General features: G+C 46.3%; 1 protein-coding gene across 1 annotated transcript; it reads right to left on the minus strand.

The window, feature by feature from the left end:
* Positions 1 to 1,369: 1,369 nt before the first annotated feature.
* LOC310753755 (inositol polyphosphate 5-phosphatase OCRL-like) lies at positions 1,370 to 238,798 on the minus strand (the record flags this gene model as incomplete). The annotated part of the gene is given in 15 exon segments (XM_083595099.1): positions 1,370 to 1,421; positions 88,599 to 88,701; positions 88,785 to 88,896; positions 89,713 to 89,840; positions 90,542 to 90,626; positions 91,150 to 91,199; positions 91,202 to 91,256; positions 100,587 to 100,610; positions 100,990 to 101,174; positions 223,845 to 223,925; positions 224,776 to 224,929; positions 225,889 to 226,021; positions 236,087 to 236,196; positions 238,395 to 238,448; positions 238,787 to 238,798. Coding segments are annotated over 15 exon segments (1,338 nt in total).
* Between the last annotated feature and the right edge of the window lie 49,560 nt (positions 238,799 to 288,358).

Raw genomic sequence — 288,358 nt, forward strand, 5'->3', positions numbered from 1 at the left:
TATTTACAGTTTATTTGACATTGGTCAGAACAAAGAAAACATGACCGTCTGCTCCGACTGCTCAGGCAAGACAGACGAAAACGAAAGGAACAGACAGCATAAACATCCTGTGAACAGGAAATACGCAGGCTGTGACACAAACATCCTGCAGCCTTTTAAGGTGGAACGGAAATATCCTAACACAGCGGGGAGAGCATGGGTCCTCCGCTGCCCACACCCTCCCTGCGCAGAAGGCTTCTGCGCAGGGAGAGTAGGCGGAGACTAGGCGTCAAAGAGCTTCTTTGCTGGAAGAAGTTCAAGAAACGCCCACTGACGGATTCTGCCAGCGATTGAGACAGCCATGAGTGAGTGGCTGTCTGGACAGAAAGAGGTCACCCAGGTAACGCAGCCAGGTGTGGCGCCAATTTACGCACGAGCAACCCCTAGAACCATTACAGCAATCCGTCAGTCTCTGACATTGCTTGTGCACAGCCCCGGAGAGGCAGCATGATGAGCCAAACAGGGACAGCCGGAGAGACGGAGCAACCAGCTGCAGTGCGGAGTCTGGTCAAGAGGAACCGAGACTTGGAGCAGCATGTAGCTATCCTGACGGCGCGGCTGGACGAAAGACGGACTCAGGATGTACAGGTCAGACCCACCCCCATCGCAAGGAAGGTACCGGGGCTGGTACACAAGTTTGGTGGGAAGCCCCAAGACTACAATGCTTTCCGAACGGAAGTACAGTACGCTTTGGAACTGCAGAAAGATGACTTTGCTGATGACGGGGAGAGGGTGGCTTACATTGTGGGGCATCTGCAGGATGGGGCGCGCGAATGGATCAGGCCCCTAATGGCGACGCAAAATGATGCCTTGAAGTACCGTAAGAAATTCTTCCAGGCAATGGATGCGATGTACTCCAGCGAGGTGGAGCAAAGTGTGACTCGGCAGGAACTGATGGAGTGCAAGCAGGGGAGCCAGTCCGTCAGAGACTACTGGTCGTGTTTTGTGATGTTAGTCCACTGGCTCGGGTGGGAGCTGGACTCTGAACCAATACAAATGTTGTTTGAGGAGGGTCTGTCCCCCACAGTGAAAGACGAGTTGTCCCGCGCGCCCCGACCACGGTCGCTGGATGAGCTCACAAAGGCTGTGCTTGCGATTGGCGTACGCCAGGAAGCGCAGGCTCAGGAGAAGCAGTAAATGAGAGGGGAACGTTTCCATGACTACCGCATTCCTGAGATTCCGAGACAGCCTTCCCAGGCGGCGGAGCCAATGGAAATTGATGGCGCGCGCGAGAGAGAGGTTTCAAACTCCAGTGAAGGTTGTAAAAGGGAGGGAAAGGAGTGGAAAACTACCAAGAAGTGTTTCCTCTGTCAACGACCAGGACATTTTGCTAAGGTCTGCCCTCAAAGAAAAGCCTGTCAAGGGATGGTGGGGGCTGCTGGCTGTGACAAGAAGGGGGAGGAAGGGCAGGCGCAGGGAAACGACAACGCCTGGCTGCCAACCAGCAGGGGCAGCAGCCAGGCCAGCAACCAATAAAAGTGCCCCAGCCTGACCCTCCCAAGGCAGCTATAGCCATAGAAGTGGTGCTAGAACTCCCGAATGGGCACCCCGTCAAAGTTAAGGGACTGCTGGATTCGGGCAGCTCGTGTAATTTCTTCAGCAGAGACTTCGCTCTGGAGCACCAACTCCACCTGTTGCCTCTAGATTTTCCCTTGCAAGTGACCACCATCGATGGCAGGGAACTTCGGGGGGGGGGGAGTGACACACCAGACCCCGCCAATGCAAATGAGAGTTTCCAGGCACACGGAGACCATTGCCTTTCACGTGGCCACACTGGCAGGACCCCCAATAATACTGGGGATGAGCTGGCTGGCACTGCATGATCCAGTAGTGTCATGGCATCAGCGGTCAGTCACCTTTGGGTCAGCTTACTGCTTAGGACACTGTCTGGGAGGGGAGAACCCAAGAATGACGGTGGCCAGGGTGGCTGGGCTGGCCATGGAACAAAAAGGGGAGGTGCCACCACAATATGCTGACCTGAAGGAAATCTTCAACGAGAAGGAGGCAGATAGACTACCCCCCCCACAGGCCCTTTGACTGCCAAATCAACTTACTCCCAGGGGCTCAGTTGCCGGTGGGTAAGCTGTATGCCATGTCCGACCGGGAGATGCAGGAGTTGCAGCAGTTTATTGACAAGAACCTGAAGAGGGGGTTCATAAGGGAATCAAAGGCGGTGGAGGGCAGTCCGGTGTTCTTTGTGGACAAAAAAGAGACTAATCAGCCCAGATTAGTCGTGGATTACCGGGCCTTAAACCTGGTGTCAGAACCCGTGACCTTCCCAATGCCCAGGATTGACGACATTTTAACATGGGTGAGGCAGGGGAAAATTTTTACCAAGCTGGACCTCAGGGGAGCATACAATCTGATTAGGATAAGGGAGGGGGACGAATGGAAAACTACCATGTTCACCCCCCTGGGGGCTTTTGAGTACTTAGTCATGCCATTTGGATTACAATCGGGCTCCGCCTGCTTTCAAGCATTCATGCACCACGTGTTGGGGCCCCTGCTGTACAAGAATTGCGTAGCTTTTTTGGATGACGTCTTAATCTATTCGGGCAATGAGAAGCAACACGTCAGAGACGTCAGGGAAGTGCTACAGAGACTGCAGAAGCATCAGGTGTGGGTCAAGCTGGAAAAATGCCAATTTCACGCCAGAGAGGTCGAGTTTCTGGGGTACAAGTTGTCAGACAAGGTCTAGCTATGGACCCAGGCAAGGTGAAGACAGTGCTGGAATGGAAAGCCCCCAAAACCCGGAAGGATGTGCAGAGGTTCTTAGGGTTCAGCAACTTCTACAGGAAGTTCATAAAGAACTTCGTGCACTTGACAGCGCCCATCACAGATTGTCTCAGTAGCAAAAAGAAGTTCGTGTGGACAGAAAGTGCCCAGCAATCCTTTGAAAGACTGAAGAAGGCGTTTGCTGCGGAAGAGCAGCTCCTGCACGTTGATCTGGAGAAGCCCATGAGACTGGAGACGGACGCGTCCGACGAGCCGTTGGTGCGGTCCTTTTGCAGCCCGGGGCCAAGCAGGGCTGGAGGCCGTGTGCCTTTTTCTCAAGGAAGCTGAGGAAGTCAGAGCAAAACTATACAGTGTATGACCGAGAACTGCTTGCGATCTGTGCGGCTTTTTGGCAATGGAGACATCTGTTGATAGGGGCGCGGCACAAGATCCAGGTTTGTACTGACCACAAGAACTTGGAATACTGGCGGACTGCGCGAGTGCTCAACCAGAGACAGATTTGATGGGCCCAGGAGTTCTCCAAGTTTTCCTTCGAGATACGATACGTGCCGGGAGAGGAAAACGTAAGAGCAGATGCTCTCTCCCGGAAACCGGAGTACATGGAAGGAGAGGGACCGCCGGAGATCCGACACGTGTTTCCCGAGGACCGATGGGTGTGGGGGGCAGCGTTGGTTGGGAAACGAGATCTGGCAGGGCTTACTAGAGACGATGCGTTCGCTCAAGCGAAAATCAGGGAACTCCGGGACGGAAGGGAAGACCATGGAGGGTTTGAGGAAAAGGAAGGGCTACTGTACTATAAGGGGGCACTGTATGTACCGGGGGAGACCTTGAGGGGGAAGGTACTTAAACAACTCCATGACAACCCAACAGCTGGGCACTTTGGACAGCACAAGACCATGCTGCTCGTCACCAGGCAGTTCTGGTGGCCAAAGGTGAGGGAAGACGTACGGGAATATGTACGGGGGTGCGACCGATGCCAGAGGGCAAAGGGGGAGAGGGCTGCCCCCGCAGGGTTACTGGAACCCTTACCTACACCGGGAAGGCCCTGGGAGGTGGTGTCCATTGATTTTATGACAGATTTGCCCAAGTCAAGGGGGAAGACAGCAGTCATGGTAGTAGTCGATCTACTGACAAAAATGTGCCATTTCATAGCTTGCTCACATGCGGTGACGGCAGAGGAGACAGCCAGGTTGTTTGTGGATCACATTTTCAGGCTGCATGGGTCTCCCTCGAGGGTAATTTCAGATCGCGGGAAACAATTTACTTCCAGGTTCTGGAGGAAGCTCATGAGCTGGCTACAGGTCGAGGTGGGCTTCTCGGCGGCGAGGCACCCGGAAACCAACGGAGAAGCAGAAAGAGCGAACAGTATACTCCAGCAATACCTACGCTGCTACGTCAGCGAGAGACAGAACGATTGGGTAGAGAAATTAGCGTTGGCTGAATTTGCGTACAATAACGCTGAACATGTGTCCACGGGAATGAGCCCGTTCATAGCCAATTATGGGTGTCACCCCAGGGCCTTCCCGGGGAGGGGGGAGGAAGGATGGAGTGTACCCGCGGCAGAGCAGTTTGTAGAAGAAATGGAGGCCTTGCACCAGCAACTCAAGATGAACTTGGAGCGGGCCAAGGAAGTTTACAAGAGGCAGGCGGACAAGCACCGTCGGGAGGGGAAGGCCATACGGGTGGGAGACCGAGTGTGGTTGTCAACCCAAGGGTTACCCCTAAAGGGAGGGTGCAAGAAGTTGCAGCTGAGGCGGCTGGGGCCTTTTGAGGTAACACAGCAGGTGAACCCCGTGGCATTCAAGCTCAAGTTGCCTGGCAGCATGAAGATACATCCGGTGTTCCATAGGTCCCTACTTTCACCGTACAGGGAGGGGCGGGAATTTCCGGGGCGGGAGGGAGGAGTCACCACCCACCCGCTGGTAGAGGAGAGGGAACACCGCAACCAAGCCATGGAAATACTCGACTCAAGGTGGCGAGGTCGCCAGGTGGAGTACTTGGTAGCTTGGGAGGGAGAACCCAGGTCAGAAAACACGTGGGTCCCCGCTGAATCAATCAATGATGGCTATCTGGTGGGAGAATTCCACAGTTTGTTCCCGGATAAGCCAAAACCACTAGCGAGATTCTGGGAGGAAGAATTTGGAACCACAGACGACGAAGGGGACTTTGTGGGTTTTCCTGCCTCCGAAGAGGAGGGAGGGGAGGAATCAGACTGGGAGGCCCACCCCGCGGGAAGAGATCTGAGCGGGTGGGAAGTGGGGTTTGAATCCTCAGAGGATGGTGACAGCTCCTTCAGGGGATTCCCCGCTTCGTCGGCCGAGGAAAGGGACGAGGTTGAATCGGAAAATCGGGCCGGGGGTGGAGGGGGTCCTGGGGGGGAGGTGGATGTCAGGGAACTGCCATCGGAGCCAGAGGCGGAGGGAAGGCTCCAGAGGAATGCCGGAGAAGGTCCCAGTAGGGAGAGAGGCAGCCCATCTGCTGGGGAAGGAAATCAGCGTAGCACCAGTGGAGAAGGGGGGCAGATGGGGGAATCGGCGAGGGGGCTCCAGGACTCCTCGCCGGAGACCAGCGGGGAGAGCACGGGTCCTCCGTTGCCCACACCCTCCCTGCGCAGAAGACTTCCGCGCAGGGAGAGTAGGAGGAGACTAGGCGTCAAAGAACTTCTTTGCTGGAAGAAGTTCAAGAAACGCCCACTGACGGATTCTGCCAGCCATTGAGACAGCCACGGGTGAGAGGCTGTCCAGACAGAAAGTGTTCACCCAGGTAACCTAGCCAGGAGTGGCGACAACTTACGCACGAGCAACCCCTAGAACCATTACACTGACATATATGATCCCCAAAATATTTTTGTGCCTCCACAACATAAAAATACGCATTGTTTTAAAAAAGTAATTTTTTGACGGACTGCTCTCACTGGTTCCCTGCGATGCCAAAAGGTGTCAAGGATATAAGTAACTATACAGCCTTTAGGGAAGTTTTTAATGGTTTATGATGGTTTTGCATATGTTGGAAGTCTGAGGCTGCCCCCCCTTGCCTTCCTTGCGGCATCCTTCTCAAAGAGCTAAGGCATGACTACGCTCACAGAGTTTAAATCCACCGTAAGGTGCAGCAATCAGGCCTCTGTTTCAACACAAAATACCAATGATCCTTATGCCAAGTGGGAGAAAGGTCGTCAACATGATGAACACACAAACCTTGGAGAGAAAAATGTAAAACAAAAAGCATCAGCAATTTAATTGGACTTAATGGAAGTCTCTGCTGATAAGAGCATGTGAGCAACGCAGATTTTCCAGACAGATGCAAAACCTAGAGCAGGAAACCTTAGACCTTTAGATATTGCTGGACAGCAGCTATGCTGGGGCTGATGGGAGTCCAACAACATCTGGAGCGTGTGCTGAGCTAGGAAAGCCCTCTAACTGGGAAACTGCAGAGCAGTCCTACTTATTCCAAGGCAACCCTCCAACTTAATTGGGACTTGCTTCTAATTCAGGTTGCACAAACCTGCAACCTTAAAAAGCATTTGTAGAAGTCGCAGTCATCCTATGTTATAGCTACACTTTGCTCCTAACTGCCTGAAAGTGGTTTCTCTAGCCTAGGCTGGGGTATCCCAGACAAAGGAAATAAACAGGGCAAAATCCTAAACCACCACATATAACACAAAGATGTCTCTCACCTGGTTGTAGGTCAGAAGTCTCTGAAGCTCATTTTTAGTGATCAGATGACAATGCTGGAAAAAAGCAAAGCAACCACAGCTACAGGCTAGCTCACGGGGTCGGGGGTCGGGGGGCAGCCTGCTGCCACTTCCTGCAATATGTAGTAAGACTGATAACTAGGATTGGGCAGTATGATCATATTAGGCTAGTGCTCTGTGAACTAGACTGGCTCTTGAACTGCTTCCAGGCCCAATTCAGAGCATCCCATTTGGCCTTTCAAGTGTTTCAAGGTTTGGCAAAAGGGTACCAGAAGAAGGCCCACTTATGTTTGCACTGCCTCTCCACTGACTAGAATCCCTTTCCCAGGGAACTCCTGCTCTTTCAAGCATGGCAGGGCCTTTTCAGTCATGGCACCCTACCTTTCAGAATAATCTCCCAAAGAGGTTCACCTGGCCCCTGCTTTGATGTCCTTTCAGCAAAGACTTTTAGAATTTCCCCTGGTTCTTGAATTCATGGGCAGGGCTCTTGTGGCCCTCCAAACCCTGCTGTAGTACACAGGAACATAGGAAGCTACATTATATTGAGGCAGACCATTGACCCATCAAGCTCAGGACTGACTACATGGACTGGCAGCAGCTTTCAGGCAGAGATCATGCCCAGCCCTATCTGCACACACTGGTGACTGAGCCGGGAACCTTCTCCATGAAAAATGGCCGCTCTGCTTTTGCGTTACTGCCCTTAACAAACTGCAACTCCCACCCCAATCACTGGAGAAGTTGCCCACATTTGCTATAATCTAATCTAATACATCTCTGCCACTCGGTTTATCTTGCTCTCTACTGGCTGCTCTAGTAGAAACCTTAGTGGTGCAGCTGCAGCAGCAGGGATTGCCGACACTGCACCCTCCTGGTGTTGCTGAAGTGGAACTCTCATGAGCCCCAGTCAGCAAGGCCAATTCTTAGCAATTATGGGAATTTTGGTCTATCAACATTTGGAGAGCACTATGCTGCCTGCCATAAAGAAGGCTGATCACCGAAGAATTGATGTTTTTGAATTCTGGTGCCGGAGGAGACTCTTGAGAGTCCCATGGACTGCAAGAAGATCAAACCTCTCCATTCTGAAGGAAATCAGCCCTGAGTGCTGACTGGAAGGACAGATCCTGAAGCTGAGGCTCCAATACTTGGCCACCTCATGAGAAGAGAAGACTCCCTAGAAAAGACTCTGATGTTGGGAAAGATGGAGGGCACAAGGAGAAGGGGACGACAGAGGACGAGATGGTGGGACCGTGTTCTCGAAGCTACCAGCATGAGTTTGACCAAACTGTGGGAGGCAGTGGAAGACAGGAGGGCCTGGCGTGCTCTGGTCCAGGGGGTCACGAAGAGGCGGACACGACTAAACGACTAAACAACAACAAATGCTGCCTACCCTGCGCTACACACAGGCAGGAAAGTTACAGAAACATGACTCAATTTGCTTCTCCAGATAGCGGAGACCAACAAGTTACATCAGCCAAGGCTCTCTCCCTCCAAGCCCTCGAAACGCACTCGTGTTTCATGATTGTAAGCCGCGGCAGACCCTGGTCAGGGGGCAGGAAGCTCATCTGGGCACAGATATCCTTGTAATCCTGGTTTCGGCGCCCAAAGTCTTCCACGTGGGCAGCAAGGTGGGAATTGACCATGCAGAAGCTGGTATTGTTGCAGACAAGCCTCACGGCCACACACCCCTTGTTACCCTGCAGGGGCGGAGCAAAGATGGCTGTTAGTGAGCAAGCAGGAAAGAGGGGGAAACTGGTTGGCAGAGATTAGAAAAACAGATAGACAGACAGAAAGATCGACGTAGGGAATTCCGCCGTCAGGGTCTACTCCCCATTTTCCCCATGATGCCTGTGCCCACTGTCTCCCTCATCACTTCCTTGATGCAGCTGAGCTGGTCCTTCCTGACAAAGATGAGCACCAGCTGCACCTAGAAGATGCAAGGTACTGGGATGTCTATCAGCTCTGTTCATTGCTTGCTGTCCTGGGCTGGCTGGATGCAGATAGGAGTGGCAGGTGGCACCAACTGGGGATCCCCCAAGGGAAGAAGGCTCAGAGCCAGGGAACTGGTGGGGGGGTCGTCCGAGGGAGAAGAGGGAGCAGACTGTGAGCAAGAGGAGGTGTTGGAAACTGAAGAGGCAGGAGGGCAGGAAGATTCTGTGGCAAACAGCAGTCCAGAATCCGAGGCAGAAGTGGAGGCTGGAGGCGGGGGTCAAGAGGCAGAGATCAGGCAGGCTGCTGAAGAAGCCAGGGGGTCTCCCCATCCTGCTGTGATCAGCTCCCCTCCCTGCTGGTCTCCCAGAACACAGAGAAATTAAGAGGAGGGAGCAAAGACAGGCAAGGTGTCAGAGTCTCAGGTTGCTTGGGAAGGACCAGGGGGAGGAGGAGACTTCAGAGAGTGGTGGGAGGGTAGCAACCTTCAGCCTTCACAACTACCTCACTGGGGCAAGACCTGTTGGGAAAGGTTTCTGTGATCACGAGGCCTGCACGGTTTGGGTTTCTTTGAATAAAGAATGTTGGCTTCTTTTGAATAAAACACCACTGACACCAGGTGTTTTTTTCTTGCTGACCTCCTCCTCCTCCTCCTCCTCCTCACTCCAGCTCCTGACAGCTGTCTGGCTGCTGAAGAAATGGGTGGGGTTGGACTTACTTTCTTGTACTTGGATTTGGAACGCAAAGCCTTTTCCACAGCTGTCAGCCACTCTTGCTCCTTTGTCGAGTCCAAGTAGAAGAAAGCCTCTGTGCTCAGGTCCAGCTCCTGGAACCGAATGCCCAAGTGCCAAAGAGAAGGATGTGGAACTGCAGGAATAGGACTCCAATCGGAACAGACGTGCTGGTTAAATATGCAAAGACAACAGGAGTGTGCAAGGGCAGGCAAGATCAGGACCAAGAACAAACAAATAATACCAGCCACTTCTTCCTCAGCTTAGCTATTCTGGGCCCCAAAGGAGCTTTGCTAATGAAAGAAAAAAAGCTTTTTCCTTGTATTTTTTAAGATGTGTCAGCCAGCCTGATATTTAAGCACTATCCCAGTAGCCACAGGCAACCAGAAATTCTTTGAAGGCAAGTGAGTTGGTTGATCTCTCCATTCTTCCTTCACCTGGCAACCTGGTTTCCAGGCTGGCTTTCCGGGAGCAGAAAACCACCTCTCAGATCTGCTGTGCCAAGCTTGTTTGCTAGAAGATTACCCCGTAACACCCTTGTCCTCTTTGCAAACCTCCTATATGGCTAGCCTTCTGTGTTTCCATGCTGGCCATGAATGAATGGGCATTCCCCACTCTGAAAACAGCACAGAAATACAGCCTGTCTAGTAAAGTGGTAAAAAGAGCAAACTAAACAGCCTCTGTAAAACAGATTGTTTCTAGTCATGACAGTAGGAGGGCAGTTATCTGCAAGACTGTATTCAGTACTGTTCGTGCCTGCAAAGCTTTCGGGACAGACATACTCCAACCCTTCCAACCAGTGCCCCCTAACTTCCAGCTGAAACCAGGTACCTTTTTCATACCACAAATGTTCTTCAGTGGTGAACCATGGCATCTCAAATTCCAGGGGAGCCCTGTACGATGCCAAAATTCAGTGCCCCACGCCTCTCAACGTCTATTCAACATCATAGTTGTGGTGTCCCCTGTGGGGCCCGCAAGGCTTCACGCCGGTGTGACCAAACCAGTTGCACTCCCCTAAATCCATCTAAATGTTATGGGGGGGATTTGTCCCACTTAAGTTGCACTTTATAGCTCAAGAGGGCCCCTCTGGCTGATAATAATATAGTAGCACAGGGGACGCATCACAGAACAACTTGCAAAGCAAAATGACATGTAGTTGGTCCACCACAATTGCAAGATTATTGCATCCTTCAGGAATGGTGTGTCCAGCTCCATCTGAGTCATCATCCAGGCACGCTGTGGAGCTGCATGGATGAGAGATGGGCATCTTTGGCCAGTCAGGGGTGAAGAGCTGGCAAGATCCCCTGTACTGAGCAGAAAAGCAAACTCTTTGGCCTCCGAGATCTCTCCCAACTCTCAGCAGCCCTCACTGTGAGCCATACTAGAGGAATTTTGTCCTGCTTTTGCTGAGCTACAACACAGGAGCGCACCCCCAGGGGGCCATGATGTGGTAACCCTGGCGAAGTATTGCAGAGCAACTGAGAAAGCAGAATGATGTTTGCGTGGACAGTCCATTAGAAAGCTGCACTATTATTGCATCGATAGCACATTGCAGAATACGGCCCCCCTCCAGCAAAAACATCCGTCTGGAGGCACAGTAGCTTTCATTTCGGAGGTTATGGTTTTACATCTTCCTATTTATTTATTTATTTATTCAAAATTATTGATTTATTTCATAAAATTTATACACACCAGATGGTAAGAAACAACAAAGCCGTTTACAGAAAGATAAAACCATAAAATCAGGAAAAACCTACAGTACATTAAACGCTGAAAAAGTGAATACCAGAATAGATCAGAACTCACTCCCAAGGTAAGGGGAAGAGACAGCTTACTCTATGATGTTAACCCTTCATGCACTAATTAGACTGAAGCATGTTGGTTATATGAGACTGGTTATCCCACACAACATGCTCTCACGCAACCCATGCCCTCCAACTGAAAACCCATTTCCTGGACAATATCAACATTGTGTTTTGTGCCTGTGAACTGCACAGTGAATATTTTTATTAGAAAAGAAAACAGCCCGGTGTTTCAGCTTCTCAGAGTTGTTTTATTCAGTGCGCTGCTACAGCTTTTCACACCCAAATCCTCCAAAGGAATCTGCCAAAGTGCTTTTCCAGGCAAAAGGGGGCAGAGGGAGAGAAACCAAGAACCTCAAATTCACTAGACCAGGGATGGGGAATTGTGTGGCCCTCTAGATGTTGTTGGATTCCATCACCCCTGACCGTCGGCCATGCTGGCTGAGGCAGAAGGCCATTGGATCTGGCAATATCTGGGAGCCCACAAGATTCCCAGCCTCCGCCCTACACAAACAACCAGGCACTCAGCTGTGAGGCACGCCTCTTACCGGAGGGAGGGTCACTCCAGAGGCAGCTGTGGCATGAGGGTGCTGGATCATGTCTTTGTGGGCACATCTGAGGGTTAAAGAGGACCTCCTAGGAAGCATGCTTGGAGATCTTCCTTACCAGGTGGCTCTCTGGCAAAAGCAGAACAGTACTAACGGCCATATGGAACCACACCTCAAAGCTGGATCAGACTTTCCAGATCCTGCAGCCTACATCAGGAGGAAGACTGGGGCAGAGGGGCCTAGAGTGGGAGTCAGAGCTGCTCTTAGGGCTGCATGTCTGAAGCATGGGCAGAAATCTTTGGGTGTGAGGTTGCATGGGGCTGTCTCTTTGTGTTTTGCTGGTGCCAAGCCGCCAGCCAGCCACAGGCAGGCAACCAACTGGATTCAGGGGCAAGCTCCTTTGCAAAGCCAGTCTGACTTCACCAAATGCAATGGCAGAGTGACCATCCGGCCCGTGTTCTGCTTCGCTGTGAAATGGCGTGTGTTCCTCAACCCAGAGAACCTCTCGTTCAACGTCAAGCTGGTCTAAGGAAGAAAAGCATAAGAGTTAGTCTTGAATCCCCACACACATGTGCTTGGAGATGCCTGCACACCGCACACGTAAAGCACATCTCCTCCCACCCACACCCAAAAAGTCCTGGAAACAATGGTTTGTTAAGGGTGCTGGGAATCGTAGCACTGTGAAAGGAAAACTAAGGTTCTTAGGATTCTTTGGAGGGGGTGGAATGTTGAATACACAGCGGCCACATGGACGGATGGACACACCCACACACCCCAGCATAGCTTCAACGTTTAGCACAAAAAGTCTTCAGCCAGATGTCATGCAACCCTTTGGCAGGGGCAACTTATAATTTTATTGATTTTCCATAACAACAATTAAAAAGGCGGACAATCTTGCAACGGAGTGTTGCCATTTAAACTGCTGGTGTGACGTAGGAACCCGAACAAAGAAAAGGAACCAACTACCCAGAGTCTGCTTCCGATTGCCCTTGTTCTCCTTTTTTAAAATAATAATAATAATAATAATAATAATAATAATAATAATAATAATATTTATTACTTTTCCAGGAATTTAAACACTACAAAACAAAATAAGCCATACAATACAATACTAAAACACTGCATAACATAACATAAAAACACTACATAACACTAACACAACAAAATAAAAACAATTTAGAACACATCACTTATTCACTTATTTCAACAACCTCCTCACACCTCCCTTTTTGTATTCCACTTCTGTTAATTGTTTCAGCAATTCCTTTCCATCTTCCTCTGTTTTCTATCCTACAATTATCTTAACATATTCTAACCTTATTTTTTCCTTTAATACTCTAATAATCTATTTGTACTTAGTTCCTTATAGCATTTCTACTAAAGCCATATAACTTCATTTCCACATTTTTCTAACATTCATTAATTTTACAGTATTTCTGTAAATAGTCTTTAAACTTTTTCCAGTCTTCTTCCACCGACTCTTCTCCCTGGTCTCGGATTCTGCCAGTCATTTCCGCCAGGGCACAAATTACGTGGCTGTGTTGATTTTGACGCATCTCTTCTGAGTAAAACTCAGTTGACTACTCCTCACAGGATATCATGGAATTGTAGAGTTGGAAGGGACCACAAGAGTCATCTAGTCCACCCCCTGCAATGCAGGAATATTTTGCCCAACGTGGGGCTCAAACCCACGACCCTGAAATGCAGAGTCTCACACTCTACTGACTGAGCTATGGGCAGATATCTTGTTTGATAAATGTGTCCCTTGGAAACATTTTGGTTTTATCCTCTCTGCAGGAGTTGCTATGCCTGATCATTCCATCTAGTTCTGTCGAAAGAGTGGTGGGGGTTGTTTTCTGATTTCTTAATTGTGAATATTTGGGGGGAGGGGAGGCATGGGTGGAAAGGAGATACTCAGATGGACCAGAGTGAAATTGGGGCTTCGGGATGGCTTGGGGAATTCTCAAAGTGTCACATCCAAACCAAAACTCTGGGTTGTTGGATGCCCCTGCCTTCTGTCATCATTTGAGTTTTCCTCTGCTTCCCTTTCAAGCTGCTGTCTGGAAGGAGGCCAAAGCCCACTTAAAAATAAGAATGATTATAAGAAAGCATTCATTCAACAGCCAGAGTTGAATGAAGACGATGTGCTAGGAGGAGAATGAGCTAATTAAACCATTCTGCAACACACACACACACACACACACACACACACACACACACCAGCATAGCTTTAACGTTTAGCACAAAAAGTCTTCAGCCAGATGTCATGCAACCCTTTGGCAGGGGCAACTTATCATTTTATTGATTTTCCATAACAAACAATTAAAAAGGTGGACAATCTTGCAAAGGAGTGTTGCCATTTTAACTGCTGGTGTGACGTAGGAACCCGAACAAAGAAAAGGAACCAACTACCCAGAGTCTGCTTCCGATTGCCCTTGTTCTCCACCTCCCTCTATGCTAATCAGCCGCAAACAAGAGTTCAGATTTGAAAGCCTTGTTATCACCTCATTCCCTTCAATTAGCCAGCTGCTCTGGCAGATGACATCAGTTCCTTCCCGCTCCCAATATTCCTGCTCCTAGCCTGGTTAGCCCTAGCCTGGAAGCTGAATCTCAGGGGAACGCCTTTGGGCTGGGAAGGGCTCATCTTTTCTGGGCCTCTTCTCCCCCTCAGGAAGGGGTGCTTGGCTCCTGGCCTGTGAAATGCGTTCAAAATGTAAAGATGCCTTCTTTCCAGGGAGCCAAGGGAGAAGGGGGGAATTTGAAATACCTCCAAACCTTCCCACGTCAGAGATGCAGGAGTTGCGTCACCTCGAACTTCCTCAGGGATGAAGCAGCTTCATATAAAAGGATGTCACATAGAGGAGGGAGAAAGGTTGTTTTCTGCTGCTCCAGAGAAGCGGACACGGAGCAATGGTTCCAAACTACAAGAAAGAGGATTCCACCTAAACATTAGGAAGAACTTCCTGACAATAAGAGCTGTTCGGCAGTGGAATTTGCTGCCAAGGAGTGTGGTGGAGTCTCCTTCTTTGGAGGTCTTTAAGCAGAGGCTTGACAACCATATGTCAGGAGTGCTCTGATGGTGTTTCCTGCTTGGCAGGGGGTTGGACTCGATGGCCCTTGTGGTCTCTTCCAATTCTATGATTCTATGATTCTATGAAAACGAAACATCCCACCTGGGCACGGTTTCTGAGAGAGCAACAGCAGAAGACCCAGACTCTGGCAAGATGAGCATTTGCCCAGTGGATTCTGGCCGGTCCATGAGGGCAGACAAGGGATGGCTGCGGTGGCCGCCAGCCCCTTCCCACTCCATCTCAGATACAGAACGCATTTGCTCTGCCACTCCTTGGCTCTGGCGCCACCTACTGTTGGCCTCCTTGCGTTCCACCCTCCCAGTCCCAATGAGCACCATCCACCCCTGCTCCAGAGGCGCAGAGCAGTAGTTAGGTGATCTTGCGCCCCGGCAGAACCGTCCAGATTGCGCCCCCAGCCACGGACAAGTTAGCTCTTCTTTCTGCCTCTCCTCCACCCCCCCCTCCACACATTCAATTCACCCTGGAAATACAAGTATTAAAAAGTAAAATGTTAGAGATTTCCCCCCACCCCATAGCAATATAATTGGATTCAGCTAGCTGGTCAGTCTACTTTCGGTTTCACTCCTGGCTCCTTGTTAAATTAATACTGCATCAGAAACTTCCCAAGCAGATATCCAAAGTTCTTTGGCATTTCTCCAGTTGTTAATGAGATGTCTCTTCTAGTCCAGGGGAGTCTTTTGATCGTCTTCCAGGAAACCAAGAGTCGAAAGCCTTGATTTTCCTTTTTTTCTTTTTCCAGTCATTTCCACACAGTTAGTCATTATTAGAGTTATTAAAACCTTACTATATTAACAAATGCATTTTTTTTAGTCTCCCTTGCTTTCCTGGTGACCTTCAGCTTAAACACAAACTGCTCTGGAGTGAGAAAAACCCATCACACTCAAAAAGCCCAGCTGGAGGGACCTGGAAGTGTGCGCGGAAGAGCAATTTTGTAGTGGGTTTGTTGCACAGGAGCACCAAGTTCACTAACTGGCTGATTCAGATTGAATCCCATTCAAAAAGAGTGCAATGGTGTGCTTTTCAGCCAGCCATCTGGCTGCTGCAACTATTCCCTGGGTGCCACCACACTGTCCTGTCTCTGTGTTTGGAAGGGAATGGGAGCTATGCTCCCCCCGGAGACACTCCACTCCTTCTTCCTTAGCTGTGTTGCTCAACAGTTGAGGCAACCTTCACAGTTCTGGGATGCCGAGGAAGCGAACCAGTAGTCAAGTTCATCTATACTGGCTCAGTATGACCTATTCTGACAGGTGCTGCCTTTCATATTCATGCCCAAGAGCCTTTCTGCTCCAGAGATCTGGGGCTGATCCTGGGATCTGCACACCAGCCTGGTAGTGCACTTGGCTCTGGCTGGCTTCAGGAGCTGCTCATTGCCATGGCACCCGCCATTTTGCCTCGCCGGAAGTCCCCATATGATGTGTCTTGTGCCGTTGAACCAATCACGCAACATTCCTTCCCTACTAATAAATCTACAACACTTAAAATATAAATCTGGGGACCTTATATGAAATTCGGGGACATTCCGGGGACGGATTTTGTTGGGGATAGATTTGTAAATCCGGGGACTGTCCCCGGGAGACGGAGACATCTGGCAATCATTCCGTAATAGGGCTTCTCCTGCCTTTGCCAGTATGTCAGCCTTCTCAGCCTCCTTAAAGAGGGCGTTCAGAAGCACTTGTACGTCTGGCCATATGGGATTGTGAGTGGAGAAGGTGGCGCAGTCTGGATGAGTCCCTCTGTCTTGCTCTTTGGTCACTGTGACCGAGCACCATTTGGGGCCGATCAGGATCTATGGGGAAGGGGATCCACCCAGAAGTTGTGGAGGGAACGGGAAGAGAAGCTTGGTCAAGAGACTGGCTCATGTCAGAAGGAGGCCTGACTGAATCCTTGGCGAAGCCCAGGGCAGGGCAGGAAGTCAGCATTGCCCAGCGGGAAGGCATTCGGAGGCAAATCATCAGCAAGGAGCAGAAAATCCCCTCCCCTTCCCTCAAGAAGACTGAAGAATCTCCAGTCGGCCTTCAGGTGAGTTCAGCATCCCAGGTCTCTGGGGTGTTCCTGTCCATTACAAAGCTGACTCGAGGCTCCGTCAACTGAGCCCCTACACTCCTTGCGTACATGAAAGGGGCACAGAAAGGATGGGAGGCAGCCTTTTCCTGGAGCCGTCTTACCTGCAGCAGTTCACTCGCTGGCTGCTGACCCTTTTCCTCCATCACCTGGATGATCCTCTCAAGAGAGGAGAGTTTCCTGCAGAGTCTGGCCAGCTGCTCATCCCTTCTCCCTGCAATCTCCTTCTCCACCTCTTCCACATGATTCAGCAGACGCTTTTCTTCTTCTTCTTCTTCTTCCAGGAACTGGCGCAGTTGTCTCAACTTCTCCACAGTCTTCAGCCTCTCCGGTTCTGAGGAGGTCTGAGTGAGGAAGATGGTCAGCCTTCAAAAAATCAGCAAGAGAATTAGGATTTGAATTGAACTGCTTCCACCCTCTCAGCTCACAAGTCCTCAGGCTTCTCCTTGACTGCTTTTCACATAATAAACAACAATGGGAAATAAACTCCATTTAGCTGCATTCAAAGGTGAACTTACCTAATTCGCAATTCTTGGAAAAATATGGAGACCAAAACAGCAATCTTTTGAAATTCACACCTCTGAATTTGTCAAGGTTGACCCAGCCAGGTAATGTTCACAAAAAATGAATTTATGAGGGGAAAGCACGTATCAAACTATTTATACGAGAAGGTAGCCACCCTAGCATTTGATTCATTTTCAGAATAATAAATAAATAACAAACCGATATGGAAAAAGGAGAAATGAGAGAAGTTGAAATGGGCAGATTTCCCCCTCCCTCCTCAGCTTCTTGAAGTGCTTGTTCCCTCACTAGTAACAAGAGTGACACTTCCAAAGAGGTCTTTGCTTTCTTTGTCTAGGTCTGCTTGATAGGCCAGAATTTCCCCTCTCTCTTTCCTCCGAATCTCCAGGCGGCGACAGATCTCTCCCTGACAAGAAAAGGGAAAACTCAGCTTTGATTGAGACACAAAGAGAGATGAATATTATACTGGCTTCTTGGGTCCAGTGGCCTTGCTATAATAGCAAAGTAATTTACTGGAGGGGAAAAAAAGTACAGAACACATACATAAATACCGTAAGTAGTTATCATGACAAAAGAATATCCAGGTAAACCCATGAACAGCCAGGTAAACCCATCAACAGGTTTCCTGCCAGACAGGAGTCTGTTGTAGGCCGCCCCTTCTGTGATGTATGTATGATGTATGGAGGGGTGGTCTTGGGCTCCAGGTGGGCAATTTCAAATTTCTATATAAGGACTTGGTTTGGGGTCTCCTCCTCCCTCCTGCGTGGGGGGGGTGAGCACCCTGTTGCAACAGGTAATAAAGATCTGGCTTACTAGCTGCTTTGCTTCTCAATATTCTCTGGTTGGCCTCTGTTATTTTCTCCTACCGATAGAGAAGCTACAAAAGGACTCTATATGGGCTCTGAGGTACCCCAGAAGGGAAAAGGAGCCCCCAGTCCCCACCCCCTTGCAGCTGACCCCTTGCTGCTATCTGCTTGGCAGGGTATAGAGGAGGCATCCTGCTAGCCAAAGGAGACATGGACTTAGTTGTGTATGTACAATTCACATTTGTAGTGTTCTAAATATGTACAAAGCAACCTTGCTGGGGGATGTGGATGAGGTTAACCCTTTCTCTCCCTGCCATGGTCCCAACCCAAATCTTTGAAGCTGCTGTATTTCAAGGGAAGATCCCTTGGCCCCCCCTGGCAGAGAGAAAGACTTCGACTCCCTCCTCCCAGCCATCCCAGCAGCCCTCAGGCTTCCCCTTGGCTGCTTCTAAGGTAATAAACAACCACCAATTAATACCATGCCTACTTTGGATCTGAGAATTAAGAAGATCACCTGCCAAGAAGAATATACAGCTATTCCCCCCCCCCCCCTCAAGGTACCTTGTATTCCTCGACAGCCTCTTCCAGAGGAATCACCTCGTGGTGTTGGTGCTTCTTGGATCTGCCCCAAACCACACAGATGGGGGCTTCATCCTCCTTGCAAAAGAGATTCAGGGGCTCCTGGTGCTTCTCACAGACTCCTCCTTTCCCTCTTGAAGACTGAGGGTCTTGGCTACTTCGACAAAGGTAGCCAATTGTCGATTGCGGACGAGGCTCCTTCTCTGGACTCCAACTCGGCCTTGAGGACAGGAAGCCAGCCTCCTTTTTGCCCTCTGCACTGGATCAGGCCGGACCGGCAGAAGTTGTGCCCACACTCTGGGATGGTTCCTGTGTCGTAAGAGAGTCAGGGTAAGAGAGGGGAATGAAGGAGAAGGACCCTACCAATATCAAATAGATCGTATTCTGCCTTCACACCCTACAAGAAGGTCAACGGTGCCTTGGGGAATGGATCCTTTTTCGCTGTATCTTTCTCATTGACTTTAAGAATGGATCTGAATGTATTTTTTGACTCAAATGTATTTTTCCTCAAAATGCTGTACTTTTCTAAATGTATCCAAATCTATCCGAATGGGTTTTTGTATTTCCCCCCAATCTCATCGCCTAGAGAATGTTCCCTAAATGTAACAATCACTTGTTCCAAATGTTATTGATTCTAATGTATTCGAGTGTATACTTTTATGGGGAAACGTAGCTAGGAAAATGTGGCGAGATATATATATATATTGCTTATAGTGCCTTTGAACGGTCAACGTTCCACCCTCTATCCTTTCACGAGCTGCCAAAAACACTCTCCACACCACACTGCCATCTACTGGGTCTACAAATGATACCATGAATACACACAAATACAAGCTCTAAAATAAATTAGTTTTCTTTTCCCATAAGTATGCACACCCGAATTGATAGCTATGCAGAACAGGATTCCCCCCCTCCCTCCATCGGATAGCTGCCTGCGCGGCTGTCTTTGAGGGGGGTGGAGGGAGGAACGGGCGGGATCGACATCGGATGCCTGCCTGCCTGCCTGCCTGAACATGCCGTGCCCCCGGGGGGCGCTGCGACCGGCGCCCATTGGGAAGGAACAAGACAGGAAAAGGAAGGAAATGGGAGAGGTTTTTGTAAGGCCCCACTTTTCACATGGTGTCCTGTTGTGTGGTCGGAAAGTACTCTTTATTGTTTGATTTGGGTTAATGTCAGAATAAAAGCGAGTTCCTTCAGAATAACACATTCCTTTTTATCTTACCAATTTCTCATATTGTAAGAAGCGGAAGAAGAAACCATAGAGAGCATTCATATTTTCCTTCTGATCAATGAAGTCAAACGTTACAATTATCCATTTTAGAATGAGCACCTATAGGGAGAAGACAGAAGTAAGCCAAAGCAAGGCCAAGACAACAAACCCCTTCTGTTTTTTTTGTTTTTGTTTTTTTTTATAATAATATTTTTTTATTAGATTTTAACAAGAAAAAAGGTTACAAAACCATAAACAACAACAAAATAAACACCGGAAAAAAGAGAGAAAAAAAATACAAACATCAAAAATTCAACACAAAAAGAAAAAAAAAAAAGAAGAGAAGAAAAAAGAAAAAAGATAAGAAAAATAAAAATCCCTCTTTTCAATTTCTCACCATTTTTTTACTTATTTTCCTGACTTCCTCCCACCTCCCTCTTTGTATTCCATTTAAAGATTTGTTCAGCAAATTCATACCTCTTACCTTACCCTTAATTATATATCCCCATATAATATCCTCATATTTTCATTTATAATCAAACCATTCTTACAAATTCTTATTTCACCTTATTACTCAAACCACTTCATTTTTACAATAATTTCATTAATTTTATCTTATCCTCAAATCATTAAACTTTCAAAATTTAAACCAAATTTTGCTAAAGCCAATTACATCCTTTCCAACATCTTTTAATGTTTCATTAGTATTAAACTAATTCCATAAATATAAGTTTATTACAAAAAGCATTTCTCATTCTAAGTTAATCCAGCGTCCCTTTTCCTGGTTCACGGCAATGTCAGTCCATATATCATTATATCCTTGTCAATCAGGTGTCCTAATGTCTGAGGCTCTCAAGTCACTTCCAAGCCCCTTCTGCGAGTTTTCTTGTTCCTGTTTGTAATTGCATACATCCTTGTTCCCTGTTGAGTTCTTTCGCCTTTCCTTCTCTTTCTCCTTGGGGGGCCAATCTCCGGGTAATTCCGTACAGTAACATTCTTCATTTCCTTTTATCCAATTGTCCCATTCCCCGGTGTTGCACTCCCCAGTGTTTAGTTTGTAATCCAAAGAGTAATTGTTCCAAAAAAGATCTTCCACTTGTTTCACAGTCCCACCAGAAATAGAAATTTTCTTAAATCCAAAGTTTAGCCAGTGTCCTCCAAATTCCATCTTCCAGTATTGCAGCTTTTGGTCATGTGAGACTTTAATTCTCTGTGTCTTTTGAGATACATTCACAATCTCTTCCATCTTTCTCTGCCCTTGCACTTGCCCTATTGAACCAGTTTCCTGAATAGATTGTTGTGCAGTTTCTGTAGCTGCATTTTCCATTGGCACCTCTTTGCTGACTGCAGCTGTTGTATAGTCCATCTTTTGATTCATCAAAGACACTTTCTCCTCCAGCTGTTGCAGCACATCATATATTTTGCCCAGGGCAGATAAAACTTCCTCTCAAATCATTTCTGTCAAGGTCAGGGAGCTGGTCCCACGGTCTAATTTTCCCAGTTACAATGTTCTCTTTATAGTTTAGAGCAAACACACTGGCTGGCTTCCTCTAGGGGGTGTAGTTACTTTTTGGCATCCATTTTTAAATTGTATCCAACAAGGAAAAAATTACTTTCGATTTTCAGATACTTTGTTTCCTTTCAATATAAAACAAACAGGCAGAAAGCAGCACTGGAATTATTTTTTCCCTTTTCCAGTTCTATATGTCAATTTTTCTATTTTCAAATTGTAGATATCACCGACAGTTTCTTTCCTGTCATTCCGTCCCCAGGTTAGGGACAGTGGAAGCTTATTTTCTTAACTCTCTCTCTGCAGGATTAGAAAGTCAAATTTTCTCCCCCTTTCCTCCTGCTGTCTAGGGGGGTTTGATGGTTAAAAGTGCAGGAAACTTCAGGCTATCTGTTTTCCCGGCTTTTAGCTTGTAAAATCTTTGCTTTGATCTTTATACAAAGGACGGGAGGTGGACTTCCTTTTTGCACCGTCCCGTTTCAGGTCAAATTCAAGGCTATATTTTAATCCAAAATTTTCAATTGTCCTACTCACGGGTTGTTGTTTAAAATCCGAGTTGTCACAGGAAGAAGGACAGCACTCTCCGACAACAGCTGTGCAGCTTCGCTCCGCAGAAGTAGCGACTGACTCTCAGCACCGCGCCAGCCCCCGTCTCACTCCGGAGCCCTTTATAGGGTTCCTTTGCCGAACGGGGGGGGGCGCAAACGGTGCCCGCCGAGTCCCACGGCCGCAGGCTTCTTCCGCCTGCGGTTTTCAAAGGGTCCCCGCTTCGCTGCAGCGGTAGGACCCGATTTCTGCGGAGCTGTCTCCCTCTGAATCAGAGGGAATCCGCCATTGTCGGAGGCGCCGCCTCCGGAAGTTGACAACAAACCCCTTCTGGAATATGGTCAGCGTGTACAACATCTAGCTGAATCATCACCAGGATAACTAAGTCAGACTGGGGAAAATATCATTCTTCAGAACCAAGACATCATTACCATGCTTTCCAAGTTACCTGAAAGTCACTAGAACACTTGCGAGCACAGAGCCAAGACACAGCTGAAATAAGAGCAAAAGACGGAGTTTGGCCTCATTAGGTCCCCCTACCATGAACTCCTTAGGTGGGCCACCCTGTGCCCGCCTCGGCATCGCGCCTCGCTATTCTGCAACTCAAGATAACACTGAACTGCTCTGCAGGGTTGTTGTAAGGATTGCAAGTCAAGGCATCCGAAGTGCCTTTGAACATTGAAAAGCCCCTAGTCAATGCTTTGAACTACTGTCGCTTTAAAAAGGAAACTCTGATTAGTAAGAGTTTGGGGAATTAAAAATTGGTTTGTCCTGGGGGCGCTGAAGCTGTGTTCTGGCTTGAAAAGCCAGTGAGACCACTGGGCCATCTAGTTCTCTATGGTCTGCCACAGCCAGCAGCTGCTCTCCAGGATTTCAGAGCTCTGTTTCCCATGAATGGGTTGGAACTGCCGCTTTTTGCATCATGTGCCTCTCCCAGTGGGCCACCCAGAGCCATTTCCTGTATAGCGTTCTACATCCCATGTAGTCCTGCTTCTTCCAGCTCAATTCAGTTCATTCTGCAACTGTGCAAGTTAGGCCGCATCTGCTTTATGCATTCAAAGCACCATCATGCCCCTTGACATTCTAACAGTTGCATCTTTGTATTCAATCCCTTCAGCACCTTGGACAGCAGTCTCTCAAGGCTCAGCCACAGGTACCTGGTGCCCCATGCTTCCCAGGCCCAGGTCCGTGCTTTAAAGGCACTGTGTCCGAGTGTTTTGTTGTCCCAGGGCTGTCTAATTCTGACTCATGTTCAGCATCCCTTTCCAGGGCAGCTTTATTTATTTCATGTCTTTAAGGAGTCCTCTGTGCGTGGCAAAGGCTTGTTGCTGGGACAATAGGAGGCTGCCTTATACGGAGTCCCACTATGGCTCTATCTAGCTCAGTCTTGTCCACAATGGATGGCAATAACTCTCCAGGGTTTCAGACAGAGGACATTCTAGCTGGAGATACAACAGATTGAACCGGAGAGCTTCTGCATGTAAGCAGCTGCTTTACCACTAAGCTATGGCCCTTCTCCCATTGCTTCTGCCCTGAATGAACTGCAAGCCTGTCCTCCAGTCCTCCCAAAACTCTCTTTTGTGGCTACACTCTGCAGGAGGTCATTGGTTGCAGAAGTTGAGCTGTCTGCACAAGTGACTGAATCAGTGAGAAGGCTGATCTGGAATGAAATGCTGACTTTCAGGCATCTCTTGAAGACCTTTTTTATGCCGACAGCTCTGTGCTATCATTTAAACATTTCTTGAGCACCCAGACATTTGAATTCTTTGCACTGATTTTAATGTCCACCCTCCACCCGCTTTTGTACATTGCTGTCTTTTATGACATGCCCTAGCTTCTGAGAAGCCTTTCGCTCAAACCAGTTAGACATGACATGAATTAGTCGTTTTATCCACCCGGCATGTATGGAACAGACCCTGACGAATCAAATGACAAGGCATAATTAATCCCCCAGCTGAACTGAACAGGGAGCAGCAGCTGGGGTAGAACATGCAAACAAGAAATTATTAGTTCAAGGTACAGAAGCCCCAGAACACCCCAGCCACATGGAGTTAAGAATAGCAATTCCAGATTAAAGGGCTTGCATCTGAGACATTTGTTCCTTCCTTTTTGCCAAGACAGGTGATGTTCCTACGAATACATTGGAAATTTTGAAAGGACCGTGGGCATTTGTCCTCCGCAGCTGAAGATCCAGTGCTATCTGAAGAGGGGGAAATACCAGGTCTTGCTCAGCTGGAGATGTCTTATTTCCTTTGAAGATATAAGCTAATGAGAATTTTAGGCTGCTGGGGGTGGGGCAAAATCTGAGGATGGGAAAAATGATATCACTGGCAGTCACATGGGAGGCTGCTGAAAATGCACATGGAGAAACAATGGGTCCTTGAACTGAGGGGACTGTCTGACCTGCAGGAGGAAGCCAGTTGTTGAAAGGGAACATGGATCTGTGAAGGAGCTTAGAGGGAGATTTCAACATCCAGCTGGAGCCATCAATGGCAGTTCGTCACTAGTTCGGAGTTGGGGACTTTTTTTCAGTCTTAAGGGCCATATTCTCCTCTGGGAAACCTTCCAGGGGCCGTGTGCCTGTGGTGGGAGGGGCCACAGGTGAAAGTGGGTGGAGTGATGAATGTAAACTTTGTTTTCCTAAGGGAGGCTGGTTTCTACACACATTCAACTCTCCACTCTCTGTCCTTCATGACTCAAGGTTGCGAGGGGAGGGGTAGTACCTCTGGTGGGGGGCACGTTGTGCTCCTTCTGGGGTAGTTTGTCCACCTTTGGTCACTACAGCTCTCACCTGCGGCTCTTAGAAACTGTGAGCCTGCAGCAGCAGCCACACCCCAGAAATGGCTTCAACTGGCGGGCTAACCAGGTGAGGGGAGTTGATGGGTCTCAAACCCTCAGTGAGTTAGGGGCTTCCCCTGCATGCAACGCTAGTGTCGGGTACTGGCTAGAGGAGGAGGAATGGCAGGAGGCTACAGCCAGGGAACCCCCCAGGGAAGCATCAAAGTGGGAAGGCCCAAAGTGGGAAGGGGGAGCAGATGGCTTGGAGGCTAAACAAGCAGCAGGTTTAAGGGAGACTGAGGCAGCTGAGGAGGAGGAGGAGGAGGAGGTGGAGGCTGAGGCTGCAACAGACACCCCGAAAGCTGTGGAGCTATTTTTAGGAAGACCCCCAAATTGTTGAGCTTCTTAAAGGAAGACCCAGAAGCTGTTGATGTCTGATAGCCCTACCTTAGGAGGAGGCTAAGATCCTCCGTTCTGGCAACTGGGGCTAGTCCTGCCTGTGGAGTTTCTCTGTCGGGTTTTGTCTCTCTGAAGAAAGAGTCCACCTTACTGCTCATCTCTGAGTTTTGATGCTGAACTGCAGCTGAATCAGCCCTGACAGCCAGGCTCCGGCCAATTGAGCAGATGAGACCACTAGGTGGTCCAACAGTCAAGAAGGTGGTTTCTGCCCGTGCTGTAGAGGGAAGTGACGAGCAGTGGGGCTCATCCACCTGGGAAGGTAGCTCATTTAAGAGAAGCAAGTCCCTGATCCTAAATCTGATTGATCCATTTAGCCCAGTATTGCCCACTTCCAGCCTGAGTGGCAGAAGCTCTCCAAGGTCTTGGGCAGAGAGAGGCTCCTACCTACATTGAGCTTCTAACTGCAGGTGCTAGGGACTGCACCTGGGACCTTCTGCATGCAATGCAGGTGCTGACACACTGAGGCTATGGCGCCTCCACAAAACCTTCAGGTATGGGCAGGAGGCACTACTCGGCATCCTTATATCCCACCCTTCCTCCCAAAGGAGTCCAGGGCAGCAAAGACACAACAGTTAAACAACCAAAACATCCAAAAACAGTTCCTACACAGAAGCAGACTAAGAAAAATCTCTCCTTAGAAGGCTTCTTGAAAGAGGAAGAGGAAGTAGGCATTGAAAAGATAGCAGAGAAGGGACCCCCGATAAGATGGTACCTGCAGGAAAATGTCACTACTCCTCTTTTGTCTCTTCCTTCTGAAGGATCCCGGTGAACAAGCTAAAAGCACTTGGAAAAACACACACACACACACACACACACACAAACACAAACACACACACACACACACACACACACACACACACACACACATACAAGAGGACAAGACAAGCCAGGGCTGTGCACCACAAACCATGCCAAAATAAGCCTCCATTCTGTGGGATGTAAAACACAGGAGCAGTCAATGACAACATTCCTAGAGTGTACATGTTAGAACATGGGGAGGGATGTCTGTCCAGCAAGCAGGTAAACTTCCTGGGACGGACTTCCTCCGCATGTGACCAGAGGTGGGTGTGGCCTCACCTGTGCAGGTAAATGATAAAAGTGTTACGAAAAAGGAGCAATGCTGCTGAGTGCTCCAGATGGCTGGAAAGCCAAACAGGATGTTGATGTTATGGGACTGTACCGTGGGAACAAGGAACAGTCTATTATGTGCTCTGAGCACCGGATGTTAGCTCAGAGTGTCACATGACCCTGTACCAGAAGTACATGGGAGGAGTCATTCCCTCTCTGCTATTGCTGTAAAGAGGGTGCAGACATGTTTTCTCTGCACTGCTGGAAAGACAGAAATAAAGGCATGTAAATACATTTCTGTCTGTCTCTCTCCCCTCCCTGGGGATGGGGGAGGAAAGGTGTGTTCTTCTCACATTGGAGGAGAATCGCCGGGATCTCGCCTTGTCTTGCCGGGAGTCGCTGACGGGGGAGATCAACAAGGAACTCAAGCCAGGCACCTGGAGAGTGGCCAAATTCCTCTGACTGATATGGCTTGATTTCAACATATGGTAGCAGAAGCTGCTGGTTATCTGATCCATGGGAATCAGCATGAGAGGTGAGAGGTTGATGGATCGTCTGCCATCCTCTGCACCAAGGAAAGAAGATAACGTCTGCATTGCAGCCAGAAGCTGAACAGACGGCTGGACACCAAGAGGAGGTGTTTTCCAAGCATCGGAGCCCCGAAAAGGTATGCTGAATATCGGGCTAAAAGTGTGAATGCAGATTGAATATTCTCTGGTTCACAGGAGAGCTGCGTTTGAAAAACCAGCTCTGAGAGCAAAGGCTTGCATACCAGACATATTTGTGGCTAGATAAGAAGAAGAGGTATGCACAGTTGCTAGGCAACGACCGTCAGTCGGCTTGGAAAGTTACTGACACGTGGGGCTGGCTCAGCCAGAGCCTGGGAAAGCAAAGTTGTTTTGACTTTCAGACAGCTTGCAGATTGCCTGCCTGAGAGAGGCAGAAAAACAGCTCAAAAGAGACTTTTGGATTTTACTAGCTCGAGAAAGAGAGCTGAGACTTGGATTCAAAATGGATGCCAAGAAGGGGGGAGCCTTGCCATACCCACCTCCCCTGACTAATGACAATTATTCATCTTGGTCTGTAAAGATGAAGGCCCTGCTGCAGAATCAGAGGATTTTTGGGGTTATTGAGAATCCCATCCCTGCAGCACCAACACGAGGTTGGGAATCACAGAATGTGAAGGCCAGGACGGCTATAATTCTGTGTGTCTCGGATGATCAACTTGTGCATATTCAGGATTTGGAATATGCGCGTGAGATTTGGGAAACGCTGCGTAGAACACATCAGAGAGATGCTGGTTCTTCAGCGTTGTTGTATTTTGAGAAGCTGACCAATCTGAGGCTTGCGCCTGATGGAGATGTTCAAGCGCACCTGACGGAAATGAAATATCTGCGCCAACAGATGGTGGAACGCAATTTCCGTCTACAGGAGGAAGTGTTTTGCTTCATGATGATAAACAGCTTAAATCGGACTTACAAAACGGTTGCCAGTCAGCTGGGTTCCCTTCCGGCGCAAGATTTGACCGCGGAGAGGGTGTCTGCCATTGTTTTGAATGAACACGACAGGCTTGCTGCACTGGAGGTGAAGGACAGGGGGAGGGAAGAACGGAGTTCTAATTTCCCCACTGTTGTTGCTACTGGAGAGGATGTTGTAGCTTTGAACGTTGTCCGATGTTACAATTGTGGACAGGCTGGGCATCTTCAGCGGAACTGCAAGAAGCCACGCCAGCCGAAAGGAGCTGAGGGCCGCTCAGCAAAGCCTGAGGCAGCAGGCAAAGGTCATACCAAGTCTTCGGTGAAACCTGCAAAGGCCCTGATGGCGAAAGGAACCACGCCAGATGTTGGACACTCTTTTATAATCGATACGGGCTGTAATTTTCATATGTCCCCACACAAGGCGCTCTTTTCAACGTTTAAGAAGCAAAGCTTCGCTGTGGAACAAGCCAACGGTCAGAAGCTGGAAGCGACCGGGATTGGAACTGTGTATCACAGGAGTCTGAACCTGACTATACACGATGTTTACTTGGTTCCTGAATTGAAGTTCAATCTGCTGAGTGTTTCGCAGATTGCAAAGAAAGGACTGAAACTGTCCTATGATGCTGAGAGCTGCAAGATCTTCAAAGATGGAAAGTTGTATCTTTCTGCCAGAGAGAAAGATGGACTGTATTTGTTGACTTTTGACCAAAGTGATTACATGGAATGTAATTCTGAGTCTAACTTGATTTCTCTTGCAGGTGTGACCAAAACGAGCGCCAAGAAGGTGGCCAGGGTCGACAGAGCGTTTCAGCGGGTGTATGCTGATGTGATTGGTCCTCTAGAACCATCTAGAGGCAATGCAAGATTTTATCTTGTGTGTGTGGATCATTTTTCTAACTTTGTCTGGATTTATGTGTTAAAGAGGCCACAGGAAGCCTTGGAAAGGTTTCAGGAGTTTTGTGACAAGGTTGAAAAGATACATGATGCTAACATTGATTGTCTTTTCACAGATGAGAAGCAAATTTTTCTTTTACAGGATTTCCAGAGGTTCCTGCAGAAGGAAGGGATAAGACACAAGGTTGCTGTTTCAGCGGAAGCGTGGAACAGGGGTGTCTGTGTACGGGTGAACAAAGAATTGCAAAAGGGGATGAATGCGCAATTGCTTAGTTCACATCTGCCACATGAGTTCTGGGCGGAGTCACTCATGTCGTTTTGTTATGCGTGGGTGAGAAAGGTTTCGAAAGAGTTGGGAAGTTCTCCTTTTGAGAAGCTGTTCCATAGAAAACCTTCCGTTGCCCATTTCAAGGTTTTTGGGTCTCATGTGAGGACAGAAGCTCCAGGTGGAGTAAAGAATGCCAGAGGCATTTTTGTGGGATATGAAAAGGGTCTCTACAGAGTAATTTTGTCTGAATCTGGTCAGGTGATTCTCACAAAATTTCTAGAGAGTGCTCCTAAACAGGAGAGGGTAATTGTTCACACATTTCCCACAGAGGACAATTCAGATGATGATGATGATTTTACAGATTACAGTGGTACTGAGAGCGACAGTGATAGCTCAGAGAGCTCTGTTGTCACAGTCATTGAGAGGAAATCTCACACATTGGATAGACCCTCACAAGTGAAGGATGAACCACTGTTTACTATTGGAACTGGTTCTCCTGAGAGTCCTGAGACTGAACCAGTGAGCAGAGAGGATCAGAACCTCATACGCAGGTCTGAGAGAGTCACAAAGGGTGAACCACCCAAAAGGTACTCAGAAGAGTTTGCTAACTTAGCTGTTGCATGTGTTGCTGTTGTAAACAACCGAGGACAGGTTGGAGCTGTGTCTAAGTCAGAGACAAAGACACAACAGAGAGTTGCTAGCCAAGGTAATGCAGATGCACTCATTCCTTGGAAGCCAGACAACCAGAGAGGTACACTGGGGAAACCAGGGGCGGGTAGTTCCAAGGGTGGAACTGAAACAACAGGGGAGTGTTATGTGTATAACAACTGTTTGTTTTCTTCTCTGGATCACGCTTTGCTTGCCGCAACACGCATTGATTCTTTTGGGGGAGGTTGTTACGAAAAAGGAGCAATGCTGCTGAGTGCTCCAGATGGCTGGAAAGCCAAACAGGATGTTGATGTTATGGGACTGTACCGTGGGAACAAGGAACAGTCTATTATGTGCACCGAGCACCGGATGTTAGCTCAGAGTGTCACATGACCCTGTACTGGAAGTACATGGGAGGAGTTTTTCCCTCTCTGCTGTTGATGTAGAAAGAGTGCAGACATGTTTTCTCTGCACTGCTGGTGAGACAGAAATAAAGGCATGTAAATACATTTCTGTCTGTCTCTCTCCCCTCCCTGGGGATGGGGGAGGAAAGGTGTGTTCTTCTCACGTTGGAGGAGAATCGCCGGGATCTCGCCTTGTCTTGCCGGGAGTCGCTGACGGGGGAGATCAACAAGGAACTCAAGCCGGGCACCTGGAGAGTGGCCAAATTCCTCTGACTGATATGGCTTGATTTCAACAAAAAGCACAGGGCAGGCAGCCATCTCTCTCTCTTGCCTCTTGCCTCTCTCATCTTCATCTTTTGAAGAAGCAGGATGCCCTCTTGGCTTTCAGCCAAGAGAGGAGGATAGGACTATCTTCCTATAAGATAGATTCTAAATGTATTTTACCTTTTTAAGCCTGTCTGCCTTCTGGGATCATATTGTGAACTGAACGTGAGTAAACTCTTTTATACTTTTATAAAGACTGTGTCGTGTCTTGTATTTTAAGAGGGATCAAAAGGGGGAAATTGCCAGAGTAATTAGTATAGAGGTTCTAGCGAACCTGTGCAGACGTTACCGTTGCGAACTTAAAAGGGGGAATGTTATAAACTCTGCTGATATTTTGGGAACTTGTTAGCACAAGTTGGATTAGGATATAATCTCACAATATATCCTCTCCTGCACCCCAGAACATTCCCACACATTCCCCATCAATCAATATTGGGCTAAAAGCTATAGAACACAAAGCTAAATGCACCTAAAAACTGGTTTTGAAACAGCCTTGGTCTTGCCTAGTCCCTCAGCCTTGTGAGTTTGGGAGCTAGTCTGCCAGGGTGAAAATCTAATGGAGGATTCCATTGTTGAATTAACCAAGCAAGGGTCATAGTTGCCACCTATGTACCTTGTGGTTGCTCTGTGCCAGAGGGCAAATGAGGGTGGGCCTCCTCCCTCGCCTGGCTGGGAATGAGAAAGGGAAAGGTCAGAGTTGTGTGAGAGAGCTGGGCTGGAAGTTGGCAGAAGTCACCGAGAGAGAGCCATGCCTGATTTCTTCTTGATTCGAAGGCTGTAACTGGAAGAAGCAAGACCTTCTGGGGCGTTAATGCTGTGAGCCTCTCCATCTTCGGTTCAGGTTGTATATGTGTGTGAATAAACCATATATCATAAAGACACCACAGTCTCCGCTGAGCCTCATTCCAAGGAAACTTGCTCTAACAACCTCACTAATGCAGCCCCTTCAGTCCTTTATTCTAGTTCCCCTTTCCATGCCGTACCATACAAGGCTTTGCCAGTATTTTCAGGGTCATCTTCCACCACAATTTAGGGTTGCCATATGACTGGGGAAACCCGGACATGTCCTCTTTTGGGGGACCAACATGCCTATCTGGGCGATTTTTTACATTTTAAAGGAAATGTCCAGGTTGAGGGGGAGCTGTTGGGGTCTCGGGCTCAGGTGGCTCGGGATTGGGCTGCTCTGCCCGTCATGGCCCCTGCCAGCCCAAGCTGGGGAAAGGGGCATGGCAGTGGCGACCCCGCCAAGCTCTTTTCCCAGCTCGGGCTGGCAGTGCCTCAGGCTGTCCTCTTTTTTTGCTCTTGTACCCTCGTTTTCAAACAGCTTAGTTCTTGAACGTTTTGGCTCCCGGAACTGATTCCATTCAACTTCCAAGGTACGACTGTAATCAAAATCAAAACAACAACCACCCAGTAACCCACAACTGGATGGCCCCATTGGATTCTGGAATTATGGAGGGATGAAAAACTTATCGCAATCCACTTTCTCTACACTATGCATGTACCCCTGACCGTGTCCTCCCTTACTCATTTCCCCCCTAAACTAGAAAGCCCCAAATGTTTTAGCTTCTCATCTGAATCATAGGATCATAGAATCATAGAGTTGGAAGAGACCACAAGGGCCACCGAGTCCAACCCCCTGCCAAGCAGGAAACACCATCAGAGCACTCCTGACATATGGTTGTCAAGCCTCTACTTAAAGACCTCCAAAGAAGGAGACTCCACCACACTCCTTGGCAGCAAATTCCACTGTCAAACAGCTCTTACTGTCAGGAAGTTCTTCCTAATGTTTAGGTGGAATCTTCTTTCTTGTAGTTTGGAACCATTGCTCCGTGTACGCTTCTCTGGAGCAGCAGAAAACAACCTTTCTCCCTCCTCTATGTGACATCCTTTTATATATTTGAACATGGCTATCATATCACCCCTTAACCTCCTCTTCTCCAGGCTAAACATGCCCAGCTCCCTTAGCCGTTCCTCATAAGGCATCGTTTCCAGGCCTTTGACCATTTTGGTTGCCCTCCTCTGGACACGTTCCAGTTTGTCAGTGTCCTTCTTGAACTGTGGTGCCCAGAACTGGACACAGTACTCCAGGTGAGGTCTGACCAGAGCAGAATACAGTGGCACTATTACTTCCCTTGATCTAGATGCTATACTCCTATTGATGCAGCCCAGAATTGCATTGGCTTTTTTAGCTGCCGCATCACACTGTTGGCTCATGTCAAGTTTGTGGTCAACCAAGACTCCTAGATCCTTTTCACATGTACTGCTCTCAAGCCAGGTGTCACCCATCTTGTATTTGTGCCTCTCATTTTTTTTGCCCAAGTGCAATACTTTACATTTCTCCCTGTTAAAATTCATCTTGTTTGTTTTGGCCCAGTTCTCTAATCTGTCAAGGTCATTTTGAAGTGTGATCCTGTCCTCTGGGGTGTTAGCCACCCCTCCCAGTTTGGTGTCATCTGCAAATTTAATCAGGATGCCCTTGAGTCCTTCATCCAAGTCGTTGATAAAGATGTTGAATAAGACCGGGCCCAAGACAGAACCCTGTGGCACCCCACTAGTCACTCTTCTCCAGGATGAAGAGGAACCATTGATGAGCACCCTTTGGGTTCGGTCAGTCAGCCAGTTACAAATCCACTGAGTGGTAGCATAGTCAAGACCGCATTTTACCAGCTTCTTTACAAGAATATCATGGGGCACCTTGTCAAATGCCTTGCTGAAATCAAGTTAGGCTACATCCACTGCGTTCCCTTCATCTACCAGGCTTGTAATTCTGTCAAAAAACGAGATCAGGTTAGTCTGACATGACTTATTTTCCAGAAATCCATGCTGACTATTGGTGATCACAGCATTCCTTTCTAGGTGCTCACAGACTGTTTGCTTAATGATCTGCTCCAGAATCTTCCCTGGTATTGATGTCAGACTGACTGGGCGGTAATTATTTGGGTCCTCTCTTTCCCCCTTTTTGAAAATAGGGACAACATTTGCCCTCCTCCAGTCTGCCGGGACTTCGCCTGTTCTTCAGGAATTCTCAAAGATGACTGCCAGTGGTTCTGAGATCACATCTGCCAGTTCTTTTAATACTCTTGGATGCAGTTCATCTGGCCCTGGAGACTTGAATACATCTAAACTAGCCAAGTATTCTTGTACTATCTCCTTAGTTATTCTGGGCTGTGTTTCCTCTGCTGAATCATTTGCTCCAAATTCTTCAGGTCGGGCATTGTTTTCTTTATCGGAGAAGACTGAGGCAAAGAAGGCATTGAGGAGTTCAGCCCTTTCTGTGTCCCCTGTTTGCATTTCACCATCTTCTCCTCTGAGTGACCCCACTGTTTCTTTGTTCTTCCTTTTGCTACGAACATACCCATAAAAGCCTTTTTTGTTGCTTTTAACCTCTCTAGCAAGCCTGAGTTCATTCTGTGCTTTAGCTTTTCTGACTTTGTGTCTACACGTGCTGGCTATTTGTTTGAATTCCTCTTTGGTGGTTTCCTCCCTTTTCCATTTTTTGTACACATCCTTTTTTAATTTTAACTCAGTTAAAAGTTCTTTAGATAGCCACCCTGGCTTCTTTAGGCACCTTCCATGTTTCCGTCTCATTAGTATTGCCTGAAGTTGTGCTTTTACTATCTCCCTCTTAACAAACTCCCAGCCATCATGAACTCCCTTTCCTTTTAGTATTACTGTCCATGGGATCTCACCCAGCACTTCCCTAAGTTTTATGAAGTCGGCTTTCTTAAAGTCAAGAAATTGAGTCCTAGTATTTTAGCCTTTGATTCTGTGAGAGGCACCCAGTGCTTGGTCTTACTAGCTGCAGCTCAACTTTAACTATGTTTACAGCAGAGGAGCAAGTCCTGGAGGGCTGGCTTCCTATTCTGCCTCTATGGGTGAGTTGGCATTGATGAGGAAAATTCCGGGGTGTGAGGCTACTATATTTTTTCAAAATATAGTCCGGCCCACCACATGCTCTTGTGGGATGTGAAACACAAGAGCAGTCAAGTACAACATTCCTAGAGTGCACATGTTTACACATGGGGAGGAATGTTTGTCCAGCCAGCACGTAAACTTCCTGTTTCCTTCTGGGCTGGGACAAACTTCCTCTACATGTGATTAAAGGTGGGTGTGGCCTCACCTGTGCAGGTAACGACAAAAGCACAGGGCAGGGAGAAGAGGAGGTTAAGGGGTGATATGATAGCCATGTTCAAATATATAAAAGGATGTCACATAGAGGAGGGAGAAAGGTTGTTTTCTGCTGCTCCAGAGAAGCGGACACGGAGCAATGGATCCAAACTACAAGAAAGAAGATTCCACCTAAACATTAGGAAGAACTTCCTGACAGTAAGAGCTGTTCGACAGTGGAATTTGCTGCCAAGGAGTGTGGTGGAGTCTCCTTCTTTGGAGGTCTTTAAGCAGAGGCTTGACAACCATATGTCAGGAGTGCTCTGATGGTGTTTCCTGCTTGGCAGGGGGTTGGACTCGATGGCCCTTGTGGTCTCTTCCAACTCTATGATTCTATGATTCTATGATTCTATGATTCTAGGGCAGCCATCTCTCTCTCTCTTTCACCACATGCATCAAAGAAGCAACATCTGCTTAGCCGAAGATGCCCTCTTGGCCTCTAGCCAAGAGAGGACAAAGGGACTGTCTTCTTATGGAATAGTTTTCAAGTGTATGTTACTTTTCTAAGCTAAGTCTGCCTTCTGGGATCCGATTGTGAACAGAATGTGAGTAAACTCTTTTTATACTTTTATAGAAGACTGTGTCATGTCTTATCTTTTATGAGGGAATAAGGGGGAAATACCAGAAGAGTTATTATAGAGGCTTTAGCGAGCCTGAGCAAACGCATCCGCTGCCAATTTTAGAAGACGGGAATGTTACTCTGCTAAATTGTGGAACTTGTTAAGACCAGTTGGATAAGGATATAATCAGACAATATATCCTCTCCTGCATCCCTGAACATTCCCACAGGTCTGAGGGACGGTGGACAGGCCATAGGCAAACATGTCCAGACTTCTCACTCAGTACAAGCTTAACACAGGTAAGCATGTCCAAGCACCTCTTAAGTAAAGCTAAAGGTAAAGGGAGCCCTGACCATTAGGTCCAGTCGTGACCGACTCGGGGTTGCAGCGCTCATCTCGCTTTATTGTCCGAGGGAGCCGGCGTGCAGCTTCCGGGTCATGTGGCCAGCAGGACTAAGCCGCTTCTGGCGAACCAGAGCTGCGCACGGAAACGCCGTTTACCTTCCCGCCGGAGCGGCACCTATTGATCTACTTGCACTTGGACGTGCTTTCGAACTGCTAGGTTGGCAGGAGCAGGGACCGAGCAACAGGAGCTCAGCCCGTCGCGGGGATTCGAACTGCCGACCTTCTGATCGGCAACCCTAGGCTCTGTGGTTTAGACCGCAGCGCCACCCGCGTCCCTCCTGCACATCCATACCCTGGGGCAAGTCTGGGGATGGGCTCTTGGTTTCTTTGGCCAACTAAAAAAGGTAAAGGGAAAGGTACCCCTGCCCGTACGGGCCAGTCGTGTCCGACTCTGGGGTTGTGCGCCCATCTCACTTAAGAGGCCGGGGGCCAGCGCTGTCCGGAGACACTTCCGGGTCACGTGGCCAGCGTGACGAAGCTGCTCTGGTGAGCCAGCGCAGCACACGCAAACGCCGTTTACCTTCCCGCTAGTAAGCGGTCCCTATTTATCTACTTGCACCCGGGGGTGCTTTCGAACTGCTAGGTTGGCAGGCACTGGGACCGAACGACGGGAGCGCACCCCGCCGTGGGGATTCGAACCGCCGACCTGACGATCGGCAAGTCCTAGGCGCTGAGGTTTTACCCACAGCGCCACTCGCATCCCTTTTGGCCAACTAACTGCTCAGTAATTGTCACCTTTGGGCACTTCCCTGGGTGTACACGTGTCCTCACGCTTGAGGGATTATGGCGGGAGATAGAGGGGGAAAGAGTCCTTTCCTTAAGGGCAAGAATGGCGTTGGAATGGAGGAAATTGATGCAGGGGGTTGATTTTCGAGGATTTTCTGAAGTGAGGGGCTTTTCCTAAGCCAGCAGTCCATAAGGGAAGTGGCTTGACAGATTTCTTGCAACAAAGGATCACTTTTGGCAATAGAAACCAGTTAATGGGCTTTTGATGGACTGAGTCCATTGTTCTCTCAGCAGGCGGCCACTCAGGAGCTCAGTCAAGCTGGCAAAGCTCCGCTGCTCTGCAGAACGGAAACAGGCAGCGGCACAAGAAAGATTCTGTCCACTAGAGGCCGCTATCCGCTATTGGCTAGCTGACCAAATCCGATGCTTTTGATTGGGCTATACGCAGCAGTATGTAAATACAGAGTTCATGCCCAAGTCCCCGTTCATATTGATACGGTTTTATACCAGAAAGAGGGAAGCAGGGTCTTTTATTCCTAAAGAAAGATGTGGTGCTTGGTGCGACAGGGGAAGGAAAGGGCTTTCTCGAGCTCATTGTCTCGCGCCCTAGCTATGTGGAGGGGTTTCTGGGGAAGGCGAGATCCGTAGCGAATTTCCCCCTCGGGAATTCCGTATAGCATATTCTTAAAAAAGGGGGGGGAAAGGAAAAAGGAGGGGGGGGGAGAGAAAAGACTGAAAGGGAAGAAAGGTTTCCTCTGTGAATCTGAGGACTTAGAGGAAATGGCATGTTTGCCCCTCACCAAGCAAACCAAAATCAGCGAATTCTTTAATGGAAAAACAAAGGATACTTTTAATATTCCGACCTCGACTAGCTTCTCTTCATTAGCAGAGATAATAGATAAGGAAACTACACCGAAGGAACTATCCGCTAAACAACCCACTAACCCCTGAAACAACACCATCACGAGACCAAAAGGTCCCAAAAAAGTTCCAACTATGCCCATTCAGGCGGAAGACTGCATCAGAGAACAAGAAAACCATCTCTCTGAATTACTACTGGAACACTCTACCACGTTAGACCTAGTGGCTAAAACCGTGGACTATAACTTTAAATACGTAAGAGACATCAAAGGCTCCTTAGAGAAGATTATATCCTTTGTATCCCCAAAAGTTAATGTCAGCCCTGTAGATGCTTCACCGGAGGATAGGGCCGAACCAACACCTAGAGTACCTGTCCTACTGCGCTCAACCTCGCAGACTGGCTGCAAATTTGAAAATGAACAAACTATGGAAGATTTACACACCATATCTTCCTACAATCTCTCACTACAAGCCACTAGACTTTGTTTAATTATCCTCCCCTTCAAAGGTCAGGTTGTTAACTGGTCGTCTATACATGTCGCAAGAAGGCATCTAGCTGAGCTTTTGGGCGTAAATCCCCTTTCCATCGATCTGAAATCCACTGTCCACATTTACAGCAAGCCACACATGCAGAGGATACTGCTCACCTTCGAATCTAAAAAGTTTCCAACTTATATGATGTCCCAACGAAGCTACCTGACTAATTATGGAATTTTTATTACAAGAGTTTTTATCAACACTAAGATTTGCCCTCTTATACCCTACTCTCCAGCTAAAAGGAAAGCAGTTAAAAATGAGGGCACCCCACCTACTTCGAGCTCTACCTCTCCACCCTCAGATTTAATTAGTTGGACAGAGACCCCCATGCCCCTTCTATCAAAGGTTACTCATCTAGAGAATTCAGTGGAGCAGGAGTTACTTGTTTCCTTCTCCCATCTGCCAAAAGCCGAACAAACAGAGATAACGGACAGACTAGATGAGTTATTACTCTATCTCCGCAACTCTGAAGACCTAGCGCCCACAAAAGAGGCAAATACTCCACCTAACTTGGAGCGAAAAATGGGATATGAATCTCCTCAGGTCACGTCAGAACACACACCCCTACTCTGCCCAACTGAAATCCACGCCGAAATCTCTGTGGCGCCCCTAATCACATTACCGGAGACTTCACCATCCAATGGATGCATCTTCCACGACCCCGGGAAAGCCCTAGATGCTATCGAAGAGACAAAATGACTCTCACCTCTACTACTATCCTGGAACGTTGCTGGATGGCAATCGAAAACAATGGACAAAGACGTTCTAACCTACGTATCACAGTTCAAGATCATCCTGCTCCAAGAAACCTGGATGCAAAATCCTTTTGAACTACACAATTATTTTGCTTTCCATTCCTGTGCCTCAATCGGCCCAAAAGGCGGAAGACCGGCGGGAGGTCTGAGCACCTTCGTATCGACAGATCTAGGAACCTCCCCTATCCAATTGAAAATCGATAAAAAATGGATTTTGGCTGTTAAAATATTCTCTACCCACTTTAAGATCATATGCATCAATGTTTATATTCACCCACTTATGAAACAAACTGATCTTAAAAACATCTGGAACAAACTGGAAGACTGCATTCTCCTTGTCTCAAATAAGTTTCCCTCTGCCTCCTTAATTATTGGTGGGGACTTTAATGCAAGGCTAGGCCACTCAGACGAACAGCTAATCAACGAAAGTGGAATGGGTCCCCTAAATGCGAATGATGAACATTGGCCCCTATTCAGGCGTCATTCACTTGACCCAGTTACCAATTTTGCTGGTACATGTCTTTTTCTAATGGCACTTAGATTAAACCTTGTTATTTTAAACGGCGTCTCCTCGGGAGACTGCCCTGGCCACTTTACTTATTGGTCAGGCTTAAGGCATTCTGTTATTGACTACATCCTTGTCTCCCAAGAACTCTTTGATGAATATATTGAATTTACTGTAGATATAAGAACCGAAAGTGACCATCTACCCCTAAATCTTAAAAGGATTGAACTTTGGGAACCCTCTAGATGTGGGCTCGCCCCACAGACACCTGATCCTAATGTTCTACAACAAATAGGCAGATCCAGAATTAAATGGTCCCCTTATGTTAATAACAATTTTAGCAATTGGACACAATCAATGGAAGGTCAACTCCTCTGGGCTGATCTGACCTCCAACGACACTGAAGAGACCTCCCCAATTGACCATTATAACACTTTAATCCGAAAACTCCAACCGTTATTGTCAAGACTCAGGAGACCTAACCACAATGAGTCCCCTACCAACAAAAAATGGTTTGACCGCGAATGCATCCAGGCAAAACTTATACTCAGGGAATGCTTTAAGGTCTTCCAGCAAAATCCTAACCCTATCACTAAATTAGAGTTACAACTTAAAAAAAAGAACTACAAAGAGTTACTAAAAACCAAAAAAAGAACCGCAGACTCTCTCATCTGGCAGGCCCTCGTAAAAGCATCAATAGAAAAAGACAATACCAACTTCTGGAAAATTATCTCCAGTCAAACCAAAACTCCTAACGAGGGCACAATAATCCCTGCAAACTCATGGGAAGAGCACTATAAAGTGCTGTTTAGGGAACATCGTCCTTCTGCGCTGCTTAACATCCCTTTAGATAATGATACACCATGGCTCCCAACATCTGAAACTGAGATCACTTCGTTACTTCTACAAATGAAATCTGGCAAAGCCCCAGGATGTGATTTCATTGTCGCTGAACTTCTGAAAGCGCAAATAAACTGGTGGGCCCCGGTTCTTGCAAATCTATTTTCATATATAGATAAGACAACTGAAATCCCTAAAGATTGGGGACTGGCTATAATTGTTCCTATATTTAAAAAGGGCAACCCCTCTGACCCATCTAATTATAGACCAATTAGTCTTCTGAATGTGATCTGCAAACTTTATACAAAACATCTATGCCTAAAATTATGTGACTGGTTAGATCATAATAACTTGCTATTGTATTGATCTTTATTACGGCCATTGGCCCATCACACGACAGTTTTCCCATACCAACATAATGTACTTAAACCTCCAAATTTAAAACCGCCAAAACTTACAAACAACAGACAAAAACCAAAGCAAAACAAAAACAAAGGACCAACATCATACATTACAATAAATTTGAATAACTTGCTAGAAATTGAACAAGCAGGGTTTACATCTGGACGTTCTACCATAGATCACTGCTTAGTGTTAGATTATTTTGTCTATAAGTATGTGAAACATTGGAAAAAGTCATTGTATGCGGCCTTTGTGGACCTAAAGGCAGCATTTGATTCTGTATCCAGGGGTAGGCTCTGGGCCATATTGGCCAATATGGGTATTAACAGAAGGTTATTACTTCTGATGATTAAGCTTCATGAGAACAATACCCTCCAGATAAGACTCGCACAGGATGGCAGACTCTCTAGAGAAATCCCAGTCCAAAGGGGAGTTAGACAAGGATGCCTATTAGCCCCATTTTTATTTAACATCTATGTTAACTCCCTGGTCACATGTTGCCGTGAAATCGAACCCCCCCCCCCCCCGTGTTCTCTAACAGCAGAAAAGTACCAGTTTTAATGTATGCGGATGACGCTGTTCTTCTCTCTCAAACCAAAGTGGGTCTGAAACGTGCCTTAGGAAAGTTTAGTGACCAATGTAACACTGAACTGTTAACAATTAACTTTGCCAAAACCAAAATTGTACATTTTAACTGCTCCTTCAGGAAAGATAATTGGAGCGTAAAGGGAAACGCCATTGAACAGACTAAGACCTTCCAATACTTAGGCATTACTTTCTCTTATAATGCCAAATTGTCAACACACCTGACCACATCAGCTATATCAGCAGGAAGAAGTGCAAATGCCATCCTTAGATTATTCAGAAGGAAAGGAGCTGGCTTCCTCCCGATGGCCCTAAAAGTTTTTCAGGCAAAATCTTTAGCCCAACTCCTGTATGGCTCTCAAATTAGCCCCTCTGCCAACCATAAGACCCTTGAAACAGTACAATCAAAATTCTTAAGATCATTATTTGCTACCCCAAAGTGTACACCTAATGCAGTCTTAAGGCAAGAGGCAGGACTGCCCAGAGTGGAATTAAAAGTCTGGGAGCAAGCAATATCCCTCTGGCTGAAAATCCATTACAATCCTAAGGGACTGTTACCTTGCTTCCTGGCCGCAGCTCCCTATCCTCCTTAGCTTATGCAAATAACTAATAAGATCAAACAAATTAGCCTAAACCCTGAAAATCTTTTTTATTGAAACTCCGAACAAGGCAAAAGCAATTATCATTCAGAGACTTTACGATGTCGAATTACAACAAGAAGACACCCTACTCCCGGAGACGTATAGATGCTTAAAAGCTTGGCCTAATTTTGCAGCTGCCCCTTACTTAACTAACATCACTAACGAAGCTTATAGATGGGTGTCAGAGCTGCCCGAGGTGCCAGCTCACAAAGGACCAACGCCACTTCGTTGTTAAATACGAAAGTCTTTATTGAAGTTCAGTTTCACTTCCAGAGCCGCAGCGTGCAGCTCTACGTCTCAACCGTTAGACCGCTGATGCTCCGTCTGAGTCTCCTCCCCCCAGACACCAGTTTAAGACTCTAGCCTTACTCCACCTCTTCCTCTGTTCTTTCCGCCTCTGGTTCCGCCTGTCCGTTGGGGTCTCGCCCTTTCTAGACTCTTCTGACGCTGAATCCCCTGAGCCTTCCCCCTCCCTCCGGCGGGCTTTAGGAGCTGGTTCCCAATCCGGGTCTCCTGCTGTCCCCCGCGCCTGTACATTCGAACTTGGTGCGCGCGCCCAGCCAGCAACTTTCCTCCTGACCGTTTCACTGCTGCTGTCACTGCTTCCCCCTCCGGGGAGGCTAGCTGCAACTGACCTCCCCTCCTTTCCCCCACTCTCCGATGGAGGCGTGGTCAGCCCTGACTCACCTTCTCTCCCCGCTGGAGGAGACGCTGGCCCTGACACATGTGACTCTTCCCCCCCACTACGCTCTGGTGGGGAAACTGGTCCTGATCCCCCGCTGCTGCTTCGGGGTTCCCCGCTGGCTCCTTGTTTCTGGTGCGTCCCCCTTGGGACCCCCCTTGCCCTGACCATCGGCGCCCCCTTCTGGGAATCTTCTGATTCGCTGGAGAAGCTCATGGAATCTCTCGGGTTACTGTCATACTCCCCTACGCTGCCCTCGGATTCTTCCCCTTCGCTCTCCATTTCCTCTCTCCCCTGTGCTCCTGCTCCTGAGCCCCTGACAATGGGCTTTCTCTAGAGCCCACTTTAAGACAATGCCCTCAGCAGTGCTGTACGGCAAATTCACGCGGGTACCAATGCATGCGCGTCTCTGCCCCTGTATGTCTAATAAGGTAGAATCTGTCACACACATCCTTCTATTTTGCGAATTTTACAGTGAAGAATGAGTTCAACTTATTTTGCCGCTTTTATCAAAATCTATACCCCTACAACATTATTTGCAATCCTCCCCCGAAATTCTACGAAAATATCTTCTGGAAGATTCCTCAAGCTCAATATCATATGAGTTGGCCAAATTTTGCACTTTAGTAATCAGGAAGCGTAAATCTCAAATCTGTTGAATGGCACACTGCGAAGTTCCCTTGTGTAATCTTTTTTTTTTTCTTTTCTTTTCTGATGTTGTTGTTGATTTCTTTTTGTTTGATCTTGTGGTGTTTAGTGTCACTGGCTTTTGCCGCAATAAAACTTGAACTTGGTTTCCTCTGTTCCCCTCCACTCTTCCAAAATAATTCCGAGCTGAGGTGCAGAGCTCTTTCCTCCCTTGTGACCTCCCCACCCTCCTCCTCCTCCCTTCCACATAACTGGCTGTGTCACCTTGCCTGCCAATCATACCTCCCTTTGAACTGAAGCAGATTTCCATCCCTGTTTGTGCCAGTTCTGGAGTCTAAAAGCCGAGGACCTAAATCAGCCAAAGGAAAATGACACCCTTCCTACCCACACAAAAATGCAACTTTCATTGGTCTGTTTGCTACTGGACGTGGGTTTGTTTTTTTCTTTTGTTTTAAGAAGCGAAGCAATAGCTCATTTGCTTGTGAGTGTGGGAGTCTGCAATTCTTGGTGTTCCAGGGCTTTTTGCAAGTTGGAGTTGCCTCCAGTCCACCCCGGATGTAAGAACAGTCCTTCTGGATTAGACCAATGGATGATCTAGTCCAGCACCTTGTTCCCCATAGTTGCCCAGCAGAGGCTCACAACAAGCCCATAAGCAGGACCTGAGTGCAATGGCCCTCTCCCACTCATATTCCCAAGCAGGGCCAGACCTCTGATGAGCCAGAGTGAGGCAGCTGCCTCAGGCGGCCGATGCTGAGGTAAGGGGATTGAGCTGGGAGTGGCCTGTGGCCTGGCCTGTACCCCTACGTTAGCTGACTGCTCTCAAGTGCAGGGAAAGCTCCTGTCCTTTCCAAAGTACTTGGAAGAAGATTCAACAGTCAATCCAATTGGCTTCGGTACAGGAAAGATTTTGGGGTGTTTTACTGTTTTGGATGTTTCAATTTGCTGGCAGCGCCCAGAATGGCTGGGGCAACCCAGTCCGATGGACAGCATAGAAATCTCAACGTTGAATTTGTCTGATTTCCTTTCAGAGCCATTCAAGTTGGTACTTTTCAGCACCTATGGGTGTAGTGGCATCTGGACCATGGACCTCTCAGCTGGTGACTTGTGGGAGTCAGTCTGCAGCTCACCACACCTCAGCCAGTGGGATGTATCACCAGAGATTACAGAACCCCAGCCGAGTTTTCAGAGATGTCCTGCTCTCAGCAGAACAGCTGCTTCCAGAGCAGTGGCGGAGCAGGGTGGGGGCGGTCCGCACTGGGTGTCATCCTGCGGGGGGGGGGAGGACACATTCACTGTAGGCTTGGGAAGCTGGAGGTCGTGGGTGGGCGCTCCCGGCTGGAGGAGGCAGGCAGGGGAGAGGACGGGAAGGAGGCAGGTGAGCAAAGAACGGAGGGGGGCAGGAAGGGGAGAGGAAGGAAGCGGGATCGGTGGGTGCGCCTTTCATTCTGCCTAGAAGACCAGCGCCTAAAGCTGGACTATCAAGTGGATTGAAAGGGTCACTTTGGGGGCAGCGCTGCAAATGCAGAAGGGATCTTGGCCGGTTTCTAAAAAGGGAAAGTGAGTTTCCCTCTGACAAACGCTTTCTGCCTCCCCTCTGCAAAGCTCCACATGTTTCCGCCCCACCCTGTCCTCAGCCAACCCCCCACTTAGAAGCCACTCTTGGGTTATTGACTTCTGTGTGCTTGTGTATCTGTGTCTCCCGTGTGGGGTTCCTCTCTGCGTAAAGTCTTCAAGTTGTGCCTGTGTGCGCCTGACAAATCTGCCCCATTGCCTTTCCCTCGTCAAAATTTATCTTTCCCCCCACCTCCAGTCTCCGTTGTTGTGTGTCCTGGCTGAGAGGAAAAACAGAAGACGGGGGGCCATCGGTCAGGGATAGTCTACTTGAGATTCCTGCATTGCCCCAGGGGGTTGGCTTGATGACCCTCAGGGGTCCCTTCCAGCTCCACTCTTCTCTGGTGCAGGCTTGTGCAGAGTTTTAGGTACAAGTTGGGTGCAAGGGGTGCAGCCCATCTTATGCACCGCCGGCTCGGGAAGAAGTCCCACTGATCATGATGAGACTCGCAGGCGAGTAGATTGCTGCTGTGCAGGCCTGCTGTTGAAATCAATGTTTTCCTTTTCAGAGCATGGTGAAATCCCCATGACTAAAACCTCCCCTTCCGTAGTTTCTGTCAGGAGTTCAGCCTACACTCGAGTAGCACCCTGGCAGAGACACGTGCCCGACTGGCATGTTCCCTCCCTCCTGGTCGATCGTTTGGGAGCTTCATAAGCTTTCTTCAGCCCGAACATCACAGCGAATGATGCCAAGTGACACTGGCACACTTAGGGATCCGCAGAGTTTGTGCATCATGCGTGACAGACCTCAGCAACTCAGCATTTTGGCTAATCGGCTTTATTTACATATCAACACACACACGGAGCACTGCAACATGGCTCCCTCTCTCTCGAGCATCAGACAGCAAAGAGAAAAAGAACAAAGGACAATAGTCCCACTTCGCGGAACACAGGAACACAAACATCCTATCGCCGTCACTTCCCACTCTGTGGAGTCAAAACATAGACAACAATCCCATGACTGCAATCATGGAGCTGGAATTCTAACAGATTCAAGCACTCCTACAGGTTCCGCAGAATATCTGTACTGCATGGTTTAGTGTGGCAGCACCTGCCCTTTGGAACTCCCCGCCTCTTGCAACAAAGCACGTGCCTTTGCTAGACGCTTTTCAGGCACCTGCTAAAAGCGTTCTTGTTTAGGCAAGCATACCTAGAAGCTTAGGAATTTGAAGTAATTTTCATCTCTTTTAATATTTTAGCTTTTGTATGTTTTAAAGTAGGATTGTTAATTTCTCTTGATTTGACTGCTGTGGTGGTTTTTTGTTTTTTGTTTTGGTAAACCACTTTGCAGGCTTTTTAAAATATATTTTATTAAATAAAGAAGCAATACATAGAACTAATAAGAGAAATATATAGGGGAATATATATCTCCCCCTTTTTTATATTTTCCCTCCTCCTCCTCCTCCTGCTGCTGCTCCTCCTCCTCCTCGTGTTCCTCACCTGAAGGAAAAGCCAAAGAACCACCATTAAAATTGGTGCCTGGTATGTGCAACCGTACGCTGTATTTTTATTCTTTTTGGCAAGAAAATGGGCACACAAGGAGGCAGCAAACCTTTGTGCCCTTCAGAGACACATGCGCAGTCTGCTACTGGCCTCTGGTCTCCTGCGCATGGGGTGGGTGTGGGGGGGAAGCCACCCCTTCCACGCAGCGATGGCGACCCTGGCATGGCTACCAGCTGCCCACAAAGGCGCACTGAACTGGGCTCCAGACTGTGGTGGGATTCCCCTAAGCCCCAGCCAACATGGCCAGGGCTCATCATGGATGATGGAACTTGAAACTCAACATCATTGGGAGGGAGGGCCATGTGAAGACAGGATTCTCAAAAATACCTCTGGCTTGCGGCTCTTGGAGTGTTGCTGGCAACGCCTGGAGTTTCTCTTCAAGCTCCCAGAGCTTCACAAGGAATGTTTGAGTTTCCTTAAATACTGTTTCAGCTCCATGCCACACCTCAGCCAAAAGAGCTGCTATCACTGAGAAAAAGAAGGGAGCATCTGTGCATGTCATTCCGGTCAAGTTGCACCGAAGTGGGACTTGTTCATCTGAGCTCCACAGGCTGTTTTTTTTTTAATTGTTTGACTGGGGTTGTTTGTTGGTTTTTCTTTAATTTGGGGCAAGGCCTTTTTATGTGCCCTTTCAATCCCCAAGAGCCAGCACTGTAAATCAGTTTTAAGGGAGTCCTAGAAGCACAGCTGCCACCCCCCCACCCCCCACCCCCAACATCATCATCAGTTACACATAAAGGCTTTTAAAACTTATTTAATATCTTTTTAAAAAAGTTAACCTTGTAATTCCTATATCATTTTAAACACTTTGAAATACTTTCTAAAATTCTGCTTTTTAATTTTTATGTAAATGATGTAATAAAGGAACCCAAATGGCCAGATATTTCCCTGTTTCAGTTTTATCCCATAATGTATCCATTTTGCTACATGCCAACGATACGGTGTTGTTAGCACAAACGCAAATGGGTATGAGGCGATTACTAAAGAACTTTGGGAGACTGTGTCGTAACAAAGAGTTGAATACAAATTATTCCAAGACAAAAGCCGTAGTATTGGGGGCACAGCCCAGGAAGCAGAAATGGCTCCTAAATGGACAAGTCATTGAACAAGCAAGGCATTTCAACTACAGTGGTACCTCTGGTTGCGAACGGGATCCGTTCCGGAGCCCTGTTCACATCATGAGCAGAATGCAACCCGCGTCTGCGCGTGTGTGGGTCGCGATTTGCCGCTTCTGCGCATGCGTGTGACGTCATTCTGAGCGTCTGCACATGCGTGAGCAGTGAAACCTGGAAGTAACCCGTTCCGTTACTTCCGGGTCGCCGCGGGACGCAACCTGAAAAGACGTAACCTGAACCGAGCGGAACAAGAGGAATGACTGTATTTGAGGATTTGCTTCTCTGATAGGAGTACTGGGTCTCATCAGATGACAGCCTCGGCCTTGAAGGCATCAAGATCTACACAAGCAATTCTTAGCTTTACCAGAACTGAAGGCGGCAATGGGAACCAAGAACCCCCTTGGAAGAGAGGGAACATTCTTCTCTGAAGCCAACATGACATGGACAAGAATTGACCAAATATGGATAACTAGAGGACTGGCACCTAAGACTCGAAAAGTGGAAATTTGCCCAAAAACTTGCTCCGACCATAATGCGGTGAAGATGGAGATGAAACTAACACCAATCGGTTCCTTCAGATGGAGGATGAATGACACCTTATTTAGAGATCAAGAGGTTACCAAGAAGGCCGGAGACTTCCGACGCAGCGCGATCTCACAGCAAGTGGGGATCTTACCGAGAGGGAGATCCCGGGCTATTTTGAAGGATTAGGGGGGCTTCAGGGCGTGGAGGCCCCCAAAAAACACTTCTGGAGGGTGTCCAGAAGGTCCGGTTCCCGGCACGACCAGAAGCGATCAACCCGGCCGTCAGGTAGCTTCAGAAGAAGTGAAGAGAACAGCGGAGCAGATTGGCAGGTCGAGGGAAGCCATTATCCACCTTCAAGTAGCGAAGCCCCGAGCTTGCCGAGAAAGCGCTGCGCTCCCAAATTAAAGGACTCCGACCTCAAAGAATTTGGAATTTTATGGTTATAACAACAAGGAAGTCATGGAGCAATAAGAGAAGTAACCGGGGTTCAGCCGAATCCGAAATCAACTCTGACGCAGCGAGATTCCAGTGCTGGGGAAAGTGAAAGTGAGTTGCCATAGCGACACTCTGTTTCCCCTTTCTGAATTTTCCTTAAAAGCAACGTTTTATGTAGATACTTTATACCAAGAGGATTGTGGAAGAGAAGGGGGACCAGGGGCGAATGGTTGGAACTGTGAGTCCTTGAGGAAAAGGAGGGTTTGAATGTGAGAAAGGAGTACTTCTCCACCTTGTCTTTAAAGTGTAAAGGACAGTGAAACCGGAAGAGAAGGCTCCGACGCCATTAAGAACTGAGGATAGAGGCGCGTGGAGGAAAGTTTAAAAAAGGTTAACTACATTAATACTGGCTGTGGAAATTAGCTGTACGTTGGATTTCCTGTAGATATTACCTCCTTTCTTCTTCTTTTTGGAATTTTTGATTTGTATGAGAAACTAAGTTGCCAGAGAAATAAGATACGGCTACATTATTGGAAACAATGCTATATTAAAGGGACTTGGTGACACCTAGTGGTGGGACTGAGATTGCACAACTTGGCTTTTAGCCTTCTTTCCTTCTCATCGCCTTTTCTTTTTTTGTTACCTTTTATCTTCGCTATTTTTGTGTCCCCCCTACCCATTTGTGTGGATTAGCCTGATTGGAGGCAAGAAGAACCCCCTGCAGTGGCGCAATTTGTGTGGAGGCAAGAAGACTCTACAATAAGAACTTTGTATTGACTGTTTGAAATATATATAAGGGGAGAAATATTATTATTGATGATTACATATAGATAAGAAGGGCAATGCAAAAGAACTAGAATTGGAGAATTTGTAAAACGGAAACTGTATAATTTAAGAGGGTTAAAGCGAATAATTCTGGCGGGGGGGAAGAGGAGGAGGGTACTGCACGGGGAAAGGGGAATTATAAGAGTATAAGATGTCTCATACAGTGAAGAAAGGACCAAATGGAGGGACTCCTGGTGAGAGGAAAGGATCTAAACAAGAGACGGATTTTAAGGCAGATATCTTAAGGATGTTTGCAGAAATTAAACAGAGTGAGAAAAACTTAGAGTCCAAACTAGAGCAGGTAGATAATAAAATTGAAAAAATGGATAAAAAAATGGACGAAACAGTTAGTGAGTTGAAAGGTCAAATAAAAGAAGTATTTAGGAGAACTCAACATGCAGAGGAAGGGTTAAAAAAGACAAGAATGGAATTAAAAGATATTAAACGGGAGGAAGAAAAGATCAAAGCAGAAATGATGGACTTAAATAAAGCACAGGAAGAGATGAAAGATGTTATTGCGATGAATGAACTCCGACAGAGGGAAGTGAACTTGAGGCTCAGAGCTGTGCCAGAGATACAAGGTGAAAACATCAAAGAGAGGCTGATAGCAGAATTGGCGGAATGGATGGATATACCAATAGAAGAAATGGCCAAAAATGTGCAGAATGCATTTAGAATGCGTGTGAATACTACAAAAGCAAAGAAATTTACAGGAGATTGTCTGATTACATTTAAGGATAAAGAAATGAGAAACAGAATATTAGGAAAAAACAGGGAAAAGAGGCTGAACATAGATGGGAACTACATAATTATTTTTAAAGATATCCCAATTAGATTACTTAAACGAAGAGATTCTTATAAATCACTGGTACAGACACTGAAGAAAAACAAAATTGAATTTAGATGGGAGTTCCCGGAAGGAATATCATTTGTGTATAGAAGTAAGAGACACAGGTTGTCAAATTTAGAAGAAACAGGGAAATTTTTGAGGAAATATAAGGAATTAAGATCAGAGGTGAATGGAGCTAAGGGAGCGGAGGGAGGATCACCAGGAGAACCAAAAACGGAGGAAGAAGAAGAAAGGAGTGGAAGACAGACGGAGGAGGAAGAAGAGGAGGAAGAAGGAGACTCGGCGAATTTATAAAGAAAAGGAAACTCACGCAAATGGTGGGCACCATGGGGTTAAAAATTTGGAACTGGAATATTAATGGGATGAATAATAAAAAAAAGAGGAATAAAATTGAACAATTTTTGAAAAAGAAAAATTTGGATATTATTTGTTTGCAAGAAACGCACGTGGCTAGAAGACACAAAAAAATTCTAATTAACAAAAGATTAGGGAATGAATTTGAATCTTCAGATAAAGAAAAGAAAAGAGGGGTGGTATTGTATGTTAAAAATAAGATTGAAGCCAAACAAATCTTTAAGGATGATGAGGGAAGGATGATTGCGATTCGAATCAATTGGCAAGGAGAAAATCTGGTCGTAGTGGGGGTCTATGCACCAAATGGTAACAAAACTGAATTCTTCGAAAACCTAGAAGAGAAATTACTCGAGTACATGGATCAGAAAATTATTTTAATGGGAGATATGAACGGGGTGGTTTCCTTAGAAATGGATAGACGGAGAGAAGGAGCAAGCAAAGAAGGGAAATTACCAAAATCTTTTTTTTCAATGGTAAAAAATTGTAACCTGATAGATATCTGGCGGTTTAGACACCCGTTGGATAAACAATTCACTTTCTATTCGGAACCAAACCAGTCGCTGTCACGGTTAGATCAGGTCTGGATTTCAAGTGAATTGACACCAAGAACCAAACAAATAGAAATTAGACCCAAAGTAATTTCAGACCATAATCCGATTGAATTTGAGTTGGAGAGTTTTGAGAAAAGAACTTTTAGATGGAGATTAAATGAATATCTTTTAGACGATCAAAAAATTGTAGAAAATGCACAGAAGAAGCTAACAGATTATTTTGCTGATAATTGTGATAAAGGAACTAAGAGTAAAGTGGTTTGGGACGCGAGCAAGGCCGTAATAAGAGGTTACTTCATTCAGCAGAATGCAATTAAAAACAGGAATAGAGAGAGAGGAAAAGAGAAAATTTTAAAGCAGATAATGGACAATGAACAAAAACTAATTAAGAAACCTAACTGTCGGAAAATAAAAGAAAAGATCAAAATCTTACAAGCCCAGTTTGCCACAATAATAAATAGAGAGGTGGAATGGAATATTAAAAGATTAAGACAAAGGAACTTTGAATTCTCAAACAAACCAGGCAAGTGGCTTGCGTGGCAAATCAAAAAAAGGAAAGAACAGAGCACAATAAATAAAATTACAGTAGAGGGAGAAGAAATAAGCGATCCAAAAGGAATCAGGAAAGAATTCTTGGACTACTATAGAAGCCTTTACAAAAACAAGGAGAGAAACAACTTGAGGAGAATAGAGAGATTTCTGAAGGATAAAAGGGTGCGGAAAATACCAACAGATAAAAAACAACAATTGAATGCTCCTATTGAAACAGAAGAGATAGTAGAAGTAATCAAAGAATTGAAGAGAGGAAAAGCCCCAGGACCTGATGGATTCACTGCGGGTTATTACAAAGAGATGAAATCCATCTTGGTGAACCCATTGAAGGAGGTTATGAATAACATCCTAAGAGAAGAAGAAATTCCGGAAACATGGAAAGAGGCATATGTTACATTTATTCCAAAACAAGATGCAGATCCAACCCAAGTCAAAAATTATAGACCGATTTCACTGCTGAATATAGATTACAAAATCTTTGCAGGAGTTCTGGCGAGGAGGATGAAGATTTTGTTATCAGAAATTATCCACAGAGACCAAGCGGGTTTTCTTCCTGGCAGGCAGATGAGAGACAATATAAGGAACATAATTAATATGTTAGAATATCTGTCTGCCAGGTATGACAAACAAGCTATAATGATGTTTGTGGACGCAGAGAAAGCATTCGATAATGTGGCATGGGACTTTATGTTGAAAAATTTGGAATATATGGAAGTGGGCAAAGATTTCTTTAATGGGATAAAAGCAATTTATAGGGAGCAGAAAGCTAAATTGATCATAAATAATGTAGTAACGGAAGAAATAAAGATACAGAAGGGAACGAGACAGGGTTGCCCACTTTCCCCACTTCTATTTATAACGGTGCTAGAAGTCCTTCTGAATTCAATTAGGCAAAACAAAAAAATAAAAGGAGTAACAATCGGTCATAATGAGTACAAAATTAAAGCATTCGCAGACGACTTGGTAATAATGACTGAAGATCCCATAGCTACAATTGAAGAAATCTTAAAGGAAATAGATCTGTTCGGAGATGTGGCAGGCTTCAAACTAAATAAGAAGAAAACGAAAATGATAGCCAAAAATATGGATCAGAGGGTAATAGAAACAATTCAACAACAGTCACAGATAGAGGTGGTTAAAAAAGTTAAATATCTTGGAATTTGGGTAACCCCTAAAAATATAGACTTATATAAGAATAATTATGAAACAGTGTGGAAAGAAATCAGAAAGGACCTAGAAGTGTGGGGAAGACTAAAACTGTCATTTTGGGGAAGGATTAACACAATTAAGATGAATGTGCTACCAAGGTTGTTGTTTCTATTTCAGACCATTCCAATAATTAAGGGGAATGGAGTCTTTAAGGAGTGGCAAAGGGTGCTCTCAATATATATTTGGCAGGGCAAAAAACCGAGAATTCAATTTAAATTGTTAACAGATATAAGAGAAAGAGGAGGTTTTGCCCTGCCAGATTTGAAATTATACTATGAGGCATCATGTCTTTGCTGGCTGAAAGACTGGGTCAAGTTAGTGAACAATGAATTGCTAGATCTGGAGGGTTTCGACAACAGGTTCGGTTGGCACACCTACTTGTGGCACGGAAAAAGGAAAGTACATAAGGGATTCGAAAACCACATCTTTCGAGGTCCACTAATTGAAATATGGGAAAGGTACAAAAACCTGTTGGAGCCTAAAGTTCCACACTGGTTATCACCTCTTGAAGTGTTAAGTGTGAAAAAGATTAATATGAGAAGTAACTGGGTAACATACAGCCAATTATTAATTAAAGAAGGTGGGAAATGGAGATTGAAACCTTATGGGCAGGTTAAAGAACTAGTATTTGATTGGCTACAGTATTTCCAAATAAATGCAATGTTTAAAAAAGACAGCAAAGAAAGAGGATATGTGGATAAAGACTCTAAATTTCAGACGGAAATTATAGACAATGATGTGAAAACTTTATCTAAAATGTATAAGATGTTGTTAGATTGGAATTTAGTAGATGAGGAAGTCAAGTCCGTTATGATTCACTGGGCTAGAGATGTGGGCCATAGTATACAATTTGAAGATTGGGAAAAACTGTGGAAAGATGGATTAAACTTTACAGCATGTACAACAATAAAAGAAAATGTCATGAAGATGTTTTATAGGTGGTATATAACACCTATAAAATTATCGAAAATGTACAAGGTTTGTAATAAGTGCTGGAAATGCAAAGACAAGGAAGGCTCCTTTTACCACATGTGGTGGGAGTGTAGAAAAGTGAAAGAATTCTGGGAAAAAATATATATTGAACTCAAGAAGATCCTAAAATATACGTTTTTAAAGAAACCAGAAATCTTCCTATTGGGGATACTAGGGAACGAGATACAAAAGAAGGATTGTAAATTTGTGTACTACGCGGTTACAGCAGCAAGGGTAACGCTAGCCCAGAAGTGGAAACAGCAGGAAATACCAACGGTGGATGAGTGGAGAGCAAAATTATTAGACTACGCGGAGTTGGATAAATTGACAGGAAAGATTAGATATTTAAGAGACCAAAAGTTCATTAAGGATTGGGGAAAATATGTAGATTACCTGGAATATATAAGTGAGGGACAAACAACGTTAAGGGGATTTAAAGAAGCATTGTGAAAGACGAAGAGTTATTGACTAAAGGGAATAGAAGAGAGAGAGATATATATTGTCAATATAAGCTAGGAAATGCGTAATCTTAATTATTACCACGAATGATTTACGGACAAGCTGAAGGAAGTCTTATAAGAGATGGAAATGTGAAATATCTGATGTGAAACATGTAACGTGTACTATTTTTTTTTCTTCTTTTCTTTTTATTTTCTTCTTATTTTTTGTTTATCTTTTATTTGTAAATCAATAAAAATTCAAATATCAAAAAAAAAAAGAGGTTACCAAGAAGGCCCAAAAAATCTTGAGAGATTATTTTGAGATAAATTTGAACACCACGGTTGAAAAAAGAGTAATCTGGGACGCAAGCAAAGCGGTCATGAGAGGGTTTCTGATTCAACAGAACGCAATAAAGAAGAGAATTCAAAATGAGAAAAAAAGATAAAATCTTGGAAAAAATAAAAGAAGGAGAGAAGAAATTAAGAGCGAAACCAAAGTCACAAGAGATTCTGAGAGAAATAAAACTATATCAAGTACAATACATGAAAATGATAAATCAGGAAGTAGAATGGAAAATTAAGCAGATGAGACAAAAGACATTTGAATCAGCTAATAAATGCGGGAAACTGCTAGCTTGGCAGATGAAAAAAAGACAAAAATTAAACACCATTACAATTTTGGATGTGGAAGGAAAGAACATACAGAATCCATTGGAGATTAGAAAGTGCTTCCAGAGATATTTTAAACAACTATACACACAAGGGCCACAGAAAGAGACTGATTTAGACCAATTTTTAAGAACAAATGGATTACAAAAAATCTCTCAAGAAAATAAGATAATGTTGAATCACAAAATTACAGAACAGGAGGTTGAAGGTGCCATCCAGAACATGCAGTTGGGTAAATCTCCAGGGCCGGATGGTCTTACCTCCAAATACTATAGATCTCTGAAAGACTGGTTAATTCAGCCACTAAAGGAGGTCTGTAATGAAATTCTGGAGGGGAAAAAGGCGCCAGAGTCGTGGAAGGAAGCTTACATTACACTTATACCGAAAACTGAGTCTGAAAAGACACAACTTAAGAACTACCGCCCCATATCCCTGCTTAATGTGGATTACAAAATTTTTGCTGATATCTTGGCTAATAGATTAAAAAAAGTATTAGTTGAAGAGATACATAAAGATCAAGCCGGCTTTCTCCCAGGTAGACATTTGTCTGACAATACGAGGAACATAATTAATATTTTGGAGAAGCTGCAAGTGAACATCAATACCAAAGCAGTTTTAATTTTTATAGATGCGGAAAAAGCTTTTGATAATATTTCTTGGAATTTTATGAAGAAAAATCTTCAGGGAATGGGGGTGGGCCAAGGGTTTGAAAATGGTATAAGTGCAATTTAATCAGAACAAAAGGCTAAGTTAATAGTTAATAATGTGATGACAGAGGAATTTAAGATAGAGAAAGGGACACGACAAGGCTGCCCAATTTCCCCATTGCTTTTCATTTCGGTTCTGGAGGTTTTGCTGAATATGATTAGAAGGGACCGTCTGATTAAAGGTATTCAGGTCGGAGCCAAACAATATAAATTGAAAGCTTTTGCAGATGACCTAGTTTTGACGTTACAGGAGCCAGAATCTAGTACGAAAAGAGTATTAGAATTGATTCAAGAATTTGGTCATGTGGAGGACTTCCGGGTTAGCGCGAACGGCTAATGGCGGATTCCCTCCGAGCTCCGGAGGGAATCGGCTCTTCAGGAGTGGGGTCTTGCCGCTGCGGCGACGCGGGGACCCTTAGAAATCACAGGCGCGGAAGCCTGTGAACTTGGTGACTCGGCGGGCACCATTTGCGCCCCCCCGACCTGTGAAGAAGCCTTTTTAAAGGCTTTGGAACGGGGGATGGGGTGAGCGGCGCGGTGCTGAGAGTCGACTGCTTCTCCTGGGGAGTGAAGCCGCGAGCCATGGTCGGAGGGCGCTGACTTTTTCCTGTGAACAATCGGACCCTAAAAGTAACAACCCGTGAGTAGTACGGAAATTGGACTTTTTAAGGAAATTTCTCTGGAATTTGGCACGATCGGGGAAGGCGCAAACAGGAAGTCCGCCTCCCCGCCTTGTAAAAGATCTAAAGCAAGGACTAGTTAACTAAAGTCGAGAGAACTGTCTTTTTGATATAAGATATCAATTTCACGGTTTGGAGATACAAGTATAAGTAATTGTGCTGGAGGATAAGAGTTAATTTTGAGAGTTGAAGTTCCACCCCCCCCCCCCCGGACCCGGGAGCGATTCGCGAGAGAGCCTGCTGAGGAGATATAGAGAAGTTTGACAGCTGTCAAAATTAGCTGTCAAAAAGGAAAAAGAGAACTTTGTTTCTGCTGTCTCTGCTGGATACAGTTGCTGTAATTTGGTTATATTTTCTTGGAAATAAGTAAGAACTGACACAAATTATTTTTTTATATATATATATAAATTTTTATTGATTTTCCAACACATATTAAAAAACAATACAAGACAATACCTAAACAAACAAACATATAAACACGTATAATTTCTTAACCTCTTTTTCTTAAACCTTGTTTCAACGACTTCCCCATACCTCCGTTTTCTGCATCCCTGTTTTAAATTTTCCCAGCAACCCCTAATTTCAATACTTATAATACAATTTCTGATCTTTTTCCTCTTATCCAATTACTTATCACTTTACTTACTTATAATTCACTTTCTTTAATCCTTTTTCTCTTACCCAATTATTTAATCCTTTTTCTCTTACCCAATTATTTATCACTGCAATTCTGTTTTACATTACCCATGACATTTTAGCACTCATTAATTTTACAACAGTTCTTAAGATAAACTTTAAATTTCTTCCAATCTTCTTCCACCGTCTCTTTCCCTTGGTCACGGATTCTGCCAGTCATCTCAGCCAGTCCCATATAGTCTATCACCTTTGTCTGCCATTCTTCCAGCGTGGGTAGCTCTTGTGTCTTCCAATACTTTGCTAAAAGAACTCTTGCTGCTGTTGTCGCATACATAAAAAACGTCCTATCTTTCCTTGACACCAATTGGCCTACCATGCCCAGGAGAAAGGCCTCTGGTTTCTTCACGAAAGTGCATTTAAGCACCTTTTTCATTTCATTATAAATCATTTCCCAGAAGACCTTGATCCTTGGGCACGTCCACCAAAGGTGGTAGAAAGTGCCTTCCGTTTCCTTACATTTCCAGCATTTATTATTGGGCGTATGATAGATTTTTGCAAGCTTGACTGGGGTCATGTACCACCTATAGATCATTTTCATAATGTTCTCTCTTAAGGCATTACATGCCGTAAACTTTATACCGGTGGTCCATAACTGTTCCCAGTCAGCAAACATAATGTTATGACCAATGTCTTGTGCCCATTTAATCATAGCTGATTTAACCGTCTCATCCTGTGTATTCCATTTCAACAGCAAGTTATACATTCTTGACAGATTCTTAGTATTGGGTTCCAAAAGCTCTGTTTCTAATTTTGACCTCTCCACCTGGAAGCCAATTTTCCTGTCCTGTTTGAAGACTTCATTTATCTGGTAGTAATGAAGCCAGTCTCTTACTTTAGACTTCAATTTCTCATAACTCTGCAATTTCACTTTTCCCTCCTCATGCTCTATAATTTCCCAGTATTTTGGCCATTTGGATTCCATATTAAGTTTTTTCACTTCCTTAGCTTCCATTGGTGACAACCACCTAGGGGTTTTATTTTCCAGCAAGTCTTTATACCGAATCCAAACATTATATAGTGCTTTCCTAACAATATGGTTTTTGAAACCTTGATGGATTTTAACCTTGTCATACCATATATATGCATGCCAGCCAAATCTGTTATTGAACCCTTCCAAATCCAAAATGTCTGTGTTTTCAAGAAGCAGCCAGTTTTTCAGCCAGCAAAAAGCCGCTGATTCATAATACAATTTTAAGTCCGGCAGGGCAAACCCCCCTCTTTCTTTTGCATCAGTTAGTATCTTAAATTTTATTCTGGGCTTTTTGCCCTGCCAGACAAATCTAGATATATCTTTTTGCCACCTCTTGAAACAATCCATTTTATCCACAATCTGCAATGTTTGAAACAAAAATAACATTCTCGGCAGAACATTCATCTTAATAACAGCGATTCGGCCTAACAAGGAAAGTCTCAAATTTGACCATATTTCTAGATCTTTCTTCACTTCTGTCCAACATTTCTCATAATTATCTTTAAATAGGTTCACATTCTTAGATGTCAAATTAATCCCCAGGTATTTCACCTTCTTTGCTACCATTAAACCAGTTTCACCCTGGAACTTCTCTCTTTCAGCAACTGTTAGATTTTTATCCAGTACTTTCGTTTTTTGTTTGTTCAACTTAAAACCTGCTACTTGACCAAATACTTGTATTAACTCTAAAACTCTTCTCGTACTAGTGTCTGGCTCTTGTAAAGTTAATACTAGGTCATCTGCAAACGCTCTCAATTTATATTGTTTAGCTCCGACCTGAATCCCTTTAACCAGCTGGTCCCCTCTGATCATGTTTAATAAAACCTCCAGGACAGATATAAAAAGTAATGGGGATATTGGGCACCCCTGTCGTGTCCCTTTTTCAATAGCAAATTCTTCAGTAACCACATTATTTACAATCAATTTTGCTTTTTGTTCAGAATAAATTGCACCTATACCATTCTCAAAACCTTGGCCTACCCCCATCCCTTGGAGATTCTTTTTCATAAAGCTCCAAGAAATATTGTCAAAGGCTTTCTCCGCATCCACAAATATTAATACTGCCTTGGTATTAATATTAACTTCTAATAACTCCATAATATCTATTATATTTCTCACATTGTCTGACAGATGTCTTCCTGGAAGAAAGCCCGCTTGGTCTTTGTGAATCTCCCCCACCAAAACTCTTTTCAGTCTTTTTGCCAAAATGTCTGCAAAAATTTTGTAATCCACATTAAGTAGTGATATAGGGCGGTAGTTCTTAATCTGGTTCTTCTCAGTCTCTGATTTTGGTATAAGTGTAATATACGCTTCTTTCCACGATTCAGGTGCCTTCTTCCCCTCTAAGATTTCGTTACAGACCTCCTTCAACGGTTGTATAAGCCATTCTTTCAAAACTTTGTAGTATCTGTAGATTAGTCCATCAGGTCCTGGAGATTTTCCCAATTGCATACTTTGAATGGCTCCCTCGATTTCTTGATCAGTTATCTTCTGGTTCAAAATCACTTTACTTTGTTCAAAAAAAATTTGTAATCCATATTTTTTAAGAAATTCTTCTATTTCTTTTTCATTCACCGGCCCTTGTGCATAAAGTCTCCTGAAATAACTCTGAAAACAGTTTCTAATCTCATTTGGTTTATAAATGTTCTTTCCCTCAACTTCTAGATTTGTAACCGTATTTTGTTTTTGTCTCTTCTTCAGTTGCCATGCCAGAAGTTTCCCACATTTATCTGCTGATTCAAATGTCTTTTGTCTCATTTGTTTTATTTTCCATTCTATCTCTTGATTCATTAATTCCATATATTGGCTCTGGTAAAACTTAATTTCTCTCAAAATTTCATGAGAACTGACACAAATTAACCTGACTTTTGGATTTTAACTGGAAAGAATACTAAGTTACCAAATCCCTCTAGAGGAGGATTTGGGACATTACAAGAATGGCTGGAAGAGGGAAAATTCAGGCTGGGCTGGACAGAGTATTTGTTCTCCTGGGAAAGTTACAAGGCCAGATTGAGGTTTTGTCTACAAATGTAACAATCTTGAGCTTAAAAGTAAATAACATTACGGAACTTGATAAGGACTTGACTCAGGAAGCCCATGCAGCTGGACAAAAAGAGAACTTTGAGAATTCTGAAAGTGTGGAGAAAGAGATATATGTTGTTCCTGAGGAGAAGGAAGGAGGAGCTGTAATTTTGCAAATGACAAAGGAGAGCCAGAGGCCTGATATCATGCTCAAAAAGGGAAACAAGAAATTAAACCAAAGGCCTGACAGGATGACTACAAAGGAAAATAAGTACTGGATGATGAAATTCTGGTTTAAATTGGTGAAGGAAGAATGGAGAGATCTCTTTGTGTGGAGACCTGAAGACCTATGGATTACAAATCTGATTAAAGTGGAAGCTGGAGCTTTTGTGACAATTGGACTTTTGGACCTTGCTTCTAAGTATGGAGGTCTGGCTGGAAGAAATTTGGACTTTATTGGGACAGAGCTCCTCCAAAATTTGGAGTTTAATATTAAGGACTATCAAAAAAACCGGCAGAGAGGAACTGAGAGAGAATTAAGAGCCTCGGTCGTGAGATCTCCAGGCTGATAGAAGATTAAGACTGGACATTTGTTGGGGATCGAAACCGGAAAAGGGGGTGGTGGGGTTTGAGAATCCAAAGGGTGTATAATTATGATCTGTCTTATTTTTTTGTTTGGTTACTAATATGAAAATTGGGAAATTCGTGGAATGGAATTAGGGTCGACTTTAGGAAAAAGGTTTGTGTATTGAGGTACAAATATTGATGTTTATAAGTTAAAATAAGTTATAAAAAAAAAGAAATGAATTAAATATAAAAAGGTTAAAAATTGGGGATAGGAACTTGTTGAACAAATAATTTGAATTGGAATGCAAGAAGGGGAGGTGTGGGGAAGTCTGGGAAATATGGTAATGAAAATATGGAACTGTAAATTTTATGTGTTTTTAAATTTTTCCTTTTTTATTTTTTTTGCATTTTTTGTTCTTTTTGATTTTTTTTTTTGGATTGAATTTGAAAAATCCTAATAAATATTTCATAAAAAAAAACAAAGACAGCAAAGAGCTGGTCAGCAAAAATATCAGAGCAACCACTTCTGGTGGGATCCCTCTTAATATGTGATTGTTGAGAATTATATTGTTTTCTGATCCTCAGAGAGACTGAATGCATATGTAAAGCGTACACATGTATAAATAAAAGCAGAAGAACAACAGATTGGGGGGGAAAAAAGAATTTGGTCATGTGACAGGATTTAAGCTGAACAAGTCAAAAACTAAAGTTCTTGAGAAAAACTTAACACCGATTGAGAAAGAGAGGTTTCAGAATGAGACTGGTTTAACATTAGCTAAGAAAGTTAAATATTTGGGGGTTAATATGACTGCTAAGAACTTATTTAAACAATAACTATGAGAAACTTATTTAAAGATAAACAACTTATTATTTAAACAACTTATTTAAAGTTGTTTAAATTTATTTAAACAACTTATTTAAAGATAACTATGAGAAATGTTGGATAGAAGTGAAAAAAGACTTGGAAATATGGTCAAATTTGAAGCTTTCCTTGTTGGGTCGAATTGCAGCTATAAAGATGAATGTATTGCCAAAAATGTTATTTTTGTTTCAATCATTGCAAATTTTGGACAGGATGGACTGTTTCAAGAAGTGGCAGAGAGACATTTCCAGATTTGTCTGGCAGGGCAAGAAGCCTAGAATAAAATTTAAAATATTAACTGACGCAAAGGAAAGAGGTGGATTTGCCCTGCCAGACCTTAAACTTTATTATGAATCAGCAGCATTCTGCTGGTTGAAAGACTGGCTGCTTCTTGAGAACACAGACATTTTGGACCTAGAAGGTTTTAACAACGTTTTTGGATGGCATGCATATTTGTGGTACGACAAGGTTAAAGCACATAAAGCATTTAAAAACCATATTGTCAGAAAAGCATTGTTCAATGTCTGGATAAGATACAAAGATTTACTGGAAAATAAAACCCCAAGGTGGTTGTCACCAATGGAAGCGAAGGCTCAGAAAAAGCTCAATATGGAGGCCAAATGGCCGAAATATTGGGAAATATTGGAACAAGAAGGAGACAAATTGGAATTGCAGAGTTTTGAGAAATTAAAAGATAAAGTGCGAGACTGGCTTCATTATTATCAAATAAGAGAGGCCTATAATTTGGATAAAAAAATTGGCTTCCAGGTGGAAAAATCAAAATTGGAAACAGAACTGTTAGATCCCAAAACTAAGATACTTTCAAGAATGTATAACTTGCTGTTAAAATGGAATACGCAGGATGAAACGGTGAAATCTGCTATGATTAAATGGGCACAAGATATTGGTCACAACATTATGTTTGCTGACTGGGAACAGTTGTGGACCACCGGTATGAAATTTACGGCATGTAATGCCTTAAGAGAGAATATTATGAAAATGATTTACAGGTGGTACATGACACCAGTCAAGCTTGCAAAAATATATCATTTGCCCGATAATAAATGTTGGAAATGTAAAGAAAATGAAGGTACATTCTTTCACCTTTGGTGGACGTGCCCAAAGATTAAGGCTTTCTGGGAGATGATATATAATGAAATGAAACAGGTATTTAAATATACCTTCCTGAAGAAACCAGAGGCCTTTCTCCTGGGCATAGTCGGCCAATTGGTGCCAAAGAAGGATAGAACTTTCTTTATGTATGCAACAACAGCAGCAAGAATACTTATTGCAAAGTATTGGAAGACACAAGAGCTACCCACCCTGGAAGAATGGCAGATGAAGGTGACGGATTATATGGAATTGGCGGAAATGACTGGCAGAATCCGAGACCTGGGAGAAGAGTTGGTGGAAGAAGACTGGAAGAAATTTAAAGACTATCTTCAGAAATACTGTAAAATTAATGAATGTTAAAATGATGTTGGATTGAAAATAAGTGGCATTAGCAACAAAGTTAACAAGAATATGCAAAAATGAATTGATAATGGATGAAAATATAGAGTTATAATATGTTAAGATACAGAGTTAAGATAAACGAAAGAGGGTAAGGATTTGCACAGCAAAAACCATGCTTTATTTTATTTAGTTTATTTTCAGTCCATTTCTTATCAGTATTTTCAAACCCTATGAACCAAGGTAGGCGGCCTGAACCATTGGAGCCCATTTCCTGGAACTGCCGTCTCAGCCCCGATCTAGGGACCTGACACCAAGCCCTGGGGGTCCCACGGGAGAATTAAAACTGCCCCTTTTTTCTTGTTCCCTTCTCTCTCTCTCTCTCTCTCCCTCCTACTTCTTCTTTAGTTATACACACAACCCTCCCTTTTTTATTAATACATTATTACTCATTATTCATCCATTTATATTCACTTCTTTTTTAAAAAAAAGATTTTTTCTAATTTCTCATTAAAGAATTCTATATATATATCTACTTTTCCATCCCCACTCCCCCCTTTTTCTATTTACTTATTACATTTTTTTTTCTTTTCCTTCTCTTTTCTGAACAAACAAACCAACCATTTTCAGTAGGATTTTTTGTATTTTCTTTTTCTTTTACTTTCTTTCTTCTTTTTCTCTCTATCTCTTTTCTCTTTTCCTTATCTTTTCTTTTCCATCTTCTCTTTTGTCTCACACTATAACTTGAATCACCATAGCGACTTTTGATTTTTAAATAGAATTCAATTAGCCTTTACATTTTTAACTTTGGACTCTTATCTGCAAACTACCAACCCCACCTCCCCACCTTAACACTGGGAGGGCCATGTCCCTGGAATTTGAGAAGACAGGATTCTCAAAAATACTTCTTCCTTGCGGCTCCTGGAGTATTGCAGGCAACGGCTGGAGGTTTTCTACAGGCTCCTGGACCTTCATAGGCAATGCTTGATCATCATTAAGTACTGTTTCCGCCCCCGTCTTAGGGCTATTGGGCGCCTTCTTCAGTATTTCAACATCCTGGAGAGGACAGACACTTCCTGCTAGACATTTACTCCAGACATTTACAGAAGGCACAGAGGCACTGGCTGAAGAAGTTGGGAATGAGCAGACAGTGCTTTTGCTGAGAAGGAGCTCCACCCCAGGGCGCTAAAGAGCTCTTTCCCTAGCCTGCAGGTGCCAGAAGGCCAAGCGCTGGTGTTGCAGTGGTGGTACTTCAGAGGAGTATGAGAAAAGGCTGCTCTGGATTCTGGGTATATAAATGGCCTTGCCTGAAGCTGTGGATTGTGCTCTGCATTAGCAGAGAGGCTCTACTTAGTTGCAAATGAAGCACATTTCAGTTCTTATAGAAACCGGTGTTTCCATGCATGCTTGTTCAGGAACTCTGTGAACTAGACAGCCGCTGTTTTAAACTGGCCCTTTTTCTGGCAGGTTAAACGATTAAAGTTGACTTGATTAACTTCATCCGCCAACTACCCTTCTAAGCAACCAGAGCAATTACAAATCAAAGGCTCTCCAACCGTGCGCTATCCCTATCTGCAAGCAAGCTCTCCCACAAAGTGTTCTATGAGACACATGAGCCAAATCGCCGAGGAGACAGTTTTTTAGCTGCCTGTCATTCATACAGGTGAGAGCTGTTTCCTAGTTCTGCTGGATCTCTCAGCGGCATTTGATACCATCAACCATAACATCCTTCTGGACCGTCTTGAGGGGCTGGGAGCTGGAGGCACTGTCATACAGTGGTTCCGCTCCTTCCTCCTGGGCCGTGTTCAGAAAGTGGTGGTGGGGGATGAGTGTTCAGACCCCTGGGCTCTCACTTGTGGGGTGCCTCAGGGTTCTGTCCTCTCCCCCATGCTTTTCAACATTTACATGCAGCCGCTGGGAGAGATCATCAGGAGGTTTGGGCTGGGTGTTCATCAGTATGCGGATGATACCCAGCTCTACTTCTCTTTTAAATCAGAACCAGTGAAGGCGGTGAAGGTCCTGTGTGAGTGTCTGGAAGCGGTTGGAGGATGGATGGCGGCTAACAGATTGAGGTTGAATCCTGACAAGACAGAAGTACTGTTTTGGGGGGACAGAAGGCGGGCAGGTGTGGAGGATTCCCTGGTCCTGAATGGGGTAACTGTGCCCCTGAAGGACCAGGTGCGCAGCCTGGGAGTCATTTTGGACTCACAGCTGTCCATGGAGGCACAGGTCAAATCTGTGTCCAGGGCAGCTGTTTACCAGCTCCATCTGGTACATAGGCTGAGACCCTATCTGCCTGCGGACTGTCTCGCCAGAGTGGTGCATGCTCTGGTTATCTCCCGCTTGGACTACTGCAATGCACTCTACGTGGGGCTACCTTTGAAGGTGACTCGGAAACTACAACTAATCCTACATTGGCTCCCAGTACGTTTCCGAGCACAATTCAAAGTGTTGGTGCTGACCTTTAAAGCCCTAAACGGCCTCGGTCCAGTATACCTGAAGGAGCGTCTCCACCCCCATCATTCTGCCCGGACGCTGAGGTCCAGCGCCGAGGGCCTTCTGGCGGTTCCCTCATTGCGAGAAGCAAAGCTACAGGGAACCAGGCAGAGGGCCTTCTCGGTAGTGGCGCCCGCCCTGTGGAATGCCCTTCCAGCAGATGTCAAAGCGATAAACAACTACCTGACATTCAGAAGACATCTTAAGGCAGCCCTGTTCAGGGAAATTTTTAACGTGTGATATTTTATTGTATTTTTGGTTTTTATGGAAGCCGCCCAGAGTGGCTGGGGAGGCCCAGCCAGATGGGCGGGGTATAAATTAAATTATTATTATTATTATTATTATTATTATTATTATTATACACTTTATACGGAAAGGATTTCAGGGGCAGATGCTCTTTTTCTGCATGGAGGGTGGGGGTTTCCAAAGGAGCACTATTCAGACCTGCATTCATGGCTTATGAGTCGTAGCCGTGTGACAACTGCACCTCATGCTGATGTGTTGAAGGGCTGATGTTGCACTTCCAGGTAGAAGAGCTCGTTGGCATTATTTTAGGCTCTGTGTCAATTGACTTTGTGACATGATGGGGGGGGGAGTTCTTATTTTTAGAGTATTTACCTGCAACCTATTATGTGGGAATCTCAAGGTACTTTACAACTAGGTCAGAAAATAGGCAACCATTGAAATGCAGCAGAATAAATAGGCCTACAGTAAAAAAATATCCTTCAAAGCCCATATTGGCTGGCAGCAGCATCCCCCCAAGTCCATGATGGATAAACACTTTCCCCACATGGAGCAGAATTGCACCCATGTTGGCAAAGGCCTCCTTTCTAGAAGGGGGAGCAGAGGCTGCCCCCACCCACTGCTCTCTTCTCCCAGGCATCTGAAGAGACAAACGGCTCCCCTTCTCTACCTGTGTGCCACAAGCCTGAATTGCAAGACAGTTCCCACTTTGGGGCAACAGGGAACAAACATGCAGAGGACGAGTTCTGAGGCTCCCCCAACAAAGCCATTTCCCTGGGCCCACCTGCCAGCCTGCTGCTGGCTGGCTGTGCACCCACAGGAAAACGGCACGATTCTCCCCACCAAGAGGACATAACAAGAAGATGGGGACTATAACATAGGACTTCCTAACTTGTGAGTTCTGATGAGCCGCTGCTGCTTCCCCAGTTTAAAGGATGGCGGCTCAGGTGAGCCATTAAGCTAGAAGCTGCCTTTTGGAAATGTGGCACGCAGGAGGAAAAGGACCGACCCTGGGATGGGCTGTCTGCCTTCCTTTTACCTTCCACCTCACGACAGCCTTCCCCAGCCTTGTGCACTCCAGGTGTTCTGGGGCTCCATCTCTCACCAGGCCCAGGCGGTATGGCCAGGGGTCAGGGATGGGGGCAGCTGTCCAAAGCAGCTGGAGAGACTCAAGGAGGGCATTGCAGCCTCAAAGCCCTTTCCCTACCTCTCAATCTGCACTTACCTGGCCTTGCCCCCTGGCCGCCTTTAGCCAGATCAGCTGTGCTCGGAGCTGGGACAGACCCCTCTGGAGACTTAGAGGTAGAGGAAACAGCCTGGGTCCCCTGGAGAGCACTCCCAAAGGAGATGCCCTCAAAGCTGATCATACTTTTCCTACTCCCAGACTGCAAGCTAGAGAACGTCGCTGCACACTGGTGACCCGTTCCCTGGGAAGAAGAAACCTCATCCAGAGATGGGAGGGAAGCACTTTGGCCAGTGCCATGGGGCCTTTCTTCGGCAAGCTGCTCGGGGACCTGCAATGGAGCACTGCCCAAGGAGGAGGAAATGTGGGAGGCCTGCTGGGAAGGCTGCTGGGACCCCGACTCTTCCTGGCTAAGGGAAGCAGCTCTTCCAGTGGTATCTCTGGGAACAGAGGGCATCAAAGTGAGCTGGAAATGAGAAGGCTCAGCCAGATCATCTCCAAATCAGATGATTTGGTATTGACATTACAGGAGCCAGAATCTAGTACTAAAAGAGTACTGGAACTGATTCAAGAATTTGGTCAGGTAGCGGGTTTTAAGTTGAACAAGATGAAAACGAAGGTTTTAGAGAAAAATCTAACAGTGACTGAGAGAGAGAGGTTTCAGAAAGAGACAGGATTAACACTGGTTAAGAAAGTGAAATACCTAGGGGTCAATATGACTGCCAAGAATGTGAATTTATTTAAGGATAACTATGAAAAATGTTGGATGGAAGTGAAAAAGGATTTAGAAATATGGTCAAATCTGAAACTATCATTGCTAGGCCAAATTGCTGCGATAAAAAAGAATGCATTGCCAAGGATGCTGTTTTTGTTTCAAACATTGCAAATTTTGGATAAAATGGTTTGCTTCAAGAAGTGGCAGAGAGATATTTCTAGATTTGTCTGGCAGGGCAAGAAGCCTCGAATAAAATTTAAGATATTAACCGATGCTAAAGAAAGAGGTGGATTTGCCCTGCCAGACTTTAAACTTTATTATGAATCAGCCGCGTTTTGCTGGCTGAGAGAATGGCTGCTTCGACTTCCGGGGTGGCGCTTCGGAAAAATGGCTGATTCCCCTTAAACGGAGGGGACTGGCTCCGCGGAAACTGGGGTTCTTACCGCTACGGCGCAGCGGGGACCCGTATAAACCACAGGCGGGTGAAGCCTGTGGACGTGGGACTCGGCGGGCACCTTTTTGCGCCCCCCCCAATCGGCAAAGGAGCTCAGTTTTGGGTCCCGGAGCTGAGCGGGGAATTGGCGCTGTGCTGTGAGTCGTCTGCTTGTTCCGTGGAGTGAAGCCGCTAAGCCGTTGCCGGAGAGCGCTGCCTTCTTCCTTGAAATTTGAAACCAAGACCAACGATCCGTGAGTAGGATTAATTCGACAATTAAAGGAATTGATTTAAAAGATTTGGCACCGAAGTCGGAGAGGTATAAAAAGGAAGTCTGCCTCCCGCTTTTTGTAAAGAAGTAAAGCAATGAAGATGTAAGCAGGAATTTAAAAGGACTTTGTTAAAGTCTGCAATCGGAACATTAAACAAGTTTTAACCCCCCTCTGATGCAGGGAGAGGAGGGGGAAAGATTTGAACAGCATTTCCCTGTAAAAAGAGAGAGAAAAAGCAGCTAAATCCACTGCTCAAACCCCTGAGACCGGCTGCCGTGAACTGTAAATACTGCTTGGGGAAGTGTGCTGTCGCTGAAAGTATCTCTACCTTGCAACAACTAACTCTGCATTTGAGGATATAACTAAGATACATTTTTATTGTTTGGTTTCTCCTGATTTCAAAGTAACATCTTACAAATAAATTGAAACAAAAAAGCAAAAACGTTGTCCTTTGGAGACTGGGGGACGAAAAGGAAAGTAAGTGACTTTAAAAACATTATTGGTTCCTGTTAACATTGTGTCCCCCTGGAGGAAATTGGAATGCTGCAACTGCAGCTGGACTAAAGGAATTTTCCATTTCAAAATAAGCTTTGTCTTTGAGTGTGGGACTGACCTTGAAAGACTTTGACTTTGAATGTGCAACTGACCTTGGTCTCTATTTGGAGGTTATGGCTGATGGGAAAGACAAATTAGAGTCTCAACAAGCAACCAGATCTGGGAAACTTTTGCGTACAGATATTGGTCTGCAGAGGAGAAGTTCAGTACCCAGCTCCTCTGGTTTGCCAACAACAACAACAACAACACCATTGGTACAACCCAAATCTAAAGGTATGGCGGCTGATGATGCCTTAGCTCAAGCTCTGAGTAGAATAAATGAGTCTCTGGACAAAATAAGTAGACAACTTGCTGAAGCATCAAATAAAATTGATCAGAACACTACAAGTATTAATCAAAATACCACAAGTATTAATAACTTGGGCCAGAAAGTAAATACTAATACTGAGACCATCGAGAGGCTAGTCCAGGAATCATCTTCAATACGAAAGACAGCTGATGAGGCAAAAGAAATTGCAACCTACACAGCTACTGTGGTAGAAGAGAAGATACCACCAATACATAGACAACTACAGGAGCATAAGTCAACTCTCTCTATGTTTGAACTGAGAGAGAAACAGACAAATTTGAGGGCCAGGGTGATCCCTGAACTGGAGAAGAATAATCTGATTGAATTCCTTACAAAAGAATTTGCTGATTTTTGGAACCCTGACTTAGAGAAGGACAGTTTCAAGATAGTGAGTGCCTTTAGATTGGGGAAAGGAGGGAGAAAGAACAAAGTAAGAGACTGTCTTATTACCTTTCGAACTAAAGAGGAGAGGGATAAAATTTTGAGCTTACATTTCCAGAAAACTTTGGTAATACATCAGTCAAGAGTGGAACTATTTAAGGATATTCCGAAACATCTTTTGGACCTTAGGTCCAATTATAAGGACTTGACTGCTCTGTTGAGAAGCAACGGAATCCTCTTTAGGTGGGAATTCCCTCAAGGTTTGTCCTTCAGTTATAAAGGCAAGAAGATAAGAATAAAATCAGAGGACGACAAAACAAAATTTTGGAGAGACCACGGAGAAGATCTGCAGAAGAAAGTTCAAGGAGAGCTAAGATCACTTGTAAGTGAAACCTTGGATATACCAGATCTTCCTCCTGGGTTAAAAGAGCGGCTGAAGAAGGTGGTACCACCAACTGACCAGGAACAGGCATTGGGTGCAGTGGGAGGAGAAGCATAGTACCTACATCATGGCTCTGCAACTATTAAGCTGGAATTGTAATGGTCTAAATTCCCCTCAGAAGAGGAGATCTGTATTTCATTTATTAAAAAAGGAGCAATTGGACTTGATTTGTTTACAAGAAACTCATATAACAAGATCACACAGGAAATTGTTGGTCAACAAAAGACTTGGTCAGGAGTTTATTTCATCGGATAAAGTGAAAAAAAGAGGAGTTGTTATATATGTAAAAGAAAGATTGCAACCGAAATTTATATTTAAAGATGACCAAGGAAGAATTGTGGCAGTGGAAATTCAAATACAGGGAGAGAAATTTTTGATAGTTGGCGTTTATGCTCCAAATGAGGGGAAATCTGAATTTTTTAAAAGGTTGCACGAGACCCTGATGGACTATATGGATTACAATCTCGTTTTGCTGGGAGATATGAATGGAGTGGTATCTACACATATGGATAAGGCACAAAAGCAGGTAGTCACCAAGGATGGTAGACTACCGAAGACCTTTTTTGAGATGACAGACAACTTGGATTTAGTGGACATTTGGAGAATAAGGAACCCCTTGGCTAAGGAGGGAACCTTCTTTTCTGAAGCCAAAATGACATGGACTAGAATTGACCAAATATGGGTAACTAGAGGTATGGCACCAAAGATTAAGAAAGTGGAAATCTGCCCTAAAACCTGCTCTGACCATAATGCTGTTAAAATGGAGATGAAATTGATATCAACTGGCTCCTTCAGATGGAGGATGAATGACACCTTATTTAGAGATGAAGAAATTGTAAAGAAGGCCCAAAAAACCTTGAGAGACTATTTTGAGATAAATATGAATTCTGATGTGGAAAAAAGAGTAATCTGGGATGCTAGTAAGGCGGTGATGAGAGGGTTCTTGATACAACAGAATGCTTTAAAAAAGAGAATCCAAAATGAGAAGAGGGAAAAATTTTTGGAGAAAATAAAAGAAGGCGAAAAAAAATTGAGAGTTAAACCTAAGTCACAGGAGATATTGAGAGAAATAAAGTTATATCAAGTGGAACTCATGAAAATGATGAATCAAGAGATTGAATGGAAAATCAAACAAATGAGACAAAAGACATTCGAGTCAGCCAATAAGTGTGGGAAACTCCTGGCTTGGCAAATGAAAAAAAGACAAAAACAAAACACAATCATAAACTTAGAAGTGGAAGGAAGGAATATACAGAACCCAGCTGAAATTAGAAACTGCTTCCAGAGGTATTTTAAACAATTATATACACAAGGGCCACAGAGAGAAATTGATTTGGACCAATTTTTGGTGAAAAATGGATTACAAAAAATCTCTCAAGAAAACAAACTAATGTTAAGTGATAAAATAACTGAACAGGAGATAGAAGGTGCCATCCAAAATATGCAATTGGGTAAATCTCCAGGGCCGGATGGACTGACTTCTAGATATTATAGATCTTTAAAGGAATGGTTAGTGCAACCTTTGAAGGAAGTCTGTAATGAAATAATGCAGGGGAAAGTGGCACCAGAATCGTGGAAAGAAGCATATATTACACTTGTACCGAAAACGGAGACTGAAAAGACTCAGCTTAAGAACTACCGTCCCATATCACTGCTTAACGTGGATTATAAAATATTTGCTGACATTTTAGCAAAAAGACTAAAAAAGGTGCTAGTGGAAGTGATACATAAAGACCAAGCTGGCTTTCTCCCAGGAAGACATCTTTCTGATAATGTGAGAAATATAATTAACATTATAGAAAAATTGCAAGAGAATATAAACACTAAGGCAGTTTTGATATTTGTAGATGCGGAGAAAGCCTTTGACAACATTTCTTGGACTTTTATGAAAAGAAATCTACAGGGTATGGGGGTAGGCCAGGGTTTTGAAAATGGTATAAGTGCAATATATTCAGAACAAAAGGCAAAATTAATTGTGAACAATGTGGTGACGGAAGAATTTAAAATAGAAAAAGGGACACGACAAGGTTGCCCAATTTCCCCATTGCTTTTTATATCGGTTCTGGAGGTTTTGTTAAATATGATTAGAAGGGACCAGTCAGTGAAGGGCATACAGGTTGGAGCTAGACAGTACAAACTGAGAGCATTCGCAGATGACTTAGTTTTGACCTTACAGGAGCCAGAATCTAGTGGTAAAAGGGTTTTAGAGTTGATACAAGAATTTGGTCAGGTTGCAGGGTTTAAACTGAACAAGTCAAAAACTAAGGTTTTAGAGAAAAATTTAACACAAACGGAGAGGGAGAGGTTCCAGAATATGACAGGTTTAACAGTGGTTAAGAAAGTTAAATACTTGGGGATCAATATGACAGCAAAAAATGGGAATTTATTTAAAGATAACTATGAAAAATGCTGGGGCGAAGTGAAAAAAGATCTAGAAATATGGTCAAATCTGAAACTTTCCTTGCTGGGCCGTATTGCAGCTATAAAAATGAATGTATTGCCGAGAATGCTGTTTCTATTTCAGGCATTACAAATTGTGGACAAGATGGATTGGATGGCATGCATATCTGTGGTATGATAAGGTCAAAGCCCATAAAGCATTTAAAAATCATATTGTTAGGAAAGCACTGTTTAATGTTTGGATAAGGTATAAAGACTTATTGGAGAATAAAACCCCAAGGTGGCTGTCACCGATGGAAGCGAAAGCTCAGAAAAAGCTTAATATGGAGGCTAAATGGCCGAAATACTGGGAAATTTTGGAACAAGATGGAGATAGATTAAAATTGCAGAGTTTTGAGAAACTAAAGAACAAAGTGCGAGATTGGCTCCATTATTATCAGATAATGGAGGCATATAATCTGGATAAGAAAATTGGCTTCCAGGTGGAAAAATCAAAATTAGAAACAGAATTGCTAGATCCTAAAACTAAGATACTTTCAAGAATGTATAACTTGCTGTTAAAATGGAATACGCAGGATGAAACGGTTAAATCTGCAATGATTAAATGGGCACAAGATGTTGGACATGATATAATGTTTGCTGACTGGGAACAGTTATGGACCACAGGTATGAAATTTACGGCATGTAGTGCCTTAAGAGAGAATATTATGAAAATGATTTATAGGTGGTACATGACCCCGGTCAAGCTTGCAAAAATTTATCACTTGCCCGATAACAAATGTTGGAAATGCAAAGAAAATGAAGGCACATTCTTTCACCTTTGGTGGACGTGCCCAAGGATCAAGGCCTTCTGGGAGATGATATATAATGAATTGAAAAAAGTATTTAAATATAGTTTCTTGAAGAAACCAGAGGCCTTTCTCCTGGGCATGGTTGATCAATTGGTGTTAAAGAAGGATAGAACTTTCTTTATCTACGCCACAACAGCAGCAAGAATACTTATTGCAAAACATTGGAAGACACAAGATTTACCCACTCTGGAAGAATGGCAGATGAAGGTGATGGACTATATGGAATTGGCGGAAATGACCGGCAGGATCCGAGACCAGAGGGAAGAGTCAGTGGAAGAAGATTGGAAGAAATTTAAAGAGTATTTACAGAAATATTGTAAAATTAATGAATTTTAGAATAATGTTGGATTAAAATTAAGAGATTTCTAGCTGTAATGAGTTAAAAGAATATGGAAAAAAAAATGGGTTTATTAAAGTAAAATATTAAGAACGTAACAATTTAAGAATAAGGATTTGGGTAGAATAAAGAGGGAAACAAATTGCTGAGTTAATAAAGTGAATTGGAATACAAAAAAGAGAGGTATGAGGAGGTCCAAGAAACAAGTAAATGAAAAATAATGTGATGGAAAGATCTTTTTTTTTTTCTTCTCTTTTTTCTTTTTCTGTTTGTTTTTTATTTTTTGTAATGTAAAAATCTTAATAAAAATATTATAAAAAAAAAAAGAGAGAATGGCTGCTTCTTGAAAAAACTGACGTGCTGGACCTAGAAGGTTTCAACAATGTATTTGGGTGGCATGCATATTTGTGGTATGATAAGGTCAAAGCACATAAAGCGTTTAAAAACCATATTGTCAGAAAAGCACTGTTTAATGTTTGGATAAGATATAAGGACTTGCTTGAAAATAAAACCCCAAGGTGGTTGTCACCGATGGAAGCGAAGGCTCAGAAAAAGCTCAATATGGAGGCCAGTTGGCCGAAATATTGGGAAATTTTGGAACAAGAGGGAGATAGATTAAAACTGCAGAGTTTTGAAAAACTAAAAAATAGAGTGCGAGACTGGCTCCATTATTACCAAATAATGGAGGCGTATAATTTGGATAAAAAAATTGGCTTCCAGGTGGAAAAATCAAAATTGGAAACAGAACTGTTAGATCCCAAAACTAAGAACTTGTCAAGAATGTATAACTTCCTGTTGAAATGGAACACCCAGGATGAAACGGTGAAATCTGCTATGATTAAATGGGCACAAGATGTTGGACACAACATTATGATGGCTGACTGGGAACAGTTATGGACCACAGGTATGAAGTTTACGGCATGTAATGCCTTAAGAGAGAATCTAATGAAAATGATCTACAGGTGGTACATGACACCAGTCAAGCTTGCAAAAATATATCATTTGCCCGATAATAAATGTTGGAAATGTAAAGAAAATGAAGGTACATTCTTTCACCTTTGGTGGACGTGCCCAAAGATTAAGACTTTCTGGGAGATGATTTATAATGAAATGAAAAAGGTATTTAAATATACCTTCCTGAAGAAACCAGAGGCCTTTCTCCTGGGCATGGTCGGCCAATTGGTGCCAAAGAAGGATAGACCTTTTTTATGTATGCAACAACAGCAGCAAGAATACTGATTGCAAAGTATTGGAAGACACAAGATTTACCCACCCTGGAAGAGTGGCAGATGAAGGTGATGGACTATATGGAACTGGCGGAAATGACTGGCAGAATCTGTGACCTGGGAGAAGAGTTGGTGGAAGAAGACTGGAAGAAATTTAAAGACTATCTGCAGAAGCACTGTAAAATTAATGAATGTTAAAATGATGTTGGATTGAAAATAAGTGGCATTAGCAACAAAGTTAACAAGAGTATGCAAAATTGAATTGATAAATGGATGAAAATATAGAGTTATAATATGTTAAGATACAGAGTTAAGATAAACGAAAGAGGGTAAGGATTTGCTGATATGATTACTTAAATGGGAATACAAAAAGGGGAGGTTTGAGGAGGCCAAGGAAATAAGATAATGAGTTAGGGCGCAATCTGGACGATTCTGCCGGGGCGCAAGATCACCTAACTACTGCTCTGCACCTCTGGACCAGGGGTGGATGATGCTCATTGGGACTGGGAGGGTGGAAGGCAAGGAGGCCAACAGTAGGTGGCGCCAGAGCCAAGGAGTGGCAGAGCAAATGCGTTCTGTATCTGAGATGGAGTGGGAAGGGGCTGGCGGCCACCGCAGCCATCCCCTGTCTGCACTCACGGACCGGCCAGAATCCACTGGGCAAATGCTCATCTTGCCAGAGTCTGGGTCTTCTGCTGTTGCTCTCTCAGAAACCGTGCCCAGGTGGGATGTTTCGTTTTTCGTAGCTGCTTCATCCCTGAGGAGGTTGGAGGTGACGCAACTCCTGCATCTCTGACATGGGAAGGTTTGGGGGTATAACAAATTTCCCCCTTCTCCCTTGGCTCCCTGGAAAGAAGGCATCTTTACATTTTGAGCGCATTTCACAGGCCAGGAGCCAAGCACCCCTTCCTGAGGGGGAGAAGAGGCCCAGAAAAGATGAGCCCTTCCCAGCCCAAAGGCGTTCCCCTGAGATTCAGCTTCCGGGCTATGGCTAACCAGGCTAGGAGCAGGAATATTGGGAGCGGGAAGGAACTGATGTCATCTGCCAGAGCAGCTGCTAATTGAAGGGAATGAGGTGATAACAAGGCTTTCAAATCTGAACTCTTGTTTGCGGCTGATTAGCATAGAGGGAGGTGGAGAACAAGGGCAATCGGAAGCAGACTCTGGGTAGTTGGTTCCTTTTCTTTGTTCGGGTTCCTACGTCACACCAGCAGTTTAAATGGCAACACTCCTTTGCAAGATTGTCCGCCTTTTTAATTGTTTGTTATGGAAAATCAATAAAATGATAAGTTGCCCCTGCCAAAGGGTTGCATGACATCTGGCTGAAGACTTTTTGTGCTAAACGTTGAAGCTATGCTGGTGTGTGTCTGTGTGTGTGTGTGTGTTTGTTGCAGAATGGTTTAATTAGCTCATTCTCCTCCTAGCACATCGTCTTCATTCAACTCTGGCTGTTGAATGAATGCTTTCTTATAATCATTCTTATGTTTAAGTGGGCTTTGGCCTCCTTCCAGACAGCAGCTTGAAAGGGAAGCAGAGGAAAGCTCAAATGATGACAGAAGGCAGGGGCATCCAACAACCCAGAGTTTTGGTTTGGATGTGACACTTTGAGAATTCCCCAAGCCATCCCGAAGCCCCCATTTCACTCTGGTCCATCTGAGTATCTCCTTTCCACCCATGCCTCCCCTCCCCCCAAATATTCATAATTAAGAAATCAGAAAACTAGATGGAATGATCAGGCATAGCAACTCCTGCAAAGAGGATAAAACCAAAATGTTTCCAAGGGACACATTTATCAAACAAGATATCTGCCCATAGCTCAGTCAGTAGAGTGTGAGACTCTGCATCTCAGGGTCGTGGGTTTGAGCCCCACGTTGGGCAAAATATTCCTGCATTGCAGGGGGTGGACTAGATGACTCTTGTGGTTCCTTCCAACTCTACAATTCCATGATATCCTGTGAGGAGTAGTCAACTGAGTTTTACTCAGAAGAGATGCGTCAAAATCAACACAGCCACGTAATTTGTGCCCATCAATTTAAATAGGTCTGCTGTGGAAAGGACTGATGTTGACTACAACCCTGATGTTTTCTGATTATTTTATAGAGCGTTTCCCTCAATACCAAAAAATGGAGGCAGAGACAATTTACTGAATTTCAAAACCACCGAAGCTTTATTGAATGAACGAATCAATTTATTACAGTCACAAACCAGAATATGGACTTCTACAGATAGACTAGTGGAGTGAAATTCACGGCATGTGTCACACTCAGGGAAAATTTGGAAAAGATGGAAAAGATGATGTATAGGGAAAATGTATAAAACAGGAAATAAGGCTTGCTGGAAGTGTAAAATCAAAGAAGGCAATTTCTACCATATGTGGTGGACATGCGAAGAAATGAAGAAATATTGGGAACTTATTTATAATGAGTTAAAAAAAAATATTTAAATGCACTTTTCCCAAAAGGCCAGAGGCCTTCCTATTAGGAATAATTGGGGATGAAATCAAAAAAGAAGATAAGACATTATTCCAGTATGCTACAGTTGCCGCTAGAATATTAATTGCTCAAAATTGGAAAAGCCCAAACACCCCAGCGATTAGAGATTGGCAGATAAAATTATTTGAATTTGTTGAACTAGCAAAAATGACACAAAAAAATCAGAAACCAAAAAAATACAAAGTTTATTAGTGACTGGAATAAATTTATGATATACATTGAAGGGAATTATAGAAACTTAAAAACTATAGCAGGTTTGATATAGATCTTACGATGTGTAAACCGTTAACAATTATCAGCTGCAGGAAAAAGAAAGTATTTATATTAAGAAGCCTGAAATCGGGAGGGATGGAGGTCAATAGGTGTGTAGAGGAAAGATTTAAATATTTAAAGATATAAAGATTCAAGTGTGAAGACAAAGAACTGTAATGGAAACTGATGTTATTTTTATGTTATGTTTGGATATCCCTTTTGAAATTGTTGATTTGTTTTCTCTTTTGGTTATCTAAGTGAAATTCAATAAAAAGAAATGGAAAAAAAAGAGATAGAGAACATGTAGAAGAAGAAGAAGAAGAGTTTGGATTTGATATCCCGCTTCATCACTACCCTAAGGAGTCTCAAAGCGGCAGCTAGACTGGTGACTGGGGGCGGCCGCCGAGACCATATAACACCGGTCTTGAAAGACCTACATTGGCTCCCAGTACGTTTCCGAGCACAATTCAAAGTGTTGGTGCTGACCTTTAAAGCCCTAAATGGCCTCAGTCCAGTATACCTGAAGGAGCGTCTCCACCCCCATCGTTCTGCCCGGACGCTGAGGTCCAGCGCCGAGGGCCTTCTGGCGGTTCCCTTATTGCGAGAAGCAAAGCTACAGGGAACCAGGCAGAGGGCCTTCTCGGTAGTGGCGCCCGCCCTGTGGAACGCCCTTCCAGCAGATGTCAAAGCGATAAACAACTACCTGACATTCAGAAGACATCTTAAGGCAGCCCTGTTCAGGGAAGTTTTTAACGTGTGATATTTTAGTGTATTTTTGGTTTCTATGGAAGCCGCCCAGAGTGGCTGGGGAGGCCCAGCCAGATGGGCGGGGTATAAATAAAAAATTATTATTATTATTATTATTATTATTATTATAACATTCTCCTTTCCCTCCCCCGCCCAACAAACACTCTGTGAGGTGAGTGGGGCTGAGAGACTTCAGAGAAGTGTGACTGGCCCAAGGTCACCCAGCAGCTGCATGTGGAGGAGCGGAGACGCGAACCCGGTTCCCCAGATAACGAGACTACCGCTCTTAACCACTACACCACACTGGCTCTCATATATATGGAGGTTAAAATCAAAATCTATAAGCTAGAACACAGTAAAGAATACAGATCTGAAACTATTAAAATGTGTAGTTTAAGACCTTAACCGCTAATTTAAAATATGCATGTCAATGCTTTATTATAATTAAGGCAGGTAAAATAATTATTACTCTTAATAGTATTCATTGCTATGAGGCTTCTTGAAGCAATTCAGAATACAATCAACATTAGCAGAACACTTTCCTTTACAAGGACAATTTAAAAAGCAACAATTTAAAAGCAATAGAAAAGTAATATTGCATAGGAAAGAATTCTAAAACAACAGCAATGATCACAATTAGCAACAAGACACAATGAAACAGCAAGCAAAAATTGCCACTCCATCATCGCTGAGCCTTGAAACTTGTGTCTTCTCCCCATAATCGAAACTGACATCAAGTCTTATGTCATCTGGAAGAGAATGAAGGAGAAGAGAGATGAATTTCTGCCACATTTACTGATTCACCAAATTGACCTGGCCCCCATTCCACCCTATTTACAAGGAGGCTTTATGGATCCTGTCTTTGGTGGCAACGACTCCTTCCAAGCCTGCAGTTTGGCCATCTTTGTGCTGTGGCAGGATTTCACAGCCACATGACCCAGGAGGTCTGCATCAAGCAAGGATGCTGCAGCTACTGAGTGGGCTCTCCTTAGTCTGGAAAGTGCGTCCCATGTCCCCAGGCTGTGGGTGTTACCTTCTTTGGGGCAGAAGTGAGCCAGCTCCAGAGGGACGAGAGCATGCTGTAGAGAACAGAAAAGACCGTACTGGATCAGATGACTGATCTGATCCTCAACCCTCCCCAAATAATGGGTGCAAGAGAACATGGAAGCAGACCCAAGCCAGGGAAGACTTGCCTCCATCATGGGATGAGTGAGTTCTATTGCCTGGCCCCAATCCCTTGCCCCAGGCGACCTCAATGGGTCCTGCAGCCTACTAGGCAGAGGTGGAAGTGTAAGATCAAGGAAGAGGGCAGGAAATGTCTCCAGCCTTGTCCGGCATCCCAGGGACACACATTGTGTTGTGTGCCTGATACCAGACTGTGATTCCTCCTGTGGGAATCCTTTCACAAGCCACTCTGGGAGCCTCTTGGGGCTGTGAAGGTGCCAAAGGTGAGAGACAACTTCAGGCAACTGTGCCTTCTTGCACAGGACATCAGCTAGCTAATGCCACTGGCTGCCAGTTGCCTCTCCGCTGCAATCGCACTTGTTGTGTAACCTCTCAGTTCCTGTGGAAGGAAAGGGGACCTCAGGATCAGGAGGCTGGTCTGGGGGAAAGAGGCAGACCACTGTGAAGCCCTTTACACTCTCAGAGAGAGATCCGTTTCTGTTCTAAAGTGGCAATGTCCTCCAGCCCCAAATTGTAGCTCTGCATCCAAGGCCCTCCTTTGGCTGTCTGGGCAAGTGGGCCTTTGCTGGCTCGTCCATGTGGCCAGCTTGCCTTACAAGAGGGGAAGGGCCCAAGAGGTGCACTGCTAGGTGGCGGCTTCTCCATGAAAGCTTTCTAGGTCAAACAGCCAATGAGGCCATCAAGATACTTACATTCATCAGCAAGTTCAGGATCTTAGTGCTTGGGGCCTCCCAGAGAAGGCCTCCCAGCATCAGAGTATAACGTTCCTCTAACTCCTGCAGGCAATGGGAATGAGGGAGAGGATGCGCCAAGCAGGGGAAAGAGAGATCAGATGTTGAGCAATGGGAGCAGTGCTTAAAGCGTGTGAAGAAGAAACAACAACTAGAGAAGTCAAATTTCAAGGCTAACAACTTACCTGCTTGTCGGGCTCAGTTTTGACCTCAATGACTGCCGCAAAGGCTGCATACACAATCAGGCTGTGGAGCTTCAGTGGTAATTTGGGCTTCATGAGGCTGGAGAGAAGGAGGGAAAAGTTTTTAGACTCTGTCTCATATTGGGGGAAGCATCAAATACATGTCATTCTCTTGAACTTCTAGTGAATGCATGTGTTAGCTTAAACCACTTTTGACAGTCAAGCAGCGTATCAATTTCACAGGGTAAAAATGAATAAAGGTAAAATTAAAATAAACACACGAGGACACTGTTTATGTGGCAGTCTACCTGGCACTTGGTTGCAAGCCTCTAGGTCTTAGTTAATCCCACCCCTAAAAGCTGAGCCATTTCACAGTCATCTCTAGACAATATAGCTTCTATTTTCTCTCTCACATCTCCACTCACCCTGTAAATAGTTGCTGCATAAAGAAAGCTTTTTGAACGCAAGAAACCCAAGAAATTGTAAGCAATTCTTCCAATAGAATTCACTGCAGTGGCAAGGTCTGGTAACACCTTTCCACATTCTGCTCCCCTCTCCCCCCCCCCCCCCGCCAGCTCCTCGTCAAGCTCAAAAAACCCAGTATACCTCAGTTGGTAAAGGGCTTCCAGTGCCGTAGCAAGGGCCAATTCAGGCTGCGTAAAGCACGCAATCCGTCCCATGAGATCCTGATAGAGAACAGAGGGTGGAGGGGGGAAACGTCAGTTGCCTACGGACATCAGGTGGATTCCTCCAACCCCAAACTCAGTGCAGGAATTGGCAATGTAATGCCAAATGCCTGCACAACCCTTCTCTTGGCCAGACCCCGCCAGGCCTTCCTTCTGCCCAGCATCCCCCCAATCCCATCCCCAGCTCTCCTGCCCCCCTCACCCCTGGATACCTCATGCAACCTCTCACTCACCGCAATTGCCTTGACGGCCATCTTTTTGGAGTACCTCAAGCTGTCCTTTTCTCTCTGGCGGGCCTCCGAGCAAGTGGCCAGCACGCAGCAGAGGAACATCTCATCCTTCTCCAGTTGCTGAAATGGCAAGAGTCAGGCTGTCAGTTCATGGCAGGAGGGCTTCTCTGCATCTGAGACCACCAAAATGGGGGTATAAACAGCACTGGTGGATGGGGGGGTGGGGGTGAGGGATTTCGTATGTACTGTGCTGTTTTCTCAAATACTAACCACAGGCGATGCCCAGACCCTGCCAGTCTCTGAACCATCTGCAACAAGAGAAGCAGGAAAGGACATGGGGGCAGGTTAGTTCATTTCTACTTATTTTCCACAGTTGAGGATTAGAGCATTAAGGCCACCCCTCCTTACGCTCCAAAATGAAAAGGAAGCATTTGCTCACGTGGGCCCACAGCAACCCTGGACTTCTTGGGGACTTTGCGGGTCCCCTTCTTCTTGCGGGCTGCCATGTCCCTCAGTCGCCTGAACCTAGAAGAGAAGGAGAGGGGCAGACCTTGTTGTTGTTGTTATACCGCCCTATACCCACAGGTCTCAGTTACAACCAGTGCTTTTTTCTGGGGGGATGCAGGGGTACGCACACCCCGAAACATTTTGTGAATCTTTGCACTTTTGTCCATTTACTGTACTGCATTTATTTTCCCCAATTTGAACTATAAAATGGTGGTTTTCTTGAGTCAAAATGAGAGTACCCCAAACATTTTTTTAAATAGAAAAAAGCACTGGTTACAACATAAAAATCGCAGTATAAAAAAACAAAATGCATAATAAAGGTGAAAAACAACCCAGTAAAGCCCCCTCCTCAACACATTTCAAAACCTGAGACAGAAGCCTACAACCAAAATGGGGTGTGTGTGTGTGTAAGAGAAGACAGGGAGTCTTTGCAGCATAGCCATAACCAGTGGCATAGCGTGGGTTGTCAGCACCCGGGGCAAGGCAAGTAATTTGTGCCCCTAACCCGTGGATTTGCACCCCCTAACCCGTGGATTTGCGCCCCCTAACCCTAACCCTCAGATGTTGCGCCCGGTGCGGCCGGCCCCCCCTGCACCCCCCACGCTACGCCACTGGCCATAACACAAATACGGGTAGCCTAACAGTTTATTATTTCAGTAATTCAACTTAAAAGGTGAAACGTCTACTTCTCAGAGGTCAGTCTCTATTCTCTATTTGCAATCCTTGTTTTGCTGATTTTCATTTCATACCCCACCCTCCCCCTCTTTCCCCCTCTGTTCTTCCTAACCCAACACTGCATGCAACACTAATGTCTCACAACAAATGAAACTGATCTGTAGAAAACACAACTTGAAAAAAGAGACAAGGCACGTTTTTTTTTGTAAACTAAGAAATCTTCAATCATTTGTTTATTTATTTATTTTTAAAAAAAAAACAAGGAAAGGAGCAGGAAGGAGTTATCCAAGATGATCGTGGCCTTGGAGAGAAAGCAGATGGAGGGAGAGCTTTGAATCAACTCATTTGAGAATGCTGGTGGGAACTTCTTCACATCATGTTTACTCCGTTGCTGAAATTTGCAGGTAGCCGATGCTACAAGGACAAGTAGCCTGCAGGGCTGGGAAGCAGATTACACCAATTGTTGGAGGAGAACAACAGCATCTCTCACTATTACGGTACTCAACATAGCAATATAGAGCTTCCAGGAACAGAGGCACTCTACCTCTGAAGCCCACAGCTAGAGGAGAAGCAGCAGGAGTGGGCTACTGTTTGTGAGTTTGGACTAGATGGGCTTTTCCTCTGATCCAGCAAAGCCACTTCCGCCTACAAAGGAGGTGGAGTTGCGGGCGACTGAGGGAATCCCCGGCCGCGTCAGCCCCTGGACAGCCAATCGCTGGCTCAGGGAGCGTGACCAGCCCTATTTATCGCCGCCTACCTCGTAGCAAATTGTCACAACTTTCTGGGTATTGGCGGTTAGGCATTGGTATTGGTATTGTTCTGTAGATGGAAGAGGGGAGGAAGAGCCATCACCTGCCCCGCATATTGAAGGGTAGTCCGATAAAGGATTCCGGGGGGCGTGGCCCTGTCCGAAGCCTATGGAGGTGAGGGCCTAAGGCACGCCCCTGAGCGGTGACCCCCGGGGGGGGGGTCCGAGTTGATGTGCATCAGCAGGACTCTCCCTACTGGTGGTTAACCCTTCCCGGACCTCAAGCGGACGGGCTGAAGCCGGATAGTCGGTTAGGACCAATGCCTAAGCCAATACCACTCATCACCTGTAACCAATAAAGTTGTGGCCATATTTAGCCCATTAACCTTAAATAATTGTGTCATGTGTCTTTATTTCCACTTTGGGGGGGGCGGGAACTCGCCACGCAATAGGGCTCTTTTTGTTTTTTTATGCACCCACAGACCCCAAACGGCTCTCCACAGGAACACAGTGGTGCATCTCATGTATGGGGGGGGGATTCCAACACTCCCCCCACCCCCACCCCCAGCAAAGCAAAGATAAGGGAAGCATTTCCAGCATTTAAAAGAGCCCTCAGCATAATGCTGTTAGGACAGCAGCCCTGCCTGGAGAGCGAAGGGGGCTGCTAGGAAGGTCGTCAAAGCATCAAGGCATAGATGAGCCAAAGAATGCAATGAAAACTCTCTTAGATCCAGAGTGACTGACAGCAAGACTGACAGAACCCCTGTCTGTTGCAGTTGATGGCTGAAGAGTTGAGAAACGGAGAAGGGGTAGAGAGAGGGGGGGGTGTATAGTGGCTAGAATTCTGGACTAGGAGGACCTGGGAGATCCGAGTGCAAATCCCCACTCAGTCATGAAGTGCACTGTTTGATGTTGGGTCCAGTCACTCTCATCCTAGCCTGCCTAACAGGTTTGTTGTGAGGGGAAAAATGGGGGGAAAGGCAAGCCATCAATGCCACCTTGAACTGCTTGGATGAAAAGTGGGCTATGAATGTAATAAAAAGCATCCCAAAAGAATGATCATGGAAGGTACCCTGGGGATCATCTAGTCCAACCCCCTGCAATGCAGGAATATGCCGCTGTACCTTATGGGAATCGAACCTGCAACCTTGGTGCTATCTGCAGCTCCCTCTAACCAGCTGAGCTGCAATGAGATTTGAGGGAGAATGGGAAGGCGGGGAAAGGGAGGGGGTGGGAAGAGAAGTTAAGCTGTTCAGGAAGGGGTTAAATTCCATGGGGATGCTGGCCGTGTGGGGGACCCCAAGCCCTCGCCCCAGAAGATTACAAAAGAGAAGCAGACGAAATCCTACTTACAGATTCACGATGCTGGCCATCTCTTCAGGTGAAATCCACTCCTGTTTAAACTCAACTGCTTTAAAATGCTCACACAACACTAACTCTGAACCTTGCCTTTAACCCTATTGCTACTCCTCTCTGTCTAAAATATACAGGAAAATATGTGCACAAAATATACAAATGAAAATGAAATGATAAAGTGAAAGCAAAGCAAAGCAAGGTCTACACCTATTTCCCCTGTTGGTCCCTCGCTTGCTTGCTTGCTTCTCCGTCCCAGTTCTGTCTCAGCCAACTCCTCCCAACTATCCCACGACGGGGATGTGTAGCTTCTGTCTTTTCTACAAGCAGCACGAGATGTCACAAAGATGGGCAGGACACTGTTTCCTTGACAACCCATCCAGCTTGACCCTGAACTAATCTCCCCCCTCTTTCGTTGCCATGTTTTCTCCCTAACCTTGGGACACCTGCTGTTTGCAGCTTTACAAATCACTTTTTATCACAAACAGGTTCATACATTTTCTGGCAACGTTTCTCAAGAGAGGCTACCCAAGCAATTCACCACCCACAATTTGCGGACACCGCTATGCCATCATATTGGCATCAGGTGTTTTCCAGGCCAGTGAATGTCAGCAACCCCTTCTTCTAAAGCTGCTTGCCCAGTTTCATCCAAAATAGAAAGAAATGCCATTTGGTAGCCCATTGAGAAGCTTCGGGAAGTAATGAAATACATTTCTGAAAGTTATTTATGGATGCAGAAGGTCACCACATCTTTGCTTAAGGTGAATGGAAAGGAACATTTCCCCAGGCGGCACACCACTGTCCCCGAATCTCGTCCGCTGCTTGGTCATTTCAACAGATTGTGTGTCTTAGTAAGATTTTGTACATTTCAGAAAGCTTTCCCTTGCCTACAAATGAAGTGCATGATTTTTCAAAAACTTATTAATGCCCCGTGCTTTTACTTCTGGTGTGGTAAAAAATTGCAGAATCTGGCTATCATTTAAAGCAGTGTAAGATTCTGGCTTACGTTTCCCCTCACATTTGGTGACTAGGTAGGGATATGCAGTTTTGTGTTTTGTTTTTTGAAGAGTTCCTAAGGAGTCCTGCTGCTTCCGAGTTTTATTTTGGGGGTTGTTGTTGCTTTTGTTTACAAAAAGGTAATCCAGTTGTAACCTTTTTCTAGGTACAATTCTGTACATTCTGGTACTACCTGTTCACTCATGGTCCCTCCAAATCCCTTTGTTTCTTTTAGCAATGTGTCCTTGTGTATCTGCATAAGCTTTTCAAAGCCTGCTACCTTTGCTTACAGAATTTCTCCTTGGTCTGACTCTGTGGAAGGCACCATGCTATTCCCCTTTAAATTAGCCATTTCGACAGAAAACATGAGAACTGGGATTTTGCTCTTGAATGGATTTCTGGATCGCCTGCATGCCAAGCACATACTTCTCCCACTGGGCCAGCACCCTTCCTCAGTGACTGAGCTCTCATTGCACACAGCCATCCAGCAAGCAAAAAAATGTTCTTGTTAGAAGGGCAGAGTGGGGAGCAAGAGATTCAGGGGCCGGTTTTAGACCCACAGTGCTCGGGTTTATTCTGTTGCCTGCTTGACATTGTGCCTCCTTCCCCCCTACCTTTTATTCCTATGAAAGTTTCACAATGTCGCTGCTTGGGATTCTGGATAATCTATTGTGTTTTTCTTTTCAGTTTTTTAAATTAATTTTCCAAAAAATTTTTTAAGACAAACAAACAAACATCCTAATTGTAATTAAACCAATCTTGATAACATTGTTAAGTGACTTCCTCAAATCCCCCTGGTTGAATTTCATTGTATTTCATTTTAACAGTTTTCCAAAATCAATCTTCTCAAAAAAAAACCCCAAAACAAAACAAAATAACTTGATCACATCTTTCATTCTTTCTAATCTAGCTTGAAACATCTTAATTCCTATCCTTACATATTTAAATCCTAAGCCTATCTCGTATTTGCAAGCTTTTCCAATTAGGTTATCTTGACATATTTAGCTAAATAATCTTTGAATTTTGTCCATTCTTCCTGGTACTCCTCCTCCTTCTGGTCGCGGACTCTTCCCGTCAGGTCGGCTAGCCCCGGGATGTGACTAGATGCTTGTAATGTATGCCAGGCAATCTGGCACAAGTGGGTAGGGTTGCCATCCGCCCGGAATTGCCGGGATTTGGCCGTTGGAAACAAGTGTCCATGCGGGAAACGCTTGAATGTCCAGGAAAATCCAAACGTATAGCAATTCTACACGTGGGGAGTAGGGACACAAGCGCAAATCAGAATAAATCAAAGGCTGGGAAAGTTCAAACAGAACCCCCCCCCCCCCCACACACACACACTATTCCTCGAGATTTGTTTTTAAGACACAGGATCATAGAATTGTGGAGTTGGAAGGGACACCGAGGACCATCTAGTTCCGTTATTCCCAATCAGGGGTCCGTGGTCCCATCCCTTGCCTCCCTCCAACTAATTTTCTCTCATTTTGGCATGGCAATAGCATACATTTTATGGGCGGTCTTGTTGTTTTTAGTATACCTAAAATCCTTTGCTTATTACCCACATTTTGTTCAAAAAATTGCTTTGCAGAGGTAACTACCATAGAGTTATCAAATTTTTCAAAAGTAGGGGGTCTGCGGCTTGGCTTTTGAAAAATAAGGGGTCCTCAGTAATCAGCCAATTAGGAACCACTGATCTAGTTCCATCCCCTACAATGCAGGAATAATGCAGTTGGCCTATACAGGGATCAAACTTATGACCTTGGCATTATCAGCACCCCGCTCTGAACATCTGCGTCACCTTCAGAGTTGTTGTTGTGGGAGCTGTAGTTCACCAAAGTAAATATTGAAAGGATCCTCTTTTCACATCAAGGACAGACCATGCCAAACATCTACCTTATGCACAAAATTGACTCCCCAAGCTCTTCTTGTGTTTTAAGACGCTGGGATGTGGGGAGCCGGAAATTCCACTGGGCTGGCAGAAGCCCCTTTTGTGACTCAATAGAGCTCTGTCTTCAACCCCAATTTTAGTTTGGAAAACTCCTCCCTTTTTCTTTAACACACTCCCCTCCCCCCACTTTCCTGCATTCCACTCTTTTCCATATCGAAAGCAATTTCTAATGTCCACTGCCAGGACCAGCTGAGGATGTTTTTGCTTGAGGCAGAAACACCCTGAGCCTTGCCTCTGCTTCTCCTTTAGGAAAGGAGGCTGGAGAGGAGCAGGTTGTGTTGGCAAAACCCTCACAAGGGCCTGACCGTGGTCACAATAGTGGCATGGCTGCAAGCATGGTGCTCTATGGACCTTGATCTGCCCCCCCTTGAGCCAATGGCCTCGCAACGCCTCATGCGCAGGTTGGCCCTGCCAGTTCCTAGGGTGCCCAGTTGGATTATTTCAGTGGGGAAGGAGGAAGTTCCCAATCCTGTTCCACTGCTCTCCGCCTACTCCCCCCCCCAAAGTCATCCATCTAGCCTCCACTCCATCCCACTTCAAATGAAAATAAATAATAAAAGAGCTCCCATCCAGACTCTGCAGTCTCCATAGCTGCTCTCAGAGCTCCAGTCTCCTTTGGTCATTTTGGGGACTCCCTTGAGAAGAACAAGTGGACATCTAGGAGTTGCTGTTGGTGGTGGTGGCGGGAGCAGGGCTCAGCTCCTCCTGCTCTTAAGTGTGCTCTGCTCAGTTCTGCAGCCTTATCCCTTGGCACCAGGTGCACATATGCTCTCATAACCCCCTCAAGCCAAGCCCAGTTCTTTTTCTGCCTCTGTTCTCCCTCCTACCACTGAGCCCTGGAGACAAAGCTTAATGGGGAGAGGGGAGGGCAGACCTCCCCTCAAGAGTCTATGCAATAATTCGCAGCCAGCCGCTGCTGGGCTGAAACTTGCAAGCTGCAAGCAGTATGAGGAAGGAGAGCAATTGAGAAACACCTTGGGGAAGCAATGTAGCCCTCTTTCTGCACCTGCAAGCCTTGTTGTGAAGAGCGAAGTCAGATTCCATGGTATCTGCACGACCTGATGCCCCATGCAGCACCCCCTCTCCACAGCCTCTCCCTCATGTGTGCTGCGAGGGCCCAAGGCGGCTACATTTGGAAAGTCTGGCTGAGCTTCAGAGCAGTGGAGAAACCAGCCAAGGCAAGTGTAGCTCCCCTCCAAACACCAGAACAATCTCTGCACAACGGATCTTTCATTTTGAAACAACCGCTTCCCAATAAATTAAGAGTGTGTGTGCACCAAGTACAGGAACCCAGGACAGAAAAGCAGAAAGACAAAGTTGCAGAACTTGGGGTCGGGTGGGGAGCCCAACCCAACCCAGCTGTACCCACTGCCTCAGCTCCCCTCCTGCTGCCCAGCCTGCGCCCCCTCCTCCTCCCTGGTCCCTTTAGGCAGTGCTTAGTGTCTCATGAAGAATGAACACCCTAGAACTCTACTTGGCAGAATGGGGACAGATAGCTGAACTATAGAGAGCAGGCTAAGGCATACGTGGGCCACAGTGGCTGCCCTGCCCCTTCTTGATGAGCATCAAGGCTGGGGGGACAGAGAAAGAGGTCCTGCAATCCCAGGACAGGCCAGGAATCCTTATGCCTGGTACCCACCAAGAGTAGCACATGCTCAGCTGCAGCAGAAGGGGAGAGCGTGGACTACTGCGCAGGGACTGAGAGCAGCAGTGGTGGTAGTAGGATGGGCAGGGGAATGACTGTCCTCCAACAGGGTCCCTCCCCAAGCACCCTGAACCTGCTGCCAATGCCCTGGAACCATGTGGAAAGCCAAGTGTGCAACCGTGTCAGGAGTCAAGAGGAAAAGGTGGAAAGGGCGAAGCACAGGGAAGGGAGCTGGCACATGGCAAGATGGCACAAGGGGAAGGGCAGGCACCAGAGAACAGAGGCTGGGCCTTGCCTCTTCCCTCCCAACTTCGTCTCCAGTCACGCTTGGCACCTTTCGTAGTCATCCGCCCCCAGCAGGAAGCCCAGGAGGAAGCCGATGGCACTCGGTAGAACGTTGGGCAGAGGCCGTAGCAGGAGGCTGGCGAAGAGGGTGGCTGCAGGGAAGCGAAAACATTTGCATGAAAGGAGGCGGGAGCAGGAGGAAGGCCAGCTCCCAGCCAGGACAGACAGGCCTTACCTAGCATGTTGCCACTGACGTTGTTGCTCTCAGAGTATTTCTGCAGCTCCCGCAGGAAAGCCACCACGAAGCGGAACATATTCTGGTGCGACCGCGGCAACTGGCAGATCACCTGCAAGACAGGGAGGGGCGGTTTGGAGTTTCAGTGCAGAGCTTTGCTAGAGGAGGGGCATGGATCACTAGCACGGTGTACTTGTTATGTTTGCAGGTTTAGACCTGGCATAAAAAAAAAGAATGTTTAAAATGGTAACTGGACTAGAACTCTGCTGGGAACTTTGGGGAATAATACAACTGTAGAGTCGGAAGGGACCACAAGGGTTAACTAATCGAACCCCCTGCAATGCCTAAGGTGGGACTCGAACTCAGGACACTGAGATGAAGAGTCTTATGCTCTACCAACTGAGATGTCTTGGGGGAAGGGCCATAGCTCTGCAGTAAACCACCTGCTTTTCATGCAGAAAGTCTCAGGCTCCACCCCCAGCATCTCCCAGGAGGGTAGGGAACATCCCTTGTCTGAAATCCCGGAGAGCCACTGCTTGTCAATTTCGACAATACTGAGCTAGATGGCCCAGTATATGGCCGCTTCCTGGGTTGGAAATTCAAGCGAGGTTCACTGAAACAGGTGGGCTATTGTTACAAGTCCTGGTCAGAAAGCAAAAAGGCAACATGTGCGCACCCCACCCCCCTCCACAACCGAGAGGGATGGTTATCAAAGGAGACATCAGCAACCTCTGCAGTTAACAAGGCTTCCCAGACCAGACTAGCCCTCCTGCCAGTGTGCCGGTTTACTGGCTTTCAGGGATGTTTTAGTGGATTTCCTGTTACTCGCGGCAACATTTGGACTAGATGACTTTGGAAATCCCTTCTGATTCTATGCTTCTGTACACACCACAGACCAGCCAGGAAGAGATGGGGCTCTGGGGCCGACCTGGCGACAGAGGTGGCTGTCATGTGAGCACTCAAGGCAGCGCTGATAGAGTTCATAGCAAAGGACCGGTTCTGGCACTGCCTCCAGAAAGATGAGCAGAGCTTCGGCCACCGAGTGGTCACTGCCAGCTATTGACAGCCTGGCAAGGGAAGTGTTCTGTCCTGTTACCTGCAGCCTGCCTCCTTCCCAGGCTGGTCCAAAGCAAGAAGCTTGGTCCTTATACATCTGGGCCCACCTTGCAAGTTCCCCCTTTTGGCGCAAGGTGGACCTTGAACCCGCAGCCCTGAGATTAAGAGTGTCACGCTCTACCAGCTGAGCCATCCCACTGTAATTATCCCACACCTCCCCTCTTGACGAAGCTGCCTGCAAAGCTGATCTGCCGAGGAAATGTCCTTCTGCAGGCATGGTTTCAATCCAAACAACAAATACTAGTGGTCAACTCCAAAAGTGCGGTCAAGAAACCCTGCTTGCCAAAGAACAATTGAACGCACCCTTGAAGCTCCTTTGCAGCCATGTCTTTACCTGTCTCCACACCTGACACCACGTATGATGCTAGATGTGGGGCCTGCGGGCCTGTCAAGGTTCCCCAGCTCTGCTCTACCTAGCCAGGCTGATGTTTCCAAATGGGGGTTAAAGCTGTGAAGCTGTTTGGATGCATGACTGGACTTGACTGTGGGCATTTCATTGTGCTGTGTCCCAGAGCCTTAAGGATGGGCTGGCCTAGGAACCTAAGCCACCAGGTATATAAAAGTGAGGTCCACTCCAGCCAAGAGCGAAAGAAAACCACCAAGCAGCCCTGCTCCCCAACAATGTCCCCCAAAGAGGATACGGATCGTCTCGGGAATGCTGGTGTCCAGGCACTCAATTCTCTCCTGCAGCTCGTCCTGCGTGCCCGGGGTCTGGAAGAGGTCCTCCTGAAGCAGAGTATCACCCATGCATTCGGAAGGGATGAGGTACATCCTGGATAGCATGAAGAACAATCCAGCCCTGGGATGCATAATGTGAGGTCGAGGAATGCCACAATGGAGAGAAGCCCATCACCAAGAGAGCTGGCACAAGGGCTGAGAATTGTATCTCACCTGCTTTCCACAGTAGCATTCCTACTACCCTTCTCCTGATTTGGGGCAATGGGAGAGTGAAATCATTCCCCGCTTCTTCTAGTGGCCAGTCTCAGAGAGCCGCTTTGCTAGGGATAGACAGACAATGGTTGGGAACACTTGGGTTCTTCTGAGCCGCTCTAAGGAATAGTATATGCTGGATGTCCCACCCGCTGCCGCTCCACCAAGGTGCCACTATACTCACAGCAGGAGCTTGTAAGAGCGAGTCGGTAGCTAAGATATAAATCAATTGTGGCGTTTGGAACCTGCACACCCCAAAACTGGTACTGGATTCCAGCCCACACCCATCCTTTCAATGGTACCGTCCCCCTCAGCTCACCTGGTGGCAGGCATTCTTGAAGAGGTGGTCCACCAAAAGCCAGATCTCCTTGGCCGCTCAGTGGAGTCATCACCATCCTGGGGTACGATATCCAGAAACTGCTTCTCCTGGAGGTCCAATGACAAGCGGGACTGGCATGAGAGCCTGACAGAATGTGTGCCTGTATGCATTCTTTCCTTGCTCCAGCTGGGTGGACAAGTCTTGCCCTCTGAGGCCACAACTAGGGCTGGGCGATAGCTGGCTTTCAACACGGTGATATATCACTAGCTAAACATTGCAATACACCAATATATCACAATGTCTGAAATAAGATGGAGCTATGTAGAGGCATTGTCTGGCTTCACAGTTTCCCCCCACATGGTGTTTTTTGCATAGTACACACACACATCATGATTCGCAATATATTGCCAGGTCATAAATTATGAAACCAGTCTCACTATCTAGATTTCAAGCTGATTTGAAAATATATCTATATTGACCTTTCGCCCGGCCCTAGCCACAGCAAGCATCTCGAGTGGGGAAACAAAAAACAAATTGCTTGCACCCCAAATCCAAGCTCCCCCTCCCCCTATTAATATGCAGCTAGTAATCCTCCCACTCCGGATGTGCAGTTCACCCAAAAGCTTACTAAATATGACTTCCGGAGGCGGCGCCAACGGCAATGGCGGTCTCCTTCTGAGTAAGAGGGAGAAGCCCCGCAGAAAGTGGGTCTATCCGCTACGGCGAAGCGGAGACCCGATCGGAAATCGCAGGCAGAAGGAGCCTGCGAGCGTGGGACTCGGCGGGCACCATTTGCGCCCCCCGAATCAGCGAAGGAACCCCGCAAGGGGCTCCGGAGCGTAACGGGAGGCGCAGTGCTGAGAGTCAATTGCTCCTTCTGTGGGGTGAAGCCGCGTAGCTGTTGCCGGAGAGCGCTGACCTTTTTCCTGTGACAATTCGGCTGCTAAACTACTACCCGTGAGTAGGTGAAATTAAAAGATTGGACTTGAAGAAGAAAAAAGGCGTTAATTTGGCACTGAAGCGGGAAGGTGTAAACAGGAAGTCCGCCTCCCGTTTCTGTAACAGATCAAAGCAAAGACGTTTCTATGCTAATACTTGGAAAGCGGAGCTTTTAAAGTCTTAAATCGAAACATCAAAGCGAAAGAACTCCCCCCCAGATTGGGAGAGGGGGGGAAGAGGGAAAGTAACTTTATTTCTTCTGGGAAAAATAGAGGTAAAACTTTCTTTTTTTTTCTGTTGAAACTCTTGGGAACGGACTGCCAGGCTTATGAGAACTGCTACATTGGGACTCGCACTACTTATGGACATTGTAACTTTTTAATGATTAACTCTGCAAGGGAGATACATTTTGAGAGTCTTCTTTGGACTGGAAACTGTTGCATGTTTTTATTGAAGGGGACATGGAAAGTTAGAAAAGACTTTTCTATTGTGAATTTTATGGCTGCTACAGTGTCCCCCTAGAGGAATATTGAAGTTGTGCATTTAGTTGGGGGAATTTTCCACTGTGGACATTAGGGAATTTCCACGGTAAGATCTGACCTTGACTCAAGATAAAGGGGGATGACTGAACAAAGAGCAACAAGATCAGGCAAGGTCAGAGTGCAGCAGCCCAGTGCTGTTTCCCAGCAACGTAGAGCATCTGTACCCGGCCTTCCTGTGACACAGGAGGAAGATCTGGCAGAAGTTGAACCAAAAGGAATGGCCTCAGAAGGGGAATTTACTTCTGTATTAAATAAAATTTATGAGAAATTGGAAGGCCTAAGTAAACAAGTTACAGAACAATCAAATAAAATTGACGGGAATACTGCCAGCATTAATTCAAATACAAAATCTATTGAAAAACTGCTGGAAGAATCTGCGTCTACTCGAAAAATAGCTGAGGAAGCAAAAGAAAAAGTAGCGGCTGTGGAGGAAGAAATAAAACCTATGCGTAAACAGATTGGGGACCATCAGTCTTTATTGTCTATGATTGAATTAAAGGAGAAACAGACAAACCTGAGGATCAGGGCCGTGCCGGAACTTGAAAAAGATAATCTGAGCGACTATCTTACACAGGAATTTGGGAAATTTTGGAATTTGGAGCTGGAAAAAGACTTTAAGATAGTGAGCGCCTTTAGACTTGGAAGAGGAGGGAGAAAGAACAGGGTGAGAGACTGTTTGGTTACCCTCCGAACGAAAGAAGAGAGGGATAAAATATTGAGTGCACACTTTCAGAAGACCTTGGAGATTAACGATTCGAGAGTCGAGATTTTTAAGGATATACCGAAATATCTTTTGGACCTGAGAACCAACTACGGAGACTTGGTGGCCCTACTGAGAAGAAACAGCATTGTCTTTAGATGGGAATTCCCCCAGGGATTATCTTTTACCTATAAAGGGAAAAAGTTCAAAATTAGATCAGTGGAAGATAAGGAAAAATTTTTGAGAGACTACGAAGAAGACTTACAAAAAGAAGCACTAGAAGAGTTAAGAGCCCTGAGACCAGGAGTTTTAGACACAGCACCACTACCTTTGGGATTGTACAAATCAAAAAAAGGGATACCACCGTCAGAACAAGAAGAGCTTTTGGGAGCAGTTGGAGGAAAATAGAATAAACACATCATGTCTCTGCAATTACTAAGTTGGAACATTCATGGTTTTAACTCCCCGGAGAAGAGGAAGAAAGTATTCCATTTATTGAAAAAGGAACAACTGGACTTAATTTGTTTACAGAGAGCCAGTGTGGTGTAGTGGTTAAGAGCGGTAGTCTCGTAATCTGGGGAACCAGGTTCGTGTCTCCGCTCCTCCACATGCAGCTGCTGGGTGACCTTGGGCCAGTCACACTTCTTTGAAGTCTCTCAGCCCCACTCACCTCACAGAGTGTTTGTTGTGGGGGAGGAAGGGAAAGGAGATTGTTAGCCGCTTTGAGACTCCTGAAGGGGAGTGAAAGGCGGGATATCAAGTCCAAACTCCTCCTCCTCCTCCTCCTCCTCCTCTTCTTCTTCTTCTTCTTCTTCTTCTTCTTCTTCTTCTTCTTCTTCTTCTTCTTCTTACAGGAAACCCATGTGATAAGGCTCCATAGGAAAGTTCTAATTAATAAAAGACTGGGTCAAGAATTTATTTCATCGGACAAAGTTAAAAAGAGAGGAGTCGTTATCTACGCCAAAGAGAGTCTATCACCGAAATTTGTTTTTAAAGATGAACAAGGAAGAATTGTTGCAATTGAGATTCAATCACAAGGAGAGAAATTTTTGATTGTAGGAATTTATGCACCAAATGAGGGGAAGTCTGAATTCTTTAAGAAATTGCATGAGACATTGTTGGACTATATGGACTATAACATTATTATGATGGGAGATATGAATGGAGTGGTATCCACAAACATGGATAAGTCGCAGAGACAGGTGGTAACCAAAGATGGCAGACTACCAAAAACCTTTTTTGAACTGACTGACAATATGGACTTGATTGACATTTGGAGAACTAAGAACCCCCTTGGAAGAGAGGGAACATTCTTCTCTGAAGCCAATATGACTTGGACAAGAATTGACCAAATATGGATAACTAGAGGACTGGCACCTAAGACTCGAAAAGTGGAAATTTGCCCAAAAACTTGCTCCGACCATAATGCGGTGAAGATGGAGATGAAACTAACACCAATCGGTTCCTTCAGATGGAGGATGAATGACACCTTATTCAGAGATCAAGAGGTTATCAAGAAGGCCCAAAAAACCTTGAGAGACTATTTTGAGATAAATTTGAATACTACGGTTGAAAAAAGAACAATCTGGGACGCAAGCAAAGCGGTTATGAGAGGGTTTCTGATTCAACAGAATGCAATAAAGAAAAGAACTCAAAATGAGAAAAAAGATAAAATTTTGGGGAAAATAAAAGAGGGAGAGAAGAAACTAAGAGCGAAACCAAAATCGCAAGAGATTCTGAGAGAAATTAAGTTACATCAAGTACAATATATGAAAATGATAAATCAGGAAGTGGAATGGAAAATTAAGCAGATGAGACAAAAGACATTTGAATCGGCTAATAAATGTGGGAAACTGCTAGCTTGGCAGATGAAGAAAAGACAAAAATTAAACACCATTACAAATTTGGATGTAGATGGAAAGAACATTCAGAATCCATTGGAAATTAGAAAGTGTTTCCAGAGATATTTTAAACAACTATATACACAAGGGCCACAGAAAGAGACTGATTTAGACCAATTTTTAAGAACAAATGGACTACAAAAAATCTCTCAGGAAAATAAGATAATGTTGAGTCACAAAATTACAGAACAGGAGGTGGAAGGTGCCATTCAGAATATGCAGTTGGGTAAATCTCCAGGGCCAGATGGTTTAACCTCCAAATACTACAGATCTTTGAAAGATTGGTTAATTCGGCCACTAAAGGAGGTTTGCAATGAAATTTTAGAGGGGAAAAAGGCACCGGAGTCGTGGCAGGAAGCCTACATTACACTTATACCAAAAACTGAGTCTGAGAAGACGCAACTTAAGAACTACCGCCCCATATCCCTGCTCAATGTGGATTACAAAATATTTGCTGACATTTTGGCTAACAGGTTAAAAAAAGTATTAGTGGAAGAAATTCATAAGGACCAAGCTGGCTTTCTTCCAGGTAGACACTTGTCAGACAACACGAGGAATATAATTAATATTTTGGAGAAGTTGCAAGTGAACATAAATACCAAAGCAGTTTTAATTTTTATAGATGCGGAGAAAGCCTTTGACAATATTTCTTGGAGTTTTATGAAGAAAAGTCTTCAGGGGATGGGGGTTGGCCAAGGGTTTGAAAATGGTATAAGTGCAATTTATTCAGAACAAAAGGCTAAACTAATTGTTAACAACGTGGTGACAGAGGAATTTAAGATAGAGAAAGGTACACGAGAAGGTTGCCCAATCTCCCCACTGCTTTTTATTTCAGTCCTGGAGGTTTTGTTAAATATGATTAGAAGGGACCGTCTGATTAAAGGTATTCAGGTCGGAGCCAAACAATACAAATTGAAGGCTTTTGCAGATGACTTAGTTTTGACGTTACAGGAGCCAGAATCTAGTACGAAAAGAGTATTAGAACTGATTCAAGAATTTGGTCATGTGGCAGGATTTAAACTGAACAAGTCAAAAACTAAAGTTCTTGAGAAAAACTTAACACCGATTGAGAAAGAGAGGTTTCAGAAGGAGACTGGTTTAACATTAGCTAAGAAAGTAAAATACTTGGAGGTTAATATGACTGCTAAGAACTTAAACTTATTTAAAGATAACTATGAGAAATGTTGGACAGAAGTGAAAAAAGACTTAGAAATATGGTCAAATTTGAAGCTTTCCTTGTTGGGCCGAATTGCAGCTATAAAGATGAATGTATTGCCAAAAATGTTATTTTTGTTTCAATCCCTGCAAATTTTGGACAAGATGGACTGTTTCAAGAAGTGGCAGAGAGAGATTTCTAGATTTGTCTGGCAGGGCAAGAAGCCTAGAATAAAATTTAAAATATTAACTGATGCAAAGGAAAGAGGCGGATTTGCCCTGCCAGACCTTAAACTTTACTATGAATCAGCAGCATTCTGCTGGTTGAAAGACTAGCTGCTTCTTGAGAACACAGACATTTTGGATTTAGAAGGTTTCAATAATGTTTTTGGGTGGCATGCATATTTGTGGTACGACAAGGTTAAAGCACATAAAGCATTTAAAAACCATATTGTCAGGAAAGCATTGTTCAATGTCTGGATAAGATACAAAGACTTATTGGAAAACAAAACCCCAAGGTGGTTGTCACCAATGGAAGCGAAGGCTCAGAAAAAGCTCAATATGGAGGCCAAATGGCCGAAATATTGGGAAATATTGGAACAAGAAGGAGACAAATTGAAATTGCAGAGTTTTGAGAAATTAAAAGATAAAGTGCGAGATTGGCTTCATTATTATCAAATAAGAGAGGCCTATAATTTGGATAAAAAAATTGGCTTTCAGGTGGAAAAATCAAAATTGGAAACAGAACTGTTAGATCCCAAAACTAAGATACTTTCAAGAATGTATAACTTGCTGTTAAAATGGAATACGCAGGATGAAACGGTTAAATCTGCAATGATTAAATGGGCACAGGATATCGGTCATAACATCATGTTTGCTGACTGGGAACAGTTGTGGACCACAGGTATGAAATTTACGGCATGTAATGCCTTAAGAGAGAATATTATGAAAATGATATACAGGTGGTACATGACCCCAGTCAAGCTTGCAAAAATATATCATTTGCCCGATAATAAATGTTGGAAATGTAAAGAAATTGAAGGTACATTCTTTCACCTTTGGTGGACGTGCCCAAGAATCAAGGCTTTCTGGGAGATGATATATAATGAAATGAAAAAGGTATTTAAATATACCTTCCTGAAGAAACCAGAGGCCTTCCTTCTGGGCATTGTCGGCCAATTGGTGCTAAAGAAGGACAGAACTTTCTTTATGTATGCAACAACAGCAGCAAGAATACTTATTGCAAAGTATTGGAAGACACAAGATCTACCCACCCTGGAAGAGTGGCAGATGAAGATGATGGACTATATGGAATTGGCGGAAATGACTGGCAGAATCCGAGACTTGGGAGAAGAGGTGGTGGAGGAAGACTGGAAGAAATTTAAAGACTATCTTCAGAAATATTGCAAAATTAATGAATGTTAAAATTATGTTCGGATTGGCAATAAGTGGTATTCAGCAACAAAAGTTAATAAGAATATGCAAAAGTGAATTGATAAATGGATGAAAATATAGAGTTACAATATGTTATGATATAGAGTTAAGATAAATGAAAGAGGGTAAGGATTTGCTGAATTGGTTATGTAATCTGGGGAACCGGGTTCGCGTCTCTGCTCCTCCACATGCAGCTGCTGGGTGACCTTGGGCCAGTCACACTTCTCTGAAGTCTCTCAGCCCCACTCGCCTCACAGAGTGTTTGTTGGGGAGGAAGGTAAAGGAGAATGTTAGCCGCTTTGAGACTCCTTCGGGTAGTGATAAAGCGGGATATCAAATCCAAACTTCTCTTCTTCTAACATTTTATTTAAATTGTTGGAACCTGCCCTGGGACCTTAGGGTGAAGGGCAGGAAATAAGTAACAAAAACAGCAACAGAACATGGATGGGCCTTCATAGGTTGATGGGCTGCAGCCCCAGCCAGCATGATGAGATGATGGGGTCACATGTTCACCACCCCTTGTCTAGAGCACGTTGCAGAGGCAGTGGTAGAAACTGAGCAACAGCTGGAGCCCCAGCCCACGACTTTGTATGGGCAATGCAGCACAAAGCAGCTGGTGAACCATGCCTCCGGCCTCCTTCCCATCTTCCTCTCCAGAAATGTTCAGGGTGGTTAGTTCTATCTCAAGCTACCACATTCAAGAGAAAGAGAAAGAGAGGAGGGGGGAGCAAGAGAGCTTTAGGAGCACAGCAATGGCAAGCAGCCCATCACTAAAAGGAGTTGGCAAGGATGGAGAATTTGATCCCCTCATCCCCAGGGCAGCTGTTGATTAGGACCCAGTTCATCCCCCCTCCCCCGCCGCCAATACTCCCCACCCCTGTCTTGAGAGAGAGAGAGAGGGGGTGTGTGTGTATTGGTGTGGGGAATGACACATGCTGTATCAGAGACTTAGTGCAAGAGTAGCTGGTGCATGCTAAAGAACACAGGAGCCTTGCTGGGTTAGATCAGCATTTTGTCATAGCTGTCAACTTACAGATTTGAAAATAAGGGACCAGCAGTCTTGAAAATAAGGGACCAGCAGCCAAAATAAGGGACCTGCAGCCTCAACTGTTCCAGGCACTCCAGTCTTCCTGTCCTCGTGCAGTCTGGTCAAACTCACGCTGGTAGCTTCGAGAACACCGTCCAACCAACTTTGTAACCAGAGGTTCAACTGAATAGAATCTGAATCACATGCACCACAAGGCCTATGCAGCCTCAACTTAAGATGGCTCCCCGGCCTGGCTTTGCACTGCAAAGTTTGCAGCAGCACGTGCAACAAAATGGCGTCCAGCATTCAAAAACCCCCTCAGCTTGCATTAACTAGCCACACACAAGGCATGCAAGCTCCACCCCCCCAGTCGTTCTTAGACTTCTTATTGGGTGAGCAACACAGCCAAGCAACACAGTTGGAGCCTCCCTCCTCCCTGACCGGCAGGGAGGGAGGGAGAGGAGCTGCTTCCTTTGAAATTTAAGGGACATCATTTAAGGGACATCCATCAATAAGGGACAGCAGCGGGACATGGCGCTGGAATAAGGGACTGTCCCTTCAAATAAGGGACACTTGACAGCTATGCATTTTGTTCCCACAATGGCCAACCACATGCCCTTGGGAGTCCATAGGGACATGGGGACAATAGCACTCTGTCCATAATGTTCCCCAGAAACTGGTAAACAAAAGCATGTGGTTTGTGATAATAGTGGCAAGAAATAGCCCTGACCGGTAGCCACTGATAAACATATCCTCCATGATTCTAAATGTCTACAGCTGTCCAAATTGACAGTCACCACTGTCTCCTTGTGGCTATGATAATACACCCAAGTCTATCTGATTTCGAGAGGAGTGACATTTCCCTGAGCCACCCCAAAGCAGCCACTACCGCTTCCCAAATGCCAGTGCTCGGGTGGTAAGAGTAAGCCAGAGTGCCATAGCCTGTGCAGCAGTTGCTGAGCACAGAGACAAGGAGAAAACTGGCTCTTGGGGCCAGAGGGGGCTGGCGCCTGCATCATGAGACTGAGCTTTCTGCCTCCCGGGCTGCCAATCGCAAGCGGACCCAGAGTCGAGCAGTGCAAAATCAGTTACAAGCAGTGATGGCAAATTCTGGTTTCGTCTCCGTTCTCCTCTGCCGAGTTCTACAAGGGCCACGTTGAGACTAGGGAAGAGACCAAAGCAGAGAGCTAGAGTCACCACCTGGACTGGATTTGAGTCAGAAGGCAGGCAGGTGCGGGTTGCCTGAGAGGAAAGTCAGGTTGGTGGGGTAGTGCCTGGTTTGCCCTAAGGGACTAGCTGCCACTGCATGGAGCAGCTGCTGATCGTTGACAAGGGCAACTCCATTTACGTGCCTTCGAGGCACATGCACACTGCCGCAAAGCTGGAAGGGGCACTTGAAGGAGCAAAAATGTGCCCCCCCAAGAGCACAAAAGCGGCAAAGTGGCATGGAAACAGCATCTCGACTCCCTCCCAGGAGCTTTGGCACTGACCTCTCAGGCCTGTGGAGAGTTGGAGCAAGGAGTTTTGCAGGGAGGCTGCTGGTTTACAAAAGGCCTTTCAAAAGGGTTTCCGGAAGTTTAGAGGGTGTTTGCAGGCTTTTCCAATGCTGTCCCCAATATACGCAATTTCATTTAAACGCACGGTACCTCGGAACGCAACCCCCGTGTAAACGGGGCGTTGCCTGTACCTGATTTGAGCCCGCTACAAGAACATCTAGAGGATAGCAAAACAACTGTTACCTTTTCTAGGAAGCTGTCTTCTCCCTGAGATCAGAGGAGGAAGGCAAGAGCAAAAGACAACCAAGGGTGTTAATGGCACAGGCCCTGAGAAGAGAAAGAAACAGCCCGTTGGCTGAACAGTATCTGGGCAGATGGCAGGGAAATGCACACGGTTCAGTGGCCCTGCGAAAGGGCAGGTGGGAGGACCACAACCTGGGATGACTCAGTCAAGGCAAACAAAGGGCATGAACAGCACACAGGAAGCGGATGCACAGCTACAGAAGCTGAAGCTGAATGCAGCGGAGGACCCCCAGCCCCCACATTTCTGAGTGGAAGAGCAGCTGTTTTTCAAGCAGGCAAGCAGAGTGGGAAGGGTAGACATTCAGCACATGAACCTGCCAGGTAAATCAACCCCTTTCCCTACCAGGTCAATAAGTCTGGTGACGGGAACTTCGCCAATCGGCTGCCTCATCCAGCACAAGGCTTCCAAGGAGGTCCCGAAGCAGCTTGGTAGGTAGCTCCCACTGATGATGAGGAAATAGTCCTTGCCACGGTCAAGGTGAAGGACAAAGATAGCCTCAATCTTCTCTTCCTTCCTGACGTACACATCTAGGGAAATGTCCACCGTCTCACCTAAAACGGGAGGAGGTCAGGTAGATACATTCTTTGGCACAGCCAAGTTGGCTTGTCTGTAAATTGAAAGTTAAGACGGTGAAGAATTGAACAGAAGGACACAATAGGAGGCTGCTGGATCAGGCCAATGGCCCATCTAGTACAGCATCCTGTTCTCACAGGTGTATGGGGGAAACCTTAACTTCAAGAATTAGGAAAAGAAGCGACTCAGTTCCCACCCCCACCCCACTTTCCTCTCTAGTCCTCCAAAGCAGCAGCTGCACAGAAGATGGTGACAGGATACTGGGGGGTGAGAGAAAGTGATCCTAACAAAAGAATATAAAAAGGGAAAGGATTTTTGCGCCCCCAATGTAACTTTCTTTTTTAGTTTACATTTCATTGAGTTTTTAAAAGTTTGGCTAGTTCTATATTGTAATGGTTCTAGGGGTTGCTCGTGCGTAAATCGGCGCCACACCTGGCTGCGTTACCTGGGTGAACTCTTTCTGTCCAGACAGCCACTCACCCGTGGCTGTCTCAATCGCTGGCAGAATCCGTCAGTGGGCGTTTCTTGAACTTCTTCCAGCAAAGAAGCTCTCTGACGCCTAGTCTCCGCCTACTCTCCCTGCGCGGAAGCCTTCTGCGCAGGGAGGGTGTGGGCAGCGGAGGACCCGTGCTCTCCCCGCTGGTCTCCGGCGAGGAGTCATGGAGCCACCTTGCCGATTCCCCCATCTGCCCCCCTTCTCCACTGGTGCTACGCTGATTTCCTTCCCCAGAAGATGGGCTGCTTCTCTCCCTCCCGGGACGCTCTCCGGAATCCCTCTGGAGCCCTCCCTCTCCCTCGGGCTCCGATGGCAGTTCCCTGACATCCACCTCCTCCCCAGGACCCCCTCCACCCCCGGCGCGATTTTCCGATTCAACCTCGTCTCTTTCCTCGGCCGACGATGCGGGGAATCCCCTGAAGGAGCTGTCACCATCCTCTGAGGATTCAAAACCAGCTTCCCACCTGCTCCGATCTCTTCCCGCAGGGTGGACCTCCCAGTCTGATTCTTCTCCCTCTGACACCTCCCCTCCCTCCTCTTCGGAGGCAGGAAAACCCACAAAGTCCCCTTCGTCGTCTGTGGTTCCAAATTCTTCCTCCCAGAATCTTGCTAGTGGTTTTGGCTTATCCGGGAACAAACTGTGGAATTCTCCCACCAGATAGCCGTCATTGATTGATTCAGTGGGGACCCACGTGTTTTCTGACCTGGGTTCTCCCTCCCAAGCTGCCAAGTACTCCACCTGGCGACCTCGCCACCTTGAATCGAGTATTTCCGTGGCTTGATTGCGGTGTTCCCTCTCCTCTACCAGCGGGTGGGTGGTGACTCCTCCCTCCCGCCCCGGAAATTCCCGCCCCTCTCTGTACGGTGAAAGTAGGGACCTATGGAACACCGGATGTATCTTCATGCTGCCAGGCAACTTGAGCTTGAATGCCACGGGGTTCACCTGCTGTGTTACCTCAAAAGGCCCCAGCCGCCTCAGCTGCAACTTCTTGCACCCTCCCTTTAGAGGTAACCCTTGGGTTGACAACCACACTCGGTCTCCCACCCGTATGGCCTCCCCCTCCCGACGGTGCTTGTCCGCCTGCCTCTTGTAAACTTCCTTGGCCCGCTCCAAGTTCATCTTGAGTTGCTGGTGCAAGGCCTCCATTTCTTCTACAAACTGCTCTGCCGCGGGTACACTCCATCCTTCCTCCCCCCTCCCCGGGAAGGCCCTGGGGTGACACCCATAATTGGCTATGAACGGGCTCATTCCCGTGGACACATGTTCAGCGTTATTGTACGCAAATTCAGCCAACGCTAGTTTCTCTACCCAATCGTTCTGTCTCTTGCTGACGTAGCAGCGTAGGTATTGCTGGAGTATACTGTTCGCTCTTTCTGCTTGTCCGTTGGTTTCCGGGTGCCTCGCCGCCGAGAAGCCCACCTCGACCTGTAGCAAGCTCATGAGCTTCCTCCAGAACCTGGAAGTAAATTGTTTCCCGCGATCTGAAATTACCCTCGAGGGAGACCCATGCAGCCTGAAAATGTGATCCACAAACAACCTGGCTGTCTCCTCTGCCGTCACCGCATGTGAGCAAGCTATGAAATGGCACATTTTTGTCAGTAGATCGACTACTACCATGACTGCTGTCTTCCCCCTTGACTTGGGCAAATCTGTCATAAAATCAATGGACACCACCTCCCAGGGCCTTCCCGGTGTAGGTAAGGGTTCCAGTAACCCTGCGGGGGCAGCCCTCTCCCCCTTTGCCCTCTGGCATCGGTCGCACCCCCGTACATATTCCCGTACGTCTTCCCTCACCTTTGGCCACCAGATCTGCCTGGTGACGAGCAGCATGGTCTTGTGCTGTCCAAAGTGCCCAGCTGTTGGGTTGTCATGGAGTTGTTTAAGTACCTTCCCCCTCAAGGTCTCCCCCGGTACATACAGTGCCCCCTTATAGTACAGTAGCCCTTCCTTTTCCTCAAACCCTCCATGGTCTTCCCTTCCGTCCCGGAGTTCCCTGATTTTCGCTTGAGCGAACGCATCGTCTCTAGTAAGCCCTGCCAGATCTCGTTTCCCAACCAACGCTGCCCCCCACACCCATCGGTCCTCGGGAAACACGTGTCGGATCTCCGGCGGTCCCTCTCCTTCCATGTACTCCGGTTTCCGGGAGAGAGCATCTGCTCTTACGTTTTCCTCTCCCGGCACGTATCGTATCTCGAAGGAAAACTTGGAGAACTCCTGGGCCCATCAAATCTGTCTCTGGTTGAGCACTCGCGCAGTCCGCCAGTATTCCAAGTTCTTGTGGTCAGTACAAACCTGGATCTTGTGCCGCGCCCCTATCAACAGATGTCTCCATTGCCGAAAAGCCGCACAGATCGCAAGCAGTTCTCGGTCATACACTGTATAGTTTTGCTCTGACTTCCTCAGCTTCCTTGAGAAAAAGGCACACGGCCTCCAGCCCTGCTTGGCCCCGGGCTGCAAAAGGACCGCTCCAACGGCTCGTCGGACGCGTCCGTCTCCAGTCTCATGGGCTTCTCCAGATCAACGTGCAGGAGCTGCTCTTCCGCAGCAAACGCCTTCTTCAGTCTTTCAAAGGATTGCTGGGCACTTTCTGTCCACACGAACTTCTTTTTGCTACTGAGACAATCTGTGATGGGCGCTGTCAAGTGCACGAAGTTCTTTATGAACTTCCTGTAGAAGTTGCTGAACCCTAAGAACCTCTGCACATCCTTCCGGGTTTTGGGGGCTTTCCATTCCAGCACTGTCTTCACCTTGCCTGGGTCCATAGCTAGACCTTGTCTGACAACTTGTACCCCAGAAACTCGACCTCTCTGGCGTGAAATTGGCATTTTTCCAGCTTGACCCACACCTGATGCTTCTGCAAAGAGATATCTCAAGATTTGTCTGGCAGGGCAAGAAGCCTAGAATAAAATTTAAAATATTAACGGATGCAAAGGAAAGAGGTGGATTTGCTCTGCCGGACCTTAAACTTTATTATGAATCAGCAGCTTTCTGCTGGCTGAAAGAATGGCTACTTCTTGAAAACACAGACATCTTGGACTTGGAAGGGTTCAATAATGTATTTGGATGGCATGCATATCTGTGGTATGATAAGGTCAAAGCCCATAAAGCATTCAAAAATCATATTGTTAGGAAAGCATTGTTTAATGTTTGGATAAGGTATAAAGACTTATTGGAGAATAAAACCCCAAGGTGGCTGTCACCGATGGAAGCGAAAGCTCAGAAAAAGCTTAATATGGAGGCTAAATGGCCGAAATACTGGGAAATTTTGGAACAAGATGGAGATAGATTAAAATTGCAGAGTTTTGAGAAACTAAAGAACAAAGTGCGAGATTGGCTCCATTATTATCAGATAATGGAGGCATATAATCTGGACAAGAAAATTGGCTTCCAGGTGGAAAAATCAAAATTAGAAACAGAATTGCTAGATCCCAAAACTAAGATACTTTCAAGAATGTATAACTTGCTGTTAAAATGGAATACGCAGGATGAAACGGTTAAATCTGCAATGATTAAATGGGCACAAGATGTTGGACATGATATAATGTTTGCTGACTGGGAACAGTTATGGACCACAGGTATGAAATTTACGGCATGTAGTGCCCTAAGAGAGAATATTATGAAAATGATTTATAGGTGGTACATGACCCCGGTCAAGCTTGCAAAAATTTATCACTTGCCCGATAATAAATGTTGGAAATGCAAAGAAAATGAAGGCACATTTTTTCACCTTTGGTGGACGTGCCCAAGGATTAAGGCCTTCTGGGAGATGATATATAATGAATTGAAAAAAATATTTAAATATACTTTCTTGAAGAAACCAGAGGCCTTTCTCCTGGGCATGGTTGATCAATTGGTGTTAAAGAAGGATAGAACTTTCTTTATGTACGCCACAACAGCAGCAAGAATACTTATTGCAAAACATTGGAAGACACAAGATTTACCCACTCTGGAAGAATGGCAGATGAAGGTGATGGACTATATGGAATTGGCGGAAATGACCGGCAGGATCCGAGACCAGAGGGAAGAGTCAGTGGAAGAAGATTGGAAGAAATTTAAAGAGTATTTACAGAAATATTGTAAAATTAATGAATTTTAGAATAATGTTGGATTAAAATTAAGAGATTTCTAGCTGTAATGAGTTAAAAGAATATGGAAAAAAAAATAATGGGTTTATTAAAGTAAAATATTAAGAACGTAACAATTTAAGAATAAGGATTTGGGTAGAATAAAGAGGGAAACAAATTGCTGAGTTAATAAAGTGAATTGGAATACAAAAAAGAGAGGTATGAGGAGGTCCAAGAAACAAGTAAATGAAAAATAATGTGATGGAAAGATTTTTTTTTTCTTCTTTTTCTCTTTTTTCTTTTTCTGTTTGTCTTTATTTTTTGTAATGTAAAAATCTTAATAAAAATCTTATAAAAAAAAAAAAATATAGTACAGTAGCCCTTCCTTTTCCTCAAACCCTCCATGGTCTTCCCTTCCGTCCCGGAGTTCCCTGATTTTCGCTTGAGCGAACACATCGTCTCTAGTAGGCCCTGCCAGTTCTCGTTTCCCAACCAACGCTCCCCCACACACCCATCGGTCCTCGGGAAACACGTGTCGGATCTCCGGCCGTCCCTCTCCTTCCATGTACTTCCATGAGCCAAACAGGGACAGCCGGAGAGACGGAGCAACCAGCTGCAGTGCGGAGTCTGGTCGAGTGGAACCGAGACTTGGAGCAGCATGTAGCTTTCCTGACGGCGCGGCTGGATGAAAGACGGACTCAGGATGCACAGGTCAGACCCACCCCCATCGCAAGGAAGGTACCAGGGCCGGTACACAAGTTTGGTGGGAAGCCCCAAGACTACAATGCTTTCTGAACGGAAGTACAGTACGCTTTGGAACTGCAGAAAGATGACTTTGCTGATGACGGGGAGAGGGTGGCTTACATTGTGGGGCATCTGCAGGATGGGGCGCGCGAATGGATCAGGCCCCTAATGGCGACGCAAAATGATGCCTTGAAGTACCTTAAGAAATTCTTCCAGGTAATGGATGCGATGTACTCCAGCGAGGTGGAGCAAAGTGTGACTCGGCGGGAACTGATGGGGTGCAAGCAGGGGAGCCAGTCCGTCAGAGACTACTGGTCGTGTTTTGCGATGTTAGTCCACTGGCTCGGGTGGGATCTGGACTCTGAACCGATACAAATGTTGTTTGAGGAGGGTCTGTCCCCTTACAAAGGGGGAAAGGGGGAGAGGGCTGCCCCCGCAGGGTTACTGGAACCCTTACCTACACCGGGAAGGCCCTGGGAGGTGGTGTCCATTGATTTTATGACAGATTTGCCCAAGTCAAGGGGGAAGACAGCAGTCATGGTAGTAGTCGATCTACTGACAAAAATGTGCCATTTCATAGCTTGCTCACATGCGGTGACGGCAGAGGAGACAGCCAGTTTGTTTGTGGATCACATTTTCTTTTTTTCTTTTTTTAAAGATATTTATTGAAATTTTCAAAAAATAGAGAAAAAAAACACATAGAATTTGCATTCCTTACTTTCAATAACATATTTCCCTGACTTCCCCACGCCTCCCCTTCTTTTATTTCAATTCAATTTTTAGTTCAGCAAGTTCTTATCCCCAAATTTTACCTTATTATATTTAATTCATTTTAATTAACCAATTTTAACATAAACCTCAGTCTTTATACGTCAGTACTTATTCTTAATATCTCTTTCTAAGGTCGACCCCAATTCCCTTTCACGAGTTCCCCATTTTTATATAAGTAGCAAAACAAAATACAAAGAAACAAAGTATAATTGTACACCCTTTGGATTCCCAAAGCCCCACTCCCCGCCTTTCCCGGTTTTGAACCCCAACAAATGTCCATCAGTCTATCTGCTGTCAGCCTGGTGACCTCACGTCCGAGGCTCTTAATTCTCTCTCAATTCCTCTCTGCCGGTTTTTTTGATAGTCCTTTGTATTGGACACCAAATCTCGGAGAAGCTCTGTCCCAATAAGGTCCATGTTCCTTCCAGCCAGACCTCCATATTTAAAAGTGTAGCCCAAATCTTGTTTCTTACTTCTTTTAAGTCCAAATGTCCCAAAAACTCCAGCTTCCACTTTAGTCAAGTTTGTAATCCATAGGTCTTCAGATCTCCACATGAGGAGATCTCTCCATTCCTCATTCTTCAATTCAAACCAGATTTTCATGATCCCATTCTTATTTTCCTTTATATCCATCTTAGCAGGCCTCTGGCTCTCCTTAATCATCTGCGGCATTATAGCTCCTTGTCAGGGAACTGTCATCGGAAGAACCAGTGGTGCAAGGGCTCCCAGAGGTTGAGAGAGACTTATCAGCGGAGGAGGGAACCAGCAGGGGGAGAGAAAGAGCTCCAAGGGAAAGTGAGTCGGAAGAATGGCTCAGAGACAATTCCAGCGAGAACAGCGGGGAGGTTTCAGGACCTCCTATAGGGACACCCACTCCTTGCCGGAAACTGTCACGCAGAGAGTCCAGAAGACGTGTTTCCGTTAAGGAGCTTTTATGCTGGAAGAAATTCCGTAAACGCCCACTGTCGGATTCTGCCAGCGACTGACGGAGCCATGCTTATGGAGCTCCGTTACAGACAGTGGTTTGTGGACTTAGCCAAACACTGAGGGACTAGGAACTTTACGCACAAGCAGCTCAACATCCCATCACAGCAATCCGACAGTCCCTGAAAGCAGCTTGTGCAGAGAGGCATCATGAGCAACCCAGCCGGAACCGGAGAAGCAGGAGGAGCTGGAGCCGGTCCAAGCCTGGAAGAAAGGTACCGGGTGTTGGAGGTCCAGCTAGCGCTGCAAACGACGAGGCTCGATGAGAGGAGGGCTCAGGATGCAGAAAAGGCAAAGGCCCCCCCACAAGCAAGAAAGATGCCAGGATTGGTGCAGAAGTTTGGGGGGGGGGATCCCAGGAACTATCAAGCCTTTAGGACAGAGATGCAGTATGCTCTTAATCTGCAGTTTGATGACTTTCCCGACGAGGAATCGCGAGTGGCGTTTGTGGTTAGCCACCTCGAAGGGGGGGGTGAGAGACTGGCTTAGACCCCTGATGGCAGGGCATAATGAAGTCTTGAAAGACGCACGGAAGTTTTTTCGCGCCATGGACCTGATGTTTTCCAGCGACATTGAACAGGGAGTGGTGCGCAGACAGTTGATGGCTTGTAAACAGGGGAGCCGATCTGTCCGTGAGTACTGGACTGAGTTTACTATGTTGATACACAAATTGGGGTGGGATCTATCAGCGGAACCCATTCAAATGCTTTTCGTAGAGGGGCTTTCTTCGGCTGTGAAAGACGAACTTTCCCGGGCGCCCAGGGCGGAGTCTATGGACCAGCTGACCAAATCAGCGCTGACCATTGGAGCATGCCAGGAGGCTAGAGCCTTGGAGAAGCGGGAAGGGAAAGGGGAGCGTTGGAGGGATTTCCGCATTCCAGAGATTCCGGAGCCAACCTTCCCGCCAGGTCAGAAAACACGTGGGTCCCCACTGAATCAATCAATGACGGCTATCTGGTGGGAGAATTCCACAGTTTGTTCCCGGATAAGCCAAAACCACTAGCAAGATTCTGGGAGGAAGAATTTGGAACCACAGACGACGAAGGGGACTTTGTGGGTTTTCCTGCCTCCGAAGAGGAGGGAGGGGAGGTGTCAGAGGGAGAAGAATCAGACTGGGAGGTCCACCCTGCGGGAAGAGATCGGAGCAGGTGGGAAGCTGGTTTTGAATCCTCAGAGGATGGTGACAGCTCCTTCAGGGGATTCCCCGCATCGTCGGCCGAGGAAAGAGACGAGGTTGAATCGGAAAATCGCGCCGGGGGTGGAGGGGGTCCTGGGGAGGAGGTGGATGTCAGGGAACTGCCATCGGAGCCCGAGGGAGAGGGAGGGCTCCAGAGGGATTCCGGAGAGCGTCCCGGGAGGGAGAGAAGCAGCCCATCTTCTGGGGAAGGAAATCAGCGTAGCACCAGTGGAGAAGGGGGGCAGATGGGGGAATCGGCAAGGTGGCTCCATGACTCCTCGCCGGAGACCAGCGGGGAGAGCACGGGTCCTCCGCTGCCCACACCCTCCCTGCGCAGAAGGCTTCCGCGCAGGGAGAGTAGGCGGAGACTAGGCGTCAGAGAGCTTCTTTGCTGGAAGAAGTTCAAGAAACGCCCACTGACGGATTCTGCCAGCGATTGAGACAGCCACGGGTGAGTGGCTGTCTGGACAGAAAGAGTTCACCCAGGTAACGCAGCCAGGTGTGGCGCCGATTTACGCACGAGCAACCCCTAGAACCATTACAATATAGAACTAGCCAAACTTTTAAAAACTCAATGAAATGTAAACTAAAAAAGAAAGTTACATTGGGGGCGCAAAAATCCTTTAGGAGACAAATAAATGCTTTCCCTTTTTATATTCTTTTGTTAGGATCACTTTCTCTTACCCCCCAGTATCCTGTCACCATCTTCTGTGCAGCTGCTGCTTTGGAGGACTAGAGAGGAAAGCGGGGTGGGGGTGGGAACTGAGTCGCTTCTTTTCCTAATTCTTGAAGTTAAGGTTTCCCCCATACACCTGTGAGAACAGGATGCTGTACTAGATGGGCCATTGGCCTGATCCCGCAGCCTCCTATTGTGTCCTTCTGTTCAATTCTTCACCGTCTTAACTTTTAATTTACAGACAAGCCAACTTGGCTGTGCCAAAGAATGTATCTACCTGACCTCCTCCCGTTTTAGGTGAGACGGTGGACATTTCCCTGGATGTGTACGTCAGGAAGGAAGAGAAGATTGAGGCTATCTTTGTCCTTCACCTTGACCGTGGCAAGGACTATTTCCTCATCATCAGTGGGAGCTACCTACCAAGCTGCTTCGGGACCTCCTTGGAAGCCTTGTGCTGGATGAGGCAGCCGATTGGCGAAGTTCCCGTCACCAGACTTATTGACCTGGTAGGGAAAGGGGTTGATTTACCTGGCAGGTTCATGTGCTGGATGTCTACCCTTCCCACTCTGCTTGCCTGCTTGAAAAACAGCTGCTCTTCCACTCAGAAATGTGGGGGCTGGGGGTCCTCCGCTGCATTCAGCTTCAGCTTCTGTAGCTGTGCATCCGCTTCCTGTGTGCTGTTCATGCCCTTTGTTTGCCTTGACTGAGTCATCCCAGGTTGTGGTCCTCCCACCTGCCCTTTCGCAGGGCCACTGAACCGTGTGCATTTCCCTGCCATCTGCCCAGATACTGTTCAGCCAACGGGCTGTTTCTTTCTCTTCTCAGGGCCTGTGCCATTAACACCCTTGGTTGTCTTTTGCTCTTGCCTTCCTCCTCTGATTTCAGGGAGAAGACAGCTTCCTAGAAAAGGTAACAGTTGTTTTGCTATCCTCTAGATGTTCTTGTAGCGGGCTCAAATCAGGTACAGGCAACGCCCCGTTTACACGGGGGTTGCGTTCCGAGGTACCGTGCGTTTAAATGAAATTGCGTATATTGGGGACAGCATTGGAAAAGCCTGCAAACACCCTCTAAACTTCCGGAAACCCTTTTGAAAGGCCTTTTGAAAACCAGCAGCCTCCCTGCAAAACTCCTTGCTCCAACTCTCCACAGGCCTGAGAGGTCAGTGCCAAAGCTCCTGGGAGGGAGTCGAGATGCTGTTTCCATGCCACTTTGCCGCTTTTGTGCTCTTGGGGGGGCACATTTTTGCTCCTTCAAGTGCCCCTTCCAGCTTTGCGGCAGTGTGCATGTGCCTCGAAGGCACGTAAATGGAGTTGCCCTTGTCAACGATCAGCAGCTGCTCCATGCAGTGGCAGCTAGTCCCTTAGGGCAAACCAGGCACTACCCCACCAACCTGACTTTCCTCTCAGGCAACCCGCACCTGCCTGCCTTCTGACTCAAATCCAGTCCAGGTGGTGGCTCTAGCTCTCTGCTTTGGTCTCTTCCCTAGTCTCAACGTGGCCCTTGTAGAACTCGGCAGAGGAGAACGGAGACGAAACCAGAATTTGCCATCACTGCTTGTAACTGATTTTGCACTGCTCGACTCTGGGTCCGCTTGCGATTGGCAGCCCGGGAGGCAGAAAGCCCAGTCTCATGATGCAGGCGCCAGCCCCCTCTGGCCCCAAGAGCCAGTTTTCTCCTTGTCTCTGTGCTCAGCAACTGCTGCACAGGCTATGCCACTCTGCCTTACTCTTACCACCCGAGCACTGGCATTTGGGAAGCGGTAGTGGCTGCTTTGGGGTGGCTCAGGGAAATGTCACTCCTCTCGAAATCAGATAGACTTGGGTGTATTATCATAGCCACAAGGAGACAGTGGTGACTGTCAATTTGGACAGCTGTAGACATTTAGAATCATGGAGGATATGTTTATCAGTGGCTACCGGTCAGGGCTATTTCTTGCCACTATTATCACAAACCACATGCTTTTGTTTACCAGTTTCTGGGGAACATTATGGACAGAGTGCTATTGTCCCCATGTCCCTATGGACTCCCAAGGGCATGTGGTTGGCCATTGTGGGAACAAAATGCATAGCTGTCAAGTGTCCCTTATTTGAAGGGACAGTCCCTTATTCCAGCGCCATGTCCCGCTGCTGTCCCTTATTGATGGATGTCCCTTAAATGATGTCCCTTAAATTTCAAAGGAAGCAGCTCCTCTCCCTCCCTCCCTGCCGGTCAGGGAGGAGGGAGGCTCCAACTGTGTTGCTTGGCTGTGTTGCTCACCCAATAAGAAGTCTAAGAACGACTGGGGGGTGGAGCTTGCATGCCTTGTGTGTGGCTAGTTAATGCAAGCTGAGGGGGTTTTTGAATGCTGGACGCCATTTTGTTGCACGTGCTGCTGCAAACTTTGCAGTGCAAAGCCAGGCCGGGGAGCCATCTTAAGTTGAGGCTGCATAGGCCTTGTGGTGCATGTGATTCAGATTCTATTCAGTTGAACCTCTGGTTACAAAGTTGGTTGGACGGTGTTCTCGAAGCTACCAGCGTGAGTTTGACCAGACTGCACGAGGACAGGAAGACTGGAGTGCCTGGAACAGTTGAGGCTGCAGGTCCCTTATTTTGGCTGCTGGTCCCTTATTTTCAAGACTGCTGGTCCCTTATTTTCAAATCTGTAAGTTGACAGCTATGACAAAATGCTGATCTAACCCAGCAAGGCTCCTGTGTTCTTTAGCATGCACCAGCTACTCTTGCACTAAGTCTCTGATACAGCATGTGTCATTCCCCACACCAATACACACACACCCCCTCTCTCTCTCTCTCAAGACAGGGGTGGGGAGTATTGGCGGCGGGGGAGGGGGGATGAACTGGGTCCTAATCAACAGCTGCCCTGGGGATGAGGGGATCAAATTCTCCATCCTTGCCAACTCCTTTTAGTGATGGGCTGCTTGCCATTGCTGTGCTCCTAAAGCTCTCTTGCTCCCCCCTCCTCTCTTTCTCTTTCTCTTGAATGTGGTAGCTTGAGATAGAACTAACCACCCTGAACATTTCTGGAGAGGAAGATGGGAAGGAGGCCGGAGGCATGGTTCACCAGCTGCTTTGTGCTGCATTGCCCATACAAAGTCGTGGGCTGGGGCTCCAGCTGTTGCTCAGTTTCTACCACTGCCTCTGCAACGTGCTCTAGACAAGGGGTGGTGAACATGTGACCCCATCATCTCATCATGCTGGCTGGGGCTGCAGCCCATCAACCTATGAAGGCCCATCCATGTTCTGTTGCTGTTTTTGTTACTTATTTCCTGCCCTTCACCCTAAGGTCCCAGGGCAGGTTCCAGCAATTTAAATAAAATGTTAGAAGAAGAGAAGTTTGGATTTGATATCCCGCTTTATCACTACCCGAAGGAGTCTCAAAGCGGCTAACATTCTCCTTTACCTTCCTCCCCAACAAACACTCTGTGAGGCGAGTGGGGCTGAGAGACTTCAGAGAAGTGTGACTGGCCCAAGGTCACCCAGCAGCTGCATGTGGAGGAGCAGAGACGCGAACCCGGTTCCCCAGATTACATAACCAATTCAGCAAATCCTTACCCTCTTTCATTTATCTTAACTCTATATCATAACATATTGTAACTCTATATTTTCATCCATTTATCAATTCACTTTTGCATATTCTTATTAACTTTTGTTGCTGAATACCACTTATTGCCAATCCGAACATAATTTTAACATTCATTAATTTTGCAATATTTCTGAAGATAGTCTTTAAATTTCTTCCAGTCTTCCTCCACCACCTCTTCTCCCAAGTCTCGGATTCTGCCAGTCATTTCCGCCAATTCCATATAGTCCATCATCTTCATCTGCCACTCTTCCAGGGTGGGTAGATCTTGTGTCTTCCAATACTTTGCAATAAGTATTCTTGCTGCTGTTGTTGCATACATAAAGAAAGTTCTGTCCTTCTTTAGCACCAATTGGCCGACAATGCCCAGAAGGAAGGCCTCTGGTTTCTTCAGGAAGGTATATTTAAATACCTTTTTCATTTCATTATATATCATCTCCCAGAAAGCCTTGATTCTTGGGCACGTCCACCAAAGGTGAAAGAATGTACCTTCAATTTCTTTACATTTCCAACATTTATTATCGGGCAAATGATATATTTTTGCAAGCTTGACTGGGGTCATGTACCACCTGTATATCATTTTCATAATATTCTCTCTTAAGGCATTACATGCCGTAAATTTCATACCTGTGGTCCACAACTGTTCCCAGTCAGCAAACATGATGTTATGACCGATATCCTGTGCCCATTTAATCATTGCAGATTTAACCGTTTCATCCTGCGTATTCCATTTTAACAGCAAGTTATACATTCTTGAAAGTATCTTAGTTTTGGGATCTAACAGTTCTGTTTCCAATTTTGATTTTTCCACCTGAAAGCCAATTTTTTTGTCCAAATTATAGGCCTCTCTTATTTGATAATAATGAAGCCAATCTCGCACTTTATCTTTTAATTTCTCAAAACTCTGCAATTTCAATTAGTCTCCTTCTTGTTACAATATTTCCTAATATTTCGGCCATTTGGCCTCCATATTGAGCTTTTTCTGAGCCTTCGCTTCCATTGGTGACAACCACCTTGGGGTTTTGTTTTCCAATAAGTCTTTGTATCTTATCCAGACATTGAACAATGCTTTCCTGACAATATGGTTTTTAAATGCTTTATGTGCTTTAACCTTGTCGTACCACAAATATGCATGCCACCCAAAAACATTATTGAAACCTTCTAAATCCAAAATGTCTGTGTTCTCAAGAAGCAGCCAGTCTTTCAACCAGCAGAATGCTGCTGATTCATAGTAAAGTTTAAGGTCTGGCAGGGCAAATCCGCCTCTTTCCTTTGCATCAGTTAATATTTTAAATTTTATTCTAGGCTTCTTGCCCTGCCAGACAAATCTAGAAATCTCTCTCTGCCACTTCTTGAAACAGTCCATCTTGTCCAAAATTTGCAGGGATTGAAACAAAAATAACATTTTTGGCAATACATTCATCTTTATAGCTGCAATTCGGCCCAACAAGGAAAGCTTCAAATTTGACCATATTTCTAAGTCTTTTTTCACTTCTGTCCAACATTTCTCATAGTTATCTTTAAATAAGTTTAAGTTCTTAGCAGTCATATTAACCTCCAAGTATTTTACTTTCTTAGCTAATGTTAAACCAGTCTCCTTCTGAAACCTCTCTTTCTCAATCGGTGTTAAGTTTTTCTCAAGAACTTTAGTTTTTGACTTGTTCAGTTTAAATCCTGCCACATGACCAAATTCTTGAATCAGTTCTAATACTCTTTTCGTACTAGATTCTGGCTCCTGTAACGTCAAAACTAAGTCATCTGCAAAAGCCTTCAATTTGTATTGTTTGGCTCCGACCTGAATACCTTTAATCAGACGGTCCCTTCTAATCATATTTAACAAAACCTCCAGGACTGAAATAAAAAGCAGTGGGGAGATTGGGCAACCTTCTCGTGTACCTTTCTCTATCTTAAATTCCTCTGTCACCACGTTGTTAACAATTAGTTTAGCCTTTTGTTCTGAATAAATTGCACTTATACCATTTTCAAACCCTTGGCCAACCCCCATCCCCTGAAGACTTTTCTTCATAAAACTCCAAGAAATATTGTCAAAGGCTTTCTCCGCATCTATAAAAATTAAAACTGCTTTGGTATTTATGTTCACTTGCAACTTCTCCAAAATATTAATTATATTCCTCGTGTTGTCTGACAAGTGTCTACCTGGAAGAAAGCCAGCTTGGTCCTTATGAATTTCTTCCACTAATACTTTTTTTAACCTGTTAGCCAAAATGTCAGCAAATATTTTGTAATCCACATTGAGCAGGGATATGGGGCGGTAGTTCTTAAGTTGCGTCTTCTCAGACTCAGTTTTTGGTATAAGTGTAATGTAGGCTTCCTGCCACGACTCCGGTGCCTTTTTCCCCTCTAAAATTTCATTGCAAACCTCCTTTAGTGGCCGAATTAACCAATCTTTCAAAGATCTGTAGTATTTGGAGGTTAAACCATCTGGCCCTGGAGATTTACCCAACTGCATATTCTGAATGGCACCTTCCACCTCCTGTTCTGTAATTTTGTGACTCAACATTATCTTATTTTCCTGAGAGATTTTTTGTAGTCCATTTGTTCTTAAAAATTGGTCTAAATCAGTCTCTTTCTGTGGCCCTTGTGTATATAGTTGTTTAAAATATCTCTGGAAACACTTTCTAATTTCCAATGGATTCTGAATGTTCTTTCCATCTACATCCAAATTTGTAATGGTGTTTAATTTTTGTCTTTTCTTCATCTGCCAAGCTAGCAGTTTCCCACATTTATTAGCCGATTCAAATGTCTTTTGTCTCATCTGCTTAATTTTCCATTCCACTTCCTGATTTATCATTTTCATATATTGTACTTGATGTAACTTAATTTCTCTCAGAATCTCTTGCGATTTTGGTTTCGCTCTTAGTTTCTTCTCTCCCTCTTTTATTTTCCCCAAAATTTTATCTTTTTTCTCATTTTGAGTTCTTTTCTTTATTGCATTCTGTTGAATCAGAAACCCTCTCATAACCGCTTTGCTTGCGTCCCAGATTGTTCTTTTTTCAACCGTAGTATTCAAATTTATCTCAAAATAGTCTCTCAAGGTTTTTTGGGCCTTCTTGATAACCTCTTGATCTCTGAATAAGGTGTCATTCATCCTCCATCTGAAGGAACCGATTGGTGTTAGTTTCATCTCCATCTTCACCGCATTATGGTCGGAGCAAGTTTTTGGGCAAATTTCCACTTTTCGAGTCTTAGGTGCCAGTCCTCTAGTTATCCATATTTGGTCAATTCTTGTCCAAGTCATATTGGCTTCAGAGAAGAATGTTCCCTCTCTTCCAAGGGGGTTCTTAGTTCTCCAAATGTCAATCAAGTCCATATTGTCAGTCAGTTCAAAAAAGGTTTTTGGTAGTCTGCCATCTTTGGTTACCACCTGTCTCTGCGACTTATCCATGTTTGTGGATACCACTCCATTCATATCTCCCATCATAATAATGTTATAGTCCATATAGTCCAACAATGTCTCATGCAATTTCTTAAAGAATTCAGACTTCCCCTCATTTGGTGCATAAATTCCTACAATCAAAAATTTCTCTCCTTGTGATTGAATCTCAATTGCAACAATTCTTCCTTGTTCATCTTTAAAAACAAATTTCGGTGATAGACTCTCTTTGGCGTAGATAACGACTCCTCTCTTTTTAACTTTGTCCGATGAAATAAATTCTTGACCCAGTCTTTTATTAATTAGAACTTTCCTATGGAGCCTTATCACATGGGTTTCCTGTAAGAAGAAGAAGAAGAAGAAGAAGAAGAAGAAGAAGAAGAAGAAGAAGAAGAAGAAGAAGAAGAGGAGGAGGAGGAGGAGGAGTTTGGACTTGATATCCCGCCTTTCACTCCCCTTCAGGAGTCTCAAAGCGGCTAACAATCTCCTTTCCCTTCCTCCCCCACAACAAACACTCTGTGAGGTGAGTGGGGCTGAGAGACTTCAAAGAAGTGTGACTGGCCCAAGGTCACCTAGCAGCTGCATGTGGAGGAGCGGAGACACGAACCTGGTTCCCCAGATTACGAGACTACCGCTCTTAACCACTACACCACACTGGCTCTCTGTAAACAAATTAAGTCCAGTTGTTCCTTTTTCAATAAATGGAATACTTTCTTCCTCTTCTCCGGGGAGTTAAAACCATGAATGTTCCAACTTAGTAATTGCAGAGACATGATGTGTTTATTCTATTTTCCTCCAACTGCTCCCAAAAGCTCTTCTTGTTCTGACGGTGGTATCCCTTTTTTTGATTTGTACAATCCCAAAGGTAGTGGTGCTGTGTCTAAAACTCCTGGTCTCAGGGCTCTTAACTCTTCTAGTGCTTCTTTTTGTAAGTCTTCTTCGTAGTCTCTCAAAAATTTTTCCTTATCTTCCACTGATCTAATTTTGAACTTTTTCCCTTTATAGGTAAAAGATAATCCCTGGGGGAATTCCCATCTAAAGACAATGCTGTTTCTTCTCAGTAGGGCCACCAAGTCTCCGTAGTTGGTTCTCAGGTCCAAAAGATATTTCGGTATATCCTTAAAAATCTCGACTCTCGAATCGTTAATCTCCAAGGTCTTCTGAAAGTGTGCACTCAATATTTTATCCCTCTCTTCTTTCGTTCGGAGGGTAACCAAACAGTCTCTCACCCTGTTCTTTCTCCCTCCTCTTCCAAGTCTAAAGGCGCTCACTATCTTAAAGTCTTTTTCCAGCTCCAAATTCCAAAATTTCCCAAATTCCTGTGTAAGATAGTCGCTCAGATTATCTTTTTCAAGTTCCGGCACGGCCCTGATCCTCAGGTTTGTCTGTTTCTCCTTTAATTCAATCATAGACAATAAAGACTGATGGTCCCCAATCTGTTTACGCATAGGTTTTATTTCTTCCTCCACAGCCGCTACTTTTTCTTTTGCTTCCTCAGCTATTTTTCGAGTAGACGCAGATTCTTCCAGCAGTTTTTCAATAGATTTTGTATTTGAATTAATGCTGGCAGTATTCCCGTCAATTTTATTTGATTGTTCTGTAACTTGTTTACTTAGGCCTTCCAATTTCTCATAAATTTTATTTAATACAGAAGTAAATTCCCCTTCTGAGGCCATTCCTTTTGGTTCAACTTCTGCCAGATCTTCCTCCTGTGTCACAGGAAGGCCGGGTACAGATGCTCTACGTTGCTGGGAAACAGCACTGGGCTGCTGCACTCTGACCTTGCCTGATCTTGTTGCTCTTTGTTCAGTCATCCCCCTTTATCTTGAGTCAAGGTCAGATCTTACCGTGGAAATTCCCTAATGTCCACAGTGGAAAATTCCCCCAACTAAATGCACAACTTCAATATTCCTCTAGGGGGACACTGTAGCAGCCATAAAATTCACAATAGAAAAGTCTTTTCTAACTTTCCATGTCCCCTTCAATAAAAACATGCAACAGTTTCCAGTCCAAAGAAGACTCTCAAAATGTATCTCCCTTGCAGAGTTAATCATTAAAAAGTTACAATGTCCATAAGTAGTGCGAGTCCCAATGTAGCAGTTCTCATAAGCCTGGCAGTCCGTTCCCAAGAGTTTCAACAGAAAAAAAAAGAAAGTTTTACCTCTATTTTTCCCAGAAGAAATAAAGTTACTTTCCCTCTTCCCCCCCTCTCCCAATCTGGGGGGGAGTTCTTTCGCTTTGATGTTTCGATTTAAGACTTTAAAAGCTCCGCTTTCCAAGTATTAGCATAGAAACGTCTTTGCTTTGATCTGTTACAGAAACGGGAGGCGGACTTCCTGTTTACACCTTCCCGCTTCAGTGCCAAATTAACGCCTTTTTTCTTCTTCAAGTCCAATCTTTTAATTTCACCTACTCACGGGTAGTAGTTTAGCAGCCGAATTGTCACAGGAAAAAGGTCAGCGCTCTCCGGCAACAGCTACGCGGCTTCACCCCACAGAAGGAGCAATTGACTCTCAGCACCGCGCCTCCCGTTACGCTCCGGAGCCCCTTGCGGGGTTCCTTCGCTGATTCGGGGGGCGCAAATGGTGCCCGCCGAGTCCCACGCTCGCAGGCTCCTTCTGCCTGCGATTTCCGATCGGGTCTCCGCTTCGCCGTAGCGGATAGACCCACTTTCTGCGGGGCTTCTCCCTCTTACTCAGAAGGAGACCGCCATTGCCGTTGGCGCCGCCTCCGGAAGTCATATTTAGTAAGCTTTTGGGTGAACTGCACATCCGGAGTGGGAGGATTACTAGCTGCATATTAATAGGGGGAGGGGGAGCTTGGATTTGGGGTGCAAGCAATTTGTTTTTTGTTTCCCCACTCGAGATGCTTGCTGTGGCTAGGGCCGGGCGAAAGGTCAATATAGATATATTTTCAAATCAGCTTGAAATCTAGATAGTGAGACTGGTTTCATAATTTATGACCTGGCAATATATTGCGAATCGTGTGTGTGTACTATGCAAAAAACACCATGTGGGGGGAAACTGTGAAGCCAGACAATGCCTCTACATAGCTCCATCTTATTTCAGACATTGTGATATATTGGTGTATTGCAATGTTTAGCTAGTGATATATCACCGTGTTGAAAGCCAGCTATCGCCCAGCCCTAGTTGTGGCCTCAGAGGGCAAGACTTGTCCACCCAGCTGGAGCAAGGAAAGAATGCATACAGGCACACATTCTGTCAGGCTCTCATGCCAGTCCCGCTTGTCATTGGACCTCCAGGAGAAGCAGTTTCTGGATATCGTACCCCAGGATGGTGATGACTCCACTGAGCGGCCAAGGAGATCTGGCTTTTGGTGGACCACCTCTTCAAGAATGCCTGCCACCAGGTGAGCTGAGGGGGACGGTACCATTGAAAGGATGGGTGTGGGCTGGAATCCAGTACCAGTTTTGGGGTGTGCAGGTTCCAAACGCCACAATTGATTTATATCTTAGCTACCGACTCGCTCTTACAAGCTCCTGCTGTGAGTATAGTGGCACCTTGGTGGAGCGGCAGCGGGTGGGACATCCAGCATATACTATTCCTTAGAGCGGCTCAGAAGAACCCAAGTGTTCCCAACCATTGTCTGTCTATCCCTAGCAAAGCGGCTCTCTGAGACTGGCCACTAGAAGAAGCGGGGAATGATTTCACTCTCCCATTGCCCCAAATCAGGAGAAGGGTAGTAGGAATGCTACTGTGGAAAGCAGGTGAGATACAATTCTCAGCCCTTGTGCCAGCTCTCTTGGTGATGGGCTTCTCTCCATTGTGGCATTCCTCGACCTCACATTATGCATCCCAGGGCTGGATTGTTCTTCATGCTATCCAGGATGTACCTCATCCCTTCCGAATGCATGGGTGATACTCTGCTTCAGGAGGACCTCTTCCAGACCCCGGGCACGCAGGACGAGCTGCAGGAGAGAATTGAGTGCCTGGACACCAGCATTCCCGAGACGATCCGTATCCTCTTTGGGGGACATTGTTGGGGAGCAGGGCTGCTTGGTGGTTTTCTTTCGCTCTTGGCTGGAGTGGACCTCACTTTTATATACCTGGTGGCTTAGGTTCCTAGGCCAGCCCATCCTTAAGGCTCTGGGACACAGCACAATGAAATGCCCACAGTCAAGTCCAGTCATGCATCCAAACAGCTTCACAGCTTTAACCCCCATTTGGAAACATCAGCCTGGCTAGGTAGAGCAGAGCTGGGGAACCTTGACAGGCCCGCAGGCCCCACATCTAGCATCATACGTGGTGTCAGGTGTGGAGACAGGTAAAGACATGGCTGCAAAGGAGCTTCAAGGGTGCGTTCAATTGTTCTTTGGCAAGCAGGGTTTCTTGACCGCACTTTTGGAGTTGACCACTAGTATTTGTTGTTTGGATTGAAACCATGCCTGCAGAAGGACATTTCCTCGGCAGATCAGCTTTGCAGGCAGCTTCGTCAAGAGGGGAGGTGTGGGATAATTACAGTGGGATGGCTCAGCTGGTAGAGCGTGACACTCTTAATCTCAGGGCTGCGGGTTCAAGGTCCACCTTGCGCCAAAAGGGGGAACTTGCAAGGTGGGCCCAGATGTATAAGGACCAAGCTTCTTGCTTTGGACCAGCCTGGGAAGGAGGCAGGCTGCAGGTAACAGGACAGAACACTTCCCTTGCCAGGCTGTCAATAGCTGGCAGTGACCACTCGGTGGCCGAAGCTCTGCTCATCTTTCTGGAGGCAGTGCCAGAACCGGTCCTTTGCTATGAACTCTATCAGCGCTGCCTTGAGTGCTCACATGACAGCCACCTCTGTCGCCAGGTCGGCCCCAGAGCCCCATCTCTTCCTGGCTGGTCTGTGGTGTGTACAGAAGCATAGAATCAGAAGGGATTTCCAAAGTCATCTAGTCCAAATGTTGCCGCGAGTAACAGGAAATCCACTAAAACATCCCTGAAAGCCAGTAAACCGGCACACTGGCAGGAGGGCTAGTCTGGTCTGGGAAGCCTTGTTAACTGCAGAGGTTGCTGATGTCTCCTTTGATAACCATCCCTCTCGGTTGTGGAGGGGGGTGGGGTGCGCACATGTTGCCTTTTTGCTTTCTGACCAGGACTTGTAACAATAGCCCACCTGTTTCAGTGAACCTCGCTTGAATTTCCAACCCAGGAAGCGGCCATATACTGGGCCATCTAGCTCAGTATTGTCGAAATTGACAAGCAGTGGCTCTCCGGGATTTCAGACAAGGGATGTTCCCTACCCTCCTGGGAGATGCTGGGGGTGGAGCCTGAGACTTTCTGCATGAAAAGCAGGTGGTTTACTGCAGAGCTATGGCCCTTCCCCCAAGACATCTCAGTTGGTAGAGCATAAGACTCTTCATCTCAGTGTCCTGAGTTCGAGTCCCACCTTAGGCATTGCAGGGGGTTCGATTAGTTAACCCTTGTGGTCCCTTCCGACTCTACAGTTGTATTATTCCCCAAAGTTCCCAGCAGAGTTCTAGTCCAGTTACCATTTTAAACATTCTTTTTTTTTATGCCAGGTCTAAACCTGCAAACATAACAAGTACACCGTGCTAGTGATCCATGCCCCTCCTCTAGCAAAGCTCTGCACTGAAACTCCAAACCGCCCCTCCCTGTCTTGCAGGTGATCTGCCAGTTGCCGCGGTCGCACCAGAATATGTTCCGCTTCGTGGTGGCTTTCCTGCGGGAGCTGCAGAAATACTCTGAGAGCAACAACGTCAGTGGCAACATGCTAGGTAAGGCCTGTCTGTCCTGGCTGGGAGCTGGCCTTCCTCCTGCTCCCGCCTCCTTTCATGCAAATGTTTTCGCTTCCCTGCAGCCACCCTCTTCGCCAGCCTCCTGCTACGGCCTCTGCCCAACGTTCTACCGAGTGCCATCGGCTTCCTCCTGGGCTTCCTGCTGGGGGCGGATGACTACGAAAGGTGCCAAGCGTGACTGGAGACGAAGTTGGGAGGGAAGAGGCAAGGCCCAGCCTCTGTTCTCTGGTGCCTGCCCTTCCCCTTGTGCCATCTTGCCATGTGCCAGCTCCCTTCCCTGTGCTTCGCCCTTTCCACCTTTTCCTCTTGACTCCTGACACGGTTGCACACTTGGCTTTCCACATGGTTCCAGGGCATTGGCAGCAGGTTCAGGGTGCTTGGGGAGGGACCCTGTTGGAGGACAGTCATTCCCCTGCCCATCCTACTACCACCACTGCTGCTCTCAGTCCCTGCGCAGTAGTCCACGCTCTCCCCTTCTGCTGCAGCTGAGCATGTGCTACTCTTGGTGGGTACCAGGCATAAGGATTCCTGGCCTGTCCTGGGATTGCAGGACCTCTTTCTCTGTCCCCCCAGCCTTGATGCTCATCAAGAAGGGGCAGGGCAGCCACTGTGGCCCACGTACGCCTTAGCCTGCTCTCTATAGTTCAGCTATCTGTCCCCATTCTGCCAAGTAGAGTTCTAGGGTGTTCATTCTTCATGAAACACTAAGCACTGCCTAAAGGGACCAGGGAGGAGGAGGGGGCGCAGGCTGGGCAGCAGGAGGGGAGCTGAGGCAGTGGGTACAGCTGGGTTGGGTTGGGCTCCCCACCCGACCCCAAGTTCTGCAACTTTGTCTTTCTGCTTTTGTGTCCTGGGTTCCTGTACTTGGTGCACACACACTCTTAATTTATTGGGAAGCGGTTGTTTCAAAATGAAAGATCCGTTGTGCAGAGATTGTTCTGGTGTTTGGAGGGGAGCTACACTTGCCTTTGCTGGTTTCTCCACTGCTCTGAAGCTCAGCCAGACTTTCCAAATGTAGCCGCCTTGGGCCCTCGCAGCACACATGAGGGAGAGGCTGTGGAGAGGGGGTGCTGCATGGGGCATCAGGTCGTGCAGATACCATGGAATCTGACTTCGCTCTTCACAACAAGGCTTGCAGGTGCAGAAAGAGGGCTACATTGCTTCCCCAAGGTGTTTCTCAATTGCTCTCCTTCCTCATACTGCTTGCAGCTTGCAAGTTTCAGCCCAGCAGCGGCTGGCTGCGAATTATTGCATAGACTCTTGAGGGGAGGTCTGCCCTCCCCTCTCCCCATTAAGCTTTGTCTCCAGGGCTCAGTGGTAGGAGGGAGAACAGAGGCAGAAAAAGAACTGGGCTTGGCTTGAGGGGGTTATGAGAGCATATGTGCACCTGGTGCCAAGGGATAAGGCTGCAGAACTGAGCAGAGCACACTTAAGAGCAGGAGGAGCTGAGCCCTGCTCCCGCCACCACCACCAACAGCAACTCCTAGATGTCCACTTGTTCTTCTCAAGGGAGTCCCCAAAATGACCAAAGGAGACTGGAGCTCTGAGAGCAGCTATGGAGACTGCAGAGTCTGGATGGGAGCTCTTTTATTATTTATTTTCATTTGAAGTGGGATGGAGTGGAGGCTAGATGGATGACTTTGGGGGGGGGGAGTAGGCGGAGAGCAGTGGAACAGGATTGGGAACTTCCTCCTTCCCCACTGAAATAATCCAACTGGGCACCCTAGGAACTGGCAGGGCCAACCTGCGCATGAGGCGTTGCGAGGCCATTGGCTCAAGGGGGGGCAGATCACGGTCCATAGAGCACCATGCTTGCAGCCATGCCACTATTGTGACCACGGTCAGGCCCTTGTGAGGGTTTTGCCAACACAACCTGCTCCTCTCCAGCCTCCTTTCCTAAAGGAGAAGCAGAGGCAAGGCTCAGGGTGTTTCTGCCTCAAGCAAAAACATCCTCAGCTGGTCCTGGCAGTGGACATTAGAAATTGCTTTCGATATGGAAAAGAGTGGAATGCAGGAAAGTGGGGGGAGGGGAGTGTGTTAAAGAAAAAGGGAGGAGTTTTCCAAACTAAAATTGGGGTTGAAGACAGAGCTCTATTGAGTCACAAAAGGGGCTTCTGCCAGCCCAGTGGAATTTCCGGCTCCCCACATCCCAGCGTCTTAAAACACAAGAAGAGCTTGGGGAGTCAATTTTGTGCATAAGGTAGATGTTTGGCATGGTCTGTCCTTGATGTGAAAAGAGGATCCTTTCAATATTTACTTTGGTGAACTACAGCTCCCACAACAACAACTCTGAAGGTGACGCAGATGTTCAGAGCGGGGTGCTGATAATGCCAAGGTCATAAGTTTGATCCCTGTATAGGCCAACTGCATTATTCCTGCATTGTAGGGGATGGAACTAGATCAGTGGTTCCTAATTGGCTGATTACTGAGGACCCCTTATTTTTCAAAAGCCAAGCCGCAGACCCCCTACTTTTGAAAAATTTGATAACTCTATGGTAGTTACCTCTGCAAAGCAATTTTTTGAACAAAATGTGGGTAATAAGCAAAGGATTTTAGGTATACTAAAAACAACAAGACCGCCCATAAAATGTATGCTATTGCCATGCCAAAATGAGAGAAAATTAGTTGGAGGGAGGCAAGGGATGGGACCACGGACCCCTGATTGGGAATAACGGAACTAGATGGTCCTCGGTGTCCCTACCAACTCCACAATTCTATGATCCTGTGTCTTAAAAACAAATCTCGAGGAATAGTGTGTGTGTGTGTGGGGGGGGTTCTGTTTGAACTTTCCCAGCCTTTGATTTATTCTGATTTGCGCTTGTGTCCCTACTCCCCACGTGTAGAATTGCTATACGTTTGGATTTTCCTGGACATTCAAGCGTTTCCCGCATGGACACTTGTTTCCAACGGCCAAATCTCGGCAATTCCGGGCGGATGGCAACCCTACCCACTTGTGCCAGATTGCCTGGCATACATTACAAGCATCTAGTCACATCCCGGGGCTAGCCGACCTGACGGGAAGAGTCCGCGACCAGAAGGAGGAGGAGTACCAGGAAGAATGGACAAAATTCAAAGATTATTTAGCTAAATATGTCAAGATAACCTAATTGGAAAAGCTTGCAAATACGAGATAGGCTTAGGATTTAAATATGTAAGGATAGGAATTAAGATGTTTCAAGCTAGATTAGAAAGAATGAAAGATGTGAAGTGATCAAGTTATTATTATTTTTTTTTATAAGATTGATTTTGGAAAACTGTTAAAATGAAATACAATGAAATTCAACCAGGGGGATTTGAGGAAGTCACTTAACAATGTTATCAAGATTGGTTTAATTACAATTAGGATGTTTGTTTGTTTGTCTTAAAAATTTTTTTGGAAAATTAATTTAAAAAACTGAAAAGAAAAACACAATAGATTATCCAGAATCCCAAGCAGCGACATTGTGAAACTTTCATAGGAATAAAAGGTAGGGGGGAAGGAGGCACAATGTCAAGCAGGCAACAGAATAAACCCGAGCACTGTGGGTCTAAAACCGGCCCCTGAATCTCTTGCTCCCCACTCTGCCCTTCTAACAAGAACATTTTTTTGCTTGCTGGATGGCTGTGTGCAATGAGAGCTCAGTCACTGAGGAAGGGTGCTGGCCCAGTGGGAGAAGTATGTGCTTGGCATGCAGGCGATCCAGAAATCCATTCAAGAGCAAAATTCCAGTTCTCATGTTTTCTGTCGAAATGGCTAATTTAAAGGGGAATAGCATGGTGCCTTCCACAGAGTCAGACCAAGGAGAAATTCTGTAAGCAAAGGTAGCAGGCTTTGAAAAGCTTATGCAGATACACAAGGACACATTGCTAAAAGAAACAAAGGGATTTGGAGAGACCATGAGTGAACAGGTAGTACCAGAATGTACAGAATTGTACCTAGTGATTCGTAAAGCTGCAAACAGCAGGTGTCCCAAGGTTAGGGAGAAAACATGGCAACGAAAGAGGGGGGAGATTAGTTCAGGGTCAAGCTGGATGGGTTGTCAAGGAAACAGTGTCCTGCCCATCTTTGTGACATCTCGTGCTGCTTGTAGAAAAGACAGAAGCTACACATCCCCGTCGTGGGATAGTTGGGAGGAGTTGGCTGAGACAGAACTGGGACGGAGAAGCAAGCAAGCAAGCGAGGGACCAACAGGGGAGATAGGTGTAGACTTTGCTTTGCTTTGCTTTCACTTTATCATTTCATTTTCATTTGTATATTTTGTGCACATATTTTCCTGTATATTTTAGACAGAGAGGAGTAGCAATAGGGTTAGAGCCAAGGTTCAGAGTAAGTGTTGTGTGAGCATTTTAAAGCAGTTGAGTTTAAACAGAAGCGGATTTCACCTGAAGAGATGGCCATCATCGTGAATCTGTAAGTAGGATTTCTTCTGCTTCTTTTTTTTAATCTTTTGGGGCGAGGGCTTGGGGTCCCCCACACGGCCAGCATCCCCATGGAATTTAACCCCTTCCTGAACAGCTTAACTTCTCTTCCCACCCCCCTCCCTTTCCCCGCCTTCCCATTCTCCCTCAAATCTCATTGCAGCTCAGCTGGTTAGAGGGAGCTGCAGATAGCACCAAGGTTGCAGGTTCGATTCCCATAAGGTACAGCTGCATATTCCTGCATTGCAGGGGGTTGGACTAGATGATCCCCAGGGTACCTTCCATGATCATTCTTTTGGGATGCTTTTTATTACATTCATAGCCCACTTTTCATCCAAGCAGTTCAAGGTGGCATTGATGGCTTGCCTTTCCCCCCATTTTCCCCCTCACAACAAACCTGTTAGGCAGGCTAGGATGAGAGTGACTGGACCCAACATCAAACAGTGCACTTCATGACTGAGTGGGGATTTGCACTCGGATCTCCCAGGTCCTCCTAGTCCAGAATTCCAGCCACTATACACCCCCCCTCTCTCTACCCCTTCTCCGTTTCTCAACTCTTCAGCCATCAACTGCAACAGACAGGGGTTCTGTCAGTCTTCCTGTCAGTCACTCTGGCTCTAAGAGAGTTTTCATTGCATTCTTTGGCTCATCTATGCCTTGATGCTTTGACGACCTTCCTATCAGCCCCCTTCGCTCTCCAGGCAGGGCTGCTGTCCCAACAGCATTATGCTGAGGGCTCTTTTAAATGCTGCAAATGCTTCCCTTATCTTTCCTTTGCTGGGGGTGGGGGTGGGGGTGGGGGGAGTGTTGGAATCCCCCCCCCCATACAAGAGATGCACCACTGTGTTCCTGTGGAGAACCGTTTGGGGTCTGTGGGTGCATAAAAAAACAAAAAGAGCCCTATTGCGTGGCGAGTTCCCCCCCCCCAAGTGGAAATAAAGACACATGACACAATTATTTCAGGTTAATGGGCTAAATATGGCCACAACTTTATTGGTTACAGGTGATGAGCGGTATTGGCTTAGGCATTGGTCCTAACCGACTATCCGGCTTCAGCCCGTCCGCTTGAGGTCCGGGAAGGGTTAACCACCAGTAGGGAGAGTCCTGCTGATGCACATCAACTCCGACCCCCCCCCCGGGGGTCACCGCTCAGGGGCGTGCCTTAGGCCCTCACCTCCATAGGCTTCGGACAGGGCCACGCGCCCCGGAATCCTTTATCGGACTACCCTTCAATATGCGGGGCAGGTGATGGCTCTTCCTCCCCTCTTCCATCTACAGAACAATACCAATGCCTAACCGCCAATACCCAGAAAGTTGTGACAATTTGCTACGAGGTACACAGCGATAAATAGGGCTGGTCATGCTCACTGAGCCAGCGATTGGCTGTCCAGGGGCTGACGCGGCCGGGGATTCCCTCAGTCGCCCGCAACTCCACCTCCTTTGTAGGCGGAAGTGGCTTTGCTGGATCAGAGGAAAAGCCCATCTAGTCCAAAGTCACAAACAGTAGCCCACTCCTGCTGCTTCTCCTCTAGCTGTGGGCTTCAGAGGTAGAGTGCCTCTGTTCCTGGAAGCTCTATATTGCTATGTTGAGTACCGTAATAGTGAGAGATGCTGTTGTTCTCCTCCAACAATTGGTGTAATCTGCTTCCCAGCCCTGCAGGCTACTTGTCCTTGTAGCATCGGCTACCTGCAAATTTCAGCAACGGAGTAAACATGATGTGAAGAAGTTCCCACCAGCATTCTCAAATGAGTTGATTCAAAGCTCTCCCTCCATCTGCTTTCTCTCCAAGGCCACGATCATCTTGGATAACTCCTTCCTGCTCCTTTCCTTGTTTTTTTAAAAAATAAATAAATAAACAAATGATTGAAGATTTCTTAGTTTACAAAAAAAAACGTGCCTTGTCTCTTTTTTCAAGTTGTGTTTTCTACAGATCAGTTTCATTTGTTGTGAGACATTAGTGTTGCATGCAGTGTTGGGTTAGGAAGAACAGAGGGGGAAAGAGGGGGAGGGTGGGGTATGAAATGAAAATCAGCAAAACAAGGATTGCAAATAGAGAATAGAGACTGACCTCTGAGAAGTAGACGTTTCACCTTTTAAGTTGAATTACTGAAATAATAAACTGTTAGGCTACCCGTATTTGTGTTATGGCCAGTGGCGTAGCGTGGGGGGTGCAGGGGGGGCCGGCCGCACCGGGCGCAACATCTGAGGGTTAGGGTTAGGGGGCGCAAATCCACGGGTTAGGGGGTGCAAATCCACGGGTTAGGGGCACAAATTACTTGCCTTGCCCCGGGTGCTGACAACCCACGCTATGCCACTGGTTATGGCTATGCTGCAAAGACTCCCTGTCTTCTCTTGCACACACACACACCCCATTTTGGTTGTAGGCTTCTGTCTCAGGTTTTGAAATGTGTTGAGGAGGGGGCTTTACTGGGTTGTTTTTCACCTTTATTATGCATTTTGTTTTTTTATACTGCGATTTTTATGTTGTAACCAGTGCTTTTTTCTATTTAAAAAAATGTTTGGGGTACTCTCATTTTGACTCAAGAAAACCACCATTTTATAGTTCAAATCGAGGAAAATAAATGCAGTACAGTAAATGGAGAAAAGTGCAAAGATTCACAAAATGTTTCGGGGTGTGCGTACCCCTGCATCCCCCCAGAAAAAAGCACTGGTTGTAACTGAGACCTGTGGGTATAGGGCGGTATAACAACAACAACAAGGTCTGCCCCTCTCCTTCTCTTCTAGGTTCAGGCGACTGAGGGACATGGCAGCCCGCAAGAAGAAGGGGACCCGCAAAGTCCCCAAGAAGTCCAGGGTTGCTGTGGGCCCACGTGAGCAAATGCTTCCTTTTCATTTTGGAGCGTAAGGAGGGGTGGCCTTAATGCTCTAATCCTCAACTGTGGAAAATAAGTAGAAATGAACTAACCTGCCCCCATGTCCTTTCCTGCTTCTCTTGTTGCAGATGGTTCAGAGACTGGCAGGGTCTGGGCATCGCCTGTGGTTAGTATTTGAGAAAACAGCACAGTACATACGAAATCCCTCACCCCCCACCCCCCAACCATCCACCAGTGCTGTTTATACCCCCATTTTGGCGGTCACAGATGCAGAGAAGCCCTCCTGCCATGAACTGACAGCCTGACTCTTGCCATTTCAGCAACTGGAGAAGGATGAGATGTTCCTCTGCTGCGTGCTGGCCACTTGCTCGGAGGCCCACCAGAGAGAAAAGGACAGCTTGAGGTACTCCAAAAAGATGGCCGTCAAGGCAATTGCGGTGAGTGAGAGGTTGCATGAGGTATCCAGGGGTGAGGTGGGCAGGAGAGCTGGGGATGGGATTTGGGGGATGCTGGGCAGAAGGAAGGCCTGGCGGGGTCTGGCCAAGAGAAGGGTTGTGCGGGCATTTGGCATTACATTGCCAATTCCTGCACTAAGTTTGGGGTTGGAGGAATCCACCTGATGTCCGTAGGGAACTGATGTTTTCCCCCTCCACCCTCTGTTCTCTATCAGGATCTCATGGGACGGATTGCGTGCTTTACGCAGCCTGAATTGGCCCTTGCTATGGCGCTGGAAGCCCTTTACCAACTGAGGTATACTGGGTTTTTTGAGCTTGACGAGGAGCTGGCGGGGGGGGGGGGAGCAGAATGTGGAAAGGTGTTACCAGACCTTGCCACTGCAGTGAATTCGATTGGAAGAATTGCTTACAATTTCTTGGGTTTCTTGCGTTCAAAAAGCTTTCTTTATGCAGCAACTATTTACAGGGTGAGTGGAGATGTGAGAGAGAAAATAGAAGCTATATTGTCTAGAGATGACTGCAAAATGGCTCAGCTTTTAGGGGTGGGATTAACTAAGACCTAGAGGCTTGCAACCAAGTGCCAGGTAGACTGCCACATAAACAGTGCCCTCGTGTGTTTATTTTAATTTTACCTTTATTCATTTTTACCCTGTAAAATTGATACACTGCTTGACTGTCAAAAGTGGTTTAAGCTAACACATGCATTCACTAGAAGTTCAAGAGAATGACATGTATTTGATGCTTCCCCCAATATGAGACAGAGTCTAAAAACTTTTCCCTCCTTCTCTCCAGCCTCATGAAGCCCAAATTACCACTGAAGCTCCACAGCCTGATTGTGTATGCAGCCTTTGCGGCAGTCATTGAGGTCAAAACTGAGCCCGACAAGCAGGTAAGTTGTTAGCCTTGAAATTTGACTTCTCTAGTTGTTGCTTCTTCTTCACACGCTTTAAGCACTGCTCCCATTGCTCAACATCTGATCTCTCTTTCCCCTGCTTGGCGCATCCTCTCCCTCATTGCCATTGCCTGCAGGAGTTAGAAGAACGTTATACTCTGATGCTGGGAGGCCTTCTCTGGGAGGCCCCAAGCACTAAGATCCTGAACTTGCTGATGAATGTAAGTATCTTGATGGCCTCAGTGGCTGTTTGACCTAGAAAGCTTTCATGGAGAAGCCACCACCTAGCAGTGCACCTCTTGGGCCCTTCCCCTCTTGTAAGGCAAGCTGGCCACATGGACGAGCCAGCAAAGGCCCACTTGCCCAGACAGCCAAAGGAGGGCCTTGGATGCAGAGCTACAATTTGGGGCTGGAGGACATTGCCACTTTAGAACAGAAACGGATCTCTCTCTGAGAGTGTAAAGGGCTTCACAGTGGTCTGCCTCTTTTCCCCAGACCAGCCTCCTGATCCTGAGGTCCCCTTTCCTCCCACAGGAACTGAGAGGTTACATAACAAGTGCGATTGCAGCGGAGAGGCAACTGGCAGCCAGTGGCATTAGCTAGCTGATGTCCTGTGCAAGAAGGCACAGTTGCCTGAAGTTGTCTCTCACCTTTGGCACCTTCACAGCCCCAAGAGGCTCCCAGAGTGGCTTGTGAAAGGATTCCCACAGGAGGAATCACAGTCTGGTATCAGGCACACAACACAATGTGTGTCCCTGGGATGCCGGACAAGGCTGGAGACATTTCCTGCCCTCTTCCTTGATCTTACACTTCCACCTCTGCCTAGTAGGCTGCAGGACCCATTGAGGTCGCCTGGGGCAAGGGATTGGGGCCAGGCAATAGAACTCACTCATCCCATGATGGAGGCAAGTCTTCCCTGGCTTGGGTCTGCTTCCATGTTCTCTTGCACCCATTATTTGGGGAGGGTTGAGGATCAGATCAGTCATCTGATCCAGTACGGTCTTTTCTGTTCTCTACAGCATGCTCTCGTCCCTCTGGAGCTGGCTCACTTCTGCCCCAAAGAAGGTAACACCCACAGCCTGGGGACATGGGACGCACTTTCCAGACTAAGGAGAGCCCACTCAGTAGCTGCAGCATCCTTGCTTGATGCAGACCTCCTGGGTCATGTGGCTGTGAAATCCTGCCACAGCACAAAGATGGCCAAACTGCAGGCTTGGAAGGAGTCGTTGCCCCCAAAGACAGGATCCATAAAGCCTCCTTGTAAATAGGGTGGAATGGGGGCCAGGTCAATTTGGTGAATCAGTAAATGTGGCAGAAATTCATCTCTCTTCTCCTTCATTCTCTTCCAGATGACATAAGACTTGATGTCAGTTTCGATTATGGGGAGAAGACACAAGTTTCAAGGCTCAGCGATGATGGAGTGGCAATTTTTGCTTGCTGTTTCATTGTGTCTTGTTGCTAATTGTGATCATTGCTGTTGTTTTAGAATTCTTTCCTATGCAATATAACTTTTTTATTGCTTTTAAATTGTTGCTTTTTAAATTGTCCTTGTAAAGGAAAGTGTTCTGCTAATGTTGATTGTATTCTGAATTGCTTCAAGAAGCCTCATAGCAATGAATACTATTAAGAGTAATAATTATTTTACCTGCCTTAATTATAATAAAGCATTGACATGCATATTTTAAATTAGCGGTTAAGGTCTTAAACTACACATTTTAATAGTTTCACATCTGTATTCTTTACTGTGTTCTAGCTTATAGATTTTGATTTTAACCTCCATATATATGAGAGCCAGTGTGGTGTAGTGGTTAAGAGCGGTAGTCTCGTAATCTGGGGAACCGGGTTCGCGTCTCCGCTCCTCCACATGCAGCTGCTGGGTGACCTTGGGCCAGTCACACTTCTCTGAAGTCTCTCAGCCCCACTCACCTCACAGAGTGTTTGTTGGGCGGGGGAGGGAAAGGAGAATGTTATAATAATAATAATAATAATAATAATAATAATAATAATAATAATAATAATTTTTTATTTATACCCCGCCCATCTGGCTGGGCCTCCCCAGCCACTCTGGGCGGCTTCCATAGAAACCAAAAATACACTAAAATATCACACGTTAAAAACTTCCCTGAACAGGGCTGCCTTAAGATGTCTTCTGAATGTCAGGTAGTTGTTTATCGCTTTGACATCTGCTGGAAGGGCGTTCCACAGGGCGGGCGCCACTACCGAGAAGGCCCTCTGCCTGGTTCCCTGTAGCTTTGCTTCTCGCAATAAGGGAACCGCCAGAAGGCCCTCGGCGCTGGACCTCAGCGTCCGGGCAGAACGATGGGGGTGGAGACGCTCCTTCAGGTATACTGGACTGAGGCCATTTAGGGCTTTAAAGGTCAGCACCAACACTTTGAATTGTGCTCGGAAACGTACTGGGAGCCAATGTAGGTCTTTCAAGACCGGTGTTATATGGTCTCGGCGGCCGCCCCCAGTCACCAGTCTAGCTGCCGCTTTGAGACTCCTTAGGGTAGTGATGAAGCGGGATATCAAATCCAAATTCTTCTTCTTCTTCTACATGTTCTCTATCTCTTTTTTTTTCCATTTCTTTTTATTGAATTTCACTTAGATAACCAAAAGAGAAAACAAATCAACAATTTCAAAAGGGATATCCAAACATAACATAAAAATAACATCAGTTTCCATTACAGTTCTTTGTCTTCACACTTGAATCTTTATATCTTTAAATATTTAAATCTTTCCTCTACACACCTATTGACCTCCATCCCTCCCGATTTCAGGCTTCTTAATATAAATACTTTCTTTTTCCTGCAGCTGATAATTGTTAACGGTTTACACATCGTAAGATCTATATCAAACCTGCTATAGTTTTTAAGTTTCTATAATTCCCTTCAATGTATATCATAAATTTATTCCAGTCACTAATAAACTTTGTATTTTTTTGGTTTCTGATTTTTTTGTGTCATTTTTGCTAGTTCAACAAATTCAAATAATTTTATCTGCCAATCTCTAATCGCTGGGGTGTTTGGGCTTTTCCAATTTTGAGCAATTAATATTCTAGCAGCAACTGTAGCATACTGGAATAATGTCTTATCTTCTTTTTTGATTTCATCCCCAATTATTCCTAATAGGAAGGCCTCTGGCCTTTTGGGAAAAGTGCATTTAAATATTTTTTTTTAACTCATTATAAATAAGTTCCCAATATTTCTTCATTTCTTCGCATGTCCACCACATATGGTAGAAATTGCCTTCTTTGATTTTACACTTCCAGCAAGCCTTATTTCCTGTTTTATACATTTTCCCTATACATCATCTTTTCCATCTTTTCCAAATTTTCCCTGAGTGTGACACATGCCGTGAATTTCACTCCACTAGTCTATCTGTAGAAGTCCATATTCTGGTTTGTGACTGTAATAAATTGATTCGTTCATTCAATAAAGCTTCGGTGGTTTTGAAATTCAGTAAATTGTCTCTGCCTCCATTTTTTGGTATTGAGGGAAACACTCTATAAAATAATCAGAAAACATCAGGGTTGTAGTCAACATCAGTCCTTTCCACAGTAGACCTATTTAAATTGATGGGCACAAATTACGTGGCTGTGTTGATTTTGACGCATCTCTTCTGAGTAAAACTCAGTTGACTACTCCTCACAGGATATCATGGAATTGTAGAGTTGGAAGGAACCACAAGAGTCATCTAGTCCACCCCCTGCAATGCAGGAATATTTTGCCCAACGTGGGGCTCAAACCCACGACCCTGAGATGCAGAGTCTCACACTCTACTGACTGAGCTATGGGCAGATATCTTGTTTGATAAATGTGTCCCTTGGAAACATTTTGGTTTTATCCTCTTTGCAGGAGTTGCTATGCCTGATCATTCCATCTAGTTTTCTGATTTCTTAATTATGAATATTTGGGGGGAGGGGAGGCATGGGTGGAAAGGAGATACTCAGATGGACCAGAGTGAAATGGGGGCTTCGGGATGGCTTGGGGAATTCTCAAAGTGTCACATCCAAACCAAAACTCTGGGTTGTTGGATGCCCCTGCCTTCTGTCATCATTTGAGCTTTCCTCTGCTTCCCTTTCAAGCTGCTGTCTGGAAGGAGGCCAAAGCCCACTTAAACATAAGAATGATTATAAGAAAGCATTCATTCAACAGCCAGAGTTGAATGAAGACGATGTGCTAGGAGGAGAATGAGCTAATTAAACCATTCTGCAACAAACACACACACACACACACAGACACACACCAGCATAGCTTCAACGTTTAGCACAAAAAGTCTTCAGCCAGATGTCATGCAACCCTTTGGCAGGGGCAACTTATCATTTTATTGATTTTCCATAACAAACAATTAAAAAGGTGGACAATCTTGCAAAGGAGTGTTGCCATTTAAACTGCTGGTGTGACGTAGGAACCCGAACAAAGAAAAGGAACCAACTACCCAGAGTCTGCTTCCGATTGCCCTTGTTCTCCACCTCCCTCTATGCTAATCAGCCGCAAACAAGAGTTCAGATTTGAAAGCCTTGTTATCACCTCATTCCCTTCAATTAGCCAGCTGCTCTGGCAGATGACATCAGTTCCTTCCCGCTCCCAATATTCCTGCTCCTAGCCTGGTTAGCCATAGCCCGGAAGCTGAATCTCAGGGGAACGCCTTTGGGCTGGGAAGGGCTCATCTTTTCTGGGCCTCTTCTCCCCCTCAGGAAGGGGTGCTTGGCTCCTGGCCTGTGAAATGTGCTCAAAATGTAAAGATGCCTTCTTTCCAGGGAGCCAAGGGAGAAGGGGGGAATTTGAAATACCTCCAAACCTTCCCACGTCAGAGATGCAGGAGTTGCGTCACCTCCAACTTCCTCAGGGATGAAGCAGCTTCGAAAAACGAAACATCCCACCTGGGCACGGTTTCTGAGAGAGCAACAGCAGAAGACCCAGACTCTGGCAAGATGAGCATTTGCCCAGTGGATTCTGGCCGGTCAATGAGGGCAGACAGGATGGCTGCGGTGGCCGCCAGCCCCTTCCCACTCCATCTCAGATACAGAACGCATTTGCTCTGCCACTCCTTGGCTCTGGCGCCACCTACTGTTGGCCTCCTTGCCTTCCACCCTCCCAGTCCCAATGAGCACCATCCACCCCTGGTTCAGAGGCGCAGAGCAGTAGTTAGGTGATCTTGCGCCCCGGCAGAACCGTCCAGATTGCGCCCCCAGCCACGGACAAGTTAGCTCTTCTTTCTGCCTCTCCTCCACCCCCCCCCCACATTCAATTCACCCTGGAAGTACAAGTATCAAAAAGTAAAATGTTAGAGGTTTCCCCCCACCCCATAGCAATATAATTTGATTCAGCTAGCTGGTCAGTCTACTTTCGGTTTCACTCCTGGCTCCTTGTTAAATTAATACTGCATCAGAAACCCCCCAAGCAGATATCCAAAGTTCTTTGGCATTTCTCCAGTTGTTAATGAGATGTCTCTTCTAGTCCAGGGGAGTCTTTTGATCTTCTTCCAGGAAACCAAGAGTCAAAAGCCTTGATTTTCCTTTTTTTCTTTTTCCAGTCATTTCCACACAGTTAGTCATTATTAGAGTTATTAAAACCTTACTATATTAACAAATGTAATTTTTTTAGTCTCCTTTGCTTTCCTGGTGACCTTCAGCTTAAACACAAACTGCTCTGGAGTGAGAAAAACCCATCACACTCAAAAAGCCCAGCTGGAGGGACCTGGAAGTGTGCGGGGAAGAGCAATTTTGTAGTGGCTTTGTTGCACAGGAGCACCAAGTTCACTAACTGGCTGATTCAGAGTGAATCCCATTCAAAAATAGTGCAATGGTGTGTGTTTCAGCCAGCCATCCGGCTGCTGCAACTATTCCCTGGGTGCCACCACACTGTCCTGTCTGTGTGTTTGGAAGGGAATGGGAGCTATGCTCCCCCTGGAGACACTCCACTCCTTCTTCCTTAGCTGTGTTGCTCAACAGTTGAGGCAACCTTCACAGTTCTGGGGTGCCAATGCCAAAGACCTGTAAGTGTGCTGTCAATATATTTACAGTGCAGGGGTTCACCCGGAGGAGACGACCACTTGTTTGTTTTACGTTCATGTCTTGCTTGCCCAAAACTTAACACAGTGGTTAGACTCTACTAAGGGAATGGTCAGAGTGCTTTAATCCATTCTCATTGGAAAAGCTGAAGTTCTGGGCTGGACCTGAATCCCTTCCACAAAATACTGACAGTCTGGAAACACCCTGGGTGCAAACATGTTTTACTGGGGAAATGATCTTTGCCTCTTCCTCCTTCCTAACCTGCAGTAGTGCCCTGGCAAATCACAAAGTGCAGGCTCCCTTCATGGTACTCACAGCCACACCGCTTTTAAGATTATACAAATTTAATATATCAACAACAAATAAACACAATAAGGCTATAATGATACAATCTGAATCATTAGGGGTGCATTGCAGCAGTCATTGCAAATCTCCTGAGTCGCCTTTCAGCCAGAAGCTCTGCAGCACAGGTGGTTCTGATGATTCCCCTGTAAGGAAGGCTTACAATGTAGGAGGCTTTGGGGCTTTGCGACAGGGGGGAAAGTGGGGACATCATAGAAGTATGCATGATGTGGGAAAGGTGCAGAGCGATGTTTTCTCCCTCATAATATTAGAACCTGAATCTCTTTAAGAAAGAGGAATGTTGGCAGATTCAGGCCAGACACAGAGTTCCTAGTGACACTGAAATTTCCTCCTTCCAGAGGCACTGAGGGGGATGGCTTTAAGAGAGGATTCGTCAAATTCATGGAGGGTTAGACCATGTTGCACCTCCAGCCGCAGAGGCAGTCTACCTCTGCATACCCGTTGCGGGCGTCCCCAGTGGGGAGAGTGGGGCTGCATTTGGAGTCTGCTTGGGGCTTCCCTTGGACATCTGCTGGGCTGCTGAGAGCTGGACTAGATGGGCCTTGGTCTGATCCTGCAGGGCTGTGACAATAAGAGCCTGGAGTATGGCTGCTTCCCGAGCAATTCAGGGAACAGTAGTGCAGAGTTGCATCTCCCTGGGAAGGGGCACGTGCTCAGCAAAGCTGTCTCTTGCTTCTGGTCCTAAGAGTTGGGGTGGGGACATGGAGGAAAGGGGTGCAGCCTTCTGTAGAGGCCGGAGTCTCTCCCCTGCCTCTCTCTGCCACCTCTAAGGCAGAGAAAGCAAACCAATAGTCACGTTCATCTGTACTGGCTCAGTATGACCTATTCTGACAGATGCTGCCTTTCATATTCACGCCCAAGAGCCTTTCCGCTCCAGAGATCTGGGGCTGAACCCGGGATCTGCACGCCAAGGCTGGAGTAAGAAAGAGCCCTTGCCAGCTGGCCACGTTGGGCGCCTGCCTAGAGAGTGGAAGCCGGGGGTTGGAGGGACATCGTGCTGCTCCTGGCAACCCCCACCCAACCCGACGTCCTCCTCCGCCTGAGTGTATCTTCAGAACAACCCTCTGTGAGGGAGGCTAAGCTGGCCCAAGGACTTGCCCAAGGACTGGCCCAAGGTAGCTCAGCCAGGTTGCCAAGGCATTTAAGCATTTAAGACCGCGCATCCTTTCCCCTCAGATGAGAAAGCCGGGATGAGTCATGCTAGCAGCCTGTGGCCTTGATGGGCTTTGAGGCAGCCCAACCCCCTTGTCTGCAAGCAGGCTGCCTCCTGGGAGGATCAGCATTTTTTTTTTCAAGGGACAGAAGTGCACGACTTCTCCCTCCCACTTGCCGCCCACCCCAGTCTTTCTCCGGCGGCTCAGTTTAGTGTGCCAAGCGGCTCATCCCAGGTGGGAAGTAAGAGTTTTGCATAAGTTTTTTAAGCTGATAGACAAGGAATCAGAAGTCTTTTCGTCTTCTGTTTCTTTTCATTTTTATGTTTTCAAAATGCTTGATATCTGACACTGATTTCTGTATATTGTGTTTTCTTTGTTTTTCAAGCTTTCATAAAAAATAGCCTTTGAAACCAGCTGGTACAGTGGTCAGAAGACTTGCCTTCGTGTCCGCAGAATGGAGAAGAAACGTTCGCCCAACGAATCCCTGGGTGCGACCACAGAGACCTCCGGCTCCCACCTGGCAGAGCCTTCTCTTTTTTTAAAAAAAATAATAATAATATTTATTAAAGTTTTAAAGGTTACAAAAAGAAAAAATAAAGAACACCATATTAAACAAAAACAAAACATCACATCACAATAATGAAAAAAAAAACAACAGAAAAATAAACAGAAAAATAAACACAATTAAAAAAAAAAAACACAACAAACCTTCCCATAACTTATCTTTCATTCACTTGTTTCCTTGACCTCCTTTCACCTCCCTTTTTTGTATTCTAGTTCGGTTAGCTATTTCAGCAAATCCTTTCCATCTTTTCCAATTTTTGTCCTTATCTTACTATAATGTAACTTTACTTTCCCTCTTTTCACCAATTAACAGTCTGTTTTTTTCTTAATCCTTTATAACATTTCTGCTAAAGCCACATAACTTCATTCCAACATCTTCCTAACATTCCTTAATTTTACAATGTTTCTGTAAATAAACTTTAAATTTCTTCCAATCTTCTTCCACCAACTCTTCTCCCTGGTCTCAGATTCTGCCGGTCATTTACGAAAATTCCATGTAGTCCATCACCTTCATCTGCCATTCTTCCCGGGTGGGTAGATCTTGTGTCTTCCAGTACTTTGCAATAAGTATTCCATATAATCCATTTTATCCAAAATTTGCAATGTTTGAAACGAAAACAGCATCCTTGGCAATACATTCATTTTTATCGCAGCAATTTGACCTAGCAATGATAGTTTCAGATTTGACCATATTTCTAAATCCTTTTTCACTTCCATCCATTTCATAGTTATCCTTAAATAAATTCACATTCTTGGCAGTCATATTGACCCCTAGGTATTTCACTTTCTTAACCAGTGTTAATCCTGTCTCCTTCTGAAACCTCTCTCTCTCAGTCACTGTTAGATTTTTCTCTAAAACCTTCATTTTCATCTTGTTCAACTTAAAACCCGCTACCTGACCAAATTCTTGAATCAGTTCCAGTACTCTTTTAGTACTAGATTCTGGCTCCTGTAATGTCAATACCAAATCATCTGATTTGGAGATGATCTGGCTGAGCCTTCTCATTTCCAGCTCACTTTGATGCCCTCTGTTCCCAGAGATACCACTGGAAGAGCTGCTTCCCTTAGCCAGGAAGAGTCGGGGTCCCAGCAGCCTTCCCAGCAGGCCTCCCACATTTCCTCCTCCTTGGGCAGTGCTCCATTGCAGGTCCCCGAGCAGCTTGCCGAAGAAAGGCCCCATGGCACTGGCCAAAGTGCTTCCCTCCCATCTCTGGATGAGGTTTCTTCTTCCCAGGGAACGGGTCACCAGTGTGCAGCGACGTTCTCTAGCTTGCAGTCTGCGAGTAGGAAAAGTATGATCAGCTTTGAGGGCATCTCCTTTGGGAGTGCTCTCCAGGGGACCCAGGCTGTTTCCTCTACCTCTAAGTCTCCAGAGGGGTCTGTCCCAGCTCCGAGCACAGCTGATCTGGCTAAAGGCGGCCAGGGGCAAGGCCAGGTAAGTCCAGATTGAGAGGTAGGGAAAGGGCTTTGAGGCTGCAATGCCCTCCTTGAGTCTCTCCAGCTGCTTTGGACAACTGCCCCCATCCCTGACCCCTGGCCATACCGCCTGGGCCTGGTGAGAGATGGAGCCCCAGAACACCTGGAGTGCACCAGGCTGGGGAAGGATGTCGTGAGGTGGAAGGCAAAAGGAAGGCAGACAGCCCATCCCGGGGTCGGTCCTTTTCCTCCTTCTAGCTTAATGGCTCACCTGAGCCGCCATCCTTTAAACTGGGGAAGCAGCAGCGGCTCATCAGAACTCACAAGTTAGGAAGTCCTATGTTATAGTCCCCATCTTCTTGTTATGTCCTCTTGGTGGGGAGAATCGTGCCGTTTTCCTGTGGGTGGGCAGCCAGCCAGCAGCAGGCTGGCAGGTGGGCCCAGGGAAATGGCTTTGTTGGGGGAGCCTCAGAACTCGTCCTCTGCATGTTTGTTCCCTGTTGCCCCAAAGTGGGAACTGTCTTGCAATTCAGGCTTGTGGCACACAGGTAGAGAAGGGGAGCCGTTTGTCTCTTCAGATGCCTGGGAGAAGAGAGCAGTGGGTGGGGGCAGCCTCTGCTCCCCTTCTAGAAAGGAGGCCTTTGCCAACATGGGTGCAATTCTGCTCCATGTGGGGAAAGTGTTTATCCATCATGGACTTGGGGGGATGCTGCTGCCAGCCAATATGGGCTTTGAAGGATATTTTTTTACTGTAGGCCTGTTTATTCTGCTGCATTTCAATGTTTGCCTATTTTCTGACCTAGTTGTAAAGTACCTTGAGATTCCCACATAATAGGTTGCAGGTAAATACTCTAAAAATAAGAACTCCCCCCCCCCATCATGTCACAAAGTCAATTGACACAGAGCCTAAAATAATGCCAACGAGCTCTTCTACCTGGAAGTGCAACATCAGCCCTTCAACACATCAGCATGAGGTGCAGTTGTCACACGGCTACGACTCATAAGCCATGAATGCAGGTCTGAATAGTGCTCCTTTGGAAACCCCCACCCTCCATGCAGAAAAAGAGCATCTGCCCCTGAAATCCTTTCCGTATAAAGTGTATGAATGACAGGCAGCTAAAAAACTGTCTCCTCGGCTATTTGGCTCATGTGTCTCATAGAACACTTTGTGGGAGAGCTTGCTTGCAGATAGGGATAGCGCACGGTTGGAGAGCCTTTGATTTGTAATTGCTCTGGTTGCTTAGAAGGGTAGTTGGCGGATGAAGTTAATCAAGTCAACTTTAATCGTTTAACCTGCCAGAAAAAGGGCCAGTTTAAAACAGCGGCTGTCTAGTTCACAGAGTTCCTGAACAAGCATGCATGGAAACACCGGTTTCTGTAAGAACTGAAATGTGCTTCATTTGCAACTAAGTAGAGCCTCTCTGCTAATGCAGAGCACAATCCACAGCTTCAGGCAAGGCCATTTATATACCCAGAATCCAGAGCAGCCTTTTCTCATACTCCTCTGAAGTACCACCACTGCAACACCAGCGCTTGGCCTTCTGGCACCTGCAGGCTAGGGAAAGAGCTCTTTAGCACCCTGGGGTGGAGCTCCTTCTCAGCAAAAGCACTGTCTGCTCATTCCCAACTTCTTCAGCCAGTGCCTCTGTGCCAGGATGTTGAAATACTGAAGAAGGCACCCAATAGCCCTAAGACGGGGGTGGAAACAGTACTTAATGATGATCAAGCATTGCCTATGAAGGTCCAGGAGCTTGAAGAAAAACTCCAGCCGTTGTCAGGAATACTCCAGGAGCCGCAAGGAAGAGGTATTTTTGTGAATCCTGTCTTCACAAATTCCGGGGACATGGCCCTCCCAGTGTTAAGGTGGGGAGGTGGGGTTGGGAGTTTGCAGATAAGAGTCCAAAGTTAAAAATGTAAAGGCTAATGCAATTCTATTTAAAAATCAAAAGTCGCTGTGGTGATTCAAGATATAGTGTGAGACAAAAGACAAGATGGAAATGAAAAGATAAGGAAAAGAGAAAAGAGATAGAGAGAAAAAGAAGAAAGAAAGAAAAAGAAAAAGAAAACACAAAAAATCCTACTGAAAATGGTTTGTTTGTTTGTTCAGAAAAGAGAAGGGGGGAAAAAACCATTGTAATAAGTAAATAGAAAAAGGGGGGAGTCGGGATGGAAAAGTATATATATATATAGAATTATTTAATGAGAAATTTTAAAAAAACTTTTTTTTAAAAAAAGAAGTGAATATAAATGGATGAATAATGAGTAATAGTGTATTAATAAAAAAGGGAGGGTTGTGTGTATAACTAAAGAAAAAGGAGGAGGGAGAGAGAGAGAGAAGGGAACAAGAAAAAGGGGCAGTTTGAATTCTCCTGTGGGACCCCCAGGCCTTGGTGTCGGGTCCCTAGATCAGGGCTGATTTGGCGGTTCCAGGAAATGGGCTCCAATGGTTCAGGCCGCCTACCTGGGTTCATAGGGTTTGAAAATACTGATAAGAAATGGACTGAAAATAAACTCAATAAAATAAAGCATGGTTTTTGCTGTGCCCCCCTGCACTGGCAGAAGAGGGTCCACACCGCGTTCTTCTAGCCCCCAGCCGGTCCCCGGTGCGCGGTTCCTCTGCTCTTTTGCTCCAGCCGCTGGTGATATTGGCTTGGGGTCGGAGCTGGGCTAGGTGGGGCGTTCCCTCCGGGCTTCCCTGTCGCTCCCGATCCCCTCCTATCGTTCTCCCCCCACCATGTTACCTGTCGGGGCGCCTTACCAATACAGTCGTACCTTGGATCCCAAACGCCTTGCGACTCGAATGTTTTGGCTCCCGAACGCCACAAACCCGGAAGTGAGTGTTCCGGTTTGTGAATGTTCTTTGGAGCCCAAATGTCCGACGGGGCTTCCGTGGCTTCCGAATGTTTTGGAAGACAAACGGACTTCTGGAATGGATTCCGTTTGACTTCCGAGGTACCACTGTATATCTTCTCGGAGCAGGGGCAATCCCATTGCCGCCTTCAGTTCTGGTAAAGCTAAGAATTGCTTGTGCAGATCTTGATGCCTTCAAGGCCGAGGCTGTCATCTGATGTGACCCAGTACTCCTATCAGAGAAGCAAATCCTCAAATACAGTCATACCTGTTGTTCCGCTCGGTTCAGGTTACATCTTTTCAGGTTGCGTCCCGCGGCGACCCGGAAGTAACGGAATGGGTTACTTCCAGGTTTCGCTGCTCGCGGATGTGCAGACGCTCAGAATGATGTCACGCACATGCGCAGAAGCGGCAATTCGCGACACACACACGCGCAGAGGCGGGTTGCGTTCTGCTCATGAGGTACCACTGTAGTTGAAATGCCTGGCTTGTTCAATGGATTGTCCATTTAGGAGCCATTTCTGCTTCCTGGGCTGTGCCCCCAATACTACGGCTTTTGTCTTGGAATAATTTGTATTCAAATCTTTGTTACGACACAGTCTCCCAAAGTTGGGGGGTGGGGGGTGGGGGGTGGCGGCAGCTGTGCTTCAAAGACTCTCTTAAAACTGATTTACAGTGCTGGCTCTTGGGGATTGAAAGGGCACATGAAAAGGCCTTGCCCCAAATTAAAGAAAAACCAACAAACAACCCCAATCAAACAATTAAAAAAACCAGCCTGTGGAGCTCAGATGAACAAGTCCCACTTTGGTGCAACTTGACCGGAATGACATGCACAAATGCTCCCTTCTTTTTCTGAGTTAAAGCAGTGATTTTGTTTTGGTTTTTTATAATAATATTTATTGCTTTTCCAACAATTTAAACAAAACAAAATAAACAATACAATACAATACAAAGACACTACATAGTATAACATAAAAACACTACATAACAATAACACATTAGACTAACAAAACTAAATAAAAACAATTTAAAACACACCAAACAATTTCATTATCTTATCTTTCATTCACTTATTTCAGCGACCTCCTCACACCTCCCTTTCTGTATTCCACTTCTATTAATTATTTCAGCAATTCCTTTCCATCTTCCTCTGCTTTCTATCCTATAATTATCTTAACATTTCTAACCTTATTTTACTCTAATAATCTAGTTATACTTAATTCCTTATCACATTTCTACTAAAGCCTTCATTTCCACCTTTTTCTAACATTCATTAATTTTACAGTATTTCTGTAAATAGTCTTTAAACTTTTTCCAGTCTTCTTCCACCTACTCTTCTCCCTGGTCTCGGATTCTGCCAGTCATTTCCGCCAGTTCCATATAGTCCATCAACTTCATCTGCCATTCTTCCCGGATGGGTAAATCTTGTGTCTTCCAATACTTTGCGATGAGAATTCTTGCTGCTGTTGTTGCATACTGTCAGGGAACTGCCATCGGAGCCAAGAATGGAGGTAAGGCTCCCCAACGATGCAGGAAAAGGGACCAGCAGGGAGAGAGAGAACACTTCCTTTGGGGAAGGAAATTGGCGTGACACCAGGAAGAAAGGGGAGCAGGGAAGGACTTCGGAGACATGGCTCCAAGACTCTTCCACAGAGGCCAGCGGGGAGAGCCCAGGACCTCCGCTGGCCACGCCCACTCTGCGCAGAAGACTTCCACGCAGGGAGGCTAGGCGGAGACTTGGCGTCAAGCAGCTTTTATGTTGGAAGAAGTTCAGGAAACACCCACTGACGGATTCTGCCAGTGACTGACACAGCCACGGAGAAAGGGCTGTCCAGCCAGGGAAAGGTTTAGCCAGACAACGTTGCCTAGAGCAGCAGCCCCCTTACGCACGAGCAACCCCAATTCCCTTTACAGCAATCCGTCAGTCTTTGACGTTGCTTGTGCACAACGACAGGACAGGCAGCATCATGAGTCAAACCGGAGGAGCAGGCGCCGGAGAGGGAGCAACAGCAGCGCCAAATCTGGAGCAGAGAAACCGAGATTTGGAACAGCAGGTGGCTCTGTTAGAGGCGCGGCTAGATGAAAGGAGGACTCAGGATGCCCAGGGTAAGCCCACCCCCATCGCAAGGAAGGTACCGGGACTGGTGCACAAGTTTGGGGGAAACCCCAGAGATTACAATGCATTCAGGACGGAGGTACAGTACGCGCTGGAACTGCAGTATGATGACTTTGCTGACGATGGGGAGAGGGTCGCTTATGTGATAGGGCATCTTCAGGACGCTGCCAGGGAATGGATCCGGCCATTAATGGCAACGCAGAATGATGCCCTAAAGGACCTTAGGAAATTTTTTGGCGCCATGGATGCCATGTTCTCAAGTCAAGTGGAGCAGATTGTGACTCGCAGGGAACTGATGGCGTGCAAGCAAGGGGGCCAGTCAGTTAGAGAGTACTGGTCGCGTTTTGCGATGATTATCCATAGACTTGGTTGGGAACTGGGCTCGGAACCAGTGCAAATGCTTTTTGAGGAAGGCTTATCCCCCTCAGTGAAGGACGAACTTTCCCGCGCGCCCCGCCCTCAATCGATGGATCAGCTGACTAAGGCTGTGCTTGCGATAGGAATACGCCAAGAAGCGCGCACTCTAGAGAAGCGGGAGAGGAGAGGAGAGCGTTGGCATGACAACCGCATTCCTGAAATACCGGAGCAATCTTCCCAGCCAGTGGAACCAATGGAGATTGGGGGAGCGCGCGCACGAGGGGTTTCAAACTCCAGCGAAGTTCGAAAGAAGGAGGGAAAGGAGGGGAAAACAGTCAAGAAGTGTTTCCTCTGCCAACAGCCAGGACATTTTGCCAGGGTCTGCCCTCAAAGGAAGGCATGGCAAGGAATGGTGGGGGCTGCTGGCTGTGAGGAGGGGGGAGAGAAGGAGCCGGGAAAAGCCAACGCTTGGCTGCCGATGAGTGGGCACAGCAGCCAGGCCAGCAACCAGTAAAAGTGCCCAAGCCAGACCCCCCCCCCCAAGCAGCCATAGCCATAGAGGTGGTGCTAGAACTCCCTAATGGGCACCCAATCAAGGTTAAGGCACTGCTGGATTCAGGCAGTTCCTGCATTTTTTTCAGCAAGGATTTCGCGCTGGAGCACCAGCTACACCTCCTGCCTCTAGAGTGTCCCTTACAAGTAACGACCATTGATGGCAGAGAACTCCTGGGAGGGGAAGTGACGCACCAGACTCCCCCCATGAGAATGAGGGTCTCCAGACACACAGAAACCATTGCCTTTCACGTAGCAACACTGGCAGGACCACCAATCATACTGGGAATGAGCTGGCTGGCACTACATGATCCAGTAGTGGCATGGCACCAGCGGACAGTTGCTTTTGGGTCAGCTCACTGCTTGGAACACTGTCACGGGGGGGAAGCCCCGAGGATGGCCGTAGCCAGGGTGGCAGGGATGGCAGTGGGGGGAAAGGGGAAGGTACCGTCACAATACGCTGACCTGCAGGATGTCTTCAGCGAGAAGGAAGCGGATAAACTACCCCCCCATAGGCCCTTCGACTGTCAAATCAACCTACTCCCAGGAGCTCAGCTACCAGTGGGTAAACTGTACGCCATGTCAGACAGAGAGATGCAAGAGTTGCGGGAGTTTATTGACAAGAACCTGAAAAGAGGTTTCATAAGAGAATCAAGGGCGGTGGGAGGCAGTCCGGTGTTCTTTGTGGACAAAAAAAGACACTAAACAGCCCAGATTGGTCATAGATTTCAGGGCACTGAACCTTGTATCGGAACCCGTGACCTTCCCAATGCCCAGGATTGACGATATTTTAACCAAGGTGAGGAAGGGGAAAATTTTTACCAAGCTGGACCTTCGGGGAGCGTACAATTTGATTAGGATGAGGGAGGGGGATGAATGGAAAACCACCATGTTCACCCCCCTGGGGGCTTTTGAGTACTTAGTCACGCCATTTGGTTTACAATCGGGCTCCGCCTGTTTTCAAGCATTCATGCACCACGTGTTGGGGCCCCTGCTGTACAAGAATTGTGTGGCCTTTTTAGATGACGTGTTAATCTATTCGGACAACGAGGAGCAGCATGTCAGAGACGTCCGGGAAGTGCTAAAGAGGCTACAGGAACACCAGTTGTGGGTCAAACTGGAGAAGTGCCAATTCCACGCCCGAGAAGTCAAGTTCCTGGGATACAGGTTGTCGGACAAGGGCCTAGCTATGGACCCAGGCAAGGTGCAGGCGGTGCTGGAATGGAAGACCCCCAAAACCCGGAAGGATGTGCAGAGGTTCCTGGGGTTTGGGAACTTCTATCGGAAGTTCATCAAGAACTTCGCCCACTTTACCGCACCCATCACAGATTGTCTCAGTAGCAAAAAGAAGTTCGTCTGGACAGAAGAGGCACAGCAATCTTTTGAAAGGCTAAAGAGGGCGTTCGCTTCGGAAGAGCAGCTCTTGCATGTGGATCTGCAGAAGCCAATGAGGCTGGAGACAGACGAGTCAGACCGAGCCGTAGGGGCGGTGCTGCTCCAGCCTGGAGACCAGTCCAGCTGGAGGCCGTGCGCGTTCTTCTCGAGGAAGCTGAGCAACCAAAACTACACGGTGTATGACAGGGAACTGCTTGCAATTTATGAAGCCTTTCGACGCTGGAGACATTTGTTAATAGGGGCGCAGCACAAGATCCAGGTGTGCACGGACCATAAGAACCTGGAATACTGGAGGACTGCACGAGTACTCAACCAGCAACAGGTGCGATGGGCTCAGGAGTTTTCCAAGTTTTTCTTCGAGATTCGGTACGTGCCGGGAGAGGAAAACGTCAGAGCAGACGCCCTCTCCCGGAAGCCGGAGTACATGGAAGGAGAAGGGCCACCAGAAGCCCGACATGTGATCCCCGAGGACCGATGGGTGTGGGGGGGAGTATTAGTAGGGAGACGAGAACTAACCGGGCTGACGAGGGACGATGAGTTCGCCCAAACCAAAATCAGGGAACTCAGGGGCACGGGGGAAAACCATGGGGGTTTTGAGGAGAAAGAAGGGGTACTGTATTACAGGGGAGCACTGTACGTACCAGGGGATGACTTGAGGAGAAGGGTACTCAAACAGCTCCATGATAACCCGACGGCGGGGCATTTCGGTCAACACAAAACCATGTTGCTTGTCACCAGGCAGTTCTGGTGGCCAAGAGTGAGGGAAGATGTATGGGAGTACGTACGAGGGTGCGACTGCTGCCAGAGAGCGAAGGGGGAGAGGGCGGCGCCCACGGGGTTACTGGAACCCTTACCCACACCGGGAAGACCATGGGAGGTAGTATCCATAGATTTTATGACCGATTTGCCCAAGTCAAGGGGCAAAATAGCCGTCATGGTGGTTGTTGACCTGTTAACAAAAATGTGCCATTTTATCGCTTGCTCACATGCGGTGACGGCAGAGGAAACTGCCAGGCTGTTTGTGGATCACATCTTCAGGCTGCATGGCGCTCCCTTGAGGGTTTTGTCCGACCGAGGGAAGCAATTTACTTCCAGGTTCTGGAGGAAGCTCATGAGCTTGCTGCAAGTCGAGGTGAGCTTCTCGACGGCCAGACACCCGGAGACCAACGGGCAAGCGGAAAGAGCGAACAGTATACTCCAACAATACCTACGCTGCTATGTCAGCGAGAGGCAGAACGATTGGGTGGAGAAACTAGCGCTGGCCGAATTTGCGTACAATAACACGGAACATGTGTCCACGGGAATGAGCCCGTTCATGGCCAATTATGGGTGTCACCCCAGGGCCTTCCCAGGGGAAGGGGAGGAGAGGTGGAGTGTACCAGCAGCAGAGCAGTTTGTGGAAGAAATGGAGGCTTTACACCAACAACTTAAGATGAACTTGGAACGGGCCAAGGAAGTGTACAAGAGGCAGGCAGACAAGCACCGCAGGGAAGGGGAAACCATGCGGGTTGGGGACCGGGTGTGGTTGTCAACCCAAGGGTTACCGTTCAAGGGAGGTTGCAAGAAGTTGCGGCCAAGGCGGCTGGGACCTTTCGAGGTGACACAGCAGGTTAATCCAGTGGCCTTTAGGCTCAAGTTGCCGACCAGCATGAAACTACACCTGGTGTTCCATAGGTCTTTACTCTCACCATATAGGGAGGGACTGGAATTTCCAGGGTGAGAGAGAGAGGTCCCCACACACCCACACGTAGAGGAGAGGGAACTTAGTAGTCAAGCCACGGAAATACTCGATTCAAGATGGCGAGGGGGACAGGTGGAGTATTTGGTGGCTTGGGAGGGGGAACCCGAGTCAGAAAACACGTGGGTTCCTGCGGAAACCATTAGGGATGAGTATCTCAGGAGGGAGTTTCACAGCAGGTTCCCAAGGAAGCCCAAACCAACAGCGAGGTTCTGGGAGGAGCAATTTGGCACCACAGATGAGGAAGAAGATTTTATGGGGTTTCCGGCCTCTGAAGAGGAGGGAGGAGAGGTATCCGAGGGAGAGGAATCGGACTGGGAAGATTACCCTGTGCGAAGAGATAGCAGCAGGTGGAGAGCAATGTTTAAATCTTCAGAGGATGGGGATAGCTCCTTCCGGGGATTCCCCGCATCACCGTCAGAGGAAAGGGAGGAATTTAGGCCAAAGGAACGGGACGGAGGTGAGGGGGGTCCTGGGGGGAAGGTGGATGTCAGGGAACTGCCATCGGAGCCAAGAATGGAGGTAAGGCTCCCCAACGATGCAGGAGAAGGGACCAGCAGGGAGAGAGAGAACACTTCCTTTGGGGAAGGAAATTGGCGTGACACCAGGAAGAAAGGGGAGCAGTGAAGGACTTCGGAGACATGGCTCCAAGACTCTTCCACAGAGGCCAGCGGGGAGAGCCCAGGACCTCCGCTGGCCACGCCCACTCTGCGCAGAAGACTTCAACGCAGGGAGGCTAGGCGGAGACTTGGCATCAAGCAGCTTTTATGTTGGAAGAAGTTCAGGAAACACCCACTGACGGATTCTGCCAGTGACTGACACAGCCACGGAGAAAGGGCTGTCCAGCCAGGGAAAGGTTTAGCCAGACAATGTTGCCTAGAGCAGCAGCCCCCTTACGCACGAGCAACCCCAATTCCCTTTACACACATTAAATTTAGATTTTTTATCTTTAAATCCTAATTTCTTTTTGTCTTCTTTTAGCAAGTTGTTTACCTGGTGGTATTGCAACCACCCTGTAAATAAGTTCTTTACATCTTCATAGGGTTTAAGTTGATCGGTTTTCCTGGTAAGTTCTTCATAAGTGGCTTTCCCCCCCTCCATATTAGTTTTTTTGACAGTCAGCACTTCTATTGGTGAAATCCACCAGGGTGTTTTCTTTTCCAGCAAATCTTTATTTCTTTCCCAAACTTGAAATATTGGTCCTCTAATTATATGATTTAGAAAGCCTCTATGAACTTTCACCTTCTCGTACCACAGGTACGAGTGCCACCCGTACCTGTTATCGAAGCCAAAATATCAGTATTTTCCAGTTTTATCCAGTCTTTCACCCACATTAAACAGTTTTATCCAGTTTTATCCAGTCTTTCACCCACATTAAACACGCCGCTTCATAGTATAAACTCAAATCTGGTAATGAGAAACCTCCTCTCTCTTTTTTATCTACCAATATTTTCATTTTTATTTGTGGTCTTCTACCCTGCCAAATATATCTCGCCAAAGCCCTTTGCCACTCTTTGCACTGTTTCAGCCCCTTAATTACTGGAATAGTTTGAAACAAAAATAGCATTCTGGGCAAGACATTCATTTTGATAACTGATATCCTCCCCAAAAAAGAAAGTTTCAGTCTCTCCCAGATTTCTAGATCTTTCTTAATGCTCTTCCAAGTAGCTTCATAGTTATCTTTATATAAGTTTATGTTTTTAGCTGTAATCCACACTCCGAGATATTTCACCTTCTTTGCTGCCATAATTCCGGTTTTTTGTTCTAATTCTACTATATCTTCTTTGCTTATATTTTTTGTCAACATTTTAGTCTTGTTCTTGTTGAGTTTAAGACCTGCCACTTTGCCGAACTCTTCTAATTTCTGTAATGCTTCTTGCAGACTATTCTTTGGGTCTTCCAATGTTAATACTATGTCATCCGCGAAAGCTTTCATTTTATATTCTTTACTTCCTACCTTCACTCCTTTGACCTCCGTTGTTTCCCTTAACTTCTTATTAAATACTTCCAGCACTGTTATAAATAGCAGGGGAGACAGAGGACATCCTTGCCTCGTCCCTTTAGCAATATCAAAAGATTCTGATATATTATTGTTTATTATAAGTTTGGCTTTTTGCTCTTGATAAATAGCTTCAATACCTTTTCTAAATCCTTCTCCAATCCCCATCATTTTCAAATTTTCCTTCATAAAGCGCCAAGAGATATTATCAAATGCCTTTTCAGCATCTATAAATATCAGCGCTGCCTGCTTATCTATTCTACTTTCCAAGTATTCAATAATATCTATCACGGTTCTTATGTTGTCTTTTAGTTGTCTCCCCGGTAGGAAACCCGCTTAGTCTTTATGGATTCTTTTATTCAACACTTTTTTTAGTCTTTCCACCAGCACATCGGCAAATAGTTTATAATCGTTATTTAATAATGAAATCGGCCTGTAGTTTTTCACCTCGAGGCCATCCGCATCTTTTTTAGGGATTAAGGTAATGTAGGCTTCTTTCCAAGTATTTGGAATTTTCCCTTCTTTTAAGATGTTATTCATAACTTCACATAGTATTGGTGATAGTTGGTCACTTAATATTTTGTAATACTTGGCCGATATGCCATCTGGCCCTGGTGCTTTTCCTATTTTCATTTTCTTTATTGCTTTCCTGATCTCTTCTTCTGTAATGATCTGATTTAATTGTTCTCTTTCTTCAGTCGTCATTTGTGGCAAATGATGTTTTTCCAAATAACCTTCTATTTCATTATCTATTTCATTTTCTCTTTTATATAATTCCTTATAGTATTTCTGAAATATCTTTTTTATCTCTATTGGATCTTCCACTGTCCTTTCTCCATCCTTTATCTTACATATCATATTTTGTTTTTTCCTTTCTCTTAATTGCCACGCTAAGTATTTCCCTATCTTATCCGCTGATTCAAAGTTCTTTTGTTTCATCATTTTAATCCTCCATTCAATCTCCTGGTTCACTATCATAGAAAATTGAGCTTGTAGCATCTTTATATTTTGTTTTATTATTTCATCTCCTGGTTTAATAGTTAGCTGTCTTTCATTCTCCATAAGATGTAATAAAATTTCTTCTTTCTTTTTCTCTTTTTGTTTTTTTAGGTGGATATTTTTCTGGATTAGGAAGCCTCTCATAACGGCCTTTCCTGCATCCCATACCGTTTCTATAGATGTTCCTTTGTTTAGATTCCAATTGAAATATTCTTTGATTGTTTCTTTCGCCTTGTTTATTATCTTTTGGTCATTAAATAAATTTTCATTCATTCTCCATCTGAATGTTCTAGAATCCTTTCCCTTTATCTCCATATATACTGGATTATGGTCTGATATGGTTTGTGGGAGAATTTCTGATTTAAGTAAACTTTGCGTCAGTTCCTTCGAGATCCAGATATAATCTGTTCTCCCCCAACTCTGGTTTGGGTTTGAGAAGAAGGTAAACTGTTTTATAGTAGGGTTTTTAAATCTCCAGGCATCAATTAATCCCATATTATCCACCAAATCAAAGAAGGTTCTAGGTAATTTACCTTCCTTCATTTCTTGCTTTTTTGTTGATCTATCTAAGTTCGGTAGAACCACTCCATTGAAATCCCCATCAATATCAATTTTTGTTCCATCCAGTCTATTAACTTATTACCCAATTCCAAAAAAAACCCGGACTTTTTATCGTTAGGCGCATATATTCCGGCGACAATTATCTTTTCTCCTTGAAAAGTGATTTGTACTACTATCATTCTTCCCTCTTTGTCTTTATACATTAATTTTGGGTCAAGCTTTTCTTTTATATATAGTACCACTCCTCTTTTCTTAACATTATCTGATGCCACAAAATCCAACCCTAATCTCTTATTGCTTAAGATTCTTTTATGCTTCTTTGTTACATGGGTCTCTTGTAGACAAATTAAATCAAGGTTCCTCTTTAATAATACGTGGGCAATCTGGTTCCTTTTATTTTTATTATTAAGCCCGTTCACATTCCACGACAGTATTTTTAAAGCCATGGTTGATATACAGTAAATAGGTTATCGAATCTAAGTTAGATCTACTGTTCCTTATCTTCTGTCTCTTCCTCTTCTTTTTCTTCTCCTGAATTTTCCTCCTCTTTTCCCTCTCCACTCCCTCCATCTCCACCCCTCTCTCCCCCCATCCGCTCCCCCCTTCCTCCCATCCCCCCATCCTTCCCAGTTCCTTTTCGTACCTTCTTGCAAATTTTTCCAGCTCCAGAGGACTGGATAGTTTAAATCTTTTTTCCTTAAAATAGAATGAAATCCCTTCCGGGAATTCCCATCTATATTGGATCCCATTTTTCTTCAACTGGTTGGTTAATTTTTTATAACCGTCTCTCCTTCGAAGAAATCTTGAAGGAATCTCTTTAAATATAAGAATTGGTTTTCCCTGAATACACACCTTTTTGTTATAGTTCTGTTTCAGTACTTCATTCCTCATGTCCAAAGAGTTGAACATAACTAATACGTCTCCTGGCAGTTTCTTCCCTCTAGCTTTAGCGGATTTTACTTTTATCCGAAAGATGTTTGCTATTGAATATCCCATATCCTCTTCTTTCATATCTAACCAAGCTGCCAGTTCTTTAACCAGTTTAGATCTTATATTTTCATTTGGGTCCTCTGGGATCCCCCTGAATTTCAGATTTGATTGTTTCTGTCTCATCTGAGTCATTGCCATACTGTCCAACAGTTCTTCCTGTATTTTATTTATCTCCTTGACCTCTATTTTAAGCCTATCCATATCCTTCCTACTTTCTTTCATATCTTTTTGCACCCTCTTCATTGAGTCCTCAAGAGCGTTGGATCTTACCGTCAAATCTTTTACTTTTCCTGTCAGCTCTCCCACCACCCCCTCCAATCTCTTATCCAATGTATCCTGTACTTCTAATAACTTTTTCTCGATATATTGTTCATTACGTTTAAATTCTTTCCTTATTTCCACCATTAAGCTGTCATAGTCCTTGATTTCTTTCCCTTCTTTCCCATTTTCTTGTCTGGATGGTCTCCTTTCAACTGGCATTCCCACCCCTTTTTTCATTTTGTATTTCAGCTTATATTAATTAACTAGTAAAAAATTTTCACCCCTAGAGGTCGCTAAACTGAGATATTGAATTTCTCTATTCCCCCAATGTAATTCTTCTAGTGTAGTTCCCTTCTGCCCCCACACGGTGGCGCCTTAGTTGCCTTATATTAATTATCTAGTCAGATTTTCCCCACCCCTAGAGGTCGCAAAGCTGAGATATTGAATTTCTCTATTCTTCCGATGTAGTTCTTCCCATGTAGTTCCCCTCTACCCCCACACGGTGGCGCCTTAATTGCTTTCCAAGATTTAACTCTTAAAATATGAAAAATACAAAGAAGAAGAGGGAAGGAGAGGGGAGAACAACAACAAGAAACCGAGAAAAAAAAGAAGGAGGGGGAAGACACACAACCAAAAAGTTCTCAGGAACAGGATACGAGGTGAGTTTCAATGCAAGAGCAGAAACGGGGAAGAGAGGCGGAGTCAAGTGGAAGGAGCTCCACGAGGAGAGGAGCTTCCCGGGGTAACGGAAGGTCTTGCCAAAAAGTCCTACTTAAGCCTTCCTTTCTTTTCCCCTTATCCGTTTGCCCCCAGTCTCTTCCGACTAAAGCGGTAATTCAATCGCTTAAAGTGCAGCGTCCATCTTCTCCTAATTGGTTGTTGTTGTGTACCACTTTAAAGAAGGAGGAGGAAACAAGTGTGAAATGGCGGCGGAGAGTCCCACTGTATTCTCAAACTCTCCTCATACAGTTCATGTTCTCCTCCCAAACCTCCTTAAACAGACGCTGCCTCTCAGCGTTTCAGTTCCTCTTATTTCCAGTTCAATTTTTAGTCCTTCAGACTCCTCAAGCATAAAACAATCACTGTTAAAACGTGGGAGGCAGAAATCACAGTTTAAGCACTATTTAAAACAGGCACTGTTTAAACAGGCAAGCAAGAGGGTTGATTGCAGGGTCTCACTTATGTGTCCCAAACTAGTCACTGGCATAACGCACCCCGACCTGGACAAACAAAGAATTTCCATTCACTTCTCTCTAGTCCATTAAGATATTTTCAGTCATTTCGTTGCCTCAGATTTCTTATACTTTGTATCCGAGGTCTCTCCGCTACACCCACTTAGCGGTTACTTTCTTACTTTCTCTCCTCTCCCAGCCTTCCGCTATACTCCATTTTACTCTTACCGCTGCAGTGGACTCCTTCTCCTTTCTCCCCACGTCTTCTTATTCCGCTGGTTTTCTTGGCCAAATTTCTGTTTGTTGTTGCTGTCGTTGCCTTATTTACATCCAGCTTCTTAACTGCTGTTGGAGGCTCACCGCTTTCACTCGGAGCCTGAGGCTTCACAGCACGGGGTTTGTTGCTTCCCCTCGTGTTGCAGCTCAAATCCTGTTAAAAACTAAAAAACAGGAGAGCACACGCAGCACCGCCGGGTACTCTGTCCCCCAGGATAATCCTCCTGAGGTTTCGATGTTCACGGAGCCTTCGTGACGCCTCTGGACCCCCGTGTTGTTCGAGACCCCCCCCCAGAGGGTAGCCTCGCGCTCCTTTTTCGTGGCTGCGGCTCTACCTCTCTTTTAAATCAGAACCAGTGAGGGCGGTGAAGGTCCTGTGTGAGTGTCTGGAAGCGGTTGGAGGATGGATGGCGGCTAACAGATTGAGGTTGAATCCTGACAAGACAGAAGTACTGTTTTTGGGGGACAGGAGGCGGGCAGGTGTGGAGGATTCCCTGGTCCTGAATGGGGTAACTGTGCCCCTGAAGGACCAGGTGCGCAGCCTGGGAGTCATTTTGGACTCACAGCTGTCCATGGAGGCACAGGTCAAATCTGTGTCCAGGGCAGCTGTTTACCAGCTCCATCTGGTACGTAGGCTGAGACCCTATCTGCCTGCGGACTGTCTCGCCAGAGTGGTGCATGCTCTGGTTATCTCCCGCTTGGACTACTGCAATGCACTCTACGTGGGGCTACCTTTGAAGGTGACTCGGAAACTACAACTAATCCAGAATGCGGCAGCTAGACTGGTGACTGGGGGCGGCCGCCGAGACCATATAACACCGGTCTTGAAAGACCTACATTGGCTCCCAGTACGTTTCCGAGCACAGTTCAAAGTGTTGGTGCTGACCTTTAAAGCCCTAAACGGCCTCGGTCCAGTATACCTGAAGGAGCGTCTCCACCCCCATCATTCTGCCCGGACGCTGAGGTCCAGCGCCGAGGGCCTTCTGGCGGTTCCCTCATTGCGACAAGCAAAGCTACAGGGAACCAGGCAGAGGGCCTTCTCGGTAGTGGCGCCCGCCCTGTGGAACGCCCTTCCAGCAGATGTCAAAGCGATAAACAACTACCTGACATTCGGAAGACATCTTAAGGCAGCCCTGTTCAGGGAAGTTTTTAATGTGTGATATTTTACTGTATTTTTGGTTTTTATGGAAGCCGCCCAGAGTGGCTGGGGAGGCCCATCAGATGGGCGATGGGCGGGGTATAAATAATTATTATTATTATTATTATTATTATTATTATTATTATTATTATTATTACCGGAAGTCTCAGGCCTTTTCTCTCTCAGCGGCCATCTTCTAATAACTGTATTTTCTTGAGCTTTCTCTAGAGAAGGGGCTGTTTTGTATATTGGAGCAGAATAGTGTATTAGCTCTCATGTTTTGTGTAAAGCAAGCCCTTGTTAAGTACCGTCAGCTGAATTGGGCTTGTGCCCAGATCTTAGCACACTAACCGATGAAACAGGTGAGGGTAACCTCTGGCCCTCCAGACGTTGCTGAACTACAATTCTCATCATCCTGCCCATTGGCAATGCTGGCTGGGGCTGAGGAATTTCAAGGAAGCTTTCGACTTGCCCCGACCTACACCTACCTACCCACTGAACGAAGGAGCAAGAAAGCAAAAGGCAAGTTCAGAATTCCAGATTTTTCCAAATTGTGGGATGTAAACACAGGAGCAGTCAATGACAGCATTCCTAGAGTGTACATGTTAGAACATGGGGAGGGATGTCTGTTCAGCAAGCAGGTAAACTTCCTGGGGACGGACTTCCTCCGCATGTGACCAGAGGTGGGTGTGGCCTCACCTGTGCAGGTAAATGATAAAAGCACAGGGCAGGCAGCCATCTGTCTCTCTCTGCCATTTTTCTTTCGAAGAAGAAGCTTTTATAAAGACTGTGTCGTGTCTTGTATTTTAAGAGGGAACAAAAGGGGAAATTACCAGGGTAATTATTATAGAGGTTCTAGCGAACCTGTGCACACGTTACCGTTGCGAACATAAAGGGGGAATGTTTATAAACTCTGCTGATATTTTGGAAACTTGTTAGCACAAGTTGGATTAGGATATAATCTCACAATACATCCTCTCCTGCACCCCTGAACATTCCCACAAAGGGTTATTGGCCCCAGTATTGCATATTTTTGCGTATTTTTGAAGGATTGCATTGGATTGTGATTTTGAGCTGAGTAGTATTTTTCTGAGTTAACTTCCTGGTAAGCACATGGTCCTTTGTTCCATTGTGCAGTGGGGATTAAGCAACCCCCCCCCCTTCCCTCAGAGTTCACAGTGACCCAAGGCAGTGAAGAATTGTTTTGCATTTTGAGATTTTTGAGATTTTGATTTTAAAATTTTGAGAAATTTTGAAATTTTGAAGAATTTTGAAATGTTGGATTTTAAGATGGCTAGAGCAGCTTTTGATAGTGATGCAAAGCTAGGAATGCCTGTGCTGAATGAACACAATTTCATACACTGGAAGCAGCGCTTGATAGCATGTTTAGATTATAAGCACATTTTGGAAGCTTTAGACCCTCAACCTACGGGATCGTCTGAGGGAGATTTAGCCAAGATAAGTGCTTGGAAATGCATGAACAGCGAAGCTAGACACATAATTTTGAGTGGACTTCATGATGAGCAGCTATCATTAATAAATAGTACAGATGATGCGTCTCAAATCTTAAGAGATATTGAGCGCGTGTATGGAGAATCTAGCATAAACTGCTTCAGAAACTTGGTGTGTAAATTAACCAGATTGAGGATGAATTCAAAAGAGGAATTCACAGAGCACATCAACAAGTTTACTGAGATTATTCAAAGAATTGATCTGACTCCCAAAGCTTTTAATGAAGATACAAAGATAGCGTTTTTGTTATCATCACTTGGACCACACTTTAGCCCTTTTGTCAGTTTGATGGACCATAGACAAGGTCTGACTTTTAAAGACTTGATTGGTTGTTTAAAAGAAGAATGCAGAGATAGAGCTGAATCTCCAGTGAGAAATGCTAGAAGCATGGACAGTGGTTATGCATCTAGGCAATTTACAAAGTCGAAAGAGATGCCTAAGAAAGTGATTTGTTTCAATTGTAACAAAGAAGGACACATTGCAAAGAATTGCAGGGCTCCTAAAGCCCTCCTGAAATGCAATATAAACAATGAATGCATTGAGAACACAATCTCTAGAGTTTTATACGTACCAGAGCTGAGCTGCAATTTAATCAGCGTGTCCACATTGGACAAGAAAGGTTTCCAGATCACATTTGGAAATGGAGAATGCAAGGTGACTAAAAATGGCAAAGTGGTTGCTCAAGCAAAGCTAATCAATGGTGTATATGAGCTTGATCTTTCAGAGAACCAGTCTGCAAATGTGGCACATTCCAGCCAGAAGGATGAGGCAGATCTGGACCTATGGCACAGAAGGCTTCGAAATAGAGATACCAACGTCATTCTGGATCTACAGAAAAGAGATTTTGTAAGAGGTTTGCAGGTAAAGCAGAGCAACAAAGCTCCAGCAAAGTGTGTAAGCTGTATTACTGAGAAGGCTGTAAAACCTTCATTTCCACGTTGTGCAGAGCAAAGAAGCAACAAAGTGCTTGATATAGTGCACACTGACATATGTGGACCCATGAATGTTCCCTCACTGGGAAAGAATAGATATATTTTAATATTTCTGGATGACTTTTCGAGATTTTGTGTTGTATATTTCCTCAAAGAGAAGAGTGAAACAGTGGAGAAGCTCCAGGAATACATTGCCATGGTCAAGAATAAATTCCAGAGAGCTCCAGCTGTGTTAATGAGCGACAATGGAGGTGAGTACTGCTCAAATGAAATGCAGGCTCTCCTGGCCAAGGAAGGAATTGCACACGTAACCACAGTTGCGTGGCGAGTTCCCGCCCCCCACCAGGATAAATAAAGACATGAGACACCATAATTTAAGGTTAATTGAGCGAATTAGGCCACAACTTTATTGAATTCAGGAATGAGAGGCATTGGCTTAGGCATTGGTCCTAGCGACTATCCGGCTCCAGCCCATTTGCTGGAGACATGGGGAAGGGTTAACACTATATCGGGGGAGTCTCCTGCTGAGGCACGTTGACTAGGAGCTCCCCCGGGTCACCGCTCTGGGGCGAGCCTTTGGCCCACACCTCCATAGGCTTTGGACAGGGCCACGCCCCCCGGAGTCCTTTAACGAACCACCCTTCGCTCACTGGGGGGAGGTGATGGCGTTCCTCCCCCACACACATCCTCTTAACCCCTTCTTACCAATGCCTACCGCCACACGAGCAACCGCTCGCCGCCAATACTCTCATGCCTGAAACCAATCCCTTATCCCCTTTGCTATATCCCACAGCCAAACATCATTTCCAGCATCCGAAAGATGCACGCCATCAAACCGGTAGAGGGCCTCACAGTTGAAACGAATGCCCGGGTGTTCAATGACCTTCCCACCCAGGGCCGCCACTCTACGCACCACCGCCCGATCCAAGGCTTTCCTAGCCCTATTCATGGCTATCGGGCACCTGCAATCTCTCCAGACCCGCCTCTCCATCAAAGAGGCCCAAATAATTGTGACGTTCGGCTAAGAGGCCTTAAGCTCCTCAAAGTCACTAAATATGTGCCACTGCAAATCAACTGCCTTTCTGTAAGCTAGGTCATTTTCTCCTAATTGTATCAGTAACGCATCTGGGGGCCCCTCCGCTGCGGCTCTGGTCTTAAATGCGAGCAACATCTCAGCCCAGCGCATTCCCCTCCGCGAGACCCAGGATATAGTGATGCCAGTAGGTAAGCCAAGGCGTGGCCCGAGACCGGAATTGATGTCGCGGACCCTGGCCCAATGTACGATGCTGTGCCCGATTATCCAGACGCGCACCCCCATATCTCCTGGAAGAAATTAAGAGAACAGGCCATGGTCAGTCAAGTCCCGGTTGGATTGTCATAATTTTTTTCTCACATAGCGTTTGTAAGCATCCGATTTCCAGCGGCCTAAGTCCTTAATCCTCTCAGTCGTAAGGCCCAGGTGCATTGCTGTGGTGGCCGCTCCTATCCTAAAGGAGTGAGCCGCAAAATCTGCAGGGGGAAGGCCGCATGCTGCCAGTGTTAAGCGCATAACATGAGTGAACTGGTGACGCGTCAGGGGTATGCCATCTGCGTGGATCAATAATGGCCCTGCCAAATTAGGCCTTAGAAATAAGAAGCGCCTGGTGTCCTTAACTGGACACGGGCCTGGTTCTCCGGTTGCCAAGAGCCGAACCAGAGCCCCCCTCCCGTACTGGTCTGTTTTGGAACTACGTATCCGTAAAACTAGATCTTCCCGTGAAAGTGTAACATCGCTTAATAGCAAACCCCGGGAGGAGCCGCACTGACCCTCTTCATAAACCACCTCCCCCACACGCATTGCGCCGAAAAAGGCGATGGAGTATGCCGCTGAAAATAAGCGCGCCTCATACTTCGACCAACAGACCGTTCTCAGCTTTTTATGAATTTGGAAAAGTATGTCTGTCAGGGACTTAGGAGCAGGAGCTCTGGGGAGAGAGGAAATGGAGAGCGAAGGGGAAGAATCCGAGGGCAGCGTAGGGGAGTATGACAGTGGCCCGAGAGATTCCATGAGCTTCTCCAGCGAATCAGAAGATTCCCAGAAGGGGGCGCCTATGGTCAGGGCAAGGGGGGTCCCAGGGGGGACGCACCAGAAACAAGGAGACAGAGGGGAACCCCAAAGCAGCAGTGGGGGATCGGGACCAGTTTCCCCACCAGAGCGTAGTGGGGGGGAAGAGTCACATGTGTCAGGGCCAGCGTCTCCTCCAGCGGGGAGAGAGAGTGAGTCAGGGCTGACCACGCCTCCAACGGAGGGGAGGTCAGTTGCAGCTAGCCCCCCCAGAGGGGGAAGCAGTGACAGCAGCAGCAGTGAAACGGTCAGGAGGACTGGGCGGCTGGGCGTGCGCGCCAAGTTCAAATGTACAGGCGCGGGGAACAGCAGGAGACCCGGATGGGGAACCAGCTCCTAAAGCCCGCCGGAGGGAGGGGGAAGGCTCAGGGGACTCAGCGTCAGAAGAGGCTAGAAAGGGCGAGACCCCAACGGCCAGGCGCAACCAGAGGCGGAAGGAACTGAGGAAGAGGTGGAGTAAGGCTAGAATCTTAAATTGGTGTCAGGGGGGAGGAGACTCAGACGGTGCATAAGCGGTCTAACAGTTGAGACGTAGAGCTGCGCGCTGCGGCTCTGGAAGTGAAACTGAACTTCAATAAAGACTTTTGTACTTAACAAAGAAGCAGCGTTGGTCCTTTGTGAGCTGGGACCTTGGGCAGCCCTGACAGTATGCTCCGTCTCCACTGAATTAACCCTCGCAGCGTGAGTTGGTGCAGCGAGGGGCAAGACTTGGCGTTTTGCGAGCTCACGAAGATTAGCAAAGATGACTACAGAGGAACAGGTGAAAGAACTGCAAAGCGCAGTCACGCGGCTGTATGCAGAAGTAGAGGCATCCAGGAAAAGAGAGGACGAAGCAGTAGCGCTCTGCCGGGATCTACAAACCAGGTGGGAACGTTGGGACAAAGAGGGGCGGTCAGGATCCAAGCCGGAGGGAGTTGGCCTCGGGAAGAGGGGGGGCAGCATAGTAGCCCACTTCGACGGGAACCTGCAGCAGTACCCTAACTTCAGAGCCGACATAGTTTACGCGCTCAATTTGCTTCGGAACGACTTTAGAGATGAGGAAGAGAAAGTGGGATTCATAATTACTCATCTGCATGGGGAAGCTAAAGCGTGGCTGCGGAATTTGTGGCGCGAAAATGATCCAGCCCTCCGAGATGCTGACGCATTTATCAAAGCTATGGACGCTTGTTTTAAATCAACGGTAGATGTGGATGTGGCGCGGAGGGAAATGCATGGGCTGCAGCAAGGGAAAGCCACGGTGAGGCAATATCACTCACGCTTTTTTGCTTTATTGAACGTGCTCGGGTGGGAGAAAGACTCCATTGTCGTCAGGGAGGGACTGAATGGGGCCGTGAAAGATGAGCTGGCAAGAGGAGAAAGACCTAAAAGCACCGCAGAGGTCGTGCAAAGAGTGCGCCTGGAAGACCGCCCTTGGAGCAGAGAGGAGGGGCGCAGGGCGAACACTCCAGCCAGAACAACTCCCTTCCTACCCAAAGAGACAGGGCGGGCTTTATCCACGCCTCCACTGGGGAGGGTAGAAGAGCCGATGGAGATAGGTGGTGCCAGGGCTCAGACAGCAAGCAGAGCCCAAGCACCAGGAGCAGTCAAGGCGAAGACTCCTAGAGGGACCAGGAAGTGTTACATCTGCGACAGTGCACAGCACATGGCCAAAGAGTGTCCCCAGAGGATCCGGAAGCACACTGCAGCCTCAGCAACAGTAAAGGGAGCATTTCAGCAGCAAGAACAACCGCAGGGGGAAGAGGAAGCCTGGTTGGAAACAGAGCCACTGGGGCCCAACCAGGCGAGTCAGTGAAGCAGTCCCCAGAGATTTTACAGCCCACAGATCCCCTCCCACCCAAACCAGTGGTGCAACTCACTGCATCACTCCAGCTGCCCAATGGGCTCACCCTGGAAGTCCCAATCACCATCGACTCTGGGAGCAACGCAGACTTTGTAGGAGTGGACTTCATCAAGCAACATCGCATAGCACTTCTGCCAGCAGCGATGCCCCTGAACGTGGTCACGGTCGACGGCAGGAAGATACTGGGAGGAGAGGTGATACAGCAAACACCGCCTCTGGTGATGCAAATTGGAAACCACCGGGAAGTCATCAGCTTCAACGTCACCCACCTGTCGGACACGCCCATAGTGTTGGGCATGAGTTGGCTGGATAGGCACAGCCCGGCATTAGCATGGTACCAGCGGCAATTAACCTTCTGCTCTTCCTACTGCGCAGAACACTGCATCCGGACTGGCCAGGAAGAGGAGGGGCAAGAGGATGATCCGCAGCTACACCTAGGCATGGTGCAAGCGGTACCCAACAAGTACAAGGAGTTTTTGGAGGTCTTCTGCGAGAGGGAAGCGGATAAGCTGCCGCCCCACAGGCCCTACGACTGCAAGATTGACCTCCTGCCGGGGGCGACGCTGCCGACTGGAAAACTGTATTCCATGTCTGAGGACGAATTGCAAGAACTCAGGGAGTTCATAGATCACAACTTGCAGCGGGGATTCATCCAAGAATCCAAAGCAGTGGGGGGCAGTCCCGTGTTTTTCGTGAAGAAGAAAGACACGCCCCAACGCAGGCTTGTAGTTGATTATAGAATCATCAATTCCAGGACAAAGCCCACAGCATTCCCCATGCCCAAGATCGACGACCTGCTCGCGACGGTGAGGAAGGGACGACTCTTCACCAAGTTGGATCTACGAGGGGCGTACAACCTTATACACATGCGGGAGGGCGATGAGTGGAAGACGGCCATGTTTACACCTTTAGGCACCTATGAATATCGCGTAATGCCGTTTGGTCTACAAAATGGCTCCCATACATTCCAAGCTTTCATGCATCACGTGTTAGCGGGACTCCTCTACAAGAAGTGCGTCTGCTTCCTGGACGACATCCTGATCTTTTCGGAATCGCAGGAGGCTCACGAGAGGGACATCAAGGAGGTCCTGCAGAGGCTACGGGAGCACAGACTTTACGCCAAACTAGAGAAGTGCCAGTTCGACATGACGGAGGTGGATTTCCTGGGCTACAAGCTGTCCGACAAGGGACTCGCCATGGACAGCACCAAGGTCCGCGCGGTGTTGGACTGGAAGAGCCTGCGAAATCGGAAGGAGGTCCAGAAGTTCGTTGGCTTCACCAACTTTTATCGCAAGTTCATCAAGGGGTTCGCGAAGGAGACGGCGGCCATCACGGACACACTCAGCTCCAAGAAGAAGAAGTTCACCTGGACGGACCAGGCGGAGCAGTCCTTTCGGAGACTCAAGCGTCTCTTCGCGTCCGAAGAACAGCTGCTACATGTAAACCCCAGCAAGCCAATGAGGGTTGAGACGGACGCCTCGGACAGAGCGGTGGGGGCGGTCCTGTTGCAGCAAGATCCGCAAGGGAACTGGAGGCCGTGCGCATTCTACTCCAGGAAACTCAGCAAGTCGGAACAGAACTACACCATCTGGGACAGGGAGTTGCTGGCCATTCACACAGCCTTCAAGGCATGGCGGCACTTCCTAGTCGGAGCCAGACACACAGTGCAGGTCCGCATGGACCATAAGAACCTGGAGTACTGGCGCACGGCGCGGTTCCTGAACCAGAGACACATCCGCTGGGCGGAGTTCTTTGCGGATTTCGATTTCCGGATAGAATACGTCCCGGGTGACACCAACATCATGGCGGATGCACTATCCAGGAAGCCGCAGTATCTCGAGGAAGCGGCACCGGTGGCGGCCAAACACATTTTCGCACCGAAAGCGTGGGCGTGCGCTTCAGCTGCAGTGGACCTGGACGCGGTGCGTCGAGTGCTGCAGACGGATTCGTTTGCACAGTCCAAGATGGAGGAGGTGCGAAGAGGCACAGCGAAGGACGACGAGTTCCAGATACGAGACGGACTACTCATACGCAAAGGGGCACTCTATGTACCCGGAGACGACCTCCGCGCGAAAGTCCTGCAGCAGTTACACGACACGCCCAGCACTGGGCACTTCGGCAAGGACAAGACGGCGGAATTGGTAACCAGAGACTTTTGGTGGCCCAAGATGAGGGGTGAAGTCGCGGATTACGTCTCCAGGTGTGACACCTGACAAAGGGCCAAGCCAGTACACAGGAAGCCGGCGGGTCTGCTGGAACCCCTACAGACGCCGTTCGAACCGTGGGAGAGAGTGGCCCTGGACTTTGTCACAGATCTGCCCAGCTCGCAAGGCAAAATAGCCGTATTCGTGGTTGTAGACATGTTCACCAAGATCGCGCACTTCATTCCTTGCGCGAAGGTGGCCACAGCGGAACAGACCGCCAAGCTGTTCATAGACCACGTGTTCAAGGCGCACGGCTTGCCGCGGTCCATCCTGTCCGACCAGGGTCGCCAATTCATCTCGAGCTTTTGGCAGAAGCTACTGGGCATCCTGAACGTCAAGATCAACTTAGCGTCGGCACGACATCCGCAGACCAACGGACAGGCGGAGAGGGTCATCGCCAACATGCAGCAGTACCTGTGATGCTATGAAAATCAACAACCCTCGACCTGGGTGGACTACCTACCGCTGGCCGAGTTTGCCTACAACAACACGAAGCACGCGTCTACAGGGGTGACACCGTTCTTCGCCAACAATGGGCGGCATCCCAGAACCTTCCCGGGGTTAGAGCCTGAGGGGGTGGGAGAGCCACGGGGAGCAGAGCACTTAGCAGCAGAGTTACAGGAGGTCCACGAGCAGCTCCGCAGGCACTTAGAACTGGCGAAACACGCCTACAAAATGCAGGCAGACAAGCACAGGAGAGTTGGGGAAGACATTCAGGTGGGGGACTGGGTCTGGTTAGCGGCCCATGCAGTGCCGGCCAGGACGTTAGCTAAGAGGAAGCTCAAACACAAGCAGCTGGGGCCTTACCAGGTTGCGGCACAAGTCAACCCAGTGGCCTTCCGGTTGACGCTCCCGGAGGGCTCCAGAATGCACCCAGTCTTTCATAGGTCAGTGCTCACACCCTACAGGGCACCCCACAGGTTTCAGGCGCCAGGGAACGCGCCAGACCGACTTAACGAATCTCCACCGAGGGAGGGGTCACGGAGGGCAACGCCACTCAACGAGGTCACGGAGATTTTGGACTCGAGGTGGGGGGAAGAGGGGGTGGAATATCTCCTCGCCAGGGAAGGTACCCCAGCCAGCGCCAACAGATGGGTACCGTGCTATGCCGTGGAGGAGCACTACCTCAAAGACGAGTTCCATGCACTCTTCCCACACAGACCTATGCCGGCAGAGTATTTCGACGACTGGCTTTTCACACCCACACTTTCAGCCAGTACGTTCCAGGGTTTTTCGTCAGCTGAAGGGACGACGCCGGACACAAGCTCCCCGGAGGGGTCACTCTCAGGGTTTGCCACAGACCGCTCCTATTGGTGGGACACTCAACCGGAGGTGGGGTGGCGCAGGGAGCTGCTGCGGGGACCTTTACACGCAGTAGCAACCAGAGGTACCCGGGGGAGGGGAGGACATGGACGTGTTGGGGGAGGATCCTGAATTCGAGCACAACAGCAGAGAGATGGAAGCAGAAGAAATCGACGTCAACGAGCCCATTGCGGTCTGGCCGGATCCCGCGGACCGGCTGCGCACCGGGGGGGAAGAATGGTATCCCGAACTCACACGCACAGCACTGGAGCACCCGGAACCCACACCCGAAGAGGGGGACGGGGGAAGGGGGGGCTTCGAGGGGGGGATGGATGTCAGGGACTTAGGAGCAGGAGCTCTGGGGAGAGAGGAAATGGAGAGCGAAGGGGAAGAATCCGAGGGCAGCGTAGGGGAGTATGACAGTGGCCCGAGAGATTCCATGAGCTTCTCCAGCGAATCAGAAGATTCCCAGAAGGGGGCGCCTATGGTCAGGGCAAGGGGGGTCCCAGGGGGGACGCACCAGAAACAAGGAGACAGAGGGGAACCCCAAAGCAGCAGTGGGGGATCGGGACCAGTTTCCCCACCAGAGCGTAGTGGGGGGGAAGAGTCACATGTGTCAGGGCCAGCGTCTCCTCCAGCGGGGAGAGAGAGTGAGTCAGGGCTGACCACGCCTCCAACGGAGGGGAGGTCAGTTGCAGCTAGCCCCCCCAGAGGGGGAAGCAGTGACAGCAGCAGCAGTGAAGCGGTCAGGAGGAAAGTTACCGGCTGGGCGCGCGCGCCAAGTTCAAATGTACAGGCGCGGGGAACAGCAGGAGACCCGGATGGGGAACCAGCTCCTAAAGCCCGCCGGAGGGAGGGGGAAGGCTCAGGGGACTCAGCGTCAGAAGAGGCTAGAAAGGGCGAGACCCCAACGGCCAGGCGCAACCAGAGGCGGAAGGAACTGAGGAAGAGGTGGAGTAAGGCTAGAATCTTAAATTGGTGTCAGGGGGGAGGAGGCTCAGACGGAGCATCAGCGGTCTAACAGTTGAGACGTAGAGCTGCGTGCTGCGGCTCTGGAAGTGAAACTGAACCTCAATAAAGACTTTTGTACTTAACAAAGAAGCAGCGTTGGTCCTTTGTGAGCTGGGACCTTGGGCAGCCCGGACAATGTCAAATGATATTGGCCTCCTCACATCACGGCTTGGGGGCTGCAGTCTACGCCAGCCCTCTAGGGTCTTTCGTGTGACAAAATCGGGGCATGGATCGGAGGAAAATACCGCCTTGCAAAAGAATGATTTTGCCGCAGCCTGTAGGTTGAGGGTTTTAGGGGCGCGGGCCAGGCGTTTCAAGTACACTAAGTAGGATAAGACCTCTGACTTAACGGGAGGGACGTTGCTACTGGCGGCGCGGGTTTTATTGCGGAACTTTAGGAAATCCGACCACGCCTTCTTATAAGATCTTAATGTGGAAGGCGCCAATGAGGCTAATACTCCCTGGATCACTTCTGGTTCCCAAGACTCTGGTCCCCAAGTCTCCACAGATGTTCCGGGATCGGCTGAGGTAGCGACTGAGCGTCCGGTGCTAATGAGCGGAAGCGGTCCATCTGAAAACGAGATAGGGCATCCGCGATATCATTGTTAACACCAGGCACAAATTTGGCGGAGAAGTGGATATTAAGTTCTAAACACCGGAGAACGAAGGAACGCAGAAGAGCACCTACTCTTGGGGACCGTGCGGCCTGCCTGGAAAGGACTCCTACTACTGCCTGGTTGTCGGTGTGGAAGCAAACCCTATGGTTACTAAAGGCCTCTGACCACAAGTGCACTGCCACTACAATCGGAAAGAATTCTAAGAAGGTTAAATCTCTGGTTATGGGCCCCCCCTTCCAGGCTGCAGGCCAACGTTGGGCACACCATTGCCCCTTAAAGTAAACGCCAAACCGTAGGGAGCCTGAAGCATCTGAATGCACCTGAAAGTCCACCTGCAGCAACAAGTTCTCCTGCCACAAGGAAATACCGTTGTAGTTCTCCAGGAACTTCAACCAGACTTCCAGGTCAGATTTTACCTCCTTAGATAGGCGAACCCTATGATGAGGGGAACGCAGGCCTGCTGATAGCTTCGCGAGGCGGCCGCAGAATGGACGGCCAGGGGAAACCACGCGACAAGCAATATTTAAATGACCTAGCAGTGACTGTATCTGCCTAAGTGTAACTTTTCTTAGGGGGAGGAGCTGTCGAATGAGGTCACCAAGCGCGATCAGTTTCTCTCTGGGAAGTTTTGAGGCCTGAGCTACCGTGTCCAACTCAATACCTAAGTAAACCATGGTGGTAGCTGGGCCCTCCGTTTTGTCGGCGGCTAGGGGAACTCCCAACTCCCCGGCTAATGATATGAAGGCTTTGAGGAGCTCTGAGCACTTAAGCCTGCTATTAGCTACGAGGATAAAGTCGTCCAGGTCGACACGCCCTCGGAGCCAGTTCTAAAGCGAAGCGACCAATCCAGGAAGGTACTGAATGCCTCAAAGGCTGCACAGGCCACTGAGCAACCCATGGGCATCGCTTTGTCCACAAAATAAGCCCCTTCAAATTTGAAACCAAGCCACCGGAAGTCTTCCGGATGAACTGGCAGGAGTCTAAAGGCCGACTCAATGTCACATTTTGCCAGCAGCGCACCCTTACCGAATTTGCGAATAATCTTGACCACTTGGTCAAAAGTGGCATATCTCACAGTACAAAGTTCTTGCGGTATCGCATCATTGACGGACCCTCCCTTTGGGTAAGAAAGGTTGTGAATCATGCGAAACTCACCAGGCGCTTTCTTAGGGACTATACCTAACGGGGATATGTGAAGGCGTTCTATTGGAGGAGTTGAAAAGGGGCCAGCTACCCTACCTGCTTTAATTTCTTTACTAATTTTCTTTCGGGCAACCTCGGGCATCTCCCTCACTGATTTTTGATTTGGTGGATCACCTGAATTGGGGGGGAAAGCTACTGGGATCCTAAAACCGGTACTAAAACCTTCCCATAAATACGCTGCTGCTGTCCTGTTGGGATAGAGATGTAAAAGGTTTTTTAACGGGGTCAATTTGATGGGGGAGAAGGCCAGGCCCAGATTGAAATTACTGCCTGTTCCCCTGAGGTCCAAATGGGGCTCCATGGCCACCCCTGGGTCCCTGGTTGTAGGAACCTCTCCCACCCCGAAAGGGCTGCCTCCCTTTCATGCAGGCAGTGGCTGGGTGGTTACCGAGGCATTTTTCACACTCGTGGCTGTACTTACAGACAGGCCACACACAAACCCCTTTATTGAATTCCCAGCACAGTCGCCTCTGTCTCGCAGCGGTCTTCCAGGATTTTGATGAGTCCTGGGGCTTCTTGTCTACGTAGGGGCGCATGTGCTCTGACCAATAGTTTTGGTCCCTCAGATCCCAACGTGTGGAAGATAACAGCGAAGCATTTCTGCGGAAATCTTCATCATAATTTAGAGCAGCAGTATCCCCCGCTAGTTCTCGTGCCCTCCTAACATGGGCCATGTAGGCGACTAAATGCGTCGCCCGTTTAGGGTAAGCAGCGCTGACCACACCCATGAACACCTGGAACCCATCCAGCCAATTTTCAAAAGTGCGTTCGACTCTGGGTGTTCTGTACCTGCGTTTTCCATGGCTGCGCCTCTTTTCCCCTTTACCTGTCAGCTTAGCTGGAGGCAACAATCTGAACATATCAATAAAGTCCCCATTAAGGATCTTGTCCCTCTTTCTCTGAGATAAATGGTTACCTACAATGAAATCTGTAGACAGGTGAGTGGAGGTTTTAACATCCGGCACTAGCGCGCCGTCCTTCCATTCAAGGGTCCCGTTAAAGGACTTACGGTAGGAATTGGCCCTCCTTTCATGGGCCCATGAAGGAAGACCCACGCAGTCTTCACCATGGCCCCAATACTCCTCCCTAGGAGCATCACTATCGGAGTCGGAAGAAGAAGAGGTACCTGAATCATCCTCCGATTCCGACCGCCTACTCTTCTTACTCTTCTTCGATGTGTGTTTCCTTTTTTCCCTCCTCTTCCCAGAGAGGACCTCCAGCGTGGCTTGATCCGGTGCACTGATCGCCTGTACCGCCTGCAGTCCCTGCGCTTCCTCGTCCGAAGTGGAGTCTGATGCGCCCTCGGCTAGTGCCACCTGTGGAGGCGGAACCTAAAAGAGACTAGGGACACCTGGGTCCTTTTGTGGGTTAGCAGCCTTGGAACCTTGAGTACTAGCCTTGCCCCTCCTGCCACCCCTTTGGCCCCCTTTTGACTTGCCTGAGGTGGCCGACTGAGCGCGGGAGTTCTTCTTTTGCTGGGCTGCTGCATCCTTGGCCGCACGCAGCACTGCAGCAGTGGACGCAGAGGTACCCGGAAGTACCACCTCGTTAGGTTGTGTGTCCGGGATGAACTCTTGGGAAAACGCCATTGGTGCAGTTGGCACCAGCGCCGCTGCCACTGGCGCCACTACCACTGGTGCAATTGCCGTTGGTGCTGTTGTCACTGTTGCGACTGTCATTGGTGCTGCTGCCCCTGGTACGGGTGTCACTTGGCCTGCAGACCTGCTTTGCTTATAAAATTCCTGAAAAGCCGTGAAAAACTGCACCAAAGCCTGTGGGTTACTTGGTATTATAAATGGCTGGGACTCCTCCTGGTTCCCGAGTGCCCCCCCAGAAACAGCAGCATTATCCTGGTTACCTTGAGCCGACATAGTTGCGATCAAGACTCCAAATTAATTAATTAATCAGTGGCAAGCAGCTCAGTTTATATGTGTGAGCGTCAAGCAACAGTACCGTAGTTCAGTATTGCCTGCACTGGTAAGCTTCAATGCAAACCCAAAACTATCAACCCTGCCAGTTGTGTTTAGCTACTAGCAATATGACTGTAGTTCAGTATTGTCTGCACCGGTATGAACTCTAGCTGATTCTAGATTTAATGAGTTCGATGCATCCAAATTTCAATCTATTTCAAGCAATCTAGCTTCCTGAATATTATTTTTTATTTAAATTGTTCGAATTTTTTATTTGTTATTTAAGCTAAACACTTAAAACTGATTGGAATCTATAATAAGCAGAAATGAACTTTGATAAAGCAATCAGCTATGTAGCAATCCAAAGGTTGCACTATGAATTGTACCCAACCCTTCAGCAGTGAAGAAGGATAACTTGAGTTATTATATTAAATTAAATTGCTAGATTAATATAGCCTTGCAACTAAACAGATGCTAAGCCTATAATTGCCAGACTAAATATATCCTAGTAAACTGGCCACTATACTTTAAAGACAACTAAAGGCTTATTTGAATTAATTCCAGGCAATGACTAATTCCGAGCAATGAATTATTTGAATTAAAATTCCAAGCAATGAATTGCTTTGGCCAGGCAACGCTCCTATGGGGCACCACAACACTTTAACCAAAACACCCAAATGACTTATATTGCAGTAAGTATAAAGCCTTGAAAACAATTATAGATCCACTGGTTATAAATTCTCAAAGATAATATAAACTATAATTTAAATATACCGATAATAATAAACTATTAAAGGTAAAATATACTGCTATATATCCTTGAAGCAAACCACCCCAGCTGCTTACAGTAAGGCTTATAAGGCTTGCGAGGGGAGGCTTGGTGGAAAAAATTTCCCACGTGAACTGCCTATAGCAAGATGGCGGCCGACAGCGTAGGCCACGTGGGTGGACAAAATGGCAGCCGGATGGGCCAGATGTAGTTGCCTATGGTAAAATGGCGGCCGCCAGACCACGCGGTCGTCTTTTAAAATGGCGTCGGGACCAGCAGTAAATAAGCAAACGCGCTGTCTATTAAAGACCTAGCAATCCTATTGAATTTAAACTGTAAAGAACAAGCGTTGAGCCGCCCAGAAGAAAAACAAGCAACAAATAATACTCTATTATTGTATTATTGTAGGGCTGGCACAGGCTGCAGCCTCCTAAAAGTGATGGTAGAAGGCCCTTATGACATTCTATGCCAATTCCAAAATAAATAATTAAATAAAATAAAAATAATAAAAAATAAAAATAAAATAAAATGAGAAGTATCTGTTGGTCCGAGGACAAGGCCCAGTTATTTTCAGCTGCATACTCCATTGCCTTTGGCACTATGCGCATTGGCGAAGTGGTTTGTAAGGGCCAACCAGAATCCGCTGCTCAGGGTTAGTTTGAGAGACCTGACCTTGTTCAGATCCAATTTAGTCCTGCATGTCCAATGTTCCAAAACCGATCAGCAGTAAAGGACACTAACATTTCATGTACGTGAGAACAACCTTATGCATTTGGTTGGCTCCCGCCTTGCGCAGCATCAGTCCACGCGCGTTATGCGAAGGGAGATTGCTGCCTGCGGTTTATCCTCACCTGAATTCGCGGCTATCTCCTTTAGGATTGGGGCCGCCACCACAGCACTGCATTTGGGACTCACAGCTGAAAGGATAAAGGACTTGGGGGCAGTGGAAGTCTGATGCATTTAAGGGATATATACGTACGTAAGACCTTGTGACTGTTCACAGTATACCTGACCTGGCTTTGTTACCTTCTTTTGCTTTCAGGTGACGTTGTGCATATTTGGAGTATAGGCCCTGCACCGTCCACTGGGATAGAAACCAAGCTGTTAATGGGGACCTAGGGTGCAGGAGCTATGAGGGCGCACATCTGGATAATCGGGCACAGCATTGTGCATTGGGCCAGGGCCAGGGCCCGCGCCATCAATTCCGGTCTCGGGCCGCACCTTAACTACATCAATATATCTTGGAGCTATCGGAGGGGAATGCGCTGGGCCGAAATGTTGCCCGCGATTAGGGCTAGAGCGGCAGCGGAGGGCCCCCCAGATGCTTTAGTTATCCACTTTGGCGAAAAGGATTTAGCTTACAGAAAGGTAGTCGACTTGATGTGGCATATCTTTAGTGACTTTGAGGAACTTAAGGCCTCTTATCCAAACATCACCATTCTTGGGGCCTTGTTGATGGAAAGCCGGGTTTGGAGAGAGAGCAGGTGCCCGATAGCCACAAATAGGGCTAGGAAAGCCTTGGATCGGGCGGTGGTGCGTAGAGTGGCAGCCCTGGGTGGGTGGGTCATTGACCACCCGGGCAACTGTGAGGCCCTCTACCGGCTTGATGGCGTGCATCTTTCGGATGCGGGAAATGATATTTGGCTTGATGGCGTGCATCGTTCAGATGCGGGAAATGACATGCGGCTGACTGATATAGCAAAGGGGGTAGGGGATTGGTTTCAGGCATGAGAGTATTGGCGGCGAGCGATTGCTCGTGTGGCGGTAGGCATTGGTAAGAAGGGGTTAAGAGGATGTGTGGGGGGGGAGGAACGCCATCACCTCCCCCCAGCGACCGAAGGGTGGTCCGTTAAAGGACTCCGGGGGGCGTGGCCCTGTCCGAAGCCTATGGAGGTGAGGGCCAAAGGCACGCCCCAGAGCGGTGACCCGGGGGAGCTCCTAGTCGACGTGCCTTGGCAGGAGACTCCCCCGATATAAGGTTAACCCTTTCCCGTGTCTCCAGCAAATGGGCTGGAGCCGGATAGTCGTTAGGACCAATGCCTAAGCCAATGCCTCTCATTCCTGAAATTCAATAAAGTTGTGGCCTAATTCGCCCAATTAACCTTAAATTATGGTGTCTTGTGTCTTTATTTATCCTGGTGGGGGGCGGGAACTCGCCACACAAAGCCACTTCCGGCCTGCCCAGGAGGTGGGGTTGCGGGCTTCACGCCCACCCCACATGAGCGGGGGCTGGTCGCAGCCCCCGCGAGAGCAGGGGAATCCTGGTCGGGTCTGCCCCCCCCAGCCAGCCAATCAGCTGGCTGGCTGGGGGGGGCATGGCCTGCCCTATTTAGGGCCGGCACGGAGGGGGCTCACCCTCTTTTCGCCGGCTCGCCCCCACGTTTTCCCACCCTCCCTCCCTTTAACTAGGCTTAGGTAGGTCTTTGACTTTGCTATGGACTTCGGTCTGTCGCCGCAAGGGGCATGGTAGGAATTTTTCCCAATTGGCGATTTCTGGCCTTTTGGTTTTTCGCCTACCTCGTAGCAACTCGTCACAACTTCTCGGCATTGGCGGTAGGCATTGGTAAGAAGGGGTTAAGAGGATGTGTGGGGGGGGAGGAACGCCATCACCTCCCCCCAGCGACCGAAGGGTGGTCCGTTAAAGGACTCCGGGGGGCGTGGCCCTGTCCGAAGCCTATGGAGGTGAGGGCCAAAGGCACGCCCCAGAGCGGTGACCCGGGGGAGCTCCTAGTCGACGTGCCTTGGCAGGAGACTCCCCCGATATAAGGTTAACCCTTCCCCGTGTCTCCAGCAAATGGGCTGGAGCCGGATAGTCGTTAGGACCAATGCCTAAGCCAATGCCTCTCATTCCTGAAATTCAATAAAGTTGTGGCCTAATTCGCCCAATTAACCTTAAATTATGGTGTCTTGTGTCTTTATTTATCCTGGTGGGGGGCGGGAACTCGCCACGCAAACAATGCGACGTTATGCGATCGGAGAAAGTCTTCCCACTAAATTGCCTCTAGTAAAATGGCGCCCGCCTAAGAGGTCACGTGGGCGATGCTAATGGCGGCCGTGGGCGGCCCGTCGCCTGGCAACGGCAAAGCTTCTCGTCGAGCGATCCCTACAGCGTGAAGGCTAAGAAATTACCGTGCACTGGCCCCTCGCCTAAAACTGCAATACACCCCCAGCGGCAGAACTGATCGCTCAAGCCCTCGCCAATGCGAAGACGTGCCCTGATAAACCCAGACAATATGCCAAAGACGCGCGCCTCCCTCCCCTGACACGGAGGCTGCCCGAACCAAACGAATTAAGGCAAAGGAAGCGCGCCTCGCTCCCCTTCTTATCGCTACACAAAAACCGCTTAAATCACCGGCGCCCCAATCCCCACGATAATCACAAAATTATAATAAAGCCAGCACAAGACCTGATCAGCCGAGCATGTTCCTCCAGCAGAGCAACGAATTGTGGGGAGGGGGGGAGAGAATCCAGCAGGGGCGCGCGAACTGCGCTCCAAGGGGCTGAGCGGCAGCGCTCTTTCGCGGCTTCCTTCAGCTCCTCAGTGGCTTCAAGGGGGGGGGGTAGCTGCCGCCGCGTTTGTGCGGGCAGCAAAGTCCGACGGTCCGGAGGTAAGCAATCCAGAGAAGCAATTGCCAATCCGCTGGATGAACAAAGACGCGACCCTGGAGCAAGATACCTGAGAAAAACTAAGACAAGGTGAGAGAGAAAGGACCCTAGTACAAACCTTCGATGAAAAACGTGAGGGCTAGCCGGCGAAAAGAGGGCGAGCCCCCTCTGCGCCGGCCCTAAATAGGGCAGGCCACGCCCCCCCAGCCAGCTGATTGGCTGGCTGGGGGGGGGCAGACCCGGCCGGGATTCCCCTGCTCTCGCGGGGGCTGCAACCAGCCCCCGCTCCCGTGGGGTGGGCGTGAAGCCCGCAACCCCACCTCCTGGGCAGGCCGGAAGTGGCTTTCCTTACACACCACAGCAGAATGCCATAGCTGAGTCAAAGTTTAGGTCCATTATGGACATGACAAGGTGCATGCTAAAGGATGCATGTTTGCCACAGAAGCTGTGGCCCGAAGGAGTGTACACGTCGGTCTATTTGCAGAATAGACTGCCAACCAAAGGGGCAGAGCGCACACCATTTGAACTTTGGCATGGGAAAACTCCCAATCTGTCGCACATACGTGTGTTTGGAAGTCCGTGTTACTTCCACGTACTCAGGGAACGCAGACACAAGCTTGACTCCAGGGCAAAAGCAGGTATCCTTGTGGGATATGCCTCTGGAGGCAAAGGATACAGAATTATGGACTTACAAAGTGGTAAGACAGATGCACGCCATGCGGTTTATGTTGATGAATATGGAAAAGTAGACACTAAGAACACTGTTGTGGACTCTTCCGATGAGTCAGAAAGGACTCAAGAGTTTGTATATTTCCCTTTTGAGACCCCACAAGGTAATAATCTGCCTTCGAGTGTTACAGCACCCCCTACAGGCGACGCACCAGAAGATGCAGAGGACCAGAACCCTGGCGGAACCAGAGACGAAGAGGAGGACTCAGATGGGGACATGCCTGTGTTGGAGGAAGATGAGGAAGCTGATGCGGTCACAGAACCAGAGGTCACACGCTCGTCCAGAACCAATAGAGGTGTCCCACCATTGCGGTTGTCCTACTTTGCAGGGTCGGCGTTTCCACAGGAACCTTCCACTTGGGAAGAGATACAGGAGATGCCAGCTGCAGAAGCCAGTCTCTGGAGGAAAGCCACGCAGGAGGACATGGATGCACTGCATCAGAACAAGAACTGGACACTCACTGAGCTGCCTCCCAGTAAGAAGGCCATTGGCAGTAAATGGGTTTTCAAGGTTAAGAAGGGGTCAGAAGGAGAAGTACAGCGCTACAAAGCTAAAATTGTAGCACAGGGATTTTCACAGCGTTTTGGTGAAGACTATGATGAAGTTTTAGCACCAACCGTGAGGTACAGCAGCTAGGAGATGTCCAGTACTACCTCGGGATCCAGGTGGAAAGAGAAGAGGACGGCTCATTTCTTCTCAGCCAAAGACAGAAGATCCACGAGCTGATTGAACACATGCAGATGCAAGACGCACATCCAGTTGCTACACCGATGGCCACTGACTTCCTGAAGAATCAGCAGGATTCGAAGCAGTTGCCAGACAACAATGACTACAGGTCGGCAATTGGTAAACTTTTGTATTTAGTTACCACATGTAGACCTGACTAAGCTAATGCTGTGGGGATTCTTAGCAGAAAAGTGACTTCTCCCACTGAGCATGATTGGGCAGGTGTAAAGAGGGTGGTGCGATATTTGAAGGGTACCATGAATTGTAAATTAAGGTTACCAGCCGTCAGAGACCCTAAGTTGGTTGAGAATACTGATGCAGATTGGGCTGGGGATAACGCTGATTATAAATCAACAAGTGGTCATGTTTTTATGTTTGGGGATGGACCTGTCGCATGGGGCAGTTATAAACAGAGCTGTGTAGCATTATCTTCCACAAAATCAGAATACGTTGCAGCAACAGAAGCCTGCAGAGAGATCGCCTGGCTTGATCAACTCATAAAGGACTTTGGGTTGGTGAGAAAAGGGCCTGTCAGCTTGCTAGAGGACAATCAAAGTTGCCTGAAGCTGACGCAGAGTGAGAAGTTCCTAGCCAGAACAAAACACATTGGAGTTAGATACCACTACATACGCCAGATGATCCAGGATGGACTTGTGGAACTATCCTACTGCAGCACCCAAGAGATGACTGCTGACATCCTGACGAAACCCCTACCAAGAGAGAGTTTCCAGAATCTACGTGTCAAGCTGGGACTCTGGGTGGTTGAATAAAGTTGTTTATGTTTTGTGTATGTTGTATTGCCTGAGAAGGGGTATGTGGGATGTAAACACAGGAGCAGTCAATGACAACATTCCTAGAGTGTACATGTTAGAACATGGGGAGGGATGTCTGTCCAGCAAGCAGGTAAACTTCCTGGGGACGGACTTCCTCCGCATGTGACCAGAGGTGGGTGTGGCCTCACCTGTGCAGGTAAATGATAAAAGCACAGGGCAGGCAGCCATCTCTCTCTCTTGCCTCTCTCATCTTCATCTTTTGAAGAAGCAGGATGCCCTCTTGGCTCTCAGCCAAGAGAGGAGGATAGGACTATCTTCCTATAAGATAGATTCTAAATGTATTTTACCTTTTTAAGCCTGTCTGCCTTCTGGGATCATATTGTGAACAGAACGTGAGTAAACTCTTTTATACTTTTATAAAGACTGTGTCGTGTCTTGTATTTTAAGAGGGAGCAAAGGGGAAATTACCAGAGTAATTATTATAGAGGTTCTAGCGAACCTGTGCAGACGTTACCGTTGCAAACTTAAAAGGGGGAATGTTATAAACTCTTTTTTTTTAATGATATTTTATTCAAATTTCAAAAAAGAGTTTACAAAAATAATAAGATGATAGAGAAAGAAAACAAACAATAAAAAATATAGAGTAGAGAAAAAAAAGAAAATAGAAAAAAACAGTAAAAAAATAAGTCCATCTTTCAATGTCTTATTTTTCATCACTTGTTTCCCTGACCTCCTCACACCTCCCTTTTTTGTATTCCATTTCGAATGGTTAATTCAGCAAATCCTTTCCCTCTTTGTTTTTATCTTAGTTCTTTATCTTGACATATTATAACCTTATAATTTCATCTATTTAATAAATCATTTTTACATACTCCTTTTTAACCTTGTTACTAAAACCGCTTCATTTCATTCCAGCATCATTTTAACATTCATTAATTTTGCAGTGTTTCTGTAAATAGTCCTTAAATTTCTTCCAGTCTTCTTCCACCGACTCTTCTCCCTGGTCTCGGATTCTGCCAGTCATTTCCGCCAATTCCATATAATCCATCGCTTTCATCTGCCATTCTTCCAGAGTGGGTAAATCTTGTGTCTTCCAATACCTTGCAATAAGTATTCTTGCTGCTGTTGTGGCGTACATAAAGAAAGTTCTATCCTTCTTTGACACCAATTGGCCGACCATGCCCAGGAGAAAGGCCTCTGGTTTCTTCAAGAAGGTATATTTAAATACCTTTTTCATTTCATTATATATCATCTCCCAGAAAGCCTTAATCCTTGGGCACGTCCACCAAAGGTGAAAGAATGTACCTTCATTTTCTTTACATTTCCAACATTTATTATCGGGCAAATGGTAGATTTTTGCAAGCTTGACTGGTGTCATGTACCACCTGTATATCATTTTCATAATATTCTCTCTTAAGGCATTACATGCCGTAAATTTCATACCTGTGGTCCACAACTGTTCCCAGTGAGCAAACATAATGTTATGTCCAACATCTTGTGCCCATTTAATCATAGCAGATTTAACCGTTTCATCCTGGGTGTTCCATTTCAGCAGCAAGTTATACATTCTTGAAAGTATCTTAGTTTTGGGGTCTAACAGTTCTGTTTCCAATTTTGATTTTTCCACCTGGAAGCCAATTTTTTTGTCCAAATTGTAAGCCTCCCTTAGTTGATAATAATGAAGCCAATCTCGCACTTTATCTTTTAATTTCTCAAAACTCTGCAATTTCAATTTATCTCCTTCTTGTTCCAGAATTTCCCAATATTTCGGCCATTTGGCCTCCATATTGAGCTTTTTCTGGGCCTTTGCTTCCATCGGTGACAACCACCTTGGGGTTTTATTTTCAAGTAGGTCCTTATATCTTATCCAGACATTAAACAATGTTTTCCTGACAATATGGTTTTTAAATGCTTTATGTGCTTTAACCTTGTCATACCACAAATATGCATGCCACCCAAAAACGTTATTAAAACCTTCTAAATCCAAAATGTCTGTGTTCTCAAGAAGCAGCCATTCTTTCAACCAGCAGAATGCTGCTGATTCGTAGTAGAGTTTAAGGTCTGGCAGGGCGAATCCACCTCTTTCCTTTACATCAGTTAATATTTTAAATTTTATTATGGGCTTCTTGCCCTGCCAGACAAATCTAGAAATATCTCTCTGCCACTTCTTGAAACAGTCCATTTTGTCCAAAATTTGCAATGATTGAAACAGAAATAACATTCTTGGCAATACATTCATCTTTATAACAGCAATTTGACCTAACAAGGACAGCTTCAAATTTGACCATATTTCTATATCCTTTTTCACTTCTGACCAACATTTCTCATAATTGTCTTTAAATAAATTTAAGTTCTTAGCGGTCATGTTAACCCCCAGATATTTCACTTTCTTAACTAATGTTAAATCTGTCTCCTTCTGAAACCTCTGCTTCTCAATCGGTGTTAAGTTTTTCTCAAGAACCTAAGTTTTTAACTTGTTCAGCTTAAATCCTGCCACATGACCAAATTCTTGAATCAATTCCAATACTCTTTTAGTACTAGATTCTGGCTCCTGTAACGTTAGTACTAAATCATCTGCAAAAGCTTTCAGTTTGTACTGTTTGGCTCCGACCTGTATACCTTTAATCAAACGGTCCCTTCTGATCATATTTAGCAAAACCTCCAGGACCGAAATAAAGAGCAATGGGGAAATTGGGCAGCCTTGTCGTGTCCCTTTCTCTATCTTAAATTCCTCTGTCACCACATTGTTAACAATTAGTTTAGCCTTTTGTTCTGAGTAAATTGCACCTATACCGTTTTCAAAACCTTGACCAACCCCCATCCCCTGAAGATTTTTCTTCATAAAACTCCAAGAAATATTGTCAAAAGCTTTCTCCGCATCTACAAATATTAAGACTGCTTTAGTGTTAATATTCACTTGCAGTTTCTCCAAAATATTAATTATGTTTCTTGTGTTGTCAGACAAGTGTCTACCCGGGAGAAAGACAGCTTGGTCTTTATGTATCTCCTCCACTAATACTTTTTTTAGTCTTTTAGCCAAAATGTCTGCAAAAATTTTGTAATCCACGTTAAGCAGGGATATGGGGCGGTAGTTCTTAAGTTGTGTCTTTTCAGACTCAGTTTTCGGTATAAGTGTAATATAAGCTTCCTTCCACGACTCTGGCGCTTTTTTCCCCTCCAAAATTTCATTACAAACCTCCTTTAGTGATTGAATTATCCAATCTTTCAGAGATCTATAGTATTTTGAGGTTAAGCCGTCCGGCCCTGGAGATTTGCCCAACCCTAACCCTAACCCAACTGCATATTCTGGATGGCACCTTCCACCTCCTGTTCTGTGATTTTATAGTTCAACATTAACTTGTTTTCTTGAGAGATTTTTTGTAGTCCATTTGTTTTTAAGAATTGGTCTATATCGAATTCTTTCTGTGGCCCTTGTGTATATAACTGTTTAAAGTACCTCTGGAAACATTTTCTAATTTCCACTGGATTCTGAATGTTCTTTCCTTCCACTTCCAAGTTGGTAATGGTGTTAAGTTTTTGTCTTTTTTTCATTTGCCAAGCTAACAGTTTTCCACATTTATTGGCCGATTCAAATGTCCTTTGTCTCATCTGTTTAATTTTCCATTCTATTTCCTGATTCATCATCTTCATATATTGAACTTGGTATAACTTTATTTCTCTCAGAATCTCTTGTGACTTTGGTTTCGCTCTCAGTTTCTTCTCACCCTCTTTTATTTTTTCCAAAATTTTGTCTTTTTTCTCATTTTGAGTTCTCTTCTTTATTGCATTCTGTTGAATTAGAAACCCCCTCATAACTGCTTTACTTGTGTCCCAGACTACTCTTTTTTCAGTGGTAGTGTTCATATTTATCTCAAAATAGTCTCTCGAGGTTTTTTGGGCCTTCTTAGTAACCTCTTCATCTCTAAACAGGGTGTCATTCATCCTTCATCTGAAGGAACCAGTTGGTGTTAGTTTCATCTCCATTTTCACAGCATTATGGGCGGAGCAAGTTTTAGGGCAAATTTCCACTTTTCGAGTCTTAGGAGCCAGTCCTCTAGTTATCCAAATTTGGTCAATTCTTGTCCATGTCATTTTGGCTTCAGAGAAGAAAGTTCCCTCTCTACCCAAGGGATTCTTTGTTCTCCAAATGTCAATTAAGTCCATATTGTCAGTCATCTCAAAAAAGGTTTTTGGTCGTCTGCCATCTTTAGTAACTACCGTATTTTTCGCCCCATAGGACGCACCGGCCCATAGGACGCATCAAGTTTTTTGGGGGGGAAATAAAGGGAAAAAATTTTATTTCCCCCCCAGGCGCTTGTGGTGCCGGCAGCGGGGAGAAGCGCTCTTCTCCCCGCAGCCCGCCTTCAGACCAGGTCCAGGGACAGCGGGGAGACGTGCTGCGCCTCCGCACTGTCCCCGGAGCTTGCGAGGCAGGCAGCGGGGAGAAGCGCTCTTCTCCCCGCCGCCCGCCTTGAGATCAGGTCCGGGGACAGCGGGAAGATGCGCTGCGCCTCCCAGCTGTCCCCGGAGCTTGCGGGGCAGGCAGCGGGGAGAAGCGCTCTTCTCCCCGCCGCCCGCCTTGAGATCAGGTCCGGGGACAGCGGGAAGATGCGCTGCGCCTCCCAGCTGTCCCCAGAGCTTGCGGGGCAGGCAGCGGGGAGAAGCGCTCTTCTCCCTGCCGCCCGCCCTAAGACCAGGTCCGGGGACAGCGGGGAGATGCGCTGCGCCTCCCCGCTGTCCCAGGAGCTTGCGAGGCAGGCAGAGGGGAGAAGCGCTCTTCTCCCCGCCGCCTGCCTTCAGACCAGGTCCGGGGACAGCGGGGAGACGCGCTGCGCCTCCCAGCTGTCCCTGTAGCTTGCGGGGCAGGCAGCGGGGAGAAGCGCTCTTCTCCCCGCCGCCCGCCTTCAGATCAGGTCCGGGGACAGCGGGGAGACGCGCTGCGCCTCCCCACTGTCCCCGGAGCTTGCGGGGCTGGGGCGGGGTCTCCCCTCTCACTCTGCAGGCTTCAGCGAAAGCCTGCATTCGCCCTATAGGACGCACACACATTTCCCCTTCATTTTTGGAGGGGAAAAAGTGCGTCCTATAGAGCGAAAAATACGGTACCTGTCTCTGTGCCTTGTCCATGTTTGTGGATACCACTCCATTCATGTCTCCCATCATAATGATGTTATAATCCATGTAGTCCAGCAATGTCTCATGCAACTTTTTAAAAAATTCCGATTTCCCCTCATTTGATGCATAAACTCCTACTATCAGAAATTTCTCTCTTTGTGCTTGAATTTCAATTGCCACAAATCTTCCTTGTTCATCTTTAAACATAAATTTCGGTGATAGGCTCTCTTTTGCATAAATCACGACTCCCCTTTTTTTAACCTTATCCGATGAAATAAACTCTTGACCCAATCTTTTATTGATCAATACTGTCCTGTGCAGCCTCATCACATGTGTTTCCTGTAAACAAATCAAGTCCAATTGTTCCTTTTTCAATAAATAAAAGACTTTTTTCCTCTTCTCCGGGGAGTTAAAACCATTAATATTCCAGCTTAATAGTTGCAGAGCAATGGCGTGGTTACTTTGCTTTTCCTCCAACTGCACCCAGCAATTGTTCTTGATCTGTCGGTGGTATCACTTTCTCTAAGTTTTCCAATCCAAAGGATAGTGATGATATGTCTAGTATTCCTGGTTTTAGTGCTCTTAGCTCTTCTTCAAATTCTTTCTGCAAGTCTTCTCCGTGATCTTTCAAAAATCTTTCTTTATCTTCCACTGATCTTATTTTTAACTTTCTTCCTTTGAAAGTAAAAGATAGGCCCTGAGGGAATTCCCACCTGAAGACAATACTGTTACTTCTCAACAGGTTCACCAGGTCTCCGTAGTTAGACCTAAGATCCAGAAGGTATTTCGGAATGTCTTTGAATATCTCCACTCTTGATTGATGTATTTCCAAAGTCTTCTGAAAATGCAGACTCAATATTTTGTCTCTCTCCTCTTTTGTTCGGAGAGTAATCAAACAGTCTCTCACCCTGTTCTTTCTCCCCCCTCTTCCGAGCCTGAAGGCACTTACTATCTTGATATCTTGCTTCTCTAAATCTAAGTTCCAGAAGTCTGCAAATTCATGCATAAGAAAGTCACTTAGGTTATCTTTCTCAAGTTCAGGTACCGCCCTGATCCTTAAATTTGTCTGTCTTCCCTTCAGTTCAATCATAGATAACATTGACTTATGATCCTCGAGTTGCCTACATATCGGTGGTATCTTTTCCTCAACGGCCAGTGCTTTTTCCTTTGCTTCTTCAGCTGTCTTTCGGGTCAAAGTTGATTCCTGCAGCAATTTCTCAATAGATTCTGTGTTAGAATTCACCTTCTGTCCCAAATTATTGATGCTTGTAGTATTCTGATCAATTTTGGTTGATGCTTCAGCTACTTGTTTACTCAGTTTTTTCCAAAGATTCACTAATTTTGCCTAATGCCACAGCTAAAACATCTTCAGATGCCATTCCTTTTGGATCAATTTGAACAGGTGCTGCCCCTAATGGTGCAGAAGGGCCAGATGCTGATGCTCTTCACTGCTGCTAAATTTTCCCAGATCTTGTTGTTTTTTCCTGCGGCAAGTTTGCCATAACACTTTATCTGAAGCTCAAGGTCAGTCCCACGGCCGGAGTTTGTTTTACTGTGGAAAATTCCCCTGGCCAATTTGAAGTGGAAAATTCCCTGGCCTGTTGTAGCAATTACCAAGTTCCTCTAGGGGGACACAGTAACAGTCAATTCTTGTTGCATTAAAGTAACTTTTCCAAATCCCCCATTTAACAAAGTAAACAACCGTTTCAATTTCAATTTCGGTTACTTTACAGTTCCTTAAAGACCTTAAAGTCCGGAGAAGCCAGTCAGGATCAAAAGTATCTCTCTTGCAGAGTTAACTGTCAAAAAGTTACAATGTCTATAAACAGCACGATTCACGGTATGGCAATCTTGTTAGCACTTGACAGCCCGTCCCAGGCATTAAGCGGTGGTCTTTGTTTCTTTTTCCTCTCTTTTTGCAGGCAAAAATACTTCTCACTCTTCCCTACCCTCTCCTGCAGTTCAGGGAGGGAGATCTTTTGTCTTGATGTTAGGATTTAAGTCCTTTTGAAGTAATTTTCCAGGTCTTAGTTTAAATAGTCTTTGCTTTGATCTGTTTACAAGAAACGGAAGGTGGACTTCCTGTTTACACCTTCCCGTTTTCAGTACCAAATTAATGCTCTTTCTTCCCTTATTTTCAAATCTTTAAATTCAACCTACTCACGGTAGTTGTTTTGATAGCCGAATTGTCACAGGAAAAAAGTCAGCGCTCTCCGACAACAGCTGTGCGGCTTCACTCCACGGAAGAAGCAATTGACATTTTGCAACCAAGCACAGAATTCCTTGAACCTCGGAAACGCTTCTGATTTCTGCTTGAGCATGAACACATGAATGTACCTGGAAAAAGCATCAATCAATACCATGAAGTACTTTGCTCCACCTAGAGAGGTTGCAAGTGGACCAACAAGGTCTGCGTGGACAGTCTGGTAGGCCTGACCGTAGCCTGAGAGAGAGAGGGTTGCACAGTTCCCCAATTATTTTGGAGGAATTCCACACCACACATTTAAAGCTCTTACACCACTTGAAAGAGTCCAGGCTTTCCCTCAAGATTCCTGGGAATTGTAGTTTGCCAAGGGTGCTGAGAGATGTTAGATCTGTAGCAAACAGAGGTTCCCAGGATGTGTTGGGTGAATCTGTGACTCTTAGTGCAATGGTTCTTGAAATGTGTGGTTGTGACCATTGTCCTCATAACAGCACTGGGGTTCGGATTGCAGTGTGTGTGTGTGTGTGTGTGTGTGTGGCAGAATGGTTTAATTAGCTCATTCTCCTCCTAGCACATTGTCTTCATTCAACTCTGACTGTTGAATGAATGCTTTCTTATAATCATTCTTATGTTTAAGTGGGCTTTGGCCTCCTTCCAGACAGCAGCTTGAAAGGGAAGCAGAGGAAAGCTCAAATGATGACAGAAGGCAGGGGCATCCAACAACCCAGAGTTTTGGTTTGGATGTGACACTTTTAGACTTCCCCAAGCCATCCCGAAGCCCCAATTTCACTCGGCCCCATTTCACTCTGGTCCATCTGAGTATCTCCTTTCCACCTATGCCTCCCCCCCCAAAAAAAAAAATATTCACAATTAAGAAATCAGAAAACAACCCCCACCTCTCTTTCGACAGAACTAGATGGAATGATCAGGCATAGCAACTCCTGCAGAGAGGATAAAACCAAAATGTTTCCAAGGGACACATTTATCAAACACGATATCTGCCCATAGCTCAGTCAGTAGAGTGTGAGACTCTGCATCTCAGGGTCGTGGGTTGGAGCCCCACGTTGGGCAAAATATTCCTGCATTGCAGGGGGTGGACTAGATGACTCTTGTGGTCCCTTCCAACTCTACAATTCCATGATATCCTGTGAGGAGGAGTCAACTGAGTTTTACTCAGAAGAGATGCGTCAAAATCAACACAGCCACGTAATTTGTGCCCATCAATTTAAATAGGTCTGCTGTGGAAAGGACTGATGTTGACTACAACCCTGATGTTTTCTGATTATTTTATAGAGCGTTTCCCTCAATACCAAAAAATGGAGGCAGAGACAATTTACTGAATTTCAAAACCACCGAAGCTTTATTGAATGAACAAATCAATTTATTACAGCCACAAACCAGAATATGGACTTCTACAGAGATAGAGAACATGTAGAAGAAGAAGAAGAAGAGTTTGGATTTGATATCCCGCTTTATCACTACCCTAAGGAGTCTCAAAGCAGCTAACATTCTCCTCCCCCCCCCCCAACAAACACTCTGTGTGGTGAGTGGGGCTGAGAGACTTCAGAGAAGTGTGACTGTCCCAAGGTCACCCAGCAGCTGCATGTGGAGGAGCAGAGAAGCGAACCCGGTTCCCCAGATTACGAGACTACCGCTCTTAACCACTACACCACACTGGCTCTCATATATATGTAGGTTAAAATCAAAATCTATAAGCTAGAACACAGTAAAGAATACAGATGTGAAACTATTAAAATGTGTAGTTTAAGACCTTAACCGCTAATTTAAAATATGCATGTCAATGCTTTATTATAATTAAGGCAGGTAAAATAATTATTACTCTTAATAGTATTCATTTCTATGAGGCTTCTTGAAGCAATTCAGAATACAATCAACATTAGCAGAACACTTTCCTTTTTTTAAAAAAAAAGATATTTATTAAAGTTTAACAATTACAGAAAAAAGAAAAACAGACAATAATAATAAAAAAGATTACAATTGTCAGGGAATCAGGAGCAGGAGCACTGGGGAGAGAGGAATTGGAGAGCGAAGGGGAAGAATCCGAGGGCAGCGTAGGGGAGTATGACAGTGGCCCGAGAGATTCCATGAGCTTCTCCAGCGAATCAGAAGATTCCCAGAAGGGGGCTCCGATGGTCAGGGCAAGGGGGGTCCCAGGGGGGACGCACCAGAAACAAGGAGCCAGAGGGGAACCCCAAAGTAGCAGTGGAGGATCGGGACCAGTTTCCCCACCAGAGCGTAGTGGGGGGGAAGAGTCACATGTGTCAGGGCCAGCGTCTCCTCCAGAGGGGAGGGAGAGTGAGTCAGGGCTGACCACGCCTCCATCGGAGAGTGGGGGAATGGAGGGGAGGTCAGTTGCAGCTAGCCCACCCGAAGGGGGAAGCAGTGACAGCAGCAGTGAAACGGTTAGGAGGAAAACTGCTGGCTGGGCGCGCGCGCCAAGTTCAAATGTACAGGCGCGCGGGACAGCAGGAGACCCGGATGGGGAACCAGCTCCTAAAGCCCGCCGGAGGGAGGGAGAAGGCTCAGGGGAATCAGCGTCAGAAGAGGCTAGGAAGGGCGAGACCCCGGCGGGCAGGCGGACCCAGAGGAGGAAGGAGCAGCGGAAAAGGTGGAGCAAGGCGAGGGTCTTAAATTGGTGTACAGGGGGAGGAGATTCAGAAGGGTCATCAGCGGTCTAAAGCTTGAGACGTGGGGCTGCGCGCTGCGGCTCTGGAAGTGAAACTGAACTTCAATAAAGACTTTTGTATTTAACAACAAAGCAGCGTTGGTCCTTTGTGAGCTGGGACCTTGGGCAGCTCTGACAGTATGACCCTTCTCTCAAATCAGAATTAAACCTCGCAGCGTGAGTTGGTGCAGCGAGGGGCAAGACTTGGTGTTTTGCGAGCTCACGAAGATAGGCAAAGATGACTACAGAGGAGAAGGTGACAGAACTGCAAAAAGCAGTCACGACGCTTTACGCAGAAGTAGCAGCATCCAGGAAAAGAGAAGAAGAAGCAGTAGCGCTCTGCCGGGATCTGCAGACCAGGTGGGAACGTTGGGGCAAAGAGGGGCTGCCAGGATCCAAGCCGGAGGGAGTTGGCCTCGGGAAGAGGGGGGGCAGCATAGTAGCCCACTTCGACGGGAACTTGCAGCAATACCCTAACTTTAGAGCCGACATAGTTTACGCGCTCAATTTGCTTCGGAAAGACTTTAGAGATGAGGAAGAGAAAGTGGGATTCATAATTACTCATCTGCATGGGGAAGCTAAAGCGTGGCTGCGGAATTTGTGGCGCGAAAATGACCCCGCCCTCCAAGATTCTGATGCATTTATCACAGCTATGGACGCTTGTTTTAAATCAATGGGAGATGTGGATGTGGCTCGGAGGGAAATGCATGGGCTGCAGCAAGGGAAAGCCACGGTGAGGCAATATCACTCACGCTTTTTTGCTTTGGTGAATGTGCTGGGTTGGGAAAAGGACTCCATTGCCGTCAGAGACCTGTTCTGGGAGGGGCTAAATGGGGTCGTTAAAGATGAGTTGGCAAGAGGAGAAAGACCCAAAAGCACCCAAGAAGTTGCCCAAAGAGCGCTGGCGATTGGAGTGCGCCTGGAAGAACGCCCTTGGAGCAGGGAGGAAGGACGTAGGGCAAGCACACCAGCCAGGACAACCACCTTCCTACCCAGAGAGACAGGGCGGGCGCTATCCACGCCTCCACTGGGGAGGGGGGAAGAGCCGATGGAGGTAGGTGGTGCCAGGGCTCAGACTGCCAGCAGAGCCCAAACACCGGGAGCAGTCAAGGCGAAGGCTCCTAGAGGGACCAGGAAGTGTTACATCTGCGACAGTGCACAGCACATGGCCAAAGAGTGTCCCCAGAGGCTCCAGAAGCACGCTGCAGCCTCAGCAACAGTAAAGGGAACAGGTCAGCAGCCAGAACAGCTGCAGGGGGAAGAAGAAGCCTGGTTGGAAACAGAGCCACTGGGGCCCAACCAGGCGAGTCAGTGAAGCAGTCCCCAGAGATTTTACAGCCCACAGACCCCCTCCCACCCAAACCAGTGGTGCAACTCACCGCATCGCTCCAGCTGCCCAATGGGCTCACCCTGGAAGTACCAATTACCATTGACTCTGGGAGCAACGCAGACTTTGTAGGAGTGGACTTCATCAAACAACATCGCATAGCACTCCTGCCAGCCACGATGCCCCTAAACGTTGTCATGGTCGATGGCAGGAAGCTACTGGGAGGAGAGGTGGTACAGCAAACACCGCCTATGGTGATGCAAATTGGAAACCACCGCGAAGTCATCAGCTTCAATGTCACTCACCTGTCGGACACACCCATAGTGTTGGGTATGAGTTGGCTGGATAGGCACAGCCCGGCATTAGCATGGTACCAGCGGCAATTGACCTTCTGCTCCTCCTACTGCGCAGAACACTGCAGACTGGCTTCATTATTAGCAGATAAATGAAGTTTTCAAACAGGACAGGAAAATTGGCTTCCAGGTGGAGAGATCAAAATTAGAAACAGAGCTTTTGGGACCCAATACTAAGAATTTGTCAAGAATGTGTAACTTGCTGTTGAAATGGAATACACAGGATGAGATGGTTAAATCAGCTATGATTAAATGGGCACAAGACATTGGTCATGACATTATGTTTGCTGACTGGGAACAGTTATGGACTACCGGTATAAAGTTTACGGCATGTAATGCCTTAAGAGAGAACATTATGAAAATGATTTATAGGTGGTACATGACCCCAGTCAAGCTTGCAAAAATCTATCATATGCCCAATAATAAATGCTGGAAATGTAATGAAACTGAAGGTACTTTCTACCGCCTTTGGTGGACGTGCCCAAGGATCAAGGCCTTCTGGGAAATGATCTATAATGAAATTAAGAAGGTCCTTAAGTGTACCTTTCATAAGAAACCAGAGGCCTTTCTACTGGGCATGGTAGGCCAATTGGTGTCAAGGAAAGATAGGACGTTCTTTATGTATGCTACAACAGCAGCAAGAGTTCTTTTAGCAAAGTATTGGAAGACACAAGAACTACCCACGCTGGAAGAGTGGCAGACGAAGGTGATAGACTATATGGGACTGGCCGAGATGACTGGCAGAATTCGCGACCAAGGAAAAGAGATGGTGGAAGAAGATTGGAAGAAATTTAAAGTTTATCTTAAGAACTGTTGTAAAATTAATGAGTGCTAAAATGTCATGGGTAATGTAAAACAGAATTGCAGTGACAAATAATTGGGTAAGAGAAAAAGGATTAAAGAAAGTGAATTATAAGTAACTGAAATTAGGGGTTGCTGGAAAAGTTTAAAACAGGGATGCAGAAAAGGGAGGTATGGGGAAGTCGTTGAAATAAGGTTTAAGAAAAAGAGGTTATGAAATTATACGTGTTTATATGTTTGTTTGTTTATGTATTGTCAGTTGTAATGTGTCTTAATATATGTTGGAAAATTAATAAAAATTTATATATATAAAAAAAGAGAACAGAGGGCGGAGGGGGAAAACGTCAGTTCCCTACGGACATCAGGTGGATTCCTCCAACCCCAAACTCAGTGCAGGAATTGGCAATGTAATGCCAAATGCCTGCACAACCCTTCTCTTGGCCAGACCCCGCCAGGCCTTCCTTCTGCCCAGCATCCCCCAAATCCCATCCCCAGCTCTCCTGCCCACCTCACCCCTGGATACCTCATGCAACCGCTCACTCACCGCAATTGCCTTGACGGCCATCTTTTTGGAGTACCTCAAGCTGTCCTTTTCTCTCTGGCGGGCCTCCGAGCAAGTGGCCAGCACGCAGCAGAGCAACATCTCATCCTTCTCCAGTTGCTGAAATGGCAAGAGTCAGGCTGTCAGTTCATGGCAGGAGGGCTTCTCTGCATCTGAGACCGCCAAAATGGGGGTATAAACAGCACTGGTGGATGGGGGGGTGGGGGTGAGGGATTTCGTATGTACTGTGCTGTTTTCTCAAATACTAACCACAGGCGATGCCCAGACCCTGCCAGTCTCTGAACCATCTGCAACAAGAGAAGAAGGAAAGGACATGGGGGCAGGTTAGTTAATTTCTACTTATTTTCCACAGTTGAGGATTAGAGCATTAAGGCCACCCCTCCTTACGCTCCAAAATGAAAAGGAAGCATTTGCTCACGTGGGCCCACAGCAACCCTGGACTTCTTGGGGACTTTGCGAGTCCCCTTCTTCTTGCGGGCTGCCATGTCCCTCAGTCGCCTGAACCTAGAAGAGAAGGAGAGGGGCAGACCTTGTTGTTGTTGTTATACCGCCCTATACCCACAGGTCTCAGTTACAACCAGTGCTTTTTTCTGGGGGGATGCAGGGGTACGCACACCCTGAAACATTTTGTGAATCTTTGCACTTTTCTCCATTTACTGTACTGCATTTATTTTCCCCGATTTGAACTATAAAATGGTGATTTTCTTGAGTCAAAATGAGAGTACCCCAAACATTTTTTTTGATAGAAAAAAAGCACTGGTTCCAACATAAAAATCGCAATATAGAAACACAAAATGCATAATAAAGGTGAAAAACAACCCAGTAAAGCTCCCTCCCCAACACATTTCAAAACCTGAGACAGAAGCCTACAACCAAAATGGGGTGGGTGGGTGTGTAAGAGAAGACAGGGAGTCTTTGCAGCATAGCCATAACACAAATACGGGTAGCCTAAGAGTTGCAGGCAGAAACAGAATTGGAAAAAAGAGTAATCTGGGACGCAAGTAAAGCCGTCATGCGAGGATTTTTAATACAACAGAATGCCATAAAAAGGAAGAAACAGAATGAGCAAAAGGATAAGATCCTGGAAAAGATAAAAGAAGGAGAAAAAAGACTGAGATCTAAACCAAAGTCACATGAAATTCTGAGAGAAATTAAGTTTTATCAGAGACAATATATGGAATTGATGAACCAAGAGATAGAATGGAAAATAAAACAAATGAGACTAAAGACATTTGAATCGGCAGATAAATGTGGGAAATTTTTGGCATGGCAACTGAAGAAGAGACAAAAACAGAACACGGTTACCAATTTAGAAGTGGAGGGAAAGAACATCTACAAACCAAATGAGATTAGAAACTGTTTTCAGAGCTATTTCAGGAGACTCTACGCACAAGGGCCGGTGAACGAAAAAGAAATTGAAGAATTCCTTAAAAAATATGGATTACAAAAAATTTCTGAACAAAGTAGACTGATTTTGAATCAGAAGATAACTGATCAAGAAATTGAGGGAGCCATTCAGAATATGCAATTGGGAAAATCTCCAGGACCTGATGGACTGACCTCCAGATATTACAAAGCTTTGAAAGAATGGCTTATGCAACCGTTGAAGGAGGTCTGTAACGAAATAATAGAGGGGAAGAAGGCACCTGAATCGTGGAAAGAAGCTTATATTACACTTATACCAAAGACAGAGACTGAAAAGAACCAGGTTAAGAACTACCGCCCAATATCATTACTCAATGTGGATTACAAAATTTTTGCAGACATTTTGGCAAAAAGACTGAAAAGAGTTTTGGTGGGGGAGATTCATAAAGACCAAGCGGGCTTTCTTCCAGGAAGACATTTGTCAGACAATGTGAGAAACATAATAGACATTATGGAGTTACTGGAAGTTAATATCAATACCAAGGCAGTGTTAATTTTTGTGGATGCGGAGAAGGCCTTTGACAACATTTCTTGGAATTTTATGAAAAAGAACCTCCAAGGGATGGGGGTAGGCCAAGGTTTTGAAAATGGTATAAGTGCAATTTATTCTGAACAAAAAGCAAAATTGATTGTAAATAATGTGGTTACAGAAGAGTTTGCTATTGAGAAAGGGACACGACAGGGATGCCCAATATCCCCACTACTTTTTATATCGGTCCTGGAGGTCTTATTAAACATGATTAGAGAGGACCAGCTGGTTAAAGGGATTCAGGTCGGAGCTAAACAGTATAAACTGAGAGCATTTGCAGATGATCTAGTTTTAACCCTGGAAGAGCCAGACACTAGTGCGAAAAGAGTTTTAGAATTAATACAAACATTTGGTCAAGTAGCAGGTTTTAAGCTGAATAAACAGAAAACGAAAGTACTGGATAAAAACTTAACAGCTGTTGAAAGGGAGAAGTTTCAGAGTGAAACTGGTTTGACAGTAGCAAAGAAGGTGAAATACCTAGGGATTAATCTGACATCTAAGAATGTGAACTTAGTTAAAGACAATTATGAGAAATGTTGGACAGAAGTTAAGAAAGATCTAGAAATATGGTCAAATCTAAGACTTTCCTTGTTGGGCCGAATTGCTGTTATTAAGATGAATGTCTTGCCGAGAATGTTGTTTTTGTTTCAAACATTGCAGATTTTGGACAAAATGGATTGTTTCAAGAGGTGGCGAAAAGATATATCTAGATTTGTCTGGCAGGGCAAAAAGCCCAGAATAAAATTTAAGATATTAACTGATGCGAAAGAAAGAGGGGGGTTTGCCCTGCCGGACTTAAAGTTGTATTATGAATCAGCGGCCTTTTGCTGGCTGAAAAACTGGCTGCTTCTTGAGAACACAGACATTTTGGATCTGGAAGGGTTCAATAACAGATTTGGCTGGCATGCATATTTATGGTACGACAAGGTAAAAATCCATCAAGGTTTCAAAAACCATATTGTCAGGAAAGCATTATATAATGTCTGGATTCGGTATAAAGATTTGTTAGAAAACAAAACCCCTAGGTGGTTGTCACCAATGGAGGCTAAGGAAGTGAAAAAACTTAATATGGAATCCAAATGGCCGAAGTATTGGGAAATTATAGAACATGAGGAGGGAAAAGTAAAATTGCAGAGTTATGAGAAGTTGAAATTTAAAGTAAGAGACTGGCTGCATTACTACCAGATAAATGAAGTTTTTAAACAGGACAGGAAAATTGGCTTCCAGGTGGAGAGGTCAAAATTAGAAACAGAGCTTTTGGAACCCAGCACTAAAAATCTGTCAAGAATGTATAACTTGTTGCTGAAATGGAATACACAGGATGAGACGGTTAAATCAGCTATGATCAAATGGGCACAAGATATTGGTCATGACATTATGTTTGCTGACTGGGAACAGTTATGGACCACCGGTATAAAGTTTACGGCATGTAATGCCTTAAGAGAAAACATTATGAAAATGATCTATAGGTAGTACATGACTCCAGTCAAGCTTGCAAAAATTTACCACACGCCCAATAATAAATGCTGGAAATGTAAGGTAACTGAAGGTACCTTTTACCACCTTTGGTGGACGTGCCCAAGGATTAAGGTCTTCTGGGAAATGATTTATAATGAAATGAAGAAGGTGCTTAAATGCACATTTGTGAAGAAACCAGAGGCCTTTCTCCTGGGCATGGTGGGCCAATTGGTCTCAAAGAAAGATAGGACGTTTTTCATGTATGCTACAACAGCAGCAAGAGTACTTCTGGCAAAGTACTGGAAGACACAAGAACTACCCACACTGGAAGAATGGCAGACCAAGGTGATTGACTACATGGGACTGGCGGAGATGACTGGCAGAATCCGTGACCAAGGGAGAGAGACGGTGGAAGAAGATTGGAAGAAATTTAAAGTTTATCTTAAGAACTGTTGCAAAATTAATGAGTGTTAAAATGTTTTGGGTCAGGTAAAACAGAATTGCGGGGACAAACAATTGGATATGAGAAAAAGGATTTAAAGGGAAAAAAGTGTTATAAGTTGACATTGGGGCTTGCTGGAAAACTTCAAAATAGGGATGCAGAAAAGGGAGGTATGAGGAAGTCGATGAAAGAAGGTTTAAGAAAAAATGTGAAGAAATTATACGTGTTTATATGTTTGTTTGTTTTTGTATTGTTTTGTATTGTTTATTATTATGTGTTAAAAAACCAATAAAAATTTTATAAAAAAAAAAAAGAGTTGCAGGCAGAGCCGTGTCATTTCACACACTACTTCGGCTGCGGGACATCGTATCAACAAGGAAAGGAGCATTTGGTGTTGTTGCATCTCCTCGGGTATTTGTTGATTTGTCGCCACGAGGGGTTGTAGTTGTGGAGGTATAGTTTGATGAGATTTCTGGTTATTTGTACCCTAGGTGCCCACTCACACACAAAAACAAATCTCCCTGCAGCCAACCAAAGACCACCAACCACACCCTAGGTCACCCCCCAACCTCTCTCACCACCAAGGAAATGCAACAAGGGAATAGTAAGTGAACCCACACAAGTGATGCTGACACAAAACCCCACACATACCGGGAAACTCGGAAAATTAGAATATTGTGGAAAAGTTCATTTATTTCAGTAATTCAACTTAAAAAAATGTAAAACTAATATATGAGATAGACTCATGACATGCAAAGTGATACATGTCAAGCCTTTATTTGTTCTAATTGTGATGAATATGGGGTACAGCTGATAAAAAACCCAAATTAACAATCCCATAAAGTTAGAATATTGTGAAAAGGTGCAGTAGCTATTCAATCCATAACACCTGCAATGGGTTCAGTAGGAAGCACAATCATGGGGAAGGCTGCTGACCTGACAGTTGTGCAGAAAGCCATCATTGAGACCCTCCATAAGGAGGGAAAGCCTCAAAGGGTAATTGCAGAAGAAGTTGGATGTTCCCAAAGTGCTGTATCAAAGCACATTAATGGAAAGTTATGCGGAAGGGGAAAGTGTGGAAGAAAAAGGTGCACAAGCAGCAGGGATGACCACAGCCTGGACAGGATTGTCAGGAAAAGACCATTCAAACGTGTTGGGGACTTTCACAAGGAGTGGACTGAGGCTGGAGTTAGTGCATCAAGAGCCACCACACACAGAAGGATCCTGGAGCTGGGCTTCAAATGTCATATTCCTCTTGTCAAGCCGCTCCTGAACAAGAAACAACGTCAGAAGCATCTTGCCTGGGCTAAAGGAAAAAAAAAAAGAACTGGTCTGCTGCTCAGTGGTCCCAAGTCCTCTTTTCTGATGAGAGCAACTTTTGCATCTCATTTGGAAACCAAGGACCCAGAGTCTGGAGGAAGAATGGGGAGGCACACAATGCCAGATGCTGGAAGTTCAGTGTGAAGTGTTGATTTGGGGAGCCATGCCATCAGCTGCTGTTGGTCCACTGTGCTTCATTAAGTCCAGGGTCAACGCAGCAGTCTACCAGGAGATTTTGGAGCACTTCATGCTTCCTTCTGCAGACAAGCTTTTGAAGTCATTGCTGACTTCATTTTCCAGCAGGAGCTGGCACCTGCCCACACTGCCAAAAGTACCAAAACCTGGTTCAATGCCCATGGGATCAGTGGCGTAGCGTGGGGGGTGCAGGGGGACCGGCCGCACCGGGTGCAACATCTGGGGTTAGGGCAAATCCATGGGTTAGGGGGCGCAAATCCACGGGTTAGGGGGCGCAAATTACTTGCCTTGCCCCGGGTGCTGACAACCCACGCTACGCCACTGCATGGGATTACTGTGCTTGATTGGCCAGAAAACTCACCTGACCTGAACCCCATAGAGAATCTTTGGGGCATTGCCATGAGAAAGATGAGAGACAAGAGACCAAGCAATGCAGAAGAGCTGAAGGCTGCTGTTGAAGCATCCTGGTCTTCCATAACACCTCAGCAGTGTCACAGGCTGGTAGCATCCATGCCACGCCACATTGAGGCAGTAATTGATGCAAAAGGGGCCCAAACCAAGTAGTGAGTACATATGCATGCTTCTACTTCTCAGAGGTCAAATATTGCTCTATTTGCAATCCTTGTTTTGCTGATTTCATTTCATATTCTAATTTTCTGAGATTGTTAATTTGGGGTTTTCATCAGCTGTGCGCCATAATATCACAATCATAACAAATAAAGGCTTGACATATCTCGCTTTGCATGTCATGAGTCTATCTCATATATTAGTTTCACCTTTTAAGTTGAATTACTTGAATAAATGAACTTTTCCACAATATTCTAATTTCCCGAGTTTCCCCTGTACACTAAGTAGAAGAGAAGCATTGCCACCCGACCCCACCCTCCCCCTCTTCCCCCCTCTGTTCTTCCTAACCCAACACTGCATGCAACACTAATGTCTCACAACAAATGAAACTGATATGTAGAAAACACAACTTGACAAAAGAGACAAGGCACGGTTTTTTTGTAAACTAAGAAATCTTCAATCATTTGTTTATTTATTTATTTATTATTTAAAACACCAACAAGGAAAGGAGCAGGAAGGAGTTATCCAAGATGATCGTGGCCTAGGAGAGGAAGCAGATGGAGGGAGAGCTTTGAATCAACTCATTTGAGAATGCTGGTGGGAACTTCTTCACATCATGTTTACTCCGTTGCTGAAATTTGCAGGCAGCCGATGCTACAAGGACAAGTAGCCAGCAGGGCTGGGAAGCAGATTACACCAATTGTTGGAGGAGAACAACAGCATCTCTTACTATCACTCAACATAGCAATATAGAGCTTCCAGGAACAGAGGCACTCTACCTCTGAAGCCCACAGCTAGAGGAGAAGCAGCAGGAGTGGGCTACTGCTTGTGAGTTTGGACTAGATGGGCTTTTCCTCTGATCCAGCAAAGCCACTTCCGCCTACAAAGGAGGTGGAGTTGCGGGCGACTGAGGGAATCCCCGGCCGCGTCAGCCCCTGGACAGCCAATCGGCTGGTGGTTAACCCTTCCCGGACTTCAAGCGGACGGGCTGAAGCCGGATAGTCGGTTAGGACCGATGCCTAAGCCAATACCACTCATCACCTGTAACCAATAAAGTTGTGGCCATATTTAGCCCATTAACCTGAAATAATTGTGTCATGTGTCTTTATTTCCACTTTGGGGGGGGGGAACTCACCACGCAATAGGGCTCTTTTTGTTTTTTTATGCACCCACAGACCCCAAACGGCTCTCCACAGGAACACAGTGGTGCATCTCATGTATGGGGGGGGGGATTCCAACACTCTCCCCACCCCCACCCCCAGCAAAGGAAAGATAAGGGAAGCATCAATGCCACCTTGAACTGCTTGGATGAAAAGTGGGCTATGAATGTAATAAAAAGCATCCCAAAATAATGATCATGGAAGGTACCCTGGGGATCATCTAGTCCAACCCCCTGCAATGCAGGAATATGCAGCTGTACCTTATGGGAATCGGGCCTGCAACCTTGGTGCTATCTGCAGCTCCCTCTAACCAGCTGAGCTGCAATGAGATTTGAGGGAGAATGGGAAGGCGGGGAAAGGGAGGGGGGTGGGAAGAGAAGTTAAGCTGTTCAGGAAGGGGTTAAATTCCATGGGGATGCTGGCCGTGTGGGGGACCCCAAGCCCTCGCCCCAGAAGATTACAAAAAAGAAGCAGACGAAATCCTACTTACAGATTCACGATGCTGGCCATCTCTTCAGGTGAAATCCCCTCCTGTTTAAACTCAACTGCTTTAAAATGCTCACACAACACTAACTCTGAACCTTGGCTCTAACCCTATTGCTACTCCTCTCTGTCTAAAATATACAGGAAAATATGTGCACAAAATATACAAATGAAAATGAAATGATAAAGTGAAAGCAAAGCAAAGCAAAGTCTACACCTATCTCCCCTGTTGGTCCCTCGCTTGCTTGCTTGCTTCTCCGTCCCAGTTCTGTCTCAGCCAACTCCTCCCAACTATCCCACGACGGGGATGTGCAGCTTCTGTCTTTTCTACAAGCAGCACGAGATGTCACAAAGATGGGCAGGACACTGTTTCCTTGACAACCCATCCAGCTTGACCCTGAACTAATCTCCCCCCTCTTTCGTTGCCATGTTTTCTCCCTAACCTTGGGACACCTGCTGTTTGCAGCTTTACAAATCACTTTTTATCACAAACAGGTTCATACATTTTCTGGCAACGTTTCTCAAGAGAGGCCACCCAAGCATTTGTTGAAATACAGTAGAGAACTCACGCCTCCCGAGTTGAGGGAGGCCTTGCTTTGCATGCAGGAGATCCCAGGTTCAGTCCAGGATCTCCACCAGACAGGGCTGGGACTGTCCCCTGTTTGAAAACCCTGCAGCGCTGCTGCCAGTCAGTGTAGGCAGTGCTAGGCTAGATTGACTCTGTCAAGTGCAACTTCCTATGAATGCTCCTCTTATACGATTTCTCGAAACACAAGCAAGCTACCTTATCAACGAGTTGTGAGAGTTCATTCATGACTTTTAACAAACAGCAGAAACCATTTTATTATTTCTATGTGAGTACAGAAATCCTGAATATGAAAGGAAGGAAACTTCCTGCCTCTGCAATAAAGGCAGCTGCACTGCTAGGTGAGCTGTCCCGATGCCAACTGAAACAGACCCTCCAAAGATTCAAAGGTGAAAAGGGAATTTTGAGCATCTGAGCACAACTGGGCCGTCTTCTGCGTTAACGTGAAGTGCAGGAAGTGATTGCCTTGAGCAGGGGTAGGCAACCGAAGGCCCGGGGGCCGGATGCGGCCCAATCGTCTTCTCAATCCGGCCCACGGACAGTCCGGGAATCAATGTGTTTTTCCATGAGTAGAATGTGTCCTTTCATTTAAAATGCACCTCTGGGTTCTTTGTGGGAATTTGTTCATTCCCCCCCCAAAAAAAATAGTCCAGCCCCCCACATGCTGTGAGGGATGGTGGACCAGCCCACGGCTGAAAAAGGTTGCTGACCCCTGGCCTTGAGCCTCCTCAGGACTGGCGCAGGGGCCGTGCATTGCAGGGTGCCAGCCAAGGCCCCTGCCCCAGTACTGATTGCTGATTCTACTGAGGCCATCAGTATATTGTTGTGAAGTGACCTGGCATTTTTAATGAAGTGCAATATAGGCTTGTCTTACATCTTTAACAACAACAACACAGTAAATTCCACAGAAGAATTCCATGTTGCCTGTGGGAGCGGCTGGGTAGACCTCTTTGCAGCTGCATGATCCATGCATTTGATCTATAAGCAACTGGTCAATCTTCATAATTGGCTCTGGCTTTGTGTAGGAGATTGAACGCATTCTTCTATTTCTCAGCCCTGTATTCCACCCCCACCCCCCTCCTCCTATACTCGGACGGTGCCGACTACTCATCTCTACAGAGTGAAATGTTTATGAGTCCTGCAGATCTAGTCTCAGACGTCAAACCTCTACCCCAAAGACGGGGGAGCCTGTGACCTTCTAGAGAATACATTTCTTTTGACTGTTATATGCTGAAGTGAACAAATATTTTGTCTGAAACCCTGGTTTGTGTTCAGTACTGGCCCCAACAACATCACACATACCATCTCGGGACTATTTAATTGCTCATCGTCTAACATTGTATATGCCATCAAATGCCAACAGTGTCCTTCAGCTCTCTATATTGGACAAACAGGCCAAACCTTACGCCAAAGAATAAACGGACATAAATCGGACATCAAGAATCACAAGACAGAGAAACCAGTAGGAGAACACTTCAATCTCCCAGGACATTCTATACAAGATCTCAAAGTAGCTGTATTACTACAAAGGAATTTCAGAAATAGACTGGAAAGAGAAGCTGCTGAATTGCAACTCATTACCAAACTTAAAACCATGGAGAGACCTGGTCTGAACAAAGACATTGGATTCTTATCTCATTATACATGACAAAGCCATTTTTCACCTTCTCACCCCTTGCTTTTTCCTGTAAGACCTATTGCAGTCGTTAAGAGTCGTCAACAGGCTCATCACAGCTATCTGCCAATCACCCATTCCCACCACCCTTCTGAGTAATACCCCTCCCCACCTTCTCACTATATAGAAGGATCTGGCAACTTCTGTTTCAGTGTATCTGAAGAAGTGTGCATGCACACGAAAGCTCATACCAAGAACTAACTTAGTTGGTCTTTAAGGTGCTACTGGAAAGAATTTTTTTTTGTTTGTTTTGACTATGGCAGACCAACACGGCTACCTATCTGTAACTGGAACTATTTATGACAGAGGTTTACAGAAAATTGATCTGAAACCTCTGCTTGTAAGAGGCTATGGGCATTTGAAGAAGCCCATCATAATCTTTACATGAAATGTATCTTTAGAACACCGGTGGCGTCTGTTAGGATATTTCCGTTCCACCTTAAAAGGGAGCAGGCTTTGTGAGTCACAGAGTCTGCGTATTTCCTGTTCACAGGAAGTTTATGTTTTCTTTGCTTTCGTTTCACTGTCTCTGCCTGAGCAGACCGAAGCAGGCAGTCATGTCTTTTCTTTGTTCTGACCAACACTGAATAAACTTGTAAATATGCTCTCCTGCTGTGCATCTTTCGCTGTGTGAATTCTGCTGATAGAGCGTGCATCAGTTCTAGAATGTGGCAAGCTATTTTCTGGAGCTCGTGTCGCTAACTGCTGATACTGCGTGTCTACGGGAGATCGATGGACGTCCGGAGACGACGTGGGGGCCATGATGGGCTTTATCTCCCTGGCAGTATCCCAAAAGCGTCATGTTCCCATTTGTTGCCTGAGTTTCTCCATCAATGCACAACCCACAATTTGCCATCATATTGGCATCAGGTGTTTTCCAGGCCAGTGAATGTCAGCAACCCCTTCTTCTAAAGCTGCTTCCCCAGTTTCATCCAAAATAGAAAGAAATGCCATTTGGTAGCCCATTGAGAAGCTTTGGGAAGTAATGAAATACATTTCTGAAAGTTATTTATGGATGCACAAGGTCACCACATCTTTGCTTAAGGTGAATGGAAAGGAACATTTCCCCAGGCGGCACACCACTGTCCCCGAATCTCGTCCGCTGCTTGGTCATTTCAACAGATTGTGTGTCTTAGTAAGATTTTGTACATTTCAGAAAGCTTTCCCTTGCCTACAAATGAAGTGCATCATTTTTCAAAAACTTATTAATGCCCCGTGCTTTTACTTCTGGTGTGGTAAAAAATTGCAGAATCTGGCTATCATTTAAAGCAGTGTAAGATGCTGGTTTACGTTTCCCCTCACATTTGGTGACTAGGTAGGGATATGCAGTTTTGTGTTTTGTTTTTTGAAGAGTTCCTAAGGAGTCCTGCTGCTTCCGAGTTTTATTTTGGGGGTTGTTGTTGTTTACAAAAAGGTAATTCAGTTGTAACCTTTTTCTAGGTACAATTCTGTACATTCTGGTACTACCTGTTCACTCATGGTCCCTCCAAATCCCTTTGTTTCTTTTAGCAATGTGTCCTTGTGTATCTGCATAAGCTTTTCAAAGCCTGCTACCTTTGCTTACAGAATTTCTCCTTAGGGGCGCTTTGAACATGTCCCGTAATACATGTGGATAAAAGGAATCGCCTTTGTTAATTTCAAAAGCCATTTTATTTCTTCCATGATTTTCCTCTGTTGTTAATTTATTTTGTAAAAGCAAGTGGGGTTTAGTCACCAGAGAGGTGGATTCTGTGGTTTTGCTCAATAGGTCATGGTCATTTCAAGAGCCATAGGGCCTGAGATGGTTCCAGCTCTAATTTACGTGTAAGATTAGGAGTCCAAGAATGTGGAATCAGTACTGCAGAAGGTCAGTTCTGACATACTTCCCCCCTAAATAGTGGGTGAAGTCCTTTTGGAAAGGACTCAAAGGTTTCAAAGTGTCAAGTTTTGCTGTACTGAAGGACTGTCCATATCTAATCTATTAGAACATTGAACCCTCCTCCCCACTCCAGGAATTTTGCTATCCAAAGTGGGTTTGAATTTGGATAATAAAAGTTTCCAGTCGAGTAGATTTATATATTTTAGTGAAGGTAAGCAACTTAAAATGACCACAGACCCAGTAAAACTCATGACAAAGAGAAGAGAAACAACATTTAAAAGCAGATACAAATAATGAGGCATTATTCTTTTCTCAAGAAGCCAGCAAAATTTCATCTTTCCTGTTTTATTTTAAGCATGCTTTTTATTCAAGTTTTTAACAAACAACAAGGTGGTAAGCTGCTCAATATAGGCAGACCATCATTTCTCAAGGGCCATTCCAAATGTGTACAATTGATGGCTCCAAAATCAGCTGCACCCTGTGAGTCCAGAGGGCAACTGGTGCCATTGTCCCTGTTAGCATTTTGTAAGAAAGGGCACCAAGATTTCATCAAGCTGTCTGCCTTGATGAGACTTGCAGTGAGGATCCCTTTGATAAGCCATCGGCAATGCATAAAGGAGGGCAGGTGGCTTGGTGAGCAGGGAACTTCTTTCAAAGATTTGGACCAGCGATGTGCCTTTGCTTCGGGCAAAGGGTGATGGTGGATGGATCATAGCTACCTAACTCAGCACTGTCTGTACTGATTGGCAGTGGCTCTACAAGGTTCCAGGCAGGTGATGTTTTCAGTTTCACCTGGAGATGCTGGAGACTGTTCTGGGACCTGCATCACCAGCGAGCTCTGGTCCTCCCTTAAGGAGTTAGGCGGCTCAGTGGTCTGACTCTGTGGAAGGCACCATGCTATTCCCCTTTAAATTAGCCATTTCGACAGAAAACATGAGAACTGGAATTTTGCTCTTGAATGGATTTCTGGATCGCCTGCATGCCAAGCACATACTTCTCCCACTGGGCCAGCACCCTTCCTCAGTGACTGAGCTCTCATTGCACACAGCCATCCAGCAAGCAAAAAAATGTTCTTGTTAGAAGGGCAGAGTGGGGAGCAAGAGATTCAGGGGCCGGTTTTAGACCCACAGTGCTCGGGTTTATTCTGTTGCCTGCTTGACATTGTGCCTCCTTCCCCCCTACCTTTTATTCCTATGAAAGTTTCACAATGTCGCTGCTTGGGATTCTGGATAATCTATGGTGGTTTCTTTTCAGTTTTTTTAATTAATTTTCCAGAAAAAAATTAAGACAAACAAACAAACAAACATCCTAATTGTAATTAAACCAATCTTGATAACATTGTTAAGTGACTTCCTCAAATCCCCCTGGTTGAATTTCATTGTATTTCATTTTAACAGTTTTCCAAAATCAATCTTCTCAAAAAAAAAACCCAAAACAAAACAAAACAAAATAACTTGATCACATCTTTCATTCTTTCTAATCTAGCTTGAAACATCTTAATTCCTATCCTTACATATTTAAATCCTAAACCTATCTCATATTTGCAAGCTTTTCCAGTTAGGTTATCTTGACATATTCAGCTAAATAATCTTTGAATTTTGTCCATTCTTCCTGGTACTCCTTCTCCTTCTGGTCGCGGACTCTTCCCGTCAGGTGGGCTAGCCCCGGGATTCTGGATAATCTATGTGACTAGATGCTTGTAATGTATGCCAGGCAATCTGGCACAAGTGGGTAGGGTTGCCATCCGCCGGGATTTGGCTGTTGGAAACAAGTGTCCATTTGGGAAACGCTTGAATGTCCAGGAAAACCCAAAGGTATAGCAATTCTACACGTGGGGAGTAGGGACGCAAGCGCAAATCAGAATAAAGCAAAGGCTGGGAAAGTTCAAACAGAACCCCCCCCCACACACACACACACTATTCCTCAAGATTTGTGTTTAAGACACAGGATCATAGAATTGTGGAGTTGGAAGGGACACCGAGGACCATCTAGTTCCGTTATTCCCAATCAGGGGTCCGTGGCCCCATCCCTTGCCTCCCTCCAACTAATTTTCTCTCATTTTGGCATGGCAATAGCATACATTTTATGGGCGGTCTTGTTGTTTTTAGTATACCTAAAATCCTTTGCTTATTACCCCACATTTTGAACCCGCAGCCCTGAGATTAAGAGTGTCACGCTCTACCAACTGAGCCACCCCACTGTAATTATCCCACACCTCCCCTCTTGACGAAGCTGCCTGCAAAGCTGATCTGCCAAGGAAATGTCCTTCTGCAGGCATGGTTTCAATCCAAACAACAAATACTAGTGGTCAACTCCAAAAGTGCGGTCAAGAAACCCTGCTTGCCAAAGAACAATTGAACGCACCCTTGAAGCTCCTTTGCAGCCATGTCTTTACCTGTCTCCACATCTGACACCACGTATGATGCTAGATGTGGGGCCTGCGGGTCTGTCAAGGTTCCCCACCTCTGCTCTATCTAGCCAGGATGATGTTTTCAAATGGGGGTTAAAGCTGTGAAGCTGTTTGGATGCATGACTAGACTTGACTTTGGGCATTTCATTGTGCTGTGTCCCAGAGCCTTAAGGATGGGGTGGCCTAGGAACCTAAGCCACCAGGTATATAAAAGTGAGGTCCACTCCAGCCAAGAGCGAAAGAAAACCACCAAGCAGCCCTGCTCCCCAACAATGTCCCCCAAAGAGGATACGGATCGTCTCGGGAATGCTGGTGTCCAGGCACTCAATTTTCTCCTGCAGCTCGTCCTGCGTGCCCGGGGTCTGGAAGAGGTGCTCCTGAAGCAGAGTATCACCCATGCGTTCGGAAGGGATGAGGTACATCCTGGATAGCATGAAAAACAATCCAGCCCTGGGGTGCATAATGTGAGGTCGAGGAATGCCACAATGGAGAGAAGCCCATCACCAAGAGAGTTGGCACAAGGGCTGAGAATTGTATCCCGCCTGCTTTCCACAGTAGCATTCCTACTACCCTTCTCCTGATTTGGGGCAATGGGAGAGTGAAATCATTCCCTGCTTCTTCTAGTGGCCAGTCTCAGAGAGCCGCTTTGCTAGGGATAGACAGACAATGGTTGGGAACACTTGGGTTCTTCTGAGCCGCTCTAAGGAATAGTATATGCTGGATGTCCCACCCGCTGCCGCTCCACCAAGGTGCCACTATACTCACAGCAGGAGCTTGTAAGAGCGAGTCGGTAGCTAAGATATAAATCAATTGGGACGTTTGGAACCTGCACACTCCAAAACTGGTACTGGATTCCAGCCCACACCCATCCTTTCAATGGTACCGTCCCCCTCAGCTCACCTGGTGGCAGGCATTCTTGAAGAGGTGGTCCACCAAAAGCCAGATCTCCTTGGCCGCTCAGTGGAGTCATCACCATCCTGGGGTACGATATCCAGAAACTGCTTCTCCTGGAGGTCCAATGACAAGCGGGACTGGCATGAGAGCCTGACAGAATGTGTGCCTGTATGCATTCTTTCCTTGCTCCAGCTGGGTGGACAAGTCTTGCCCTCTGAGGCCACAACTAGGGCTGGGGGATAGCTGGCTTTCAACACGGTGATATATCACTAGCTAAACATTGCAATACACCAATATATCACGATGTCTGAAATAAGATGGAGCTATGTAGAGGCATTGGCTGGCTTCACGGTTTCCCCCGCATTGTGATTTTTGCTGCCCCCTGCAGGAGGGCAGGGGAAAGCTGAACCGGCAGAGTCCACAGGGGCTGCAGAAATCTAGAGAAGCATTGTCTGGCTTCACAGTTTCCCCCCACATGGTGTTTTTTGCATAGTACACACACACATCATGATTCGCAATATATTGCCAGGTCAGAAATTATGAAACCAGTCTCACTATCTAGACTTCAAGCTGATTTGAAAATATATCTATATTGACATATCGCCCGGCCCTAGCCACAGCAAGCATCTCGAGTGGGGAAACAAAAAACAAATTGCTTGCACCCCAAATCCAAGCTCCCCCTCCCCCTTTTAATATGCATCTAGTAATCCTCCCACTCCAGATGTGCAGTTCACCCAAAAGCTTACTAAATATGCAGCTGTGGACATGAGGTTTGGCTAGAGAGCCAGTGTGGTGTAGTGGTTAAGAGCGATAGACTCGTAATCTGGGGAACCGGGTTTGTGTCTCCGCTCCTCCACATGCAGCTGCTGGGTGACCTTGGGCCAGTCACACTTCTCTGAAGTCTCTCAGCCCCACTCGCTTCACAGAGTGTTTGTTGGGGAGGAAGGTAAAGAAGAATGTTAGCCGCTTTGAGACTCCTTCGGGTACAAGATATCTCTCCCTATAAGAATAATCTGGATTTACCAGTGGGAATTCTATGTCCTTTAGTGGCTTAAATTAATTCAAAATTGAACATATATTTGGAAAATTATTCCATTTCGAGATAGCCTAATTGGTGGCAAGAAGACACATATTATATTTGTTGTGGTGGGCCCCCCAAGGCGAATACTTGATGGAATAGCCTAATTGGTGGCGAGAAGATTTAATTTGGAGCATCTGGAGTTTTTTTTCTTTCTCTTTCTTTGTATATTCTGTATTAATTTGATAAATTATAAAAACTGAAAATGGCACATCAGGCAAAAAAAGGGGCAGATGGGGGAACACCAGGAGAAAGGAAGGGGTCTAAACAAGAGTCAGAATTCAGAACTGAAATTTTGAAGATGTTTGCGGAAATTAAACAAAGCGAAAAGAACTTAGAATCCAAATTGGAATCGGTTGATAATAAGATAGGGAAAATGGATAAAAAAATTGACGAGACAGTCAATGAACTTAAAGGGCAAATAAAAGAGGTATCAAAGAGGGCATTAGCTACTGAGGAAGGTTTAAAGAGGACAAAATTAGAACTGAAGGAAGTAAAACGGGAAGAAGGAAAGCTTAAGGTGGAAATGATGGAATTAAACAAATCACAAGAAGAAATTAAAGATGCGATTGCGATGAATGAATTGAGACAGAGGGAGGTGAATCTGAGGCTGAGAGCCATCCCGGAGATACAGAATGAGAATATTAAGGAGAGGCTGATATCAGAATTGGCTAAATGGATGGAATTACCAATAGAGGAGGTAGCAAAGACAGTACAGAATGCATTTAGAATGAAAGTAAGAACAACCAAGGCAAGGAAATTTACATGAGACTGTTTAATCACCTTTAAAGATAGGGAGATGAGAAATTTGATATTGCAGAAAAACAGAGAGAAAAGACTATACATAGAAGGAAATTACATAATCATTTTCAAAGATATACCGATAAGATTGTTAAAACGAAGAGAGCCATATAAGCCATTGGTGCAGATTTTGAAGAAAAATAACATTGATTTCAAATAGGAATTTCCAGAAGGAATTTCTTTTTTTTACAAAAGTAAAAAGCACAGATTGCTGAACCCAGAGGAAACAGGAAAATTCCTGAGAAGGTATAAGGACCTAAATGTAGGAGATGGAGAAGAAGGAGAAGATGAAGGAGCTGGAGCTAAGGATGAATCAGAAATAGATGAAGAAGAAGAAGATCAGGAGAAGAAGGCAGAAGAGGAAAAAGGAGAAGAAACAATTAGATCATAAAAACTAAAATAACATAAAATAACATAAAATTATTTAATTGGAAATCATCATGTCATTAAAATTATGGAATTGGAATATTAATGGGATGAACGAGAAAAAAAACGGAATAAAATTGAACAATTTTTAAAGAAGAAAAATTTGGACATTATATGTTTACAAGAAACACACGTCGCAAGAAAACAGAAAAATCTTGATTAATAAAAGATTGGGAAATGAATTTGTATCTTCAGATAAAGAGAAAAAAAGAGGGGTGGTTTTATACATCAACAGTAAAATTGAATCACAACAAATATTTAAAGACGAAGAAGGAAGAATCATAGCAGTCCGGATCAGATGGCAAGGTGAAAGTCTGATAATTGTCGGGATCTATGCACCTAATGGAAATAAGACAAACTTCTATAAAACTCTAGAAGAAAAAATATTCGAATATATGGATCAGAAAATTATAATAATGGGGGATATGAATGGAGTGGTCTCATTGGTGATGGACAGGCTAAGAGATGGACTAAGTAAAGAGGGGAAATTACCTAAGACTTTCTTCTCAATGGTTAAGAACTGTAATTTGATAGATATTTGGTGATTGAGACATCCACTGGAGAAACAATTCACTTTCTTCTCGGAACCAAATCAGTCAATGTCGAGAATAGATCAAATATGGGTCTCAAATGAACTGACTCCAAGAATAACACAAATTGAGATCCAACCAAAAGTAATTTCAGACCACAACCCAATAAAAATGGAAATAAAAGGATTTGAAGAAAGAACCTTTAGATGGAGAATTAATGATTACCTATTGGATGATCAAAAAGTTATAGAAAAAGCACAAAAGAAATTAACTGAGTATTTTGTTGATAACAGTAACAAAGGTACAAAAATGAGTATTGTTTGGGACGCAAGCAAAGTAGTGATGAGAGGCTTCTTTATCCAACAGAACTCATTGAAGAACAAAACAGAGAAAAAAGTAAAAAAGAAATTTTAAAGCAGATAATGGACAATGAACAAAAACTGATTAAAAAACCAAATAACCAAAAAATAAGACAAGAAATTAAGACTTTGCAAACCCAATTTGCAATGATAATAAATAAAGAAGTCGAAATAAATATCAAAGTGTTAAGACAGAAAAATTTCGAATTTGCGAACAAATCAGGAAAATGGCTTGCGTGGCAAATTAAAAAAAGAAAGGAACAGAATACAGTTAATAAGATCAATGTCAATGGTGAAGAAATCGATAATCCAAAAGGTATTAGAAAAGGATTTCTAGACTTTTATAGGCAACTATACAAGAACAAAGAGAGGAACAATATGAGGAAAATAGAACGATTTTTGAAAGAAAAAAAGGTGCAAAAGATCCCGACGGAAAGAAAAGGACAACTGAACGCCCCAATAAGCAGTGATGAAATAAAGGAGGCAATAAAAGAATTGAAGAGGGGGAAAGCCCCAGGACCAGATGGATTCACATCAAGATATTACAAAGAATTGAGAGATGTGGGAAAGAACATTTATAAACCAAATGAGATTAGAAACTGCTTTCAGAGTTATTTCAGGAGACTTTATGCACAAGGGCCGGAGAATGAAAAAGAAATAGAAGAATTTCTTAAAAAATATGGATTACAAAAAATTTCTGAACAAAGTAAAGTGATTTTGAACCAGAAGATAACTGATCAAGGAATTGAGGGAGCCATTCAAAATATGCAATTGGGAAAATCTCCAGGACCAGATGGACTGACCTCCAGATACTACAAAGCTTTGAAAGAATGGCTTATACAACCGTTGAAGGAGGTCTGTAACGAAATTTTAGAGGGGAAGAAGGCACCTGAATCGTGGAAAGAAGCGTATATTACACTTATACCAAAGTCAGAGACTGAGAAGAACCAGGTTAAGAACTACCGCCCTATATCATTACTTAATGTGGATTACAAAATTTTTGCAGACATTTTGGCAAAAAGATTGAAGAGAGTTTTGGTGGGGGAGATTCATAAAGACCAAGCGGGCTTTCTTCCAGGAAGACATTTGTCAGACAATGTGAGAAACATAATAGATATTATGGAGTTGCTGGAAGTTAATATTAATACTAAGGCAGTATTAATATTTGTGGATGTGGAGAAAGCCTTTGACAATATTTCTTGGAGTTTTATGAAAAAGAATCTCCAAGGGATGGGGGTAGGCCAAGGTTTTGAGAATGGTATAGGTGCAATCTATTCTGAACAAAAAGCAAAACTGATTGTAAATAATGTGGTAACAGAAGAATTTGCTATTGAAAAAGGGACACGACAGGGGTGCCCAATATCCCCATTACTTTTTATATCTGTCTTGGAGGTTCTATTAAACATGATCAGAGGGGACCAGCTGGTTAAAGGGATTCAGGTCGGAGCTAAACAATATAAATTGAGAGCGTTTGCAGATGATCTAGTATTAACTTTACAAGAGCCAGACACTAGTACGAGAAGAGTTTTAGAGCTAATACAAGTATTTGGTCAAGTAGCAGGATTTAAGTTGAACAAACACAAAACGAAAGTATTGGATAAAAACCTAACAGTTGCTGAAAGAGAGAAGTTTCAGAGTGAAACTGGTTTAACGGTAGCAAAGAAGGTGAAATACCTGGGGATTAATTTGACATCTAAGAATGTGAATTTATTTAAAGATAACTATGAGAAATGTTGGTCAGAAGTTAAGAAAGATTTAGAAGTATGGTCAAATTTGAGACTTTCCTTGTTAGGCCGAATTGCTGTTATTAAGATGAATGTCTTGCCGAGAATGTTGTTTTTGTTTCAAACATTGCAGATTTTGGATAAAATGGATTGTTTCAAGAGGTGGCAAAAAGACATATCTAGATTTGTCTGGCAGGGCAAAAAGCCCAGAATAAAATTTAAGATACTAACTGATGCAAAAGAAAGAGGGGGGTTTGCCCTGCCGGACTTAAAGCTGTATTATGAATCAGCGGCTTTTTGCTGGCTGAAAAGCTGGCTGCTTCTTGAAAACACAGACATTTTGGATTTGGAAGGGTTCAATAACAGATTTGGCTGGCATGCATATATATGGTATGACAAGGTTAAAACCCACCAAGGTTTCAAAAACCATATTGTTAGGAAAGCACTATACAATGTTTGGATTCGGTATAAAGATTTGTTGGAAAACAAAACCCCTAGGTGGTTGTCACCAATGGAAGCTAAGGAAGTGAAAAAACTTAATATGGAATCCAAATGGCCAAAATATTGGGAAATTATAGAACATGAGGAGGGAAAAGTGAAATTGCAGAGTTATGAGAAATTGAAGTTCAAAGTAAGAGATTGGCTTCATTATCACCAGATAAATGAAGTTTTCAAACTGGACAGGAAAATTGGCTTCCAGGTGGAGAGGTCAAAATTAGAAACAGAGCTATTGGAACCCAATACTAAGAATCTGTCAAGAATGTATAACTTGCTGTTGAAATGGAATACACAGGATGAGACGGTTAAATCAGCTATGATTAAATGGGCACAAGACATTGGGCATGACATTATGTTTGCTGACTGGGAACAGTTATGGACTACCGGTATAAAGTTTACGGCATGTAATGCCTTAAGAGAGAACATTATGAAAATGATCTACAGGTGGTACATGACCCCAGTCAAGCTTGCAAAAATTTATCATACGCCCAACAACAAATGTTGGAAATGTAAGGAAACTGAAGGTACTTTCTACCACCTTTGGTGGACGTGCCCAAGGATCAAGGTCTTCTGGGAAATGATTTATAATGAAATGAAAAAGGTGCTTAAATGCACTTTCGTGAAGAAACCAGAAGCCTTCCTCCTGGGCATGGTAGGCCAATTGGTGTCAAGGAAAGATAGGACGTTTTTTATGTATGCTACAACAGCAGCAAGAGTTCTTTTAGCAAAGTATTGGAAGACACAAGAGCTACCCACACTGGAAGAATGGCAGACCAAGGTGATAGACTATATGGGACTGGCTGAGATGACTGGCAGAATCCGTGACCAAGGGAAAGAGACGGTGGAAGAAGATTGGAAGAAATTTAAAGTTTATCTTAAGAACTGTTGTAAAATTAATGAGTGTTAAAATGTTTTGGGTAATGCAAAATAGAATTGCAGTGACAAACAATTGGATATGAGAAAAAAGATTTAAAGAAAGTGCTATAAGTAATTGAAATTAGGGGTTGCTGGAAAGATTTAAAACAGGCATGCAGAAAGGGGAGGTATGGGGAAGTCGCTGAAAGAAGGATTAAGGAAAAAAAGGTTAAGAAATTATACGTGTTTATATGTTTGTTTGTCCATGTATTGTGATGTATTGTCTTTTATTATGTGTTGAAAAACCAATAAAAAATTTATAAAAAAAAAAAAAAGAATTGAGAGATGTGTTGATGATACCGTTGAAAGAAGTCATGAATAATATCTTAAAAGAAAGAGACATCCCGGAAACCTGGAAAGAAGCATTTATTACATTTATCCCCAAACAAGATTCGGACTTAACACAAGTTAAGAATTATAGGCCTATCTCACTATTGAACACAGATTATAAGATATATGCAGGGATTCTAGCGAATAGAATGAAAAAGATTCTACAAGAAATTATACACGAAGATCAAGCAGGTTTTCTTCCTGGCAGACAGTAGAGAAATAACATAAGAAATATAATAAATATTTTGGAATATCTGACTGCCAGGAATGAAAAACAAGCTATCCTAATGTTTGTGGATGCAGAGAAGGCCTTTGGTAACATTAACCAGACAAATCGCTCCACCAACTAAGAACGGCCATGCGTAGTTCCGACCATAAACGATGCCGACTAGCGATCCGGCGGCGTTATTCCCATGACCCGCCGGGCAGCTTCCGGGAAACCAAAGTCTTTGGGTTCCGGGGGGAGTATGGTTGCAAAGCTGAAACTTAAAGGATTTGATAACATTGTTTGGGATTTTATGCTCAAGAACTTAGAATGTATGGATGTGGGGGAAGAATTCTTTAATGGGATAAAAGCTATATATACAGAGCAAAAAGCAAAATTGATTGTCAACAATGTTGTCATGGAAGATATACAAATAACAAAAGGAACTAGACAGGGATGTCCACTTTCACCATTGTTATTTATAACGGTCCTGGAGGTCTTGCTGAGGGCGATTAGACAAAATGATTTAATAAAAGGGGTGACAGTTGGCCAGAATGAATATAAAGTGAAAGCCTTTGCAGATGATCTGGTAATAACAATTGAAGAACCAACAGAAGGTGTAATAGAAATATTGAAGGAGATGGAACAATTTGGAATTGTAGCAGGGTGTCAGGGAACTGACATCGGAGCGCAGAGCGGAGGTAGGGCGCTCCGATGATGCAGGAGAAGGGACCAGCAGGGAGAGGGAGAATACTTCCATTGGGGAAGGAAATAAGCGTGACACCAGGAAAGAAGGGGAGGAGGAAAGGTCTTCGGAGAGAGGGCTCCAAGACCCTTCCACAGGGTCTAGCGGGGAGAGCCCAGGACCTCCGCTGGCCACGCCCACTCTGCGCAGGAGACTTCCGCGCAGAGAGGCGAGGAGGAGACTTGGCGTCAAACAGCTTTTATGTTGGAAGAAGTTTAGGGAACGCCCACTGACGGATTCTGCCAGTGGCTGAGACAGTCGCCTTGTAAGGGCTGTCAAATCAGGGAAAGGTTTAGCTACCCCAACAGCTGGGAGCAGTTTGGAATTTACCCACAAGCAACCCCAATTCCCATTACAGCAATCCGTCAGTCCTCTAAGTTGCTTGTGGGCAGAGCAGCAAGGAGCAGCATCATGAGTCAAACCGGAGGAGCAGGCGCTGGAGAGGGGGCCAGGGGAGAACCAACTCTGGAGGAGAGAAACAGAGATTTGGAGCAGCAACTGGCCCTACTAGCGGCGCGGCTGGATGAAAGGCGGACTCAGGATGCCCAGGGGAAGCCCACCCCCATCGCAAGGAAGGTACCGGGACTAGTGCAGAAGTTTGGGGGGAATCCCAGAGATTATAATGCATTTAAGACAGAAATGCAGTATGCACTGGACCTGCAGTATGGTGACTTTGTGGACGATGGAGAGAGAGTGGCTTATGTGGTAGGGCATCTGCAAGGGGCTGCCAGAGATTGGATCAGACCCTTAATGGCGTCGGAGAATGCTGCCCTGAAGGATTTGAGAAACTTTTTTAGCGCAATGGACCATATGTTCTCGAGTGATGTGGAGCAGAGCGTGACGCGCCAGGAACTGATGGGGTGCAAACAAGGGAGCCAATCAGTGAGAGAGTACTGGTCGCGTTTTGCGATGCTGATCCACCAACTTGGTTGGGAACTAGGATCCGCGCCAGTGCAAATGTTATTTGAGGAAGGCTTATCCCCTTGGGTAAAAGATGAACTTTCCCACTCGCCCCGCCCGGAATCGATGGACCAGCTGACCAAAATGGCGCTGGCTGTGGGAGTACGGCAAGAGGCGCGAGCTCTAGAAAGGCGGGAAGGGAGAGCAGAGCGTTGGTATGACAACCGCATTCCGGACGTGCCGGAGCAACCTGCGCCGCCCGCGGAACCAATGGAGATTGGAGGAGTGAGCGCGCGCGGAATTTCAAACTCCAGCGAAGTTCGCAAGAAGGAGGGAAAGATGAAAAGGAAGTGTTTTCTTTGCCAGCAGCTGGGACATTTTGCCAGAGTCTGCCCTCAGAAAAAGGCGTGGCAAGGAATGGTGGGGGCAGTGGGAGGTGAGGAGGAAAGTGATAAAAAGGAGGGAAACGGGAATGCTTGGCTGCAGAAAAGTGGGCACAGCAGCCAGGCGAGCAACCAGTAAAGGTGCCCAAACCAGACCCTCCCCGGGCAGCCATAGCCCTAGAGGTGGAACTAGAACTCCCCAACGGACACCCAATTAAGGTGAAGGCGCTGCTGGATTCAGGCAGCTCTTGCAACTTCTTTAGCAGGGATTTTGCGCTAGAACACCAGCTCCACGTGGTGCCTCTAGCACACCCCTTGCAAGTAACGACCATTGATGGGAGAGAACTTCTGGGGGGGGGGAAGTGACACACCAAACCCTTCCCATGAGAATGAGGGTTTCCAGACACACTGAGACAATTGCTTTTCACGTAGCCACACTAGCAGGACCACCAATCATACTGGGAATGAGTTGGCTGGCACTGCACGATCCAGTGGTAGGATGGCACCAGCGGACAGTCACCTTTGGGTCAGCCCACTGCGTAGAGCATTGCCACGGGGAGGAACCCCAGAGGATGGCAGTTGCCAGGGTGGCAGGGCTGGCGGTAGGAGAAAAGGGGAGAGTACCACCTCAGTACGCCGACCTGGGAGAAGTCTTCAGTGAGAAGGAGGCGGATAGGCTACCCCCCCACAGACCCTTTGACTGTCAGATCAACCTTCTCCCAGGGGCTCAGCTGCCGGTGGGTAAGCTGTACGCCATGTCGGACAGGGAGATGCAGGAGTTGCGGAGGTTTATTGACAAGAACCTGAAGAGGGGTTTCATACGAGAATCGAGGGTGGTGGGGGGTATTCCAGCGTTCTTTGTGGACAAGAGAGACTCCAAAGAGCCCAGATTGGTCGTAGATTACAGGAGGTTAAACCTTGTGTCGGAACCAGTGACCTTCCCAATGCCCAGGATTGACAACATTTTGGCCAGAGTAAGGAAAGGGAAGGTCTTTACCAAGTTGGACCTTCGGGGGGCTTACAATTTGATAAGGATGAGGGAGGGGGATGAATGGAAAACCACCATGTTCACCCCTCTGGGGGCCTTTGAGTACCTCGTTATGCCTTTTGGATTACAATCAGGCTCAAGCACCTTTCAAGCTTTCATGCACCACGTGCTGGGGTCCCTACTGTACAAGAATTGCGTGGCTTTCATGGACGACGTGTTAATCTACTCGGAGAACGAAGAGCAGCATGTAAAGGACGTCAGGGAAGTGCTGAAAAGGCTGCAGGAGCACCAGCTGTGGGTCAAACTGGAGAAATGCCAGCTCCACGCCAGAGAGGTGGAGTTCCTGGGTTACAGGTTGTCGGACAAAGGCTTAGCCATGGACCCAGGCAAGGTGCAGGCAGTGCTAGAATGGAAGACTCCCAAGAATCGGAAGGACGTGCAGAGGTTCCTGGGGTTTGGAAACTTCTACAGGAAGTTCATCAAGAACTTCGCCCACTTAACGGCACCCATAACCGATTGCCTCAGCAGCAAGAAGAAGTTTGAATGGACGGAAGAGGCTCAGCAGTCCTTTGAGAAGCTAAAGAGGGCGTTCACTTCAGAAGAGCAACTCTTACACGTAGATCTGCAGAAACCGATGAGGCTGGAGACAGACGCATCAGACAGAGCGGTGGGAGCCGTATTGCTCCAGCCGGGAAATCGGGGAGAGTGGAAGCCGTGCGCCTTTTTCTCAAGGAAGCTGAACAAGTCAGAACAAAACTACACGGTGTATGACCGGGAACTGCTGGCAATCCATGAGGCTTTTCGCCGCTGGAGACATTTTCTAATAGGTGCACAGCACAAGATCCAGGTGTGCACGGACCATAAGAACCTGGAATATTGGAGGACGGCGCGAGTTCTGAACCAAAGGCAGGTGCGATGGGCACAGGAGTTTTCCAAGTTTTTGTTTGAGATTAGGTATGTGCCGGGGAAGGAAAACGTCAGAGCAGACGTTCTTTCTCGCAAACCTGAGTACTTGGAAGGAGAGGAAGTGCCGGAAGTACGCCATGTCATACCCGCGGATCGATGGGTGTGTGGTGCAGCGTTGGTAGGGAGACAAGAGCTAGCCGGGTTGACGAGGGATGACCAGTACGCCCAAGCTAAAATCAGGGAGATCCGAGATGCTGGAGAAAATCAGGGGGGTTTTGAGGTTAAGGAGGGGGCTTTGTACTATAAAGGAGCGTTGTACATACCCGAAGGGGACTTGAGGAGAAGGGTACTCAAACAACTTCATGACAACCCCACGGCGGGACATTTCGGTCAACACAAAACCATGTTGCTTGTCACTAGGCAGTTCTGGTGGCCAAGGGTGAGGGAAGATGTGAGGGAATACGTACGGGGGTGCGAGCGCTGCCAGCGGGCTAAAGGGGAGAGGGCAGCACCCGCGGGGTTACTGGAACCCTTACCCACACCAGAAAGACCATGGGAGGTGGTATCAATTGATTTTATGACAGATTTACCCAAGTCCAGGGGAAAAACAGCAGTCATGGTGGTAGCTGACTTGATGACCAAAATGTGCCATTTTATTGCTTGCTCGCATGCAGTGACGGCAGAGGAAACAGCTAGGCTGTTTGTAGGTCATGTCTTCAGGTTGCATGGCGCCCCCTTGAGGGTTTTGTCTGACAGAGGCCGGCAATTTACTTCCAGATTCTGGAGAAAGCTAATGAGCCTGCTGGATGTAGAAGTAAGCTTCTCGACGGCCAGACACCCAGAGACCAACGGACAAGCAGAAAGAGCTAATAGCATACTTCAACAGTACCTACGCTGCTATGTCAACGAAAGGGAGAATGATTGGGTGGACAAACTAGCGCTGGCTGAATTTGCGTACAATAACGCGGAACATGTGTCCACGGGAATGAGCCCGTTCATGGCCAATTATGGGTGTCACCCCAGGGCCTTCCCAGGGGAAGGGGAGGGGAGGTGGAGTGTACCGGCAGCGGAGCAGTTTGTGGAAGAAATGGAGGCCTTACACCAACAGCTTAAGATGAACTTGGAACGGGCCAAGGAAGTGTACAAGAGGCAGGCAGACAAGCACCGTAGGGGAGGGGAAACCATACGTGTTGGAGACCGGGTGTGGTTGTCAACACAAGGGTTACCGTTCAAGGGAGGTTGCAAGAAGTTGCGGCCAAGGCGGCTGGGACCTTTCGAGGTGACACAGCAGGTTAATCCCGTGGCCTTTAGGCTCAAGTTGCCGACCAGTATGAAACTATACCCGGTGTTCCATAGGTCGTTACTCTCCCCATATAGGGAGGGACTGGAATTTCCAAGGCGAGGGAGAGAGGTCCCCACACACCCACACGTAGAGGAAAGGGAACTTAGTAGTCAAGCTGCGGAAATACTCGATTCAAGATGGCAAAGGGGACAGGTGGAGTATTTGGTGGCTTGGGAGGGGGAGCCCGAGTCTGAAAACACGTGGATTCCTGCGGAAACCATCAGGGATGAGTATCTCCGGGGGGAGTTTCACAGCAGGTTCCCAAGGAAGCCCAAACCAACAGCGAGGTTCTGGGAGGAGCAATTTGGCACCACAGATGAGGAAGAAGATTTCATGGGGTTTCCTGCTTCCGAAGAGGAAGGAGGAGAGGTATCCGAGGGAGAGGAATCGGACTGGGAAGATTACCCGGTGCGAAGAGATAGTAGCCGGTGGAGAGCAATGTTTGAATCTTCTGGGGATGGGGATAGCTCCTTCAGGGGATTCCCTGCATCACCGCCAAGGAAAAGGGAAGGAGGTGAGGGGGGTCCTGGGAGGGAGGTGGATGTTAGGGAACTGACATCGGAGCTCAGAGCGGAGGTAGGGCTCTCTGATGATGCAGGAGAAGGGACCAGCAGGGAGAGGGAGAATACTTCCATTGGGGAAGGAAATAAGCGTGACACCAGGAAAGAAGGGGAGGAGGAAAGGTCTTCGGAGAGAGGGCTCCAAGACCCTTCCACAGGGTCTAGCGGGGAGAGCCCAGGACCTCCGCTGGCCACGCCCACTCTGCGCAGGAGACTTCCGCGCAGAGAGGCGAGGAGGAGACTTGGCGTCAAACAGCTTTTATGTTGGAAGAAGTTTAGGGAACGCCCACTGACGGATTCTGCCAGTGACTGAGACAGTCGCCTTGTAAGGGCTGTCAAATCAGGGAAAGGTTTAGCTACCCCAACAGCTGGGAGCAGTTTGGAATTTACCCACAAGCAACCCCAATTCCCATTACACAGGGTTTAGATTAAATAAAAAGAAAACCAAAATAATAGCGAAAAATATGGACCAAAGTATGATAGAAATAATGCAACAAAAAACAGAGATAGATGTGGTGAAAAAGGTAAAATATTTGGGAATCTGGCTAACTCCCAAAAATATTGATTTATTTCAAAACAACTATATTCCGGTGTGGAACAAAATAAGGAAAGACCTGGAAGTATGGGGCAGACTGAAACTATCCTTTTGGGGTAGAATTTCTTCTATAAAGATGAGCGTCCTTCCTAAGATGCTATTCTTGTTTCAGACTATCCCTATAATAAAGGGGGTATCAATCTTTACAGAGTGGCAAAGAGTGATATCAAGGTATATCTGGCAGGGCAAGAAGCCGAGAATTAAATTTAAGTTATTAACAGATGTGAAGGAAAGAGGAGGCTTCGCCCTGCCAGATTTGAAACTGTACTATGAAGCAGCCTGTCTCTGTTGGTTGAAGGAATGGATAAAATTAGAAAGTAAGGAATTATTAGACTTTGAAGGTTTCGATAATAGATTTGGATGGCACGCATACTTATGGTGTGAGAAGAAGAAAATACATAAAGGGTTTGGGAGCCACATATTCTGAGGTCCACTAATAGAAGTATGGGATAGGTATAAAAACCTATTAGAACCAAGAGTTCCGCATTGGTTATCTCCGTTAGAGATTATGTCGGTGAAGAAGGTAAACATGAGAAGTAATTGGATTACATATGGAGACTTAATAATTAAAGAAGGAGGTAAATGGAAGATAAAACCATATGAACAAGTTAAGGAACATGTTTATGACTGGTTGCATTATTTTCAGGTTAATGAAATGTTTAAAAAAGATATTAAAGAAAGTGGTTACACGGAAAAAGATTCAAAGTTTCAAACAGATATAATAAATAACGATTGTAAAATTTTGTCAAAAATGTATAAGATATTGTTAGATTGGTATACAAAAGATGAAGAAGTTAAAACGGTAATGATACAATGGGCCAGAGATTTTGGATATAATATACAATTTGATGATTGGGAAAAATTTTGGAAGGAAAACTTAAGATTTACTGCCTATACCGCGTTAAAAGAAAACGTCATGAAAATGTTTTACAGATGGTATATCACACCGGTAAAATTAGCAAAAATGTATAAAACCTGTAATAAATGTTGGAAATGTAAAGAAAAAGAAGGAACGTTTTATCATATGTGGTGGGAGTGTAAGAAAGTGAAGGGCTTCTGGGAGATGATATATAATGAGATGAAAAAAATGTTGAAGTATACATTTGTTAAAAAACCAGAAGCCCTACTTTTAGGCATTACAGGAAAGGAAATAAGAAGGAAGGACTACAAACTTTTTCAATACGCAGTTACAGCAGCAAGAATTCTACTGGCCCAGAAGTGGAAACAAGAGGAAATACTGATGAAAGAGGAATGGAGGATGAAACTAACAGACTATGCAGAACTGGACAAGTTAACAGGGAAAGTTAGATATCTTTGAGACCAAAAGTTCATCGAGGACTGGGGGAAATTTGTGGAATATCTGAAAAACACATGTGAAGTACAAACAACGCTAGTGGGGTTTAAAGAAGCACTGTAAAAACTGAGGTATATTGTTAAATGAAAAATGGATGATTGGAGGGGGGACTAATGGCAATAGAGAACAGAAGAAATGCGTAAGCAAGAGTTAAATATGGATGATTGTCAGAGAAGTTGAAGGAAGTCCAAAAGTATGGAATTTGTGAAAATTTGGATTAAAATGGTATATTTATGTTAAAAAATCAATAAAAAGTATTATAAAAAAAGAGACTCCTTCGGGTAGTGATAAAGCGGGATATCAAATCCAAACTTCTCTTCTTCTAACATTTTATTTAAATTGTTGGAACCTGCCCTGGGACCTTAGGGTGAAGGGCAGGAAATAAGTAACAAAAACAGCAACAGAACATGGATGGGCCTTCATAGGTTGATGGGCTGCAGCCCCAGCCAGCATGATGAGAAGATGGGGTCACATGTTCACCACCCCTTGTCTAGAGCACGTTGCAGAGGCAGTGGTAGAAACTGAGCAACAGCTGGAGCCCCAGCCCACGACTTTGTATGGGCAATGCAGCACACAGCAGCTGGTGAACCATGCCTCCGGCCTCCTTCCCATCTTCCTCTCCTGAAATGTTCAGGGTGGTTAGTTCTATCTCAAGCTACCACATTCAAGAGAAAGAGAAAGAGAGGAGGGGGGAGCAAGAGAGCTTTAGGAGCACAGCAATGGCAAGCAGCCCATCACTAAAAGGAGTTGGCAAGGATGGAGAATTTGATCCCCTCATCCCCAGGGCAGCTGTTGATTAGGACCCAGTTCATCCCCCCTCCCCCACCACCAATACTCCCCACCCCTGTCTTGAGAGAGAGAGGGGGGTGTGGGTACTGGTGTGGGGAATGACACATGCTGTATCAGAGTCTTAGTGCAAGAGTAGCTGGTGCATGCTAAAGAAGACAGGAGCCTAGCTGGGTTACATCAGCATTTTGTTCCCACAATGGCCAACCACATGCCCTTGGGAGTCCATAGGGACACGGGGACAATAGCACTCTGTCCATCATGTTCCCCAGAAACTGGTAATCAAAAGCATGTGGTTTGTGATAAGAGTGGCAAGAAATAGCCCTGACCAGTAGCCACTGATAAACATATCCTCCATGATTCTAAATGTCTACAGCTGTCCAAATTGACAGTCACCACTGTCTCCTTGTGGCTAGGATAATACACCCAAGTCTATCTGATTTCGAGAGGAGTGACATTTCCCTGAGCCACCCCAAAGCAGCCACTACCGCTTCCCAAATGCCAGTGCTCAGGTGGTAAGAGTAAGCCAGAGTGGCATAGTCTGTGCAGCAGTTGCTGAGCACAGAGACAAGGAGAAAACTGGCTCTTGGGGCCAGAGGGGGCTGGCGCCTGCATCATGAGACTGGGCTTTCTGCCTCCCGGGCTGCCAATCGCAAGCGGACCCAGAGTCAAGCAGCGCAAAATCAGTTACAAGCAGTGATGGCAAATTCTGGTTTCGTCTCCGTTCTCCTCTGCCGAGTTCTACAAGGGCCACGTTGAGACTAGGGAAGAGACCAAAGCAGAGAGCTAGAGCCACCACCTGGACTGGATTTGAATCAGAAGGCAGGCAGGTGCGGGTTGCCTGAGAGGAAAGTCAGGTTGGTGGGGTAGTGCCTGGTTTGCCCTAAGGGACCAGCTGCCACTGCATGGAGCAGCTGCTGATCGTTGACAAGGGCAACTCCATTTACGTGCCTTCGAGGCACATGCACACTGCCGCAAAGCTGGAAGGGGCACTTGAAGGGGCAAAAATGTCCCCCCCAAGAGCACAAAAGCGGCAAAGTGGCATGGAAACAGCATCTCGACTCCCTCCCAGGAGCTTTGGCACTGACCTCTCAGGCCTGTGGAGAGTTGGAGCAAGGAGTTTTGCAGGGAGGCTGCTGGTTTTCAAAAGGCCTTTCAAAAGGGTTTCTGGAAGTTTAGAGGGTGTTTGCAGGCTTTTCCAATGCTGTCCCCAATATACGCAATTTCATTTAAACGCACGGTACCTCGGAACGCAACCCCCGTGTAAACGGGGCGTTGCCTGTACCTGATTTGAGCCCGCTACAAGAACATCTAGAGGATAGCAAACCAACTGTTACCTTTTCTAGGAAGCTGTCTTCTCCTTGAGATCAGAGGAGGAAGGCAAGAGCAAAAGACAACCAAGGGTGTTAATGGCACAGGCCCTGAGAAGAGAAAGAAACAGCCCGTTGGCTGAACAGTATCTGGGCAGATGGCAGGGAAATGCACACGGTTCAGTGGCCCTGCGAAAGGGCAGGTGGGAGGACCAGAACCTGGGATGACTCAGTCAAGGCAAACAAAGGGCATGAACAGCACACAGGAAGCGGATGCACAGCTACAGAAGCTGAAGCTGAATGCAGCGGAGGACCCCCAGCCCCCACATTTCTGAGTGGAAGAGCAGCTGTTTTTCAAGCAGGCAAGCAGAGTGGGAAGGGTAGACATCCAGCACAAGGCTTCCAAGGAGGTCCCGAAGCAGCTTGGTAGGTAGCTCCCACTGATGGTGAGGAAATAGTCCTTGCCACGGTCAAGGTGAAGGACAAAGATAGCCTCAATCTTCTCTTCCTTGCTGACGTACACATCCAGGGAAATGTCCACCGTCTCACCTAAAACGGGAGGAGGTCAGGTAGATACACTCTTTGGCACAGCCATGTTGGCTTGTCTGTAAATTAAAAGTGAAGACAGTGAAGAATTGAACAGAAGGACACAATAGGAGGCTGCTGGATCAGGCCAATGGCCCATCTAGTATAGCATCCTGTTCTCACAGGTGTATGGGGGAAACCTTAACTTCAAGTATTAGGAAAAGAAGCGACTCAGTTCCCACCACCACCCCACTTTCCTCTCTAGTCCTCCAAAGCAGCAGCTGCACAGAAGATGGTGACAGGATACTGGGGGGTAAGAGAAAGTGATCCTAACAAAAGAATATAAAAAGGGAAAGCGCTTATTTGTCTCCTAAAGGATTTTTGCGCCCCCAATGTTACTTTCTTTTTTAGTTTACATTTCACTGAGTTTTTAAAAGTTTGGCTAGTTCTATATGTTCTCCAAGATATTTTTGTGCCTCCACAACATAAAAATACGCATTTTTTTTTTTTAAGTAATTTTTTGACGGACTGCTCTCACTGGTTCCCTGCAATGCCAAAAGGTGTTTTGGGACCCTCCAGCATTGTTTTGCTTCAATTCATTTGTGTGTATGTGTTTGTTTAAAGCTGGTCACACACACTTTTACACTTTGGGCTCAGCTGCTTTGACGTATGGCCCTTGGAGGCTTGAGCATGGGGCAATGCAGCCCACAAATGTTAAGCCTCCCCTGCTCTACCAAACTCCCAAGGTTTGAGGGAGGAGGGTTGGGAAGAGGAGGAGAAAAGGGGGGATGAAGAGGAAACCAAGGCCTTCCCTAGATGAGCCTTGGGGTCCCTTTCCAACTCTACAGTTCTCTGATTCCAGAGAGAGACTCGCTGGGCTCCAAGTATCCCTCGCAGTGCTCAGCGCGAAGCCATGGCTTCCAATACTGGCTGTCACTGAGCTTGAGAATAAAGGAGAAGTGGAGGGTGACCTGCCCGTTGTTTGTGATCTGGAACTTCTCCTTCTGCAGCTGCCGGAACTTCACATTCTCAAACGGAAACTGCAGAACAAAAGGGGGGGGGGGGAGGAAAGAGAGTGCTTGCCTTCAGCAGAGAAAAGGAAACGTGCTCCAGGGGGAAGTTTGTCCTTGGCCCCGGGCTCTCATTTAGGGGACTGCACATGCAACAGGTCCACGTGGGGCTCTCCAGATATTGCTGCACTTGCCACTGGCCATGTTGGCTGGGGATGATGGGAGTTGTAGTCCAGCATCTGGCTACCCTGGAGTCTTTGCCTGCGAGGAAGAGGAAGAGGCTGCCGCTCAGTGGAAGGGCATCTGCCTTGCATGCAAAGGTCCCAGGTTCTATCCCCAGCATCTCCAGGTAGGGCTGGGAGAGATCCCCTGGAAATCAAGACTGAGCTAGATGGGCCAAGGGCTTCTTTCCCCCCCTGGTCTTTTTGCAGCAAACCCTCTTTAAGGGGTTGGAGAGGATCCTATTCGTCTTTACCTTCACCTATGGGTGGGGGGGGGGCAGAGTACATTTGTTGGGGCTATGGACTAAAGGGGGGGGGTATGAGTTAAGAGCAGAAAGGCCCGATGCACCCCCCTGTTCCCAGCCCTGAAAGAGGCAAGTACTGTAACTCTGAGAGCTTCCCCAAGATGGCAGCGGCTGTGACTTCCAGAGCCAATGGGCTGAAGCCAAATGCTCCAAGCCAAGTACCACAGAAGCTCCATTGCATGAATGGAGCCAACGGTTAAGGTATACAGTTCAGCCCATGTGGTCTGCCATGCCTGCAGGAGCAGCGTGTACTCAGAACAGTGGAGAATGGAAGCCTAACAGAGCCAAAACCTGCCCACTCCTTGCACCGGAAGTCATTGGCCAAGGAGGAGCTCTGTGGAAAGGGGCCTGGTTGTTGGTCAGGGCCTGCCCAGATTCGAGGAGGTGCCACATAGCAGGCAACTAAAAACCCTGAATAGACGATAGCCCTGGCCAGGGCAGGTGTTACCCCTGTGAGGAAGAGGGAGCTGACGGGCTTGTGGTCGCTCCTTTTCAATTCCATGTGGCTTCGGTAGCTGAGCTGATTCACGCTGCCTCCTCTCCAGAGGATTGGCTCACACCATGCTGGCACACGGCACTTCCCACTGCAAGGAGACAGGAGAGACACCAGGACTGTTGGACTGGCTGAGGCAACACACAAGGCTCACACAGTCCAACTTTGGCTCCACACACGGCCTGTGATCTTGACCACGGTCAAGAGCTGGAGATGATGGGGCTTGGGAGTCCAACTTCTGAAGGGGCGGACCTTGCAGGTGTGCAGGCATTTTGCCTCATGGAGAGAGTTGTCAGGAAATCAAAAGCTGCCTTCTACCAGGTCAGAATGAATATCTGACCTCCCCCAGTTTGGATTCCTACATTGCAGGGGGTTGGACTAGATGACCCTCGTGATCCCTTCCAACCCCACAATTCATTAATTAAGTCTACTCTGGCTGGCAGCAGCTCTCTGTGGCCCAATCCTTTTTCAGGTGGAGGTGCCTTTCAACTTGAGACTCTGCATACAAAGCATATGGCACACCACCAAATGATGATCCTTCCCCAAAGCAAGGGGCCCCGTTATTCTTGTTCAGACACTATTTTTTCAGTGATCCAAAAGACCCTTTCTGGCACCTGAAATGCTGCCCAAAGGAGCCTGCCGTTTTCCGGCTTCGTCACTACATGTTCCGCCTGTCCTTTTGATTTCCCCATTACCACAGCAAGAGCAATGAAACTAGCAGGCCTAGGTGGCTTCTGACAGTTGTCAAGAACCACAAGAATATGCCAAATCATGGATGGTGAGGCTCAATGGCTACTAGCCATAATGGCCACAGAACATACTCCACCAAGAGAAGCAGTATGGCTTGGAGGAGGGGAGCGTGCTGTTGCACCCAGGTCCTGTTTGTGGGCTCCCCAAGAGGCATCTCATTGGCCAATGTGAGAACAGGATGCTGGGCCAGATGGACCAATGGCCTGATCCAGCAGGGCTGCTCTCATGCTCTTATGCCCTGGCAGACTCATCTTGAGAGAGCACCAAGTCTAATTCCCAGACTTCCTTGACACAAAGAGGATTCTCATTCATCCTCCTGCACCTTTCAAGGAACTGCAACACCGCTTATACACGCCATGAAACAGAGGATGCTGGTTATCAGGACAAATGTGGGGAAAAGGAGCCAAAACATTTCCAGAGCAGGGATGGCTTGAGGAAGACAACATATCACAGCATTTCACAACTCGCCTAGCAGCCTTTTGTGGGAATGTTCAGGGGTGCAGGAGAGGATATATTGTGAGATTATATCCTAATCCAATTTGTGCTAACAAGTTCCCAAAATATCAGCAGAGTTTATAACATTCCCCCTTTAAGTTTGCAACGGTAACGTCTGCACAGGTTCGCTAGAACCACTATAATAATTACTCTGGTAATTTCCCCTTTTGTTCCCTCTTAAAATACAAGACACGACACAGTCTTTATAAAAATATAAAAGAGTTTACTCACGTTCTGTTCACAATATGATCCCAGAAGGCAGACAGCTTAAAAAAGGTAAAATACACTCAGAATCTATCTTATAGCAAGATAGTCCTTTCCTCCTCTCTTGGCTGAGAGCCAAGAGAGCATCTTTAGATGCTTCTTCTTCGAAAGAAAATGGCAGAGAGAGAGAGATGGCTGCCTGCCCTGTGCTTTTATCATTTACCTGCACAGGTGAGGCCACACCCACCTCTGGTCACATGCGGAGGAAGTCCGTCCCCAGGAAGTTTACCTGCTTGCTGGACAGACATCCCTCCCCATGTTCTAACATGTACACTCTAGGAATGTTGTCATTGACTGCTCCTGTGTTTACATCCCACATACCCCTTCTCAGGCAATACAACATAAACAAAATATAAACAACTTTATTCAACCACCCAGAGTCCCAGCTTGACACGTAGATTCTGGAAACTCTCTCTTGGTAGGGGTTTCGTCAGGATGTCAGCAGTCATCTCTTGGGTGCTGCAGTAGGATAGTTCCACAAGTCCATCCTGGATCATCTGGCGTATGTAGTGGTATCTAACTCCAATGTGTTTTGTTCTGGCTAGGAACTTCTCACTCTGCGTCAGCTTCAGGCAACTTTGATTGTCCTCTAGCAAGCTGACAGGCCCTTTTCTCACCAACCCAAAGTCCTTTATGAGTTGATCAAGCCAGGCGATCTCTCTGCAGGCTTCTGTTGCTGCAACGTATTCTGATTCTGTGGAAGATAATGCTACACAGCTCTGTTTATAACTGCCCCATGCGACAGGTCCATCCCCAAACATAAAAACATGACCACTTGTTGATTTATAATCAGCATTATCCCCAGCCCAATCCGCATCAGTATACCCAACCAACTTAGGGTCTCTGACGGCTGGTAACCTTAATTTACAATTCATGTTACCCTTCAAATATCGCACCACCCTCTTTACACCTGCCCAATCATGCTCAGTGGGAGAAGTCACTTTTCTGCTAAGAATCCCCACAGCATTAGCTAAGTCAGGTCTACAGGTGGTAACTAAATACAAAAGTTTACCAATTGCCGACCTGTAGTCATTGTTGTCTGGCAACTGCTTCGAATCCTGCTGATTCTTCAGGAAGTCAGTGGCCATCGGTGTAGCAACTGGATGTGCGTCTTGCATCTGCATGTGCTCAATTAGCTCGTGGATCTTCTGTCTTTGGCTGAGAAGAAATGAACTGTCCTCTTCTCTTTCCACCTGGATCCCGAGGTAGTACTGGCCATCTCCTAGCTCCTTGACCTCCACCTCTTTGCTAAGGTGTTTTACTATTTGTGTATAGTCTTTCTCACTTGCTGTGGCAATAATCAGGTCATTGACAAAAGCTAAGATATATGAGAATTGTCCATTATTTGACTTACTGTACAAGCACTTGTCAGCATCGCCTTGCTTGTACCCAATTGCGTCAGCATTTTATGCAACTTCTGGTTCCAGGCTCTAGCAGCCTGTTTAAGTCCATAAAGTCCTTTCTGGAGTTTGCACACTAAATGTGCCTCATGTGGTTTCACAAAACCCTTGGGCTGTTTCATGTAAATTTCTTCTGAAATCTGCCCATGTAGAAAAGCGGTAGCAATGTCTATGTGTTTCACTCTCATTTTCTTGGAGGCTGCAATGCTCAAAAGCATTCTTACGCTGCTGTACCTCACCGTTGGTGCAAAAACTTCATCATAGTCTTCACCAAAACACTGTGAAAATCCTTGTGCTACAAGTCTAGCTTTGTAGCACTGCACTTCTCCTTCTGACCCCTTCTTAACCTTGAAAACCCATTTACTGCCAATGGCCTTCTTACCAGGAGGCAGCTCAGTGAGTGTCCAGGTCTTGTTCTGATGCAGTGCATCCATCTCCTCCTGCGTGGCCTTCCTCCAGAGACTGGCTTCTGCAGCTGGCATCTCCTGTATCTCTTCCCAAGTGGAAGGTTCCTGTGGAAACGCCAACCCTGCAAAGTAGGGCAGTCGTAAGGGTGGGACACCTCTATTGGTTCTGGATGAGCGCCTGAACTCTGGTTCTGCGACTGCATCGGCTTCCTCATCCTCCTCCAACGCAGGCATGTCCCCATCTGAGTCCTCCTCTTCGTCTCTGGTGCCGCCAGGGTTCTGCTCCTCTGCGTCTTCTGCTGCGTCGCCTGTAGGGGGCGCTGTAACACTCGAAGGTAGATTAGTACTTTGTGGGGTCTCAAAAGGGAAATATACAAATTCTTGAGTCCTTTCTGACTCATCGGAAGAATCCACAACAGTGTTCTTAGTGTCTACTTTTCCATATTCATCAACATAAACTGCATGGTATGCATTTGTCTTACCAGTTTGTAAGTCCAAAATTCTATATCCTTTGCCTCCAGAGGCGTATCCCACCAGGATACCTGCTTTTGCCCTGGAGTCAAGCTTGTGTCTGTGTTCCTTGGGCACATGGAAGTAACACAGACTTCCAAACACACGTGCGACAGATTGGGAGCTTTCCCATGCCAAAGTTCAAATGGTGTGCGCTCTGCCCCTTTGGTTGGCAGTCTATTCTGCAAATAGACCGACGTGTACACTCCTTCGGCCCACAGCTTCTGTGGCAAACATGCATCCTTCAGCGTGCACCTACTCATGTCCATAATGGACCTAAACTTTGACTCAGCTATGGCATTCTGCTGTGGTGTGTAAGGAATTGTGCTTACGTGTGCAATTCCTTCCTTGGCCAGGAGAGCCTGCATTTCATTTGAGCAGTACTCACCTCCATTGTTGCTCATTAACACAGCTGGAGCTCTCTGGAATTTATTCTTGACCATGGCAATGTATTCCTGGAGCTTGTCCACTGTTTCACTCTTCTCTTTGAGGAAATATACAACACAAAATCTTGAAAAGTCATCCAGAAATATTAAAATATATCTATTCCTTCCCAGTGAGGGAACATTCATGGGTCCACATATGTCAGTGTGCACTATATCAAGCACTTTGTTGCTTCTTTGCTCTGCACAACGTGGAAAGGTTTTACAGCCTTCTCAGTAATACAGCTTACACACTTTGCTGGAGCTTTGTTGCTCTGCTTTACCTGCAAACCTCTTACAAAATCTCTTTTCTGTAGATCCAGAATGACGTTGGTATCTCTATGTCCAAGCCTTCTGTGCCATAGGTCCAGATCTGCCTCATCCTTCTGGCTGGAATGTGCCACATTTGCAGACTGGTTCTCTGAAAGATCAAGCTCATATACACCATTGATTAGCTTTGCTTGAGCAACCACTTTGCCATTTTTAGTCACCTTGCATTCTCCATTTCCAAATGTGATCTGGAAACCTTTCTTGTCCAATGTGGACACGCTGATTAAATTGCAGCTCAGCTCTGGTACGTATAAAACTCTAGAGATTTTGTTCCCAGTGCATTCATTGTTTATATTGCATTTCAGACTCTTGGAACCTGCACCTTTTGCTTTGACAATGTTGCCATCTGCAATTTCAATTTCAGATCCTTCTTCATCATTTATCTCATTAAAATATTCCTTCTTATATGAAAAATGCGAGCGAGCTCCTGAATCAATTATCCATTTATTACGTCTATTCTCACGATTCTGGACAGCTAAATTCCTTTCTTGCAGTAGCCATGTGCATTCACATTTTCCCTTCTTTTCCCCTTTAGGAGCTTTAGGAGCCCTGCAATTCTTTGCAATGTGTCCTTCTTTGTTACAATTGAAACAAATCACTTTCTTTTTCTTTTTTTTATTATAAGATATTTATTAGAGTTTTCCATTTTATACAAACAAAGAAAAAAAATTAAAAAGAAAAAATAATAAAAACACATAAATTTCATAACTTATTTTTCAATAACATATTTCCCTGACCTCCTCATGCCTCCCCTTCTTGTATTCCAGTTCAAATTGTTTATCCAGCAAATCCTTATCTCATAGCATTACAGCTAAAGACCCCTTATTTTCTATCCATCTTCTTAAATTATTGGAACTTAAACTTTTACTTATATACAAAGAAAAAACAAAACTATTTTTTCATATTCTTTTGTACCATTACAGCTAGTAACCACTTAATTTCAATCCAACATCACTCAATATTCCTTAATATTACAGTATTTTTGCAAATAGTCTTTGAATTTCTTCCATTCTTCTTCTGCCGACTCTTCTCCCTGGTCACGGATTCTGCCAGTCAATTCTGCCAATCCCATAAAGTCAATCAACTTCGTCTGCCATTCTTCCAGAGTGGGTAGATCTTGCGTCTTCCAATACTTTGCGATGAGTATTCTTGCTGCTGTTGTAGCATACATAAAGAAAGTTCTATCCTTTTTTAACACCAGTTGGCCGACTATGCCCAAGAGAAAGGCCTCTGGTTTCTTCACGAAGGTATATTTAAATACCTTTTTCAACTCATTATAAATCATTTCCCAGAAAGCCTTAATCCTAGGGCACGTCCACCAAAGGTGAAAAAATGTACCTTCATTATCTTTACATTTCCAACATTTATTATCGGGCAAAAGGTAAATTTTTGCAAGCTTGACTGGGGTCATGTACCACCTATATATCATTTTCATAATATTTTCTCTTAAGGCATTGCATGACGGAAATTTCATACCTGTGGTCCACAACTGTTCCCAGTGAGCAAACATGATGTTATGTCCAACATCTTGTGCCCATTTAATCATAGCAGATTTAACCCTTTCATCCTGAGTATTCCATTTCAACAGCAAGTTACACATTCTTGATAATATCTTAGTTTTGGGTTCTAACAGTTCTGTTTCTAATTTAGATTTTTCCACCTGGAAGCCAGTTTTCTTGTCCAAATTATAAGCCTCCATTATCTGAAAATAATGAAGCCAGTCTCGCACTTTATCTTTTAGTTTCTCAAAACTCTGCAATTTCAATTTGTCACCTTCTTGTTCCAAAATCTCCCAATATTTTGGCCATTTGGCCTCCATATTGAGCTTTTTCTGAGCCTTCGCTTCCATTGGTGACAACCACCTTGGGGTTTTATTTTCGAGTAAATCTTTATATCTTGTCCAGACATTAAACAATGCTCTTCTGACAATATGATTTTTAAATGCTTTATGAGCTTTAACCTTGTCATACCACAAATATGCATGCCACCCAAAAACGTTGTTAAAACCCTCCAAATCCAAAATGTCTGTGTTCTCAAGAAGTAGCCAATCTTTCAACCAGCAGAACGCTGCTTATTCATAATAAAGTTTAAAGTCTGGCAGGGCAAATCCACCCCTTTCTTTTATATCAGTTAATATCTTAAATTTTATTCTTGGCTTCTTGCCCTGCCAGACAAATTTAGAAATGTCTTTCTGCCATTTCTTGAAACAGTCCATCTTGTCCACAATTTGCAATGTTTGAAACAAAAACAACATTCTAGGCAATACATTCATCTTTATAGCTGCAATTCGACCCAGCAAGGAAAGCTTCAAATTTGTCCAAATTTCTACGTCTTTTTTCACTTCCGCCCAACATTTTTCATAATTATCTTTAAATAAATTCCCATTTTTTGCTGTCATATTAATCCCCAAGTATTTCACTTTCTTCACAACAGTTAGGCCTGTTTCATTCTGAAACTTCCCTCTTTCAATCGGTGTTAAGTTTTTCTCTAAAACCTTAGTTTTTGACTTATTCAATTTAAATCCTGCCACTTGGCCAAATTCTTGAATTAGTTCTAAAACTCTTTTGGTACTAGATTCTGGCTCCTGTAACGTCAAAACTAGATCATCTGCCAATGCTCTCAGTTTATACTGTTTAGCTCCAACCTGTATACCTTTAACCAACCGGTCCCTTCTAATCATGTTCAGCAGGACCTCCAGGACCGAAATGAAGAGCAATGGGGAAATTGGGCATCCCTGTCGTGTCCATTTCTCTATCTTAAATTGTTCCGTAACCACATTATTTACAATTAATTTAGCCTTCTATTCAGAATATATTGCACCAATACCATTCTCAAAACCTTGGCCTACCCCCATACCCTGTAAGTTCTTTTTCATAAAGCTCCAAGAAATATTGTCAAAAGCTTTCTCCGCGTCCACAAATATCAGAACTGCTTTAGTGTTTATGGTCACTTCTAGTTTTTCCAAAATATCAATTACGTTCCTCAAATTATCAGACAAATGTCTTCCCGGGAGAAAGCCCGCTTGGTCCTTATGAATCTCTTCCATCAGTACTTTTTTCAGTCTCTTGGCCAAAATGTCAGCAAAAATTTTGTAATCCACATTTAGTAAGGATATTGGACGGTAGTTCTTAAGTTGAGTCTTTTCAGTTTCCCTTTTCGGTATTAGTGTGATATAAGCCTCTTTCCACGATTCTGGTGCCCTTTTCCCTTCCAAAATCTCATTGCAGACTTCCTTCAAAGGTTGTAGTAGCCACTCTTTCAAGGATCTATAGTATCTGGAAGTCAGCCCATCCGGTCCTGGAGACTTGCCTAATTGCATATTTTGAATGGCACCTTCTATCTCCTGGTCTGATATTTTACAATTCAGCATTATTTTACTTTCTTGTGAGATATTTTGTAATCCATTTGTTTTCAAAAAACAGTCAATATCCATTTCATTCTGTGGCCCTTGTGCATATAGTTGTTTGAAGTACTTCTGGAAGCAATTTCTAATCTCATTTGGATTATGTATATCTTTTCCGTCTACTTCCAAATTTGTGATGGTATTTAATTTTTGTCTTTTTTTCAGTTGCCAAGCCAGTAATTTCCCACATTTGTTCGCTATTCTCACGATTCTGGACAGCTAAATTCCTTTCTTGCAGTAGCCATGTGCATTCACATTTTCCCTTCTTTTCCCCTTTAGGAGCTTTAGGAGCCCTGCAGTTCTTTGCAATGTGTCCTTCTTTGTTACAATTGAAACAAATCACTTTCTTAGGCATCTCTTTCGACTTTGTAAATTGCCTAGATGCATAACTGCTGTCCTTGATTTTAGCATTTCTCACTGGAGATACAGCTCTATCTCTGCATTCTTCTTTTAAATAACCAATCAAGTCTTTAAAAGTCAGACCTTGTCTATGGTCCATCAAACTTACAAAAGAGCTAAAGCGTGGTCCAAGTGATGATAACAAAAATGCTATCTTCGTATTTTCATCAAAAGCTTTGGAAGTCAGATCAATTCTTTGACTAATCTCAGTAAACTTGTTGATGTGCTCTGTGAATTCCTCTTTTGAATTCATCCTCAATCTGGTTAATTTACACACCAAGTTTCTGAAGCAGTTTATGCTAGATTCTCCATACACGCGCTCAATATCTCTTAAGATTTGAGATGCATCATCTGTACTATTTATTAATGATAGCTGCTCATCACGAAGTCCACTCAAAATTATGTGTCTAGTTTCACTGTTCATGCATCTCCAAGCACTTATCTTGGCTAAAGCTTCCTCAGACGATCCCGTAGGTTGAGGGTCTAAAGCTTCCAAAATGTGCTTATAATCTAAACATGCTATCAAGTGCTGCTTCCAGTGTATGAAATTGTGTTCATTCAGCACAGGCATTCCTAGCTTTGCATCACTATCAAAAGCTGCTCTAGCCATCTTAAAATCCAAAATTTTGAAAATTCTTCAAAATTTTAAAATCAAAATCTCAAAAATCTCAAAATACAAAACAAATTTTCACTGCCTTGGGTCACTGTGAACTCTGAGGGAAGGGGGGGGGGTTGCTTAATCCCCACTGCACAATGGAACAAAGGACCATGTGCTTACCAGGAAGTTAACTCAGAAAAATACTACTCAGCTCAAAATCACAATCCAATGCAATCCTTCAAAAATACACAGAAATATGCAATACTGGGGCCAACAACCCTTTGTGGGAATGTTCAGGCGTGCAGGAGAGGATGTATTGTGAGATTATATCCTAATCCAATTTGTGCTAACAAGTTCCCAAAATATCAGCAGAGTTTATGACATTCCCCTTTTAGTTTGCAACGGTAAGGTCTGCACAGGTTTGCTAGAACCACTATAATAATTACTCTGGTAATTTCCCCTTTGCTCCCTCTTAAAATACAAGACACGACACAGTCTTTATAAAAGTATAAAAGAGTTTACTCACGTTCTGTTCACAATATGATCCCAGAAGGCAGACAGGCTTAAAAAGGTAACATACATTCAGAATCTATCTTATAGCAAGATAGTCCTATCCTCCTCTCTTGGCTGAGAGCCAAGAGGGCATCCTGCTTCTTCGAAAGATGAAGATGAGAGAGACAAGAGACAAGAGAGAGAGAGATGGCTGCCTGCCCTGTGCTTTTATCATTTACCTGCACAGGTGAGGCCACACCCACCTCTGGTCACATGCAGAGGAAGTCCGTCCCCAGGAAGTTTACCTGCTTGCTAGACAGACATCCCTCCCCATGTTCTAACATGTACACTTTAGGAATGTTGTCATTGACTGCTCCTGTGTTTACATCCCACACCTTTGGCAACCAGGAGTTCCATGCAAGCAAAGTGAGCAGGTGAAGGAGAGCTGGATCTCTCTCTTCCTCCGTGGCTTGGTGTCCATTCTGGCTGCAGAGGAAAGGAAGTCCATCCAGCCCTCAACTCTAGCCCTCCTCCAACAGCTTGCTTAGCAGAAAGCCATTTTAAAAATATATGTTTTACTAGCCTGCTCAGGAGGATGGAAAGGCAGGACACTACTAGCATCTCAGCAGACTAGGAAAAACAAACAAGCTTACTTACAAAGGATCAACTATCAAGCAGACGCTTACCTGGAGTCCCAGCGATCTGTTTTAGAGTCAAATTTGTACGTCGGGATGAACTTGATCTCTCCCTCTGTGAAATCAGCAAAAGCTGTCTTTTGGGTACGCTGAGTGTTTAGCTAAAGCCAAAAAAAAAAATCGCTTATCAGCAGAGAAGCAGAAGACCCCCTGTTGCCCGACAATGGAGTCTATTAACAGCCACTGTTGTGCTGGAAGACCAAGGTGAAGTACTAGTAGGTTAAAGGTAAAGGGACCCCTGACCATTTGGTATAGTCGTGACCGACTCTGGGTTTGTGGCACTCATCTCGCATTATTGGCCGAGGGAGCCGGTGTACAGCTTCCGGGTCATGTGGCCAGCATGACTAAGCCGCTTCTGGTGAACCAGAGCAGCACACAGAAACGGCGTTTACCTTCCCGCCGGAGCGGTACCTATTTATCTACTTGCATTTAGACGTGCTTTCGAACTGCTAGATTGGCAGGAGCAGGGACCGAGCAACGGGAGCTCACCCTGTCGCGGGGATTCGAACCGCCGACCTTCTGATCGTCAAGCCCTAGGCTCTGTGGTTTAATGTGGGAGTCATAAAGCCATGGCAGAGGCTTGTAATACTGCAGGGTGCCTCCTGACCTCGGTGACCAGCACTCTGTGCCTGGCAGTGTATAGAATGTATTGACCTTATATGGAGTTGTGTTTCCTCTGGGCAGTGATTACCTTATATGGTGATGGGAGTAGTAAAAGCCATGACCGGATGATGTAACGTGAGACATTGGCAGACTGGCCATGCAGGCTGGGGGGAACAAAGGATAATAAAATCGGAGGAGAGTAAGAAGAAGGAGCTGCTCATCCATCCTGAAAATACTTCTGTCTCACTGTGTCTTTTTTCTATGCTAAGCACCATTTCATGACGGCTGGTCTTCCGTCAGTTTAACCCACAGTGCCACCCGCGTCCCTACTAGTAGGTTAGCCAGGTGTAAAAAAAGGGGTATACCTGCTGAAATCCTATCTCATACACACTTATTAAAGGTACAGGATGCTTGTGCCTTTTTGCCCCATGTCATCTTAAATTACTTTGCTGCATCACACGACAGGAAAATCCTCTAACTCAGGAGCAGCAGACACGTGGCCCTCACAATGCTGCAGAACTACAATTCCCATCATCCCTGATTACTGGCCATGATGGCTGGAGCCAACAGGAACTGCAGCTCAGTAACATCTGGCAGACCACAGGTTAGCCATACCTACAATATGCAATGTTATATGTACCAATAATCCATACAAACTGTTAACAACCACCAGAATACACCCCAACACTAGGAGCAACTGCAAAACCATCCTTTTGCATCCTACGTTGGCTCCCAGGACGTTTCTGAGCACAATGCTGAGTGTTGGTGCCAACCTTTAAAGCCCTAAATGGCCTCAGCCCTGAAAGAGTGTCTCCATCCCCATTGTTCAGCCCAGGCATCAGGGTCCAGCACCGAGGGCCTTCTGGCGGTTTCCTCACTGTGAGAAGCGAAGTTACAGGGAAGCAGGCAGAGGGCCTTCTGAGTAGTGGCACCTGCCCTGTGGGACACCCTCTCGTCAGATGTCAAGGAGATAAGTAACTATACAGCCTTTAGGGAAGTTTTTAATGTTTTATGATGGTTTTGCATATGTTGGAAGTCTGAGGCTGCCCCCCCTTGCCTTCCTTGCAGCATCCTTCTCAAAGAGCTAAGGCATGACTACGCTCACAGAGCTTAAATCCACCATAAGGTGCAGCAATCAGGCCTCTGTTTCAACACAAAATACCAATGATCCTTATGCCAAGTGGGAGAAAGGTCCTCAACATGATGAACACACAAACCTTGGAGAGAAAAATGTAAAACAAAAAGCACCAGCAATTTAATTGGACTTAATAGAAGTCTCTGCTGATAAGAGCATGTGAGCAACGCAGATTTTCCAGACAGATGCAAAACCTAGAGCAGGAAACCTTAGACCTTTAGATATTGCTGGACAGCAGCTATGCTGGGGCTGATGGGAGTCCAACAACATCTGGAGCGTGTGCTGAGCTAGGAAAGCCCTCTAACTGGGAAACTGCAGAGCAGTCCTACTTATTCCAAGGCAACCCTCCAACTTAATTGGGACTTGCTTCTAATTCAGGTTGCACAAACCTGCAACCTTAAAAAGGATTTGTAGAAGTCGCAGTCATCCTATGTTATAGCTACACTTTGCTCCTAACTGCCTGAAAGTGGTTTCTCTAGCCTAGGCTGGGGTATCCCAGACAAAGGAAATAAACAGGGCAAAATCCTAAACCACCACATATAACACAAAGATGTCTCTCACCTGGTCGTAGGTCAGAAGTCTCTGAAGCTGATTTTTAGTGATCAGATGACAATGCTGGAAAAAAGCAAAGCAACCACAGCTACAGGCTAGCTCACGGGGTTGGGGGGCGGGGGGCAGCCTGCTGCCACTTCCTGCAATATGTAGTAAGACTGATAACTAGGATTGGGCAGTATGATCATATTAGGCTAGTGCTCTGTGAACTAGACTGGCTCTTGAACTGCTTCCAGGCCCAATTCAGAGCATCCCATTTGGCCTTTCAGGTGTTTCAAGGTTTGGGAAAAGGGTACCAGAAGAAGGCCCACTTATGTTTGCACTGCCTCTCTACTGACTAGAATCTTTAGCAGGGGCAGCCCTTTCCCAGGGAACTCCTGCTCTTTCAAGTATGGCAGGGCCTTTTCAGTCATGGCACCTGACCATTCAAAATAATCTCCCAAAGAGGTTCACCTGGCCCCTGCTTTGATGTCCTTTCAGCAAAGACTTTTAGAATTTCCCCTGGTTCTTGAATTCATGGGCAGGGCGCTTGTGGCCCTCCAAACCCTGCTGTAGTACACAGGAACATAGGAAGCTACCTTATATTGAGGCAGACCATTGACCCATCAAGCTCAGGACGGACTACATGGGCTGGCAGCAGCTTTCAGGCAGAGATCATGCCCAGCCCGATCTGCACACACTGGTGACTGAGCCGGGAACCTTCTCCATGCAAAATGGCCGCTCTGCTTTTGCGTTACTGCCCTTAACAAACTGCAACTCCCACCCCAATCACTGGAGAAGTTGCCCACATTTGCTATAATCTAATCTAATACATCTCTGCCACTCGGTTTATCTTGCTCTCTACTGGCTGCTCTAGTAGAAACCTTAGTGGTGCAGCTGCAGCAGCAGGGATCGCCGACACTGCACCCTCCTGGTGTTGCTGAAGTGGAACTCTCATGAGCCCCAGTCAGCAAGGCCAATTCTTAGCAATTATGGGAATTTTGGTCTATCAACATTTGGAGAGCACTATGCTGCCTGCCATAAAGAAGGTTGATCACCGAAGAATTGATGTTTTTGAATTCTGGTGCCGGAGGAGACTCTTGAGAGTCCCATGGACTGCAAGAAGATCAAACCTCTCCATTCTGAAGGAAATCAGCCCTGAGTGCTCACTGGAAGGACAGATCCTGAAGCTGAGGCTCCAATACTTGGCCAACTCATGAGAAGAGAAGACTCCCTGGAAAAGACTCTGATGTTGGGAAAGATGGAGGGCACAAGGAGAAGGGGACGACAGAGGACGAGATGGTGGGACAGTGTTCTCGAAGCTACCAGCATGAGTTTGACCAAACTGCGGGAGGCAGTGGAAGACAGGAGGGCCTGGCGTGCTCTGGTCCAGGGGGTCACACAGAGGCGGACACGACTAAACGACTAAACAACAACAAATGCTGCCTACCCTGAGCTACACACAGGCAGGAAAGTTACAGAAACATGACTCAATTTGCTTCTCCAGATAGCGGAGACCAACAAGTTACATCAGCCAAGGCTCTCTCCCTCCAAGCCCTCGAAACACACTCGTGTTTCATGATTGTCAGCTGCGGCAGACCCTGGTCAGGGGGCAGGAAGCTCATCTGGGCACAGATATCCTTGTAATCCTGGTTTCGGCGCCCAAAGTCTACCACGTGGGCAGCAAGGTGGGAATTGATGATGCAGAAGCTGGTATTGTTGCAGACAAGCCTCACGGCCACACACCCCTTGTTACCCTGCAGGGGCGGAGCAAAGATGGCTGTTAGTGAGCAAGCAGGAAAGAGGGGGAAACTGGTTGGCAGAGATTAGAAAAACAGATAGACAGACAGAAAGATCTGTCTGGCTGCTGAAGAAATGGGTGGGGTTGGACTTACTTTCTTGTACTTGGATTTGGAACGCAAAGCCTTTTCCACAGCTGTCAGCCACTCTTGCTCCTTTGTCGAGTCCAAGTAGAAGAAAGCCTCTGTGCTCAGGTCCAGCTCCTGGAACCGAATGCCCAAGTGCCAAAGAGAAGGATGTGGAACTGCAGGAATAGGACTCCAATCGGAACAGACGTGCTGGTTAAATATGCAAAGACAACCGGAGTGTGCAAGGGCAGGCAAGATCAGGACCAAGAACAAACAAGTAATACCAGCCACTTCTTCCTCAGCTTAGCTATTCGGGGCCCCAAAGGAGCTTTGCTAATGAAAGAAAAAAAGCTTTTTCCTTGTATTTTTTAAGATGTGCCAGCCAGCCTGATATCTAAGCACTATCCCAGTAGCCACAGGCAACCAGAAATTCTTTGAAGGCAAGTGAGTTGGTTGATGTCTTCATTCTTCCTTCACCTGGCAACCTGGTTTCCAGGCTGGCTTTCCGGGAGCAGAAAACCACCTCTCAGATCTGCTGTGCCAAGCTTGTTTGCTAGAAGATTACCCCGTAACACCCTTGTCCTCTTTGCAAACCTCCTAAATGGCTAGCCTTCTGTGTTTCCATGCTGGCCATGAAGGAATGGGCATTCCCCACTCTGAAAACAGCACAGAAATGCTGTCTAGTAAAGGGGTAAAAAGAGCAAGCTAAACAGCCTCTGTAAAACAGATTATTTCTAGTCATGACAGTAGGAGGGCAGTTATCTGCAAGACTGTATCCAGTACTGTTCGTGCCTGCAAAGCTTTCAGGACATACTCCAACCCTTCCAACCAGTGCCCCCTAACTTCCAGCTGAAACCAGGTACCTTTTTCATACCACAAATGTTCTTCAGTGGGGAACCATAGCATCTCAAATTCCAGGGGAGCCCTGTACGATGCCAAAATTCAGTGCCCCATGCCTCTCAACGTCTATTCAACATCATAGTTGCGGTGTCCCCTGTGGGGCCCGCAAGGCTTCACGCCAGTGTGACCAAACCAGTTGCACTCTCCTAAATCCATCTAAATGTTATGGGGGGGGGAATTGTCCCACTTAAGTTGCACTTTATAGCTCAAGAGGGCCCCTCTGGCAGATAATAATATAGTAGCACAGGGGACGCATCACAGAACAACTTGCAAAGCAAAATGACATGTAGTTGGTCCACCACAATTGCAAGATTATTGCATCCTTCAGGAATGGTGTGTCCAGCTCCATCTGAGTCATCATCCAGGCACGCTGTGGAGCTGCATGGATGAGAGATGGGCATCTTTGGCCAGTCAGGGGTGAAGAGCTGGCAAGATCCCCTGTACTGAGCAGAAAAGCAAACTCTTTGGCCTCCGAGATCTCTCCCAACTCTCAGCAGCCCTCACTGTGAGCCATACTAGCGGAATTTTGTCCTGCTTTTGCTGAGCTACAACACAGGAGCGCACCCCCAGGTGGCCATGATGTGGCGAAGCATTGCAGAGCAACTGAGAAAGCAGAATGATGTTTGCGTGGACAGTCCATTAGAAAGCTGCACTATTATTGCATCGATAGCACATTGCAGAATACGGCCCCCCTCCAGCAAAAACATCCGTCTGGAGGCACAGTAGCTTTCATTTCGGAGGTTGTGGTTTTACATCTTCCTATTTATTTATTTATTTATTCAAAATTATTGATTTATTTCATAAAATTTATACACACCAGATGGTAAGAAACAACAAAGCCGTTTACAGAAAGATAAAACCATAAAATCAGGAAAAACCTACAGTACATTAAACGCTGAAAAAGTGAATACCAGAATAGATCAGAACTCACTCCCAAGGTAAGGGGAAGAGACAGCTTACTCTATGATGTTAACCCTTCATGCACTAATTAGACTGAAGCATGTTGGTTATATGAGACTGGTTATCCCACACAACATGCTCTCACGCAACCCATGCCCTCCAACTGAAAACCCATTTCCTGGACAATATCAACATTGTGTTTTGTGCCTGTGAACTGCACAGTGAATATTTTTATTAGAAAAGAAAACAGCCCGGTGTTTCAGCTTCTCAGAGTTGTTTTATTCAGTGCGCTGCTACAGCTTGTCACACCCAAATCCTCCAAAGGAATCTGCCAAAGTGCTTTTCCAGGCAAAAGGGGGCAGAGGGAGAGAAACCAAGAACCTCAAATTCACTAGACCAGGGATGGGGAATTGTGTGGCCCTCTAGATGTTGTTGGATTCCATCACCCCTGACCGTCGGCCATGCTGGCTGAGGCAGAAGGCCATTGGATCTGGCAATATCTGGGAGCCCACAAGATTCCCAGCCTTCGCCCTACACAAACAACCAGGCACTCAGCTGTGAGGCACGCCTCTTACCGGAGGGAGGGTCACTCCAGAGGCAGCTGTGGCATGAGGGTGCTGGATCATGTCTTTGTGGGCACATCTGAGGATTAAAGAGGACCCCCTAGGAAGCATGCTTGGAGATCTTCCTTACCAGGTGGCTCTCTGGCAAAAGCAGAACAGTACTAACGGCCATATGGAACCACACCTCAAAGCTGGATCAGACTTCCCAGATCCTGTAGCCTACATCAGGAGGAAGACTGGGGCAGAGGGGCCTAGAGTGGGAGTCAGAGCTGCTCTTAGGGCTGCATGTCTGAAGCATGGGCAGAAATCTTTGGATGTGAGGTTGCATGGGGCTGTCTCTTTGTGTTTTGCTGGTGCCAAGCCGCCAGCCAGCCACAGGCAGGCAACCAACTGGCTTCAGGGGCAAGCTCCTTTGCAAATCCAGTCTGACTTCACCAAATGCAATGGCAGAGTGACCATCCGGCCCGTGTTCTGCTTCGCTGTGAAATGGCGTGTGTTCCTCAACCCAGAGAACCTCTCGTTCAACGTCAAGCTGGTCTAAGGAAGAAAAGCATAAGAGTTAGTCTTGAATCCCCACACACATGTGCTTGGAGATGCCTGCACACCGCACACGTAAAGCACATCTCCTCCCACCCACACCCAAAAAGTCCTGGAAACAATGGTTTGTTAAGGGTGCTGGGAATCGTAGCACTGTGAAAGGAAAACTAAGGTTCTTAGGATACTTTGGAGGGGGTGGAATGTTGAATACACAGCGGCCACATGGATGGACGGACACACCCACACACCCCAGCATAGCTTCAACGTTTAGCACAAAAAGTCTTCAGCCAGATGTCATGCAACCCTTTGGCAGGGGCAACTTATAATTTTATTGATTTTCCATAACAACAATTAAAAAGGCGGCCAATCTTGCAAAGGAGTGTTGCCATTTAAACTGCTGGTGTGACGTAGGAACCCGAACAAAGAAAAGGAACCAACTACCCAGAGTCTGCTGCCGATTGCCCTTGTTCTCCTTTAAAAAAAAAAAATATTATTACTTTTCCAACAATTTAAACACTACAAAACAAAATAAACCATACAATACAATACAATACAAAAACACTGCATAACATAACATAAAAACACTACATAACACTAACACATTAAACTAACACAACAAAATAAAAACAATTTAAAACACATCAAACAATTTCAATATCTTATCTTTCATTCACTTATTTCAACGACCTCCTCACACCTCCCTTTTTGTATTCCACTTCTGTTAATTGTTTCACCAATTCCTTTCCATCTTCCTCTGTTTTCTATCCTATAATTATCTTAACATATTCTAACCTTATTTTTTCCTTTAATACTCTAATAATCTATTTGTACTTAGTTCCTTATAGCATTTCTACTAAAGCCATATAACTTCATTTCCACATTTTTCTAACATTCATTAATTTTACAGTATTTCTGTAAATAGTCTTTAAACTTTTTCCAGTCTTCTTCCACCGACTCTTCTCCCTGGTCTCGGATTCTGCCAGTCATATCCGCCAGGGCACAAATTACGTGGCTGTGCTGATTTTGACGCATCTCTTCTGAGTAAAACTCAGTTGACTACTCCTCACAGGATATCATGGAATTGTAGAGTTGGAAGGGACCACAAGAGTCATCTAGTCCACCCCCTGCAACTTCCGGTCAGCGCCAGCGATTAATTGCGGACTTTCCCCCGAGCTCCGGGGGAAGTCTGCTCTGCGGGTTCGGGTCCTGCCGCAACGGCGAAGCGGGGACCCTTAAAAATCACAGGCGCGGAAGCCTGTGAACGAAGAGATCCGGCGGGCACCTTTTGCGCCCCCCCAAAACCGCAAAGAAGCCTTTTTAAAGGCTTCGGAGCGGCAGCGGGTGAGCGGCGCGGTGCTGAGGGTCGCTGACAAAGCCTGCTGAGTGAAGCCGCATCGCCATGATCGGAGAGCGCTGATTTCTTCCCAAAAATCTGGACTTAAAAGCAACTACTCGTGAATAGAAACAACGGATTTAATTTGAAACAAAATTAAGAAGAATTTTGGTACTGCACGGGAAAGGTACAAAAAGGAAGTCTGCCTTCCCGTTGTGTAAATAATCTAAAGCAAAGAGACTGTAAGCTGTAACTTAAGAGGGAATATCTTCTTGGAATTAGCAATCTATGGTTTGGAAGAGTATTTCTCCCCAACGTTTGACAGGAGCGGAGGGGGGTGGAAATTGAACTTTTTATGCCTGTAAGAAAGGAACGAATTTAAAAAGAACATCCGCTGCTTTGATCTCTGGAGTCGGACTGCCTTGACAGGGAAACTGAATGGTGGACTGTCAGCACATTGGGATTGTTTGTAGCAGTAATTTTGTGTAAAGATACAGTGTCTTTGATTGGACTTATACATAAAATAGCATTGAAGATAAATTCGAAACTGTGGCTAACTGGAAAAAAGGGGGTCTTTTGAGAGACATTGGTTATAAAATTACAAAGTGAAGTTGGAACTTTTCCCCCTAGTGGAGACTTTGTTGCTACAATAACAACTAAGCCACTAGAAGTGAGAGCCAGTGGAAATTTCCTTCTCAAAACAAAAGTACAAGAGTAAGACGTGACCTTGGCTCCAAATGAGAGTGTTATGGATAAAGAAAAGGGGAAATCTGAAGAAAGAAGCTTAAGATCAGGTAGACAATACAAGACTGATTTTTCCCACCAGCGGAGAGCTTCAACATCCGGAGGCACGGGCGCAGCTGCTGCCTCTCAAACAAAAGCAAGAGCTATGTCAGCAGAAGACGCTTTGGCACAAGCACTTGGCAAGATTAATGTATCTTTGGAATACTTAACAAAGCAGGGAACAGAGACAAGTAAACAAGTTGCGGAAACTAATAAACAAATTGTGGAAACTAATAAACAAGTGGCTGAGATCTCAGCAAAAATTGACTTGAACACGAAAAGTATTGATGAATTGGGAAGGAAGGTAAATTCCAATACAGAGACTATTGTAAGACTTTTGGAGGACTCGGCTACAACTCGAAAGATTGCAGAGGAAGCAAAGGAAATTGCAGTTGCTACCCAAGAGAGGATACCACCGGTTATCAGGAAATTGGAGGATCATGATCTGACTTTGTCTAAGATTGAACTGCAAAGAAAAGAGAGAAACTTAAGGATCAGATCAGTTCCGGAAAGTGAGGAAGATAATTTGGCGGACTTCCTGACAAAAGAATTTTTGGACTTTTGGCAACAGGGCCTGGAGAAGGATGAATTCAAGATAGTGAGTGCATTTAGGCTTGGCACAAGACAAAGGAAGAATAAGGCAAGAGACTGTTTAATAACATTAAGAACAAAAGAAGAAAGGGATAAAATTTTGAATCTGCACTACCAAAAAACCTTGGAGATTGAAAACTCTTATGTGGAGATCTTTAAAGATATCCCGAAGCACATTTTGGATGTAAGAACCTACTACAGAGATCTGGTTGTTCTATTGAAAAAAAACAAAGTATTCTTCAGGTGGGAATTCCCACAAGGCCTATCTTTCAAATACAAAGGAAGGAAGATAAGAATAAAAACATTGAGTCATAAAGACAAATTCTTGAGAGACCACGAAGAGGATCTACAGAAGGAGGTGGAATCTGGGCAGGAACTGACACCATTGGGAAAAGGAACACTGGATATATCAGACATATCAAACTTGTCATTTGGCTTGAAACTACCGACAGAGGAAGAACAACTACTCGGAGCAACAGGAGTAAGTAAATAGTCTCATCATGGCTCTGCAACTTCTAAGCTGGAATTGTAATGGTTTGAATATGCCTCGAAAGAGGAAAGCTGTTTTTCATATATTGAAGAAAGAACAATTGGACTTGATTTGCTTACAAGAAACACATGTGATGAGGTTACATAGGAAAATATTGGTGAATAAAAGATTGGGACAAGAATTTATTTCATCAGACAAAGTTAAAAAAAGAGGAGTTGTGATATATGCAAAGGAAAAACTGCTACCGAAATTTGTTTTTAAAGATGAACAAGGAAGATTCCTGGCAACTGAAATTCAAGTCCAAGGAGAGAAATTTTTGGCTGTAGGAATTTATGCACCGAACGAGGGGAAATCTGAATTCTTTAAGAAGCTGCATGAGACTTTGTTGGACTATTTGGACTATAATTTAATCTTGATGGGAGACATGAATGGAGTAGTATCTACTAATATGGACAAAGCACAAAGACAGGTACTTACTAAGGATGGAAGATTACCAAAAACTTTTTTCGAAATGACTGACAATATGGACTTGATTGACATTTGGAGAACAAAGAATCCTCTTGAAAGAGAGGGAACCTTCTTTTCTGAAGCCAAAATGACATGGACCAGAATCGACCAAATTTGGGTTACTAGAGGAATGGCATCAAAGATAAAGAAAGTGGAAATCTGCCCAAAAACCTGCTCCGACCACAATGCAGTAAGAATGGAGATGAAGCAAATAACAACTGGCTCCTTCAGATGGAGGATGAATGACACCTTATTTAGAGATGAAGAAGTGTACAAAAAGGCCCAAAAAACTTTGAGAGACTATTTTGAAATAAACATGAACACCAATGTGGAAAAAAAGAGTAATCTGGGACGCAAGTAAAGCCGTTATGCGAGGATTTCTGATACAACAAAATGCAATAAAAAAGAGAAGCCAAAATGAGAAAAAGGACAAGATCTTGGAGAAGATAAAAGAAGGGGAAAAGAAACTAAGATCAAAACCAAAGTCCAAAGAGATTTTGAGAGAAATCAAATTGTACCAAACACAATATATGGAACTGATGAATCAAGAAATAGAATGGAAAATTAAACAAATGAGACAAAAGACATTTGAATCAGCAGATAAATGCGGTAAACTATTGGCTTGGCAAATGAGGAAAAGACAAAAATTAAATACGGTTACAAATTTAGAAGTGGAAGGAAAGAACATATATAAGCCAAATGAGATTAGAAATTGCTTCCAGAGATATTTTAAACAATTAAATACACAAGGGCCGCAGAAAGAGATGGATATAGACAAATTTCTCAAGACTTATGGATTACAAAAAATTTCTCATGAAAGTAAAATAGGTTTGAATCAGAAAATAACTGAACAGGAAATAGAAGGTGCCATTCAAAACATGCAACTAGGCAAGTCCCCGGGACCGGATGGGCTTACTTCCAGATACTATAAAATGTTAAAGGAGTGGCTACTACAACCTATGAAGGAAGTTTGTAATGAAATTTTGGAGGGGGAAAAGGGCACCAGAAACGTGGAAAGAAGCTTATATTACACTTATACAGAAGACTGAGACTGAAAAGAACCAACTTAAGAACTACCGCCCTATCTCGTTACTAAATGTGGATTACAAAATCTTTGCTGATATTTTGGCTAGGAGACTGAAAAAAGTTTTGATGGAGGAGATTCACAGGGACCAAGCGGGCTTTCTCCCGAAAAGACATATGTCAGATAATGTAAGGAATATAATAGACATTTTGGAAAAGCTAGAAGTGAACATAAATACTAAAGTAGTTCTGATATTTGTGGATGCGGAGAAAGCCTTTGACAATATTTCTTGGAGTTTTATGAAGAAGAATCTCCAGGGGATGGGGGTAGGCCAAGGATTTGAAAACGGTATAGGTGCAATATACTCAGAGCAGAAAGCAAAGTTAATTGTAAATAATGTGGTTACGTAAGAGTTTAAGATAGAAAAAGGGACACGTCAGGGGTGCCCAATTTCTCCATTACTTTTTATATCAGTCCTGGAGGTCTTGCTGAATATGATCAGAAGGGACCAGCTGGTTAAAGGCATACAGGTCGGAGCCAAACAATACAAATTGAGAGCATTTGCAGATGACTTGGTACTTACGTTACAAGAGCCAGAATCTAGTACTAAAAGGGTTCTAGAATTAATTCAAGATTTTGGCCAAGTTGCAGGATTTAAATTGAACAAATCTAAAACTAAGGTATTGGAGAAAAACTTAACACCTATGGAAAGGGAGAGGTTTCAGAATGAGACAGGTTTAACTGTGGTTAAGAAAGTGAAATATTTGGGGATCAATATGACAGCTAAAAATGTGAATTTGTTTAAAGATAATTATGAAAAATGCTGGATAGAGGTAAAAAAAGATTTAGAAATCTGGTCAAAATTGAAGCTTTCCTTGTTGGGTCGAATTGCAGCTATAAAGATGAATGTATTGCCTAGAATGTTATTTTTGTTCCAAACATTGCAAATTGTGGACAAGATGGACTGTTTCAAGAAGTGGCAGAAAGATATTTCTAAATTTGTCTGGCAGGGCAAGAAGCCCAGGATAAAATTTAAGATATTAATTGACGCAAAAGAAAGGGGGGGATTTGCCCTGCCAGATTTTAAACTTTATTATGAATCAGCGGCTTTTTGCTTGTTGAAAGACTGGCTACTTCTTGAGAACACAGATATCTTGGATTTAGAAGGGTTTAATAACACTTTTGGGTGGCATGCATATTTGTGGTACGACAAGGTCAAAGCTCATAAAGCTTTTAAAAACCATATTGTCAGGAAAGCACTGTATAATGTCTGGATTAGGTATAAAGACCTGCTGGAGAACAAAACTCCCAGGTGGTTGTCCCCAATGGAGGCAAAGGCTGTGAAAAAACTTAATATGGAGTCTAAATGGCCGAAATATTGGGAAATTTTGGAACAAGAAGGGGATATAATGAAATTGCAGAGTTATGAGAAATTGAAAGACAAAGTGCGAGATTGGCTCCATTACTATCAAATAATGGAGGTTTTTAAGTCAGACAGGAAAATTGGTTTCCAGGTGGAAAAATCAAAACTGGAGACAGAATTGTTAGAATCCAAAACTAAGAACTTGTCAAAAATGTATAACTTGCTGTTGGAATGGAATACACAGGATGGAATAGTTAAATCAGCTATGATCAAGTGGGCACAAGATATTGGTCATAACATGTCAGGGAACTGCCATCGGGAGAACAGGAGGTGAAGGGACTCACAGAGGTTGAGAGAGACTTATCAGCTGAGGAGGGAACCAGCAGGGGGAGGGAAGGAGCTCCAAGGGAAAGTGAGTCGGCTGGATGGCTCAGAGACACTTCCAGCGAAAACAGTGGGGAGGTTTCAGGACCTCCTATAGGGACACCCACTCCTCGCCGGAAACTGTCACGCCGAGAGTCCAGAAGGCGGGTTTCCGTTAAGGAGCTTTTATGCTGGAAGAAATTCCGTAAACGCCCACTGTCGGATTCTACCAGCGACTGACGGAGCCATGCTTAAGAGCTCCGTTGCAGACAGAGGTTTGCGTACATAGCCAAACTCTGAGGGACTAGGGATTTTACGCACAAGCAGCTCATCATCCCATCACAGCAATCCGACAGTCCCTGAAAGCAGCTTGTGCAGAGGGGCATCATGAGCAACCCAGCCGGAACCGGAGAAGCAGGAGGAGCTGGAGCGGGTCCAAGCCTGGAGGAAAGGTACCGGGTGTTGGAGGTCCAGCTAGCGCTGCAAACGGCGAGGCTCGAGGAGAGGAGGGCGCAGGATGCAGAAAAGGCAAAAGGGACCCCACTGGCAAGAAAGATGCCAGGATTGGTGCAGAAGTTTGGGGGGGATCCCAGGAACTATCAAGCCTTCAGGACAGAGATGCAGTATGCTCTCAATCTGCAGTTTGACGACTTTCCCGACGAGGAATCGCGAGTGGCGTTTGTGGTGGGCCATCTCGAAGGGGGGGCAAGAGACTGGCTTAGACCCCTGATGGCAGGGAATAATGCCGTCCTGAAGGACACGAGGAAGTTTTTTCGCGCCATGGACCTGATGTTTTCTAGCGACATTGAGCAGGGAGTGGTGCGCAGACAGTTGATGGCTTGCAAACAGGGGAGCCGATCTGTCCGTGAGTACTGGACTGAGTTTACCATGTTGATCCATAAATTGGGGTGGGATCTATCGGCGGAACCCATTCAAATGCTTTTCGTAGAGGGGCTTTCTTCGGCAGTGAAAGACGAACTTTCCCGGGCGCCCAGGGCGGAGTCTATGGACCAGCTGACCAAATCAGCGCTCACCATTGGAGCGCGCCAGGAGGCGAGAGCCTTGGAGAAGCGGGAAGGGAAAGGGGAGCGTTGGAGGGATTTCCGCATTCCAGAGATTCCGGAGCCAACCTTCCCGCCAGGAGAGCCGATGGAAATTGGAACAGCGCGCGTGTGCGCAATTTCAAATCCCAGTGAAGGGCGGAAGAAGGAGGGGAAGAGCGCCAAGAAATGTTATCTCTGCCAGCAGCCAGGTCACTTTGCCAGAGTTTGTCCACAAAGAAAGGAATGGCAAGGGATGGCGGGAGCTGTTGGGGGGGAGGAGGGGGAAGTCCAGGAGCAAGTAAAAGCCAACGCCTGGCTGCCACCTTCAGGGCACAGCAGCCAGGCCAAGGAGCAGTAAAAGTGCCCACGCCGGAACCTCCAAGACCAGCTCTAGTGATAGAGGTGTTGCTAGAACTGCCAAACGGACACCCACTAAAGATAAAGGTGCTTTTGGACTCAGGCAGCTCCTGTAATTTCATGAGTAAGGAGTTTGCAGCTGAACACCAGATACAGACCATCCCTTTAAGTAACCCCTTGCAGGTGACCACGATCGATGGGAGGGAGCTGTTGGGAGGAGAAGTCAGCCTACAGACCGTCCCAATGGTAATGAGGGTGGCCAGGCACACCGAAAGAATAGCGTTCAATGTGGCCACCTTGGGAGGGGCTCCCATTATTTTGGGGATGAGCTGGCTAGCGTTGCATGATCCGCTAGTGGGCTGGCATCAGAGAGTGGTCTCCTTTGGGTCAGCACATTGCCTGGAACAGTGCAAAGAGGGGAAGGCTCCGGAAGGGGCAAAGGCCTTCCTAGCAGGGATGGAAGTAACGGACAAAGGGAAGGTGCCCAAACGATACGCTGACCTAAGCAATGTCTTCAGCGAAAGGGAAGCAGACAAACTACCACCGCATAGAGCCTTTGACTGCCAAATCAATCTAGTCCCTGGGGCCCAGCTCCCAGTATGCAAGCTGTACGCCATGTCAGACAGGGAGATGCAGGAGTTAAGGGAGTTTATTGATAAAAACCTGAAGCGAGGTTTCATCAGAGAGTCCAGAGCGGTGGGGGGCAGCCCAGTGTTTTTTGTGGACAAAAAAAACACGGATAAACCGAGATTGGTCATGGACTACCGGGCCCTAAATGCCGTGTCGGAACCAGTGGCTTTCCCTATGCCCAGGATTGATGACATTTTGACCAGGGTGAGGAAGGGAAAGATTTTTACTAAACTGGACCTGAGGGGAGCATACAACCTGATACGGATAAGGAAGGGGGATGAATGGAAGACTACCATGTTCACCCATTTGGGGGCTTTCGAATATCTCGTTATGCCCTTTGGATTACAAGCAGGCTCAGCATGTTTTCAATCGTTCATGAACCACGTCCTGGGACCTCTGCTCTACAAGAATTGCGTGGCGTTCCTAGATGACGTGTTAGTATATTCAGAGAATGAGGAGCAGCATGTAAAGGACGTCAGGGAAGTGTTGAGCCAACTTCAAGCTAACCAGCTGTGGGTGAAATTGGAGAAGTGTCAGTTTCACACCAAGGAGGTGGAATTCCTGGGGTACCGCTTGTCAGACAAGGGACTAGCCATGGATCCAAGCAAGGTCCAGGCGGTGCTGGAATGGAAAACACCGAAAACGAAAAAGGATGTGCAAAGATTTTTAGGGTTTGGGAACTTTTATCGTAAGTTCATCAAGAACTTTGCCCACTTAACGGCTCCCATTACGGACTGTCTCAGTAGCAAGAAGAAATTTGCTTGGACGGCGGAGGCGGAGCAAGCATTTGAAGAATTGAAAAGGGCATTCGCTTCGGAAGAACAGCTCCTGCATGTGGATCTACAAAAACCGATGAGAGTGGAAACTGATGCATCAGACCGGGCGGTGGGGGCGGTGCTTCTTCAGCCGGGGAAGAGTAAGTCAGAGTGGAGACCGTGTGCCTTCTTCTCGCGTAAGCTAAACAAATCCGAGAGGAACTACACGGTATATGACCGAGAAATACTCGCCATTCACGAAGCGTTCCGGAGATGGAGACACTTACTAATTGGTGCGCAACATAAGGTGCAAGTGTGCACGGATCACAAGAACTTAGAGTATTGGAGAACGGCACGAGTGCTCAACCAACGACAAGTGAGATGGGCCCAGGAGTTCTCCAAGTTTCATTTTGAAATTTGCTATGTGCCAGGTCCAGAAAACGTCAGGGCGGACGCTCTCTCACGCAAACCTGAATATTTGGAGGGGGAGGGAGCACCCGAGGAGAGACATATCATCCCAGAGGACCGCTGGGTGTGTGGGGCGGCATTGGTGGGGCAAAGGGAACTGGTAGAGGAAACGGAGAATGATGAATACGCCCAGAATAAGCTCAGGTGTCTAAGGGGAGAGGGAGAAAACCCCGGAGGTTTTGAAGAAAGAAACGGGGCATTGTATTACAAAGGGGCACTATATATACCCGAAGGGGATTTGAGAGGGAGAGTACTCAGACAGCTGCACGACAGCCCCACAGCGGGGCATTTTGGGCAACATAAGACCATGTGTTTGGTTACCAGGGAATTTTGGTGGCCCAAGGTGAGGGAAGATGTACGGGAATATGTAAGAGGGTGTGACCAATGCCAGCGAGCCAAAGGAGAAAGGCGGGCGCCGGCGGGGTTATTAGAACCGTTACCCACACCAGAACGACCATGGGAGGCGGTATCGATAGATTTTATGACTGACCTGCCAAAATCCAAGGGGAAAACCGCCATCCTGGTCGTAGTAGACCTGTTAACTAAGATGGGCCACTTTGTAGCTTGCTCACATGCAGTCACGGCGGAGGAGACAGCGAAATTGTTTGTAGAACATATTTTTAGGCTGCATGGCGCCCCCTTGAGGGTGGTATCAGACAGAGGCAAACAATTTACGTCCCGGTTCTGGAGGAAGCTCATGAGCTTACTGCACGTAGAGGTCAATTTTTCGACTGCCCGACACCCTGAAACCAACGGGCAGGCAGAAAGAGCAAACGGTATCCTCCAACAATACCTGAGGTGTTATGTCAATGACAGAGAGAACGATTGGGTCGAGAAGTTGGCGCTGGCGGAATTTGCCTACAATAATGCGGAGAATGTGTCCACCGGGATGACCCCCTTTTTGGCTAATTATGGGTGCCACCCCAGGGCATTTCCAGGGGGAGGAGGGGAGAGATGGAGCGTCCCGGCCGTCGAACAGTTTGTAGAAGAAATGGAAGCTATCCATCGTCAACTCCAACTCAACTTAGAAAGGGCCAAAGAAGAATATAAGAGGCAGGCAGACAGGAACAGGAGGGAAGGTGAAACCATAAGGGTGGGGGATCAGGTGTGGCTGTCAACCCAAGGGTTGCCGTTCAAGGGGGGTTGCAAGAAATTGAGACCCAAAAGATTGGGACCATTTGAGGTCATTCAACAGGTCAACCCAGTGGCTTTCAGACTCCGGTTACCGAACCACATGAAACTGCACCCAGTATTCCACAGGTCATTACTGTCACCGTATAGGGGGGGAAGTGAAGGGGTTTTCACACGGGGACCAGTCTTAGAAGAGAGGGAAAGCAGCAACCATGTGGCGGAAATCATCGACTCCAGGTGGAAGGGTAATCAGGTGGAGTATTTGGTAGCGTGGGAAGGGGAACCGGAGTCAGAAAACACCTGGGTGACGGCAGAGGAGGTCAATGACGAGGCTTTGATCGAAACGTTTCATCAAAGGTTCCCCAGGAAACCTCAGTCAGTAGCGAGGTTCCGGAGGGAGTACTTTGGCACCACCGACGAGGAGGAGGAACTGGAAGGATTCGCGGAATCGGAGTTGGAAGAAGGAATAGACTCCGATGAGGAGGAGTACTTAGAAACCAGAAACAGAAACCGGTGGAGGGAAATGTTCGAGACTTCGGAAGATGAGGGAGGTTCTTTCAGGGGTTTTGCTCCTTCGCCGCCCGCAGAGGAGGGAAGGGGAGGGGGTGAAGGGGGCCCTGGAGGGGAGGTGGATGTCAGGGAACTGCCATCGGGAGAACAGGAGGTGAAGGGACTCCCAGAGGTTGAGAGAGACTTATCAGCTGAGGAGGGAACCAGCAGGGGGAGGGAAGGAGCTCCAAGGGAAAGTGAGTCGGCTGGATGGCTCAGAGACACTTCCAGCGAAAACAGTGGGGAAGTTTCAGGACCTCCTATAGGGACACCCACTCCTCGCCGGAAACTGTCACGCCGAGAGTCCAGAAGGCGGGTTTCCATTAAGGAGCTTTTATGCTGGAAGAAATTCCGTAAACGCCCACTGTCGGATTCTACCAGCGACTGACGGAGCCATGCTTAAGAGCTCCGTTGCAGACAGAGGTTTGCGTACATAGCCAAACTCTGAGGGACTAGGGATTTTACGCACAAGCAGCTCATCATCCCATCACATAACATTATGTTTGAGGACTGGGAACGGTTGTGGACCACCGGTATAAAATTTACGGCATGTAATGCCTTAAAAGAAAATATTATGAAAATGATTTATAGGTGGTACATGACGCCAGTCAAGCTCGCAAAAATTTACCACTTGCCTGATAATAAGTGTTGGAAATGTAAAGAGACTGAAGGTACATTTTTTCACCTTTGGTGGACATGCCCAAGGATTAAGGCTTTCTGGGAAATGATTTATAATGAAATGAAAAAGGTATTTAAATATACCTTCCTGAAGAAACCAGAGGCCTTTCTCCTGGGTATGGTCGGCCAACTGGTGTCAAAGAAGGACAGAACTTTCTTTTTTTTTTTTTAATAAATATTTATTCAATTTTTCCAATTTTATACAAACACAAAAAGAAAAAGAAAAAGAAAAATATTAAAAACAAATCAATTTCAATATCAATTTTTCAATAACATGTTTCTTTGACTTCCTCATACCTCCCCTTCTTGTTTTCTAGTTCAAATTGTTAATCCAGCAAATCCTAATCTCTTAACATTCCTTTTAACTAACACCTTTTTTTTCCCAATCAACTTTTTAAAATTTTATAACTTAAACAATATTAATCCCAGTTCTTTTTATCATAACAGCTAGAGACCACATAAGTTCAATCCAACATCTTTCAAAGTTCATTAATTTTGCAATATTTCTGTAAATAGTCCTTAAATTTCTTCCAATCTTCTTCTGCCGACTCTTCTCCCTGGTCGCGGATTCTGCCGGTCATTTCTGCCAGTCCCATACAGTCAATCAACTTCATCTGCCATTCTTCCAGAGTGGGTAGATCTTGCGTCTTCCAGTGCTTTGCTATAAGTATTCTTGCTGCCGTTGTAGCATACATAAAGAAAGTTCTGTCCTTCTTTGGCACCAAATGGCCGACTATGCCCAAGAGAAAAGCCTCTGGTTTCTTCAAGAAGGTATACTTAAATACCTTTTTCATTTCATTATAAATCATTTCCCAGAAAGCCTTAATCTTTGGGCACGTCCACCAAAGGTGAAAGAATGTACCTTCAGTCTCTTTACATTTCCAACATTTATTATCAGGCAAATGGTATATTTTTGCAAGCTTGACTGGGGTCATGTACCACCTGTATATCATTTTCATAATATTCTCTCTTAGAGCATTACATGCCGTAAATTTCATACCGGTGGTCCATAACTGTTCTCAGTCAGCAAACATGATGTTATGTCCAACATCTTGTGCCCATTTAATCATAGCTGACTTAACCGTTTCATCCTGTGTATTCCATTTCAGCAGCAAGTTATACATTTTTGACATGATCTTAGTTTTAGGTTCTAGCACTTCTGTTTCTAGTTTAGATTTTTCCACCTGGAAGCCAATTTTCTTGTCCAAATTGTAAGCCTCCATTATCTGAAAATAATGAAGCCAGTCTCGCACTTTGTTTTTTAGTTTCTCAAAGCTCTGCAATTTCAATCTGTCTCCTTCTTGTTCCAAAATTTCCCAATATTTCGGCCATTTGGCCTCCATATTGAGCTTTTTCTGGGCTTTCGCTTCCATTGGTGACAACCACCTTGGGGTCTTATTTTCCAGTAAATCCTTGTATCTGATCCAAACATTAAACAAAGATCTCCTAACAATATGATTTTTAAATGCTTTATGTGCTTTAACCTTGTCATACCACAAATATGCATGCCATCCAAAAACGTTGTTAAAACCTTCTAAATCCAAAATGTCTGTGTTTTCAAGAAGCAGCCAGTCTTTCAACCAGCAGAATGCTGCTGATTCATAGTAAAGTTTGAAGTCTGGCAGGGCAAAACCACCCCTTTCTTTTGCATCAGTTAAAATCTTATATTTTATCCTGGGCTTCTTGCCCTACCAGACAAATTTAGATATGTCTTTCTGCCACTTCTTAAAACAATCCATCTTGTCCACAATTTGCAATGTTTGAAACAAAAATAACATTTTAGGCAATACATTCATCTTTATAGCTGCAATTCGACCCATCAAGGAAAGCTTCGAATTTGACCATATTTCAAGATCTTTTTTCACTTCTAACCAGCATTTCTCATAGTTATTTTTAAATAAATTCCCATTTTTAGCTGTCATATTAATCCCCAGGTATTTCACTTTCTTCACCACAGTCAAACCTGTTTCATTCTGAAATTTCTCTTTTTCAAACAATGTTAAATTTTTCTCTAAAACCTTAGTTTTGGACTTGTTCAATTTAAATCCTGCCACCTGACCAAATTCTTGAATTAATTCTAAAACTCTTTTGGTACTAGATTCTGGCTCCTGTAACGTCAAAACTAGGTCATCTGCAAATGCTCTCAATTTATACTGTTTGGCTCCGACCTGTATGCCTTTAACCAACCGGTCCCTTCTAATCATATTCAGCAAAACCTGGAGCAAAACCTCCAGGACCGATATAAAAAGTAAAGGGTAAATTAAAGGGGCTTGCAAAAATCTACCATTTGCCCGATAATAAATGTTGGAAATGTAAAGAAAATGAAGGTACATTCTTTCACCTTTGGTGGACGTGCCCAAGGGTTAAGGCTTTCTGGGAGATGATATATAATGAAATGAAAAAGGTATTTAAATATACCTTCTTGAAGAAACCAGAGGCCTTTCTCCTGGGCATGGTCGGCCAATTGGTGTCAAAGAAGGACAGAACTTTCTTTATGTATGCAACAACAGCAGCAAGAATACTCATCGCAAAGTATTGGAAAACACAAGATTTACCCACCGTGGAAGAATGGCAGATGAAAGTTATAGACTATATGGGACTGGCAGAAATGACCGGCAGAATCCGAGACCAGGGAAAAGAGACGGCGGAAGAAGATTGGAAGAAATTTAAGGACTATCTTAAGAAACATTGTAAAATTATTGAAGGCTAGAACGATGTTGATTCAGAAATTAAGTGGTTAAAAGCTGTAATGATTATGTGATTAAGAAAAGAAAGGTTAAAAATTATACAGAAATTAGGGGAAGGATTTGCTGAATTGACTTAATTAGAGAATGGAATACAGAAAGGGGAGGTATGAGGAGGTCGGGAAAGTAAGTTTTATGAATATAAGGGATTGAAATTATACTTGTTTTGTATGTGTTCTGTTTGGTTTGTATGTATTTTTATTGTTCTTGGGGTTTTTTTTGGTTCGTTTTTTTTCTATTTTATATAAATTCCTAAAACCTTAATAAATATATTATATAAAAAAAGAGTCATCTAGTCCACCCCCTGCAATGCAGGAATATTTTGCCCAACGTGGGGCTCAAACCCACGACCCTGAGATGCAGAGTCTCACACTCTACTGACTGAGCTATGGGCAGATATCTTGTTTGATAAATGTGTCCCTTGGAAACATTTTGGTTTTATCCTCTCTGCAGGAGTTGCTATGCCTGATCATTCCATCTAGTTCTGTCGAAAGAGATAATAATAATAATAATAATAATAATAATAATAATAATAATAATAATTTATTATTTATACCCCGCCCATCTGGCTGGGCCTCCCCAGCCACTCTGGGCGGCTTCCATAAAAACCAAAAATACAATAAAATATCACACGTTAAAAACTTCCCTGAACAGGGCTGCCTTAAGATGTCTTCTGAATGTCAGGTAGTTGTTTATCGCTTTGACATCTGCTGGAAGGGCGTTCCACAGGGCGGGCGCCACTACCGAGAAGGCCCTCTGCCTGGTTCCCTGTAGCTTTGCTTCTCGCAATGAGGGAACCGCCAGAAGGCCCTCGGCGCTGGACCTCAGCGTCCAGGCAGAATGATGGGGGTGGAGACGCTCCTTCAGGTATACTGGACCGAGGCCGTTTAGGGCTTTAAAGGTCAGCACCAACACTTTGTATTGTGCTCGGAAACGTACTGGGAGCCAATGTAGGTCTTTCAAGACCGGTGTTATATGGTCTCGGCGGCCGCCCCCAGTCACCAGTCTAGCTGCCGCATTCTGGATTAGTTGTAGTTTCCGAGTCACCTTCAAAGGTAGCCCCACGTAGAGTGCATTGCAGTAGTCCAAGCGGGAGATAACCAGAGCATGCACCACTCTGGCGAGACAGTCCGCAGGCAGATAGGGTCTCAGCCTACGTACCAGATGGAGCTGGTAAACAGCTGCCCTGGACACAGATTTGACCTGTGCCTCCATGGACAGCTGTGAGTCCAAAATGACTCCCAGGCTGCGCACCTGGTCCTTCAGGGGCACAGTTACCCCATTCAGGACCAGGGAATCCTCCACACCTGCCCGCCTCCTGTCCCCCAAAAACAGTACTTCTGTCTTGTCAGGATTCAACCTCAATCTGTTAGCCGCCATCCATCCTCCAACCGCTTCCAGACACTCACACAGGACCTTCACTGCCCTCACTGGTTCTGATTTAAAAGAGAGGTAGAGCTGGGTATCATCCGCATACTGATGAACACCCAGCCCAAACCTCCTGATGATCTCTCCCAGCGGCTGCATGTAAATGTTGAAAAGCATGGGGGAGAGGACAGAACCCTGAGGCACCCCACAAGTGAGAGCCCAGGGGTCTGAACACTCATCCCCCACCACCACTTTCTGAACACGGCCCAGGAGGAAGGAGCGGAACCACTGTATGACAGTGCCTCCAGCTCCCAGCCCCTGAAGACGGTCCAGAAGGATGTTATGGTTGATGGTATCAAATGCCGCTGAGAGATCCAGCAGAACTAGGAAACAGCTCTCACCTTTGTCCCTAGCCCGCCGGAGATCATCAACCAGTGCGACCAAGGCAGTTTCAGTCCCATGATGAGGCCTGAATCCCGACTGGAAGGGATCCAAATGGTCCGCTTCTTCCAGGCGTGCCTGGAGTTGTTCGGCAACCGCTCGCTCAATCACCTTGCCCAAGAATGGAAGATTTGAGACTGGGCGCTAGTTGGCCATCGTGGCCGCATCTAAAGATGGTTTTTTAAGAAGCGGTTTAATAACCGCCTCTTTCAGCGGGTATGGGAAGGCTCCCTCACGGAGGGAAGCATTCACCACCCCACGAAGCCCATCGCCCAGTCCTTCCCGGCTAGCTTTTATAAGCCAGGATGGGCAAGGATCCAGGAGACAGGTGGTTGGTTTCACTCGTCCAAGCAGCCTGTCCACATCCTCGGAGGTAACAGATTGGAATTGATCCCACTCAACTTGACTAGACAGAACTCTAGCACTGTCCCGCCCCGGCCCTGCTCCCACGGTGGAGTCTACTTCTTCCCGAATCTGAGCGATTTTATCTGCAAAAAACTTTGCAAAATCATTGCAGGAGAACATGTGGCCCGTACTGGGCCCTGATGTTGCAGGTGGTTCCACTAAATTGTGAACCACCTGAAAAAGTCTCCTGCTGCTGTTTTCTGCAGATGCAATAGAGGCGGCGAAGAAATTCTTCTTCGCCGTCGCTATCGCCACTTGGTAGGCTCGACGTTGAGCTCTAACCTGTGTCCGGTCAGATTCGGAATGAGTTATCCGCCACCGGCGCTCTAGCCGTCTCAACGATTGTTTCATTGCCCTCAGATCCGTGGAAAACCACGGGGCTGTCCGGGCTCCATGCAATCGGAGAGGGCGCTTCGGAGCCAAACAGTCAATAGCCCTGGTTAGCTCCACATTCCAGCGGGCCACCAGGGAATCAGCTGAAAGGCCATCAACATGGGATAAAGCATCCCCTACCACTCTCTGGAAACCATTTGGATACATTAAGTGGCGGGGGCGGACCATCCGAATTGGTCCCACCTCCCTGCAGAGGGGATGGGTCGCAGAGAAGTCCAGTTGCACCAGGAAGAGAGGTTGGGGTTGTTTTCTGATTTCTTAATTGTGAATATTTGGGGGGAGGGGAGGCATGGGTGGAAAGGAGATACTCAGATGGACCAGAGTGAAATGGGGGCTTCGGGATGGCTTGGGGAATTCTCAAAGTGTCACATCCAAACCAAAACTCTGGGTTGTTGGATGCCCCTGCCTTCTGTCATCATTTGAGCTTTCCTCTGCTTCCCTTTCAAGCTGCTGTCTGGAAGGAGGCCAAAGCCCACTTAAACATAAGAATGATTATAAGAAAGCATTCATTCAACAGCCAGAGTTGAATGAAGACCATGTGCTAGGAGGAGAATGAGCTAATTAAACCATTCTGCTTCCGATTGCCCTTGTTCTCCGCCTCCCTCTATGCTAATCAGCCGCAAACAAGAGTTCAGCTTTGAAAGCCTTGTTATCACCTCATTCCCTTCAATTAGCCAGCTGCTCTGGCAGATGACATCAGTTCCTTCCCGCTCCCAATATTCCTGCTCCTAGCCTGGTTAGCCATAGCCCGGAAGCTGAATCTCAGGGGAACGCCTTTGGGCTGGGAAGGGCTCATCTTTTCTGGGCCTCTTCTCCCCCTCAGGAAGGGGTGCTTGGCTCCTGGCCTGTGAAATGTGCTCAAAATGTAAAGATGCCTTCTTTCCAGGGAGCCAAGGGAGAAGGGGGGAATTTGAAATACCTCCAAACCTTCCCACGTCAGAGATGCAGGAGTTGTGTCACCTCCAACTTCCTCAGGGATGAAGCAGCTTCAAATATATAAAAGGATGTCACATAGAGGAGGGAGAAAGGTTGTTTTCTGCTGCTCCAGAGAAGCGGACACGGAGAAATGGTTCCAAACTACAAGAAAGAGGATTCCACCTAAACATTAGGAAGAACTTCCTGACAGTAAGAGCTATTTGACAGTGGAATTTGCTGCCAAGGAGTGTGGTGGAGTCTCCTTCTTTGGAGGTCTTTAAGCAGAGGCTTGACAACCATATGTCAGGAGTGCTCTGATGGTGTTTCCTGCTTGGCAGGGGGTTGGACTCGATGGCCCTTGTGGTCTCTTCCAACTCTATGATTCTATGATTCTATGAAAACGAAACATCCCACCTGGGCACGGTTTCTGAGAGAGCAACAGCAGAAGACCCAGACTCTGGCAAGATGAGCATTTGCCCAGTGGATTCTGGCCGGTCCATGAGGGCAGACAAGGGATGGCTGAGGTGGCCGCCAGCCCCTTCCCACTCCATCTCAGATACAGAACACATTTGCTCTGCCACTCCTTGGCTCTGGCGCCACCTACTGTTGGCCTCCTTGCCTTCCACCCTCCCAGTCCCAATGAGCACCATCCACCCCTGGTCCAGAGGCGCAGAGCAGTAGTTAGGTGATCTTGCGCCCCGGCAGAACCATCCAGATTGCGCCCCCCAGCCACGGAGAAGTTAGCTCTTCTTTCTGCCTCTCCTCCACCCCCCCCCACACACATTCAATTCACCCTGAAAATACAAGTATTGAAAAGTAAAATGTTAGAGATTTCCCCCCACCCCATAGCAATATAATTGGATTCAGCTAGCTGGTCAGTCTACTTTCGGTTTCACTCCTGGCTCCTTGTTAAATTAATACTGCATCAGAAACTTCCCAAGCAGATATCCAAAGTTCTTTGGCATTTCTCCAGTTGTTAATGAGATGTCTCTTCTAGTCCAGGGGAGTCTTTTGATCTTCTTCCAGGAAACCAAGAGTCGAAAGCCTTGATTTTCCTTTTTTTCTTTTTCCAGTCATTTCCACACAGTTAGTCATTATTAGAGTTATTAAAACCTTACTATATTAACAAATGCATTTTTTTTAGTCTCCCTTGCTTTCCTGGTGACCTTCAGCTTAAACACAAACTGCTCTGGAGTGAGAAAAACCCATCACACTCAAAAAGCCCAGCTGGAGGGACCTGGAAGTGTGCGGGGAAGAGCAATTTTGTAGTGGGTTTGTTGCACAGGAACACCAACTTCACTAACTGGCTGATTCAGATTGAATCCCATTCAAAAAGAGTGCAATGGTGTGTTTTTCAGCCAGCCATCTAGCTGCTGCAACTATTCCCTGGGTGCCACCACACTGTCCTGTCTCTGTGTTTGGAAGGGAATGGGAGCTATGCTCCCCCCGGAGACACTCCACTCCTTCCTTAGCTGTGTTGCTCAACAGTTGAGGCAACCTTCACAGTTCTGGGATGCCGAGGGAGCGAACCAGTAGTCACGTTCATCTGTACTGGCCTATTCTGACAGGTGCTGCCTTTCATATTCATGCCCAAGAGCCTTTCCGCTCCAGAGATCTGGGGCTGAACCTGGGATCTGCACACCAGCCTGGTAGTGCACTTGGCTCTGGCTGGCTTCAGGAGCTGCTCATTGCCATGACACCCGCCATTTTGCCTCGCCGGAAGTCCCCATATGATGTGTCTTGTGCCGTTGAACCAATCACGCAACATTCCTTCCCTAATAATAAATCTACAACACTTAAAATATAAATCTGGGGGCCTTATATGAAATCCGGGGACATTCCGGGGACGGATTTTGTTGGGGATAGATTTGTAAATCCGGGGACTGTCCCCGGGAGACGGGGACATCTGGCAAACATTCCGTAATAGGGCTTCTCCTGCCTTTGCCAGTATGTCAGCCTTCTCAGCCTCCTTAAAGAGGGCGTTCAGAAGCACTTGTACGTCTGGCCATATGGGATTGTGAGTGGAGAAGGTGGCGCAGTCTGGATGAGTCCCTCTGTCTTGCTCTTTGGTCACTGTGACCGAGCACCATTTTGGGCCGATCAGGATCTATGGGGAAGGGGATCCACCCAGAAGTTGTGGAGGGAACGGGAAGAGAAGCTTGGTCAAGAGACTGGCTCATGTCAGAAGGAGGCCTGACTGCATCCTTGGCGAAGCCCAGGGCAGGGCAGGAAGGCAGCATTGCCCAGCGGGAAGGCATTCGGAGGCAAATCATCAGCAAGGAGCAGAAAATCCCCTCCCCTTCCCTCAAGAAGACTGAAGAATCTCTAGTCGGCCTTCAGGTGAGTTCAGCATCCCAGGTCTCTGGGGTGTTCCTGTCCATTACAAAGCTGACTCGAGGCTCCGTCAACTGAGCCCCTACACTCCTTGCGTACCTGAAAGGGGCACAGAAAGGATGGGAGGCAGCCTTTTCCTGGAGCCGTCTTACCTGCAGCAGTTCACTCGCTGGCTGCTGACCCTTTTCCTCCATCACCTGGATGATCCTCTCAAGAGAGGAGAGTTTCCTGCAGAGTCTGGCCAGCTGCTCATCCCTTCTCCCTGCAATCTCCTTCTCCACCTCTTCCACATGATTCAGCAGACGCTTTTCTTCTTCTTCTTCTTCCAGGAACTGGCGCAGTTGTCTCAACTTCTCCACAGTCTTCAGCCTCTCCGGTTCTGAGGAGGTCTGAGTGAGGAAGATGGTCAGCCTTCAAAAAATCAGCAAGAGAATTAGGATTTGAATTGAACTGCTTCCACCCTCTCAGCTCACAAGTCCTCAGGCTTCTCCTTGACTGCTTTTCACATAATAAACAACAATGGGAAATAAACTCCATTTAGCTGCATTCAAAGGTGAACTTACCTAATTCGCAATTCTTGGAAAAATATGGAGACCAAAACAGCAATCTTTTGAAATTCACACCTCTGAATTTCTCAAGGTTGACCCAGCCAGGTAATGTTCACAAAAAATGTATTTATGAGGGTAAAGCACGTATCAAACTATTTATACGAGAAGGTAGCCACCCTAGCATTTGATTCATTTTCAGAATAATAAATAAATAACAAACCGATATGGAAAAAGGAGAAATGGGGAGAAGCTGAAATGGGCAGATTTTCCCCTCCCTCCTCAGCTTCTTGAAGTGCTTGTTCCCTCACTAGTAACAAGAGTGACACTTCCAAGGAGGTCTTTGCTTTCCTTGTCCAGGTCTGCTTGATAGGCTAGAATTTCCCCTCTCTCTTTCCTCCGAATCTCCAGGCAGCGACAGATCTCTCCCTGACAAGAAAAGGGAAAACTCAGCTTTGATTGAGACACAAAGAGAGGAGATGAATATTATACTGGCTTCTTGGGTCCAGTGGCCTTGCTATAATAGCAAAGTAATTTACTGGAGGAAAGAAAAGTACAGAACACATACATAAATACCGTAAGTAGTTATCATCACAAAAGAATATCCAGGTAAACCCATGAACAGCCAGGTAAACCCATCAACAGGTTTCCTGCCAGACAGGAGTCTATTGTAGGCCGCCCCTTCTGTGATGTATGTATGATGTATGGAGGGGTGGTCTTGGGCTCCAGGTGGGCAATTTCAAATGTCTATATAAGGACTTGGTTTGGGGTCTCCTCCTCCCTCCTGCGTGGGGGGGGGGGGTGAGCACCCTGTTGCAACAGTTAATAAAGATCTGGCTTACTAGCTGCTTTGCTTCTCAATATTCTCTGGTTGGCCTCTGTTATTTTCTCCTACCGATAGAGAAGCTACAAAAGGACTCTATATGGGCTCTGAGGTACCCCAGAAGGGAAAAGGAGCCCCCAGTCCCCACCCCCTTGCAGCTGACCCCTTGCTGCTATCTGCTTGGCAGGGTATTGAGGAGGCATCCTGCTAGCCAAAGGAGACATGGACTTAGTTGTGTATGTGCAATTCACATTTGTAGTGTTCTAAATATGTACAAAGCAACCTTGCTGGGGAATGTGGATGAGGTTAACCCTTTCTCTCCCTGCCATGGTCCCACGAAGCTGCTGTATTTCAAGGGAAGATCCCTTGGCCCCCCTGGCAGAGAGAAAGACTTTGACTCCCTCCTCCCAGCCATCCCAGCCGCTCTCAGGCTTCCCCTTGGCTGCTTCTAAGGTAATAAACAACCACCAATTAATACCATGCCTACTTTGGATCTGAGAATTAAGAAGATAACCTGCCAAGAACAATACACAGCTATTTCTCAAGGTACCTTGTATTCCTCGACAGCCTCTTCCAGAGGAATCACCTCGTGGTGTTGGTGCTTCTTGGATCTGCCCCAAACCACACAGATGGGGGCTTCATCCTCCTTGCAAAAGAGATTCAGGGGCTCCTGGTGCTTCTCATAGACTCCTCCTTTCCCTCTTGAAGACTGAGGGTCTTGGCTACTTCGACAAAGTTAGCCAATTGCCGATTGCGGATGAGGCTCCTTCTCTGGACTCCAACTCGGCCTTGAGGACAGGAAGCCAGCCTCCTTTTTGCCCCGCTGCACTGGATCAGGCCGGACCGGCAGAAGTTGTGCCCACACTCTGGGATGGTCCCTGTGTCGTAAGAGAGTCAGGGTAAGAGAGGGGAATGAAGGAGAAGGACCCTACCAATATCAAATAGATCGTATTCTGCCTTCACACCCTACAAGAAGGTCAACGGTGCCTTGGGGAATGGATCCTTTTTCGCTGTATCTTTCTCATTGACTTTAAGAATGGATCTGAATGTATTTTTTGACTCAAATGTATTTTTCCTCAAAATGCTGTACTTTTCTAAATGTATCCAAATCTATCCGAATGGGTTTTTGTATTTTCCCCCAATCTCATCGCCTAGAGAATGTTCCTTAAATGTAACAATCTCTTGTTCCAAATGTATTTGATACAAATGTATTCGAGTGTATACTTTTATGGGAAAACGTAGCTAGGAAAATGTGGCGAGATATATATATATATTGCTTATAGTGCCTTTGAACGGTCAACGTTCCACCCTCTATCCTTTCACGAGCTGCCAAAAACACTCTCCACACCACACTGCCATCTACTGGGTCTACAAATGATACCATGAATACACACAAATACAAGCTCTAAAATAAATTAGTTTTCTTTTCGCATAAGTATGCACACCCGAATTGATAGCTATGCAGAACTGGATTTCCCCCCTCCCTCCATCGGATAGCTGCCTGCGCGGCTGTCTTTGAGGGGGGTGGAGGGAGGAACGGGCGGGATCGACATCGGATAGCTGCCTGCCTGCCTGCCTGAACATGCCGTGCCCCCGGGGGGCGCTGCGACCGGCGCCCATTGGGAAGGAACAAGACAGGAAAAGGAAGGAAATGGGAGAGGTATTTTTAAGGCCCCACTTTTCACATGGTGTCCTGTTGTGTGGTCGGAAAGTACTCTTTATTGTTTGATTTGGGTTAAAGTCAGAATAAAAGCGAGTTCCTTCAAAATAACACATTCCTTTTTATCTTACCAATTTCTCATATTGTAAGAAGCGGAAGAAGAAACCATAGAGAGCATTCATATTTTCCTTCTGATCAATGAAGTCAAACGTTACAATTATCCATTTTAGAATGAGCACCTATAGGGAGAAGACAGAAGTAAGCCAAAGCAAGGCCAAGACAACAAACCCCTTCTGGAATATGGTCAGCGTGTACAACATCTAGCTGAATCATTACCAGGATAGCTAAGTCAGACTGGGGGAAATATCATTCTTCAGAACCAAGACATCATTACCATGCTTTCCAAGTTACCTGAAAGTCACTAGAACACTTGCGAGCACAGAGCCAAGACACAGCTGAAATAAGAGCAAAAGACGGAGTTTGGCCTCATTAGGTCCCCCTACCATGAACTCCTTAGGTGGGCCACCCTGCGCCCGCCTCGGCATCGCGCCTCGCTATTCTGCAACTCAAGATAACACTGAACTGCTCTGCAGGGTCATTGTAAGGATTGCAAGTCAAGGCATCCAAAGTGACTCTGAACATTGAAAAGCCCCTAGTCAATGCTTTGAACTACTGTCGCTTTAAAAAGGAAACTCTGATTAGTAAGAGTTTGGGGAATTAAAAATTGGTTTGCCCTGGGGACGCTGAAGCTGTGTTCTGGCTTGAAAAGCCAGTGAGACCACTGGGCCATCTAGTTCTGTATGGTCTGCCACAGCCAGCAGCTGCTCTCCAGGATTTCAGAGCTCTGCTTCCCATGAATGGATTGAAACTGCCACTTTTTGCATCATGTGCCTCTCCCAGTGGGCCACCCAGAGCCATTTGCTGTATAGCGTTCTACATCCCATGTAGTCCTGCTTCTTCCAGCTCAGTTCAGTTCATTCTGTAACTGTGCAAGTTAGGCCGCATCTGCTTTATGCATTCAAAGCACCATCATGCCCCTTGACATGCTAACAGTTGCATCTTTGTATTCAATCCCTCCAGCACCTTGGACAGCAGTCTCTCAAGGCTCAGCCACAGGTACCTGGTGCCCCATGCTTCCTAGGCCCAGGTCCGTGCTTTAAAGGCACTGTGTCCGAGTGTTTTGTTGTCCCAGGGCTGTCTAATTCTGACTCATGTTCAGCATCCCTTTCCAGGGCAGCTTTATTTATTTCATGTCTTTAAGGAGTCCTCTGTGCGTGGCAAAGGCTTGTTGCTGGGACAATAGGAGGCTGCCTTATACGGAGTCCCACTATGGCTCTATCTAGCTCAGTCTTGTCCACAATGGATGGCAAAAACTCTCCAGGGTTTCAGACAGAGGGCATTCTAGCTGGAGATACAACAGATTGAACCAGGGAGCTTCTGCATGTAAGCAGCTGCTTTACCACTAAGCTATGGCCCTTCTCCCATTGCTTCTGCCCTGAATGAACTGAAAGCCTGTCCTCCAGTCCTCCCAAAACTCTCTTTTGTGGCTACACTCTGCAGGAGGTCATTGGTTGCAGAAGTTGAGCTGTCTGCACAAGTGACTGAATCCATGAGAAGGCTGATCTGTAATGAAATGCTGATTTTCAGGCATCTCTTGAAGACCTTTTCTATGCCAACAGGTCTGTGCTATCATTTAAACATTTCCTGAGCACCCAGACATTTGAATTCTTTGGACTGATTTTAATGTCCACCCTCCACCCGCTTTTGTACATTGCCGTATTTTATGACATGCCCTAGCTTCTGAGAAGCCTTTCGCTCAAACCAGTTAGACATGACATGAATTAGTCGTTTTATCCACCCGGCATGTATGGAACAGACCCTGACGAATCAACTGACAATGCATAATTAATCCCCCTGCTGAACTGAACTGGGAGCCGCAGCTGGGGTAGAACATGCAAACAAGAAATTATTAGTTCAAGGTACAGAAGCCCCAGAATACCCCAGCCACATGGAGTTAAGAATAGCAATTCCAGATTAAAGGGCTTGCATCTGAGACATTTGTTCCTTCCTTTTTGCCAAGACAGGTGATGTTCCTATGAATACATTGGAAATTTTGAAAGGACCGTGGGCATTTGTCCTCTGCAGCTGAATATCCAGAGCTATCTGAAGAGGGGAAAATAACAGGTCTTGCTCAGCTGGAGATGTCTTATTTCCTTTTTAGATATAAGCTAATGAGAATTTTAGGCTGCTGGGGGTGGGGCAAAATCTGAGGATGGGAAAAATGATATCACTGGCAGTCACATGGGAGGCTGCTGAAAATGCACATGGAGAAACAATGGGTCCTTGAACTGAGGGGACTGTTTGACCTGCAGGAGGAAGCCAGTTGTTGAAAGGGAACATGGATCTGAGAAGGAGCTTATAGGGAGATTTCAACATCCAGTTGGAGCCATCAACGGCAGTTCGTCACTAGTTTGGAGTTGGGGACTCTTTTTCAGTCTTAAGGGCCATATTCTCCTCTGGGAAACCTCCCAGGGGCCGTGTGCCTGTGGTGGAAGGGGCCACAGGTGAAAGTGGGTGGAGTGATGAATGTAAACTTTGGTTTCCTAAGGAAGGCTGGTTTCTACACACATTCAACTCTCCACTCTCTGTCCTTCATGACTCAAGGTTGCGAGGGGAGGGGTAGTACCTCTGGTGGGGGGCACGTTGTGCTCCTTCTGGGGTAGTTTGTCCACCTTTGGTCACTACAGCTCTCACCTGCGGCTCTTAGAAACTGTCAGCCTGCAGCAGCAGCCACACCCCAGGAATGGCTTCAACTGGCAGGATAACCAGGTGAGGGGAGTTGATGGGTCTCAAACCCTCAGTGAGTTAGGGGCTTCCCCTGCATGCAAAGCTAGTGTCGGGTACTGGCTAGAGGAGGAGGAATGGTGGGAGGCTACAGCCAGGGAACCCCCCGGGAAGCATCAAAGTGGGAAGGCTCCAAGCCAGGAGACTGCTGGTGGGATGCAGGAGACAGGTCAGAAGAAGAAGAAGAAGGGGGAGCAGATGGCTTGGAGGCTAAACAAGCAACAGGTTTAAGTGAGACTGAGGCAGCTGAGGAGGAGGAGGTGGTGGCGGCTGAGGCTGCAACAGATCCCCAGGCACCTGCCATGTCCACTGTTCCCTTCTCCCCTCCTCCTCTGTCCCCAGGAACAAGGGAGGCATTACATGGAGCAGAACAAAAGGCACAGAGAGCCCCTCCACGACTGTTGGGAAGTCAGCCGACTGAGGAGGAGCCTAAGGATAGGGATGCCATATTTCTAAAAGTAGAAACCAAGACACCCCGAAAGCTGTGGAGCTATTTTTAGGAAGACCCCCAAATTGTTGAGCTTCTTAAAGGAAGACCCAGAAGCTGTTGATGTCTGATAGCCCTACCTTAGGAGGAGGCTAAGATACTCCATTCTGGCAACTGGGGCTAGTCCTGCCTGTGGAGTTTCTCTGCCGGGTTATGTCTCTCTGAAGAAAGAGTCCACCTTACTGCTCATCTCTGAGTTTTGATGCTGAACTGCAGCTGAATCAGCCCTGACAGCCAGGCTCCGGCCAATTGAGCAGATGAGACCACTAGGTGGTCCAACAGTCAAGAAGGTGGTTTCTGCCCGTGCTGTAGAGGGAAGTGACGAGCAGTGGGGCTCATCCACCTGGGAAGGTAGCTCATTTAAGAGAAGCAAGTCCCTGATCCTAAATCTGATTGATCCATTTAGCCCAGTATTGCCCACTTCCAGCCTGAGTGGCAGAAGCTCTCCAAGGTCTTGGGCAGAGAGAGGCTCCTACCTACATTGAGCTTCTAACTGCAGGTGCTAGGGACTGCACCTGGGACCTTCTGCATGCAATGCAGGTGCTGACACACTGAGGCTATGGCGCCTCCACAAAACCTTCAGGTATGGGCAGGAGGCACTACTCGGCATCCTTATATCCCACCCTTCCTCCCAAAGGAGTCCAGGGCAGCAAAGACACAACAGTTAAACAACCAAAACATCCAAAAACAGTTCCTACACAGAAGCAGACTAAGAAAAATCTCTCCTTAGAAGGCTTCTTGAAAGAGGAAGAGAAAGTAGGCATTGAAAAGATAGCAGAGAAGGGACCCCCGATAAGATGGTACCTGCAGGAAAATGTCACTACTCCTCTTTTGTCTCTTCCTTCTGAAGGATCCCGGTGAACAAGCAAAAAGCACTTGGAAAACACACACACATACACACACACACACACACACATACACACAAATACAAGAGGACAAGACAAGCCAGGGCTGTGCACCATAAACCATCCCAAAATAAGCCTCCATTCTGTGGGATGTAAAACACAGGAGCAGTCAATGACAACATTCCTAGAGTGTACATGTTAGAACATGGGGAGGGATGTCTGTCCAGCAAGCAGGTAAACTTCCTGGGACGGACTTCCTCTGCATGTGACCAGAGGTGGGTGTGGCCTCACCTGTGCAGGTAAATGATAAAAGCACAGGGCAGGCAGCCATCTCTCTCTCTTGCCTCTTGCCTCTCTCATCTTCATCTTTTGAAGAAGCAGGATGCCCTCTTGGCTTTCAGCCAAGAGAGGAGGATAGGACTATCTTCCTATAAGATAGATTCTAAATGTATTTTACCTTTTTAAGCCTGTCTGCCTTCTGGGATCATATTGTGAACAGAACGTGAGTAAACTCTTTTATACTTTTATAAAGACTGTGTCGTGTCTTGTATTTTAAGAGGGATCAAAAGGGGGAAATTGCCAGAGTAATTAGTATAGAGGTTCTAGCGAACCTGTGCAGACGTTACCGTTGCGAACTTAAAAGGGGGAATGTTAAAAACTCTGCTGATATTTTGGGAACTTGTTAGCACAAGTTGGATTACGATATAATCTCACAATATATCCTCTCCTGCACCCCAGAACATTCCCACACATTCCCCATCAATCAATATTGGGCTAAAAGCTATAGAACACAAAGCTAAATGCACCTAAAAACTGGTTTTGAAATAGCCTTGGTCTTGCCTAGTCCCTCAGCCTTGTGAGTTTGGGAGCTAGTCTGCAAGGGTGAAAATCTAATGGACGATTCCATTGTTGAATTAACCAAGCAAGGGTCATAGTTGCCACCTATGTACCTTGTGGTTGCTCTGTGCCAGAGGGCAAATGAGGGTGGGCCTCCTCCCTCGCCTGGCTGGGAATGAGAAAGGGAAAGGTCAGAGTTGTGTGAGAGAGCTGGGCTGGAAGTTGGCAGAAGTCACCGAGAGAGAGCCATGCCTGATTTCTTCTTGATTCGAAGGCTGTAACTGGAAGAAACAAGACCTTCTGGGGCGTTAATGCTGTGAGTCTCTCCATCTTCGGTTCAGGTTGTATATGTGTGTGAATAAACCATATATCATAAAGACACCACAGTCTCCGCTGAGCCTCATTCCAAGGAAACTTGCTCTAACAACCTCACTAATGCAGCCCCTTCAGTCCTTTATTCTAGTTCCCCTTTCCATGCCGTACCATACAAGGCTTTGCCAGTATTTTCAAGGTCATCTTCCACCACAATTTAGGGTTGCCATATGACTGGGGAAACCCGGACATGTCCTCTTTTGGGGGACCAACATGCCTATCTGGGCGATTTTTTACATTTTAAAGGAAATGTCCAGGTTGAGGGGGAGCTGTTGGGGTCTCGGGCTCAGGTGGCTCGGGATTGGGCTGCTCTGCCCGTCATGGCCCCTGCCAGCCCGAGCTGGGGAAAGGGGCATGGCAGTGGCGACCCCGCCAAGCTCTTTTCCCAGCTCGGGCTGGCAGTGCCTCAGGCTGTCCTCTTTTTTTGCTCTTGTACCCTCGTTTTCAAACAGCTTAGTTCTTGAACGTTTTGGCTCCCGGAACTGATTCCATTCAACTTCCAAGGTACGACTGTAATCAAAATCAAAACAACAACCACCCAGTAACCCACAACTGGATGGCCCCATTGGGTTCTGGAATTATGGAGGGATGAAAAACTTATCGCATTCCACTTTCTCTACACTATGCGTGTACCCCTGACCGTGTCCTCCCTTACTCATTTCCCCCCTAAACTAGAAAGCCCCAAATGTTTTAGCTTCTCATCTGAATCATAGAATCATAGAATCATAGAGTTGGAAGAGACCACAAGGGCCATCGAGTCCAACCCCCTGCCAAGCAGGAAACACCATCAGAGCACTCCTGACATATGGTTGTCAAGCCTCTGCTTAAAGACCTCCAAAGAAGGAGACTCCACCACACTCCTTGGCAGCAAATTCCACTGTCGAACAGCTCTTACTGTCAGGAAGTTCTTCCTAATGTTTAGGTGGAATCTTCTTTCTTGTAGTTTGGAACCATTGCTCCGTGTCCGCTTCTCTGGAGCAGCAGAAAACAACCTTTCTCCCTCCTCTATGTGACATCCTTTTATATATTTGAACATGGCTATCATATCACCCCTTAACCTCCTCTTCTCCAGGCTAAACATGCCCAGCTCCCTTAGCCATTCCTCATAAGGCATCGTTTCCAGGCCTTTGACCATTTTGGTTGCCCTCCTCTGGACACGTTCCAGTTTGTCAGTGTCCTTCTTGAACTGTGGTGCCCAGAACTGGACACAGTACTCCAGGTGAGGTCTGACCAGAGCAGAATACAGTGGCACTATTACTTCCCTTGATCTAGATGCTATACTCCTATTGATGCAGCCCAGAATTGCATTGGCTTTTTTAGCTGCCGCATCACACTGTTGGCTCATGTCAAGTTTGTGGTCAACCAAGACTCCTAGATCCTTTTCACATGTATTGCTCTCAAGCCAGGTGTCACCCATCTTGTATTTGTGCCTCTCATTTTTTTTTTTTTGCCCAAGTGCAATACTTTACATTTCTCCCTGTTAAAATTCATCTTGTTTGTTTTGGCCCAGTTCTCTAATCTGTCAAGGTCGTTTTGAAGTGTGATCCTGTCCTCTGGGGTGTTAGCCACCCCTCCCAGTTTGGTGTCATCTGCAAATTTAATCAGGATGCCCTTGAGTCCTTCATCCAAGTCGTTGATAAAGATGTTGAATAAGACAGAACCCTGTGGCACCCCACTAGTCACTCTTCTCCAGGATGAAGAGGAACCATTGATGAGCACCCTTTGGGTTCGGTCAGTCAGCCAGTTACAAATCCACTGAGTGGTAGCATAGTCAAGACCGCATTTTACCAGCTTCTTTACAAGAATATCATGGGGCACCTTGTCAAATGCCTTGCTGAAATCAAGGTAGGCTACATCCACTGTGTTCCCTTCATCTACCAGGCTTGTAATTCTGTCAAAAAACGAGATCAGGTTAGTCTGACATGACTTATTTTCCAGAAATCCATGCTGACTATTGGTGATCACAGCATTCCTTTCTAGGTGCTCACAGACTGTTTGCTTAATGATCTGCTCCAGAATCTTCCCTGGTATTGATGTCAGACTGACTGGGCGGTAATTATTTGGGTCCTCTCTTTTCCCCTTTTTGAAAATAGGGACAACATTTGCCCTCCTCCAGTCTGCCGGGACTTCGCCTGTTCTCCAGGAATTCTCAAAGATGACTGCCAGTGGTTCTGAGATCACATCTGCCAGTTCTTTTAATACTCTTGGATGCAGTTCATCTGGCCCTGGAGACTTGAATACATCTAAACTAGCCAAGTATTCTTGTACTATCTCCTTAGTTATTCTGGGCTGTGTTTCCTCTGCTGAATCATTTGCTCCAAATTCTTCAGGTCGGGCATTGTTTTCTTTATCGGAGAAGACTGAGGCAAAGAAGGCATTGAGGAGTTCAGCCCTTTCTGTGTCCCCTGTTTGCATTTCACCATCTTCTCCTCTGAGTGACCCCACTGTTTCTTTGTTCTTCCTTTTGCTACGAACATACCCATAAAAGCCTTTTTTGTTGCTTTTAACCTCTCTAGCAAGCCTGAGTTCATTCTGTGCTTTAGCTTTTCTGACTTTGTGTCTACACGTGCTGGCTATTTGTTTGAATTCCTCTTTGGTGGTTTCCCCCCTTTTCCATTTTTTGTACACATCCTTTTTTAATCTTAACTCAGTTAAAAGTTCTTTAGATAGCCACCCTGGCTTCTTTAGGCACCTTCCATGTTTCCGTCTCATTGGTATTGCCTGAAGTTGTGCTTTTACTATCTCCCTCTTAACAAACTCCCAGCCATCATGAACTCCCTTTCCTTTTAGTATTACTGTCCATGGGATCTCACCCAGCACTTCCCTAAGTTTTATGAAGTCGGCTTTCTTAAAGTCAAGAAATTGAGTCCTAGTATGCTTGGCTGCTCCTTTCCGCTGTATAGTAAACTTCAGAAGAGCATGATCACTCGCGCCTAATGATCCTTCCACTTCTACCCCACTAACCAGGTCATCAACATTGGTTAGGACCAGATCTAAAATGGCTGTTCCTCTTGTTGCTTCTCCCACTTTCTGGACAATGAAGTTGTCTGCAAGGCCAGTGAGGAATCTGTTTGACCTTATGCTCTTGGCTGAGTTTGACATCCAACAAATATCCGGGTAATTGAAGTCCCCCATTATTACTATCTCCCTTCCTTTTGCATGCTTGGCCATCTGTTCCAGGAAGGCATCATCTATGTCCTCCGTTTGGCTTGGGGATCTATAGTAAACTCCCACAATGAGGTCACTGTTATTCTTCTCTCCCTTAATTTTGACCCAAATGCTCTCACTTTGGCTTTGAGGTTCTAAATCTTGGATCTCTTCACAGGTATACACATCCCTGACATATAACGCCACTCCTCCTCCTTTCTTGTCTGGTCTGTTTCTCTGAAATAGATTGTATCCCTCCATTATTACATTCCAATCGTGGGACTTATCCCACCAGGTTTCAGTGATGCCTATTATGTCATATTTAGTTTGCTGTACCAAGAGCTCAAGCTCATCTTGTTTATTTCCCATGCTTTGCGCATTAGTGTACAGACATTGAAGTCCATTAATCATTCCCCCGTGTCTCTTATTTAAGGATTTTTTCCTCCCACCACTAGGTCTACGTGCTGTTTGCTCCATTTGGTCTATCTGGGAGTTGCTCCAGCCCCTTGATAATTTTGGTTGCCCTCTGCTGAACATTCCTGCCCCCCCAAGCTCTGCCTTCAATGCAAACGTGGCAGACAATGCCTTCCCTGCAGTTGCACTGCCAAAAAAGTTCAGTTTTACTTTTAAGGACAGGAAATTCTCCTGCAGGCCATCTGTGCTAAAGAGAGGGTGCAGATATAACTCTCCTTGTTTTGGACCACCCAATTTGCATAAAAATAAGACAAGATTAAAAGTGTTGAGTTTTCCCCACCCCATGGAAAAGGAGCAAATGAAAAATCCTCTCCTGAGCTGTGGCTGTGACTTCCTGAGCATGAGAGATGAAAAGGGCCTGTATGGATTTGGCAAAGTCAGCATTCACAGTTCAAGAATCACACTTGGCTCATGACCAAGGGTGTCAAAAAATAGCAAAAGCCAAACTTTGGGCTCAGAGTTGAAATGCTGACGTTCCTCTTCTCTATGGGCTGCTGGTCAGCGGATGCCTTGACCAAGACCTGGTTGTCTAACTTTAGACCTTTCGCCTACACCTGCTGTTCTGGACTATAAACAACAGCAGCAATTCAGCCCTTGGCTCACTGCAAATCATGTGTGCAAACACAGAACCTGGCTTGGGGCTGCTTTGCCTCTGACTTACTTTGCAACATCCTCTCCCTCCAGAGGAATCTTGCTTTGAACAAAAGTAACCCCCAGTGGAGGATCAACTTCACTTTACTTGACTAGACCCAGTGGCGTAGTGGGCTGCGGGGCACAGGGGCAGTTGCCCCGGGCACAAAATTGTTAGAGGTGCACAATTTCAGCACCTGGTGCTGCCTCAATACAGCTGCACGCTTCCATCACTGGGGTCCGATGACAACGGCTTGTCCATGCGATCAGGTAAGTGACCTCTCCAGACAATGGGGTGGCTCTTCTTTTCTTATCTCTGTGGCTGTGATCCCCTGGGTGATGTGGATGCCATTAGGCAGTCGAATGCGCATGCATACTCCGTCTGTTTCCCTCCCTCCTACCCCCTCCTCCACGTGGCCCCGGGAACTGGCAAGCCGTCCTATGTCTCTGACTAGGCAGAGCTCTGGCACCCTCCTACCTTGCTGGAGTCTACCTCTTTTTATCTGCAGAAAAACTCATGACAGGAGTCATTACAGGAGATCTTGGACTCTGTATCAGACCCTGATGGCAAAGGTGGTTCTGTTAGACTATGAACCACCTGAAAGAGTCTCCTGGTACTGTTTTCACCAACAGATCCAGCAACAATGGTCCTCCTCACAGTCGCTATCGCCACTTGGTAGGCTCGACGTTGAGCTCTAACCCGTGTTTGGTCTCATTTGACGTGGGTTTTTCACCACCAGCACTTTAGCTGTCTCAGGAATTGTTTCATCACCCTCAGCCCCAGGGGTAGAACCACAGGGTCATCCAAGTGCCATGCCATTGGAGAGGGTGCTTTTTAAGGTTTGTGGAGCAGCACCCTCTTATTCCCCACCACCAAATGTGCTTTCCATGTGTTTGGCCGCCGTCTATCGGGTCTCCCCAGATGAATTTGCTATTAGAAGGAGGCATGTGAAGCCATCATCCTGGAAAGAGATTCTGGAGAGAAGCACTCGACCCAATTTTAGCCTTTGGTTCTGTGAGAGGCGCCCAGTGCTTGGTCTTACTAGCTGCAGCTCAACTTTAACTATGTTTACAGCAGAGGAGCAAGTCCTGGAGGGCTGGCTTCCTATTCTGCCTCTATGGGTGAGTTGGCATTGATGAGGAAAATTCCGGGGTGTGAGGCTACTATATTTTTTCAAAATATAGTCCGGCCCACCACATGCTCTTGTGGGATGTGAAACACAAGAGCAGTCAAGTACAATATTCCTAGAGTGCACATGTTTACACATGGGGAGGAATGTTTGTCCAGCCAGCAGGTAAACTTCCTGTTTCCTTCTGGGCTGGGACAAACTTCCTCTACATGTGACTAAAGGTGGGTGTGGCCTCACCTGTGCAGGTAACGACAAAAGCACAGGGCAGGGCAGCCATCTCTCTCTCTCTTTCACCACATGCATCGAAGAAGCAACATCTGCTTAGCCGAAGATTCCCTCTTGGCCTCTAGCCAAGAGAGGACAAAGGGACTGTCTTCTTATGGAATAGTTTTCAAGTGTATGTTACTTTTCTAAGCTAAGTCTGCCTTCTGGGATCCGATTGTGAACAGAATGTGAGTAAACTCTTTTTATACTTTTATAGAAGACTGTGTCATGTCTTATCTTTTATGAGGGAATAAGGGGGAAATACCAGAAGAGTTATTATAGAGGCTTTAGCGAGCCTGAGCAAACGCATCCACTGCCAATTTTAGAAGACGGGAATGTTACTCTGCTAAATTGTGGAACTTGTTAAGACCAGTTGGATAAGGATATAATCAGACAATATATCCTCTCCTGCATCCCTGAACATTCCCACAGGTCTGAGGGACGGTGGACAGGCCATAGGCAAACATGTCCAGACTTCTCACTCAGTACAAGCTTAACACAGGTAAGCATGTCCAGGCACCTCTTAAGTAAAGCTAAAGGTAAAGGGAGCCCTGACTATTAGGTCCAGTCGTGACCGACTCGGGGTTGCAGCGCTCATCTCGCTTTATTGGCCGAGGTAGCCGGTGTGCAGCTTCCGGGTCATGTGGCCAGCAGGACTAAGCCGCTTCTGGCGAACCAGAGCTGCGCACAGAAACGCTGTTTACCTTCCCGCCGGAGCGGCACCTATTGATCTACTTGCACTTGGACGTGCTTTCGAACTGCTAGGTTGGCAGGCACTGGGACCGAACGACGGGAGCTCAGCCCGTCACGGGGATTCGAACTGCCGACCTTCTGATTGGCAACCCTAGGCTCTGTGGTTTAGACCGCAGCGCCACCCGCGTCCCTCCTGCACATCCATACCCTGGGCAAGTCTGGGGATGGGCTCTTGGTTTCTTTGGCCAACTAAAAAAGGTAAAGGGAAAGGTACCCCTGCCCGTACGGGCCAGTCGTGTCCGACTCTGGGGTTGTGCGCCCATCTCACTTAAGAGGCCGGGGGCCAGCGCTGTCCGGAGACACTTCCGGGTCACGTGGCCAGCGTGACGAAGCTGCTCTGGTGAGCCAGCGCAGCACACGCAAACGCCGTTTACCTTCCCGCTAGTAAGCGGTCCCTATTTATCTACTTGCACCTGGGGGTGCTTTCGAACTGCTAGGTTGGCAGGCACTGGGACCGAACGACGGGAGCGCACCCCGCCGTGGGGATTCGAACCGCCGACCTGACGATCGGCAAGTCCTAGGCGCTGAGGTTTTACCCACAGCGCCACTCGCGTCCCTTTTGGCCAACTAACTGCTCAGTAATTGTCACCTTTGGGCACTTCCCTGGGTGCACACGTGTCCTCACGCTTGAGGGATTATGGCGGGAGATAGAGGGGGAAAGAGTCCTATCCTTAAGGGCAAGAATGGCGTTGGAATGGAGGAAATTGATGCAGGAGGTTGATTTTCGAGGATTTTCTGAAGTGAGGGGCTTTTCCTAAGCCAGCAGTCCATAAGGGAAGTGGCTTGACAGATTTCTTGCAACAAAGGATCACTTTTGGCAATAGAAACCAGTTCATGGGCTTTTGATGGACTGAGTCCATTGTTCTCTCAGCAGGCGGCCACTCACGAGCTCAGTCAAGCTGGCAAAGCTCCGCTGCTCTGCAGAACGGAAACAGGCAGCGGCACAAGAAAGATTCTGTCCACTAGAGGCCGCTATCCGCTATTGGCTAGCTGTCCAAATCCGATGCTTTTGATTGGGCTATACGCAGCAGTATGTAATTACAGAGTTCATGCCCAAGTCCCCGTTCATATTGATACGCTTTCATACCAGAAAGAGGGAAGCAGGGTCTTTTCTTCATAAAAAAAGATGTGGTGCTTGGTTCGACAGGGGAAGGAAAGGGCTTTCTCGAGCTCATTGTCTCGCGCCCTAGCTATGTGGAGGGGTTTCTGGGGAAGGCGAGATCCGTAGCGAATTTCCCCCTCGGAAATTCTGTATAGCATATTCTTAAAAAAGGGGGGGAAAGGAAAAAAGGAGGGGGGGAGAGAAAAGACTGAAAGGGAAGAAAGGTTTCCTCTGTTCCCCTCCAGTCTTCCAAAATAATTCCGAGCTGAGGTGCAGAGCTCTTTCCTCCCTTGTGACCTCCCCACCCTCCTCCTCCTCCCTTCCACATAACTGGCTGTGTCACTGTTATGTACTGAGTTGAATAGGATCCAAACTGCAGCAGTCTGATTGGTCTGATTCCTACCCTTCACTGGCGACGAAGGTGGGATCCCGCTGAGCTGACTGCCACACACAGCACCGCAGCACCGCCACCTGCCGCACCGCTGCCTCGCATCGTGTATCCAGGCTTCAGCTCCGGGACACAAGGAACTCAGAATGGCAACCGACAGCAGCTTCTCGCCGTTCAACCCAGCATCTGGAGACTGGGAAGCATACGCCTCCCGTTTCACCTTCCTCCTAGAAGCCAAAGGGGTCACCGATGAAGAAGACGCCAAGAAGAGGGCAATATTCTTCAGCATCTGCGGAGAGGAGACATTTGAAATCGCCCGGGCTCTCCTTGCGCCTGAAGACGTTGCTACTGTTCCATACAAAACAATAATGGAACAGCTGAAGGGGCACTTTTCGCCACAGCCCTCAGTGGTGGCTTGTCGAAATGCCTTCTACGCAAAGCGGCAAGCCCCTGGGGAAACCATAACTGGGTTTGTGACCTCTCTCCGCCAAGCTGCCCGGTTCTGCAACTTCTCAGAGCTGGAGAACATGCTTCGTGACCGCCTCGTCGGTGGCCTGAAGGATGAGAAGCTGCAACGACGCCTCTACGCTAAGAAGAACCTAACGTTCCAGGTCGCCCTGGAGGAGGCCCTGGCAATGGAAGCTGCCGAAGGTCGACGCAAGAGGCACAGCCGAGCCAGCCGTCCCAACCGAAGGTCCACCACGAAGACCTCACCGACGACTCAGGATCCAACAGGGAGGAGGTGCACCGAGTACAGCAGCGCACTCAAGCAGCCCACATACCACAGCTGCCTCGACGAGAAGGAGGGAACTGCACAAGCTGTGGAGAAAGTCACGAGAGGAGGACCTGCCGTTTCCGCAACGCAGATTGCAGGCAGTGCAGAAAATTGGGACACATCGCCCGGGTGTGTCGGGCTCGGCCCACCCGACGCCAGGCATCAGATGACCAATCCAAGAGCTCCAGGTCCCGGGGCCCAACGCACCAAGGCAACTCGACGGAGCTCACGGACTTCCAGGTATACCAGTTGCCCCACCCCAACGTAGAGAAAATTTATGTAGAGGTACAGATAGAGGGGGCCCCATGCATACCCAGTGCCAGTGGTCAGCCATGTCCTTAATACCCTGGCTGGGTCGAAAATTTTTGGCAAGCTGGACCTGGCCCAAGCATATCAACAGCTGCCAGTAGATGAGGCCACAGCAGAGGCACAGACGATTGTGACGCACAGAGGAGCGTTCAGGGTAAAGCGGCTGCAATTCGGTGTCAGCGTGGCACCAGGCATATTCCAGAATCTAATGGACTCTCTCCTTAAAGGGATTCCTGGTGTCACCCCCTTCTTCGATGATGTGTTGATTGCCGGGCCCACACCCGAGGAGTTTGAGGACCGCCTCCGCACTGTTCTGCACCGTTTCCAGACGGCGGGTCTCAAGGTGAAGCGGGAAAAATGTCTACTAGGAGTGCCTCAGGTGGACTTTCTGGGATTTATGGTGGACGCAGAAGGGGTCCACCCGACTGGGGACAAGGTACGGGCCATTTGTGATGCCCCAGCACCCAAGAACAAGACTGAACTTCAGGCCTTCTTGGGACTATTGAACTTTTACCATTCCTTCCTTCCCCACAAGGCAGCAGTAGCGGAGCCCCTACACAGACTCCTGGACAAGCGGGCCCCTTGGGTGTGGGGCCAGCGCCAGGAGGCCGCATTCCAGGCAGTCAAGGACTTGCTTGTCTCAAACTCGGTCTTGGCACACTTCGACGAGAAGCTGCCGGTGGTGCTAGCATGCGACGCCTCACCTTATGGCATTGGCGCTGTCCTGGGACACCAACTCCCGGATGGAAGAGAGGTACCGGTGGCATACTTTTCCCAGACACTCAACGCAACCGAGCAGAACTACTCGCAAATCGACAAGGAGGGTCTGGCAATCGTGAAGGGAGTAAAAAAATTCCATGATTTCTTGTACGGGCGGCCCTTCACCGTGGTGACTGACCACAAGCCGTTGCTTGGCTTGTTTGCCCCCGAAAAGCAGACCCCCCAAGTGCTGTCTCCTCGCGTCCTCAGGTGGTCAGTTTTCCTTGCCAGCTACCAGTATGCACTGATTCACCGCCCTGCGAAGGCAATGGGCCATGCGGACGCCCTCAGCAGGCTACCACTACCGGAAACAGGCCCCGACCCAGCACCTGCACAAGAGGTTATGAGCCTGGAGCTGCTTCCCGAGCGCCCCATTCAGGCACAAGAAGTTGCACACCATTCCAAGAAAGATAGGGTCATCTCCCGGGTCCTGGACTGGGTGTGGAGGGGATGGCCCAGCAGCAGCCCCGGGCCAGAATTCGCCGGCTACACAACCCGCAAACATGAACTGTCGGCCCACAAGGGGTGCCTGTTATGGGGAAGCAGGGTCGTTGTTCCCCAGCCCCTCCGCAAAAGGGTCCTCACAGCCCTACACGAGACACACCCAGGGGTAGTAAGAATGAAGGCCCTTGCCAGGAGTTACGTGTGGTGGCCGGGGATCGACGGAGAGATACAGGCCTGGGTCAAACACTGCCAGGCCTGCCAAGAATCCCGCCCAGATCCCCCAAGGGCCCCAGTCCAGTCCTGGGAGTCCGCCCGAGCACCATTGTCACGCCTGCATGTGGACTTTGCTGGCCCCTTTCAGGGGCAAACATTCTTCATATTGGTGGACTCCTACACCAAATGGCTGGAAGTCGCACTGGTACCGTCCACTTCTATGTCCGCAGCCATCCGGGTACTACGCAGGCTGTTTGCAACCCACGGGCTCCCTGACACTCTCGTCTCAGACAACGGGACTGCATTTACGTCAGGAGAATTCCAAACCTTCACAGCGCAGAACGCCATCCGCCACATCCGTTCGGCGCCATTCCACCCTGCCACCAATGGCCAAGCAGAACGCATGGTGCGGACCACCAAGGACACCCTTTGCCGCATGACGCAAGGGGATTGGGAGTACCGCCTTGCCACATTCCTTCTAGCACAGCACAGCACCCCCAGCTCAATGACTGGCCGGAGCCCCACTGAACTACTAATGGGTCGGCGCCTTGCAATCAGATTGGACCGCCTTCACCCCGATAGAGCTCAGGATGAGGAAGTGGTGGGGGAAGGCAGGAACCCCGGGACCTTCAAGGCCCAGGACCCAGTGTATGCAAAGAATTTTGGAGCAGGCCCTGCATGGGTACCCGCCACAGTCACCAGGGTCACTGGCCCCGTGTCGTACGAGGTGCTAACAGATGGGGGGCAATGCTGGCACCGCCACTGCGACCAGATACGGTGACGATTCCCGGGAGAAAACCAGGAGGAGGAGGACAGGTCAGAGGAGTCCCAAGGGAACAGTAGGGCAGTGAGGCCCATAGAGCAGCAGGGGCAAGCAGGAGAGGCAGAATCAGTAAATACAGAGAGGACCCATGAGGCCGAAAGGACACTGGAACCAGAACCACGACTGAGCGAGCCGGTTGCGCCAGACCATACAGCCCCATCACAGCCAGCATCCTTGGAACACGAGCCAGAACCTGAACCCCGGACCAGGGAACACCCCAGGCCGCAACGCACACGTAGGCCGCCGGCGTACCTTGAGGACTATGAATGCGACTTCCCGGGCAGGACTGGAACTTAGAGGGGAGGGGTGTTATGTACTGAGTTGAATAGGATCCAAACTGCAGCAGTCTGATTGGTCCTAGAACAATAGGATCCAAAAGGCAGCAGTCTGATTGGTCCTAAAACAATAGGATTCAGAATGCAGCAGTCTGATTGGTCCTAGAACAATGCAGCAGTCTGATTGGTTGGCAGGAACCACCCAATCATGCTCCAGATAGAAGTGAATCCACAACCTGATTGGCTTACAGTAGAATTCCGGAATTAGCCAATCATGTGCAGCCCATTGTGTAAATAATGTATATAAAGCAGATACCTTGAGGGGACTTTCATTCATTCCTCCTCACCACTATGAGCTGAATAAAGAGCATGAAATCACTTTGCGACTCTGAGTATATTTCAGTCACCTTGCCTGCCAATCATACCTCCCTTTGAACTGAAGCAGAGTTCCATCCCTGTTTGTGCCAGTTCTGGAGTCTAAAAGCCGAAGACCTAAATCAGCCAAAGGAAAATGACACCCTTCCTACCCACGCAAAAATGCAACTTTCATTGGTCTGTTTGCTACTGGACGTGGGTTTGTTTTTTTCTTTTGTTTTAAGAAGCGAAGCAATAGCTCATTTGCTTGCTAGTGTGGGAGTCTGCAATTCTTGGTGTTCCAGGGCTTTTTGCAAGTTGGAGTTGCCTCAAGTCCACCACGGATGTAAGAACAGTCCTTCTGGATTAGACCAATGGATGATCTAGTCCAGCACCTAGTTCCCCATAGTTGCCCAGCAGAGGCTCACAACAAGCCCATAAGCAGGACCTGAGTGCAATGGCCCTCTCCCACTCATATTCCCAAGCAGGGCCGGACCTCTGATGAGCCAGAGTGAGGCAGCTGCCTCAGGCGGCCGATGCTGAGGTGAGGGGATTGAGCTGGGAGTGGCCTGTGGCCTGGCCTGTACCCCTACGTTAGCTGACTGCTCTCAAGTGCAGGGAAAGCTCCTATCCTTTCCAAAGTACTTGGAAGAAGATTCAACAGTCAATCCAATTGGCTTCGGTACAGGAAAGATTTTGGGGTGTTTTACTGTTTTGGATGTTTCAATTTGCTGGCAGCGCCCAGAATGGCTGGGGCAACCCAGTCCGATGGACAGCATAGAAATCTCAACGTTGAATTTGTCTGATTTCCTTTCAGAGCCATTCAAGTTGGTACTTTTCAGCACCTATGGGTGTAGTGGCATCTGGACCATGGACCTCTCAGCTGGTGACTTGTGGGAGTCAGTCTGCAGCTCACCACACCTCAGCCAGTGGGATGTATCACCAGAGATTACAGAACCCCAGCCGAGTCTTCAGAGATGTCCTGCTCTCAGCAGAACAGCTTCTTCCAGAGCAGTGGCGGAGCAGGGTGGGGACGGTCCGCACTGGGTGTCATCCTGCGGGGGGGGGGGACAAATTCACTGTAGGCTTGGGAAGCTGGGGGTCGTGGGTGGGCGCTCCCGGCTGGAGGAGGCAGGCAGGGGAGAGGATGGGAAGGAGGCAGGTGAGCAAAGAACGGAGGGGGGCAGGAAGGGGAGAGGAAGGAAGCGGGATCGGTGGGTGCGCCTTTCATTCTGCCTGGAAGACCAGCGCCTACAGCTGGACTACCAAGTGGATTGAAAGGGTCACTTTGGGGGCAGCGCTGCAAATGCAGAAGGGATCTTGGCCGGTTTCTAAAAAGGGAAAGTGAGTTTCCCTCTGACAAACGCTTTCTGCCTCCCCTCTGCAAAGCTCCACATGTTTCCGCCCCACCCTGTCCTCAGCCAACCCCCCACTTAGAAGCCACTCTTGGGTTATTGACTTCTGTGTGCTTGTGTATCTGTGTCTCCCGTGTGGGGTTCCTCTCTGCGTAAAGTCTTCAAGTTGTGCCTGTGTGCGCCTGACAAATCGGCCCCATTGCCTTTCCCTCGTCAAAATTTATCTTTCCCCCCACCTCCAGTCTCCGTTGTTGTGGGTCCTGGCTGAGAGGAAAAACAGAAGACGGGGGGCCATCGGTCAGGGATAGTCTACTTGAGATTCCTGCATTGCCCCAGGGGGTTGGCTTGATGACCCTCAGGGGTCCCTTCCAGCTCCACTCTTCTCTGGTGCAGGCTTGTGCAGAGTTTTAGGTACAAGTTGGGTGCAAGGGGTGCAGCCCATCTTATGCACCGCCGGCTCGGGAAGAAGTCCCACTGATCATGATGAGACTCGCAGGCGAGTAGATTGCTGCTGTGCAGGCCTGCTGTTGAAATCAATGTTTTCCTTTTCAGAGCATGGTGAAATCCCCATGACTAAAACCTCCCCTTCCGTAGTTTCTGTCAGGAGTTCAGCCTACACTCGAGTAGCACCCTGGCAGAGACACGTGCCCAACTGGCATGTTCGCTCCCTCCTGGTCGATCGTTTGGGAGCTTCATAAGCTTTCTTCAGCCCGAACATCACAGCGACCGATGCCAAGTGACACCGGCACACTTAGGGATTCGCAGAGTTTGTGCATCATGCGTGACAGACCTCAGCAACTCAGCATTTTGGCTAATCGGCTTTATTTACATATCAACACACACACGGAGCACTGCAACATGGCTCCCTCTTTCTCTAGCATCAGACAGTAAAGAGAAAAAGAACAAAGGACAATAGTCCCACTTCGCGGAACACAGGAACACAAACATCCTGTCGCCGTCACTTCCCACTCTGTGGAGTCAAAACATAGACAACAATCCCATGACTGCAATCATGGAGCTGGAATTCTAACAGATTCAAGCACTCCTACAGGTTCCGCAGAATATCTGTACTGCATGGTTTAGTGTGGCAGCACCTGCCCTTTGGAACTCCCCGCCTCTTGCAACAAAGCACGTGCCTTTGCTAGACGCTTTTCAGGCACCTGCTAAAAGCGTTCTTGTTTAGGCAAGCATACCTAGAAGCTTAGGAAGTTGAAGTAATTTTCATCTCTTTTAATATTTTAGCTTTTGTATGTTTTAAAGTAGGATTGTTTATTTTTCTTGATTTGACTGCTGTGGTGGTTTTTTGTTTTTTGTTTTGGTAAACCACTTTGCAGGCTTTTTAAAATATATTTTATTAAATAAAGAAGCAATACATAGAACTAATAAGAGAAATATATAGGGGAATATATATCCCCCCCATTTTCTATATTTTCCCTTCTCCTCCTCCTCCTGCTGCTCCTCCTCCTCCTCCTCGTGTTCCTCACCTGAAGGAAAAGCCAAAGAACCACCATTAAAATTGGTGCCTGGTATGTGCAACCGTACGCTGTATTTTTATTCTTTTTGGCAAGAAAATGGGCACACAAGGAGGCAGCAAACCTTTGTGCCCTTCAGAGGCACATGCGCAGTCTGCTACTGGCCTCTGGTCTCCTGCGCATGGGGTGGGGGTGGGGGGGAAGCCACCCCTTCCACACAGTGAAGGCGACCCTGGCATGGCTACCAGCTGCCCACAAAGGCGCACTGAACTGGGCTCCAGACTGTGGTGGGATTCCCCTAAGCCCCAGCCAACATGGCCAGCGCTCATCAGGGATGATGGAACTTGAAACCCAACATCATTGGGAGGGAGGGCCATGTGAAGACAGGATTCTCAAAAATACCTCTGGCTTGCGGCTCTTGGAGTGTTGCTGGCAACGCCTGGAGTTTCTCTTCAAGCTCCCAGAGCTTCACAAGGAATGTTTGAGTTTCCTTAAATACTGTTTCAGCTCCATGCCACACCTCAGCCAAAAGAGCTGCTATCACTGAGAAAAAGAAGGGAGCATCTGTGCATGTCATTCCGGTCAAGTTGCACCGAAGTGGGACTTGTTCATCTGAGCTCCACAGGCTGTTTTTTTTAATTGTTTGACTGGGGTTGTTTGTTGGTTTTCCTTTAATTTGGGGCAAGGCCTTTTTATGTGCTCTTTCAATCCCCAAGAGCCAGCACTGTAAATCAGTTTTAAGGGAGTCCTAGAAGCACAGCTGCCACCCCCCCAACCCCCACCCCCCAACATCATCATCAGTTACACATAAAGGCTTTTAAAACTTATTTAATATCTTTTTTAAAAAGTTAACCTTGTAATTCCTAAATCATTTTAAACACTTTGAAATACTTTCTAAAATTCTGCTTTTTAACTTTTATGTAAATGATGTAATAAAGGAACCCAAATGGCCAGATATTTCCCTGTTTCAGTTTTATCCCATAATGTATCCATTTTGCTACATGCCAACGATACGGTGTTGATAGCACAAACGCAAATGGGTATGAGGCGATTACTAAAGAACTTTGGGAGACTGTGTCGTAACAAAGAGTTGAATACAAATTATTCCAAGACAAAAGCCGTAGTATTGGGGGCACAGCCCAGGAAGCAGAAATGGCTCCTAAATGGACAAGCCATTGAACAAGCCAGGCATTTCAACTACAGTGGTACCTCTGGTTGCGAACGGGATCCGTTCTGGAGCCCCGTTCACATCATGAGCAGAACGCAACCCGCGTCTGCGCGTGTGTGGGTCACGATTTGCCACTTCTGCGCATGCGCGAGCAGCGAATCCTGGAAGTAACCCGTTCCGTTACTTCCGGGTCGCCGCAGGATGCAACCTGAAAAGACGTAACCTGAGCCGAGCGGAACAAGATGTATGACTGTATTTGAGGATTTGCTTCTCTGATAGGAGTACTGGGTCTCATCAGATGACAGCCTCGGCC

The sequence above is a fragment of the Podarcis filfolensis genome, assembly GCF_964270895.1.
Source record: "Podarcis filfolensis genome assembly, chromosome: W".
Lineage (NCBI taxonomy): Eukaryota > Metazoa > Chordata > Lepidosauria > Squamata > Lacertidae > Podarcis > Podarcis filfolensis.